The sequence below is a fragment of the Ambystoma mexicanum genome, chromosome 11, assembly GCF_040938575.1.
Source record: "Ambystoma mexicanum isolate Mex_15411 chromosome 11, UKY_AmexF1_1, whole genome shotgun sequence".
Lineage (NCBI taxonomy): Eukaryota > Metazoa > Chordata > Amphibia > Caudata > Ambystomatidae > Ambystoma > Ambystoma mexicanum.
The window spans coordinates 342,561,886-342,850,243 of record NC_090934.1 but is presented as its reverse complement, the minus strand read 5'-3'; the positions used below and the strand labels follow the sequence as shown (position 1 = coordinate 342,850,243).

General features: G+C 43.8%; 1 long non-coding RNA gene across 1 annotated transcript; it reads right to left on the bottom strand.

Annotated features, from left to right (window-relative positions):
* Positions 1–48,845: 48,845 nt before the first annotated feature.
* LOC138504706 (uncharacterized) lies at positions 48,846–269,602 on the bottom strand. Its single transcript, XR_011279914.1, has 3 exons — positions 269,205–269,602; positions 217,964–218,134; positions 48,846–49,315 (listed from the first exon to the last, which is right to left on the bottom strand). It is a non-coding gene; the product is annotated as an uncharacterized lncRNA (long non-coding RNA).
* Between the last annotated feature and the right edge of the window lie 18,756 nt (positions 269,603–288,358).

Genomic DNA, 288,358 nt, shown 5'->3' with positions numbered 1-288,358 from the left:
TCAAAGCTGTGGCACTCACAAGACAGTAGAGGCACCTAGATGTGGAGATACGCAGAGGAAGAAATATGCATGTGCGTACTTGTGCAACGGACTAACGTCCGCTCCCACAACTAATTATAGGTAATTCACAAGATGCAGACATGTGGTTCATACTGGCATTGTACGGATGCCTCCATTGTGATTGCGGACAGGTCGGGCATGTGCGGTGGCCATAGGCCACCTCCTTTTTGCTTAAGTGTGGTCATTCCCACCAGTACTATGAGCCGCTGAGTCATAACGGGATTTTTAAAACAAAGGGAAAGCCACATATACACTCAGCAACAATTTACATAAGAACCTTTCTTTCCACACATTCATACATACTATTAGGGAAGGGGTAGTTAAAGTGGATACATATTGTGGGGAATTGGGGATTTGTAGAAGTTGGTCGTGAGCGGAGGAAGGGATTGATGTATTATTGTAACATCTCTGATCACATGGAATTTGAGGGGATGGCAGGCTGTGAAATGGGGAAGGGGTAAACGTGCAGGTCGGGCAGTGGTATTTCATTTTTTCCATATTATGTCCTTGTAAGTACTCTTTTAAGACAGCAAAATTGTTCACCAATTCCTCAATTTTGGCTTCCAGGCTGTTCAGTCTGCTATTTACAGAGTTTCTTTCCTTTCCTGTGCCCATATCCTGTTGTGGAAGGGGTGCCGCGTGTGCTGCATTGCTTTCCTTTCCAATATGTTCTCTTAACGAAAAGAACATCTGTTAGGTGTACATGAAGCAATAGGTATTAAATATTTTAAGTTTCAGCCTGAGTGCGTACTAATGGGGTTACTATCGTAAGGCATTTTGCCATGAGGGAAATTCTCGTCCAGCCAATCTAAGGTGCTTGCCATTGCTGTGTAACAAGAAAATGTTATGGTTATCTACTATCGTATACTGCACCACCTGTGCAATTATCAGACTAACTTTAGTGTGCTTACTACGTTGTAGTGACGTTCTGGTCTTAGTACTTTCCAGTTCTTACTCTGACTGTTCGCTCTTTGTTCCTATGTAAAGCAGCGGTGCGGTAAGATGGATCAAGGCAGATGTCACTTCTCTTGTTGGTGCATTCTGTTATAGTGCACTCCCTATGCCTTTGTTCTGTTTGCTTCATAAGTACACAGTTTGTAGACCTACTCTATTTTCCCTTGCAATTCACGTACATGGTGCTGTTAACCATGACAGTGAACAATACCACCACCAACTTTCTGGACCTAACCATATTCCATCAAAATGGTCAACTATTAGTGGAACCTTTCCATAACCCTACAGATGAAAATTCATTGTTGGACTACTCGAGCTATCACATCAAGCACCTTCAAGACCATCTACCGTTTGGACAATTCCTCAGACTGAAAAGGAATAGTTCCAAAAACACTACATATGACGAGGAATGCAACATTCTAAGCCAAAAACTACAGAAAGGAGGACATCCTAAGAAAATGGTTAACAGAGCAACCAAAAGAGCAGACAACAAAAACAGGGAGGCACTCTTGGAAAGTAAACAACTGAAAGCCACAGATGAAAGACTGGTATGTGAAAGCACTTTTACCTATCTAAGCTTAAAAATTAAAGATGTGATCCAGAAAAACTGGAAAATATTCAACACCTCCAAAACCAAACTGGAATGCCCCATATCTGCATACAGCAAAGGCACTTACATTGGAAACAAGATCAGCACTAGCAAATTGATAAGACAAAAACACAGTGAGAATTTGACACTCTGCAACAGTGGAAAACTAAGGGGACACCACCCGTGCGGTACCAGTGGAGTATGCAAGATGACAAAGAAGAGTCTAGAAGTAGATGTAGGGACAAACAAGAAATGCATCAAACAGAGTTTTTCAAACTGCAACACCACCCATGTGATTTATCTAATAAAATGCCCATGTGGTCTGCCATATGTGGGGAAAAACCAACAGAAAAATTAAAACACGAATAATAGAACATCGAAGCTGCCTGAAAAAAAAATTGGAAATGCCCCAATTATCAAACATTTCCAAGAAAAAAAACATGCGTTTGACAACTTCAAATAGACAGTATTGCAAGTGTTGAAAGGAGATAACATGGCCCAGGTTTAAAACATATTATTTAAAAAAGAAAAGGAGATGATCTACCGCATACAAAGTGATGTGGAAGGACTCAATGAGGCCATCGAATGGCATAAGATCAAACAATTAAATCCAGAATACATAAGGAGGAACACAGAGTGTGCACATAGAGCTCTAGAAGGTTACTTAAGACGTTACTAATCACAAAATAAGGTTACCCATGAGCAAGGAATCCACACCCCAACGAGCACCCCAAATATATCCCAAAAGAACCCAATTAAGGGCCATACTACATCTAAAAAGGTTCCTCTGAAAATATAACTGGTTCCATGGAACACTGGCCAACAAATTGTAAAGGTATTGCTTTTTAAAACTGGCACGGTAGATGGTGTAGGACCCTTCTCATCATGAGCTAATTTTATCTGGACTTACAGTACATTGAGATTTACAGACAGATATCCCTGTGAGGTTTGTACACGTGGCTAGCAAAATCTTAGGTGGACCACGGGCCCAATTATGGACTTTTTATAACCTCAAACTCAGGTCGCTCTACCTTTTATTAGGTTCATAACTTTAGATTAGTACTATAATTCAGAGTGGTTTTGGGGCGGGTTCCCCTTTCCAAGATGGCGCGCTGCACATCCAGGCAGCAACAACATAGAGAAAGTCCACATTAGAAGTTAGTACACACGTTGCTATGACAACAGTAACTAACGGGAGGACTCCTTGCGCACGGCAGCAGTAAGAGCAATTTACAGACAGTGTACAACGATGAAGGAAAGCGCAGGGTTTAGTCATACAGTGACTCGAGCACCCGTACGAGTCTGCCGATAACATCATTGCATCACGCCTGCATTTCCACCTTTTTTCCATTAGTGATCCGACACAGGAAACAAGCATATTCCATAGCTCGGCTTACACAGGGCTCACACAGCGACGTGACACAGCATACAGAGACTACCATAGAACTACATGCTCTCTTTAGACTACCCCCACTGTTAGAATCGGTACAAGGTTATTACTGAATCTGACCACAACCAAATCCTTTGTTTTAGCAAGTACGGTGCAGCGGTTGCAACCGTGATGGGACTGTACATGATACAACACATTTGATGAAAAGCCTGGGATTGCAAAGGTAACATATTATAACTGTTATACTCAATATACTAAGGGTGCCCCTAACCTGCCTGGCCCCCTGATGCTTAGTTGTTGTTTTTTCATAGATTGCATATAATGCCCAGCCACCACAAACTGACATCTAACATTGCCACTAGACAGACGAGCCTTCACCTACTGGAATACTGCTGTGAGTACCACATTGACCCCTAGAGTAACAACGCCGCTAGAAGTGAGAACTCCTATGGCATATAGTTTCTATCTGGGGTTCCATTTCATATTCGCATTAACCTTTACGCTGTGTAAAAATACTGGGACCTAATCCCAATGAGTACGTTTTTGCGACACTTTAAGCATTTGTTATCTATGCTTTTCTAATTATTAGGCTATAGGAAGAAAGCCATGAGCATCTCCCCCTTTGTTACATCGAACATTGTCACCCTCTAAAATCTTTGATACAGGTAATTATTCATACCGTGTTTAGGGGTTACGCTCATTTGATGAGTGAAACTGGAAGATTGAGAATTAGCAACTCACTCCAGTGTTTTGTGTTTTGTCTTTGTTAGGGGAAGGACTACATTCCACAGAAATACCTCTGCAAACACACTAGCACAGGCTAAACGCTTGTACAATATGTACAAATACCAGGGGATTACTCCTGATGAATGTTCTGGATTGAAAACCATTAAGAACTGAAACATGTTGAGACTTTGTACTGTTTAATGTAAATACAGTTATTAATTCTATGCACCTGATGACAAAGTGTTATGCAGAACCTCTGGTTTATGAGAAGAGATAACAAACCATAGGTTAACAATCTTTCATAACTAATCTGTGTGACAACACCCTAGCCACAATCAGTGGCAATTTGTATTTGCAAGTGTATGTGACCATCAAATTACCAATTTACATTGTGGTCTTTTAACCAAAAAATTGTTTCGGATGTTTTGTAAAAGTATATGATGTTTACCCTTTGAAATTGATGAAGAATAAAATGGTTTTTAACTAATGAAATAACCCCACTTTCAGTTTTCCTTTCCCCCTACAGACTTCCCTCTATCTTCCTCATTTTTCATAGTTTATATATGTTCCTTGTGTTTGCTGAATGGTACCACTATGTAAGAGAACCTGTGCCTTTCTGAGCAGGTTGGATGCCAACCGATGTCTGTGACCAGATGCATACCCAGCGACTGCTGTGCACATTAACATGACGGAACAGGTTCAGTATGTTTTACGGTACATCTTTACAAACTAAGGGTATCCTGGTAAAAACCGATGAAATTCAGTGAAAAAACATTGTTAAAGGGACATTATGGTTATGCTTCCCTACTAAAAAGCTTTCAAATTCAGTGCAAAATCTTTTTCAACAGAACATTATACTTACTTTGCACTAATAACAATGTATTAATATTGTGGTTACTAGTAAAACCGAAAACCCAAAGAAAATAGCCAGTTATGGTAAACTAAGAAACCATAACTCACGCCACCACCATGCACTACAAGGACTAACAATCAGGACATCAAAGATGACATCACAAATGTGCACATTAAAAGGGGCACATTAAAAAAAACATTGCACCTCGACAAGTGCCCTATTGCAAAAAAAATATTTTAAACTTTACACGTAATAAAATAATACAAGAACGAAAATCATGTATCAAATACTATATACTTAAATAAACACATAACTCAAATAAAATTCAAATCAGAACATAAATACATAACTTAGGAAAACCCAAGTTTATATGCTAAAAAGGAACATTCAGTTGCTATTCATTTCATGAGGGTTGTACTCAATTAGTTTCCACCTATACATCACTCAATGCAATGATCATAATGGCACATTTCTTATCAGGTTCCAATACTCTCAGACCTAGTTGGTATTCTAATTATTTCCAGAATCAATTGGAGCTTGAGTGCACACAATTACCCTGTTTGTCAGCAGTGTCCAACCGTTTCTCAACCGAGTTCCAAATTCTGAACAAAGACATAAAAAGACTTAAATTAACCATGCATGATTTCCAAAATGTCTTTCATTTTTGAGAGACAGTGGACAAACCTTCCCAGATGCTCAATGTAGACCGTTCTTATAGAGGGGCACTCTGTGAAGACATGTTTCCTAGTTTCTCTCTGACCCTGATTAAGGCAAAGGCGGCAAAAGAGTTCTTCTTTCGGAATGCCACCCTCTATGCCCACTAATGCAAGGACAGGTAGACGGTTAGTTCTAAACAGCAAAATGAATCTCCTTAGAGCAGGGACAGGGCACAGGTTCAAGTAGCCTTGAGGTGTTTTGTATTTATCTATCTATCTATCTATCTATCTATCTATCTATCTATCTATCTATTTATTTAATTTATTTTGCATTTTTAAAGCGCTGTTACAGGAATAGTTTTTTTTTTTTTTAGTTCCGCAATAGTTTTTTTCTTTTTTGTCTTAGTTGCTTATTTATAACACGCTTAAACACCCAGAGGTTTCTAAGGGCGGAACCGGGGATCGAACCTGTGTTGCTTTGTGTTGTCTTGCTTTCAAGGTGTGCATGTTGCCGCTTCTATGTGGCGACAAAAGCATAGCTATGCAGTCGACTCAGGTGGATGAAGGTTTCCTGCTAGTCCCAAAGCTCGGTGTGTCTCCCTAGGAAGGCTTGGGAACCCACCCCAAAGGAAAGCGGTCTTGATTTTTCCACTCATCGTGGCCAGACCTGCTCAATAGAGGGTTAGTTAGCATCCGCATTATGTTTTTTAAAACATGCTAGTGCCAGTCCTTGAAAATATTGAACTCTAAAGGGCAAGCTGCATGAGACCCACATGAAAAAATCAGCTATCTCTTGGTCTTTGGACATGGCTAGCAGCCACTGCCTTTGGCTGTACCCACGGTAGTTCTTAAATCATTCTCTAGCCACTACCCATGGCCTTCGCCCGTGGCCACATTCCCACTGCATTTTATAAATTACTCACTGGCCACTAGCCCTGGCCTTCTGCCAAGGCCAGTGGTCACACACTTTGGCCCATGCCCACTTTAGATTTTTTAAACGCTAATAGGCCACTGGCTGGCTACGGCTTACACCCTTGCCCACTGTATATTTTACAAAACTATGACATTCAGGGAAATATTCAGAGAATGATTTCCTTCTCCACCATTAGAAAGAGGGTCTGTAGATAACACACAAAGGATGTATGGAGAAAAATCAATTATGTGTTGTTTAATATGTAATTGAACCAGGCTCACAAACACTAGCACTAACCCTAGAAAAGAAGCACGTCCTGTCCCTATCAGGGGGAGATATCCCTAGATCCACAGTTTAAAATAAAAGGTGAGAAAAGCTGTTCCTCCATCATACAAAAAACAAAAAATGTTTGCTTGTACTTTTAAAAACAATTAACAACTCGCAAGATACGACTGGTTTACGACTACCATCACAGTTCTTTCCTCCATCTCACAGCACCTCCCTTGAGTCTGTAACTTTCAAGCAAGCCTTACTAAAGAAGATCAAAATCTTGGAAAAAAGGAATTCCTTTTGTGCATAACAATTGCTCAAAACAAGAACTGGCTGTCCTAAATGATTTGAATAATAATTGCCAAATTGTGATTGATCCTGCAGACAAAGGTGGGGCAACCGTCATCATGAATGCTATTGACTACAACTATATGGAAACCCAGCTTCTCTCCGATTACAACCGCTACCGGAGGTTACCCACATATCCGACTCCTGCCATTAGGGTGCTGATTGCACCAATCATTGAAGAAGCAGAAGCTGAAGGCTATCTCAGTACTAAAGAAGCTGCTTTCCTTATACCCAGCCATCCACACATAGTGGCCTTCTATGCACTACCAAAAATCCATAAAGCCGTAAACTCTCCCCCAGGATGTTCTATTGTGTGCGACATCAATTCAGTGTTGGATCCCAAATCCCAATTTGTGATTTTTTCATTCGCGATGAGATTCCCACAATGGAGTCATTCGTGAAGGATAACATTGAGATGCTGAATACCCCCAATACCCTCAAATTAGATTCAGAGATGCAATGGCTAGTCACCACAGATATCGAGGCACTGTATGCCAATATACCACAAGAAGAGACCCTGGTTGCCCAACAGCACCTACTCAACTCCACAATTGACTTAGGGAACATGCCATCAGCATTTGTACCACAATTGTCAGAAATAGCCCTTACCAAACATGTCTTCCAATATGAAGAAACATTTTACCAGCAAATCTCAGGGACCGCCTTGGCCCCAACATTTGCCCCCAGTCTGGCAAATCTGTATGTACATATTTTGAACATGAGCGCACATACCCCGGAACCAATCTATTTAAACAGCATCTTTACATCTGGCGCTGTTACATCAATGACATCATTCAGATCTTTGAAGGGTCAGGAAAGAGCTAGATTCCTTCAAGGTTTGGTTGAATGGATGTAACCCTTACCTTAACTTCAGTTTAGAGGCCAGTTAACAGGAAATACATTTCTTAGGCTTCCAAATCAATGCTAGGGAAGGTAACCTCATATCCAAGGTCTATTGAAATCTACGGACTGCAACTCATTACTGGCATATAACAGCTACCATGCACGAACATTGCAGGATAACCTTACTTTTGGCCAATTTATGAGATATAGGCACACCTGTACACGCCTGTACAAATTTCAGTTGGCTACATAGCCCAGGCAGTGTACCTTAAGAAACAAATCCTTCAAAAGGTTTATCCAAAGAAAATCATCAAAGACACATACAAAAGAACATAAAAAAGAACAAGGCATATACCAAGGGATGCCACCCAGGGGCAACACCATGGCAGTGTTCAGTTACTCCCCACTCTTTAACCAACTAAAAAGGGAGATTTAAGAACTCTGAACCATCCTAAATATGGGTAACATCACCCTGGAATGACCCTGCTTTGCCATTACTAGGAGACAGAATCTCTGGTCCATACTTACCCAAGATAAGAGAGACCAATTATGAGAGGGATGGACAACAGACTTTATGGTGCACAGAAATATTGACAGTACACACTCCATGCAGTCGGTGCCCTGTGGGCTCACAGACACGCTGGAGTAGGAGCTGGGAAGGCACATGACTATGCACGTTCACATGCATGTTACTAAGCAACCCTCAATAAACAGTCCATTCTACTCCAGAGATGCAAATTGTTCCTTGCTGTATGGAACCTCACAACCAACTTGGAAGGTAAGTGCACAAGCCGCCACTGACATAGGCTCTCTAAAAACAAGATAATACTTTACACACACAAATTCAGAAAAATAACATTGGTCAATGCGACATTACAAGCTTCCAGCTGTCACAAAAGATCAATGATCACAAATATCTCAGTGGGGGAGTTGTACAGGGCCAAAAGGAACTGTAGTACACAGGCCGCTTTTGATCAGGAATGTGAACATATTAAGGGCAGGTTCAAGGAACTAGGATACTCATTACACTGTATAAATAAAGTGTTGCAGAAAACCAATTCCCGTTCCAGGGAATCTCTTTTGGAATCTACAATCCCTAAAATAGACAAGCTCACTGATGAGATTATGTTTATCACCAAATACATGCAGGACGGTGTTTTATTGCGCAAATTATTGAATAAACACTGGCACTTGTTAAGGATTGACACTGACCTCACTTCATATATCACACAGAGACCAACAGTTGTTTTTACTAGAAACAAGTCTCTAAAAAAAAAATTGAGTCCCTCTTTCTTTGAACCAAATCCAGTAGCATGTGCCCATTTAGAGTGGCTTAGGGGTCCCCTTAATGGTTTTCACAAATGTGCTTCTTGCAATTTTTGCCAGTATGCAATGACACCCGTTATAGACGTCATATGCCACCATGGTTTGTCCTTTAGAATACGTGACTTCATTAATTGTAAGTCCAAATATATTGTTTACGTCATATTATGTAGTACATGATATGACGCAAACGGGTACATGTTGGTAGTACAATACGGGAGCTACGGGTTCGAATCCGGGAACATCTCAATAATCTTAACAGTCGGGATCCCAGACTGCAATCTCGCTGTTCAATGGCAATCAAATCATCAAATGAACAATATCAAGGACATACGTTTTGTGGGATTATAGCAATCATGTTTGAATGCCAGGGGCGTAGACCGACAGCTATGTCTTCCACAGCTTGAAACACTATGATCTGCAAATTCAGGGGCACAACGCTGGGGTTAAATCAGTATCATGAACTGAATGTCTTTCTATAGAAATAATTGTTTTGTTTCAACCTCATATTAGATATTTTGGTGACGCTTGTATCGTCTTTATGTTGTTTGCATCTTGTTTTTCAGCCACAGAGGGTTCGGTATTAGGATAACGCAGTTTGTGCATAATAATTCTTATGGGCAATGATGACAGATAACAAGCAGGTTGGATGCACATCCCCAGTGCAGTACACCATTTTCTTTATCATACAACTTTAATGTAATGACAGTCTACCAACGCGTCTAGATGACCAGTAACAAGTCCAGCAATGCACAGTGAACCCAATGGCACAAATGCGGTTTCTGGGTATATAACTTGGCTATTCGGCTATTAAGAAGTGGAGGGAAGTCATAGGCACTCACATTTTTCAATCTACAAATTTATTAGCACCGAACATGTGGTTTGGTTCGCTACATGGATAGTTATTCAGGTGCTTTGCTAAATGCAATTATATTTACAAATTATATAATGTAGCCAGTTTGTTACAAATATGCTATTCAGCATTTAATATTGTAAATGACACAATATTCAGTCTCTTTTCCTTGTTTACATATCCTCGGGTTGGCGAGGCAGGTCACGTGACACTGTGAACGTGTTCACATGATCCTGGTCATGGTCACATGATACCAGCACATCTACGAGCATATTCAGGCTTTATTTAAGCCATACAGGCTTGGCGCAATGTTTTCTTTGTGGCATGGCATCTAAGCCAGGGACTCGTGTAAATCAATATTCAGGTAAGCAAACTCTCTCGTAACTTTTTCCTACTCAAAAAGGAATCCAGATGCAAGACTCACAATGAGCTTGTATAATATTTGCAGGGGACAACCTATTTTCTATCTGTAACGTTTTTACTGTTTGGAGTTTACAAGAAGAAGTACATATTGACAATGTGCAGTCTAGTAATTTATCATCGAAGAAAATGAGTGTTTCTTACTGACATAAGGACTCAGGGTAATTATAAATTCAATTAGTTGCAACTTGAGATTGCGTTTATTTGGAACAACTGTAACTAGATGGTGTTGGTTTTAGCTCTTTATTTTTTGTGTTTTTTGTTTGTATTTTTCATGAATAGATATTGTTGAGGTGTAGCTTTTCCTAGGGGACAAGACACCTTTCCCAATGACCGGCGGATTACGGCTATAAGATTTACTTCTTTTTGGGATAGAAATCACTGGCCTTCTATATGATATGTTTCATTTAAACCAGGTTAAATGGTACACAACGCGTGGGCGACTAATGTAATGCAGCTTAGAATCGGGTGTGCAATGTTTTGGCAATTATCTAGTTGTCTTGGATTTTTTCGGGGAACACTACAATCACGTTAAGCTGGAACACACAAGTCATTGGAGGTTATTTAAGTTTTCTTATTTGGTGCATGTGCACATCCACCCTAGCATGTGTGTAATATAGGGTCAAGCAAGAATCACAGCACATTACCAATGGTGTAAACAAATGGAAGTGGTAATTGTGCAAGTACAATTATGGGGACCTTGCATAAGGGAGCATGTACTTTTAGGTACTACATTGGGGTTTGGCATCCACCAAGCTTTAGGTGTTGGGCCCCTGGTGGACCAGAGCACAGTCAGGTTCTGCCACAATGGAATGCTAGACTATTTCTATTTACAACACTTTTTTATATATTATTGGTGGTAACCCATATTGTTTTATGACAATTTGTTTCTTTTTCTTTTTGTTTGTCTGATGTGTTCTCCATTTTTGTTGTGCTGCTTGTATGAAATATCGATGTAACATCACATGAACCTTACTCTGTGGGAAGAATACCTAATTTGTCACTCTATTCGTTGTTTGCTACTGCTTTGGATTCATTATGATTTGTCAACATTTCTTATTATTCTATGTGTATGAATTACATGTGGACATACAACTTGTTTCAACAAATCATGACAATTGAATTATGCCCTTGTTTCTCTTTCCTTCCCCTCTTGATGGGGTGCATTTCCTGTTGTGTGAACATGTGGGGATTTTTTGTATATAAAATGATCATTCTATGTTTCTCAGCAATTAATTTGGTTGTATTTCTTATATAGGTCCTGCCTTGAAGAAGACCCAAGAGGGTCGAAACACGTGTTGGCTACCAAGAGGGCCGCACACATGACTTTCCTGTGTTGTATTTTGTATTAAATAAATTAGCCCAACAGGGGCGTAAACTGCTTCCTATGGTGCTTTTTGGAACTTCTGCATATTTTTGACACTGTTTATTATTCAGTACGAGTATTTTGATTTTTTTTAGCTCATTGATATTGATCTCTTTGTCAGAGCACACCCTATAAAAATCCTCTCCTCTTTAAATTTGTGCTATTTGCAGGTTGGGATTTTCCTGCAACTGTACGGGGGTGCAGCAGACTGTTTTCTTTAAATCCCTCTGGTATTTTCCATACTTATCACCAGAGCGCTCATTACCTGGTAATCCCATTCTACACACATACTATTACTAATGTATTCAGTTCTCAACTCTATCAAGTTTTCAATAAAACATATGTTGACTCATTCATTACGCATATGGAAATGAAGCTCCAATAAATATCAAATGTATACATCAAATTCGGAGTTCAAAGTGCAAGTGCAAGAAATATGTTTCAAAAACATTAACCCCTAATCAAATGTATAATACGCAACTTGTTAAGAGTTGCTTGGACTAGGATTATTGCAGCCACTTATATTGTTCATTGTCCACTGGAAACAGAATAAAGCCCATGTAGACAACACTTCAACAAAAAAATCAACAGAATATGTTCATCCATTATCAATCAAACATAATTCTACTTATACAATTCAATTAAGAAAGACAAAAAGCTCCTTATATGCACTTAAGCCCTTGGGCTTCATAGGTTCATTTTAATTATGAGTCTAGACTCAAGCTAATGTGATTTCAGCTCTCTATTCTGTTTTCTGATGTGTTCCGCGATATGAGCCAATGCCACAAATGTCATGCCAGTATCACAATTATGGTCTTCAGCAAAATACATGGTTAGAGGGTAAGTAATATCTTCATTCTTGATGGCTCAGGAATGTTGCAGAATACGCAATTGTAGAGACCCTATCATAGAGCCAATGTATCTAAAACCACATGGACATACTATCAGGTACTTAACAACTTAAACAGGTTATATATAACCTGATTTATAGTTCATGTTTTCAGATCATTGTCATAGGACAATTGATTACAAACCATTGCGTGACTACACATCTTGCAATTGTTACAAGTGTAAATGCCATTCATTCTTTTGTGTTAACCAGTGTGTGTCATAAAATGGGCTGTATGGCAGACTTGGAGGTTTTTTGTCTTTTAGACTATGGCTTTAGAAATGTTGTCTGAGGAGTGTTGTGCAAAACGTTATTAAGCTGCCCATAATGTTGTAAAATGGGCCAGTATTTAGTTAATACCTTCCTCACTGAACAAGCTTGATTACTGTATTGTGTGATGAACCTGACATTACATTTGTGCACTTGTTTCTTCAGTTTGTTCAACATATAATTCCTATCAATGTTCACCGCCTTTTGAAAAGCTTTCACAATCACAAGTACTCTTTCAGATAACTATTCAATTTCAGTCAAAGGTTTGAGTACCCGATTTCTACTAATAGCTGGGCCAAGACTTAACCAAGACTTAACCATATTACACTGATGCTATGTCCACACAGAGGCAAACTAGTTGGCCGATTTGCAGCTTTGTAATTTCCATGTGCATTGCTCTGTTCAGCTTTTGTCAAGTATGCTGTAACATAGCAAGCAACAGTTGTTGTGTTATCTGAAATATACTGTACATCAATATTTGCATTCCAAAGCTGAGCAATTACAGGGTTTTAATCATTTACAAATTGGCATTCCTTATCTGTTTTTAACTGATAAATATTCCTTGATGACTTTCCAGTTGCATGATGACAAAAAGATATAAAAAGTGTATTAGCTTCACTAACTGCGGTAATAGACATGGGAAATCCAAATCTGCACTAAGTGTAGTACTTGGCTTTACTATTATATTTTATCTGACAGACCTTTCCACACCTCTGCATTTGAAATCATTCAACCTTTTTCCATAGACCAGCACTGACATGCGGATTGGGAACAGAACAAGTAACATATTTCCCAATAAATTCCATCACGCAGCTTTCACTATCTTTACCAAAGTAAGGAGCACATTAATCCACAAAAGCATATTTATATGTCGAACTCCACGTGCCCAGTACCCTTCCCTCCAGAAATAATGTTCCATGGTGTATAGTGCACCATTTTCTTTATTACATATAAAATGTAACATTGCTAAATATCAATGATAAATTAATCTAGACACACTAAAATGGTACAGGCCACACACGTATGCTGCTGTCAATTGTACTATCCCTTCTTTGTCAGATTATTTTTTTAGAATCCACTCTGCAAAATCATCCCAGCCATACTCGGAACAATTTAAAGTCACAAAACAAGTTGGAGGACCCAGGTTTTGGATCATGCATCTAACCTCGGAATGTCTGCTACACCAATATTCCTTAGATCCTATCATGGTGGCAGAGATTTCTAAAACTTCATTTTTGCTGTTTTACCTGTTGCACATCTCATTTTCAGAAACATTTTGAAATCTAGTTTTTGGCTGAAGTGTATGAGCATCAGAATATCAGAGAGTTGAAAATTCACTTTCATACAGTAAGTGAAAAATATATTCCATATTGGTGCGTAATCGTGAATTTTCTGAATTCATTCTTTTCCAGCGATATTCTTAAGAGGAAATGGGAACTTTGCAACCATCCAATCTGAGTTATTTTCCATTGGGAAAAAGCATAGGGAAACAACAAGCTTCTAAAATGTTTTCCCAGACACTGATGGTGCACCTTTTGTTTGCTTCATTTGATATAATTCTAGACTGTCACCCATCACATAATGCTCATATTAACTATTCCCTTCTGGAGCACTTACAACTGAAACTGACCTTCACTGTCTGTGTTTGTTGCTTCAATATTAAGCATAGACAAGTCTGGTACACTCAGACTGTCACTGTCTTTATACAGATAATTTTGCTTCATTAGAAACTCTAAAGGTCCCTTTACCTTTCCGAAAACTTTTTTGTCCTTTCTAGCAATGCAATTTACTAAAACAAACAAATAATCATTAATTTCATGCTTCACTCCCAGAGTGCAAATTGAGAGGCACATACACAACTTTAGCGTAACACTTTGCACTAATGACTTTTAGGGAGGTTTGAAGTCTTTGTTTGTAGTTTAACAATCACCTGGAAAGGATGAACAGTTTGTAATGCAATCAATTCAAACATGTTTACATTTTGAATCACAATGGGTATTGTAGTAGGCACCACTTCTCTTTTTTTCTTGATAGCTCACACAGTTGTCTGCATAGAAACAATACCTCACGTGTATTGAATCACAGTTCTACAACCAAATACATATAAAAGGTCCTTCCCAACATCTTCTGCAGAGTCTTTCATTTTGTCTTCAATGTACACTTGTACTTGTTTTTTGTAGAATGTGCGTTGACAGGACACACAGAAAATGTCAGGTCTTTCACTTGAAAATAACTCAAACGTTGCCAATCTTTTTCCATACTAATGAAAAATATGATCCTTTGAAAGCATAGTATCAGCATGTCCACTAAATAGAAGCAGTTGTCCTACATACACATATTCTCTCAAATGAGTGGTTTTTACCATCTGAAGAGTAGAAAGTACACCTTCAACACTTCCAGATGTCAAGGCCTTATTTAACAGTGCATGTGACCTACAATGTGTTATTCACCAATACAGTTTAAAAAGTAGATACCACATTTTGGTATGACGTGCAGCCAGCATACGTATGTGATTTAACTGACTCTTCCATCTCCCTTTGTCTAGATAAGCTAGAGAGTGACTCAGAAGTCCTGTTTTTTCACAAACCTCACAGTCATTAATTTCCTGCAACATCTTCATTTGTCTTTTCACATTATCATTTTTGAGTAAGATATGTAAGGCACTCTTTAACACTCTCAATGAGTATGTGTTGATATAACAAAAATAATTATATTTGCATACCAGCGTTTCTTACTTTCACTGCACACTGCACACCGTCGTAATGTATCTCCTTCACTAGTTCTTGTCTTTTGGATTTCTTTTCTTTCAGAAATTCTGTTACTTTTAACTTCATAGCTACAACCACTCACTGCAATAGTAACAGTCACATTACATTTACCACATGAGTGTGATTTAATTTTACACTTCTCAAAAGAATTGTGAATACTTGTGAATGAAACATTTTTCAATGGATACTTTTAACCCTGTTTCTTGTTTTGAAAGAAGTGACTGTCTTTCTTTTTTTAACTAAGCCCTGATTTTGGATGTGCATTACTTCAGTGGATACACTTTTGCTATTAACACTGTTAGTTGAAATGTAATTGGTTCCACTCAGTTCATTAGTAGACATAACTTCGCCATCACATTGTACAATTGCAGGTAGTTTATCTTTAGCAGACATTGATAAATTGGGGCCATAATTAGTTGGCACAGAACAAGAAACATCTGACTCAACATTTTAGGTTTACAATATTTACTTACATGCAAATGATGCTTCTTCCTTCTGGCATGGCCAAACTGGATCTTTAAAGGCATTCATACTAGATACTGTAAAACAAAAAATTAATCCAGTCAAGCCTCAAGGTAAAGTAGTTATTCCACCACAGAATCATTACCATGTGTAAATGCGCTGCTCTGCGTACGTTTATAGATTTGCTGTGAGCACTGCCCACTAAAGCATTACCCTATTTACACATTTATTTTCACTTCTACTTCTCCAAGCCTATCTCCTGCATACATGTTTGTGTCTCATATCCAGTTGCAATTGTTTGTTTGTAGACAATAAGGGCCTGATTCACAGAACGGTTTCCTATTTGACTGCACTATTATAGAACTTCTGTGAATCAGGCCCTAAATCTCAATGTGTCCCCCTTTATAATGCATGACACATTTCCCCACTGCTAAAGACCTTCATTACAGTAAAAAGGAAACAGTAAAAGCAACCCGTTTTCATTCATAAATAGCGATAGCATAATGTGGATTATGCAGACTTAACTGAAAACTCTGCCTTCATGAAAATGCCCATGTAGCACAGGATATAATCTCAAAGGAACATCTTTCTTATCATACTGTCCACATACTGTTAACACTTAAAATAAGCTGAAAGCTTTAGCCAGATTTCGCCAACCAGCCCAGCCTCATGCTAATGTAGTTGTTGCACCTCAGACTTATTAACATGTGGAAATGCCCACACATCACTGCTTGTTGTACATGCACATGCACACATTTGGGGTGAGTGCTATCCACTAAAGCATTACCCTGTTTACACTTTTATTTTCACTCCTACTTCTCCAACCCTACTTCCTGAGTACCTGCTTGTCTCTTACACCGAATCTAAGCTTTTTGCTTCCACTTACTACATCTCAATTTCACACTTTGTGTATCTCATAACATCATTCCCCACTGATAAACACATTCATTACATTAAAAAGAAGCGATAAATGCAACCAGTTTCATTCTTAAATAACTGTAGAACAAAATGGATTCTGCATACTTAGCTGACACCTCTGCCCTCACAAAAATGCGCATGTAACCCCGGATATAATCTCAAAGGAACACTTTTCCCATCATACTGTCAACAGGATACACATCTCATCTTCAGATTCTACTGTCGCTAAATGTTGACTACATATGCCAGTACAAGTGCATGGAAGAAAACAGAAATGAAATACCAAGTATATCTAAATTCCACAACTTCCTTACTCCCTATAAATTCTAAACTACATTTCCAATGAGCCAAAAGAAATCGGCATACTAACACAACTGGATAAACTTGGCACACTGAAAAATCTGCATGGTTCAAAATGATCACTACCAACAGCCATTTACCTGCTACACATACCCAAGAGGAATCTGCTTTGTTTGACACCAAAGGCCACCAGCACCTATTTCCATCTCCTGTGGCAAATGGTGCCAAACAAATCTACGTATGCAAAGGTATCGGTGTATATTTACAAATCGCAATAAGGGAGAAAAAAACAACACACCAAAGCCATATTAACAGCATATTATAAACTAGCAACAAAGTAGACTTAGTATGTGGGTGCAAAGTTATATTTGCTAAATACTACAAATTAGCTCAAAGCTGCAGCCAGATTTCTACAAAAAGACTAGCCTCAAGCTAAAGTAGTTGTCCCACCTCAGCAACATTAACGTATGTAAATGCATCTTCACATTGCTACTCACACACCCTGTTTAAAACACACAAAGTGATTAGAAAACCTTATATCAGAAATCATAGTACAGGTTCTGCAAGCAGAATGAGAAGTATATTCAAAATAGTGCCTGTGACACGTTTCAAAAACCAATAACATAGAAAGATGACTAACGTGGCCAAACTACCAAAATGACCAACACATGTTGCCTGCAATCTATCACAGTCAAGTACACAATTGCAACAATAATGCCTACCAATTGCAAACAACTTAAACACAGGCAGGATCCATGCCTCACTCCTAGTAATATTTGAATTTCAAAACAATCATGCATTTTCAAGGAGACAATGGCAAAGTGCGGACATCCTGACTGGAGTTAAAACTGTGTGACTGATTAGAGACAGTTGAGGGTTTTGGTTACTCATTTTTTGTGAGAACCTGCACTACCAATTGCAAACAACTTAAACACAGGCAGGATCCATGCCTCACTCCTAGTAATATTTGAATTTCAAAACAATCATGCATTTTCAAGGAGACAGTGGCAAAGTGCAGACATCATGACTGGAGTTAAAACTGTGTGACTGATTAGAGACAGTTGAGGGTTTTGGTTACTCATTTTTTGTGAGAACCTGCACATTAACATGTGCCTTGGTTTGACTGATTTTAGAGTGAAATGGTTTGATTTGCGATGAATGTGATGGTCCCTGGTTGTTTCGACATTATTGAGTCTGAGAAGCACAGGGCACTCAGATGGCATAATGATTCATTGTGGTGGCAATGATTTCAGTAATGCACACAGCATATCTCTGGTTGTAATGCTTTATTTATTTAATTAATGTATTTATTTGTTAAGCGCCAACAGCCCATAGGCATCAGGGCGTTACATAAAACAAACATGGACACCAAAACAGACACATCCGACCCACGATCAGATAGTTGCTTACTATGCAAAGAGAAGGGTCTTCAAGCTTTTCCTAAAGACAAGCTGGTTCTTTTCCATCCCCATGTTCACAGGAAGCTTATTCCATGCCTGGGCCAACAATACCAGAAAAGAACACCCCCATTTCATGGGTTCTCGAAAACTGGGAGGTACATAAACAGGATGTGTCTGATGTCTTCAGTTGCAAGCAGGTTGGTTAATTGCCAACCTCTCTTTTAAGTATGATGGTGCATTGCCATACAAACATTTGTGTCCCAGGTTAGAACTTTAAACTGAATTCTCTCAGCCATTGTGAGCCAATGTAGATTATTCCCTGCTTCAGACACACATTCTCGCCAGGCAAAGTTACACACCAATTGAGCCGCATCATTTAGAATTTCCTGTAACCTAACCAGGCAGTCCTTACTTGCATTTGGATGAAGGAGGACAAATCTGTCTCAAAAGCTTCAATATAGATACCAAGTGTTTTGACTCTATCCGCAACATTGATGTGGTCCCTATCAACATCAAAACTTCTATAAACCAGGCTAAGCACAACCCTAGCATGCGATGACCCACAGACCATAAGTTCTGTTTAAGAGGCATTTAAGCAAGGCCAATACGAATCAGGCGTTAAGGGGTTAACGGCGCCGTAAACGGCGCCGACCCTTAACGCCTGATTCCGAGGTCCCTTTGCACCATGGTGAGTTTAACGCCTGCTTTTTGCAGGCGTTAAAATACATGGCGCTAAGGGACCATGGTGCTAATTACACCACCGTAATTTACGGTGGCGTAATTAGCGCCTTCCCCACTCCCATTATGCCCTATGGGGCAAAAATGGGAATGGGGAAGGGTAAAATGGGAAATGGGGATTTACCGCCCCACTCACCTTGGAATGGGGCGGTAAATCCGCCATCCACCATGGTGTAAACGTAGTTTACACCATGGTGCTAAGGGTACGACCCAGGCGGTAACTTACCGCCTGGGTCGTAATGAGGCCCACAGTCTTTGAATGTCATGTAGATATTATTTAATTTAACTTGGTCTGACTCATAGTCACCACAAATCTCCATGGTTAACTGGAAATCATCTGCATAATTGTAAAATTATATACCTAAACTTTCTGGTTTAACACATAAAAGTTTGATATATATATATATATATTAAATAATGATGGCGAGAGACATGCACCTTGCAGTACTCAACATGAGATCTGGACAGGTTCAGATGAAGCATTTCCCTAACACACCCTCGAGTGTCGACCAGAGAGGAACAAGTCCATCCACTCAACAGCCTTTTCAGAACAATGCCAAATGAAGGACAGAGCTATCAACAGCTGTTTATGATCAAGTACATCGAAGGCTGCTGATAAGTCCAATAGAATCAGCAGCCTCGACCCGCTCTTTTCCAGTGCCCCCAACATATGGGTACACAAATCCATAAGAGCACTTGCTGTTCCTTAATACCTATGCAAACCAGACTGTTTTTCATGGCGAACACCCGTATTCTCCATAAATGCTTAATTGCCAACCTCTCTTTTAAGTAGGATGGTGCATTGCCATACAAACATTTGTGTCCCAGGTTAGAACTTTAAACTGAATTCTCTCAGCCATTGTGAGCCAATGTAGAGTATTCCCTGCTTCAGACACACATTCTCGCCAGGCAATGTTACACACCAATTGAGCCGCATCATTTAGAATTTCCTGTAACCGAACCAGGCAATCCTTACTTGCATTTGGATGAAGGAGGACAAATCTGTCTCAAAAGCTTCAATATAGATACCAAGTGTTTTGACTCTATCCGCAACATTGATGTGGTCCCTATCAACATCAAAACTTCTATAAACCAGGCTAAGCACAACCCTAGCATGTGATGACCCACAGACCATAAGTTCTGTTTAAGAGGCATTTAAGCAAGGCCAATACGAATCAGGCGTTAAGGGGTTAACGGCGCCGTAAACGGCGCCGACCCTTAACGCCTGATTCCGAGGTCCCTTTGCGCCAAATTTGAGTTTAACGCCTGCTTTTTGCAGGCGTTAAAATCCATGGCGCTAAGGGACCATGGTGCTAATTACAGCACCGTAATTTACGGTGGCGTAATTAGCGCCTTCCCCACTCCCATTATGCCCTATGGGGCAAAAATGGGAATGGGGAAGGTTAAAATGTGGATTTACCGCCCCACTCACCTTGGAATGGGGCGGTAAATCCGCCATCCACCATGGTGTAAACGTAGTTTACACCATGGTGGTAAGGGTACGACCCAGGCGGTAACTTACCGCCTGGGTCGTAATGAGGCCCACAGTCTTTGAATGTCATGTAGATATTATTTAATTTAACTTGGTCTGACTCATAGTCACCACAAATCTCCATGGTTAACTGGAAATCATCTGCATAATTGTAAGATTGTATACCTAATCTTTCTGGTTTAACACATAAAAGTTTGATATATATATATATATATATATTAAATAATGATGGCGAGAGACATGCACCTTGCAGTACTCAACATGAGATCTGGACAGGTTCAGATGAAGCATTTCCCTAACACACGCTGGAGTGTCCACCAGAGAGGAACAAGTCCATCCACTCAACAGCTTTTTCAGAACAATGCCAAATGAAGGACAGAGCTATCAACAGCTGTTTATGATCAAGTACATCGAAGGCTGCTGATAAGCCTAATAGAATCAGCAGCCTTGACCCGCTCTTTTCCAGTGCCCCCAACATATGGGTACACAAATCCATAAGAGCACTTGCTGTTCCTTAATACCTATGCAAACCAGACTGTTTTTCATGGCGAACACCCGTATTCTCCATAAATTGCTGCAGCTGGGAAGTAGCTATTTTGTCTATCATTTTCAAGAAAAACATAGTGTTGGTGATTGGTCTAAGATTAGAAAGGTCTTTAGGATCCAGACCTGTTTTTTTTTTTCAAAATAGGGTTCACTGCAACCTGCATAAGGCTAGAGGCAATAACCACTTGCGTAAAGGAAGCATTTATAAACCGGATCTGGGTTGGTAGCCCGTGACGGAAATGTTCAAGGGAGAAAAGACAAAATAATATTTTTCCGAAATAACCTTCAGTCTTTTCTCCCCTGACAATGTCTGACTTGGCCCCGCCCCCACCCACAGCCATCTGCATTCCCCCATACTCCTACTTACCTTGTGGCAGCACACTTTGCTGTGTGCTGCCGACTCACTGTGTCCCTGCGACGCCTGTACACTTTCACTTTCCCTGATCGGGAACCGGGACTGCAGGGTAATTTCCTTTTTTCTTTTTTTTCTTCTTTTTTTAGATAATTTATTTAACACCCCCAACCCCTGCTCACAATATAGTGAACAAGTGTGCTTGGACAGCCAAATCTCCCATTCAGGCTTTTTCTTGCTGGATTTTTGGAGTTGATTTTTTATAAATGTCTTGCACAAATCTGACGTGAAGCACTGTGTTTACGCTGATAAGGAGTCAGAATGTCCATTTTACAGGAGATACATAGATAATCAGACCAAATGCATGAGGCAGTAATGACATCAATAACCCTCATATTCCTGGTTGCCAACCTATCTAGAGTATGGCATTTTACACGTGCTGGATCTGAATTATGTACACAGATGTCCATGTTGTTTATTTGGCATTACAAGTTTGCTGGTCCGGTAACTACAGTACCGGTGAGCTTGCCAGTACTGTAGTTATCGGACCACCAAACTACAAGTTCTTCTCGCAGGTACCTTCCCGTCTGCCAGGACTGGCCTAGCAGGCTTACCGGCACCCGCGAGCAGAGCATGTCGGATGCACTGGCACCATTCCCCATTCCACAGGGCTCAAATGGGAATGAGGAAGAATATTTTCCAGCACCCAAGAATGGGCAATTATGGGGTCCGGCGGGGCTGTAATGACCCGGTAATTGCCCATTCGTGGGTGCCGGAATTTTTCGCAAGTTTGGTGGGAGCCTGACGGTTTTATCTGCAAGGCTACTGCCAAACTTGTAATGAGGCCCATTGGCTGATTTGTCAATAACATCGCCATTCCAATGATTCAACTCGCCAAGGAAAATTGTAGAGCAGTTTCGACTTTTGTAATGGAGTGAGTAGTTGGGTAATATGGTCATTAAAGAGAGGCATTTCTGATGGAGACCCATAAACCAAAATGAAATGAATACTATTATGATGGTCCGATATAATTTTAGTATGTAGGACTTGACAGCCCTCACAATTTATAGTGACTTCATACATCCCTAAATCAACCCTATAAATAATGGCTACACCACTCCTGGTACTTACCAAGCAATCCCAAAGAAGACATAACCTGGAGGGGGTGGGTAGTTTGCTCTATCGTGGGCCCATGGGGCTCAGATAACCATTCTTCCATGAGACACAATGTCTACGTGGTTGTCAGTAATATAGTCATGCATCTCATCCCCATGCTTCGGCAATGATCTGGTGTTAAATAACAATAGATTAAGCAGAGTGGATGAAGCCTGAACTCCATCACCACTTGTCCCCACAACCTTATCAAAGGGAGTTGGTGACTAGACATAATTATTAATTCCAATGGAGTCGGGTGGTGCTCCATTAATAGCCTCACGTTCAACCCGGTGACCAGCCAACAACGCCTCCATCCTCTGATTCATGTCCTTTACCCCACAATAAAGATCTAAATGTGGGGATCACACCCCCAACACAGCAAGGGTTCAGCAGTGAACAGCACATCTTAAGCAGATTTGTGCACACTCTGACGTACCTGTCAAGGAATACATGAGGGACAGAAAACCTCTGAGACGATGGAACTTGTAGTTTTACCCATGCAACATGTGGACTAAGCAAGTTATAACAATCACAATTGCACCAGCCTTTTACCAAAGTGTTTGCTTTCAATAAATGCTAGTTTAGCAAGTTAAAACTATTTCCCCAAGAAATTAAAATAGTGCCTAATACCATTTTTAAAAGACAGGATAAAAAGGAAGTGATAATGAATTCGAATTTAGCTGAACCCAGTTAGTGTACTGCCTAACCAACAAATAGTTCAGCCCTCAGCGTACTAACGCTCCGTATGCAATGTTGAAAGAAACAAGACTTGGAAAAACTCATGGAACTTTTCCCCCAAATAATCTTCAGCTTTTCCAATCTGAATCAGAGGCAAAAATGGAAGTGTACAACCAGATTTAACTTTAAAATTGAAAAATGTCAGAGACATTTTAATATGGTAGTTTCTGCTTTTAAACAACATCCGGTTTAACTTGTCCAACCTGTATAGACATGATGCAGTACACCTAACTGATGAGGAAAATGCAGTCTTCCTGGAGAACATTAAAGCAATAATCCAATTTACTGAAATACTACACTCAGTGTACCCCAAAACAGTCCTTTTAAGGACTACATATTTCTCACATATGTATATAAATAAAATTGTACAACGTCATTTTTTCTAGCATTATTCAAGAACCACAGCTATAAAAAATAAAAAAACAGAAAATTACATTTTCAATATCAATATATATTTTATATGTGTGACTCTTAAAGAACTGATTGCCGTTGTGGGATCAATCTGTTACGTGTGCGCTAGTTTCCACCCTTGAATTAGTATATTTAATGAAGGCTAATATAGGATTCTAAGCTCAAGAGAAACATAATACAGAGACAGGACAGTCTAATATTACTTAGCTATACTAGCTCTTGGAAAATGGTGCTCAATTTAGACCATGCAATAATATCTCAATCCTACTAAGGGATAGGAACGTTTGACATTTGTGTGGGCCTTGATAACGACGAGGGGGTGGAAACACGTGTCGGCTGTCTACAACTTGAAGAATAAACATAATTTTCTTTATTATCTGAATCACTTCAGTGATATCAACTTTATACTAGTGGACTCTTTCAACGTTAGGGGTGTTTGAGTGGGAGACACCTTCCCAAACCCATGTCCGTTGACTCTTAAAGGAACCTTGTGCTTTTATATGCAATTTGAACCAAAAAATAGTGTTTTATTGCAACAACATATTTTAATTTATTTTTCAATTTTTCTGTATTTTTCTATTTCTTATTTTTCACCCAATTACAAAATGTTGTATTCTGACAAAATGGCAAACTCAGGAATTACCTTATGAGGTCCATTTGAAGGATGAAAAAAAAAAATCAGATATGTCTCTGTTCACTTTCGGTAGATGCTGTATTAAATCCCTTTTCCCAAAAATAAAATACTCTTTACTCCCAGTAAAACATTGTTCTCCACAATCTGCACATACAGCTACACTTTAACAACTCCATCCACAGTTCTGTTCTCAAACCAAAAACATGTACTTGGCCAATGCTTCTCACAATGTTCCCCAATTTCTTCCACATCACTGCTTGTCATTAAGTCAAAATCAGCTCTTCCTAAAATATCTTCTGAACAATCCTCAGGACCGGAGAAATCATTTAAAACGTTGTCTGTGCTTTGTTGAGAACTTCTCACCATTTTTCAACCTCTATTATTCCTCAAATATCCACCTTTCACAATATGTATCCACTCTTCAATTTTCGCTGAAGAATACCAACTTGCCACTCACGTAGGGTGGCATATCCCATGGGAATCCACTTGTGACAGACAAGGCACATTGTTTTGCATCAGTGCAGATTCAGCAATTGCAATAGTGGAGAGCTGATCTGTTGATTTCGTAGGCACCATTTGCCCGCATGCGTATTCAGCTGCACCTGAGGGTGCACTGGTAGATGGAGGTGATGCAATTTTTTTATACATCATCAAATGTATGTACGTCAATATTCATACATTTCTAAATTTCCATATGCTGCATAATTAGTGCATTTGTCACATTCCCAGGGAACACATGTTCATGTTGTAAGTGTTCCAGAGCTCCAGAAACAGCACTGGCATAGCATAGATCCTAAAGTAGGGAAGCAGTGTATGCAGCAACAACAGCCGAGAAAGGCAACCGAAAGGATTTTCGAACCCCATGTGGTAAACAAATTCCAAGCCCAAGGACCGATGTGTCAGCTACCTTTGTTAGAATGAATTTCGGACCCGAATGTGTGTAACCTCTTAATAGGTTGGAACACAGCTGGTGACGAGTTTGCTACGTAAATGCAGCAAGATGACCCAACCAATTTGAAAAACCCCTCCTCGTTCAGCTAACATTGTGTCCAATACCATCCTGTTCTGAAGAGCAACCAGCCTAATAGCTCTCTGTTCTAATGTAATATTGAATAGTTTATCAGTCATCTCATTAGTAGTGGAGCTGACCGTAGGCAATAGTAAGCTGAGGGGGTGAGAGCCCTCCAGAAACCATAAAACAGGCATTAATATAAGTATGATACATGCCACAATAACTATAACTACATATTTTTTCTCTAGTTAACCACAATCCTTTGCACCGGGTCATTCCAGTGGTAATAAGTTCTATTTAATCACGTCTGCATACCCCAAACGAAGGCATAGTCTCTCAGTGTCTGTTAATAAGCCTCACTGATACCGGCTTCATAAGTTCATCCGTGGGTGGCACCTTACTGCGTGGCTTATCTTGTTTGGAGTCTTCTTCTCCCTGCGCCCCTCTACTTCCAGGTGTCTTTGGGGGGTATGGAGGAAATATTGTTGGTTTCTGTGGGTGCAGTACTAAAAAATACCACACTGTCCTCCTTTCCTCCCTTCAAGAAGTCCTTCCCTCGCTATTTCCATGGTCGAAGATTGTATCTGTACACCCCGTCACGGAGTGATCCTCGAACAGTGTGTCAGTGGTTGACAAAGGTGAAACGTCGGGCTGCTTAAAATTTGGGTTAGTGTATGGTACATCACTAAAAGGTACGTGCTGAGGAACGTATTCATATTCAGAACAAGCTACCCCCATTTGTCGCAGGGTAAAGCTACTTGTTTGCGATGTGCTGCATGTATCCAATGTTTCTTGCCATCTATATGCACAGCAGTCTGGGTGGCCAATAGGACTAGTATTGGCCCCTTCCAATGCGGCTCAAGGCTGGATTTCCGCTGGAAGTCTTTCACTAGAACCTAGTCGCCAGGCTGAATGGTGTGGCCTGGACCCATGTATCGACCAGTCGATGCTTCTCGCACCTGTTGCTGAATCAAACGCAAGTTTTCAGTCAACTGGTTACAACAGTCGACCAATAATGGATACTCAATCTTGGACAATTTCTTGGACCGGGGTACATTCCACACATTAGTAAGTGCCCCACCACAATCTCATATGGGGAAAGACCTGTTTTCGCTTCGGCTGTCATTCTAATTCTAATTGTAGGGCTTCAGGCCATTTTAGCTGGCCGTGTGCACATATTGTAGCTAACTTGTTCTTCAGGGTACAAGTGGGTCTCTCAACTAAACCAGCCAATTGGGGATGGTCCGCAGAATGATATTTCTTTCTTATTTGTAATCCCTCACACACATGCTTGGTGACTGATGCAATAGAGTGTGAACCATTGTCTGATCAGATCACCCTTGGTAAACCAAAGTGGGGAAAATACTCTTTTAGCATTACTTTTGCTGTTGATGTTGCAGTTTTATCTTTCAGAGAGAAAGCTTCAACACACTTGCTAAATGCACAAACTACCACTAGAACTTATTTAACATTCTGACATCTTTCCATCTCAATGAAATCAAATTTTATTACCTCTAAGGGCATGGAAGGTGGACCAAACCTGCCCTTAGATACTGGTGTTCATTTCCCAATGTTATGTTGTAAACAGATTATGCAATTCTTGACCAGGTGGTCTGCTATTTTGAGTATGTTGGAGTTCCTCCATACCGGGTCTAGGTGTTTACCAATGCCTTTTGTGGTTATCTGGGCTCGGCCATGGGACATAGTCACTCTAGCTTGTACATATGCATGAGGTAACATCCATCTGTGTTTGTCATGGTCAACCCAACAACCTTCCTCAACTACGTGGGCTGGCCCCGATCCCCACTCTTTGATCTCTTCAGCCTGAATCTCTTTTACACTGTTAATGCCCTCTTGCATCATCCCACTCTCAGTGACCCATCTAGCAGGACCCAATATGTACATTCCAGATTCCAGCCTGTACGTTTGTGGATGTTTGTTTGGCAATTTGGTCTGCGAAAGCCTTGCCTTTCCCAATACTTTCAGTGATTTTCTGGTGGGCTGCACATTTCATTATTGCAAGCTGTTCATGAATGCTAGTGCTGATGAAAGCTGCACTATCAAGGGACCATGCTGAATGTTAGAAGCATGGGATGTCAGAAATACCCTTTCGGCTAATAGTTTCCCAAAATTGTGAGCTACACCAAAGGCATACTGGCTGTCTGTATAAAATTTACTTTAAAACCTTGAGATACCTCACAAGCTCGAGTAAGGGAAAATATTTCTGCTGCTTGGGCGGAGTTGTAAGGAATCCTCCTTGTTTATACCACTGTATTTAGAGTAGTGATTGCATAGGCAGCAGTAGAAGCGCTGTCCCGAAGTTTAAAGGAAGAACCATCACAAAATATTTCTCCATCTAGGGATGGCAGAGGTGTGTCATTCAAATTGATTCTCCCTTTGTTTTAATTTTCGGTGATAAAAATACAATCATGATTGGTATCAGGAATGCTATTCTCCTCTAGGGGAGGTAACAGTTCAGCTGGGTTTAACGTGTTACATCGTTTAATTTTGATGCAAGGTGCAAACAATATGAGCTTATCTTTTGAGGCAAGCAGGTGTGAGATGCTGGATTTGCGTTCTATTTAATATTACATTGATTGATTGATTTATTTATTTATAGAGCACCTTACACCAAGGCGCTGTACAATGGAACAACAAACTACAGAGTAACAACAACAAATAACACAGGGAGCAAAAAAATTACATCTTGAATCATTCAACAAAACAGTGCAAAGAGCAATTAACTGAGGAGGGATAGTGGAGTGGGAATAGGAGTGGTGAGGGGGCAGGAGAAGGATTGGACGAGTAAATGGAAGGGGGAGAGAGTGTAATAGGAGATGGGTGAGAGGAATTAGATGAGGGAAAAAAGGGGGGGAAGTAGAGAGGGCAGGGGGCTTTCAAGGTGGAGAATGGATTTGGAGGGAGTTAAGGGAAGTGCGAAATGAGGTGAGGGTCATGGAAGAGCGGATTGAGAGGGTGAGTGAGTTCCAGTGCAGAGGAGCAAGGAGTTGGAAGGAGCGGAACCGGGAGGAAGCGCAGGGGGAAGGAGGTACAGTGAGAAGGAAATGGTCAGTGGAACGAAGGGAGCGAGAGTGGGAGTAAAAGGAGAGAAGGGAGGAGAGATAAGGAGATACATCAGATACAACAGATACCACTGTTGATTGAGGCACCATGGTGGTTTAGGAGTGACCCAAAACCATGCCTCACTCTTTTTTACTGATGCAATGGCAGGAGCCACAGCTTTAAGACATTTTGGCAAAGCACATGCAACAGGGTCCAACGTGGAGGAAAAATAGCGGTGCTGCCTCTTTTTTCCCTCGTGTTCCTGCATTAAAACAGCCAAAGCACAACCATATCTTTCATGCACAAATAACACAAACTCCTTAGTGTAGTTTGGTATGCCCAATATTGGCTTGGGACAGACAGCGGTTTTGAGCATATCAAAAGCATATTGACAAGCTGCATCCCACGGTAGAGATAGAGCTACTTCTTTTTTTGGTAGTGCTAACAATGGCATAATAAAAAGGGAGAAATTCGGAATCCATTGCCTGCAATAGGAAGTCATCCTGATAAAAGTTCTAACCTCCGTTTGTGCGTTTGGAACCGCCATGTCTGAGATAGCCTGTATTCTTTCAATCGCAAGACGCCGACCCTCCTTCGACAGGAAGTATCTTAAGTAGGCAACCTCCTGTTGACAATATTGGATTTGTTTTAAAGAAGCCTTGTGACCGTTGTTAGCCATGTGTGTTAACAACACAGTGCCCTCCTTGCAAGCTTCCTCAGAAACCATGGCAATAAATAGGTTGTCCTTGTACTGTATCAATGTGCAAGATGAAGGTGATTCTAAAGTGTCCCATTGTTCCAAGAGGGTCCTACTATAAATGCAATTTCTTTCAGTGTATCCTTGGGGTATTCTAGTGACTGTAAATGGCAACCACCCCAGAGTAAAGGCTAATAAGTACTTACAGTCAGTATGTATCGGTATGCTGAAGAATGTGTTCTTTAAATCTACCACAGAAAAATGAGTGGCCTAGGCAGGAATCATAGTCAAAATAGTTGTGATGTCAGGCACAATAGGAAATGGGGACAAAAAATGGTATTGATGGCTCATAAATCAATTACAGAATGGTAAGGCAATGCATTGTCACCCTTCATGTATACAGGAAGTATGGGTCTGTTACTACAAGTGCTACCCATAATATGTTCAATGACACCGAGATGTACAAGATCTGACATTAACATTTTCAGTGCAGCTTTTACATTGCATACTGGTTCTACATTGAGCATTCCCACGTCATTATGGCTAAGGGCCCCTAAATGAGCAGGTACACTTTGCAATTCACTGGGTAGTGGGAGTGCTAACAACTGAGATGTAGAAGTTTGCTCCAGTGAAATAGTCAAATATACACCATTGTGTGAACAGTAAATAACGGCATATAAGTTCTTCATTAAATTCAACCCTAACAAGTTTTCACCACGGTTAGTTGTTATAGAAAAGGACATGCATCAGTGAATGGTCCCATAGAAGTAGATACCGTTTTGGAGACCGGACTTATTACAGGTGTGCCGTGAACCCTACAGAAAAATGTTGTTGCCCTGACAGCAGAATATGTGGAACCGATAGGTGATCAATAGAGCACTTCTTTGCAACAGTATGAACTCGAAATATGTGTGGCCTCTCCCCAACTTTCATTGTCACATAGGGTCCTTTTGATTTGCTGGGATAGGAGTTGGTTCCAGTCCCTGTTTCAGGCTGTCCTAGCCAAAGAATATGTCGTCTGATGTGTAGTGCTTGGAAACATGATTCTGTGAGGGAGTGTTATCGAAAATGTTAGAGGGTTTAGTCGGGTGGTGCGTGTCTGTATTTGCTGTATTATTGCTGAACTGTGTAGGCTGGGAAAACTGGCTTCTTTTCAGTCTCTGCATGCCATTACTACGTCCTCTTCCTTGTCTTGCATACATATTGTTTCCCTTCTGCTGGATTATTAGGCATTGCACCCTCCAGTGGCCTTACTGCTTGCAGTAGGTGCACTGGACCTCCTTCACTATCCCAGTGTGTTATATTGTGGTCCAGAACTACCTGCTGTAATGACACCCTAGTCTTCAGATCTACCTTTTTCTTCTCTATCCTTTCCTTCTCATGGTTAACTTTGTTCTCATAATACTGAGCCATCCACAGTATCTTGGAAGGTGTCTTTGTTTGCCACCCACTCTCCAAAGCCGTGATTTCAGACTGAATTTCGGGCAAGAGAGCATGTACAAACTTGTCAACAAACAATCTGTTTCCTGATTCAGTGCTCCAATCTTGTCCACTGTAGTCAGCAAATTAAAGTCTATTGCCCCACCCCCCCAGAGTTCCCTTACATGCAGGGCATTAATTTGTCCCACATAATCCTTTTCTCTGGTACGAAAGTCTTACGTTTAGCAAGGAGGCGTTAGGTAATAGTAATATTTTCTCTGAAGGTTTCTCACCTGCTTTTCACTGTATGTCAGTGGCCATGAGTTCTGGGCATGTTCATCCCAATGCCCTGTTGTCATCTATGTTCCTGAATTTCCTGATTTTCCATAAATCAGAGGGTAAAATAATGGGAAATAAAAAAAGCTATATGTTTTAAAGTAAAAACTGAAGAAGCCAAGACAAACCCCACTTCCTTATAGAACCCAGTGGGTTTTTCCTTATGATTGGGATGGATAGTTTAATCGTGTTAACTTGTCTGGAAAAGGGGACATACACAAATTGTTCAGTATAGTGTGTGGCAACTGATCTAGCAGGCACAGCACCATTGGCTTGTAACTCTCTTTGTGGTTTGAGTGTCGGCAACTCTCTCATGGGCATCTGAATGTTGGTCTTTTTCAATCCTATTGTTGAGCAAGAAAAGCTAAGTCAAGGGACAGAGAAGTGAGTGAAGTATCATCTGTGAAAGAGTGCTTATATATTTTCATAACATCTGCTGTACAACACAATTTCATTTTAATGTATTCCTCTCATAGGTATTCAGCTATTATTTGTAATATCTGTTTCTGAATGGATAAGGAGTATTGCTTAAATGTGTCATGGATCTCCATAGGGAAAGGGATGTATTAGAAATCCATCTAAGAGCATCTCTAGTGATGATGCCCATTTATGCAGTATTTTCACTGTGTTTGGGGAGAGTGTACTGTTGAATTAATGCCTTGTTTACTAGATATTCCTAAATAATCTAGCTTTGCTATCTGTAATTCATGTAGTTCTTCCTTATGTGTGAACAGCTCAGATAGATGTTCATGTGAGTCTTGTAGTGTATTGATGGTGCATGCTGAATGATTTAAATGTTGCAATTCTCTGGGTACTGCAGTATCAGTGTCTTTGCACCATTCTAGCGCAAGTGTTTTTCCCATGTGTTCTAACAAATATTTTCATTCAGGGGTATTGTATTCAGTCAACATATGTGCAACAGCTAATTCAATCCCTTCCAAAATGTAGTCTTCTGATGTCACTTCTAAACTTGCCTTTTTATTCTCCGTCAGTGATCTTTGAAGCCCTGCTCACTGATCACTAAGCGGGTATGAATATTGCAATAGAGGGGTATCGGATTTGGAAGTGGCAGGAGAGCTATGTGGCATAGCCATAAGGTGCTACAGTGTGGGAGGTGCAGGAGGCCAAGACTCTGTGCTGCTGCACTGGTCATGGCAGTGCTGGCGGCAAAGGTACATAGGGAAGTGCTGCAGTAGGACGTACTCATCTTTCACTCAATAGAGTGTCGATTAATCTATCAGCTGTGTGCAGCTCTTTGGATGGGTATATTTTAACTGGATTTCTCTATCTGTCACCTATCAGTCTTCCTGTTGCATTTGTTCATTGTTATGAAAGATTTCTCTTTACTGCATCTTTCCTTCCATCGTTATGGAACCCCCAAAACATTGGGCTTTTATTTTTGAATATGACCTGTACTTTTGCACTGCAGTGAAACCTTAAGCTTCACTACACTGGCCTTTGCTCATATGTTATGGGGAAACATATATGTCTTTTAGGCTGTCAGTACTATGAAACATTGTTTCCCTTAGTCATGTTACTATGTTACTACTTTGGTTACTGTTGTATCACTTGTGGTAACTTTTTATCAATGTGCACAGCTGCTTACACTGCAGTACAATGGAGTGTATTTTTGTTTTGCCCTAGACTAACACTCATAGGATTTTTGGTTACTCTAGGTGTGCTAAAAGGATAGACTGGTGGCAGCAGTGACTTTTCCCCACTTTTTGGGGATTTTTGTTTTAGCTTTACCTCGTTTGCCACGTTTGGCTACTAACTGTGGCTACTGGTCAAACATGGCCACGCCATGAGATTGTTCCGCTGTTCTTTTGCCATCTTGTCTTTTAGCCTTCTTTCTTGCCTGAAAGGCCAGGAAAATCCTTATAAGGACTTCCAGTGCCCTGACTGCTACTGGAGGGCTGCTTGTGTTTGCAGGCAGGATGTGGGCTTGGTCTGTATGACCCCAATCCACAAACTGGTTTCAGTGTGTCTGAGTGGTATGCGTGAATGTTCCCACCAGTGGTCCTGATTGGACCGCTGCTGGGGTGTGTGTGGGGGCTAGTCCTAGTATTGGCTAGTGGAGTTTTCAGCTCTTACCTGGCTTTTAGGATAAGAAGAGCACCCCTGATCCCATTCTTCAGAGATCCTGGAGAAAACTGAAGGAGCGAGCCAAGTATCCTATCCAGCTGTGTGACCCGACTGAAAGAGGCCTGGCAACCAACTTCTGCTGCTGTCCTAGAGGAGCCCTGTCTTGCTCTTGATCTTTAGTAGTCCTGCAAAGGAGCTACGACCCTTGGAGTGGAGGGACCATCCATTCTCAATGTTTGTTCAGTGCCCTGCCAAAGGAAGCCTTCAGAAGTGACCTGGAACTGTACTCTGGCTGACCAGATTCATTTTAGGGCTACTGCGTTGCTGGTTTCACTTTCCTGAGTATTGGCCTGAAACGTGGGGGATCCTCAGCTGGCCCTGCAATCCTACCTCATGCAAAATGTTAGCATCCTAGCATCAAGGGGACCCGAGATAGAAGGGAAAGTTCAACCACGGCTGCTGAGTCCATTTGAGTCACTGTGCGTGGTTTCCACCCTTCAAAAATGGCTTACCTGACCCGAGTCCAGTCCCGAGAGGGGTGCTGCATCAAGTTTTCTGCATTCTTTCGACCGACGATCCTTGCAAAAGTAAAAGACATCAACCGGAGATTAGCCTGAACCTGTAACCCCTGGGAATCAAGGACTGCGGTTTTCACCAGGAAATGCAATGTCAGACACTCTTCCTTTGTTTTGCCAAGTCTGGGGAAGAATGGGAGTATGGGGGTAAGTTACAGACTTTCTAACCTACTCCTATCCTCCTATTATAAGACTATGGGCTTATAATACAGCCTATTACAAACATGTTTGACTTTGTCACTGCTTGCTTGCGCAAGACATCTGACTTTTGGGGCTATTTTTGGGCATTAGTCTAACTGGAATCCTAACAATAAGAACCTTTCACTGTACCCCAGAAACCTGACCTGCATTTTTTCCTGGCTATTTTTGGGCATTAGTCTAACTGGAATCCTAACAATAAGAACCTTTTACTGTACCCCAGAAACCTGACCTGCATTTTTTCCTGCATTCTGTGGCACTGTATCCTGAACTATTGGGCACACGGCCCCAGGCAACTTAGGGCTGGAACAGTTTCATTAAGGAACATCTCTGTGGACCTTTTTGTACATAATACTTGTCTAACCTTCCTTTTGCAGGAGTTTCTGATGTGTAATATGCCCTATAAACGAGTAAATGTTTATATGTATTTAGTTTGATAGTTTTGTGTGATATGTCTACCTGCTTGTAGTCATTTTTCTATAGTGTGTTTTGGCTATGTATAACTAACTGTATTTTTAACCATCCTAAGTGTAATCTGTGATTCTCAATGTGGGACCTCATTGTGGACACTTTGCAAGCTCACTCCCTCTGAAGAACTTAACCTAGATCGCCTGTCGCTGCTACCTAAACTGGTTTGGCTACAGCTTCCCAGAGTTGTTCCTGTCACAATATAGGTTGGCCTTCTATACATCTGTCCACCAGGCCAGAGTATAGAAAATCAGTCCAAACAGTCATGCACTAAAGCCTTTTCTGTTTGGGTCATATGTTTGTGGGCGTGCTTTGTCTACATTTGATGCATTTGATGCATTGTGTTGCCTCTTTGCACCAATCCCTAACTACATCAAAAGCAGCTGGCGTAGCCTTTTTCTGCAATAAAACTGACTCAAATGCTGTATTCTTGCCTGTTCAAACAAGCCATGATCAGGCCATTGTGAAATCAGGTACATGTGTGGTCTGGAGATGCAAAAAAGACTATTGAAAACGATTCTTCCTAACCCATATTTAATATACATGTCATAAGAGGGAACCTTCAGGTGGGTCAGGCTGTCCATATTCTAACCCAGTGGGTTTTTTTCTACAACAGCACAACATTGCCCAACAAGAGTGCATTTTACTGAACCCATGCATTTTTACACAAAATGGTATGTCACCTGGGAAAATATTTTGCACAATATTTTTGTACAATCAACTTGAAAGAAACTCACCTGATATCAATAAAACTTCCCATCAAACGAAATCCATGGTTGGCAGTCTTCAAAAGGGTGAAACATAGTCACACAGCTATGGTCTGGAACCCTCATTAGGAGGATCACTGGGTGGTGAGGTCGTTGTGGATCACTAGTAGCAGCTGTGAGAAACTTTGTCTCTGATTTGGCAGGGATCCCCGGTACTCAGTGGTCCCGACGCTTGATCACTCTGTCCTCAAAATACTTGATCATCCTCGAAAGGGCCCACATCCTGGGTGTCAATTGTGAAACCAAACCCTGGTAACTGTACTGCAAATAAGATAAGACCAACAGACACAGAGATAAGCATAACACAACAGAGTTTATTTGCTTCAAGTGGACCCAGGTTCAACACTGCTAATAGCTGTGGAGAAGTGAGCAATTTACAGAAAGGAAATCACATCTTTTATGCATACCAGTTTACATGAGTTCTGTTGTGAGTGCTATGTCATAGATGTCATAGATGTCATAGAAAAATGACAGCTCCCTGCCAATCATAGGGTTGTCTGTGAAACATACATTTTCTAGTGATTTCATGCGTGTACATTCTAACTATCTGACCTTACAAGACAACAGACTGTTCTCACTGAAAGGAAACATGCCTACCAATATTATCTTTTGTTTTCATGACCGAGCGTTACTGTGGGTTACTGTGCAGTGGTATGTTTTAAAGTTATCTAGGATCACCCTCTCCTGGTACATACAGAATTATATGTTCATGCATTTGTGAGACACACGCAATTAAAAGCTGCAAACGAGAATATCTTAACGTGCTATGTATGGGCTGTGCAAGATCCAAGGCTGTATAAACAATTAACTCACTCTTCTTTGTTGTAATATTTCGGTGTGGCTCAGCACTCTTGTGCAACGGCAAACATTTTCCTTCCAGCTCCAAATAGGAGATCACAAAAATAGATGTAAGGTGACCCCGATCATCTATGACAATTAAAATCATGTCCACCGGATGCCATATGTGAATTTGTGAACTCCTCTCTTCGGGAGGGTCATGTTCTAGCTGACATAAAAAAGGCCTGGGTTACCCCTATTTTAAAAAAAAAACCTGGTCTTGCATCTGATATTCCACTTAACTCTAAGCCCATTACAAATACACTGTTTCTACTAAAGATCTTGGATTGCATTGCCTATAGCCATATCTCTCAATACCTGAACCAGCATCCGATTCTCAACAGCTTCCAATCGCCTTTAGACAGGGATTTGTTACTGAGACCCCACTATTAGAGTTAAAATCAAGACTCTTGGAACATGTTGCCAAGGGCTTATCCTCTATGCTTATGCTACTTGATCTGTCGGCCACTTTCAACTTGGTCGACCATTCCTTCTTGGTCGACAGACTGGAAGAAGTAGCTAACTTTTCCCCGGTGGACAACAGAAAAAGTTGTGTTTTCTCTGAGGATGTGGAGAGCAAACCAGTCTCAGTCAACTTTGGAGTACCACAGAGTGCGTGCATCTCACAATGTTTATATAACATCTTTATGGTCCTATTCTTTGCCCTCTTGAAGCAGGAGGGGGTTGTATTTACTAACTACGCAGATGACATACAGTGTGTCATCCCTATCGCAGGTACCCACTCACAGGATGAAAAAGAACTGAATAGAGTGTGTATAGAACTGGATGGTTTGGAATATTTAGCCTATGGCTAGAACAGTTATTGATTGTAGGCACTCAGTCCATGCTGGCCAAGCTGGGATCGCCCTATAATAACTTTTTACTTGGAGAGGTAAAAATGACTCCCCAGAAGAAAATTAACACTTAATATGAAAGCACATGTTGGGAGCCTTCTCTTTTCGGCAACGTATTATATTAATATTTTAGCTCACCTCAGACCCTCCATTTCTCCAAAATAGACTACTATAGTAGTTTGTTGGTCGGGATTAGTAAAGCTGCTACTAATAGACTACAAGTGGTTCGAAACGGCGCTGTTAAGGCAGTTGCAGGATTATCTTGTCGTGACCATGTATCGGCTGCCAGATGATCTCTGCATTGGCTTTCAGTAGACACGCGTACCCTCTTTCTTCTTCTGGTTATTACTTTCAAATGTAGACTTGGCTTAATACATACTTACCTGCAAGTCCTTATCATTAATAAAGTGAACAGCAGATAGCTTAGGTCAAATAACCAGAACTATTCGACTCTCCCTAGATGTAGGACTAATGTAGGTTGAAAGTAGAGCTTTTTTTTTTAATCGCAGCACCAAAAGCCTGGAATTTGCTTCCCCTTGATCTTAGATGCCAGTACTCTGTGGAGCTTTTTAAGAAAAAACTGAAAACATGGTTGTTTGTTTGATCTATTCTGGCAGTCTAGACTGATGACTCTTACCTTCTGAGAGCTCTTTGTGTTTTTCTTGAGTGTTTTGTCTGCGCCCTCTTGCCCATGCTTACATGGTTGCACAATATAAATGTGCTAAGTAAAGCATGTACGAAATAAAATGGGAGGAGCTTAAGGCTAACCTGAATAAATGTATTTTCACAGTATTGGGGCCTGACCAATCCCTCTCTGACACCAGAAGTGATATATGGCCTATAAAGCACACACAGTCTCAAATACAGTCCAAACTTTTATGTTGGAATTTTTAAGGTGGTCCAACAAATGGCCAACCCTCTTTCATCGTCCCGTGGCTCCCTCTACCCTAGTCCATGCTTCCCTAATCCCCAAGAGGATGGCCACTAAAGATCCTCTGTCTCCTATGGCTGACACTGACGGCCTATTGCAGAAACCTTAGCTATATGTCTCACGCTGGGACACCTTAAGGGTACCCTAACTTTCCCAAGATATCAAATGATACCATTAAGACTGTGGCAGACTCCGGCACCCTGCTCCTTAAACTCTCCCCATCACTTGCTTCCTCTCTTTCTATTACGCTCACCTGGTCTCTGCAGAGGTGTTTGGGAATGGTTGCAGCCCTCCCGGGGATGAGGTTGCTCGGGTCTGACTTCGCCCTCTGCGCTTATGTGGTTACTGGTGGTAATAGGTGATGCTGCTCGGGAACTGCTCCTGCATGGAGAATAGGGGGCGTGAGTATGCCAGCTTGTGCGCCTGATCCCCTTCCAGACCTCTTCTCCCAAATTGTGGTACCCGGTGGGATGCGCTGTCCCTGGAAAGCTCACCTGTTGATTCGTTGTGGCGAGCACTCTGTCCTGCTGCTTCTGGCAGGGGCGCTTGTATGATCTGGACCGTGGTCCTTCACTGGTCCCTTGCACGTGGTAGTCCAGTCCTGCTGTGACTAAGCCACTATACTTCAGGTAAGTGTTCCTGTTTGCCTTTGTCTTTCCGCGTCTGTTTTTGTTGTATTGTAAAGTTTGGTGTCTTGTATTGGTGTCCATTCCACTTTTGATGTTTGCTCTTTTACTTTCTTCCCTTGCAGGTGATGTTGCCGGCCCAGCAGAAGCTGCGGAGCTCGAGGCGACAGCCGGAGGGAATGAGGAATGAAGCTGCAGCGGTACAGTAGCTGGTAAATTGTTAACTAGTGGGTACGCAGGGACCAAATGCCGTGTGGCCCTAGGGCGGATGTTCTCACCTTGTCTTTCTTCTTCTTCACAGGGTCCGAGTTTGTGGATGCAGAGTGCAGTGCTGCGGCGTCGGGGTCAAGATCACTGGATGTCAGGAGATGCGGCTGAAGATGAAGCGATGAAGCACCAGTTTCCTGGAGGTGACTATGCAGGAGAATGCCTGGTTTCAAAGGTAAGTAAACTGGTCCAAGCAGCGGTGAGCATCATGTTGCACGCAAGTGCACAGTAACGCGAAGCACAGGCCTTAAGGATGGAGCAGCTTATATAGCTGAACTTCTGAAGCCACACCCACCAGGTTCGGCCTCCCTGCCACACCTGATTTGTCAGCACCTGAAAACCAGGCCTAGGGAGCCACACCCGATGAGTCAACACATGATGATGTTCTCTGGAATAAAGGCTTTCAGCTCCTGGAAAGTTCTTGTAAAATAAAAGCACTCCTGCACTGAAATAAAGTGTTCCTGCTCAATCTCTATATGAGCCTGGTGCCAAAGGCACCAGGACTGAGCCCAGCCAGGGCCCCTGTGTTTATAGGTCCCAAAGGGACATACGTAAGTCAAGTGACCCATTGCCCCCATCACTAGATGGTGTTTTTTGTGTTCTGGGGCCTGTGGCCATGACACTTTCACCATCCTTCTCTTGTCCTCATCTCTCTTCCTCGTCTGTTGCTCCAAACTTTAATCTTTCTCTATCTCTATCTCCTCTCATCTGTCCCCTCTTCTCCTTACCTTTCATTACACCACTCTCTTCACATCTTGCTACACCCCTATTTTCACCACTAACTATACCTCCTTCTCAACTCTCACTACACCCCTTTTCTTTATCTATGTCTTACTGCACCTTCTCTGCCCATCTCTTACCAATACCTTCATCCCACCCTGCTTCATTCTGCTCCAACCACTACTTCCTCTTGCATTCTCTCCACACCTTCCAAACATACACACTTTCTCATTCCCTTGTGCTCTCTCTATAATTCCTTTTTTTTTCTTCCATACTTTTTTCTGCAATAATGCCATAAAAGCACACAAGACAATGATTACCATCAACATTTAAAAATCATGCTGTCGTCACATCAGTAATGTAACAAAAGAGCAATTAATTCTGAAAAGGAAATAATCTTTTCATACAATACAAACCTGGTAAATATAATAAATATGAATGAAAAGGACACCAAGGTGATAACCGCAACATTCATATAAAGTGCTAGTGCCAGATAAACATGAGCATAATCAGCTGGAATGCAAAGCTAATAGCTATTCATTATTAGACAAATCCTATCACATACAGCAATTTATAAAACAAAAAATAAAGATGAAGAAATTATTTCATCAATTTTCTTAAAACCTATTGTACAAAATTATTAATCATAGGAGAAGAAGGGTTTGACACAATGATTCAATTCAAGGCTATGTATGCATCAATGTCTAACAATATAACAATCTAGAACAGCAAGTAAATGATGAATAATACAATCTATATCTTAAGAATTAGTAGTCTCGGGAGGATAGCTCAGGGGGCAACGTGCTCGCCTTGGAAGCAAGATGACACGGAGCAACACAGTTTGAAACCTCTGGCTATTAAGCATGTTATAAATAACCTATCATATCATATATAATACAATCATTCTGCTAATCCATGTTTTAGGTAAATATCTAACTACAGCATACATAAGAGCTTCATTGTCTGTTCTTCTGCATGATGGCAGGGGCAATGGCATATTGTGGATACTGAGATCAATACATCTAGGCCTCAAATACAATATTCTCAGGCTAGCATAGAGGGGAATATCAGCACAAAGTGAATGTCTGTTTCACTGACAGCAATACAATGTGGGAAATGATCAATTGTTGTTTTACCCGAATGATAGGTACAAATGGTCAGTTGTAAAATACTAAATCTAAACATAAGATAGATTGTATATGCTAGTCTAGGTCTCATGTAATCTAAGTATTACTCACATTGAATTGCTGATTTAAAAGCCAATAACACTCCAAGCCCCTCTCCATCTTCCAGTATGATTTTGTTTACAGTCTTTGATGTTTCCCTGTTTGATGACGGTCTGGAATTCCATTTATCTTGAGATGTCCCTTCGGTGCTGGTGATTTTGTTGTCAAATTTGCTTTTGGGAAATTTCAGTGTCTCTTCTGTACCACTGCAGTCTCTTCTCACCCCCAGTTCATTTTGATTTGCCATGTCTGTGATTTTTTTCCTTGGTCCCAGGTGCCTACTAGGAGCTGTTGTCCTAAAAACTAAAAAGAGAGAACACGGGCCAGAAACAGTACAATGGCATTGTGGGGAAGAAGGACATACTATTGGCACCATGCATGTCACATGAGGGTTTAACAGGGAATGGGGCCCCCCAAAAGCCACTCCCCACTTCTAGGAGTGCTCCCTGTACTCCCAGACAGGGTCAAACCCCTGACCATCTCACACCCTTTTGTGCTCCATTGTTCCTCAGTTAAATTCTCACTTTATAAACTCCATACATATATACAATCAACAAACACCAAGGATCAGGCTCAGTAGAGGGGATATGATATGACATGATATGCCATTTATAATACACCTATACACATGTTTCTAGGTGCAACAAGACAATGGAGGGACGACAGAGGTATAACAAGACAAACAATCTTACTAGGCCTTGTGTCATTCAGATCATGCAAGTGCAACGACGTAAAGTGCAGGGGGAAGGGAAGAGGGGGAAGTGACAGGGAGAGGGAAGGGGGAAGTGCAATCAGGGGAGCATTGCTCTGAGTAAGTGCAGACAGCGACTTGTAGCTCTGGTAAATTGAAGGAGGTAGGGACTATGGGTAGCGGTTACAGACCCTAAGTGCGCAGTAGACCTGGAGGCAGTGCAGGGGAGACTGATCATGGAGGAACTTAGTACCCAGTAGACTCTGAGGCTAATAAAGAAACCAGTCGGTGCAGAAGATAGGTAGGTCAGTAGAGGGGAGAGAGAGAGAGAAAGCAGAGGAGAAAAGCAAGGTCTTGAGCTGCTTCCAGAACTTCAGGTGATCCAGCCCAAGTTTGAGAGGGGCAGGGAGACAATTCCAGAGAGAGGCACCTGCAGAAGAGAGAGATCAGGTGGGTCAAAGGGGCCAAGTAAACATTGAAGATCCAGGGTGAGAGAATAGAGCCCTGGAGAATCCCACATGTGGTGAGAGTCGGTGGTGGAGATAAAGGATCCAAGTTGGACCTGGGAGTCCTTTTATCAGGATTGCATGATTGACTGTGTCAAAGGCAGAGGAAAGGTCAAGGAGGATGTGGACAGAAGGAAGGATAGAGTACAAATTAGTGATCAGATCTTCACAGGTTTTTAGGAGAGCAGTTTACGTGCCTCTGGCAGCTCTGAAGCCAGACTGATGGTCATGGAGATAACCAACAGATTCATTGTGGAGAGTAAACTGGGTAATGGCCAGCTTTTCCAAGAGATTGGCCAATAGTATGCCGGACAGGTAGAATAGCAGAATGCTTTTTAAGGATTGGGTGCACAAAGGAGTTCTTGAGGAGAGAGGGTAAGGATCCAGTGGCAAAGAAATGATTGCAAATATTGGCCAAGGCTGGAGAGAGGGCGTCAATGTGGTCCTTAATGGTTCTGGATGAGCGGAGAAGCACCTGTTTGGATGACACTTTCATAAATCGGAGTTGTCTAGAAACATCATCAGGTATTGACAAAGAGAAAGAGAAGAAAGGAGGAGGAGATGGAGAGGTGGCCAGAGGGGAATGAGAGAGGTAGAGGAAGACAAACAGGAGAGCAAGGACAGGATGTTCTGAGTTTCAGTGGTGAAGTGAGAAGCGAGAAGTGAGAAGCCAGAGCCGTACAGGGGGCCTGGGATGGAACAGGAGAGTTTTAGTCTGCAGAAAGATTGGCCAGCTCCTTGCAGAGTTTGGCCGTGTTGTTAGAGGCCACACAGATGCAGGCTTGGATGTGGACTCTCTTCTTTGACAGGACAAAGCATCTGTATTGCCTTTGGAGAAGGCAGCAGGCCAGCTTGTCAGATGATGGGCCCGAAGCCCTCCACTTCCTCTCAGCCATCCTGCACTTGCTTTTCAGGGCTGCGAGGTCGGAGTCATATCAAGAGTTGCGCTTGGAGGTAGGCTTCAGATGGATTCTCATGATCCCCTCAACTTTTGCACTGAATTTCAAGAATTATTCATCCCAATGGAGAACAAGACCATTGAAATCCCCACTCAGGGTCGAACAACATAATGGAAATCTAACAATTCTGTCTTCTTCATTGATAGTTAATTTCACATTCTTGTTGTTCATGGCCTGTAAGAATGTCATTGTATTTTCCCTTGTTCCCTCCCTTTCCGTGAAGCGCTTTGAAACACATTGGGAGTCATTATGAGGCTGGAGGGAATGGAAAAACGATACCGGTAAAGGATTACCGGCACTGCATACTGCTCCGGACTATTCCTACTCAAGAACCCGGTATTAGCAGCACCGCTAATACTGTAGTCACTAAAAGCGGCATCAGTGCGGGCACGCGCCATTTCGGGCCGGCAATACCGGGATGCCGCTTACAGGAGGACATCACAAGTCAGGCGTACATGCAAATACCGACATCATGAAGGCGCTAATACGGGATACCGGCATGCCGGCAATACCGGCATCGCAGACCACCCATAAATAGCTATGTGCAGTGTTCCCAACTGCACAGGTGCACACAATCAGCACAGGTGGAGGAAATGGAGCCTGGCCCAGCACAAAAGGAGCACACACCACACCCTTTTCCACACCAAAATGATTCCACTAGTAGTAGCAATACTGGGGCTGGAGGACATGCTTGCATTGCTACACCAGAAACAACAACAACAACAACAGCAGTCACCACAGAGGAGACGCAGGAGGAGAAGGAGGGTGAGACAGGCCCAGCAAGCCCCACCAGTGCAGCCAATGGTACCACGCAGGCAGCCCCCAATCCCTTGCATCAGAGCCAGTCCATTCAACCTAACCCCTGAGCAGATCCACACCCTGTACCGTCAGAACCGGGACACCATCACCACCATTGTGGACATGATACATGACAACATTGTCAGCCTTATTGAAATACGCACTGCCATCCGCCTATACTGAAGGTAGTGTTGGTGCTCCACTTCCTGGCCACAGGCACCTACCAGCACACAGTGGGGCATATGCATGACATATCACAACCCTTATTTTCTTGCATGCTGAACCAAGTGCTGGATGCCCTCCTGAAGCACACAAAGGACTACATATCCCTACCACGGACTCCCCAAGAGATCTTTGACACAAAAGTTGGCTTCCATGCACTGGTAGGCATGCCAAATTGTATTGGTGCACTTGACTGCACCCATGTGGAATTGGTGGTCCCGCATGCAACAGAGCAGGCGTACAGTAATCTATAGCTATATCACTCAATCAATGTACAGATGGTATGTGACTCCAGCAAGATCATCACACATTGTTGTGCCCGATTTCTCGGATCAACTCATGACTCTGTGGTCCTGTGCAACTTCACGCTACCACACTACATGGAGCGACATGCAGGACAATGTGCCTGGCCGCTTGGTAAGTTACATGACAGGCACATGGCAGTGAAATGGGAGGATAGATGCACACACCACCATGGTGTCATTGTTGTGGTGACAGCACGATGAGCACATCCCAAAACGATGTGCCCCAAAGCATCCCAAAGTGAACATGACAACCAATTTCCATAGCAATGAAGTAAGCTGCACACCTATCACAACATGCCAAACTTAAAACCACCTCACATCCCACAACACGTGCACTACCCATCATCGGACCTCACCCTCCGTAACACAATCCAGCAACATGCTGTGAGTATTCACTATGTAAATGTCTGCAGCAAATCACTACACAGGACAATCATCCATGAGAGTGCAACCAAACCACCAGGGGAATCCACTGCTTGTCACAGGGCCACCACCACAGAAGTGCAGCATGTCACCATGGGAATAATCAGTGCTGAATGCCAAATAATGCAGAGACTACTGCCAACGCTGCCAGTTATAAATTCATACAGAACACTACACATCAAATATATATCACAAACACAGCGGTATGCGTCCACAATGCATGAGCAACATCAAGGGAGTGTACACCGTGTATCATCTTTAAGATGCAATCCACACCATAAAACCATGGCACAGCACACATTGAGGGAAGGAAAAATGTGTGCATACAACCAGGGGCATGTGCATGTGACCAACAAATATCTGCAGGCATGTGTGATAAGTACAGCTGTCCATCATGAATCGACTAACACATACCTTTTTTGCTCACATGCAGGTGATAGTGGCTATCCCTTGAAGCCGTGGCTCCTCACCCCTGTCCGAAATCCACAGAACAGGCACGAGGAGGACTACAATTGTTCCTATATCCGTACCCGTGTGGTCATCAAGCAGAGCTTTGGCCTGTTGAAGGCACATTTTCGCTGCCTCAGCCGGTCGGGTGGGGCACTCCTCTACAAACATGAGAAGGTGGCCAAGATCATCATGCCATAGCAATAATTGAAACATATGCAATAAGGAATGTCCACTCAAGTATTTTGTCTGCTACACAACAGGTGTATTAAACTGTTCAATAGTACAAAGTGCTCAAACCTTCCACCTCACACATCCTCTCCCCTCTGCCCACACAACTCCCCCACACACCCTCTCACGCTCCCCCCCACAACTCCCCACAAACCCTCTCCCTCCCCCCCTCCCAACTCCCCCACACATGGTGTCCAAGAAAATGCTGCAGGTGTCTGCGTCTATTGCCTTAATCAGGCTGCCCCATCTATATTCGTCCACTTCCCGCATCTGGTGGTGGCATGTCCAATCGCCGCAAGGTGCACGCTGACCAGCAAAGGGGGCTGGTTTGAGTGGAGCTGGATGATGATGGGGAGCCTGCTTGCTCCAGTCTGGGGGCCAGACGCTCAGCCTCCAAGCAATCCACTATGCGGGAGAGGACCTGCCTCAGAGCAGGCACCTCCTCGCATATTCACGTAGTGCTGGCCTCAATGGATTGCCTCAGAGACACAGTGTTGTCGCGCCCCTCCGGCCTTGCCTGGGCACCGTCTGAAACAAACTGCCTGACTAGGGCTGTCAGCTCCTCCTGATGCTGCACTGTATGTTCTATCTGCTGCACCCCATGCCCGGACACCAGTGGAGGTGGCTGGTGCATGTCTAACATCCACAAATCCGTGTTGCTCCTCTGTGAGGCTCATGCTCCCTTGACCTGTCTCCCCTCCTGACTGCTCCGGTGTGGTGTCATGGTAGGAGTACAAAGGTGTGACCTGGGGTGATGGTGCGGGACTGGGTGTGGCAGGTAAATCCGAAGAGTCATCCTCCACAGACACACACACCTGGCCCTGGCTCTGCACATCCTCATCTGTCTGGGGTGCTGTAGCTGCCACTTCCCCAACAGAGCTGTTCACAACTGAAAGGGCCCCATCGGCCACTGTCTCTTGTGCAGGGGACACAGGTGTTGTGGGGACTGTAGCATTGGCCCTTAGTGGCACCAGTGCCGTGGCACCCTGTGGTGTTTGCCCCTTCTGTGCATGTCGTGGCTTGGCTGGCCCTTTCAATGTCGTAGGCCTGTTGCCTTCTTCCCTGGCCCTCTTCCGGGGAGTTGTTGCCTGTGGGGCTGAGTCCCGGGCCTCGCTGTCAGGATCTGAGCCTGTGGGGGACCGAGAGAGGGACGGCATCAGTGATGGTTCGACAACCATCATGCATACATTGGTATTATTGCTGTTCTACACATTAGAGGGTATTAGGTATTGGAATTTTGATAATCATGTTTCTTGCTATATGGGTGGAGCATGCAGGCATCCATCAGGGTCACTCATGTTGGAGCTGGTGTATGCTGTGTGACATGCATTTCTGTTGTGGACTGTGTGCAGTGTGACTTACGACGTTTTCATATTTGTGTGGTGCTAGTAAGGTATGGCATTGCCATGCTGCATGCATGTGCATGTGTCTGTGCTGCGGACGGCATTTAGGCAGGGATGTGTCAATGTGTATGTAATGGGCCATGCATTGCTTCTTTGGATGGACCAATTTTTGGACTATCACCATACTTTGCATTACAGTGTTTTCTTAGGACACTCGCCTCCATCCACCGACGGTAGTCCCGGGGTCTCTATCTATGAACAACAAATGGGAAGGGGTAAGTGGAAACAATGACAGGTGACTCCCTGGTAGAGGAGCCTAGATCTTACCAAAAACGTATCCAGTATAAGGGTAAGTAAGAAAATCCATCATGGGTATAGATATCTTTGGGGCATTCAATGCGTCGTTGAGGGAACAAATGTTTACCTGTAACGACATATAAAGATCTGTAAGCGTTCTAGATTGTGGCAAAAACTGTTCCGATCTTCATCGCAAAATGTGGGGAATGTAATACTGAACCTATCATAGACATTGTAAAGCTAGTTACGGCTATGATGGTAGAAATTGGTACAAACAACAGCATCACTAGGACGTATAAATCGGTCGTGGAGCGATCGAATAAAAACAGCACTAACCGCGATCATTGTATAGAAGTATAACTAATGCAGAAAAATATCTTCGCAAGTCTATTCGTGTGGTTATTGAATTATATGGAGCTAGTCTAAATTCCAAAACAATTGCAACCCTTGCAACCAATAATACAGTGATCTGGGAAGTCATCAGAAGTTAAAAAAAGAGAACTATCTATTAATTGTGTATCGAAAATTCTGTGGAAGGAGCATATTAAAGGAACGTTGGGTTCCTCGAATGACAGTGAAGATCCTCCCTATCCAGTACCAAATGAAGCATGGTGTTGCAGGGCCTCGGTTTTGGACATTATAGTCATAATTGAAAAATGTAATAACTCTGGGCAGGATGGGGTGTGCAATGCCTTATTGAAACTAGCCCCAGACCTCTGGGCACATGCATTACATTGTTTATTCATTGAAGTAGGTCTAAGTGGAAGTATCCCAGCAACCTGGCATATGAGCCATTTACTCGCTGCATATAAAAAAGGGGCATGGGACAATCATGTGAATTATCACATGCTGGAAATGCAGGATATCTCATCTAAACTATTTGCTAGAATATTGTTGGCAGAGCTAAACAGTTGGATAAAGTCGAATAACATCCTGCCCAATAATCAAATTGGTTTTCGTCCGAAAGCAAACACCATACATAACATTCTTATATTGACATCAACTATTGAATATACCTGGAAACAGCGGCAATGCACTGTCTATTGTGCCTTCATAGATTTCAGTGCTGCTTTTGATTCATGTCTTAAGGAACAATGTATGGAGAAAAGTTAGTGCTTGGAAGATACCCCATGAGCTGCCAAAAATGTTAATGCTCCTTTACGGCGATACCTCGGTACGCATCTGCTTAGATGGTAAGGGAAGACTGTCTGCTCCCATAAACACATGTCGAGGGGTTAACCGGGGGACGCATAGTTGTGGCTACCCTGTTTAACCTCTATCTAGCTTACATGTATTTGAATTTTATTGATGTGTTATCAAGCCCTGTTAAGGTTGGTACAGTATTGTTAAATTGGCTTGCTTATGCAGATGACCTTTTACCTTTGGACCATACCCCCAGTGGCCTACAAAACGTGTTAAATGCGCTATCTGATTATGCAAAACTAAATGGACTGAAAATAAACATAGAACAAAGTAAAGTTATGGTCTTTAGTGTGCAGACAATCAAGAAACTCTACACCTGGGAAATAGAAGGGAAAAAATTGAACAAGTAAAAACATACAAGTATTTGTGAGTTGTAATAGATGATAAATTAAAATGGGATGCATATTCGAATGCCACCTAAGAAAAGGGTCTAAAATCCTTTAATGCAATAAGGTCATTTATTGGGAGGAATGTTGGATTTTCTGTGCATGCAGTCTTGTTATTATATTCCCCAAAAATGTTACTGTTGTTACCATATGGTTGTGAGATTTGGGGCCATAATCGACTATGTGAACACCAAAAAAATTCGAATCACTCTTGCTAAGGAAACTATTTAGAATGCCAAAGAGCATATAAATTGAATACATCTATTTAGAACTAGCTGTCCCCGGCCATGCGTGGCTGTGGCTCAGTCTGGTTAAATGGAAAAGAAAGAAAAGAGAAAGTGCACATTTCTAATATGTTTAATTTCACAATGCTTGTGGGTAGTTTTTAATGGCTCTGGTGGTTTTCCAAGTTGGGGCAGTTTAATTTCCCCACCAGCACAACACATTCCTTTCATTTCTCCATTAAATTTCAGAGCCTTGCAATAAGGACACACTTCAGCCATGGTGCTGATGAGAACATGCCGGCTGAAACTATAATCATCAGCTGGGTTGTACCGGAATGCAAGGCGATATTAATCGCATGATTGCTGAGCACGGAGTTGTGTTTGACGATGATTTTCTGTTTCTTGTTGATGTCTGTCAGCCACTCTCAGCCTGTCACGTTCATTCTGTTGAGAACGAAGCAGATCTGAAGCTGCAGAACGCGATCGCCAGGCTCCCAACCGTGTATCCTGAAGTCTGGCTGCACGTCGCTCTGCTGCTTCCCCGGCACGTATTTGAGCCATTCTAAATCGGAAACATTGAAATGGAATCGTAAAATGTTTAGTATAGTGTGTGTAGCTTTTACGTACAACAGATGGCGCTGTTTTTCAGTAAAATATATAGTATAGCGTGTTGCTTTTACATCCAACAGATGATGCTGTTTTTAAGAAAAAGCATGTTTTTACCTGTCACAGGTGTGACATCTATGTATAGTAGGTATACAAAAACATGCGTCTATTCGAATGCAACGTTGTGTCAAAATTTCAAAGCAATCAGTGAAGAACTTTCGGAGATTTACTAACGAACATTTACATTTTTATTTATATAGATTTGGTTTAAAGGGTGTAGCATTTGTTAATTTATTAACTTAATGTTAATAGATAATGACACCATAATAGTGTCATACATGCAGGCAGGCATATATGAAGGCTGACCACTGGTGTACCTATGGTACGATAGGCAGAATGGTAAACCTGTACAACAAATGGTTTGTTGCTGCAGCAGAAAAAATGGCTGAAAAAGAAACTGCAATTTTATAGTCAGAACTGCCGCCTGATTGAATTAGCCCCCAAGAGAACCAGCGGGCAATTTTGCCACTATTGGCAAACACGTTGCGCTATGCCTTTGGCTATAAGAGCATATCCTGAACCACATATATTCATAAATTATCTGCTGATGAAATGTAATTGTTGTGAAGTGCTTGATGTTGTAGGATCACGAATAGTCAGATCACGATCAGATAGACTTTGCTGTTTATGTGAAGGTGACGAACAAGAGATACTTGAACATCTGCTTGTGCACTGTGAAAGTCTTACAATGATTTGTGCTTCCTTTCTCAAATCATTTGATAATAAGGTGGACACTAGAGATGCGTCATGGATATGGCTGTATTTCATGAACGGAGATAAGGTAAATTTTATTTATTTTATGGTAAGATTTTACTTAAAAATTATCATGATTTTCAAAAGTGTTTTCTAAGTGTGTAGGATATGCTGGCGACTGTGTATGTTTTAGTTTAACTTGTTAGTAATTGTGTGTAATCTTGTTGACAGATTTTAATGAGCTTTTAATGATGTAAAGTATACTGTTTTATCTAACCTGATGCTGCTAGTTTTGTATTAATGAATTGCCTATATTTGTAACTTTTATGATGGATATGTATTTATGTATGTTTGTAATTTGTGTTGTATATACAAAGCCTTTAGCTACAAGTATATTACCAATAAAATGAACATTGTATAATTACTGGCACTGGGCACAAAACTGGCTCTGGCATGTAACAGTAGTCTTATGTATGTACCTGCTCCCGTTGGTTTGGCCATTAAAAGGTGACATGTCACCATAGGAAAACCTGTCCAAACTGGTTCCAATGTAAGCCAGTCTAGACCCATAAGAACATGTATCTTGCTTGATTGATCATAGAAGCTCAGTTAATAAAAAGTCATGCTACAGTGACTAATATACAGGCCGCTATGCCAAAACATCAGTCTTGTGAGATAACACTACCTATCATGCTTGTAATACATGTCATGCCACAGTATGCAATGGTTGACAGCACCAACATGCCAGTCTAGCCAGGGAATGGCACACATGAACTTGCCTTTACCCAAAAATACAGTAAAACATGCAAAGTCAATAAAGGATGCGGCAAAAATGCTCCAGTGATCCCCAGTCTCCCAGGGCATTACACACACATGCATCCTCTTTCACCCACCGGTCACTTACCCATACATCCCTCACACTCACTCACACTGGATTCACCACACATGCACACACCAAAGCACACCATTCAAACACACAGTACCACATATATGCTCATTCACCCACCAGTCACTCACTCACTCACACCTTCTATTACATGCACTCATTGCAGTCTCTACACAGGCACACACCCCCCCACCCAGAAAATTCAAAAACACGCCATCAACATACATACTCATTCACCCACTAGTCACTCACACACACATTCTCTTACATGCATTCATTGCGTTCTCTACACAGACACACACCCACCCATCCAGGACATTCGAAAACACACATCACATCACTTCGCATTCACTCACAAGTCACTCACACTTTCACTTGCATCCACTCATTACATTCTCTGCACAGGCACACACCCACCCACCCAGAACATTCAAAAACATGCATTACATCACTTCTGATTCACCCACCAGTCACTCACAACATCTCTTCCATCCACTAATTTCTTTCTCTACACAGGCAACACCCACCCACCCAGAACACTGAAAAACACACATCACATCACTTCTCATTCACCCACCGACCAGTCACTCACACCTTCTCTTACATCCATTTATTACATTGTCTACACAGGCACACGCCCGCACACACAGAACATTCAAATACACACTCCACATCACTTCTCATTCACCCACCATTCACATACATACAACTGAAACGCACTTCATACATGCAAAACACACATCATATTACAAAAAAAAACATTCTTATCTTATTCTTGCAGCTTTGGCCTGTCGTTTCAGGACCCCTCACCTCCTGTGTGATGCTTACACACAGGAACACAGATGTTGAGGGAGAAGGGGTTGGAGCTGAATGTGGCATGTGGCATATGTCACTGTCAGCTCCAACCCCTACTGAGTTCCTCCCCGGCCCAGCCTTCAACCTGATGGGTGAGGACTGGGCCGGGGACCCACCTGACCTTCTGTGGCGCATCCACCTCCCACGCCGCAGGAGGGCCCTCTACATCAGCAGCACCTGCTTTTTTCGGGCAACAAAAAATATTTTTGTTCAGTATGTTTTTACTTGTTTTTTTATTTGAGGTCGCAAGGGTGTCCCAGGGGTTGCCCTGTGGATCCTATCGGGTCGCAGGTGTTACCCCTGGCAACACCCAAATGACTTCCTTGCCCCATGGACACCACATGGGGTTCATGAGTCAATATATATTCCAGTGTGCATGGGGGGTGGCTGTGTCCATCGTACCCACAGCCAGCGCCTTATTCAGCTTGCATGTCCCCTACAACACCTGACTGGGTGACCTCTGATGTAGCTCCATAGGCATACAGGTATGAGGGTAAAAAGCTCCTGCATCACTGCACCCACAGCTCTTTCAGATTTGGCCCCCCTGTTTGTGCAATGCCCACATCAAAGCCCACATGTTCTACCTAAATGCATTTTATTTTTCTATAAAATAAATAAATATGCATAGCATGTGTTTGTTGTGCTTCGATAGACAAGGTTTGTTGCATATACTTTATGATCGCACTTCTGCATATGGCAGGCACCCAGCGGTCTACTCTTGTGCACCAGCCACTTTGTGTACTGTGTAGTAGTATCCTTCAGATAGGCCAACACTGAATGTTCCTGTTTGTTTAATACAGCTGCCGTTTGCTTGGAAAGAGAGAATTTGATACATATAACTGAATCTTCATTAGAATTGAGTTGACAGTGTCTTCGTTAATGAATGAGTTGTTGTTACTAAAATCCAACCTGGCAACCCTGAGGCCAAGCGGCTGCTTCCGGCGATCAACTGCATTTCACATCTGGGAGGTGACAAGACAAATAAGGTTGATTGTCCTCGCCATCCATAATCAGCGGCTCCTAATTTGCATACTGTAATTCAACTGCTGGCATCAGCTGTGTGCTTCTAACCTCACAATTAGACTGGAAAAGCTCATATTAATTCAGGGTGCGAGGTATCATTGCACACCCCCAGCTTTAACCCTGATACAAGTTGCGTTTGTGTGTGACCTTGAAATATTAATGTTGTATATTTTACAGCTTAAGTGTTTCAAGCGTTAGTAATGGCGCTTTATATGCACTGTATACTTGCACATATGTATTTGCCAAGGTAGCACATGTGTTGGTTTTCCTGGCAAGCTAGTAACATTACTAATATATATATATTTGTAGTGACTTGATATGTATGGATTGAAAGGGCAACCACTTTAAAGTCTCTACCTATAGTGTCTGTTGAAAGCAGTCTGTTGGTGGGGTGAGGTGGCAGGACAGAGGAGGGACTGATGCAAGGATCTTCGCTGAATCAGGTGGCAAGGGGAGGGGGTGGAGGGCAGAGGTTAGCTACATAACACAATGCCATCACTTTGGTTTGGGGTAAAAGTATCTCATTTCCACATCTAGGGCTCGGGCTTGCGGCTTCGACAAAGGGGGACACTCCACTCATTATTGCGTCTAACATGAGTTAATACCCTTGAAAGGCAAGCACGTTCATCATTGACATAGCATGTATGTGATCTTCATGGATCCCGTTAACCCTTTGAGTACCCTTAGGAAATGGAAATGCATCTTTACAATCAGATTGTTTTGCATTGGTTTTCCCATGGGAACATAGGAAAACGTGTTGATGTCCGAACTGCTGTGTGGAGTTGCATCATTTTGTATGGACATATAGGGTGAGGGGCTGTTTCATGAAGCATATTTCCCATGCAGTAGGACATATTTTGGGGCACCAGCGTCATGAACGGATTTACAGTGGCAAAGCTCATGTGTATTGGGGGCACATACACCATGACGTAATTTCAAAGGGCTCTGCTGGCATTTGGTTAGAAGCATAGTGGCAATGCTCTCATGTATTAGAGAGGCACCAACATTGTGAGTCTGATTTCAATTGCAGCAATGTCAGATACTGAAGTACCAGCATCATGAACATGCTTTAAAGTGGCATTGCAGACATATATTTGTGGGAACATACCACCACATCTTTCTGTCACAAACTAAATAAGGTCCAAACTGGTTTGAAAGTAAATGACAACAAATGTCAACAGATTGTTTGAACACCCATGTTAGTATATGTTTACAAAACACGAGGTGTTTAGGTATGGAAGTCAACAACATGGAAATAACAGCACAGGAATGTAAAACATATCACGATGATAAAGATATCCGCACTTCCTTTCATATTTAACAAAAACAACATGTATTTACTGTAGACAGGGCACATTATGGAAAGAATAATTTTCTAATCCCTCTGAAATGCAGTATAAAAACTATGGGCCTCATTAGGACCCTGGCGGTAAGGGGTTTGCGCCAGCGTTAGCTGCGCCGACCCCTTACCGCCAACTACGAGTTCCCATAGCGCCATGGTCATTTTTCCGCCCGCTTTTTGCGGGCGTAAAAATCCATGGCGCTATGGGACCTTGGTGTTAATTACGCCACCGTAATTTACGGTGGCGTAATTAACTCCTTCCCCACTCCCATTATACCCTATGGGGCCGAAATGGGAATGGGGAAGGGTAAATGGGTCAATGGGGACTTACCGCCCCGCCGACCTCGGAATGGGGCGGTAAGTCCACCATCCGCCATGGTGTAAACGGACTTTACGCCATGGCCGGAAAGTCCGTCGATGGCGGAAAAAATCCGCCAGGGTCGTAATGAGGGCCTATGTGTTAAAGATGCACACATCTTGTTATACTGCATTCAATACTCGGGGTGTGTGGGGCGTGGGGGGTCGGGGGCGGGATGTTCTCGTTTCTGAAAGTCGGAGCCGCGGTGGCAGGCATTAACCAAAACTTACATGTCAGCCACATCCTTCCTCTCCACCGCTCAGAAGGGAATGCTTTCCAGTAGGATCTCATTTGCTGCTAACATAAAAGCATTGGATTCCTGTGGTATCGTCCAGCTTTAACACCTGCTAAACGCTGCCAGATTCCATAGGAATCCATTGTAAATGCGACACAACATAGGTACATGCCCTGCGGAATTTACACTGGTTTGCATTGCAAAGTGCAAATAATGCATGTACACCTGGTTATGCCTGATTTTACATTCAATGTTTGCACTTCTTAGTGAAAACAAGCCCTGCATTGCACTTAAGTACACACGTTGCAGATCCCCTTCGTGCAATTTACACTATTTTCAAAATGCAAAGTATTTTTGTTTTTTGCACTACACTCTTTGTAACAGGAAAGGATACATCGTTTGGCTTTCATTGACACCTGTCCAAAGAATTATTTTGGATACATAACACATTGCCCTTTTGGTTTGGGGGTAACTGTATCTCGTTTCCTCATTTTGGGCTACGGTTTGAGGCTCTGAGATGTGGATGGGCACACACTCGATGGAATTCTGAGTGCCTCACATACGTGGACTCTACTCCCATTATTTCTTCTAACGTTAGTCAATAAAAGTGAAAGGCAACTGCAATCATCGTTGACAGAGCATTTATGGGATCGTCATCTAACATGTTTAACCCTTTGAGTATCCTAAGGAAGTGTATACGTATTTAACAATCTGGTTTTATTTGTTGCATTGGTTTCCCTGTAAGAAAATAGGGAAACACGTATTTTGTTGATGCCCACAAGTCTGGATGTTCACCATTTGTTTATGCACATAAGGCGGGGTGGCAGTTTCATGAAACAGATTTCAAGTGCAATACGGACATAATTTGGGGCACCAGCGTCATGAACGGATTTAAAGTGGCATTGCTGATGCATATGGGAGCACCTGCATCATGAAGTGATCTCATATGGCACTGCTGGTATATTTGGCACACCGGAGCTAAGATAAAAGTAGTAATTCCGACAGATATTTTGGGCATCAACATCAGTAATATGACTATTAATAGCAATGCTCTCATATATCCGAGGCACCAGCATTGTGAGTCTGATTTCAATTGGAAACAACGGCAGATATTGGGGCACCAGCATGTTGCACATGTTTTAAAGTAGCAATGATGATATAAATTGGGTGCAGAAGGACCATAACAATAATGTTAAGTGGAAACGATGACATATATGTAAATACATATATATGCAACCCAAATTCCCTAAAAGTGGCGTTCAGTCTACTATAGTGGGTGCTTGTAGAGGTCAAGGGAAACCATGGGTTTATGCAGACACTGCTGTGTTGGGTGAAGAAAGTGACAGAATGAAACGCACTAACTCGCCCATACAGCAACCAAGAGTACAAGCACTCAATACCAAAATAGTGCTAAAACATTTAGTAATTAAACATATTCTTTAAAATAATAAAAGTCAGCATGGACTTACACAACTGGTTATAGATGCCAAGGCCACTGATGTAGTGCCACGCATTCCATCCCTTCACAGGGACTTTGTCCAGTTAGTTTTGCAGCCTAAGGCTCAGGGCTATTTTTAAAACTTACTTGAACCGGAAACAGAATTCCAAATCAATCTGATCATGTGACCTGTTAGATTTCATCTCTAATGAGATTTAACAGGGCTGCCATTTTAAGCTAGTCATAAACAAATCTATCTGGCGCTGAATAGCACCTTAAGTATTTATAATATTCAGATTCATGTACCATTATTAATATATTCCGTTTCCACTATGAGTTTACACGTAAATCTTATATGAAGCCCAAAAGATGAACTATCTATATGATAATATCCACCAATGCAGTGCATCCTGCACGGCTGCAGTTTTAACCGCTACAGCCTGTTAAAGCCAAAAGACTCACAGCAAAATGATCCAATCGCATTGAGGGATTTCGCAAACATGTAACCCAAGTGGGTGATCGATTACGAGCGGAATGCTAATATCATTGCATCCTGTCAGAATTTCATCTCTCTCTACTCATTAGGTCCCGCCCAAGTGGGCTGTAACTCCCATTCTTAAATTAGCATTTAGCATACACATTTTCACAAAAGAAAACAAATCATCGTTCTACAATGTCTTGCCAAATACAATTGGGTGAGACCAACATTGATAAAAGAACACACGTTTGAGTGTAATTTAACTATGAAAATGTCTGCACAGAGACTTTTAATGTTTCTTAACTTGTATTTGGCAACACATTGTAGAACGATGATTTGTTTTTGCATGCTGCCCTAATATCTTTCTTCCGGTCCCACTAGCCATGCTCTTCAGCTATGCCCAGTGCCCACGGCCTTCTGCTGTGTCCACTATGCTTATTGCTCCAATAGGTTTCCTTTTGGTGCCTTTCGTTTTGTCCCCTTGACATATTGCTCACTAGGTGCCATGTCTGCTGTACATATTCCCCCAACATCTTTCTTTTGGACCTACTAGGTGCCATGGGCGTTGGCCGTGGCCACTATGCATGTGTTTCAGGCCCACTAGCCAGGGCCTTCAGTCGTGGCCACAACTTTAGGTTTCATTTGTTCACACTATACATAACCTTTGGCCACTTGCCATATTGCACCATTTGGTTCCTAAAATAACCCAGTAGCTATAGCCTTTCGGCCACACCCATTACCACCCACCTCACTGCAGCTGTAAAATACCCCTTTTTGTCTTAATCTCATTTTTGTCACTCTCTCTTTTTGAAAGAACTGTTTTCCCATAACCGTGGTTATCAATGTACTACAGATGATAATGGTTATCAGTAAACACACATAAGTAACCTCAGTTATCTGTCAAAAGCATGCAAAATCCCATACTCTTCCCTGCACTCCCAGGCACTCACCAAGGGCCCCCCTCCTTGTGCCATGCTCCCCACACTCCCTTCAAGTTCTTTTTCCCTCCCTAGCCCTCTCCTATTCCCCAACACTCATCATTTCATCTGAAGCAATTTCATTCCCGATTTAGTTTTCTATCATAACCACAGTTATTTCCTCTGGATAACCCCAGTTATGCAAACATGTTTGAGCTCTGAACTTAATCTCCAGTCTACCTCCCAACGTCTCAATTTCACATGGTGGCCTCTTTCTACCTCCCCACCTCTAGCCAGATGCCATTTCATCATTGTCCTCCTCCACACAGCATTTTTCCACTTTTCATTTTTGGCTAACCCTGGTTATACCCATTATAATCACGGTTATCTCCCGCATCGTGCACAAAAAAAGTAATGGCGACATGTTCATTTCTGGATTGCTTTGCTAATGCATTGTGGGACACATATATAGCTATATATTTGGGAAAAGGGGGCACCCCCTTCTCCGTCAAAAGTTAACAACTACTGGGAGGAATAACCCCGGACCCCTCCTGGAAATGTAATTAGCCTCTCTCAGCTTTTCTGCTGCAAAGCGCCAAGACCAATATAAATGTTTTAATGAGCAGGGCCACCCGAATATTTTAAAAACTACTGGATGGATTTACCACAAACCAGTTAAAGAAATTAAGTCAATGCTTTGTGTCCAAATTATTCCATGTTTGGTCCAAATCTGCCAAGTGGTTTTCATGCACTTCTATTCAAAAGCTGGCCTTTTTCTCTATGGGAAAATGCATGCAAGTAGGCTGAAAACATTGTTTTTATTTGTTCTTAATTGCCTTTTCAATTTTTAATGAATCATGTCTAGTTTCTGGGGCTCTTGATAAACTATTTGTTTGGAAAATGTCATCCAAATCCATCAAGCAAGTCAAAGACTTATTAGCCTTGCTCAGCCTCTTTATTATTATGCTACTTATTGATCGTTAACCTAGCATTGAGAAGCAACAGAGCGCTTTACAGAGCTATACACCAATACAGATACATAATGGAGTGCTTCACAGAGGTGTACAACATTGCAGATGCGTAAGGGAGCGCTTTTCAGTGGTAACAGAACAGATATACATTGCGGGTTAGGATACAGAGGGCACAGAGGAGGGGTACAGCTGTACCGGGTGGCGTGGAGGAGCGGGCGGGCGGCTTCTAGCGAGTCAGGTGGCGCAAGGGGCGACGTAATGACCTAGGTGTTGAGGAGGAAAGACTCTTTCAAGAGGTGTCTCTTGATTCCTTTTCTGAATTGTAGGAGAGTGGGGCCGAGTCTGATGACGACAGGGAGTAGGTTCTATAGTCTTAGGGCATAGGCAGAGAAGGCTTGTTTTCTGGTCCTTTCCTTTTTTCAGCAACAAATTTCAAGTCTGCAATTTTTCCTGGAAAATGTCATCCAAATCCATCCAGCAAGTCAAAGGTTATTAGCCTTGCTCAGTCTCTTTATTATTATTATTATTATTAATATGCCATTTATTGAGCGTGGACCTAGCTTCGAGAAGCAACAGAGCGCTTTACAGAGCTATACACCAATACAGATACATGATGCAGTGCTTCACAGAAGTGTAAAACATAGTAGATACATAACAGAGCGCTTTTCAGTGGTACAACAGAACCGATATACAGTGGGGGTTTGGATACAGAGGGCACAAAGGAGGGGTACAGCTGTACCAGGTGGCATGGAGGAGCGGGGCGGGCGGCGTCTAGTGAGCTAGGTGGCTCGAGGGATGACGTAATGATCTAGGTGTTGAGGAGAAGAGACTCCTTGAAGTGGTGTGTCTTCGTTCCTTTTCTGAATTGTAGGAGAGTGGGGCCAAGTCTGATGATGACAAGGAGGTTCCATAGTCTTAGGGCATAGGCAGATAAGGCTTGTTTTCTGGTCCTTTCCTTTTTTCAGCAGCAAATTTCAAGTCTGCATATGTCCTGGCTTCTGATGGTGGGCTGTCTACCATAGATGCTGAGTTTCTCTGTGAGGTAGCTGGGTGACTTGAGGGAGACTGCCTTATAAATAATGCAGCAAGATGTGAAGGTAATTTGTGCGGGCAGTGGAAGCCATTGAAGGTTGATGATGGCTGGGCTGCGCAGACCCTTGATGAGGTGCGTGGCTGTGTGTAAGTCACTTCTGAGGGGCACAAGGGAGTTTGACGGGAGGCCTTTGAGGAGTGCATTGCCCTCATCCAAGTGGGATAGGACCAGTGCTTGAACGGTGGATCAAAAACTGTCTGCAGGGAGGAAGGGCTTGACTTTTTACAGGGGGGAGAGCTGATACCAAGCTGTCTGAGTATTCCTAGCTATATGTGTCTTGAAGGAGAGGTGTTTGTCAATGTGGAACCCGAAGGACTTGGTGCAGGAAGTGAGCTCAGGTGTAAAGCCCTCAGAGTTCATGGTTGATAGCTAGGTCTGTATATCTGGGTGTTCTGTGTTGTTGGGGAGGAGTAGGAATTCCGTCTTGGAGGGGTTGAGCTTTTAGTATGCACTGGACATCCAAGACTGGATCAGTGATAGACAGGTTTTGAGCCAATGGATGCCCTTGATGGAGTTGATCTTGAGGTGTGTCGTCGGCATATTGGTGTATGTGGATGTTTTGGGTGTCAAGGAGGGCTCCCAGCGGCTCCACTTGGCTCCACGTGGCAATCTAGAGGAATCCATCTGAACAAACTGACTGTGGTTGGTGAGGTAGGACTTGAACCAGTGTAGGACAATGTTGTTTATCTCCATGGGCCGATGTAGGGTGTCCATAAGCACATGGTGGTCTACTGTGTCGAAAGAAGCCAAGAGGTCGAGTAGAACCAGGAGGCAGTGGTGGCCGTTGTCAAGGATGTTGAGGGCATTGTCGGCCACCTGTATGGTTGCTGTCTCCGTGCTGCATCTGGGTCTGAATTTGGAGGAGATTGTTGTGTCAATGTGTTGCTGCAGTTGAGCGGCTACCACTTTCCCGAATGATCTTACCTAGGGATCCCGAGTGGGTTTCTTTAGTAGAGGGAGGATTTGTCCTGTTTTTAGGGTCGATGGGAAGGTGCCATGAGTTATGGAGCTGTTGATGATCTCCAGGTAGGAAAGGAACGCTTCTGTGGGGAGGGTCTTGAGGATGGATGCTTGGAGGATGTCATCTGTATACAATGTGGTGTTGGGGGTTGCCAGGGTTTCTAGCAGGCCCTCTGTCGAGAGTGTCTTGAATGTTGTCCAGGGTTTGGAGATTTTGCTGGGAGGGACCATAAGGTGGGTCTGTGGATGCAGAGCTGGTGTCTATGTCCTGGTGCATCTTGCTGATTTTGTCGATGAAGAAGTTGTTAATGGCAGTGTATTTTTAGATGGAGTGTGGTATGGCAGGGTTGGTTAGTGGATTGATGCACTCATTGACTGCTTTGAAGAGGGCTGCTATGGTATTCTGATAGTAGGAGGCCTTGACTTTGTTGATTAGTTGTCAGCGGGTTGCTCAGAGTTCCTTGACGAGCACCAGGTCAGATGCAGTCCTGGAGCCATGCCAGGTTTACTCTTGTTTCCTGATTACTTTTTTTGCTGAGTTTCAGTTCTTGCCTTTAGCCGGGTGCTGATGGTTTCTGTTTGCAGGTGCATTGCTTCATAGGCGGGTGTTGGTCAATGTAGGCTGACAAGGTGGTGTTGAGTGGTTCCATTAGAGAGTCGCAGTTCGGGTGGGGGTGTTCCATCCATGTAGGGTGTGGGTTGGTGAGGTGTTCTGTAAGGACTTCCACTGGGAAGTTCTTGAAGGACCTGGATGTTTGTCTGATGAGTTTCTGCTGGGAGTTCTTGACTGGAGTGCTGTGCAGGATTTTGAAAGTCACAGCTAGGTGGTCAGACCAGTGAAGCGGGAGAGGAGAACTGTAGGGGAAGGAAGACAGTGCAGTGATGATTAGGTCGAGGATGTTACATTTCTCATGTGCTGGGTATTGTGTGTGCTGTGTAAGGCTGAGGGTGTCAAGAAGGCTGAGGGGAGCTTCCTTCATGGGTTTGGTGGCCTTGTTACCAGGGAGGTAAAAGTCTCCTACTAAGTAGTTGTTTGCGTGCTTGAGGGTCATAGTGGTGACCAAGTCGGTGAAGTCTCAGATGAAGGCAGTGTTGGGTTGGGTGGTCTGTAGAGGAGATGGAAGGTACCTTTGTATGTTGGGGAGAGCAGGAAGTGGCAGGAGAGGACTTTGAAGGAAACGATGTTGTGGACCTCAAGTCTGGTGTAGGGCCACAAGGTCTTGTGTATGACTGCAAGGCCTCCACCTGTCTTGTTCGGCCAGTCTCTGTGTTGGGCGCTGTAGCCGTCGGGGACAAGGACATCTAGGATTTAGGTGGAGGTGGGTGTTAGACAGGTCTCGGTGATGAAGATGGCATCACTGTTGTGTGTAGTGATTAGGCCTACTTCTTGGGTGATAGCTGAGCGGACGTTGGCAAGCATGAAGTTTCTTTTTGTGGCTGGTGAGGGGGTGTTGATGGGCTTGAGGCTGATGTGGGTGAGATTGCTGCATTGCGGAGTCCATGCCTTAGAGGAGGGGTTATGTCAGTCAGCGTGTGCTTACCTGTTGTTTGAGCATGGGTTATGGCCCTAGGTCCTGCCAGTCCAAACAGATCCAAACAGGAATTGCCCTTTTCTTCGTATGCCCATGAGTCTCTCTGCTGTAAAAAGCAGCAAGGCCCATTCTCTGTTAAATATTTTCAAAAACTACTGGATGGTTCTACCCCAAAAACATGAAGAACATTAAGTCAACAATTTGTGTCGAAGTTGTTTCTTATTTGGTCCAAATCTGCTAACTGGTTTTTGCGCTATGGCTTTTCAAACACTGCACTTTTTCCCTAGGGGAAAGAAATGGGCTGAAAACTGTGAAACTGTAGTGTTTTGTTTTCTTAATAATTTTTATGGTTCCCAAAATGTGCAGTTAGGGTGGCCCTTGACAAACATTTTGTTATGTGAATTTCATCCAAATCCATCTAGCAAGTCAAAGGTTAATAGCAATCGAATTTTGGGAAGAAATGGATGCTTTTTCATTCCTGAAAATCCTGTCAGCCTCTCTGCTGCAAAGCACCATGTGGGATATAGCTATCATTTTGGGAGAAGGGTTCACCTCCTTCTCCATCAAATATTTTAACAACTACTGAACGGAATAGCCCCAGACCGCCCCAACGCTTCATGCCTAAGTTGTTTCGTATCTGGTCCAAACGTTTTGTTTGCACAAATTCAACCAAATCCATCATGTGACTCAAAAGTTAATAGCAATTCTTCTTCCCTTCTTCAAGCAAGAAGGGTAAATGAGTGAATTAATAGGAGGTGGAAGGCCTGAAACGGTAGGAAGTGGAAGGAGTAAGAAGAGAGAAGGTGGACAGAGAGGAAATGGGGAAAAGGTGGAAAAGGTTTAGGGAGTAAGAGGAACACAGGGGGAAGGTATACAAAAATAAGAGATGGAAGATGTCTAGGGAAAAGAGATGAAAGGAGTAAGCAGGGGAAGTGGAGGGAATATAGATAGGTGTGGCCATAGGGAGAAGTAGAGAGACGGTGGGAAAGAGTCTCCCCCCAGTAGGTTGGGTGGAAAACCCACGAGGAAGGAAGTGCAGAGAGAAAGTTATCCTCAAGAGATAAGGTAAAGATAGGCTTGCAAAGAGATTATCAGATATTTTAAAAGAAAATTAGTTTCGAGGGAGGCAGAGGGGAATGGGCAGGCAAGCCCAAGGCCTCACATGGGGATGTCTAGAAAAGGTGGAAATATGAGCATGTGGTATGTGGTGAAGCAATGAGCAGCTACAGGATGAGAGACCAAAGAATGTGGGTGCAGACGTGGATCTATCCCTGCTTTACTGTGATACCCAAACTACAGCTCACTAACTGACCCCCAATGTGCCCAAAACATTCGCGAATTGCTTGTGGTCTTGTGCAGAAGGAATGTGATCTTGCAGTTTGAACTGGGTTGGCACTTTTTGAGTGTGACTAAGCCCGATTTGCATATGGTCTTTCCAGTTCTGTAACGGCATGGAAGGCTGAAAAAGTATGGTCTAGAAGGTAATACATCAACCTTCAGTTTTGCAAATGTCACCTGAGTAGGAAAAGTATGGGTTCAGACCATGCTGTACGTAGTGATCCAAATTACACGTTAGTCAGGATGCCTGAGGAGGTCACAACAGGTCTGGAGCTGCTTGTGGTACCTTGCAGAAGGCAAGTGATCTAGCAGTTCAAGCTGGTCTCCCCCATTTGGGGCAGGTATAGCTTGGTTACAGCCTTTTTGTGGTGGGGCCAAGCCTGATTTTCACATGGTCTTTCCACACCAGTGATGACATAGCTGTCTGAAAAGATCTGGTCTGGAGGGCGTATTTAAAGCCTTCCAGCCATCAACCTTTAGTTTTTCAAAGTCAGTGGGATGTATATGCCAAGACAAAGACTACTTTACCTAGAGACCCAAGCTGCACCTCACCTATGATGCTGAATGAGGCTAAATAAGTCTGGGTTGCTTTTGGTTTCATGTAGAAGGGCTATGACCTAGATTTGCACATGGTCATTCCCCTTCTGTAAAACACATGTCATGATGAACAACTGAAAACGTGATCTGGAAAGTTACCTAGAGCAATGCCATAGGTTATGTTTGATTTAAAACCTTTCAGCCATCAATACTCTGTTTTGCAAATGTAAACCCCAAAGGGGCTGCATCTTCTCAGGAATGGATTTCGGGCAACTAGAGACCCAAGTTAAGCCTCACTGAAGATGCCCAATGTGTATAAAACATGTCTTGTTTGCTGTGGTTAGGTTCTTACAAAATGTGGGTAGGTTCCCATGCGGACCACCATGCACGGGAACCGACCCATAGAACAGGTTATTTTCAGGCGAACGCCTTACCTGTTTGCGGGCAGCTTGAGAGGTGTAGAGAAAGGGCCATCCTCTCTGGAAGCCAGAGTTCTCCGCCTGGATGGAGCGCTAAGGCTACCAGAAAGGCCAAGTCCAGGAAAAAACCTTGCAGGTTCTTGAATAACGTATGCAGCCCAGTGACGCAAACATGAACAATGCAGGCAGAGAAGTGAAACAAAAGGAGGTGAGAGCTGGAATCAAGGAGCAAAGCAATAGAGAGCGGCAATCAGGAACAGTACAAGAAGGACTAATCAGGAAAGAGACACAACGTTAACCAGCCAGTAGGCAGTTTAACAGCATCAAACAAGGAGGAACAGAGGCAGGGAGGAACACAGAACAGGAAAAGCAAGAAAGAGTGCTGTGACAACCGAGAAAGTTGCGACGAGCAGCTTACCTGATACACAGAGCTTTTGCTCTGAATGGGATAATGCTCTGCCACATACATCTTGCGCTACATGATGAACATAGGAGCCATCTTGTGGTTGGCGGATGTTCACCTTGCAGAGCTGTCTCTTTGTGGTTGGCGACCCTGGTCCACTTATCACAAAGGGACCAGGGTCGGGAACAAACCCTGACAATTATTTGGTGGCGTTGGCTGTTGGTAGAGGGGCTCCCATACCTTTGCTAATATGCCACTTAAAAAGTAGAATATGTACAACAACAACAAAAGGTAAATCAAATTGCCCAAGTGTGGAATGAGCATCCATTTAAATGTTTACTTTAATCTATATGTTTTTAAAAAATATGTTATGATATAACAGATAGATCTTTCCTATGTAAACAGTGCAAGAGATGTATGTATAAATTGCCTTGAAAGAGAAACTGTACTCATAGTTCTTAAGTTGCCCCTGGCCTTTGGAACATCTTCTTGGGTACCAAGGCTTGTTTTTTCAGTATTTATAAACTGTTTATAGTTTATCTCATAATACCTTACGAAAGGGATGCAGAAAATGTTCACTCTGATTCTATATAGAACAGTGGTTTGGGTACATACAGCACATTGGGAACATGTTTCCTTTTGGCAGCTTAGTACCTCAGAGAACAGTTTCATCATATAACAATAAAATATTTTCCGGTTGAGAGTGACAGGTAGTTGGTCCAATGAAACGTTAGTTAGAGTGCATGCTTTATAGTTTGTCTGCAGGGATGGATACACGATTTTCTCTGAAGTGTTACAGGTCAGATGAGTTTTGGCATTATTCTGTGTCAGTCTTACTTAGAGGGTATATAATTCTTTCTTGCCAAAGGTGACTCCTACGGATACTGAACACTTTGACAGCCGTACAGGGCCTCCTGTCAGTGCAGGAACTGAGGTGCAGGTGGAGGGTGAAAAGGGATATGATAAAAGTCACTAGGCAAGAAGATACATTTGGTTTCACAATTGCACTCTGAATGGTGCAAGGGAGCGATAGCCATCGGCTGTTGGTATTAGGATATTATTTTCATTGGCTACATGGTTTTTAATTCTTTTGGCATAAAGAAACTGGTGTGGCACATAAAAAAAGAACATCACCGAGAAATGCATAAATGGTGATGCAGACTGAAATGTGCAGGCCATGTTAGGTGACTGTTTATCAGAACAGTAATTACAGTACACCGGCTTTCACTGACTCAGTAAACCCAAATACTTTTGAGCAGCCGTTCATTTGAAAAGTGTTTGGTTTTAAGTTGAAGGTGTATTTTACATTTAGAAAATAACAAATATAATTGAAGAGACATAACTATGTTTTTTGATGTATACTACGGTAATCCTGACAAAGATTGCTTGGTGTTGATATATATTGTTATGTTGCTTGTCTATCAGACCAGCAAAGATGACTGAATAATGTTGAAGAAGAGTGCACTGCTAGCATCTGTTAGAGGCACACCATCTTGATGTTGCATTACTGAAGTATCTAATTGGATATTGCCATTGGATAACCAAGCGGAGTGTGCAGCTGAGTGTTTGTCGGTGTTGGAGGTATACGCTGGTTCCCTGGACCCCTTTGCTATGTGTAGTGTTTCTACACTTTCTACTGCTGGACACTCTGTGCTGTGGAAACAACTCTATTTCTGCATAGCCACTCACGCAGAGCATGAGGCGGAGTGTGCAGCTGAGTGTTGGTGTTGGAGGTATACGCTGGTTCCCTGGACCCCTTTGCTATGTGCAGTGTTTCTACACTTTCTACTGCTGGACACTCTGTGCTGTGGAAACAACTCTATTTCTGCATAGCCACTCACGCAGAGCATGAGGCGGAGTGTGCAGCTGAGTGTTGGTGTTGGAGGTATACGCTGGTTCCCTGGACCCCTTTGCTATGTGCAGTGTTTCTACACTTTCTACTGCTGGACACTCTGTGCTGTGGAAACAACTCTATTTCTGCATAGCCACTCACGCAGAGCATGAGGCGGAGTGTGCAGCTGAGTGTTGGTGTTGGAGGTGTACGCTGGTTCCCTGGACCCCTTTGCTATGTGCAGTGTTTCTACACTTTCTACTGCTGGACACTCTGTGCTGTGGAAACAACTCTATTTCTGCATAGCCACTCACGCAGAGCATGAGGCGGAGTGTGCAGCTGAGTGTTGGTGTTGGAGGTATACGCTGGTTCCCTGGACCCCTTTGCTATGTGCAGTGTTTCTACACTTTCTACTGCTGGACACTCTGTGCTGTGGAAACAACTCTATTTCTGCATAGCCACTCACGCAGAGCATGAGGCGGAGTGTGCAGCTGAGTGTTGGTGTTGGAGGTATACGCTGGTTCCCTGGACCCCTTTGCTATGTGTAGTGTTTCTACACTTTCTACTGCTGGACACTCTGTGCTGTGGAAACAACTCTATTTCTGCATAGCCACTCACGCAGAGCATGAGGCGGAGTGTGCAGCTGAGTGTTGGTGTTGGAGGTATACGCTGGTTCCCTGGACCCCTTTGCTACCTGTACTCTTTCTACACTATCTACTGCTGGAGACTCGAAAAATCTCTATTTTTGCATAGCTACTCACACGGAGTGTGAAGCGGAGTGTGCAGCTGAGTGTTGGTGTTGGAGGTATACGCTGGTTCCCTGGACCCCTTTGCTACCTGTACTCTTTCTACACTATCTACTGCTGGACACTCTGTGCTGTGGAAACAACTCTATTTCTGCATAGCCACTCACGCAGAGCATGAGGCGGAGTGTGCAGCTGAGTGTTGGAGGTATACGCTGGTTCCCTGGACCCCTTTGCTACCTGTACTCTTTCTACACTATCTACTGCTGGACACTCTGTGCTGTGGAAACAACTCTATTTCTGCATAGCCACTCACGCAGAGCATGAGGCGGAGTGTGCAGCTGAGTGTTGGTGTTGGAGGTATACGCTGGTTCCCTGGACCCCTTTGCTATGTGTAGTGTTTCTACACTTTCTACTGCTGGACACTCTGTGCTGTGGAAACAACTCTATTTCTGCATAGCCACTCACGCAGAGCATGAGGCGGAGTGTGCAGCTGAGTGTTGGTGTTGGAGGTATACGCTGGTTCCCTGGACCCCTTTGCTACCTGTACTCTTTCTACACTATCTACTGCTGGAGACTCGAAAAATCTCTATTTTTGCATAGCTACTCACACGGAGTGTGAAGCGGAGTGTGCAGCTGAGTGTTTGTCGGTGTTCGTCGTTTTCGGAATAGCGAGGAGTTACATATTCTTGCACTGTTATATTTCTCTGTGAATGCGGCAAGTGCCAGGTTTGGGACCGTCTTTATCTTCGGCTTTACTGCAACTTTGTAAGCTTTTAGGTTCTGCATTTGAACATGCCTGGAAAAGCAACGTCTAAAAATAAGCATTATAACCTACGTCAATCCAAACCCTATAGGTAAAAGCTCTGGGTATCGCCGTGAAGAACGAGTTGCCACACCTAATGGAAAACACACCAAAAGTAAAGTAGCATATGCCAATTCGTCTCTAAATGTTTGCTTACCTCCATCCATTAAAACCCCTGAGCATATTACTGATTTTTTTAAACCCGGTAAACCCGAACCTTGGTTGGCTTCAAATAATGAATGCCTTACCTTCCTTGGCGGTTGAAACTCACAATAATAAGCCACACATGAACATCAGTTTGTCGCTTGTGAGCTTTCAAGGTGTAATTGACAATAATTCCCTTCTTGCTTTGTGTTATCGTTTGTGCGGCTCTAACCGCGAAGAGGCTTGCAATGAAGGCCAGACTGACATCAATCGGCGGGGATATCAGGACAGGACGCAGAAGCATTAACACTGTAACCTCTCCTCAGTTATCAAGTACTCCCTCGTTGTATCCCATGTCTGCTCCAGAAAGCTGCCACTTCTCTGTGTCTGCCTCACTACCTGGAATGCATAATGACGATAATAACTTTGCATCTCCTTGCACATGAAACACTAGGGTCTCATCATGAGTCTGGCGGTAACCCTTAAATGTGGTGGTAGCGCTATTACCGCTGCATTTAAGGGTCCGCCAGATCATGGCCTTGGCTGATTTCCCCCCAGCTCTAAGCTGGGCGGAAATCTGCGGCAAATTTGCCGATTTTCAGCGCTATTACCGGCAGAGGGAAATCTGCTGGTGGTAACAGCATGAATTTTCCCCATTTGGCCCAATGGGGAATGAGGAATTCTCGAATGGGCCCAATAGGGAATGAGCACTAACCATTCTGCCAAACCCGTGATCCGGCGCTAATAGCGCCGGGGTGTTTGGCGGTTGGGTGAATAGCACCGGCGATAATAGCGCCGCGTTACTGCCCAACTCGTGATGAGGCCCTAAATGAGAAGGGATGTGAACTGGTGGGGTCTTCTTTATCACCTTCTAACAACTTAATACATTTTGCATTAAAAATGCTTACTAATTGTGTGATCAGATCTATCAACAGACACAGCTACATGGTGAAACACTACAGCGTCTCATGCAAGAATTGAAGCTGAATCCATCTTTAAAAACTGAAAACCCAATTGTTTGTCCATAGAGTGTATATCTAATTCTTTAGACAATGATCTTCCGAAATCAATGTGTGAAGAAAATCACAGCTCGTATAATGTATCTGAATCCCCACTTTCGTATCCCACCCATAAACAGAGAAGACTCCTACTAAAAAAAACACAACGAAAGTCTAAATTGCTGCCTTCAATCATAATTGAAGATGACGACTCTGCGCACACTGTCAACCACTCAATTCTACGGTTACCTCACCTGGCATGACGAAAAACAAGTGTAGACGTCTCGAAAAATGTGAAAATCTTTGCAGGAAAAGACCAAGATGATAAACAAGCACGTTGACTAGCTGGTTGCTTCAAAACAGTAAACTAAGTGATTCGAAATTGCCTACCATAAATGTTGAACTGGAAAAGGTTACACATCCTGAAATTATTCCGATTTAGGCAAATCCACTTCCTATCTCGCCTCATGTTATATCGGAAATACATGATACTGCTCCCGTGGAGGATATTCCACCATTACTCCCCCCTACTGAAAGTACTAAAGTTCTTAATTACAGAGTTGTAGCTATCAGCGAATGTTCTGTCAAATGCAAAAAAAAAACCTATTAACCGTTCTGTTTTGATTGCATTATTCAGAAAATTCCATTGCTTAGAATTCTCACTTCGTGGGATTTTGAATTTATAGAGCCTTTCAAGCAGTTTTTTGGTGCATTGACTTTAGCCCATTGTGTTCTTCCAACTACAGCTATGGTTATTCGCTCTCAAAAATATTCTTTAGAATGTTTAGGCTACAAACTAGATAAGGAGACTCAAGAAACTTGGCTTCTAGAGGACTACCATGTTGATTCCCGTAATGCAAGAAAGGGTGACAACGGGAGACCTTATGGGGGTCGGATTGCAGGAATAAAACACACCTTTCTTGCAAGAAAAATTATGCCCAAATTGCAGCATGACAATGTAATGGCAATTGAAATTAAAGCCAAACATTCTCGTTTTGCTCCTAATATTCTCGCAAGTAATATTTATGATCTCCCTACCCATGATGCATGTTTGAGATTAACGGGGCCATTGATTTTATTATCACTGAACGCACTGAATGGTTCCTTATTGGTGGGAACACTATGATAGTACTCGGTGGTGATCTAAATGCCCAATGTGGTGTATTCTCTATGTCTGCGAAGTTGAACACATTGTAGTCACTAATATCATTATTAAACCAAAGAGTAATGCCAGGTGGGCTGCATGGAGAGCTTTTTTGAAGGAATGGGAAATTTGGGCTTTGACCGGAAGAACTGTGGCTGTCACCCCTGGCAAATGGTACATGGTTTAGTGGACACAAATCTGCTACACTTAATTATATATGTGGGAATGTTTGCATGCTAGAGTATGTCACTGATTTTGGTGTTACCCCAATGCCTTACAGTGATCATTCCTTAATCTATGTTATATTATCTATGCCTTGTGTGGACTCTGGTGCAATAGGAACTATTAACATTGAAACCAGTAACAGTGGTGACAGGATCAAATGTGAATGCTTCTAATGTTAAGTCCATGAATAGAACAATTTGAAAAATACTACACTCTCTAGATTTTGCCTTAGTCGCAATGAATGGTGATGAATGCGTAGACTTAAGCAAGAACATTACCACTAAAATTGCTGAAACTGAAGTATCCATGACAGTTGGCTCGGGGAAGGTGATAAATAAATCCTATGATGCTGAATTGTTAATTGCAAAGCGTAACCATCGCAAAGAAATTCGGCATTTGAAAAAAATTGGGTATTCCACAGCACATGTTTTTGGTAAAAAAGAAACAACTGAATAATAAATATCGGTCTTGGCGTAAATATAGAAAAGTGTCTGAAGTCAACACGAAATGGCAAAAGATGATTAATACCTTATTAAAGGGCGACTTGTGTTCTATTTGAAAGCTACTAAGTAAAGTCAGAGGCAATTGTATTCCACTAACGATAAATACGATTGCAGAAGACAAATGGGCAGACTATTTCACTTGTTCTAGAGATACAGAGTCTTTACCCTCATTTGTGTATGACACTTCTCTTGAATGGCCCTTATAATTTACTAAGCAAGACATCTTAGCAATCCTATGTAAAGTGAAAACTCGAGAGCTCCGGGCCCAAATGGCCTGACTTCAATTATCATTAAAAACGATCCCATAATTTGGTGTTCGATTGTGTACCATCTTTGCAAACAGGTGTGTAAAGACAAAAATATGCCATCATCATGGACTTCTTCCATTTTGATATCTGTATATAAGGTAGGCACTAGAAATGCCCCTGAAAATTACCGCTTATTATCGATACTCGCCACCACAAGATACATTTTCAGTGCCATTGTATTGGATCACCTACAATGTTGGGTCAAAACTAACCAACTATTGCATCCAGTCCAGTCTTGTTTCAAAGTAGGCGCTAGCACCTATCACACAATCATCTGTCAAGCAAAACAGAAATCCAAACCATCTGTGTATGTCTCATTTATTGACTTCAGCTGTGGCTTTGACAGTGTTGATCATAGCAAACTTTGGAAGATACTTTCCGAAATGAAATGCCCCCATTGGCTGTTAGAGATATAAACTTTATTGCATTCCACCATTACAGCATAAATCCGCCTTGACAATGACGGTTGTTTGTCTCGATCTATCGAGATATACATGGGTGTCAAACAAGGATGTCTACTTGCTCCCCTTTTATTCAATCTTCATTTGGCACAGTTAATTGGTAGACTCGAAAAGCATGTACATTGCGCAGTTAAATTTGGTAATATCAAGGTTTCTGCATTATTGTGCGCGGATGACCTGATACTTGTTGATCACACATCAAAGGCATGACGAAGATGTTGGAAGAGCTTGGACTTTTTGCTACCGAAGATAGTTTGAAAGTGAACTTAAAAGTTATGTTGTTTGCCTCTAAGAAAGTACATAAACCTAAAATGGAAGTCAGCTGGGGTGTGATCGAATACACTGAGACTTATTAAATATCTAGGTGTTTGCCTGGATAACAGCATTGGTTATTCCTCATTAATTGAGCGGAAAACACTTTGTGCCAGACAAATTAAGTTGTTAGTCCATAGATTTGCAGGCTACTCTTTGCAGGCTACTCTTTGCAGGCTAACATTGTACCAGCAGGGGTTTGTATCAGGTATAGCTTACGCGCTGGAAGCCCTTACGATGAAGAATTTAAACTGGCTCAGTAAAATTGAGGGTTATTTTTGGCGTCACATTCTCGATCATCCACCGTCATGTCCGATACAATACCACAGAGCTGAATTCGGTCTGACATCCTGGAAAGCCCATATATTACAACTTAGAGGTCTTTTACCTCTGAAACCCTGCAGTCACCCTTTAAGTCACATGTTGTCCATTATTGGGGAAAACCTAATTCAAATTAATAATATCGACCCCTTTAATGGATATAGTCATATGTGTACGGAATTATACACTGACTTGGGCTGGTCATGGGATCGCTCACGATGGAGTCACTATGGAGCAATTAAGATCGTATTCAAAAAACGAGTAGCCATGAAGGATTGGGAAAGTAACTTCGAGCATATGAGCTCTCTTCATAATTATCATTATTTATATGGGATTGCTTATATGTTTTGTTGCCCGCAGAGGTACTTACTCCGCTGCCCTAATCCTGAGGTTCGTAAATTTCGACTCCTAATGCAAACTAATCAATTACCCGTAAGAGCCACTCATGGCACTCAATGGAGGCTGGAAAAAAGCCAACGATCATGTAGGATTTGTAAAATTGAAGACAATTTAGAGACAGTAAGGCACATATTAACAGAATGTCCAGTATTAGTACCGATATATACTCGGGAATATGAACGATTTGTTCATTGTATTGAATGTGTCATCATACTTTTCTGGCATTACTGTCTCAATACTCCAACTCAAGCGATATATATTGCCCTGTATACCGTCTAGAAAGCTGCCCAGACTTCCATCGCTAATGTTAGCAGTGTATAAATGTAAAAGCAACTCCTGTATGCTACACTTTATTCTTATTAACATACATATATTTTGTAATCATTACAATCGAGCATTAGAAATGGCAAAGCATTTAGCCTCACAGTGCAATGATATTTAATTATTCATTTGTATAATAAAAAGTATTTTTATAAGACATTACGTAGTCACGAAATTGTGATCATGAATTGTAAACTGTAGTGTTGATTGATTGAAAACGGATGTATATGTATTGTTTGTTGAAGTAACTGTCTTCTGTTATTGGTATGTTTTATTTTTTAATGTATTTATATATTGTAATTGTATCAGTTGTAAAGGTTATTTGAGCTATATACAACTATAACAATAAAATAAATTAAACAATAAAATAAAGTAAAATAAAATAACTAATTGATGTATGAGGAGATTACTTCATTCAAATTGCTCCAATATTTCTCAATTTTAAATTAATTTCAGATGGCCACTGCACAACTCCCTCAGTTTTGCAAAGACATACGACATCGCTAGGGCCAGGGGAAGTGGCTAAACTGTGCCAAGAATGTTGACACCTCAATGAGTGACACTAATATCATGCTGCTTCCCACTGGTCATCAATGGGTTTCATGGCAATACCGTTGCCATCTCATAACATGTGTGCCAAACCAACTAAACAATTGGGAAGATCTAGATCCATATCAGTTACATTATACCTGAAATACATCATAAGCCAGTGGATTCAAGGATACCAAGTATCCATGCACGTTTACTCTAACAATCTTTGGTTTCTCTGTCACACAAGAATGAAGTAACTGTGGAAACTGATTTTAAGGCAGTCAAATATTTGAATTCTGGAGGGAAAGAAACTGTGCATAAACCTGCCTTTGATTGATCAAGACCCTTGGGTAGGTTTTATCCTGAAATTGGATAGGTTGTTTGGAATGATGCTTGTATTCAGCAGCTTTTTTGAGAAACATATAGGAAATACAATATTTTGATTTGAAAGTAATGTTGATTGTCAGTTTATCTGATTTGGATATGGGTTTTCTTTGCATGCTTGTAACTAGGCTCCATAATGTAGTGTCTATTGTGCTAAGCGGCATGTGTAGAGACATTGTAAAGTTTGTTGAAAAAGTAGAAAAGACTATCAGGCCGATTCATGTAATTCCTCTCAAAAGTGTCGCACGCGGCTGGGGCACAGCGTGCCCATGCGAATGTCTGCGCCAGCCGCGTGGGATAAAATCAATTTCCACGCACAGCGTATTCATGGATTCTCGCCTCCAAAAGCAGACGTGGCTCAGAGTGGCGCAGCGACCCTGCAGCAGCGCCAGTTATGCCCCCAAGAACGCCCTTGCGCAAGGAAAAGCCGTCAAGATCGCAAAACCATCGCAAAGGGCTGTGCCAACCCTGTACCAGTTTACCGGACTGGCAAACAGCAAACGCAAAGCGGGGAATGCGTATTACGGGTTTCGGGAACACGCGTGCGCTAGAAGTTTCACACGCGATCTGTCCTGGAGGAGCGTGTGCGTGTATTTCAGAGGTGCGTGAGAAGTTCCACACGCGATTGGGCCTGGGGGAGCGTGTGCGTGTATTTCAGGGGTGCGCAAGAAGTTCCACACGTGATTGGGCCTGGGGGAGCGTGTGCGTGTATTTCAGGGGTGCGCGAGAAGTTCCACACGCGATTGGGCCTGGGGGAGCGTGTGCGTGTATTTCAGGGGTGCGCGAGAAGTTCCACATGCGATTGGACTGGGCGCGTGTAGTTCAGAGGTGCGCGAGAAGTTCCACACGCGATTGGCCTGGGCGCGTGTAGAGGTGCACTAGAAGTTTCACATGCGATCTGGCCTGGGGGAGCGTGTGCGTGTATTTCAGGGGTGCGCGAGAAGTTTAACACGCGATTGGGCTGCGTGCGGGTATTACAGGGGTGCGCGTGAAGTTTTACACGTGATCTGGCCTGGGGGAGCGTGTGCGTGTATTTCAGGGGTGCGCGTGAAGTTCCACACGTGATTGGCCTGGGCACGTGTATTTCAGGGGTGCGCGAGAAGTTCCACACGTGATTGGCCTGGGCGCGTGTATTTCAGAGGTGCGCGAGAAGTTCCCCACGCGATTGCCCTGTGCGCGTGTATTTCAGGGGTGCGCGAGAAGTTCCACACGTGATTGGCCTGGGCGCGTGTATTTCAGAGGTGCGCGAGAAGTTCCACATGCGATTGCCCTGGGCGCGTGTATTTCAGGGGTGCGCGAGAAGTTCCACACGCGATTGGCCTGGGCGCGTGTATTTCAGGGGTGCGCGAGAAGTTCCACATGCGATTGGCCTGGGCGCGTGTATTTCAGGGTTGCGCGAGAAGTTCCACACGCGATTGGCCTGGGCGCGTGTATTTCAGAGGTGCGTGAGAAGTTCCACACGCGATTGCCCTGGGCGCGTGTATTTCAGGGGTGCGTGAGAAGTTCCACACGCGATTGACCTGGGCGCGTGTATTTCAGGGGTGCGCGAGAAGTTCCACACGCGATTGGCCTGGGCGCGTGTATTTCAGTGGTGCGCGAGAAGTTCCACACGCGATTGGCCTGGCCGCGTGTATTTCAGAGGTGCGTGAGAAGTTCCACACGCGATTGCCCTGGACGCGTGTATTTCAGGGGTGCGCAAAAAGTTTCCACACGCGATTGGCCTGGGCGCGTGTATTTCAGAAGTGCGCGAGAAGTTCCACACGCGATTGCCCTGGGCGCGTGTATTTCAGGGGTGCGCGAGAAGTTCCACACGCGATTGGCCTGGGCGCGTGTATTTCAGGGGTGCGCGAGAAGTTCCACACGCGATTGGCCTGGGCGCGTGTATTTCAGAGGTGCGCGAGAAGTTCCACACGCGATTGCCCTGGGCGTGTGTATTTCAGGGGTGCGCGAGAATTTCCACACGCGATTGGCCTGGGCGCGTGTATTTCAGGGGTGCGCGAGAAGTTCCACACGCGATTGGCCTGGGCGCGTGTATTTCAGAGGTGCGCGAGAAGTTCCACACGCGATTGCCCTGTGCACGTGTATTTCAGGGGTGCGCGAGAAGTTCCACACGCGATTGGCCTGGGTGCGTGTATTTCAGGGGTGCGCAAGAAGGTCCACACGCGATTGGCCTGGGCGCGTGTATTTCAGGGGTGCGCGAGAAGTTCCACACGCGATTGCCCTGGGTGCGTGTATTTCAGGGGTGCGCGAGAAGTTCCACACGCGATTGGCCTGGGCGCGTGTATTTCAGGGGTGCGCGAGATGTTCCACACGCGATTGGCCTGGGCGCATGTATTTCAGGGGTGCGCGAGATGTTCCACACGCGATTGGCCTGGGCGCGTGTATTTCAGGGGTGCGCGAGAAGTTCCACACGCGATTGGCCTGCGTGCGGGTATTTCAGGGGTGCGCGCAAAGTTTCACACGCGATTGGGGTGCGTGCGGGTATTTCAGGGGTGCGCGGGAAGTTTCACACGCGATTGGGCTGCGTGCGGGTATTTCAGGGGTGCGCGGGAAGTTTCACACGCGATTGGGCTGCGTGCGGGTATTTCAGGGGTGCGCGCAAAGTTTCACACGCGATTGGGCTGCGTGCAGGTATTTCAGGGGTGCGCGGGAAGTTTCACACGCGATTGGGCTGCGTGCGGGTATTTCAGGGGTGCGCGAGAAGTTCCACACGTGATCTGGCCTGGGGGAGCATGTGCGTGTATATCAGAGGTGGGCGGGAAGTTTCACACGCGATTGGGCTGCGTGCAGGTATTTCAGGGGTGCGCGGGAAGTTTCACACGTGATTGGGCTGCGTGCGGGTATTTCAGGGGTGCGCGGGAAGTTTCACACGCGATTGGGCTGCGTGCGGGTATTTCAGGGGTGCGCGCAAAGTTTCACACGCGATTGGGCTGCGTGCAGGTATTTCTGGGGTGCGCGGGAAGTTTCACACGCGAGTGGGCTGCGTGTGGGTATTTCAGGGGTGCGCGCAAAGTTTCAGATTGGGGTGCGTGCGGGTATTTCAGAGGTGCGCGCGGAGTTTACACGCGATCTGGCCTGGGGGAGCGTGTGCGTGTATTTCAGGGGTGCGCGTGAAGATCCACACGCGATTGGCCTGGGGGAGCGTGTGCGTGTATACCAGGGGTGCGCGGAAAGTTTTACACGCGATTTCAGCAGGGTACGTGTATTTCAGGGGTGCCGGGGAGTCCAACATGTGATTTGCCAGTGTGGGTCCTCCCAGGTGTTCCCTGTACACCCTCCACGGCCCCTGCAGGCAGCCCACACCACAGGGGACTACCCTGCATCCCTGGTCATGTTCCGCAGGCAGCCCACCCAACATGGGCATGCCCCCCAGCAAAGGCACATGTCTCCTTGCACTAATGATCACCAACTCATGTCCCCTTGCACCCCCACCCCCAGAATTGTGGGGCACCTGCCAGCAGGCCCCCACTCATGTCCCCTTGCCCCCCCACCCCCAGCATTGCGGGGCAGCTGCCAGCAGGCCCCCACCCATGTCCAACTCATGTTTCCCACCACCCCCACCTCCCAGCACTGTGGGGCACCTGCCAGCAGGCCCCCACCCATGTCCAACTCATGTTCCCCACCACCCCCACCCCCCAGCCTTGTGGGGCACCTGCCAGCAGGCCCCCACCCATGTTCAACTCATGTGCCCCACCCCCCAGCACTGTGGGGCACCTGCCAGCAGGCCCCCACCCATGTCCAACTCATGTTCCCCACCACCCCCACCCCCCAGCCTTGTGGGGCACCTGCCAGCAGGCCCCCACCCATGTTCAACTCATGTGCCCCACCCCCCAGCACTGTGGGGCACCTGCCAGCAGGCCCCCACCCATGTCCAACTCATGTTCCCCACCACCCCCACCCCCCAGCCTTGTGGGGCACCTGCCAGCAGGCCCCCACCCATGTCCAACTCATGTTCCCCACCCCCTCTTACCCCCCAGCAGTGCAGGGGCACCCTCCACCAAGCCCTCGCCCATGTCCCATCCATGCCCCCCTAAACCTGGGTCCCAACAATCCCCAATCATGTCCGTAATGGCCATCCTCCCCTGCCAAAAGGCCCAACCAACTATCACATCCACCCACATATCAAAGGCAATTACATGTTACACACCCAATGTAAATAATACAAATGAACACATGTCTGTCACACACAATGGCTGCAAGTGAATGTTAAAACACCCAACATGACATGCATGAAAGCAATGAGATGATACGACACATTGAAGGATGAAAATAAAAATGTATTGAAAATCAACTTGAATGGAAATGAAATGAGAAAAACCACAAAGCAAAACAACCAAAAGAAGATGAATGTCCATTAAAAAAATCAAAAACACACAGCACAATCAAAATGAATGGTGTCCAAAGTCACAGTCAGAAAAGTAATCCAAGTGTAAATGATAAACAAAAACCATTGCTCCATGGCGATGAAAAAAATCCAAAAAATAAAAAAATCCATTGAAGAACTATTTACAAGATAATCCCGGGTCCATGAGCCCAACCAAATGAAACCTAACTATGACAACTAACTAAAAACTGAACTATATACAAAAATGTGGCGCATTGTCCAATCGCAACCAAATAAAAAAAAAATTAAAGGAAACCTAACACTAACTATATAACTATATACAAAGGCGGCGGGCAAGTCCAGCGGCTCACTCCGTGGTGTTCCGGGCCAGGGCATCATCGAACTCCTCCAACCCCCTGCGGATTGCCTCAAGGCACTCGGCCCGCCTCAGGGCCCTCCGCATGGAGTTCTCCGCCCTGACCATTGTGAGCCGCGCCTCTTCCGCCCAACGCTGCTCCGCACCAACCGCTGCCAGACAGAAGACACTTCCCGTCCTGGGTCCTCCTGCCCTCCGGCCGATGCCTGCCCCTCCGATGTTGATGGCCCGAGCCATGATGCCTCCCACGTTGACTCCGCTGCTGCCTCCGACACCACTGCCTCTGCCAGCACGACGGCATCCAGGCTGCTGGAATCCACCAACGCCGTTGTGCACGTGCCCTGCCTGATGTTGCCGGCACATTCTCCATCTGCTGGGGTACAGTTGCTGTGGTGTCCACCCCTGCTGGACCTCTGACTCCCGACTGTGGCAGGGATGGGATCCCCACCGAGCTGGCTGCATTGGTCAGGGCAGGTCCACAGGGGGCCCTGGTGGCATCTGGGCTGGAAGACGGCAAGGAGAACGACTGGCGTATAGTCTCCACAGAGGAGGAGAGGGCCGCCATATTGGCCGACACATGCAGGAAACCCCCGAACATGGACGATCCCAATTGGGCCACGTCGGCACGGTGCTCTTCGTGATGACATGCGTGCTCCTCCTGGGAAGCACGCACGGCATCACGAATCACAGCCGTGCGCATCGCGACCCCAATCAGGACCTTCTCCATACGGCCAGGGGTCCCCTCGTCCGCAGGTGGAGGGGAGTCAGATGACATGGACATCCCCTCTACCTGCAGACGGGCCTGGGACGGGGCATCCCTGCTGGTGCATGGTGGTGCACCCACAGGGTCAGGGACAGCGACATGCACAGGCCCCTCCACCGTGACCTGTGCTGCCTCCTGCCCCTACCCCTGGACTGCACCACTTGCACCAGCAGGGATGCCCCCTCCAGGCCCCATGTACGCCTCAGTGGCGGCCTCCTCCTCCTCTGTGGAAACCACCAACCTGGATCGCTCCTCACCGTCTTCCGCCGTAGCAGGCCCCTGTGGGGGCTCACCCACCCCTTCCGCTGCAGCCGTGGGGGCTTCCCCGCCGCCTTGCTCCACAGCACCGTCTCCGCCCTCTCCTTCACTAGCCGCTGCGTAGAGGGAGACATAGAACACAAGCATCAGGGTACTGTACAATGGTCCCCTAGACAGGGAGCTATAGCAGATGAGTGCCACTGTCAAAGTGCACTTCCATCATGTCCCTCCACAACACATGTGTCAGTACAGGCAAAACACACACAGTGACAGTCGTGGTGCATGCCATGGACATTTCCATACATGTCCAATGGACTCTCGAAACATACAATGTAATGGAACTCACATGCATCATGGGTCATGCCTTCACATGCACACACTTCACCTCAGTCACATCCGTCTGGCCCCGTACACCCCAATCACAGTGGATACAAGGATGACTAGGCTGCATCAGTGAATCTGTAAATTGTCACATCCATGGCATTCACAAGTCACAGACACGCAGGTAAGGCACACAGACATGGATACCATATATGTACCTGGCATCAGCACCCATCCCTCACCCCCACCCATGTCCAGGAACAGAGACTGCCATGCTCTCATGTGTACAATCTGCATAGGGCTCCCCATGTCGCATTTAAACACATGAAACAACCGTGCGGTTCACACATTACAGGTCGCACATGCATTACCATGATGTCCCTGCACACAAACATGCGTACATGGCCTATGTCACACATACAGGCAAGTATCAGACAACCAGCACACTGCAACATGCCCTGTCTCACACAGCAATGCTTGGCCACTTACCGCTCAACTCCAGACGGGTCTCCCTCTCAAGGACCTGGGCGTGGAGCGCTGGGTCTACGCGTTCCAGGACCCTCATCTGGATGGAACTCATGCGGCCTCGGCCCCCCTCCACGAGGCACCGGGCCTTTATGAGGGTCCTGGACCTCAAGTCCTCCCAGCGCTTCTTGACCTTCTGGATGGTGTGGGTTGCCACCCCCTCCGCGTTGATGGCAGCCACACAGTCGGCCAAGATCCTCTCCCGTCCTTCCTTGTTGGTGCGGGACGATCCGAAGAGGGCATGATACTGCCCCAGGACTTTCTCCACCAGGACACCAACTTCGGTGGCAGTGAAGCTGGTGCCCCTCTGCCCCTCTGGCCGGGGGTTGCCACTGGTGCCAGATGTTGATGTGCCCGACATGGCAACCCCAGGGGCAGGAGTGGGTTGGCAACTGGGTCCTGGGGCTGGGCTGTGGAGCGATGTTATCCGAGTCTTCTGTTCCAGCAGGGGTGGACACAGCAACTGGACCCCTGCAGATGGCTGATGTGCAGGCACCAAATGGCAGGGCACAGTGGCAGCATGCAGGCAGCAGATGGCACGTGGGAGGCTGCTCTGGGCACTGGGGGGCAGTAATTTGGCCTTCTGGGCAGGAGCGTGGTCTTCCGTGTGTTTTCGCATGGCCAGCTTGATACGGAGTGATTTGGCACGTGAAAATCCTGCACGTCAGCGTGAAATTCGAGGAAAGGCCCTTAGCGCGTAAGCGCGTCAACACGCGTACGCGATTTCATTGGACCAAAGGCCCTTACAGCGTAAGCGCGTCTGTGACTTTTCGCGCACGGGCGTTGCCCTGGCAGGGCTTGGAGATCCCGCATGCCTTTACACTGCTCTGTACGTGCTTTTCGTGCGGTGCGTGCGTTTTACATCCGTTGGGGTTCACAGGCTATTACTTCACAGCGGGTGTTGGCTACGCGTTCTTCTACACGCAAGGCAGACGGTGAGTGGTACCCCGCTCCACCCAGGCCCGATCACGTGAAAAACTTCACGTGAACTCCTGAAATACACATAGCCCGCTCCTCCAGGCCCGATCGCGTGTGAAAACACCCGCGAGCCCCTGAAATACATGTAGCCCGCTCCCCCAGGCCCGATCGCGTGTGAAAGCACCCGCAAGCCCCTAAAATACACGTACCCCGCTCCCCCAGGCCCGATCGCATGTGAAAACACCCGCGAGCCCCTGAAATACACGCGCCCAGGCCAATCGCGTGTGAAACTTCTTGCGCACCCCTGGGATACACTCGCCCAGGCAAATCGCGTGTGGAACTTCTCGCGCACCTCAGAAATACACGCCCACGCTCCCCCAGGCCCGATCTCGCGTGAAGACACCCGCAAGCCCCTGAAATACACGCGCCCAGGCCAATCGCGTGTGTAACTTCTCGCGCACCTCTGAAATACACGCACACGCTCCCCCAGGCCCGATCGCGTGTGAAACTTCCTGCGCACCCCAGAAATAGCCGCACGCAGCCCAATCGCGTGTGAAACTTCCCGCGCACCTCTGGAATACACGCACACGCTCCCACAGGCCCGATCGCGTGTGTAACTCTCGCGCACCTCTGAAATACACGCACACGCTCCCCTAGGCACGATCGCGTGTGGGCCTTCTCGCGCGTGTAGGACTTTGGCGCACATTTTTTTCCTGCGCAGGGACGCTACCGCCTGCTTTCGTGTGGCGGACATGTATGGGCCTGTGCGCGTCTTTGGCCGTGCGTTGTTTTTCCCTATTCGATTCCATGAATACGTGTTGTAGGCGAGCGCGTGGGCGTTCTGCACACTTGCCTCCTGTACTTCCCCCGTGACGCCCACATTTTCACGAGTTGTTCCCCATTCTGCGTGTGGCGCCCCGTGTTACGCCTACTTTTGTTATGTGCGCCGCGCTATGTGCGAATTCGCTGTGGCCTTATCGCACGGCGTTCGATGACCTGTGCGCCAGCGTGCGCCGTGCACTTTTTCAGCGCACATCCTACATTTTGCGCGTGCACGGACTTCCATGAATACATGTGCGATGTTTTCTGTGTGATAATCGCACTTGCAGTGCGATAATCGCACTTGCACTGCGATTTTCGCTATTTCACTGCGAATCGCACGTTTTCGTACGCGTGCGCCATTTTTTCAGCGCACGCTGATTCCATGAATCGGCCTGTATGTCCACAGACCTTCAGTTCTGAGTGAAGATTGAAGATTTCCTGAAACTTACATTTGTTTAGGTTAGGTTAGTGCACTGCACACTCAGGGTTTCAGATGAAAACCAACTGAATGCAACTTTATTGTAAGTGATCTTTGTGTATATAGAATATATAGTCAGAAATATAATAGTTAGTTTACTAATGATTGTCAACATTTTGTTAAAAGGAGAACATGACATGTCTCTAATGTTTGTTATTTGGAAAGTATACCTGACACCTGCATTTACAAAGTGGAAATATATCTTTCTTAAAATCTGTTTCATTCCTGTGACTTGTTAGTTAACATTAGTAAGAAGAGGATAGAGGAGTTGGTAAGCGGGTTCTACAGCAGGTTTTACAAAATTGAATGATAATTAATCTCATTTAAGGATATTTTCTCTGAAACACAGTTAGGTTTTAGAGAAAGTCTAAGTATGACATATCAGTCCCTGAATTTAAATCTTTGAGCCACAATATGTATAGTAGTAAGAAGTGAGCCTTTTTGTGTTGCATTTAGGAAGTTGAAAATACCAATCTAATGATTACATCACCAAACACTAACTATGGTCTATTTTAAAACAGTTGGCAATGTCATCCAATCTTTTGTCATTATTGATTGGAATTCAAAATAACAATAGAACAGCGGTCCACATTATTGTTGACCATCAAGGATGTATGCAGGCTTCTGTTTTTTTTTTTTAACTGTGTATCAATTCCTTATCCCTGAAACTTCATAATTTTTACAAGGATGCCCTGATAATTAAAGGAAATGAGTGTCCGGCACAAGTTTATCTACACTTACAAATGAACCGATAAGCCTGTGTGACACTTGGCCCACTTTTTTTTTTTAGGGCACCATGGAAAGAGAGGCAGGTCTATGTGTTCCATGGTGGTCATTTTTTTGGTTTACTTTTTGTTCTATCTGCTTCATTGGCCGCCACACCTAGTCCCTTCTCCCCTTCCATGGCAGCCATTTTGTTGTTTACTTTGGCCGCCATAGAAAAAGAAAACAGACTACATTTTCCTACCATTTTGTATTTTTTTTTCGGCTTTGAAACGCAACTCGTCTTGCAGCCAAAAAAACGCCACCATTAGTACCCCTGTCTAACAGGTCGTGATACTAATGGCAATAAGCCCCTTGACTGCGGACCATTACTGCCTAAGGTAATGCGCCAGGGACTTTGTTAATGCCCTCGATATGCTCATGCCTGTAACCATGGGCTCGGTGGGAATTACCTTATGCAGTAATGGCTCACAGTCTCGGGTCTTATTGCCTTACTATATCTCTGTAAAGTTTGTGTGCTGACAATTGTATTCTTTTAGCCAGTGCTCCCAATTCCCTTTAAGGATTGACACTAAAGGCTTGTCAGAAATATTGGATTGTTTTCAAACAACATTCTGATCCCACCAGTAAAACCCTACAACTGTTTAGGGATTTGTTTTCCAACTGATTTCGGGCCAAGGTACTTGCTCACCCTGCCACGCACCCGCACTGCCTCCTGGCAACCCTTGCACTTGGGTCTGTATCTGTTACCCAATAGCCCCCCCTTTTTCTGTACTTATCAGACACCCCGTCTGTGCCTTAAATCTAGCACTTGCCACTTGCTGGCTGGCTGCACTACACTTTTTGTTTTGAATTCCTTTGCTCAGCACTTCTCACCTCCTCCTGCCCCCCCTGCACTTTCTCCCTTCCCTTTCCCCTGCACTTGCGCGTTACCCGTGTCACTGGGACTAGTAAGATCATTGTTTTTGTTCTCCCATGTTCCCCTCCCTTGCTTTGTCGCGCTATGAAACACTTGTGTATAAGCGTGATACAAATTAAATATCAATATCAGTAACTGTTTAGGGATTTGTTTTCCAACTCTCAATACTCAAAAACAGATGAGGAAACAAGTTGCTAAAATGAAACAGGCAACAGGAGCAATTCTTAAATGTGCTAGTAGTTACAAGATGCAACATGGTCTACTTATGTTACAAGGATTTGAAGCGAAAGCTAGGACTATAGAATTATAGGACAGTGTTTTGAGGTGTACAATTGCAGAAGGACTCCAACATATCAAAAACGCATTTGGAATAAAATGACTGGTACTCCTGCAAGCAGCACCAAATATTGTCATCTATAAAGAACTGACACTGCCTTGTATTGAGAATACTTTGTGCATTGCCCCCTGTTAAAATTTCCTGTAGATATGTAACAATCCAAAAGCAGAATTATGCAGGAAAGTTTTGTCTCACATTTTAGCTAGTGAAAAAACATTAAACATTCCATGGGTGAACATAATAGAAAAGGAATTGTCAAAAGTTGCAACAACATAGGTTGAAAATGTAAGGTTGGCACTAGGTAAAAGGTTATGACGGTTGGAAAAATATGCTGTTAGATCAATGTTCTTTAGACAGATCAAATCACAAAATGGTACAATCCGGTAACAGGCAATTAGATCTGCTATCTGCCAATGAAATGATCCCTTATTTAGATTATTCTCCATGCCTTTTCCATCATTTTTAATAACCCTCTTTTAATTTGCTAAGACTCAATCCTTTTGCTGGTGTTTGGTATGATTCAAGCCCTGATGAGAGGTTGTGTTGTCTTTTTTCCCCTACCTCCTTAGAGACCATATTACATTTCATATTGTTTTGCGCTAATGAATCTCTCAGAAGATGGTACTCACTACCAATGTTGAGAAATGAAGGCTTCTTGCGATGTCGTCCTTTTTTTATATTTCTCATCTAGGTTAATACACTGTTGGGGCCCTGGGCTCACCTTAGGCATCTTAAGGTTGCACTTCGAGTTAGGAGGTAATTTGTGCATTCTTTTAAAAGACAGATATCCTGATCAGTTATGGTACATTTTGATGGTGTTCATTTATATGGAATAAATTATAGCAAAGTATGCAGTTATTGTCAAGATTACGGTACGGTATTATTTGTAATAAGGCAATGTTAACAATACGTCCATTGGCCTTTTTAACATAATCAAAGTACCATTGACATTCTGTAAAACACATCTTTTTTAAATTCTTTTTTAAATTTCATTTAAGTATATTTTATGTTTTTGTATTTATATATTGTGTGTCTTTTATGGGATTCCTTTATCAAAATAAGTGAAATTAGATAGTATGTGTTTCAAATCTATATAGATATCTGTATATCTATATATATATATATATATATATATACACACAATTGAAAATGTGTCTAGGGATTGGTGGCAGGATTTGTGGCTCTGTGGGTTTGTGGCTTGGCGAAGCGTTGTTCCTTATACAATTCCATACCATTTTACCAATCTGCACCAAATGTTGTATAGTTACCTATTAGGACCCTCCAGAACTTGCTATGTGACATTTGGACTCCCCACCCGGTTCCCCGGACTTCAGCGCAAGTCAAAATGTGTTGGTGGGTTTGTGGCTTGGCCAAACATTGTTCCTCATACAATTCCACACTGTTTCATCAATCTGCACCAAATGTTGCATACTTACCTGTTAGGACCCTCTGGGCATTACTGGCTACATGACATTTGGACACCCCACCCCTTTCCTTAGATTTCATCAAAAGTTAAAATTTGTTTGTGGGTTTGTGGCCTGCCAATGAAGCCATAATCCATGTTCTCCGGGAAGGGACGCAATAAATGTATGAGAGGCAAATGCACCTGAGAGGCGAAGGTGAAGGCAGGTAGCATTACAAACGTTTCCGAACATGTGCTGCATCAGGTGAAATTACTTTTACAGTGTATTTTTGCAATATGGTGCCTGCCAGCGACGCCATAAACCATGTTCAGCAGGAAGGGAAACAAAACATGTTGTTTCTAAACAAGCTTTATAATGTTGTAAACCATGTTTACCGGGAAGGGAAACAAAAATGTTGCTGCATCAGATGAAATAATTTTTCCAGAGGATTTTTGGGGATGGTGCCTGCTGACGAAGCCGTAAATCATGTTCACAGGGAAGGAAACCAAAAATGTTTCTCAAATGGTCTTGACACGAGGAACAGAACTTGGGGTCCCATACCACGTTTCAAGGCCCTAGGATAAATGGTTTCTGAGATATTTGCACCACAATGCACCACAATGAACTGCACCACGCCAAAGTGAGGCTACATTTGGGGAGAACGCACAGAAGGTCCCAGTATGCAGCAGCACACCAATTCTCACCTCCCTCCAATGTCTGCTCTGGGGTATGTCAGCCTGCCACATGCACCCATTTTCAGTGCAGTTTATTTCAGGGTGCAAAGAGCACATCAATCGATAAGCGAATCAGTTCAGCGACCTACAGGATCAGTGTTATCATGTCTGTCTGCAGAACCCGTTCGGATAATGGAAACTTCTGCAAGTTCTCTCTATTTTTGATATGGGTGGAAAATAATTTTCAGTTAACATTTTTTATATTGGCTAGAAATTTCGGGGAAATTGTGCAGGTTACTGTCTGTACAATGTTTGGTTTCAATGGGGATTTTTGATGGCAATACTATTTCTGCAGCTTCTATGAAAGTAATATTCGTGAGACTTCTGTTTTTTAAATACATTTTGGTAATGAGTTTCAAGTATAAGAATGAAAGATTTGGAAATTTTAATAATGTGATTCTAGAGAAGAAAGTACAATTCTGTTGTATTCCAAAGGAAAATACAATCTCGTTTTCCAAGCAATGTTACTGTGACAGTAGTTGTTTTGAGAGCCTATTGATTGTCAGCTTTTCTTTTGTTTGTGTGTAGTAGGTTATTTTTGACTGCTGTAAGAATCTAATACTTTAGGTAGGTAAGTTAGGACTGTAATGTCCTGACGTGTGTATTTTACATTAAGCATAAGCATAATGCATATATAACATGTTTTACATTCATGCTAAAAGGAAAGTTACTAGAAAAATAAGGGGATGGTGTGTTGCAGGGGGAACCCCCCCCCCCAAACATAAATTTAAAAAAAGTTGAGTTTTCTTGCTGAAATATCCACAGAGAAAAAACCCATCGTCGTTTCATACCACGATGAAATGACATGGAATCGGAGCTATCATACAATGAGAAATAAGCCAACCCTGAGACCCTTGATGCTCAATACAATGCTGTTCTCTCAACCAGGTTGCTTGATCCTTCACTCTGTCTTCATTGATCTTTTCCACACATCCAACTCATCCCCATCCTCCTCCCTTGCTAACATTTCTCTTGGTGGCGTGGCTTTCACTGTCACAGCAATTGAAACTTCTATTGCCCTACCCCACCACAGTCCTTCTGATTGTGACATCTGTCCTCACTGGAAAAACAAAAACGAGCTATGGGTATTTGCCTTCTTTTATGGTGGCCATTCTAGTTTGTTTGAATTTGTGAAAGGCCCATGACCAGCTTCACAACTTTATAATTAAAGGTGTTGGCACCGTATATATTTTGCTGGAATGACATTATGTATAATCACTTTGGTTGGGCTGGAGGGGGGCAGCATTTACTACCTGGTATTGGCATTGGGAACTATGTTAAACCTGTAGCTTTTTTGGCCCGTAACCTAGGTAGCTATACTGTGTTTGAATATTACAATACATGTTGCAATATTTACCAGGATGTACAGAAAAGACGGGTTCAAATGGCAATTAACAGCAGCAGAAAACATTTGTAGTTAAAGATGATACTGAAAGTAATACCACCATACCACCTTTGCGTGAGTACGAGTTAATGTTGAGGATGCTTTTCAGGAGACAGCATGGGTTCATACGGAAAGAATGTGTCATGAAAGTCATCAATCTAGTGAAATACATGAGAGGAACCTCAGATATGCCAATACAGCCAAAAAACAGACGAAAAAACTAGAAAAAAGCAATCTAATGGAGTGTAGCAGTGGCAGACAAAAAGTAGTTTTAGGAATGCAAGTGGACTCGAATGTTGCCTTAAAATTATGTTTTACGATACATTTTTTTCCAACCGGAGAAAAACACTGAAACAAAACGGTATTTCGTATGTAAGACTTAGAGAAGGATTGAAATTGGAAAGTTCATTTAAAAAAACATTAAATAAAAAAACTGTTTACATTGGTTTTGAATCGATATAAACAGTTAATGAAGTTACACGGGGAGCTCTTGCAGAATTGTCAACCGTTTGAAAGTTTGGCACTGAGTCATTTTTACCTATTCTTTGATGGGAATTGCTTGCACACTTTACCTCTAAAGTGGAAAAAGTAATCATCAAAGAGATAATGTAACTTTTGCAATTACCGATTCAGGGAGAGTTAAGGTAAAATGGCATTGTGAGTGATAATGAAAAAAACGAATTAGCGTGAGACCAGAAAGCTGATTCAGATGCTGCTGATTTCTCGGTAGGGAAACAGTGTTGTGGTGGAAGTGGATTTGTACATTGTTGAAGTCCTTGCTTACTTGACTGTACAACTCTGAAAGGATGAAAAAAAATTGAATTCAGGAAAATGTATATCAGTGTTAAATGCAAGAGTTTGTTGGTTTGGAGTGTCACTGTTTGGCTTGTTTGGATGAAGGAAAATGTACCAGTAAGCTCCATCATATTGAAGTGTTGGCTGCGAATCACAGTAAAATCTGTCCCTTTACTACACCATCTCTCTCTTGTACTTCTGAATATTGTTTTGACTTATAGATGGGAGCTGTTGGATTCTATACAACTGACATAATTTAATTCCAACTCTTTACTTTTACTTTACTGTAATGAATGTGTTTCGCGCACCATTGACCCGGAGGCTTAAGCGCATCAAAACAGAAAGGAAACACAGACAGAACAATCAATGGAGACAATACATCAGGGCATAGAGATCCAGGGAGCAGATGTCGGTTTTGAATGAGACGTCTAGCTAAACAGGTGTGTCTTGAGTTTTTTCCTAAAGACAGGTGTTGAAGATTCCTCTCTAAGGTTCACAGGTATTAAATTCCACACATGAGGGGCCACGGCAAAGAAAGCTCCTTTTTGAACCTAAGACAGCTTGCAGACTGGGATTTTAAGTTGGGTAGTATTGTTAGATCTTAAATTGTGGGAGCTAAATTTTTCTTCCAGGACTTCTTTCAGATAGGCTAGTGCTGTAATTTTGAGACATGTATGGGTGATTATGAGGAGTCGGAAAGTGATTCTGGCTTTCACAGGGAGGCATTGTAGGCTCCTCCTTGCCACAGACATGGGGCCTGATTCATGGAGGTGTTTTATAATGATGCAATCCCATAGGAAAACGTTCCATGAATCAGGCCCATGGACTTTCCTACTAAGGTCCATTATAATTCTGACATCATTGTTCTGCACGACTTGGAGCACAACAATAATCTAGGCTGGCGCCCATCAGGGTCCTAGCAATTATTTCTCTATTTTCTCTGGAAATAAAAAGGCCTGCACGTGCCAGTAGTTTGATGTAGTATGAGGCTGAAGAAAATAGACTCCCTACCTGTTCCTTCATTTTGAGGTTTTGGACGAAATGAACCCCAAGGGTCTTTACTTTCTTTTTGATCTCACAAACATGTATCAGAAAGTGTGCATATTCCTTTTACGTCTTACATGTTTTAATTTCTGTACCTACCAGCATCAGCTCTGTTTTGCTGGTGTTGAGTGCATGTCCATTACTGTACATCCATCTTTGGATTAATCCATAGATACTAATAAATGTGCTCTTATCCTCGACAACATTGGCAGTGAGGTGGATGACACATTGTGTGTCATCGGCATAGTTTGTGAACTCAATATTGATATTTTCCAGAAAATCGAAGAAAGGAACAGTAAACACATTATAGAATAATTGGATTTTCCTCTGCTATTGTGCTGCTAACCCTGCACTGACGTTTACTAAGAAATGATTCAGCCCAACAGGCTGCTGATTTAGAAACCCTGCAAGCAGTGGTCGGAGTAGTCGGGAGCGGTGCTCCTCTTCTTCTTTTAATTCAGTTTTACTGTTCCTATACTTTTATTTTAAAAATAAACCATTCTAGAATGGCTTCATTTAAAATAACGTGTAGGAAGAAGATGAAACTTGCACTTTTAGTGCACTGCACTGAACATTCCCTTAAACAGCAGGCACATGTGTTTTGGGGTTTGTATTGTGCGTGGGAGGGTGCGTGGCGATGGGGTTTGTGGGGAGTGGTGCAGGTCGGTAGGGAACATAGTTCCACTATTTCTTTCCATACCCTGCAGCTTCCTCCAACCTGGTGACCAGCAATGCGTGGTCCACCAGGTCAAAGGTGGCAGAGAGATTGAGTAGCATTAGCATTGACATCTGTCCATTATCCATGTAGCGTAGCAGCCTGGACTTGAAATCCAGTAGCGCTGTGTTATGAGTCTCTCTGAACCCCGACTGCCATTTATTCAAGATGCTATTGGATCTGAGATGCGTAAGGCTTTGAGTATACACAACTCGATCCAAATTTTTGAGCAAGAAAGACGAGTTGGATATAGGTCGGTAGTTCAGAGGATTCAAGGGACATAGGCCAGTTTTTATCAGTAGGGGTGTGATCCAAGTGTTTTTATTTATGTTGGGAACACACCCCTCATTGAATGAAACATTTACAAATTTGCAAAGTGTAGTGATTACTATCGGAGACCATGCCTTAATGGCCATAGCGGGACAAATATCTCCTTTACAGTTGGTGGGTTTTAGCTTTTCTATTATTAGTGTTTTAGTTCAGCTTCACTCATGGCTTTAAATGCAAACTGTTCTTCTGGCTTCCATATTGTTTGAGTGGTACTCATGGTTTCAGTTTCTGTAGGAGGGATTACTTTCCTAGTAATTCCAACATTGTCTTTGATGGTATCTAACTTGTAAAGCATGGCATCTTGAATTAGGAAGCATCATTCAGAATTTTAAGTGACTTCTTCTGTATCATCCTGCCTAGGATGTTCCAACTCCTTTAAAATGTAAAATAATTCCCTGGGTTGAGAATCTGCTTTCAAGATTCGGGCATCAAAGCATAATTCTTTTGCTAGGATGACAGCTGTCTTGAATTTCTTTGCAGCAATTTTATAGGTTTTTTTGTCAAACTCTGAGAGGGAGATTTTCCACTTATAGAGTACCTTGGTTTTTTCACTCATATGTGCTTGTAGCTATGCGGTGAGCCACATATTATTCTCCCTCTGGATAACTTTCTTGGTATTCCACGCGGCTAAAACATTGATAGCCTTCTGTAGCATGCATTGGTATACAGCTACAATGTTATCCACAGAGGAGGAGTCGTTCAGATCCTGCTGCAGCAGTGAAAGCCATGGGTGTAACGCTCACCTGATTCCCGCAGAGGCGCCGGTCTTGACTGGGTGAATGCAGTATCTTCAAAGGTGATGTGTAACACACGGTTGGCTCTTTGGGCTGGACCTCTGTGCACTGTATGTCTGACTCGAAGAGTAAGATGTCTGCAGATAGAAAATATGGGATTAATGAACTGGGGTTATTGGGTGCCTCTCTCCTCTTCCCTTTCTCTTCTCCTGTAGAACCCCAAAGGTTAACGCCCTCACCTTAGGTAAGTGAACGCCGAGCTCTCCATCTGCCTCGGGGCAGGGTGCCGTAACCAGTTTCTTCACTGGATAAGGGTGCAGGCCTCTTGACCTCAGAGGACTTCTGTCCATCGTTAACCGCATGAACGGTAAGTTCTGGGCACTTCAAATGTCTTAAAAGTCTTTTGTAATGATATCTCTTGTTTTGCAGGGTTCCGGCGATGGCGGATGGCGGGCTGATGAGAGTTGAGGATCGAACCCGCGTGAGGAATAGAAGCGCCTGGAAGCACGTAAGTAAGCGCTTGTAGCCTGCTTCACGATGCGCACTAACTGTCCCTTTTATCTTGCAGGTACAAGTTCAGAGCTTTAGAGAAGCTGAAGGGTGCTGGAAAACCCACTGGATTCGGCGTGGGAAGGAGTAATGGCACGTGAGTAATAAAGTTTCCCAATGTCTTTAAACGCACCTTCTTTTGTCTTTCAGATGCGGGATGCAGCGCCAAAGGCCTCCGGAGCGTGCGAAGAGCTGGTAAGCTTTTGTCTTTCAGATGCCGGAATGCAGTGCGAAGACCTCCGGAGCATGCGAAGAGTAGGTAAGCCTTTGTCTTTCAGATGCCGGAATGCAGCGCGAGGCGTTGGTGACAGCCGATGGACCAAGTAAGAGATGCGCTGCCACTGAAGACCGTAGTGCTAACCTGTTCTTTCTTTGTCTTTACAGGTGCTGCTGAAGACTGGATTCCAGGATGGTAAGCCTTTGTTCCCTTAGGCCCAGGATCAGAAGCAGAAGACACGATGAGTGTTCTGCTGCAGAGAATGCAGAATAACGCAAAGCAAGATTCATCCATCGGGTGTGGTTTAAATAGCCTCCTGTAGTGCTTAGGTGTCTCCTTCCACAGCCACGCCTAGGTAAGAAAAGAGTTCCTGCTTTCCAGAAGAGTTCCAGTGTTCTGAACCTAGGGAGTGGCTCCTGCCCCACCCAACAGGAAAAGTAGTCCCAAACAGAAGAGGATCAGGGGTTCAACTGGGAGGTAAGTAAGCAGCATGGTCTGCTGCAGGTAAGTCCACCCAAGCATTATGAGCCCGGTGCTTCCAGCGCTGGGACTGGGCATCTTTATGAGCCTGGTGCCACTGGCGCCAAGACAGGGTCCAAAAGGTCCCAATTGGGACTGGCTGGCACTCGGAACCGGGGTTATGGGTCTGCTTCCAAGGGAGTCGGGCAAGTCCTGATCTTTTGGAAGCAGAGATCATGACAGCGGGTTGAGAGCCTCCGGTGTGAGTTTCTTAATATTTCTACATTATACCGTAGTACTAACTCATTTCTTATTCACAACCCACTTCTCACATGCAATCACAAAATGTATTAAAAAGTGGTCGCACCATGGACGTGAGCAAATGTTATGACTGGTTAGGGTAACATTATAGCCCCCCAGCCAATCCAACGTATTACTCCTGTCATGTGTGGGAGTCTGAACACATTGTTCGAAGCCCAGATCTGCTAAGGCCACCTCAAAAGATTTTGCACGGATGTCCTTCACATCATTTATCCAATGATTAAGATCTCCTAAAAGGATGGCCCTCGTATTAAGCTTCAGAACAGCAAGGAGTAAGTTACACAGATGATTATTATAATCAGGCATAGCTATTGGGGGTCTGTAGACGACCATCACATCACTGGTCTTTTCCGGATCTGTTCTAACTTTTAAGAGAAGTATCTCACATCCATCCACATCAACTGTGTTAACTCTCCATATGTCCAGTGATTTTTTAAAGATAAACGCAACTCCTCCTCCCTTGCCTTCCCTTCTCGCCTGTCCTGAAGAATATATTATACCTGCTACAGCATGACTCCATGTCTCGGTCAATGCACATATGTCTATATCATGGAGTGATATATATGTAGCGACATCCAACGCGTGTTTTTGAAGAGAGCTTGTGTTAAGAAATAAACTATTTATGTCGCAAATATTAGTGCTGGTAGGCATAGCTGCATCATTCAGGGGGGTTCTAGACTGAATAAGTCCATTCCATTTTAATACTTCCGGGCTACTGTGTACCATGTGTGTACTCTTTAACACCTCCTCACCATCGTGCCCTTGTGACAAAGTGCGCTTTCATTGAAAAGTGACATTTTGGAGCAGAACATACACGTATCTGCTTTTAAAGGCAGACATTCTACAAACATTTGACAAAGGAATGTCTCTCTTTGAATCTGTTGAAATGCCAGAAAAAGTGAATATTGCAGGCACTGTTAACGACAAAAAAATGAATTCACGTAACACGTTTTTCCTGTAATTGCTTGTAGAGCATCTATTTGACCTAATTGAAGTGAAAATAATCTGCAAGTATTGTTTTTTATTTATTTTTTTAATTTTATCTCTATAGTTACGGAACCCGTGAGCATTAGGGCGCGTAACAAAAATACAAAGGAACAACGAGGAGACTTGACAGGAGCAGGACAGGCTGGAGAACAGGAGAAGAGTCATTCAAATAGGAAAGTTTTAAATTGCTTACATCAGAGCCACAGGGATTCTTCCTGTCGAAGTGACAGCGGGAGGGAGGTTCAAGCTTTAGTGGATAGGAAGGTGAAGGATCTTCCATTGCCTTGGGTGTGATTGGACTTGGGGAACGCTAGCGGTTGTTGGTTACTAGATCGCAGGGTTCTCTGTGGGTGGTAACTCTTAATTTGTTCTCTCAGATACGAGGGGGCTTTGCAGTATACACATTTATGTGCCAACACAAGGGTCTTAAACTAGATTCTCGACCAAATAGGGAGCCAGTGAAGTTTTTTTCTGTGTTCCGAGGAGATATGTTTACCCTGGCTTGTGTTCTTGATGATGCGAACGGCACCATTTTGAATTTTCTGCAACTTGGTGAGATTGTCTTTCAATGTACCGCCTAGAAGTGCATTGCAATAATCTAGCCACAAAAGGATGGTAGGTCTGGCTAGGGTTTCATAGTTCTTTGCGGAGATGAAAGGCTTGATTTGCCTGAGCAGATTGAGGTAATAATGCATAGTTTTTACTAAGTTGTTCACTGGAGCATCAGAGCTCAAGGAACAATCCAAGTAGGTTCTCAAAGTGGGAATACAGCAAGTCTAATTTGGGCCTAACTAGATGTGGGCCAAAGAGTAAAAGCTCTGTCTCGGAGTTGTTCAGGCACATTTGATGGTTTGTGATCCACCTCGCACCAAGAAACACTTGTGTACAGGTTCGTTATAAATGACATATCATATCATTTCATATCCACGGTTTGATTGGGCGTGAGTCCAGTCTCTGTTGGTGCTGCTACAATGGATTTAACTCTCCTTGGTGCAGGATCGTGTGTGCAGCTGCTGTTGCTTTAAAACTTGGACCCATCTAGATAACATGCTGGATGCGCGTAGCACCAGTGCAAGAGTCCAGTCTCTCCCAGTCACTCCTGGGGCACGACAGGGGGAGATACGCTGCATAAGAAAATCTGAAAAAGCTAGTCAACTAGAGATGTTTGCTGTGCCCACCTCTTCAAACTATACTAGAACACACCAGCAACAGCGCCTCCGGAAGAGACCAGCAGCGAACCACCCAGAAGCATGGAGTTGAGTGTCAGCTCAAACTTCATGGAGACTGCAATGGGCCTGGCGCCAAGTCGCTACATGAAGAAGCTAACTACTCGCTACCACCCTGCAACAGTATAATGCATGAAACATCAGGTCAATCTCTCTATTCCCACTCATCAAACTCACTAAACTCTTCGTCACCAAGTGAACAGGGTGAACATCATTGCTCTAGGGAAATGAACAGAGATCAGGTGCAATTGTAAGTGTCAGTAGGCATTCAAATACATAACAACATAATGGCAGCACTTTCTATGTCCCTGGCTCCGTTTTTAAAGTTATACAAAACCGTTAACAATAACATTAAAGATCATGTTACACTGCTCACAATGATGCACTCAGAAATGCTATACTTGTAAGCGTTCACCTCCAAAGTGCAAGCTAGACTTCACCGCTGGGCAGAAGAATCAGCAAAGTGGCAATCGCGTTTAGGTGACTTGCCCAATGTTGATCTTTCGGATAAAGCCATCATGAAGGAAACCCTCCTAGATTCAGCGAATATGGATAAGAAAGCAATTTAAAACAACGCATTTTCCAACAGACTCAATTGTGAACAAGGGGCAGAAACCTTGAATCAAGCCTCGACCGGACATAATTGTGAAATACTGAGAAGTGTGATAAAGGATTCAGCCTCACAAAAATAACAACTCTTCAATCTGAGATGTGTTTTGGCTAACAACACTGAGGTGACTTGTGTGACTGAAACCTCCAAAGTTAAAGAGACACTTGCTGTGGTGCAAGAGACAAATGCAAGCACACAGGCCACACATAAACCAACTTCTATGTCTTCTCTGTCATCAAACAAGGCCAGATTGCTTGATGCAATAGAACCAGCTACAAGAAATACAACCGCTAACATCAGTAGGCAGAATGAGTTGATCAACCTGATTATGACATATTTTTTGATCTTTAAAAAACAGTCTCAGCCTACTACAACAGAGCCACCATGTTGCTGCAAAGTCATAAGCCTCACGGACACAATACATTAACCAACGAATGTTAGAGGTCGTCCAAAGCCAAAATCAAATGGCTCACAGGCATTCCTCAGGAACTTGAAATCTCCACCTTGATGCACTAGTTTCAGCGATATCAACCAACAGAACAGAAACGCGAAGAAGCCAAAGTCTCAAGAGCACACCACTCATGGAAAGTCCACTCAGAATCTGCTATACAACTTGAAATTGAGAATCATTTCATCAGGGACCTTTTGAGGTGACCAATATGGAGGATTTTGATCTTCTGGAAGATCTGTCCCAATACCTTGAAGAAAATGAGGGCACGTGTGTAAGCCTACAAGACTCCCCTTCAGAACAACAGGCGAGATTATGGACCCCGCCACTGCCACATTCTGATAGCAACGATGAGATGCAAACGATTGAGCATAAAAAGGAAAGCAAGAGGACACCTCAAATGGCCAGTTCGCCAACATTTTTAACATTATCACAAAAATGACGGCATTTACAACCTAATCTCGAGTCCACAGGTTTAAAAGCAATCAACATGATTGGCCTCAATCAAAAAGAGCCATGAGACAGGGAACAAGCAAAGTCACAACTTTCATATAGGACCGCGAGAACACAAGAAAATATTCTGACACTAAGAAATGAAGCCAATTTAAATCGAAGAAATGTGATGAATTTACTGCACTGCGTGGCTTCACTTCAAACCATTGCTTCTGATGACATCACGATTGTTGAATATGTAAAGGAATCAAGAAGCGATTGGGTTGCTCTACATGTGAAGTCGCAGTTAATTAAAAAAACTCTTTTAGAGGCTAACCCAATATTACTGCCATTCGGTTTCGGGTTGAGATATCACAAAGCCCTGAACAATGCATGACATCTTAATGAACGAAGTCCAGAACGCCTGCGTGAAACAGCCATACCACTGCACATAGAAGTGAGTTGTGTTAAAAAACTGAACTCTCAGATGTGGCCCTTGAAAGTCACCTTCAGTAACACATTCAAGCAGACCCATCAGGTGGTTGAAGATCGCAGCTCCTCTGCCAAGATGGAGGGGTTAATCAAACCGGTCTTGGTTAACTAAAGCATTGTCAACTTCAAAACACCTTCAGCCAAGAGAAATTGCAAATAAGAAGAGTGGAAGTCTACTTTTGTGGAACACCTGAGTTTTCAAACATTTGTTCAACAACACAACATTGACCTTGAAATGTCACACCATTATTTGCCTACAGGAAACTGGGCTGCCTATTCCACTCTCAAAGGATGGTTAAACAGTATTCATAAACCCTGCGTTAAAGGGACAACAAGGTAGACCATATGCTGGGCTAATAACAATGATAAAACACACACAAGGCCTGGAGATTGTAAAAAGTATTAATTCAAATCCCTTTCAGTGGACTGTTCTCCAACATGAGAAATTTGATGAAAATCTTTCCACGAATACGGTGGTGGAAAACCTGTATTGGAATTTGGCTATGATCTCTTCACACAAGTTCTTACAATGTCTGACTAACATCATAGATGAGTGTTATATAGCCTTAAGCAAGCCTCATTTCCTCATCTGCGGACACCTCAACTTGAAATATCTTGATAGGGATGGCAATCCCTTAAAAGCAACACCAACTGATAGCACTCCAAGCACTCCAAGTGGTTGCAAGCCATGAGTCAAAGAAACTGCAACATGCAGAATGGTCAGAATGTTGGAGATATACCAGGTAAAAAATCCTCAAGAAGGAAAACCAGTGCTTCAACAATAGACTGTCTGGGGCTCGTGAAATGTTCTACATAACATTGAACGACTGGACATTTCTCCTAAGGAAAGCAGTGATCATGACTCTGTGACACTTACCTGGAGGTTCCAAGGCAGACAGCCAGCAATCCAATCACAACAAATCAGGGGAGAAATTGCTTAAAAATCACCGAAAGCGATATTCTCTCAATTATGGAGAAATACTAAGAACTTCTTGAGGTGCAAAAATCGGGTCTGTGCTATATCCCTCTTTTTTCAATCTATGAGGTTGTAAAAGCAGGCTTTAAACACACATATTTCAAAACCTAACATCATTATAGCACAGCCGTCGTTGAACAGAGGAACATTCTTAAATTTGATCTCAAACAACTAAGGGAAAGTCCCAAGGCCACAATGACAGATGCAATCATTAAAAGGAAACAGTGATACAAAAAAGGATTAATTGTATTTAAAATGTTATGTGATCAAGAAGAGGATGAGCTAATGCTCAAAGCAATCTGTGATCCAAACTCAGAAGATACCTGGTCTCATCAATCAGACTACTGTCAACCAACAGGCAAGCTTGAGTAGTGGGGGTCCAGAAAAGCTGTGGGTTGACTATTATTCCAAGGTATTCTCTCAGACAACTAGAACTACCAATAGATCACCAAAAGCATCCTCTTAACACTGGTGTTTCAGCATTGATAGAGACAACATTAGAGATGCAATCATGAAGTTGAAGCATTCGCATGTGGTGGGCCCTGAGGGCTAACAAACTGCATGCTAAAGGCAGCACCAGAAAATTGGTCCGATTCATTTTAGCTTTATTCAATCATATTATTGCGGTTAGTGACCTACCTCCTTCCTGGATTACAGCCATCATTGTCCCTATATTTAAAAAGGAGATAGAGCAAACCTGGTAAATTGGAGGCCCATATATGTGATTGGTAAACTCTTTGGGGCTGATTCATGGAACAAACGTGCGCCGAAAATCTTGGTGCAAACAGGCGCAAGCGGTTCATGGAAGTCCCTGCGCATGTTTTCCTTGCGATGTGCGCCAAATCCGTGCGTGGCGTACACTGGCGCACACGTCATTGCAACAGCTCGAAAGCCGTGCACAACGCACACAGGGAAAGCGCACAACGTCTGCGCACACACCAAAAAGGGGGCTGGACACGGGGCGTAACACGCGGAATGGGGAACAACGTGTGAAAAAGAAGGCGTAACAGGGGAAGTACTGCAGGGAAATACACGGAACGCCCATACGCACGCGAACAACCCGTATTCATGGATTCACACCCATACGCACGCGCACAGGTGTCAACACGTCCGCCACACGAAGGCAGGTGGAAGCGTCCCCGTGCACAGCATAACAGTGCGCGCAAACAACAAACGCGTATATACCGCTACGATGAATGCCCCATTTGTCGCAGCACTGATCGTGGGACACCGCAGGAGGAGGAGAATAGCCAGGGCCCGCATTTTTTTGCCACGGACCAGCCTTCTTGGGATGCCTGATGACCACGTCTATGGCAGGTATAGGTTTCCACCTCATATCATCCTAGACTTCGTCAGGGAGTGGGAAGAGGACCTTACATCACCCACCATGTGCTCCCAAGCATTGAGCCCCTTGGAGAAGGTGCTCAATGTCCTGCATTTTTTGGCTACTGGGTCATTTCAGCGGCCAACTTCCATAGTGGGGGGGTCTCACAGGCCACGCAGTCACGCTGCTTACACCAGGTGTTGGCAATCATCACTGCACGCCCCTCAGTCCGCAGGCACATATACATGCCCAGAACACCCGCAGAAAGGCAGGCCGTGGTCCGGGACTTTTGCGGGGTGGCACACTTCCCCAAAGTGCTCGGTGCCATAGATTGCATCCATGTGTCCCTACGTCCACCTTGGGCAACTGAGCACATCTATCGGAACCGCAAGCACTGGCATTCCATCAACATGCAGGTTGTATGCAATGCTAAAGGAATCATCACCTCGGTCTATGCAAACTACCCTGGCTCCAGCCATGACAGTTTCATATACAGAATGTCCGCCCTGAGCCAGGCCCTGGAAGCTGGGCAGCATGGTGACACATGGCTCCTAGGTGAGTACAAATGCCGGTGCACATGCATGCATGTCACACACAGACAAATACCAAAACCCCAATAATCACAACTATTATCACCTCCCCAGGGGACAGTGTCTACCCTCTGAGCAACCACATGATGACACCAATCCGGAACCCCACCACACCACCCCAGGTAAAATACAACGATGCCCATTTTGCAATCAGGGGCATAGTGGAGCGAACATTCAAGGGCTCAAGTCACGCTTCTGCTCCCTTGACTGCTCTGGTGGGCAGCTACTATATGCACCCCCAGTAGTGTGCAGGATCATTGTGGCAGCATGTGTCCTGCACAATGTTGCAACACGGCGGGAGGTACCGGTGGACATGGTGGTGCCCCCACATCCCCAACCACAGGCACAGGCGCTGCCCATGGGAGGGGACAGGGCACGTGACGAGGCAGCCCGGACCCAGCTTGTGGCCACATTCTTCACCTAAACTCCCACCCCTGCAGAGTCCACACAGGCCTGGCACATACCAGGTGACAATCGATGATGACAAAGAGACAGTCAACTGTCACAACCTTACCACCCTGAGAATGTTCCCACGGAAGTGCTACAATGTGTGCATCCCTAGCTACTTAAACATAATCAATCCTGTGTGACCAAAAAAGGAACACATGCAAGGTGTGTATCACACCCCTCACCCCTCCCCCCAAACAGGCCATAACAATCCCTGGTATGTCACTCAAACCCTCCCAACCCACATCACCCTTGTCTGCCACACCATGACATGGCATGCAATAGCAAAAGCCCAACACATGACCAATAAGATACGAAGTGACATGTGATAAATGCAAAGTGTCCCGAGACAATGATGCCTGAGATGGAATCAGATGAAATGACTGACCAACAGACTCCCACACATACCAAGCCATACACAAATGCTATCCACCAGTCCTACCATGAACACAACACTGAATGCCTGTTCACATGCACATTGGGCAAGCCAAAATCCCTACTCCTGAACCCGTGTGCTGTGTGTGTCTCCTGCAACACACTGCTCAGCACACAGCACTTTGAGCAGCCATTGTGTTGCAGATACACCTTGAGCATCACATGAAAAAGACTAATCACATCCACAACCAAATGACACATGTACAGGATACACAAATGGTAATAGATCATGTGCTGCATGGACACAGCGGGCCTGAGAATGCAATCTGTGTGCACCTGTGGCCATGGAAGGGTGGTTGTACGTGTGGTGGATCATTGAGCAACTGTGTGTGCCATTAGGGACATGCAGTCAATATATGCATGTGAAATCAGGTGACCGTCAGTGTCCTGTACACATCACATGTGAACATTGGCCATGTGAACCCCCCAGCATGTCAAACCACACCAATCCCCTGACACCTGAAAAGTAAACACAACACAGGGACCAGCACAACACATCATGTACATAGTACCCCACAATTAAAATGTCAGAGTGCCCAAAACACTGTAGCCCAAGCCAACTGTCCAACAACAAAAGGCCCTCCCTTACACATCACCTTGACCTTCAGAACATCTGTCTCTGGGGCATGTAGCCTTCTTCCCTCAAGTCTACCTGGCTACAGGATCACCACTGGCTCTCCATGTTCTAGCTTGCGTGTAGATAGGGTCCAGCCCCCTCAGAGGCCACCTTGACTGGTAAAAATACCAAATCGCAGAGAACTCCAAGGAGCCAAACCCTCAAACCAGGGAAAACGCCTGTAGGCACCAAAAACCCCAGGATGAGTCTCCAGTAGATGACTATAAGTAGCAGGAAATGTCAAAGCACATGTACAAGCACATGATAGAACAATGTTCCAACAGGATGGGTACCATTTACCGGACATAACATACAATGATGATGCAACAACTGATGGGTAGTGTCACAGCTCTGGTGTCCAGGTACTGGAGTTGCACGAACCAAACACCCCCTCTGTGGTCTGTGCCCCTGCAAGGTCAAACTTACACAGTCCTCTGAGACCCCGGCGGGGACGGAGGGTCAGGGATATGTAGCATGGACAGGCATTGGTAATCAGGAGAACCGGAAAGAGGGTCAGGAGAGTGGATGTGGATTTGCAAGGGAAAGTAGGCAAAATACAACTATTCACAAAAACACATACTCAATTAGAGAAAACATGTTCATCATGCACATTCTACCGAAACAGTCAAATGCAAGCCAAAGAGAGACTTATCTCTGGGGTGAGTGCTGGCCTCCTGCCTGCGCACTCTCGTCCGGTAACAGGAGCACTTCAATGTTGCAAAGCGAGCATGAGTTACTAATCTGAATGTGTGATTACAACACACACACACAACCCCATCCATGCCCCAAAGTAAGTGACTTCTCCACAAACAAACACCCCTGTCTGCTGCTTTGTACCCATACATTAGCTTGGCCCACCGATGGTTCATACACTGTCAATGCAGTAAGGCAGGCGCATGTGGCCGTGTGGGAAATGGAACACCAATGGGTCAAGAATCACACATGATACAATGGTCCCTGGGTGAGCTGCTAAACGCGTATAGCAAGGTGCAACTTCAGTACAAGTTGTGTTCTGTCAGCCGCATATTTCAATAGGTAGTGCACCTGGCAATTAGCACACGCAAATGACATGCACTGGCCACGAGTCTGTGCCTCGCTGGGTGTCCCTGTGTGTCGTATCAGTATCTGGCTAGGAATGCTACTACCCTAATAACTATGCTTTAATGGAGCAGGGGGTAGTCCAGGAAATGTTTGATGGGCCCTGCGTGTGCCCCTGACAACTTGTAAAGCCACTTGGCATTTGGCCCTCAACGCATGCCAGCTGTACTGTGTGCTTCTCCAACAATGCCTGGCAAAGCTCCCCAGCACTGGTGCCACTTAGCATGCATGTGCAAGTGGCCTGGTGGAAGGTTGGCTGCGTTTCCGGCCTTTGGTCTGCTCACCTTGGCTGGAGATCCTGGAAACACTTCTGCTTCTGTTGGACGACTTCGCACAAGCCCTGTGCCTCCGCACATATCCACATGTCTGCACCACCGAATGTGCCCAGTTCTCTGGATTTGTTGTCCCTGTGTCTGCTGGCAAAGGTAGTCTGGAGGCTCATCTTCCTGCAGAAAGGGCATTAAAGAAATCAATAAGACATGAACGTTCCCTGTGTGTGTGTCTTCATGCTGGTTATCACTGGTCACAGAGCTACATCCAAACTCCTCCCACCATCAAGCACATGTACAGGCAAGAAAATGACATACATCACAATCCACATCAATTAATGCATAAATCAATCACATACTCACCCAAATTCATTACAGACATCAGGTGGATGAAACGCAACCAATCCCCACACAGGTACAACAGCAGCAGACATGCCACAGTTATGAGGCAAGTCCAAAGCCCTTGTGTAATATTTTCTAACACCGAACCATCCTAGCGAGCCATGGATAAGGGAAGCAGGAGTGGCATATGTGAGTCAGGACCCCAAGCTGCAAACACATACACAAGACAAGCTTGAAGGGCCCAGCTGGAACAGACAGTGGATGCTTTCAAAAGCCACAAAGCACCACACTGTCACATGAATGCACAATAGACAAACAATTTTAAACTATATTAACTAATTAAACTAACTCTGAACAACCTACATAACCTAATTAAAATAACTATCAAATAGTTAATATCTAAAAGGAAAAATCAAAAATGGCCACATACGACCCGGGGGGGAGGCACCCAGGAGGGGGGAGGTACAGGGTGCACCTCAACACCCACATGCGATGATGTCTAGACAAAAAAAAAATCCTCTGTGGGCTCAACGCCTGCACACCACGACCTGTGTGGAAGATAATTCATCGTCCAAATCTGCCTCTTCCTGTAAGCCTGACCACGCCGAGGCACAGCTTGCCCCTTGTCGGCAGCAAGTCTGCCGGACAGGTGAGCTTAGTTCTGTGCGGCAATGACACGCAGGTCTGCATGCAGAACCTCAAGTGATACAGGTGCTTCTTCTTGCAAGGTAACACGTGTAGCACAGAGTTCTTCCTGCGTGGTCTGGCTGGACAACCGATTCACCTCCCGGCAAGCATGAAGCTCAGCCGAGGTGGTACGCTCAAGCTGCTCAAACCTCTCCTCTGACCGCACCCTCAGGGATGTCAAGAGGGCATCCAGAGTGGATCTGAGGGACTGAGACTCAGCCCTCAGGGCCTTCATGTGTGCCTCTGCGTGATCATCAATTGCTTGACGCAGAGACAACATTTCAGCCTGGCGTGCTCTGTCATTAGGCCGCCATGCCCAGCCTGAGCGAGCGGGCCGTGAACTGCGCCACCTGCCGCTGGAAAAGCACCTGCCTAGCAGGGGGGAGCACAGATTGGGCCACACTTTCCATGCTCGCAGCAATGTTATCAAGTGCTGCCCCCTGACGTTCTGAATTGGCAGTCATGTCTTGCTCCCATTCAGTATACTTCGGTGGCGCGCGGCCACCGGGTTGCTGGGCTTGACACCTGCGGGACCCAAGGACCGGCCATCCTTGTTGGCTTGGCACCACCCGCGGCTGCACGACTACATGCCCCTGTCTACGTGATGCCCCAGGCACATCAGCGAGTGGTGTGGAGGGTGACCCTGCGTCCCGATCCACCACAGGTGGAGGTTACACCACTGACTGGCCCCTCAGTGCAGGTGTCGCTGACAGAGTAGTGTCCACATCAGAATCACTCACCCCTGATGTCTGGACCTGATGCTCATCCAACTCGACATGGCTGTCAGAGTGGTCATCTGGGCTGGACTCATAGCCAGCCAAAGACAAGATGGTCTGAAGCACACGTGGGTTTTTGTGGACTACCACCCCACAACCCCCACCTGTGCTGGGTTGTGGTTGTGATAACAACCCTGTGCCTGGCATGACAACACCATCCTCTGGCTCCATTGTGTCATCATCTGAAAAGTGGAGAGAAAAAATACATTAGTACACATGTCAGAAGCACATGACACACATACACATAGACATCACACAGACAGCCAACACATGAAGCAGACATGTCACACACAAAAGATAACCTGCCATGCATGCCTGGTCAATTCGACATAGCATCATTGAGTAGGCATGTAGAACGGTGTTAAATGGCTCAGAAGCGGTTTGATGCAGTGCACAACATGTGTACGTTACTCACTATCGACATGAACAAGTACTTCATGATGTGTATCAATAATCTTGAAGCCAGTGGAAGGGCTAATTCAGGCATCACGTGCAATGTGCATGCAATGGGTTGCATGGCTACAAGCAAAGCCCCCCCCCCTCAGTGAAAATGCAGGGATGCCTTGCTTGGTAGCAAAAGGCGGAACAGAGATCTGTGTATTGGCAGACAGTGTTGACTGGCATCTATGGCATCTTCTGAGTCAACTGACAACACAGCAGATGATGATGGGACAGTAAGCAGGACCCATGATGAACCCTCAGTAGTACACCCGAGTGTGCAAAAGCCACTACACCAGTTGGACAGAGTCAGTGAGCCTGAAAATGGGGGAGTACTGTGCCCCACAGAGACTGTGACACCCTAAACATGTGTGTGATGCAGGACAGGGCCCGAGTGGGCATGGGATGGCTGAAGAAATCCCATGAAATGTTGCTCAGACAAGACACGTACTACAATGATCATCCAGGCAAGGACACATAGGGGCATGCATGTAATGCACATAGAGCATGAATGGGCACTCATGTCCCTGCAGAGCATCTTCCATCTGCACAGTCCAAGTGAGACACCCTGCATGAAGGGCAGAGGATGTACCCCACTGCATGTGTCTGGCAGGTTGGCTGGTGGAAGTTAGCATGTACACAGGAGGCTTGAACAGGCCATTGCAGTAGCGCAAAAAGTTGCACAACAGTGCAATGTTATAATTGGGGTGCACAGGGGGTGGAGGGGCAAGGGGGCATGCCCATGTGGAGTACCCGCATGCAGGCAGAGGACACATGCACATCAGTCATGCAATGACATAGTCCCAGTGCTGAGAGGAAAACCACCCCGGGCTACATGCAGAAGAGCCAGAGAGCAGGAACATGGACCGGAGGGGCGTCTGGGTGACTAGCATGTGAGTAGGGTGCAAGTGTGGTGATGAGGACAGTCCCTGTCTGCTCTACATGTCCACCATCCTGCACAGCAAGCACGCATCAGTGAAGCACTGCATGACTAGCACATGTGAACCATGTACTCATAGCATGTAGTGGCAGTCAAGCACAAAACATCACACAGGCAAATCACACATGGGCTAAAACACTCACTGGACTGGGCAGCAAAGTCCTGCATCTCTCCCACTCCCTCAACCATTTCTTCTGGTATGAACTCTGCAATGAGTGCCTCGTACGGAGTGAGGTCATCCTCCTCAGGTGGTGGCCCACCGCCAGTCACCAGAGTCATGCTATAATTAGAAGCATGCTTGGCCTTAGCGCTGCGTTTGAGGTCATTCCAACCTTTCTTGCACTCGGCACCTGTGCGCACCTCATGGCCGAATGCACTCACATTATCCGCAACATGCTTCCAGTGGGCATTCCGATGGGCAGCCGTAGTATGACAATTCGGCCCCACTATCATGTCACAGCTGTGGGCCTTCACGTAGTCCACAAGGCTGTCCAGTTCCTCATTGCAGAAAGGCTCCTTCCTTGACGTGAAGGAGGCCGTGGCTGTGTCTGGGTTCCCAGCCTGTGCTGCAGATGCAACCTTCCTCCTCTTGGATAGTGGCGCGGACCTTGGCTGGCGAATGCCGCCCTGATCACTATGGCCAGTGGGACCGGTGGATTGAACCAATGGAGTGGCTGGTTGAAGGACGACCGAAGGCCTGACTTGCATCAGTGGCTGCTGGGTGCCCTAGAATGGACCCTGCGCAGCAACATCCGCTGTGTCAGGGTCATTGACCGCAACTGTCCTGGTTGGTAGTCTCACAACCCGGGTGTTGTTGGCTGCATCTGCCCCTGCAGTTGCCAACACCCGGCTGTTCGGGGCAGCAGATGACATTGCTGCCCCAGGGACACGTCTCTCGGTCAGGGCAGCTCTGCATGCACCTACGGTGTTCCTCCTGACCTGCTGGAAATCTTCCAGTGACTCTTCAAGTGCCAATGCAGCCTACGCTGGCAGACCCTGAGCCTGGGTGGTGGTGGCAACAGCTGCACCTGCAGCTACCACTCCCCTTGGGCCCGTGGCTGTCGATGAAATTGACTGCCGGGTCACACGGGCGCCAGTGCCAGATGCAGAAGCTGCATCTCCCGGAACCACCGGGGGTGGTGGAATGACTGCACCAACACATGGCACATCATTGTGCTCAAGTGGCACACCCCTGCCTCTTCCCCCTCTGTGGCCACCCTGGACACCCTGGAGTCCCCCCTACTCCCTGGTCACCCCAGCCACATCCCTGACCATGCCCGCCACGATGAGTGCACCCAGCTGAGGCGCCCCTCACATTTGGTGGCCTCCCAACCATGGCACAGATGGAGTAGTGCCGGCACAGATGGAGTAGTGCCAATGGGAGGTGTACACCACAATTGTCCTGGGCAATTGGGGTGAAGAGGGTGGGATGCAAGATGTTAACAGCACCCCTGCACCTGCAAGGCTGTATGTGACCCCGGTGATGTAGTGACAGGTCACGCAATGCTCAGGTACCCCAAAACTGCAGTAAAACCGTGCACGCAACCCTTGCAGCCTACGTGTGAGGAATTAACCTCCCGCAGTACGCAGTGGCACCCAGGAACACGAAAAACACGTATGCATGGGACACGCATGCTACTATGACCTCGAAAACGATGTAGAAAAACACGCGTAGCTAATACCCCCGCCAAAAGAAGAGATACGTCCTTGATAGCTGTGAAGTTGTGATGGTGGCGAAACAACACGAAGTAGCAACACACACGTCGGTCTCCACAAAAGGCACGTACAGCGAATTGCCGGGACCCGCTCACCTTTAACCCGTGCTGAGGGAAACACCCGCACGTGTCACATCACTTATGCGTTTAGGCCCTTTCCTCGGATTACACGCATTCACACGCCAACATGCAGTTTTTTCACGTGCTGTATCACTATGCACCCGTCACGAGGGAAACGCCCGTGCGCGTAACGTCACAGACGGGGTTACGCGCTAAGGGCCTTTCCTCGGATTTCACGCTGACATGCACATTTCTCACATGCCAAATCACTCCGTATCAAGCTGGCCAAGCAAAAACACAGGGAAGACCACGCTCCTGCCCTGAAGGCCATTTTCCTGCCCCCCAGAGCCCCGAGCACGCTCCCACCTGCCATTTGCTTCTGCCTGACTGCCTGCTGCCCACGTGCCCTGCTATTTGCTGCCTGCACATCAGCCAGAGTTGCAGTTGCTGTGACCACCCCTGCTGGAACTGAATACTCCCGACTGGGATACCATCGCTCCACAGCCCAGCCCCAGGACCCAGTTGCCCACCCACACCTGCCTCTGGGGTTGCCATGTCGGGCACAACACCATCTGACACCACTGGCACCCCCCAGCCAGAGAGGCAGAGGGCCACCAGCTTCAGTGCCAGGGATGTTGGAGTCCTGGTGGAGCAAGTCCTGGGGCAGTATGATGCCTTCTTTGGAAGTTTGCGCGCCGACAATGAAGGACGGACCAGGATCTGCATGGACATCGTGACTGCCATCAACGAGGAGGGGGTGGCAGTCCGCGACTTCAAACATGTCCGGAAGTGCTTGGCGGACTTCAGGTCTAGGACCCTCGACAATGCCCAGCGCCTCTTGAAGGCAGCGGATGCCAAGGGGCGTCAGGGCCACCTTTTGGACCACCAAATGAGGGTCCTGGAACACATACGCCCAGCGCTCCACGTCCATGTCCTTGAGAGGCAGACCCATCTGGAGTCGAGCGGTAAGTGTACATGCATACTGATTGGGTGCTGTGCGTGTTGTGGTGTGCCAGTAGTGTGCAGGTTGCACATGTGTCTTTGTAGGGCCATGTATGAATGTGTATGTACAGGGGCGTGAGGCTGCCACATGTGTGTCCTCTCATGAGTAAGACACATGGATTGTGTATGTTTTGGTAAGCATGCAGGCCAAATGCAGGTGTGGAAGCACACATGTTTGAATTACTGTGTATGTACGTTGGCATGGTTGTGGTGTCACACATGGAGGTTCCAGCTGCATGTATCGGTACTGTGTGCATGTGTGTGTATTTGACAACTGTGATGCAACATGGATGCATGTTACACTGACATGTAGAAGGCTGAATGCCAGATGTGACATGAATGGCAATCTCATTACTGCGACAGTTGTTGGAAATGTACACATGCAGTAAGTGTGGTGGCCTGTGTGCATGCCTTGTGCACTCCCCGTGTTTCATGTGACATCAGGCTCACCTTCGGCTGCTCATGCTGTTGTTTGTGTATGGATGGTGCAGCCTGGTGCAATATTGCTGTTGAATTGCTCATGTGTGTGAGTTGAAATGACATGTGTGTTGGGCAGTGTGATGCCATGTCTGAGGTTTGACACTGACACTCATGTACAACTGTCATGTGTGTATCAGTCCATTGTCCAGTGCCCTGATGCCTGTGTTCTATCTCTCCCTGTCTGCAGCGTCAACTGATGAAGAGGGCGGAGAGGGTGCTGTGGAGCAAAGCGGCAGGGATCGCACCACCAGCCGGAGACGCAAGGCCTCGGTCCCCTCCCGGGTTGCCATCTTTTCGGGGAGTGAGGAGTCATGTGCCACGTCCCAGGCCGCAGCTGCCGAGGGTAGGTCCAAGAGGCGGAGGTTGGAGGTGGACTCCTCGGCAGCAGAAGGGGCAGCTGAGACCCCACAGGGTCTGACGGAGGAAGATGGCACGGAGTCATCCAGGTTGGTGGGGGATTTGGTCGAGGAGGAGGCCGTGGAAGGGACACACACGGGGTCTGGAGGTGGGGATTCCACAGGTGCTAGTTGTGCAGTGCAGAGGCAGGGACAGGAGGCAGCACAGGCTGCCGCGGAGGTGCCTGTGTGTAATCCTGTCCCCGATCCGGTGACTGCATCATCCTGCAACAGCAGGGATGCCTACGCCCAGGCCTGTTTTCAGGGAGGGGATCCGCTTACAACAACTGGCTTTCCTCTCCCTGCGGACTTGGCTATCCGGGACCGGGTTGAGCCTGTCCTGAGTGGGATGGCGTTGCGTCAACGGGGCATGCGAGGTGACCTGCAGTGTTTTCGTGAAGACACTGCACGTCATCTCGAATGCCTCACTGACCGCGTTGACCTACTGGGACTGGTCACCAGGGCTGGATTCCTCCGTATGCTGGACCTTGTTCCGACCCCCTCCTCACCTGAACACCCTACGCGCCAGTCGTCCTCCATGCCATCTTCCCACCCATGTATCACCTGGGTACCCTGTGGAGCTGCCTCTGACCCAGCGGCCAGGCTGGTGGAGGACACATCCCTGCCACAGTCGGGAGTCAGATGTCCAGCAGGGGTGGCCACCACAACAACTGCACCCCAGTCAGAGGAGGATGTGCAGGCAGCAAGAGCAGGGGCACAGGCACAGCAGTAGCAGCAACAAGGTGGGAGCCATGATGGCTCAGGGCCATCGACATCGGAGTGGCAGGCATCGGCCAGAGGGCAGGAGGACCCAGGATTACAAGTGTCTTCCGTGTAGCAGCGTTTGGGCCACGCCATAGGTGCGGATCGGCTGCGGGTGGCAGAAGCACGGCTCACAATGGTCAGGGCGGAGAACTCCATGCAGAGGGCATTGAGGCGGGCCGAGTGCCTCGAGGCAATTCACAGGGAGTTGGAGGTCAACATGTCATCGTCCCTGCGAACCCTCGGGCCATGGAAGAGGACCGCCTCCAGGAGATCGAGCAGGAGTTCGATGATGCCCTGGCCCAGGAAATCAGGAAGTGAGCCGTTGGACTAGCCCGCCGCCATTGTATATAGTTTGTAGTTTTAGGTTTCCTTTTATCTTTTTCATTCATCGGGGCTTGGACTATGCCCCGCCTTTTTGTATATAGTTCTTTATTAGGTATTTTTTTTGCTAGGTTTCGTTTCATTTGTTGTGCTCATGGACCCTGGATTACTTCTTTGTACATAGTTGAAAAGTGGATCTATTATTATTTTTCTCACCATGGATCAATGGATTTTACTGTTTCCGTGTACTTTGGATTTGATTTGTTGGCCGGAGACTTTGTTCACATTTTAATTTCGATTAATTTGGATTCAGGCTTCATGTTTTTCTGTTTGTGTTTTGGACATGCTGCATTTCATCTTTTTTTGATAATTTTTTTTCATGTTTTCATGTTTTCATTTGATTACATTATTTTGCTGTCCAATACATTTTGTTTTATTACTTTGATGTGTGGTATTCTCTCATTGGTTTCATGAATGTCATGGTGTAGGTTTTCACAATCACCAGAACCCATTGTGGGTTTGTGACAGACATGTGTTGATGTACATTCTTGCCATTTGGGTTGTATCATGTAATGGCCATTTCAATATGGGGTGGATGGGATACTTGGTTGGGTCTTTGCACAGGGGTAGCGTGCGGTGGGATTTGGGAGGCCATGAGGCACATGATTGTGGATCATGATGACGTGTTGGGGGGACATGAGTCGGGGCCTGAGCCTCACTGCTGGGGGGTGGGGGTGCTGGGGGACATGAGTTGGGGGCCTGAGCCTCACTGCTGGGTGGGTGGGAGTCCAGGGGGACATGAGTCGGGGCCTGCTGGCAGGTGCCCATCACTGCTGGGTGGCTGGAGGTGTTGGGGGACATGAGATGGGGCCTGCTGGCAGGTGCCCGTCAATACTGGGTGGGTGGGGGTCCAGGGGGACATGAGTTGGTGATCACTAATGCAAGGTGACATGTGGGCTGGCTGGGGGGCATGCCCATGGTGGATGAGCTGCGTGTGGAACATGACCAGGGGTGGAGGGTAGTCCCCTGTGGTGTGAGCTGCCTGTAGGGGCCATGGAGGGGTTAGAGGGCAGACCTGGGAGGACCCACACTGCCAATTGATGTGTGGGACTCCCCGCACACCCCACTGGATACACGTACCCCGCTCTGACAGCGAAATCGCGTGTGAAATTCCACCAAACCCCAGTAATACACGTACGGCGCTCGCACAGGCCCAATCGCGTGTGAAACTCCCCGCGAACCCCAGTAATACATGTACCCCGCTCGCACCGGCCCAATCATGTGTGAAACTCCCCGCAAACCCCAGTAATACAGGTACCCCACTCGCACAGGCCCAATCACGTGTGATACTCTCCGCGAACCCCAGTAATACACGTACCCCACTTGCACAGGGCCAATCGCATGTGAAACTCCCCGCAAACCCCAGTAATACACGTACCGCGCTCGCACAGGCCCAATCGCGTGTGAAACTCCCCGAGAACCCCAGTAATACACGTACCCCGCTCGCACAGGGCCAATCACGTGTGAAACTCCCCGCTCAGGGGTGTACATGTATTCGGAGGCATCCGCAGGGAGTTTTACAGGCGTTTTCATGGTTGGCGGGCTGTATGCTGGTCCACTGGCCTATGCTCCATGTACGGGATTTGTGCGCTGTGCATGGCGCACAGGGAGGGGTTGGGGGCATAACTGGCGCTGCTGCAGGGTCGCTGCGCCACTCTGCGGCATGGCTGGTAATGGATGTTGAAATCCATGAATACGCTGTGCGCGGAAATGGATTTTGGTGCACGCGGCTGGTGCAGACTGTCGCACGCGCACACTGTGTGCCAGCCGCGTGCGCCACTTGTCCTCTGAATTCTATTAATTACCCCCTTTGTGTCAAACTGCTGACAAGGTGCACCAACAAGGCAAACATCATTGACCCAAGACAAACAGGGTTCACAAAGGGAGTTGGCACTGAACTCAATTTTTTCTCCTAAACGTATTAAAAATCCAAACCATCAAAACTAAATCAATCTGTATTTGGCATTTATTGACTTATAACAAGCCTGTGACAGTGTCAGCAGATCGAAGTTATAGGCTAAGCTTCGTGCCTGGGGCTGTCCAAGGGACCCGCTACAAGTGGTAGACGCCTTTCACACTAACACTACCGTTCGGATTAGACTTAAAAATCAAGGAGAACTGTCAAGAGAGATCAAGACAGAGAGAGGTGTTAAATAGTGATGTCTGCTAGTGCCAATACTTTCAATCTGTATTTGCAGATCTGCCAATAGCTTTAAAAGCAGCAAAAGCTTTCCCACCAAAGATTAATGGTCAACACATCTCTTCGATTATCTATGCTGACGATCTAGTCCTGCTCGACCACACACAAATTGGGTTACAAAGGCAAAAATGAATATACTGCAACAATGCATGTGTAAAAACGAGCTGGTGGTCAATATCAAGAAATCTAAAATCATAACTTTTGATCATCGGAGTGAAAGAAAAGGAATTACTTTTGTTGAAAGGAGGCTGCAAACAACTTGTTAGGTAGACTTGCTCCATTTTGCTAGCAACCCAGGAGGCAATCGAACATGCCAAACAAAAAAATGTATTATGGCTCCGTTAATCATATTCTATAAATAGAAAGTGGTTCCCACTTTAACATACGGAGGAGAAGCTGGCTTACTTTTTTCATGTTAAATATTGAATGAGCTAGAGGGGAATTTCTGGAAAACAACGTTGAAATTGCAAAGAGGCTTACCAGTAGTCACTATTTGCTATGGCAGATGCTGCAATCCCCTATACAATGTTTAAACTTCAGCTAAATGGAATCTACCCCTGGCTCCTAAGGAAGTGGCATGACAAAAGTGTGTCTCACCTACAATATCTGGATATGTCCCTAGAGACTTTGATTAGCAAACCATGTGAAGTAAAGCGTATTTGTATTTTATTTCTATAGCGCACTGGGCCTGAAGGCATCTGGGCGCATATCATAGGAGGCAAAGTTGCGATTATATGCATGGGAATAAGGGACCTCTACCATCTTACAAAAGCCATGCTGTTAAGGTTCCGGAGTGACACAATATATACAGTAAAGCATAGTATGTGCTAAATAAGGCAGAAGAGTTATGCAGACGTAAACTCGGAACACAAGACTGGACAAACTCAGCAGCAGAGAGTGCAGTACACATCGCTGTTAGATTTGACATCTGAAAGTCGTGCACTAAATACAACAATAAAATATCTGTCCAAGTTCCCCAGTCAATGTCGTTGTGATCAGTTCCTGCGTTTAAGGTTAAATCTATACCACACACGGCACGCCCATAAACACATTGATTGTCTCGATAACCTACGTCACTTCTGTAAATAGCTGGAAAGCATTGAATCAATCAAACATCTGATGACGTCCTGTCCAGCCATGACCTCAGAGAGAACAACCTTTATGAAAGCCTATGTCAGTGATGTAAATACCTTATCATTAGATGAATGGTGGAGCTTATTTTTGTTAGGAGAGAATCCAGCACAAGAATGTGCAGGTGTTGACTTGTTAGATAAGATATTAGATAACAATTACATGGTCATAAATACATTATGAGGGATATTCAATTTGCTATTCCATAGATATTTAAATTGATTGCACACAGAAAGATGAATTGCAAACACAATTTACAAATGTATTCTGATTATTAACTTGCACATTTTGTCCATGTGTAAAAAATGCATAATATACTAAATCACACAAAAAAAAAATATGTTATTGAGTTTTGAGGAATCAAAGTCATGGTTGCCGCTCAGGCTAAGTAACAGTTGCCTTTCATCGGCATGATTGGAAAATCAAATCCAATTTGTCTCATAGTGGCCAGATATAAACATTGAAAAGAGCCGGGGACAAGCTTGAACTGGATAGCCCAGCCCCTTTGATGACTAGCAAATACCCTGGAGATGGATGGGGATGCAGACTTTACTCATACATCAATAACAGAGCCGACTCAGGAAGTTGACAAAAGTAAGACTGTTTTAATATCAACTTTCTAAAACAGGGAGCATAACGAACATCAACGCAATCGCTCGATCCTCTTACTCAATGCATTTAAGAAAAAACTGAACATTTATAAATTTATAAGCAATATTCGTCATCAATGATATTACCCTTCGTGTGTACTAACGTCATCCTATGTGGCAAACTACAAAAACGTATAAGCATGAGTGATTGACTCTGAGTGAACATCTAAGTATATGATCCATACCAGTCTAAAAAAGTGTAACTATATAATTGGTTACTTAAAATCAGGTGGGGCAACTAAGCCCTCCTGTAAAAATGACCACTATGAACATGACTAAATACACATCGTCCCATTGGTTTACACAATGTAGGACCCCTACATACGCAGGTCCTCTACAATTGGTTGGCACTCTATCCTCCAATACTTTTCCACCTATGTTAGCAGCCTGCAAGCTATAATACGTTTAGTGGACACATCCATAATTCTCTTATATATATATATATATATATATATATATATATATATATATATATATGTTGGCGCTTGCCGCAATCTGTTCACTGTAGGCTTAAAGCTAGCTCCATGATTACTTTGCTGCTTGTTTTTCTTTTGCATCTGTACACGTGTAAAATAACTTGATATCGTCATCTGTTTCTGTGGCATAAGCTTCTTCACCTTGAGCCTAAGATGTCACTTATCCTTATTACTTTCTTGATGCCCTATAGAATATCTGCATTCTCTGGTCCCTGCATCTCTTTTATGTACGTCATCTTCAGCTCCATGTAACATATACTGGCAATGGTTAGTGACACTACCATTCATCCCTGCCACTTATTGGCTCTGCTTCTTCATGGATTTTATTGAAATGGCCATCAGATATCTTTGTATACAGATATGGTTTTCTCAATGGGTACCTTGGCTCCCAGATTCTCATTGGTACTGGCCCTTTCACTGGTACTGGACTGGGTCCATATTCTGCTCTTTGTCGATTCAACTGTCCTGTATACATCCCATCTCTGGTTTCCAGCATTCAGGTAAAAGGAGTGGGTCGGGTGAGGTGAGGGTGCTTTACTCCTCCTCTACACTCCCCCCTCTGGGCGATTCATCAACCACTCCCACATTATCCTTCACATCCAGACAGCTTGGTCTGAAGAAAAGCTTCTTTGGAACCCATATCTTTACGACTCACTTCAGACATCCTGCTGTTCTCACATGTTCATCTTTGTTCCATGTCATGAGACTACATTGTCCACTTGGACTACAGTAGATCCATCGTCCCACATACTTCTTATGATTTTTTGGATACAGAAACTTTGTCCCCTCAGGTGCATGGATGCTAGCCTTCACAAAGTCTCTGATTTCTTCATCTGTCAGGTCTTTGGGCTTCCATCCTGATTCAACATCGATCATAATCGTCATCCCTATGGCTTTCTGTGCTGTCTTCTTGCATTGTGAGATTATTATCTTGATCACACAAAATCCAAGCAACACCAACACGATCAGGGCCCAAAGAAACTTGAACATGTCTGCCATCCATTGTGGAACCCAAGAGAAGAGTGATGCAAACCAACAGCCATCAGCAATGTCTTCCACTTCATCTATTATCTGGCCATGAAGTTTCGTCAGCATGTATATGGCCTCTGTCAAGGTTCCATTTTCATCATCAAGAGAAGGTATAAATGTGCAACATGATTCTCCGATTTTTGCACAAACACCTCCATCCATTACTGTAATCATATCCAAGACGTATCTGTTTTGAAGAGTCATCAGTCTTATAGCTCTCATCTCTTTTCTGATAGCATTCAATCCCTTTATTGTAATGTTAACTGTCTGCAGCAATTCCCCACTGGTAATCTGGAGTGACATGGTGTTTGCTCAAACCTGTATTCTCGGCATGAAGATCAACGTGAACACAGATGAGGTCTGGCTGAACAGCCTGTGCTCATAGGTTATGGCATCAAAAGCTTCTATTGACTTAGCTGAGAAAATAGTTTTCTCTCTTCATCCTCTCTATCAGCTCCACAGATCTCCTCTTCCTCAGGTGAGCATCTGCTTTTGGAAAATTGTTAAGGTACAAATAACTTTTTGGAATCACCAATGCTGGAACATGGACATTCACCAAGGTGCATATTCCTGCCCAATTTGTGGGAAACCTCAAGTGTGCCTTGGGTCCACAAGCCCAATAATGAGCCATGATCACTGCTGTTCCATGTACCATTCCCAGAACATCAAATATTCGGCCACAATTCTTATTCTCTCCAACTCTTCGTGTGCCATTGTTCCTGAAGCACAGTTTTGAACTTCCCTTCTGCAAGGGCCCTCCTCTATCTTTGATCCAAGTCAGTAACTTAGCAGGTCTTGGCCATAATGGCTTGCAGCCATTCTGCACAATGTCAACGACCGGTTTGTAACATCCAACATCCAATGATCACCCAGGCTCTACAGATGACCACTCCTTCTTCACATACATCTGGTGATAACACAGATCCCCAGATCTGCATTTGTCCTCTGTTCCTCCATCTACAAATGTCCTCTGCAGATTTTCATGCAACCTCCAGTTTCTTGTTCACCTTCCATCTAATTCCAGCTCCTTTTACTCCAGGCTTCTCATATCTGATTACATGATTATTAGTATGGGCTCTGTTTCTTGTCTTGGTATCCTGCACCTAATCATCTTCACCTGCATCTGTCCATTCAGTTGCCCGTTTGAGGTAGGCATCTCGACCCATGAACTGGCCTCTGGTTTTGAAAAGTGCTACGTGTGAAAGACAATGAGCTGTCTGGACATCTATTTGGATAGCTATGAAGATTTTAGACTTCCCCATACTGTATGGCAGAAGTGCACACACAAAGCATTCCTCATTTGACGTCCTTCTTCCTACTTCATTCATGTGTTTATACCAAATGTTATTTCCTAGATGAGCTGTACTGTCCAGATAATCGTTCAGTTCAAAATCATCTTCTTGAGCATTCCTTTTAGTTCTCATGTTCCTCATGTGACCTTCCATAATCATGTCATGAAGTATACCAGCATAACTTCTTCTTTATGGATAAATCATAGGCACATCTGTCAGTGGACGGGGTACACCTACATGTGCTCCTTGAGTAGGAATGTTCAGAACGTCTCATCTGCTCAGTAGACCACTTAGGCGTTAAAATGTCTTGTCAGTCTAGAAAAATTGATACCTCTCACGATTGACGGCAAACGTATTTTGGTGGCCGAAGGCCAACCGTCTCATGCACGATACGATAGAAATACAGGTTTCCGAGTTTACCAATGAACGGCCATTTTGCTGTAACACGGATCGCCATTTTGTTTTCTAACAATTGCTCATTGCTTTCTGTTCAAATTGCTCCGCAGCACATTTTCTGCTTACACTGCTCGATGTTAATATTGTTGTCTGAACGTGAAAGGACAAGGCCGCAGGGCCGCGAGGCTAATAAGAGTTTGTTGAAACACAACGTAGGCAGCGCCGGGAAGGAATGCCCAGCTCCCTCCCAAATGTAGCCTTGAAGCAGAGCCGCAGGGCATTTAATCATTTCACAGCTGCCAGCCAGTCTCGTTATATGGTAGAATATGTTAGAATAAAGCAGCTAAAGGCTTGAATTATGCTCTTCTTACGGCCCCCCTTTACTGAGCCCTGTAGAGCGTGTCGTCTCCCAGGACACAAATAGCACCTCATAGATAGCAAGGTCTGGAATGTGACTCTTCCCCCGTATGTAGCTTGCTTCCAAGAACAGAAGCACTGTGTTCTGTTCAACAAGTAAAAGATGTCTCCGCACTTGCAAAGTTGCATATTGTTACTCGAATAGATATTTGAAGGTGTCATATTCGTCGAAAGTGTCCATCATCAAAACGAGTTCAAAGAAACCCAATAAAGGGGGGTGTTAAACATGTCACAGCTGATTGTATGATATGCATTTTGTATATATTTAACTGATGTACGTAATTCGCTCTCTTGCATCCCTCGAGGTCTAGAGATACACGTCGCAGGGTGTGAGACAGAGTTGGCCAACTGAGACTCTTTTGCTTTGCAATAAACCCTAGCTTTGGGAATTCAACCTTGTTTCTGGCGTATCTATCGTGTGTGGTGACTTGCCTTGTTTCCATAGACGTGAGGGACCCCCAGGGGCCCCTTTGTTATGCTCACCTGGCTCCCACAGAGGCGTCGATCTGAACTGGACAGCTGCGGTCTCCAACAATGTGACACGTAGGGCCAAGATGACGGACTGGACTGGCCCACCTAGCTTTGTTTGCTTGGCCCATAGGAATATTCTTCTGCAAATGGAGAAAGGGAATTAACCACCCATGGAGTTGAGCGTAAATCCCCCTCCCCCGCTGTTCTCCCCACAGATCACCTTTGATGTCCCCTCTTATAGTCTCACCTGATGTTGTCCTTTTGTTCCCCTTAGCGGCCGGGGTACGGCGAGGATGTAATGGAGACTGCGCTGACCCGTGAAGAGGAATAGTACCCCCGGCGGTAATCAGTTAAGTCTATGGGGGTAGTTACTATTGCCTCTGTTTATTCCCTTTGCTCACCTTTGCAGTTCTTGTGTTCCCTTTAGGTGCCTGAGTGCTGCGGGAACGTGCAGAAGGATGCAGTGGATCGTGAGGATGCTGCGAAGGCCGGTGAGTTCAGCGCGGCGCTGCAGCACGCGAGGCGGCACGCGTAAAATGCTTCTTTCTTCCAGCTCAAAGGTGCGGTGATCCGGAATTCAGGTAAGGATCGAAGGTTTTGCTCTTATTCTAACCTCTTCTTCCTTCTGTTCCTCCCTTTTTCTAGGAGCTGCAGACTCGAGGCAGGCGTGGCAGAAGACTGGATGCAGGCTTGCAGACACAGTGAGCTTTACGCTGCTGGATGCAAAATAACGCGAAGCGTGTGCTGCTCTTCGGGCGTGATTTAAATAGCCTCCAAAGTAGTCCCAGGTAAGTATTCCTCCCCAGCCCCACCCGAGTAAAAAATAGTCCCTAGGTAAAATAGTCCCTCCCAAGCCTCATTTGGCTTGGAGCTCTGCAGCATGGTCTGCATCAGGTAAGCTTGCAGCATGGTCTGCATCAGGTAAATTCTACTCCATGAGCCTGGTGCCTATGGCGCCTGGACTGACTCTCCATATGAGCCTGGCACCATAGGCACCAGGACCGCACCCAAACGGCCCCTAGCAGGGGTTTTTGGGCTTGCTCAAAATAACTTGATGCCTGCTTCTGGGGTTGCTGGACCTGGTCTGTTTCCCCGGGGGTAGGCATCATGACACCCTTTCAGTCTCGCAAAATCTCAATGAGTGTCTTTCTTTTAGAATCCTTTGGATTATTTATCATGGGACCAAGTGTGATTGCATGCATTACCTGTATAGGCTCTTCCTCTTACAACCTCTTGTCTTGTCTGTCTTGCCAAGCCTTCTTTTTGTGTCCAAACAAAATGTCTACAACCTTTCTTGCATGTGAATGATTGTTAATGTCACTTATCTCAGACTCAGGTAATTGGTTACCATTCTTTGGAACAGGAATAACTACATAGGGCCTTGCGTGTCCAGTAGTTGCCACAATTGTTCCTTCCTTCTTCTCAGGAAGATTCACTGGAGTCTTAGCTCCATGTACATCAATGTATTATGACGTTCAAACCGAGTGAAAGTAGCAATATGATGAAAAAAATGCAAGCATAAATGTTATAAAGATATGTTAATTTGCAGCATCTACTTTGTGTACAACGTGGATTTCTCTCTGCATCAGGCATTGTGAAATTACTGTTGGTGCTTCCCATCTTTTACTGCCTAAGTAAGGAAAAAGTAATTTTTAATACATCTGTATTATGTACTACTTCTGGAAGCTGCTGTCTTGACCTTGGCAATTTCGACCTCGATCCACTGTCTGCTTACTGGATGATAAGAACAAACTCTCGATCTCTTTCTGGTACCAGTTTTAAGCCATACAAAATGTAAATGTCTTTCCAGCAAGAAGAAAAACCGTTCTCAGTATGTCTAGACGAGTTCAACGACATACACTAGTTCCCAGTCAACTCCTTGAATTTGCATTAGCCCAGATGACATGATGAACTTCTTTCAGCATGAACAAAGAATCTGTCTTTTATCAACAACCTCTCGATCTGTCCCTCGAAGGAAAGTTTCACACCACCATCGCTCCGAGTATAGGCTCACTTTGTTTATAATACCTTCCAAGATCACATTCATATTTGCAGTGTTTCTAGGATCCCTTAGACATGTGAGCACATCTGTGTGTCTGCCAACAAGATGCGGGTACTCTTCAATTAGACGAAAGAAAACCTTGCTGACAAGTCTGTGTTCAGCATCAGTTGATAGGGGCATTTGTGCTATTCCCACTAAACTCAGTCAACTGCAAAACATTCTTGATGATTGCTGCAAGTAGTCTCCTTACAATAGGACCATTCTTAGGATCTTGCAAGAAAATATGAATATTAGAAGTTCTCCCCACAATAGCCGGAATAAGAGCGCAGAAAAAAGAAAAGAACTTCAAATACGATCCTTGAAACATTGTCATTGGATAACACCATGGGCAAATCCGAACAAAAACTCAGTATGGAAAGAGTCGGGATACTGCACTCTCTTCCAATTGTAGAAACCATGATCAGAATCTGGCATATTTCTCTTCTTATCAAGGCTTAAACATGCCTCAGTCCAAAGTTTTTAACAAGCTCCTCTGGCTTTAAGAACAACCAATGTTTCTTTCACCCTGAAATGACAGCACACAGTGTTTGCAAAAGCTTTCCTTAACCCTTTCAGAGTTGGCTAAAAGAGTGTCCCAAACCAAGCCACAGTCCAAAGAACTCTTTGTCTTTCTACTTGTCAGCTTCTGCATCCTTCTTCCTCGTCACCGATCGCGTCTGCGCGTGCTTTGGTTCTTCCTTGCTGTGGTTGCTTGTACTTGCTTCTAGTAAGGGTGCAGGCAGAGGGGTTTTTCCAGCAAAGATCTTAACATCACAGAGGAATATCCAAGCATGCCTGTCCTGCACTTTGACAGCAGACGGCGTGTCTTCCACAATGAATGGACCGTTGAAACAGAGTTCGTCCCACTTTTTCCTCATGTGGTTGCGTATTAGAAACTCATATCCGGGAATAGTTGGTGAAGACAAAATTCTTGAGATTTATTTGTTGAGGCATCTCCTCTGTGTTCTGTACTGCCTTGTCGCTGCAGCTGTCCTGAAATGACGGAAATACTGGAAGTCATACAGTTCAAATAGTCACTCATTTCCATTCCAAACAAATCTGCAGTTGACTGAGCATCACTCCTAACTTTGGATGGAGGCATTAAGGGTGTTCTCATTCGCCTCCCAGTCACAATTTGTGGGTTGTGAGATGGTGGTCATAACCCGGTTGGTTGCTTAAAGCATATATTGCCAGTGGTAGGCAATGCAACCACACTTTCTTCAAGGTAAGCTTCAATTTGGCTATCTTTTCTCTTAGCAGGCCTTTGAGCCTCTCAGAGATCTCATTTCTTTGTGGATGATAAACCGAAGAAAACTTGTGCTTTACACCAAGCAACATGCTGATCTGCTCAAATGTTTGATTCACAAAATGTGGGCCATTATATGACCTCATTAATTCACATACTCCCCATCTGGGAAACATGTCCTGCACTAAAAGCTTAGCTGGACAGATGGAATCTGGCTGTGTACAGGGGCGTGCTTCAATCCACCTTGAAAAGGGACACACAACAACAATCAAGTATCTATATCCATTACATACTTGTATCATATCAACATAGTCGGTGTGCAAATGCTGAAAGGGGCCAGTGGGTCTAGGAATAACCCCCTTAACTGTGCACAGTGTATGCCCAGCCGTGAATTTTTGACAAACTATACAATTTGTCATAAAAAATGCAACATGCTCTAACAGATTTGGCACAAACCAATCTTTATCAATCATTGCTGCAAGGTTCTTCCTAGTTGTGTGCACAGGGTAGTGTAGCTGTTCAAGTGCCACCCTTAATAAGACTACAGGCATCACCGTTTACCAGTGCTGTTTTGTTGCCACAATGCTTCAGAGGGGTTTAAAGAACACCCTCTTCGTGTCCACAAATGTTTCTCATCTTGAGGGGCTTCCCCCTGAACCTTCAAAAGCTGTGTTTTTGACAGATCACTATATTTTTCAACCACATTCAGTAACACAACCATTTTCTCTTTTACATGAGGTGTTTAAAAAGTCCAGTTGTGCCTCGTCTGCTGCTTGGTTTCCACGTGAGATAAAATCTGCCCTTTTAGTGTGAGCTGCACATTTAATGACTACGATGGCCACTGGGAGTTGCAGTGCCTCAATAAGCCTGTCCAATAAGGCGGCATGCTGCACTGGTGTGCCATCCGCTCTGAGGTAGCCCCTCCTTTTCCAACGTGCTAACCCTGTGTGCACCATTGACGTCACATAGGTGGAGTTGCTGTACACCGTTGCTTCATGGTCTGCATGATTCTCGAGCGTGACAATCAGTGCCAGTAATTCTGCAGCCTATGCTGAATAGTGAGATGGGAGTCGTGCACTTACCAATGTCTGAAACTCCCCATTGCCTGTGTTCTTTACCACAGCGTCATCCATATACGTCTGTCCATCATTTTGATCAATTTTTGAGGAACCATCAATAAAGACAATTTCTCCACCTGGCAAGGCATTTTCTTTTACTCTTGGGATTTCGTCATAGACCTCTTCATAGTTTGAACAAACATGCGCATGCTCATCCTCTGCCAATTGTTCAGCTACGAACATGGCAGGATTCACTACTCTGCATCGAACTATTTTAATCACTGGATTTGATATGACTACCTCGTAGGCAGAAGTCCTTTGAGAAGTCAATGTTCCTTTTGGTTTCTCTAGAATGGCAAATAGCGTGTTCTCTACAAATAACGTAATGGTGCATCCCATCACTATGCTTGAGGCTTTCACTATGGCGAATGCGACGGCTGACAGGGATTGTTTGCATGGGAAGTGACGCCTCATTACTGGGTCTAGAATCCCACTGTATTATGCAAGGGGCTTGCATCCCAACATGGTTCTCTGCATAAGGACTGCAGTCATAACAGTGACATCTCTATGCGAGAATAAAAAGAATTCCTCAGCATAATTAGGAATCCCTAAAACTGGAGCTGTGCAATTTGCCCTTTTCAGCTCTTCAAACCCTTCTTCCATTTCATCAGTCCACACGATTTGTTCCTGTGTTGCCTGTGCTTTCTTTAAAGCCTGCAATAAAGGCCGTATATATTAGCTGTAGTCAAAGATCCATGCTCTGACATAATTACATAATCCCAAAAATCTCTGCATGTGCTTTATCGTGTGTGGTTTTGCAGTTTTCAAAATAGCCTCAGCTCTCTCAGGAGTAACCTTTTTTCCTTCATTTGAAATCAATTGGCCAATGTACAATACTTCTTGTTGACAATACTGTAAGTTCTCTGTGTCAACCTTATATCCTTTGACAGCAAGTATAATCATCAGCTGAACAGAATCACGTCTGCACTCTTCCTCTGACGTGCTGCAAACTAAAATGTCATCCACATATTGGAGGACAAAGCTTTCTAAATCGATATTGCTCAAGTCCATCTGCAGGACTCTATTGAAAATTGATGGAGACTCACAATACCCCTGTGGCAACAAGAGTTTTTCAGACGTGATTGAATGTAAATTACGTCCGATCCTGCAATTCTTTGTGCAATGGGATTGAGAAAATCACATTTTGCAAATCAATCACAGTGAAATATTGTGCTTCAACGGGTATATTACACAGAATTGTAGACAGGTTAGGAATTAGAGGGAATTCGGCTTCTACAATCTGGTTTATCAGCCTTAAAACTTGAATTAGTCTCCAAGACCCCCCTTTCCCTTTTTTAACAGGATAAATTGCTGTATTACATGGTGATTCTGACGTCACTAAAATACCCTGATCCATCATGGCGGAAATTGTCTTGAAAATACCTTCATCTGCCTCTCGAGACATGGGATACTTTCATGCTCGAGGTAAAATTGCTCCTGGTTTTAATTTAATCTTCATTATCCAACCCCCTTCAACAGGCCTACGTCATAGGGACCTGTAGTCCATAGTGAAGTTGGCACTTTTGCCATGTCTTCATCAAAATACTCAGGATGTTGTTGTGCTATCATCATTTTCTGAGGCACTTCTCATTTGATTGCTTTTACCCAATAAGTAATGTTCATGTCAAATATCACTTTGCCATCAACTGGATGATTGTCAAATAGATCATCATCAGTGAAATCAGTTAATCTGTAACCTTCCCCAATAGCAATAGACACCACTGTTAGCCTTTGCCATCATCCAATAAAGCAAAGCCATTTCACCTCAGACTATGGCTGCTTTTAAAGTTAAGGGAAAAACTTGTCCTTCCTCTTCTCGCATTGGTATTTTTGGCCTAAACAAAAATGTGTCAGGTATTCTCATTGCTCTGCCCACTAGGCCTGGCAGAGATGCCAATAAAATGCGTACTCCATAATGAAAAACTTCTGGTTCTAAGATATGGCTCTCATGGCTATTTGTTCTGTAAATGCCTTAATGATTTTGCACACGTTGTACATCATCTTCAGCTCCATGTAACACATACTGGAAATGGTTAGTGACACTACCATTCATCCTTGCCAATTATTGGCTCTGTTTTTTCAGGGATTTCATTCAAATTGCCATCATATTTCTTTGTATACAGATATGGTTTTATCAATGGGTACCTTAGCTCCCAGATTCTGTTAGGTACTGGCCCTTTCACTGGTACTGGATGTCACATACTCTGTCTTCCAGCTTATAGGTAAAAGGGGCGGGTCGGTTGCGGTGGGGGTACTTGGCTCCTCCTGTACAAGCTGGCTCCCTTAGGGACCCCATAACAGATGGTGGCTGGATCGGAGCAGAAACCGCCCCAATGCACTGCCGAGACTCTGCTGTACCGGAACGAATGGAACAAAGATAGGGCTTGATGGGAACAGCTAGGAGTGTCGTTGGCAGGATTTTGTGGTCTAATAAATGAAACATGGCTGACAGGTCCAAGACCATCAGCAGGGCACACTGATTTTTGTCTAGCATATCCAGCATGTTATTTTGCAGGTCTAGGAGAACACTCTCAGTGCTATGATGGGCTCTGAATCCAGATTGCCTGGTATGACGAATGGAACGTTGGTCCAGGAAGGACTGAAATTGTATAGAAGCCATCTTGTCAACTATTCTGAAATAAAAAAAAGAATTGGTGATGGGTCTGAGATTAGAGGGATCTTCAGGGCCATCTGCTAGCTCGAAGTGGAAATGGCTTTGAAAGAGAAGGTAAGGTGTTCTTCTGTCAAGTAGTTCAAGTTTCCTTAGGTGTTATTAGTTACTGGTGAGCCGCTGGGGGTCAATATGGGGTTAGTGAGGGCAAGGGCTCTGATTTTCTCACATGCTACTGAGATTTTATCAGAGAAGGCAAGCTGTATTTTTGAACAGTCCTTTTTAGTCGGTTGAAATGGCTGGGGCAGAATTTTGGGCTTTTCTAGGGCTTTCAGGATTTTAAAAAGTTGCATGGGACAGTTATTAGCGTCCATTATTTGTTGGTTTGAAAACTTTCTTTGCTTTGAAGATGGCAAGTTTGTAAGCTTTCATCGGGGCATTGCAAATGTCTTTCTCAGGATGTGACCTGGATTTAGACCAAGCGCGCTCTGCTTGCCACTGAATAAGTAACAGTCTTGAGATATGTCTCCTTAAGGAAATATATAAATGACAGATACAAATAGTGTCTAACATCCTCCACTATAGTAATACAAAAAGTACTCTTATCTGCACATTCCTAATTCCATCGAGCAGTAAAATGATTTACCAATAGACTTCCTAACCTGAACTTAATCATTAAGGTCTTCTCCATCCTTTTGCATAGAAAATCCAGATATGGGTCCATTGAAAAACACTTTAAAATTCTTAAATATTCTGACAAAACCTTTTTTTTCCAAGCAATTCCTTACATAGCTCACTTAAAAAACATTTATCATATTCCCTAACAACAAATTTGTAATTTCGTCCTAACCGAAAAGGATCACTCCAGAGGTAAGGAAACACTAAGGCCATATTCTGAATGTATCGGAACCACGCAAGACATAATACATCTTTCTGACATACTAGACCATTGATTCCCTCACAAAGAAATACACATTTGCTTGTATTACATTACTTAAACAATAACATAATGGAAATAATTCTATCAGATACTCTAACCCATACCAACCCAACTCCAATCCAATTGGTAGATTAGGAGCACTATTCGGGAGATTAAGGAGGCGCTTAAATATCTTGTTTTCCTCCAAAACCAGACTGCGTGCATCTGCACACACCCACAGCTCAGCTCAGCTCCAAACACTGCTGCAGGGACAGTCTGCATTCTATAAATGTCCATGGCAGAAGATATACTTCCCTCACCATACTGATTACTAATACTAAAAACTTTCATACCCTGCCTAGCCAGCATAATTGAACTTTTCTCTGCCTATCTGCCCCAGCTACAGTCATGTTGAACCAATAACCCAAGATAAACATAGCTTTGTACCTGTTACAATTTAAGATCACCTGTATCCAATTAATAGAATGTACTATCACGATAATTCTTTGGGGTAAGAGTCATTGCCTCATATTCAATGCCACAAAAATAAATTACAATCACAATACCTTTGAAAAACACAATTACATACCATCCTATGCATTTAACCTAAATTCATATAACACAAATCTTAAAAGAGTTATACATTTAATGTATTTAAAAAGCAATTAAGAAAGAGATTTGGCTAAAAAACCTAAAAACCATGTTCTAATCGTTTTTGCCAAGACAAGACATTCTGACATTCTGTTCTTCAGGATTTTAGATATATCACAGCTGCATCTCTTGCCCCCTGAAAAAGGGGTTTAAGCTATCTATTTTCTTGGACAGACTACATATGACAAAAACACAATCATTAACAACAGTTTCAGGAACATCACAACAAGAAGGACAATGTTTTAAAACAACTGGTGTAAATTTAGCAGTGAACACACAAAGTGGGAAAATATCAAAGCAAACCGTGTAAGAGCAATACTAAAAAATGGTTTTTTGTATCCATGTCAAATAAGGATTTGCATCCATTCTTCTTTCAGCTTTAATGAATTTATAGTTTATAGTTGTTTTCTCCGATTATAATTCTTTTGAAGATTCTGTAAGATAGCACCAGCATTACTAAAGTAGAAAACAACTTTTCCAGTGTGCAGGTGGCTAAGATATGGACACATACTCGTTACAGGCTTAGCTTTAATATGAGTATTTGTTTGTGGCAGAGGCAGGTGATTAATGAGCTTAGACTGAATGCCGGGTTTCCCGAGCGGTTCACCATCAATACCTTGGATAGCTATATCCTGGGTAATTGTCGAGGGGCTGGGGGAATGATTCCGTGTTCCCAAGAGATGGTGAGAGGTGGAGTGCCGCCCGGTGTAAGGTTACATGCGGCAGCGACCCTAACAGCTTGGGTATCCAATATGGGACAACTGTTAGCAGAACCAGAAGACATAATGGGAGAATCAATGTTTCTAATAGGGGGTGCTGGGTGAGTAGATGTATTATTACCCTATTTGTATTTGTGCACGTATTTTCAGTCAATTGCCCCCTGTGCAGCTTCCTGAGCTGAAGAAAGTATGGTCATTTGTGTTGGCAAACCCTTGGCTATAATGTGGAGCAGAGACCGAGGGGCGGGACCGGGAGGTATCGGGAACACAACTTCCTAGCGTGACACAGGTAGCGCAAAGGAGAGATACAGAAGAGGACAATTCAGGGTGCGGAATGGCAGAAGTCAGCGCAGAGTACTTACAAATAAGTAAGTGTTTATGTTGTGCTGGTACCAATACAACGCCAGTCAGTCTGATCATCAGGACAGTCTCGGACGGCGCGGACCGGCGCTAGTTGCAGAAGCGTCAGAAGTTTCTTAGTAAAGTCGAATGGAAGTCTGGGAAATGTCGTTCTCAGTCTGCAGAGAAACTATAAGTTTGGTAGTGAGAGTGCTTTATCTCTCTGCAGAAAAGCTCACAAGGAGTCCAATTTCTACAAAAGTAAATACCTCAGAGCACGATGACATATACAATTACCCAAAAACAAATGCCTCCGAGGACGAAGAAAATAACACCTTGCACAAAGGTGGTTGCCTCAGAGCAGAATGAAATGCAGACCATGCGTAGTCGGTCTGGTGTAAACACACATTATCAATACTGACGACAGTACCAGCAAAGAGTTGCGCTGGGTGACCTGGCCTTCAATAGAGTGTTCAAACAGCTTGCGGAAGCTTTCCTTTTTCAATACCCGTGAAGACCGGCTAGTTGCAGAAGCGCCAGACATTTCTTTTTAAAGTCAAATGGAAGTCTGGGAAATGTAGTTACCACGTTTGGTGGTGAGAGTACTTGCTCTCTGCAGAAATGCTCAAACGGAGTCCAATGTATACAAAAGTAAATGCCTCAGAGCACGATGACTTACAATTACCCAAAAACAAATGCCTCAGAGCACGAAGAAAATAACAATCTGCACAAAGGTGTTTGCCTCAGAGCAGAATAAAATGCCCAGCATGCGTACTAGGTATGGTGTAAGTACAAATTAACAATACTGGAGACAGTATCAGCAAAGAGTTGCACACGGTTACCTGGTCTTGAATAGAGCATTCTTTATGTAGATCATTAAGGGATCTATTCCTCCTGCTATTCCCACGGCTCGCCATAACCGGAATATATTTGAATCAATTGGAGTGCATACAATTCATCAATTTCATGTTATAGTGAGGCTTGAGATAAGCTTCTACATACAGAGCCTGTTCAGCCAGCAAAGGGAAACGTGGTATATGCTACTGGAATTGAAAGACAATGGTCAGTTTGAGGATTGATTTTTGGTGCTGGTGCATGGTGTTGTGATGAGAGAAAACACATTTGACACCAACGTTTTGATACGTGGAAGAGAGAAGGCAACAGGATGTGAAAACTGAGAAGGGATTCTATTTTGGTCTGCACTTTGGAAATGAATATCCAGTTGCTTTTGCTGCTGGGGTACAATCAGCGAAGCAAGCATAGCTTCAACACTTTCAGAAGCTACCAACAGTATAGAGCAGTATACCATTCATCTGTTGAATTCTTTTGAGGTGATTGGTGATGCTCCAGAAATATACAATATGCGCCCAATAAAAGGTGCACAAATCACTGGGAGTATAGTTTGAAGCTCGATGTATCGCCATGCTTTTACTGGCTGGCAAAGGCAGGTGATTTGATGAACATCATGCACCTTTTTCTGCATCAGAATTTTGTTGTACATGGATGTATTGTGAGGACAAAAGAATTCCTGACAAACATAGTATTTGACTTACTATTTGACAGTAAGTTTTTTTTTATTTTGCTATCCAGTACCGGATGCGCAGAAGACTGGCACTCATTTCGCGAATTTTATCAGTAGTGAGATGCTTCAAAAGATGATATTAAACGATAAGGTCTAGGAAAGAAGATCAAAATGAACGTTGCCAGCATAGTGCTACTCAACAATACTGGCAGCGGTAGCATTCCAAGGGGAGGCACATTCTGTGCCCACCTGGCATGATTCTGAGTTGTGAAGATTAAGTAAGCATGGTGTGATCTTGCAGATTTTACCAGTAGAGGTAATCTTGGCAAAGTTGTGGTCAAATGCACACACGTTGCAGATAGTGCAGTAACAGACACAAGAGCAACGGGAAAGTGTACACAAAATAAAGATTTGGTTTCACAGTGCCGATATGTGCATCTGGTCAGGCAAACAGTATTATTTCATTTTTTCAGCATAAAGTCAATGCCAAATCACCCGAAAATACACGAGGTGAACAATCATAGTTCATTAATGACTAAAACCCAGCCATTGCTCTGCTTCGGAATGCAAACACGGATGCTCAATATGTCTCTAAAAAGACAACTGCAGTTGTGGTGTGCTTACTTGCCCAAGGCCAACAAGTTCTAAAGAGTGAAGCCAAAAAGGTTTGGGCTGTTTTTTCATCAGATCAGGCATTTCATCAGAAACTGTTCAGAGAGTCTGCTGCTTATGAAGCTTCTGACTGATGATTACCTAGCACCCCGCTGCGCTGGCCAGCGTTGTGTGGTTGAGCCTTAGTCCTGCAAAATATAGGATTGAGTGCTGAAACTACTCCCTAATATTGAGGATTTTGTGGAAAGGATGTCTGATAGCACAAATATGTTCATAGCATCTGATTGAAACTCACTACCCAAAATGTCAAGCATGGCCTTTTTTTGTATGAATTGGCGGAAAACTGCTTGTGCCACAATGTGGAAGGCAGCACTAAGGCAGAACCTGTCCGGTTGCACGGCTGTCCTGGATGCCTGGTGAAGCACAGCCGAGCATCTCTCATTAAGCACATGGAACTGCCTTGCCATGCCAAAAACCTGAAAGGGGGGTGTCATTTTATTATTGCCTTTTGAAGTTGTTATAACCTTGGTATAGTGGCCACAAGTTGATTGGTACTTTTGAAACTAACTAGGCAGTTTTTGAAGATAAGAAATAGTTGTTTGCTTGAAGTTCCACACATACTTGGACATGTAGGAGGAAGAAAATCAACAACAAGAGTTGATGGAAGCAGACGTTGCAAGGGACACTCCTGAAGGGAGCCATGAGTCTCCCTACGGGAGCCAAAATGTTCTTGGTGACACAGTTGTGTAGAAGGATGCTGAACATACATTGGATGAGTTGAAGAATGCGATGCAGAAAGCACACGATTCAGACATTGATGTGGCAAATTTAATTATAAAGCGTAATGCAGAGATGAAAACTAATGCAAAATTTAATACAAACTAACATACATGTTTTCCTGCATGGGACAAACTTCTGCTCCCGGCAAGAATATCAACCTTTGCTGCTGCACGTCCTTTGCTTTATTTTCTAATTCCTCTGAGAGCTTTTCTCTAGCAAGGGACTAGATGTACTTTATCAAATGTTGTAACTGGCCCACTTGTTGCAGAATTCAGCATCTTAGATGTCATTGCACACTGCTTGTTGATGATAACAGTTGTGCATGAAAATAAGATGGAATTCGAGAAACTCTCTGGAGAAGCAACACACGAGGTTGGCCTGCTATTCTGGAAAATTATATTTCTCATAGTGAATGAGTCAGTATGATATCCAATGTAGCTATTGTATATTTGATAATGCAGGAGGTGCTAAAGGCTGGCTATGAGGAACTGCTAGCAGGAAAGCATGATATTCTTTTGGTAATCCCTGTTGGCAACTCAAGTGAAGGGTTAAACATCGTTTCAGATTCTCCATGGTGAAAATGTTCAGAGCTACTTCTGCCAAACAAGAAATATGAAGTTCTGGAGTTATAACCAGCATCAATTTACTGTGAACATGAGGTGGATCTTGCATATGCAGACATTCAGAACACTGTTTGAGTGAAGGTGCTGGTAGATGGTGTGAAAGAAACTGTAAAAAGTAGACTCCTAGCCAACATTTACTATGAGGAATTTAATAGTCCACATGTTATGTTGGGTTATAGCAAATAAACGTTGATTGTGTTTTTTTGATGCATTCTGTTGAAGAATTCAAATGATTCAATTCAGCAATGATGGCCTCTGAAATGAAAATAATATTGAACTAAAGTCTATTGATCTTTGGTTTGGTCAGGCAATACCATTGAATTTAATGTGAAGACAATGTTCTGTTTGAATGAATTAGGAAAGTCAATTAGTCAAGCATTAGTCAAGCAGCTTAACTAGAGTCTGTGCTGAGACTTTCTTTCAAATGTTGAATTGTGTTCAGACATAGCTTGAACATAGTGAATGGATTTGTCAATATTGCCATGGGAAGATTGTTTGCTTTCATCACTCGCTAATGGAGTACTTCCAGTCAGTTCTTTCTCATTAGGTCTGACCACATAAGTGAGCATCAACTTCTAGCAAGAACATTCGCACAGTTTCCTCTACGTTCTGCCTATGAAATAACATTTCAGAAATCTTAAGACTTGAATTTAGACAAAGCACTAAATAATGTCACACTGTCTTCAAAGAAGGCATGCCATATGTGGCATTAGCCTACTAATTAAGTTTATTGATAGTTGACTTAAATTCCCTTTTATGAGTCAAAACTTACAGCTGACATTCAATGCGTTGTACGATGCAAGTGGATATTTCATTTTATGTTCCCCAGTTAAGTCTGTTGCTGCGGTCTGCAAGAGGTTTCTGTCAAAGAAAAAGAGACGCTGCACATACGTATGCAGAAACAAAGGTGCAGATATCTCTTATACATTGCCCAGTTTTAGATGAGCAGGGATATGCCCATGCACAGCACATGCCAGCTCAATGTGCATTTATTAATACACGAAGTGTCAAATATTCTTACTTATTTTTCCAAATCCTCTCGACAAATTAATCATGAATTCCTCATGTCAAATTTAGAAGTGTTGCTAAACAAACATGTACAAGTGGATTCTTTAATTGTCTTCTGAGTGGGTTTGCTCAGGATTTCAACATTACATTTTCTCAAAACAGACTTTAGAATGGTGTTTGTAGCTTTCAGTATCCGACTGGAAAGTGTGCAGTTTACTGATCCGGTTAAACATGATCATCAGGACATAATCTGCAGTCACTCTGCTGCTTATCTCCAGTCCTCATTAAGGAAGTTGCACTGTCATAAATATTTTATATTGATGGTGAAAAGATGCTGGGATGCTGTATCAAAGACCAATAGATTTTGTCTTACGTTTCACAGGTTCAGGTGTCTATTTCCAAGAGGAAATTTAGCACACTTGAATTTGTATTTTATGAAGGAGTTAGCATTCACTGTTAACATTATACAACTTTGCTATGAAAAGAAACACATTTGCATGTATGCTATGTTTCTATGCACCCATGCAATTCTAAATTGCTTAGACATTTAAATATTTGCTTATCTACTTCTATTTAAAGTGTGGAATTTGATTCATCCATCATGTTGCAGTTTCAACAAAAATAAGTATGGTAAATCTGCAAACTTTCTCCGTTGGGTATAAGTGGGTTTTCCCTAGCAGTGGATATGAGTATTCTCTTGGTTTTGTAGGCATAAAATAACTAACACAAATTGACGGAGTAATATCAGTGTAATTGAGTAGAACCTGGTACCTGCATTTTGTGGAATATGCATGGCCCAATTGTGGATGTACATAAAGTTAATTAGCAGACAAAGCAATTACCATACTAATATCTAACACCGTGTAGTTTCATTATTTCTATTTTTTATGCAGATAAGGAGTGTACCGAAAGCGTTCAGATTAGTTTACACTAATGTATGTGTACTGAAAAATGTACATCCATTGTAGCTACAAACAGTAATCTGCTTTTGTTTGTATCTCATTCTTGACATAGAAGCTAACCTACATCTCAGCAGCTATAATAATGTTATCATTTGTATTTAGGCCATATTTGCTCTTTTGTATTACATGATTTCTAGCTGTATGAAATGTCTTTGGTAGTTATTTTCTGCAAAAATACTGTAGTCTGTAAAATAAGGAAGTATAACTTTTATAGTCAGTTGAGAATTCTTTTTGAAGAAACAACAATGTATTGGGCAGAATGGCCATTAAAGTGTGAATCAAATCATCAAAATAAACTTTACAGAAAAATAATACATACTAATTAATTTCATAAACTGTATATTCTTTTTTTCCCCTTGGGCTTATAATAACTGTATTTGGGGGTCAGACATAAAAGTACAAGTTCATAAAACATCAGTAATAATAATCTATATTTATAAAAGTGAACATTTGTGGGTTTGTCTGTGGCATGACGAAGAATTTTTCCTTATACAATTCCACACCGTTTCACCAATCTGCACAGGATTTTGCATATTTAGGAGCCTCCAGTCAACACTAGGTACATTACATTCGGACACCCCAGCCCATTCCCCGGATTCCACCAAAAGTCAACTTTTGCTTGTGGGTTTGTGGCTTGGCAAAGTATTGTTCTTTATACAATTCCACACTGTTCCACCAATCTGCACCAAATTTTGCATAGTTACCTGTTAGGACTCTCTGGAAAATACTGTCTACATGACATTTGGACACCCACCCTGTTCCCAGGATTTCAGCAAAAGTCAAAATTCATGAGTGGGTTTGTGCTTTGGTGAAGCGTTTTTCCTTATACAATTCCACACTGTTTCACCAATCTGCACCACACTTTGAGTCGTCACCTGTTAGGACCCTCCAGACATTACTGGCTACATACCAATTAGACAACCCACCCCTTTCCCCAGAATCCAGCACCTCCACACATGAGACAGTTGCCTGAATTTGGCAAAACATCAATGTGATCGTCGACAGACCAGTCCTCAATCTTAGAAGGCACAGGTTCTGGGACATTTGCACTGCAATGAACTAAACTACACCAGTGTGAGGCAACAGGTGTGGATGGAGCACAATAGGTCCCAGTATGCAGCAACACACCAACTTTCACCTCCCCCTACGTCTGCTCCGGGGAAATTCAGCCAGCCACACATGCCCATTCTCAGTGCAGTTTACGTCATAGTGCAAAGCACAACAAGCGATAACTCTGAATCGGAACAGCGACCTACATGATCATTGATTTTCAACAATTTATTATAGTTTTTTCATGTCTGTCCGCACAACGCATTCGGAGAAAGGATACATCTTGCTGGTACATAATATAACCAATGAAAAAGTATACAATGCACAGAAACACACAGTAAGTTCATACCAAAGAATTTAAAAATGCCACTTGCTCTACCCAAACTGAACCTATATACCTCATTAAATCAGATACACAATTTCCAGCCCTAGTTCTTTTCAGCAACCTATAAGCCTCCTCAACAGATCTCGTTTGCCACTGAATAAGTAACAGTCTTCAGATATGTCTCCTTAAGGAAATATGTAAATGACAGATACAAATAGTGTCTAACATCCTCCACTATAGTAATACAAAAAGTACACTTATCTGCACATTCCTAATTACATCGAGCAGTAAAATGATTTACCAGTAGACTTCCTAATCTGAACTTAATCATCAAGGTCTTCTCCATCCTTTTGCATAGAAAATTCAGATATGGGTCCATTGAAAAACACTTTAAAATTCTTAAATATTCTGACAAAACCTTTTTTTTCCAAGCAATTCCTTACATAGCTCACTTAAAAAACATTTATCATATTCCCTAACAACAAATTTGTAATTTTGTCCTAACCGAAAAGGATCACTCCAGAGGTAAGGAAACACTAAGGCCATATTCTGAATGTATCGGAACCACGTAAGACATAATACATCTTTCTGACATACTAGACCATTGATTCCCTCACAAAGAAATACACGTTTGCTTGTATTACATTACTTAAACAATAACATAATGGAAATAATTCTATCAGATACTCTAACCCATACCAACCCAACTCCAATCCAATTGGTAGATTAGGAGCACTGTCCGGGAGATTAAGGAGGTGCTTAAATATCTTGTTTTCCTCCAAAATCATACTGCGTGTATCTGCACACACCCACGGCTCAGCTCAGCTCCAAACTATGCTGCAGGGACAGTCTGCATTCTATAAAGTTCCATGGCAGAAGATATGCTTCCCTCACCATACTGATTACTAATACTAAAAACTTCCATACCCCGCCTAGCCAGCATAATTGAACTTTTCTCTGCCTATCTGCCCCAGCTACAGTCATGTTGAGCCAATAACCCAAGATGAACATAGCTCTGTACCTGTTACAATTTAAGATCACCTGTATGCAATGAATAGAATGGACTATCACGATAAGAGTTATTGCTTCATATTCAATGCCACAAAAATAAATTACAATCACAATACCTTTGAAAAACACAATTACATACCATCCTATGCATTTAACCTAAATTCATATAACACAAATCTTAAAAGAGTAATACATTTAATATATTTAAAAAGCAATTAAGAAAGAGATTTGGCTAAAAACCTAAAAACCATGTTCTAATCAATTTTGCCAAGACAAGACATTCTGACATTCTGTTCTTCAGGATTTTAGATATATCACAGCTGCATTTCTTGGCCCGTGAAAAGGGGTTTAAGCTATCTATTTTCTGGGACAGACTACATATGACAAAAACACAATCATTAACAACAGTTTCAGGAACATCACAACAAGAAGGACAATGTTTAAAAACAACTGGTGTAAATTTAGCAGTGAACACACAAAGTGGGAAAATATCAAAGCAAACCATGTAAGAGCAATACTAAAAATCTTTTTTTGTATCCATGTCAAATAAGGATTTGCATCCATTCTTCTTTCAGCTTTAATTAATTTATAGTTTATAGTTGTTTTCTCCGATTATAATTCTTTTGAAGATTCTGTAAGATAGCACCAGCATTACTGAAGTAGAAAACAACTATTCCAGTGTGCAGGTGGCTAAGATATGGACACATACTCGTTACATGAGGGGATATTTTGGAATACCCCTTTACACTCCTTTTCAAGAGTAAAAAACATTTATGTACAATACATCTGTAATGCAAACAATACATTACAAACCTAGTTTGTGTTGTATGATAGAGGTACATGTACATGTTTGTGCATACAATGTATATACTGTTTTTGCACGATTCTCAGGAAGAAAGTGTCTTTTTTTATTAATTTCTTCCTCTTACAATAGTAAAGATATGTTTAAGTTTGCTGTGGTAATATTGTGTATTAATAGTCTTAGTTTAAATAACATTTCTCATGTGTTACTGGTTTATATACATATATACCCTAAATGCAAGCCAATTTACACTTGTAAGCATAGAACTAGGAATTGTATTAATAACAGAAATAACAGCTGTAGTGGATCTGAAAGTTCTTCACCTACGTTAACTGTATTGCAAGAGATATTAGATACTGTCTCCCAGGAAAGTTGCAATCTGGCAAAATTTGACCAGTTTCTGTTGATTGGTGGAGATAGGAATGACAGGGTTTCTTATAAGCAGATTGAAGAGTATGTCGGCAAATTGTATGACCTTAAAGATATGCCTTTGGGCATTCTAGAAATGATGTCTAAAGTTTTGTTCACCAATAAACAAGGTTGACATATTGAAACAACTATTAATTGACTACTCTTAAGTATAGTAAATGGTCGTACAATTTCAAATATGGCATAAAGTAACACCTTTGTAAGGCCACGGAATGCATCAATTGATTACTTTGTGATTAAGCTTTTTGATTGGTGGAAAAATATTGATCTAGTTGTGATGACACAAGTGGAAGGTAATCACTATCCATTATTTTTAATCCTACGCTCTTTTTGTGATGAAAGAAACCTGTCTAGTGGTAATGTTATGTGTAACCCTCCAATTGCCGGTGGAGTCTTAAATGGGAAAGTATGAACTATAAAGTTGTTGAGGTAATAGATATGGTGTTACACTAATTGAGGAGTGCCTGATGTTGGAACACAACAATCTGAATATGATAGGATCATAAAAGGCACTTAGCAAAGTTATCTATAAGTTCATGTCAACCAGCAAAAGGTAAAGAAATACAATTCTTGGTTTAACAAGGACTGTGGCAGCTACTCTTGAAGACCCTAAAAATCCGGTGGCAAATACATGGAAAGAGGATGTGCTCATAAAGGTTACAGACACATGATCTATATGGCAAAATAATCCCATGCAAAACAGTCCTGGGGATCTATCTGGAAGGCATGTCGCTCACCCGATACCAGACAGTTCTAGAAAATGGTTAACTCAGAGTGAAACTCTGAGATTTGATTGAGCACTGTAACTCTGCCTGGCAATATTACCGGGATACCTTGATTTAACCACTTTGTAAAGATCTACGGCTACCCCAACAGGAGTACAAGGGATAGGTAACAAATCTCCCATCCACCAATAATTAGATTGGTAAAGTATTTTCTTAATGGGGGTGTGGACAGTAATTAAAGTGTTATGATGCTGCAAAACTCTGGGACCAGACTGGGGTACCTAGAGACTTATATAAACTATCACCAGAGATATGGAGCCTCCTGCTGTTCAAATTATTTAAGCCAGTACTCATGACCAGGACATTTCCAGGCTTGTGGTCAGTGTCAAATATAGTCCCACTGTTTAAAAAAGGAAATTGCTCTGATCCATCCTGATCTAGGCCAATTTCACTTAGTAGTGTCTAATGCAAAATATTAGGAGGGTAATGGGGGGAAAAGCTCCATGTTTAGATGTAAGAGAGAAAGATTATGTCATATGCACAGCATATTTTGTGAAGGTCCTTAGGCGCAATGGAACAGTGCTTAAACCTGTCACTCTCCATAGAGACATATTACAAGGTTAAAGGTGGAGCAACACACCTGGCCCTTTGACCTGGTGGACAATCGTCTGCATTCTAGGGATTGATACTGGTGTCCTGGACATTGGGATCCAACTGTATGACAACAAATATGCCTCTGTCACCTATGGTAAAGATGGGGAACATACATTTTCAAATAACAAAAGGAGTTAACCAAGGATGTGTCTTGGCTACTCTGCCTTTTAGTCTTTACATTGATGAGCTTGAGAAACATCTTTTAAGGGAGCCTGCTGATGTTCCATCTTTTTTGGGACACAAAATGTCCTCTCTGGGTTACGCGGATGATGTGGTGCTAATGGGAAGATTTAATGGGATTTCATGGGAAGAGTGTTTATAGCCCTTCAAAGTCTTGTAAATACATATGTGGAGTTCATGTGTTCAAGATACATGAATATGAACAATGTAAAATCTGCGTACATGGTTTTTAAATAGGAACAGAAGGGTTATTGCTAGCATGCATGTTTGTGATATGAAACTGAAAAGGGTGCATACCTTTGACCATCTGGGTATGAGACTCTCCTATAGGAACTACTGCTCAGATCACACCACAAAAATAAATAACAACCCTGCTAAATTAGTCAAATGCTGGACTCTTGCATTTTTCTCCCTTTGAGGGTGGTGGAACAGTCTTTCCAACACTAAAGGCCTATCAGGCGAAATCTGGGGGTACAGCTCGCTATGGATGTGGCAGATGGCTTCTCTGACTATTTGGCTACTGCTGCAACATTGTTACGCTCACCTGGTCTCTGCAGGAGCGTTGGGGCACGGTTGGAGCCCTCCCAGGAGTTGAATCCCTCGGATCGCTTCTTTTCCCCAACTGCAGCGTTTTCATGGACCTGGAATGCTGGAACTTTTCCTGAGAGAAGATGAGAGGAGGTGAGGATAGCGTAGTGGTGTCGCGCTTCGCCTCGACCCTTTCGTGCCAAAATGTAGTACGCAGGAGTTTTCCCATGCAAGCCCACCTGTTTTTATGTAAGGATGAGCTCTCCGTCCTGCATTCCTTCAGCAGGGGCGCTGTGGATGGACCTAGTTGCGTCACTGGTCCAGATTGTGGAGGTCCAGGCCGGCTGCAACCATTTGGTCCCGAAGGTAAGTGTTCATAACTATGCTTATAACTATAACTATGCTTATTGTCCTATTGTGTTAATTCTTCACAATGATTATTGTTTGTAACCATATATTGTTCTCTCCCCCCCTTAGCGATGAAGATGGCTCAGGAGCACGTAATGGTGATAAAGTCTATTCCGGATGACCCACTGGTGGTAAGTAGACAATTCCAAAAGTTGTGCCAATTTCGTGAGTTGCGCTGCTTTAAGATGTTAAAGTCTATGTGATTGCTCACCTTGTGTTTCTTATTCCCTTTGCGTGTGCGGCTGATCGGTGTTAGCTGGTGAGCGGTTTCCAAACTCCTGCAGGCTGCCGGAGATGAAGATCTGAGTGGGTGCTGCGCCCGAAGATGGCCCCGTGTTGATGGGAGTTCAGGACAGGTAAGGATGTTGGGCGGCACCCGCGGCGGATTCAGGAAGACAGGTAAGATGAATGCGGCTGCTGCAGAGTTGGAAGCGATAGCGGTGCTTCTTCGAGCAGTGGCGTGGCTGAATCCAGGTAAGATGCACGCAGCGGCTGCAGAGTGGGAAGTTGATGGTAGTGCTTCCAGCGATGGTGTGGCTGAATCCAGGTAAGATAATGGAGGTTCCCGAAGACTGAAGATGTACATGCTGGACCAAGTAAGATGCTGGAGGGTTCCTGAGACTGAAGACGCACGTGCTGTAGCAGGTAAGAGTCTTCTGGACGGCGGTAAGCGTTTCCAAACTCCTGCAGGCTGCCGGAGATGAAGATCTGAGTGGGTGCTGCGCCCGAAGATGGCCCTGTGTTGATGGGAGTTCAGGACAGGTAAGGATGTTGGGCGGCACCCGCGGCGGATTCAGGAAGACAGGTAAGATGAATGCGGCTGCTGCAGAGTTGGAAGCGATAGCGGTGCTTCTTCGAGCAGTGGCGTGGCTGAATCCAGGCAAGATGCCCGCGGCGACTGTAGAGTGGGAAGTTGATGGTAGTGCTTCCAGCGATGGTGAGGCTTCAAGGTAAGATGCACGCAGCGGCTGCAGAGTGGGAAGCTGATGGCAGTGCTTCCAGCGATGGTGTGGCTGAATCCAGGTAAGATAATGGAGGTTCCCGAAGACTGAAGATGTACATGCTGGACCAAGTAAGATGCTGGAGGGTTCCTGAGACTGAAGACGCACGTGCTGTAGCAGGTAAGAGTCTTCTGGACGGCGGTAAGCGTTACGCTGCTCTTAGTAGACTAACGCGAAGCACCAGTATGCGGGTGGGGCCAGTTTATATAGCCTGGCCCTAGCCACTCCCCTTAAGCCCCACCTTGTGGTCCCACCTTGCTCCTCCTCCTGTCTTCTGCACGTGCCTTTCCTTGTATTAATAGGGCCCCGCCCGGCCTTGTTGCAAGTGCCTTCTGTGTTCTGTGTGCAATGCACACTTTGTAATGAGCTTAGTGCCATAGGCGCCAAGACTGGGTCCATTGTGACCCTGTGGGAAGTGAAGTACTGGGCCCTTGCCCAGTAGCCATGACAAACATAGAGGACATTCCTGTTCTCGTTACTGTGTGTTTTCCCAGGAAAAGCAACCAAACTCTTATAATATGGAAGTGGTCTCTCTTCGGTAAGTGACCGATCGAGAATTGGTCATTATTACATCGGTTTTCTATCTGTTTGAATGATAAGGCCATATTGAACAAAACCATGCTGAAGGGTGTAGTGAACCTGGAGAAAACAATTAGATCCAAGTATCTACTTAAAGTATGGATTGACCATGGTTATCAAATCTGGTTAAAGATCTCCTCTCTGTACCGGCCATTCACAGGAAGACATTAGTGGAACCATTTAAGAAGCAGCAAGAGAGGCAGGCATCATGGTCTGATCTCAAACAAGGGTCAAGGTGAGAGTAGACCAATCTGGAGTATGCACAGCATGGATACCAATGACTAAAGGCCTCATGCAGGGTTGCAGACTGGCCCCAATCCTCTACAATCTTTATACAGCTGACATGGGACCTGCCCTTTGCAACCCAGGTGCCATTCCACCGAAGCTGGGTAACATACATGCCTTCAGGATGAACTCCAATGACTAGTTTGTGTGGATGACCTAGTCATATTGGACTTAACTCCAGTGGGTCTTCAAAGTACTCTCCATAACTTTAAGAGATACGCAGATGCCAATTGTCTAATTATTAACAACTCTAAGACAAAGATTATGATCTTTGATCCACCCAGAGAAAAAGGAAATTCAGACTGACTTCGGAATTGGCGGGAGCAAAATTGGAGTTGATACTTACCTATAAAAACCTGGGTATCCACTTAGATCCCAGGTTGAACAGAAGGTCCCAGATGGATTATGCTACACTACCCTGGGAGGACTTTGTGCCTTCTCACACAAGGGAGGAGGGTTCTTGTGGGCTCTTTACTACACTTGTACCAGACTAAAGTGGTCCCAATCATGCTATAGAGCATGGAAACCTGAGCACTAGCAAAAACTAGAGAATTTGCCTTACTTGAAAGAGGCTTGGATAAGAGCATGCTACGGCTGCCCAAAATGATTGTGTTTGAATTTTGCACTCAGACTATTAAATCGAAGCTGGCTATGAGTTGCCTGACATTGTATTGGAAAATGGTTAAATCCCCAGCTTGCACACTGTTAAAACATTAACTCTCATCCTGATGGCATACACCCCTTGTGCGAAGAGTATGATGTGCAGTAGGGCTGCGAGAATATGCGAGGAAGCAGAGAAGTGGTTAAGAAGCACCCCAAATGGAGTCCTGATGCTCTTTAAAAGGATGATGAAAACAAACATCGTGGAACAGGGAGAACAGCAGGCTCTGGTTAATCTAGGTAATAGGAATAGCATGGGGGAGTGTGTACAGTATATCCAAACAAGGCCCCTCTCACCTACATATATTCAAGACTTTTTGGGGAGTTACCTGATTTGGGACTTGTTCACTTGAATTGAAGGTCAAGTTTAATGTAGTAGGAACAAGGGAGACAGAGGGAGCCAGGAATAGGATTACTAGAATGGATCGAGAATGTCGATTGTGCGGTGGTGGAGCAATAGAGATGGCTAGAAACTTGATATGTGAATATCAAGCGCTAGAACCCTTCAGAACACAGACTGGGAAATCCATTGGATGAGGGTTTCATATGACAGAAGAGGACCAATGGGACTGCTTCACGATGGGAAATTACCATTTATTTTTTTCTACACTCATACAAGCATGCATAGCCCACAGGCATCTAGGCGCTAGTTACAGAGCAGACGGAAGTGGATCAGTGGGGGAAGGGAGAGGGAAGGAGTAGTCAGTGTAACAAGAGAGTTTTAACATGCTTTGCAAATACGTTGTAGGACGGTTCACCACGTAGTTGTGGGGAGCTTGTCCCACAGAGATGGTGCACGGACTGGAATCTTATCATAATATTGGGGAATGTCACCCACTTTTAAACTTATAAACCTAGGAGGCAATATGATAAGGACTGTATCCGTCTCTTTTATTCTTTTATTCTTTTTGTGAAAACACAATGAAAAATAAAAAATGTTGTTTTAGCATGCCATCATAAGATATGAATTAGACTAGAATAAACAAAAAATGGATCATAAACAAATATCTGCCAACATGTGTTTCTCTCAAAAGAGCTTCCATAAGACACTGTGTGTTTTCAGGAATGTGTAACTATTTGATTCTGCAAAAAAAACTTGTGGCCACATTCAAATGCAAATAATGAGTCGACTTTTCCTTATGCACATAAACTGGATGTTGGTTCACAAAGGTTCAACATACACTTTAGGTACAGAAGGAAGTTGAATCTAGCTGGTCGACTTTAGGTGCAGAAAGAAAATATACTGAGCTCCCTACAGCTATGCTTAATTGAATTGAGTTGAGTCTCTGCTGCTTTTGCTGACCAGGCTAGTTCTAGGTGTAACATTGAGTTAGAGGGGGAGGTCCAATATATACTTGTGAAAACTATTATTGATTTCGTTAAGGAAGAATATTGGGAACAGCTCCAGACCACTGCTACACAACAGGCTGAGCGAGCCTGTATTTTATAAATTTGTAGTGATGGGGCACTGCCTCTATTCCCATAGGTGCATGAAAGTCGCTGGACCACACCTGGTTTCTCATTGGGTACTGGTGAGATTTTGGCAATTTGCTGAACCACGTGCCCCTTAGGGAAGACCTAATCCCTGGCAGAGATTTATTCTACAGCCATACCATTTAGATTGATCTTAAGTGTTGGTATCCTTTTACTCTATACACAAGACGTAAACTTTAGTTTAGCCCGGTTTTTAACAAGACATTTTTCTTGGCAAATACTTTAAAACAAAGAGATTTGGTTCAGTAAGAAGGTAGGGTGTCTTAGAAATTAGGACAGAATTGTCTGCAACGAAAAGTATATTGACTGGGGCATCGTTAATCATAGGAGCATCGGACTAAGAAATATATATTATTTTCATTTGGCCATTCATACAAATAATTTCTCGGAACTGCATGAAAGCCAGTACATTAATCTACAAAGCAAGATGTAAATACGGCTTCCTTAGGGCACATATTAATCCAAGAGAAGATGGAGTCTAAATATGTGTTGAACAGTGCTTATTCCTTTCTGAATGCCAAGTTAATGTCTGTCTCTCCCACCCAAACATTCAGATGTGCCAAAGTAATCCTGCCATTTGCTGACTGATATACATGATTCAAGCAAATGTTGAGTGAAATCTCATCCATTAGATGCCACCCTCCAAATTCCTTAAAGTTATTGAATTTATTGTCTTCAAATAGGCATTTCCAAATAATCTCACTTCTGGATTAGAAGTTCATTACAGGCCCTCACCTACCAAATTACTAATTCGGTAACACTGTTATGGACTTTGATAACTTCTAGCAAAGCGGTCTTCTCGACCCAGCACTCCCTATCAGACCAGTTTGCTGCCCTCCGATCTTGAGTAGGGTTGTACCGTTAAATAAGGTTCACTATATCCTTTTACACTGTGCAGGTTTCATTTGACATGCAACCGAGCAGCCATAGAATCAGCTCTATGATTGGTGATAGGTTACTACAGATACACTTGTCGGGGGGGAAATTCTGCCGGGGTCGGCCGGACCGTCCGTAGACCTCCGGGCAGGGAGGCCCCAACTCCTCCCGTATATCCCAAAGAGATAGAGTATGAGACACACGCAAGAAGCAAGGTGACTCTGCTGTTTATTAGACAAAACGGCAGGGATGGGTCAAGGAGCGTACGCGTCCGTCCTGACACACACACAATCGTGGGGCTCGCAGGCCCTTTTTACCTTAGTATGACGCGCTACTTGCGTCACTTGGAAAGTTTTAGCAAAAACCTATCTCCACTCTGGATTGGTTACTCGAGTGGTAGGGTTAGTATAGCGCACATATAGAGAACGGTGTTAGTGGCTGAGAGTTAGTCAGGTGGTATACCTGGGCTGTTCCTTCAATTTGATACATGAAAATTGTTACATGAAGACCTCTGAGGATTGGTCAATGTGAATGGCGTCAGTGATAAGAACCCCATGTTCTAATTGGTCCGCTCGCGAGCCTCCCAGTCTGGGACTATCGCTGTTCCCAGCTCGCGGTGCACCTGTCATTTGCAACAATGTTTTAATATGGGTAGGTGTAAACAATGTGAGGATTTATTCATATGTTGGGAGGTCGATTACTCCCACTGCTGCAGATGTCCAAATGAGTCTTTTAATTGTATCTGCCTGTGTCTCGAAACGTGGGATTCAGGCGTCTCCTTCCTCCTGGGCTTGGCATCTTGTCAGGTTTGACTTTGTCACGTGAGGTGGGACCGTGTTTGAGGCAAAATTCAACACAATTAATATTGTTTTTCCTACTGTGTGCCTGGTTTATCTTGCAGGTGCGACCTTGGCGTTGGCTTGCAGCGTGCGAGATTGCAACATCGTACCCTTGGCGGTGTGCTTTCGCCGGGCTCATTTTGCAGGGTCAGCAACCCAGTTCTTGCTCACTCAATGTTCATGGAAGCTTTTGCCTGCGGCCTACTTGGGCCTGGTGCATAGGTGGAACCGTTTGATGCAGGGCGCTTTAGGTTCGGTATCATATTGCTTTATCCTCAGTATCGTGTCCCTGTTATATTCTTCATTATGGTACATGGCTCTTAGAAGAAGCGTGAGCAAGCCTTTTTTATATAAGTTCATGATGCGTCTTGCGTTTCTGCATTTTGAGAGCCTATGTGGAAAATAATAAAGATGTACGTCCGTGAGTATGTCTGCCGCCTACGTCATAGCACTGAGTATATTCTTCGTGTAGATTGGTGCGGGAGTGTCCGGTGTGTATATTTGCACAGGTGTGCTGACCGTTGGCTAGGTAGTCATGGCATCTCTAACGACGTGTAGGTTTAGTCGAGTTGGTCCGTGCCGCAGGTGTCGGCATGGACAGGGCGGGCTGCTGGGCAGGTAGATGGGCACATCCGTATGTTCCTGTACCAGGGTATTGGTCGTCCGGTAGATAGGCAAACTCCTCTCGTGGCGGGTGTCTGGGCCGTGATCCTCTAGGCCAAGCGCGAGAGGGGAAGGGCGGGAGCCTGTTCTTCCATTCTCCCACTTCAGTCCCCCCTCTGGTCGACTTGTCGACCACAAACATATCCTTTTCTTTATCTCCTCTTACTCTCCATATTTTAGTTATTCCTCCCAAATGTCCATAGTGGTTAACATGGTCTTCAAATGACCAATACATATACTCACATGTTCCTCCAGGAGTGCAGTATACCCATTTCCCTATGTAGCTCCTTGGGTTTCTTGGGTTTTCGAGCTTCACAGATGGTGGGTTCAGGTGGTTGGTGATGATCTGGTTGCGCAACTTCTCTCTCTCTTTTATTATTGTACCTGTGTGTTCGCCGTCATCTGTTGGCATCAAGAGGTGTATACCAACCATTTCGATCATCTCGTCTGTGGTGCGTGCCTTTCGGGCTTTCCAAAATCTTATTATGATCAATGTAGCTCCAGCCAGAATAGTACATCCAACTATAATCTTCAGTCCATCTGACAGCCACGATGGCATCCATGACCATAATATTGAAAACCAGCTCTCATCTTTTTTCACACCTTTACTTTCATCCATCATTTTTGAGTGCATCTGGGCCAATTGTGATACAGCTTCCGTGAGTGTACCATTGTCAGCATCGTTAGCAGGAATGAATGTGCAGCATGATTGTCCTATCTTTACGCAAACTCCTCCTTCCATTGCTGTGAGGAGGTCCAGTACATATCTGTTCTGTAGTGCAACCATTCTTACTGCTCGCAATTCCTCTTTTATTGCATTGAATCCATTTACTGTAGAGTTGATTGTCATCATTAGTTCCCACCTAGTTATCTGGAGCCATTTTGCGTTTGCGTAAACCTGCAGTCCAGGATGTATTATTGAGGAGAAGAACATAGCTGCTCTGCTGAATAGTCTGTGTTCCGGCGGTATTGAGGTCAGTGCTGTTTCCGACCTTCCCCACAGGTAATTTCCTGTCAGAGGTTCTCCTTGTCTTTTCCTTCGGTTGAGGACAGTGTCGTTGCCGTTGCGTCTGTTCTCTGATCCTTTCCGAGGCTGTGCAGATCTCTTCTTCCTTTTGTTTCCTTCATCCATCTTGGGGAAATTCGCCATATTCACATGCTTCTGGGGTACCACCAGTGATGGTACATTAACGTGTACTATAGTGCATACACCATTCCACAAAGGGGGCAGTGTGTGAGACGCCTTGTCTCCACAGGCCCAGTAATGGTCCATTACTACTGCTGTTCCTGCTCCCCCCTCAGGTAACTCCATCACGCTTTCACAGTTGGTATTGTATCCTACATCCACCTCTCCTTTATGTTGGTAGCATACCTTAGGCGCAGTTAAAGGCAGTATTGTTATTGGGTCTTCATCCTTCTCCATCCACGTGAGCATGGGTACGTACTTGATCCAAGTCATCCAACATCTATGGTTATGTCCATCAATAGTTGAAATATTTTCTCTTGTTACCATGTTGCTGCCAACCACTGCTATGTCCCATTTGTTGTTCATGTACACCTTCCCTGTTATTGTAATCAGTGGTCTTTCCCAACATCCGTTTTTACCAGGGACTTCAGTGGCGTACCAATCACATGGTAGGTACTGCAGTGTTACTTTCTTTGTTTCTCCTTTTTCAGGACCACTTGTTATGTATCTGAATCCTTCAGCATGTAAACTGCTCTTGTGGTAACTCAAATAAGTCTTGAGGAAGTTATTTTCATATGGGTATGTATCTCGTGTTTTCCACACCAGTTGCACCATTGTCCCTTGAAATCTTCCTTTCGTCTGGAACAGTGCCAGGTATATTATACATTGTGCTATTTTTCCATCTATCTCCGTAGCAACAAATGTTCGAGAAGCGCTCATGGCGTATGGGATCAATGAGCAAACGTAGCAGCTGTCTTCTGTTGTCTGCTTGCCTATTTTGGTCATGTGTTGGTACCACATGTTGTTAGAGACGTGTGCTGAATCTTGTACATAGTTGTCAATGCCTTTATTATCTGAGTATGTGCTGCGTTTAACTCTATTTTCCTGGTGTGGGGTTTTACTAGTACCACCTGACGTAACACCTGTTGAAGCTGGGGGTGGGGGTATATTAGGTTTGGGTACAGCAATAATATCAATAGCATAGCTGTACTGCCACACATAGGCAGCCAAGAACCCGGTGATCATTAAAATCCCTATCAATTTTATTACAAATGCTAATTTCACCGGCATTTTGCTCTTACATTGCTGCAGTCCGGCAGCTTATTCTTGCGACGTTACAGTTGCCCGCCTGAAAATTCTTAATATGCTTGTTATTAAGGTTAGTTATTGTTATTAAGCTCTCCCTATCAAGTAGTCATTCAGTGCCCAGGCGAAGAGCTGTTCCCACGCCAATCTAAGCGATCTATCTCTTAGGGCAGGCAAGTATGGTTGGAGGTGGGGCATTGAATGTTCTATGGCCAAGAGGAATGCTGTGTAGTAGACACGTACCCTCCTTCCTTTCAGGTACGTTGGCCGTTTTATTTCATATACAAATTGGTGTGACAATTCTTCCAGGTAATTATCGTCTGAGGGTACCATCTACTCCTGGGCAGTGAATTAGTTAGTTATCTATTTTCTTATCAGTACAATAATACGCTTTACCTGCATGTGTGAGAGAAAAGAAAGAGAACATTCAGGTGTTTACATGTGTATATGTGCAAAACAATGTCCTTCAGTTCAGTTATTACTACAGTGGGTAGGGGGTCAATGGGCAGAGGGTTTGGGGCTCAGGCTGGCGGGAGTCTCTTTACCCTATGATCGTGTAACCATGGGGTGGGCGGTATGGGGATCACCCCTTTCTTTTCTAATAGTTGTCTCTGGGGAATCTGGGGGGTGGCAGGGTATGGGGACACTTAGGCTGTTAGTTGTGGGAGAAGTCTCTTCCTCCGTTGGTGACGCTGTTGTTGTTCTTCCTGTGGCCCTGTCGGTGGCGCTGGGGTGGGTCTGGAATTTGTAGATCTTTACGTCGTGTAGGTGGTTCCAAGCACGTTTGTCCTGTAACTTTACTGCTCTCGTTGATACCTCTTCTACCAGATGGGGGCCAGTGAATCGTGGACTGTTCCACTTTCTGTTGAAATTGCAAAGTAGTACGTGGTCACCTTTAGCAACTTTGCACAGTCTTTCCTTTTCCAATTCTTTATCCACGTCTTCTTGTTGGTCGCTGTTAGACCCGCCCCGCGTACGCTCGAGCTGTTGAGACACAAACACTACACTTGTAATCAAGGAAGACACATATTGGTACATTTCATCACCAAGAACACTCGCAGTACTCTCGTGGTCAGTAAATGCTCTTGATGTTGGCGTTAGGGGAAGGCGCATTTGACGTCCGGTAACCACCTCGTGAGGGGTGAGGTGGTGGTCGGACCCTGGTCTATTCCTTAGCTCAAATAGGGCTAATGGAAGGCAATATAACCAACTCTTCTTTGTTGTTTGCTGTATCTTTGCAATTGCCTCCTTTAATAGGCCGTTCAGGCGTTCACATACACCGTTGGCCTGTGGGTGGTATGCACATGCAAATGTATGCTTGATGTTCAGCAAGGATGTAATGTGCTGGAACATTTCGTTTGCGAAATGTGGGCCATTGTCTGACCTTAATACCTCACACACTCCCCACCTAGGGAAGACCTCCCTCACTAGGAATTTAGCTGCTCTAAATGCATCTGGGTGTGAACAGGGCCCTGCTTCAATCCACCACGAAAATGGGCATACTACTACAATCATATACCTATTTCCTTGACATACGTTGATCATATCAACATAGTCAATATGGAGATGTCGGAACGGTCCCTCTGGCCGGGGTATAGTACCTCTTATCACCTTCAGAATGTGGCCGGCCGTAAACTGTTGGCATGTGAGACAGTTGCTGATAAAATTTGACACATGAGAATTTAACTCGGGGCAGAACCAGTCTTCCCTAATTCGTGCTGCAATTACTTCCTTGCCTGTGTGGGCTGGGTAATGTAGTTGGCTCAGGGCGGTGTTCAAAAGTGCCAATGGTATTACAACCTTTCCAGTGTCACCCTGGCGCCATAGTGCGTCGGTTGGTGACATTGTGCATCCTCTTTTTACCCATATTTCTTTTTCGGCCATTGGTGCAGCCGCTGGTAGCTCCATAATCTGTGTGGCTGGGAGATGGGTGTACCCTTCTCTTATCAACATCTCCTTAGCCATTCCCCTCCCTCTCCCTCTCTGTGACTCTGGGGGGTTCCATATCTCACCAAAGTATGCAGCATACTTCGCATGTGCGTCTGCTGCTGCATTCCCTTTTGAGATGTGATCTTCGCCATTGGTGTGTGCGGTGCATTTCACTAAAGCTAATTCTTGGGGGTCATTTATTGCTTCAATTAGTTCAGCCAATAGGAGGGCATGTTGCACTGGAGTGCCATCAGCTCTCCTAAACCCTCTTCTTCTCCATTTCGACAGCCCTGAGTGGACAGTGGATGTAACATACGCGCTGTCGGAGTATATGGTCACTCGTTTGTCAAAGCTTTCCTTCAACGCCAAGATCAGTGCAACTAATTCCGCTGCTTGAGCTGAGTAATGCTGTGGTAATTGTACACATTTCATGGCCACACACACCGGTACCTCCATAATTTTTACCACTGCTGCTCCAGTCCTCCTTACACCATCCCTTTGGTCGATAGTTGATGACCCATCAATGAACAAGAGCTCACCTCCCTCTAGCGCGTTTTCTTCAACCTTTCTAGTACATGAGTACATGTCAGTTATTTGCGTACAGTCGTGGGCATAATCTCCCTCCTCAATTACTTCTGCTAGGAACCTTGCAGGGTTGACCGTGCTACATCTAACAATTGATAGTTCAGCTCTGGATAAGATGATCTCATAACCTGATGCCCTTTGCGTGGTTAGGGTGGGTTTATTCAATATGGCAAATAGTGCATGTTCCACAAACAGTGTAGTTGGGCACCCCATGGTTATTGCTGATGCTTTCTCTACCGCAAAAGCAGCTGCGGCGAGACCTTGTTCGCAAGGGAAATGACCTAGCATCACAGGATCTAAGTGGCCGCTGTAAAATGCTACTGGTTTGTAGCCCATGCTTGTTTTTTGGGCCAACACTGCTTTCATTACTGCTGAGTCGCAATGTGAAAATATAAAAAATTGTCGCTCATAGTCTGGGGATGCCAGTACCGGAGCAGTTGATATCGCATCTTTCAACTCATCAAAAGCCTCTTTCATTTCCATTGTCCACCTCAGCTTTTTCTCCCCTTTATTAGCTTCCTTTAACACCTCAAGCAGGGGCCCTATGTATGAACTGTAATCAAATACCCATGCTCTACAGTAGTTGGATAGACCCAGAAACTGCTGCAGTTCCCTCAGTGTGTGTGGCACTGGTGTGTTTGAAATGGCCTGTGCTATTTGTGGTGCAATCTTTCTTCCATGTTGGGATATGAGCTGACCAATGTAAAGTACCTGTTCTTGACAGTACTGTAACTTTTGCATGTCTACCTTGTAGCCTTTCTCAGCCAATATTGTCAACATCTTTAATGAGTCCTCTCTGCATGTTCTTTCGTTTGTACTGCAAATTATTATGTCATCGACATACTGCAACACTGTGCTTTCCACTTCAATGTTACCCAAATCCATCTGTATTACTCTGTTGAAAATTGAGGGTGATTCGCAATACCCTTGTGGCAATCTGGTGTGTTTCCACTTTGTGTTTCTGTAAGTGAAGCTTGTCAGATCTTGTGAGTCTGGGTGCAATGGTATTGAGAAGAATGCATTTTTAAGGTCGATCACTTTAAATCGTGATGCTTCTGCTGGAATGCCACACAATATTGTGGCCTGGTTTGCTGCTATGGGATACTCTGCTTCTACTATGTTGTTCAAGGGCCTGAGATCCTGTATGAAGCGCCAATAACCCCCTTTAGCCTTGCGCACTGGGTATACAGCCGTGTTACATGGTGATTCTGAGTGGACCAATATGCCATTATTTATAAGGGCCGTTATGGTTTCATATATGCCCTCATCTGCCTCTTTTGATAGTGGGTACTGTTTCACTCTGGGGAGTATTGCTTTTTTCAATTTTAACCTTACTCCCCCTATACTTTTTATGCACCCCACGTCATAGGGGCTAGTAGTCCACAGTGATGTGGGTACCTTTGTCATATCCTCCTTAAAGAAGGGGACTGGGGTGCATGCGGGTGCCTCAAGTGCCATTGCAATTTTCTGTGCTACTTGTTTGTACGCCACTCTTAGCCATATTTCCACACTCATCATAAACAGCATTTCACCTTCCTCCTTTTCTTCTGAGAACAGCTCCTCATCTGACACCTGGGTGAGTCTACATCCTTCCACTAGTGCTATCACTGCCCTCCATGCCCTTCCTTCTCTGTCTTGGGCATGTACAGCAATGTAATCAGCTGTTGCTATAATGCTCTCAATGTCCACTGGAACCACCTTTCCTTCTGGCTCATTGACTGGTGTTTCTGGTCTGAACAGATAGGCTGCTGGCCTCCTCCACATTTTTCCCTCTATCCCTGGCATCCATGCAAATGCCATGTCTGTCCCGTACTGGAAGAGCTCGCCATCTACTGTCTCCGCCCTAATCGCTGTTTGTCCGCAGTATGCTTGCACAATCTGTCGTGCTGTGAGCATGTTAATCCCTGGAGTGGAGCAAATTATGCCGTCCTCAGTAAATGAGATTGTCATATTCAACCTGTTCATTATGTCTCTCCCCAGTATATTTACTGGTGAGGCACTATAATATAGAAGTGGGACTGACAGGTCATAATCTCCTATAGATAAGGGAATGTTATCAGTAAAAGGAACCAACCCTTTAGCCCCAGAGAATCCTTGGGTGTTCATGGCTTCGCCTGACATCTTAAATTTACCCTCCCTTATGCAAGACCGGGTCGCCCCGGTGTCAACAAGGAATGATAACTTTTTGTCACCTATCGTTACCTCTATGCGTGGTTCCTCCGCACTATTAGGTGTTACTGACAGGATGGGACACACCAAGGCCGTCTGTGGGCTGTCCTATTGAGGGTACAACGATTGACCATTTCCTGTGTAAGGGTTGTGTCCCAGGACCGTCACCCTACCCAGTTGTGTTTGTTGTACTTGGGGTTGTTGTGTTATCGTTACCTGTTGTTGTGGCAGTGAATGTGTCTGTGGCTGTTGTTGTGTTATTAGTTGTTGCTGTTCATTTCCCTGTTGCAACGTCTGCTGTTGCTGTATGCCCTGCTGTTCCTGTGTGGGCCTTGGTTGTCCCTGTTCACTCCATGATGGTGTTCCTGGTCTTACTCTACACGTGCGTGACATGTGCCCTAATAATCCACAACTCCAACACACCAGTGGTTCCCTACTCTGCCATGGAAAGCTCCCTGTGTTGTCCTGGTATACTGGTTGCCCTGTGGGATAGGAATTTCTAAGTCCTCCTACCTGCTGTTGGGTATTATATCCGTATCCTCTCCCTCTCATAATTCCTCCTCTCCCCCTGTTGTAATTATAATAGCCAGCTCCTGGCATTGGGTATCCTCCTCCCATGTTGGTCGTGTATGGTTTGAGTGGCGGCACCTGTTGTGTTATAGTCTGTGAAGGTGGTATTTGGGAGGGATCTTGTGCAGCCACTACTTGTGTGGGGCTTTGGGTCATTGTTGTAGGCGTAGTTATTAGTGCCCCTTCCATTGTGTATTTAGTAAGCTTTTTCTGTACTAGTTTAGCCTCTTCCGTTTACCTGTCCTCTTCCTTTTGTTTCATTTTTCCTTGCCATGTCCTGCAATGATGCACTATAGTCAGTTGTATTTCTGGCCATGCTTTTGCTTCCATTCCCACTACTTTCTTCAGTTGTTTCTGAACTCCTTCCGGGAGCCCTTGTACTAGTATATGATAAAATATTGCGGGTGTTTTGTCCCATCGTTCTCTAGTTTCCATGCGCCACTTCTCTTGGATTTCCTGGATATAATCAACAGGATCTTCGTTCTCACGCATCTTGCGGGAGGTAATTGCTCCTATGTCTGATGTGTCTGGGTACTGTACCCTCAGTGCCTGCCATAGTGCATGTCTGCAGTTTGCGAATGGTGCCCCATCATGCGATGTGTTTGTTATTGTTACCCCAGGGAGTCCCGCTCTCTTCCAAATGTCATCCGCTGCATCCCCTAATATCGATATTAGAAGGCCCTTCACATCTCCTACTGCCAGTTTCTGTCCTGCGGTGTGTTTTTCCATTTCATATATCCACTTACCCGCACCTCCACTTAATGATGGGAGCCTGCATTTTATATTTTCTTTGTCTGTATGCTTCCAAGGGACATACTGTGGCCTAACCCCTCCCCTCTCCAGAAGTGGCATTAAGTTATGTCTCGTTTTGCCCTTTGTGTTCCATAAAATCGAGTCCTCACACCCTTCCTCTTCTTCCCTTTCTTCTACATCGTCAATTTCATCCGTATTTCCCCTGCTCGTAACTCTTTCTTCTCCATCTTTTCCCCTTCTTCCATCATTTCCTGTATTTAATGTGGGCATGTGTATTCGCCTTTCCTGCCTGCGTCTAGGGAGGTCCCTAAGCCAACATGCATAGGGTGTCAGTTCGTCTGTGAAGGGCGCAAGTTTTATTGTGCATAACGAGCGTGAGGTGGTTGAGCATGTAGGGTGCGATGGGAGAGGGTGCGATGGGAGAGGGCGTGATGGGGACGGTGCGGCCTCATGTGTCTGTCTTTCCGCTATTCCTTGCTCATCCTCCTCACTTCTCTCCAGCTCATCCTTTCTCCTACGGATCCATGGCGAGTCTGTGTTGGTCCGGGTGATGTATAGTTTATCTAGGCTTTCCCTTTCACTGTTTCTTCCTTCCTTCTCCACTCCTTCTCCTTCCTCACTACAAAAGTCAGTCATAAACGGCACCCCCCACTCGGTCTTTTTCCCCTTTTTTGTTACTGTTTGTAAGTCTATTAGGTCCAGTTCTCCTTTTTCTCCTTTATCAACCGCTCCCCTTTGCGCTGATGTTGTTGCTACTTCTGTGTCTTTATATACATCCCCCATACTTCACTCTCCCTTCTCCTATCTTCTCTTTCTCCTTCATTTCTCTCCTCCATCTCCCTACCATTTTCCTCCCTTTTCCTTTTTAATTCCTCCATTACTTCACTACTCATCTGTTCCAATATTCTTTCATCCTCTTTCTTCCTTTCCCATTTCACCCTTTCCCTTTCTAATATGCTCTCTATCACCCTCCCTTCTTCGTATTTCTTAGTCGTTTCTGATAGTAATCTCCTCTTCCACATTGCCATTTCTTTTTCTTTCTCTTCTTCTTCCCTTTTCTTTTCTCGCAGCACTGCTCTTGATACCCTTTCTGCTGCTGCTTTTACCCTTTCAGCTTCTCTCCTTTGCTCCTCAGTTCGTTCCCTTATTTTTTCCAATTCGTTCTTACCTTCTTTCCTTTTCCTCGCTCTCTCTCTTTCCTCCCTCTCGAGCTGTTTGATCAATTCATTCTGCTCATCCCTTAATTCTGCTAGTCGTTCCTCCAAAATCTCTTCCTTTTGCCGTAACAGCTCTTCCCCTCTCATTCCACTCTCCCTGGTATTATCCTCGTCTGTTTTCCTTACTACCTCCCTCTCTTCCCCTGTTAATGAACCTCGTAATTTTAATAGTATCTGTGCAGCTACCCACTCATCATTTCCTATTTCCACAGTTTGTTCTTCTCCAGTCCTCCCCTCCCCTGCTGGTATCTGCCCATGAGCCACGTATGGTGGAGAGCTGTATGCCGGGTTCGAGTACCCCTCAGCTGCCCTGAACTGACCTCTTTCTATTTCTCCTAACTCCCTTAAAGGGTACAACCCCCCTCCCTCCGTTTTCACTCCCTTTGCTAGGGGTATATCGTTGCTCGGTTCCTTTTTTATTTCATTTGATGTATTATTCTTTTCTCCTCCCTCTTGTCCGTTCCCCGTGTTCTTTGGGTCTTCACTCCCCTTTTTCCCATCCTCTCCTTCCTCCTTAATCTCTTTTTCTTCCGGTATTTCCTCCACAGTGAACATTCAATTTGGTCCTGGTCGGGACCCTTGGAACATCCTCCATAAGTTAAACACCTCCACGTGGTTTGCCAACTTTTTCCCTTTGTATGTATTATGCAGATGGTTTAGTAGTGAATGTTGGGCACATGGATCGAAGCTACCATTAGGCGGCCACGGTGTTATCATTTTGTTGTCCGTCCCCTGGGTCCATTCTATACTATACTTAATCAGTTTCTCCCTATAGGGTGACAGTGTTGTACATATGTGCTGTAGTGGGGTAGTGAGGGTGTTCCCCCACCCTCCCGATCCAGTCCCGTATGACATAGTAGCGCTCCACTTGTTACCCTTCCCCTATTTGGTAGCTGTTATCTCACTAGCAGTTTACAATATACAGCCTTATATCGTTACCTGGCCCCGTAAGTTTGGGGACTTGCGATAGTCCGCTAAGGAAAATTATAAAAATATAGTATTTACATTTGTATATTTTCTTCTGTCTTCCTTCCTTTACACGACACCCTTACGGCCCCCTGCGGCCGAGGCGCACGTAGCCCCCTGCGGCTGCGTGCCCCTTATGACGTTCTTATACAGTCGTCCTATTTTCACTTGCTCCTCCTCCTTCTTCTACACTTGCCGTGGCCGGCGCTCTCCGTGCGCAGCCACGTCCCCCGTTTCACCTTTCCCCGATCAACTCATTACCATTTGTCTCCGTTTCCACTCCCTTACCACAGTTCTCTTCCCCACCACTCTCAGAAAGAAAGATGCCTTGTGCTCGGGATATCCTATGAAAGCCCTACTGGTGACGTCACCGATCTCTTCGAGCTACTGGTAAGTTCTTCATATATTCTTTAAGTTCAAAATACACTTGCAATCTACCCCCGTTAACCTCACAGCTGTCTTCCTGTCACTCCTGGAACAAGGTAATCAATAATATAATCGGACTGCGCACGCTGCGTCGCCTCGCGTGTGATACGCCCCTCGACAGGAGGGCTTAACCAGCCAATTATCTTCCGTATTGGGCAACTAACTAGCTACCGCCTACAGGGAAACGTCATCTACCTATCGAGTTTCTTGCTCGAACAATAGGGATCCTCATCTACTCATTGATCAATAAATGCCAAATCGTAGGGAACCACACACACACACACCCTTACACGTAGTCGCGACCTAGGCCAATCAGTGTCTACGAGCGGCCGCACGTGATGTTTTCGTGCTCCGCCCCCCTCCTCGCGTAACGTAGCCGACTGCTCTCACACTCGTTCGGCTACCATTCATTCCATTGCCAACACTAAATTGTCAAACCTTCGCCGCGCACCTGTGCAACACCTCCCACCTCCTGTATTTAATTCCTCCCCACTCCCTCACAATTTCACATTGCTTGTTGTGCGTGGCATGCTCACCAAGTTCTCTTGATGCGGGGCCGCTCGACTGCGTGCACCCCTCCAAGCGGCTCGCCACCTCCCCTCGTCTGGACCACGTCTGGACACTCGCCAACCGCGGGCGGGATACTTCTCAACCGGCTCCCGAGGGCCAATATCCGGATTGCGCTGTCCGGTCTTCTCGCAGCTCCGCGATGGTCCTGTAGTCCTCAGAAGGGGGCAACGGCAGAGGGGGCCGTGCCGCCGTGCCTCCTCGCAACGTGATTACCTGGAAAAAGTAAAAATAAAAAAGCAGATCTTAAACAGATCTCAGCAGTGCCTCCAACTTGTCGGGGGGGAAATCCTGCCGGGGTCGGCCGGACCGTCAGCAGACCTCCGGGCAGGGAGGCCCCAACTCCTCCCGTATATCCCAAAAAAGATAGAGTATGAGACACACGCAAGAAGCAAGGTGACTCTGCTGTTTATTAGACAAAACGGCAGGGATGGGTCAAGGAGTGTACGCGTCCGTCCTGACACACACACAATCGTGGGGCTCGCAGGCCCTTTTTACCTTAGTATGACGCGCTACTTGCGTCACTTGGAAAGTTTTAGCAAAAACCTATCTCCACTCTGGATTGGTTACTCGAGTGGTAGGGTTAGTATAGCGCACATATAGAGAACGGTGTTAGTGGCTGAGAGTTAGTCAGGTGGTATACCTGGGCTGTTCCTTCAATTTGATACATGAAAATTGTTACATGAAGACCTCTGAGGATTGGTCAATGTGAATGGCGTCAGTGATAAGAACCCCATGTTCTAATTGGTCCGCTCGCGAGCCTCCCAGTCTGGGACTATCGCTGTTCCCAGCTCGCGGTGCACCTGTCATTTGCAACAATGTTTTAATATGGGTAGGTGTAAACAATGTGAGGATTTATTCATATGTTGGGAGGTCGATTACTCCCACTGCTGCAGATGTCCAAATGAGTCTTTTAATTGTATCTGCCTGTGTCTCGAAACGTGGGATTCAGGCGTCTCCTTCCTCCTGGGCTTGGCATCTTGTCAGGTTTGACTTTGTCACGTGAGGTGGGACCGTGTTTGAGGCAAAATTCAACACAATTAATATTGTTTTTCCTACTGTGTGCCTGGTTTATCTTGCAGGTGCGACCTTGGCGTTGGCTTGCAGCGTGCGAGATTGCAACATCGTACCCTTGGCGGTGTGCTTGGCGGTGTGCTTTCGCCGGGCTCATTTTGCAGGGTCAGCAACCCAGTTCTTGCTCACTCAATGTTCATGGAAGCTTTTGCCTGCGGCCTACTTGGGCCTGGTGCATAGGTGGAACCGTTTGATGCAGGGCGCTTTAGGTTCTGTATCATATTGCTTTATCCTCAGTATCGTGTCCCTGTTATATTCTTCATTATGGTACATGGCTCTTAGAAGAAGCGTGAGCAAGCCTTTTTTATATAAGTTCATGATGCGTCTTGCGTTTCTGCATTTTGAGAGCCTATGTGGAAAAAAATAAAGATGTACGTCCGTGAGTATGTCTGTCGCCTACGTCATAGCACTGAGTATATTCTTCGTGTAGATTGGTGCGGGAGTGTCCGGTGTGTATATTTGCACAGGTGTGCTGACCGTTGGCTAGGTCGTCATGGCATCTCTAACGACGTGTAGGTTTAGTCGAGTTGGTCCGTGCCGCAGGTGTCGGCATGGACAGGGCAGGCTGCTGGGCAGGTAGATGGGCACATCCGTATGTTCCTGTACCAGGGTATTTGGTCGTCCGGTAGATAGGCAAACTCCTCTCGTGGCGGGTGTCTGGGCCGTGATCCTCTAGGCCAAGCGCGAGAGGGGAAGGGCGGGAGCCTGTTCTTCCATTCTCCCACTTCACCAGTTACATTGATTACTAAATCTCCTTTGTCCCATTTAATTGTCCTATCATTGTATGAGTACTAATGGTATGATAAATAATTGGGGCACAAGAGAGCCTACCAGGCTCTTTCTAGAGATGGCAGTGTGGCCCTTATATTTCAAAACTCTCTAAAAATGCATTGCTCTAAAGCTTGAGTCATTGTTCGTTGTGAGGCACTATTACTTCAACTTCGTGTGAACCTCACCACATCAATTGGTATTTCTGTGGCATATAGATCTCCTGTGTCATCCCCCAATTTTGAAGAGCAATGTTTGGCTATCCTCAATGATAATGTGAAATAAAGTTTTTAGTATTGGGTGACTTTAATCTTTGTATCAATAACAAAGCCGATGTTATGTTATGTTATTTCAACTTATAAAGCGCAAAGTCGCCCAGGGGCATCATGGCGCTAGAGAGGAAGACTGCTTGGTGAAGGAAAAACTAGTGGAGAGGCCAGAGACTAGAATAGATTAGTTTTACGGCCGTAACCTGGTTGGACATAGACAAAGAGGCAGAGAGAGTGACCCCTAGGTTCTTCACTTTACTGACTGGGACAGGTAAAGGGCCCAGAGAAGAGGGCCAGAAGGCAGGGGTCCACAGTAAGGGTTTGGGGGGACATCCCACCAACAGTACCTCCGTCTTATCACCATTTAGCTTTAGCCAATTCTGATCCATCCAGACCGCGACTGCCAAAAGGCAGTCGTGAAGGCAGGCTGAGACCTCAGATTGCTCCTGATCCAGACGGATCAGGATTTGTGTGTCATCCGCATAGGAGTAGCAATTAAGCCCATAAGAGCGGATGAGACAGACCAAGGCCCAGATGTATATGTTAAACAAAATCGGCGAGAGAGAGGATCCCTGAGGGACACAGCAAGTGAGGGGACAAGAGGGGGAGAGAAAGGGTGGCATGGCAAGGGTCTGTGTGCGATCTGAAAGAAAAGAAGTAAACCAGGCAAGAACAGAGCCAGATATTCCGATCTGGGACAGGCGAGCGAGGAGGATAGGCTGGTGAACCGTGTCGAATGCGGCGGATAGATCTAACAGGATCAGAGCCCCAACTCCGCCTGCATCGACTAATCTGGTCATGTCGTCCTGTACAGAGACGAGCACACTTTCCGTGCCTCTCCCTGGCCTGAAACCAGCCTGGGCATGATTAAAGGTTTTTGAGGATTCCAGAAAAGAAGACAAAAGAGGTATAACCAGAGATTCCAACAGTTTGGAGAGAAAGGGGAGCAAAGAGATGGGACGAAAATTAGCAGGAATAGTGGGATCCAGGGAAGGCTTCTTAAGATCCTAATGAAATATCCTTTATGAATGCTTTAGAAGCCATTGGGCTTCAACAGCACATAAAAGCTGCCACCAGTGCTGGTGACAATATCTTAGATTGGTGACTGTCCAGTAGGTTCAATATTTCTACACTATGTATTGAGCATTGTCCTTGGTCAGACCATCATTGAGTCGCTTCTGAGATAAGGACCCCAGGGGCTTTTCCTAGTATTGATTGAACCAAAGAATACAAAAGAAAGTACAGAACTTGAAATAATTGACTGCAACATCTATTGCTTCTTTAGTTGCACCAGCACCTCTAGAAATACTTCAAGTTCAAATGTAAAGGAAATTACTGAACATATTCAACAAGCATTGTGCGGGGCAGTTAATGTACTCTCCAATCAATGAATCAGAACCCAGCTGTGGGAACGGCATTATTTGCAGTGTGTGATTCCATCACGATACTGTGTTAGTGGTCTAGTACTCTGGCTCAAGATTGCACCTTCCGCTAACCATGCTGGGCATAAGTCGGGGACTGAGCCGCTGCACAGTGGTGGCTCTACTCTGTGAGTATCGACGCTGTTGTTTCTGGCACTCTAGCCCATGATTCTGGTTCTGTTCATTCCTGCCTACTTCCTTGGAGTTCTCGACTCAATTTTTCCTATCCAATATTCCCACTGTTATTAGTGTATTTCTTCTGCTGTAAGCCTGGATCATGGTCTTAGCTCTTGCCTTGTCAAGTCTGCCTCATTTTACCTTTCAGATCTGCCATGCCACTGTGGCCTCTTCCTGTTTTCTGGCCCTGCCATGTCACTGCAGCCTCTTCCTGTCTTCCTGATCTGCTTATCACCGCAGCCTTGTCCTGCCTCACAGACCTGCCTTACCAGAGCAGACTCATCCTACCTACTGGATCTACTCATTGTCCTTCTTTTTTGGAAGCTATTGTGGGATGTTTTTATCCATGCATCCAAGCCCTACCACCAAAACTGTGCATTACTGGCATTGAAAATATCATAATGGCCAGAGTTCCCCAGAAAATGCACAGGAAAATCCCATTTCGCCTATATATTGTGAGCTCAGAGAGGCAATGCTGATTGCCAAAAGCAAACCCATAACTGTTGGGAATTCATTTTTCTTGAATGTCAAATATGGCAAAATCATGGGCACAGAATTACTTTACTGCAGAAACACACCAATGCCATGTCCTGAACATGGACAATATGCTCCATGTAATATCACTTGCTGAAATGAATCAATCTAAAAAAAATCCCAAGGATGGATGCAGTAACCACAAAATCCTGAGGGTGGCGCTAGCGGTCTAAACTCTGACAGGAGAGCTGTCTTGCAAAACTGTCTAGTGCAAAGAAAGGGGTCTTATTTCATTAAAAGTTCAAAGGGGTTGCCTGTCCTGAGAACTCTTGACACTTCAGAACTCAACACAAGAAGCCAGGAAATCACAGGGTTCTGTTAATTAAATGCAAAGTGGCTCCCTGGCCTCCTGATCTCAGCTTCCCAGAGACCACACAATGGCCCCTCTCCTCTGAAAGGAATATGTTGATTTTTACTGTTTCCTGTCAACAAAGGCCTGCCTGCCCAGAGGACACATGTGACTGACCCACCCAAGTCTTGGAGGCAGACTCCAACACTCTGAGAACTGACTTGAAAGCAAAATATATATTTTACAAAAACACTGATAACTCTTTGTAATCAAATGACAGAAATGTATAACTTTAAGAGCCTTAATTTAAAAAATGTACCTTCAATTCAAGCCCAAACTTCAATTTGTGTGATGTTCTGGGGCAAAACCCTGCTAATTGTTAATATTACAGACACTGTGTTTAAGTTAGACAAATGAAAATGTACTGGAGTATGTATGGACAGGCTGTGTACATTTGTATGAAGTTGGAAGAAAAATCGGATGTTGCAAAACCACTAAAAAGGTGCAAATATTGCCATTTCTGAATGCAAGCCCCCAGGAAGAGCAAATTTTGAACAGGGGCTACCTCCTGTGATATGTGAGGGGTGCATGTAATTTTAAACAAATGTGTACCTGTGCAAATATGTCTTTTTTTTATCAAATGTAGATTGTGTGCACTTTGACAGGGGAGTGTCCTCTCTGCAAGCCATAAAATGACATCGCTCTGACTCACAGTTCCTTCCCCAATCAAGTGAGAAATGGAAATTTGACCAATGGCAAGTGGAGATGGGTAGGGTCTAGTGATGCTGCACACACACCCACATTCTAAACAGATAAAAGCAGATAGTGCAAGCCAAATAGACCTTCAAATCCATTTGCAGCTGGAAGCTCTGCCGGGAAAATCCATACTTTACCTCCATCAATCTCTAGAGAAAGCTGTGCAGAAAGATCCAGACTTCAAATCCCTCAATCTCCAGAATCCAGAAGCAGTGCTGTATCCAGAGAGAGAGAGCAGAGCTGACCCAGGCCAATGTTAGCAGAACCAACGAGCTGAACCGGAGTCCAGTCCAAAACCTGACCAGATCCGTGGCGAGGCATATTTCTAAATATAGTGTGAGTACATAGTAGAACTGTGCAGAACCAATCTCTTAGTTAAAATAATATAATTCAATCTATTTAATCTAAGTAGAACTGCCTCCTAACTGTCACCTGTCATTTGCAAAGCTGTCACCTGTCATTTTCTAGTTGCAAGCTGCACTTGTCTTTTTGAACTTTAAAATTTCAAATCTGAAAAACGACCTTTATATAATCGCTCATATCTCCGTGACCGTTTGTGCTAGAGACTTTCATCTGGAAGCTGAGATCCTAGGCTTTCCTAGGATCCCAAAACGATATTGCTAGCCCTTGGAGTTCCTCTGTAATCGCGCCAGACGCATTCGCGAATTTTGCCGCGATTTGAAAATTTCTCCACTTGCAAAAAGATAGCTGCTTTTGCTTTCCTCTGAAAAAAATCGTTTGCCTCATAAAAACTATCCCTGCATCACTGCTAGAGTGAGCCTGAGCTAATATTAACTAAATACCACTCACCTGAACCTCTAGAGGGAATTAAAAGCATTTTAGCATATTTTTTTCTTCATTGCCAGCACATTTAAAAGCATTTGGGCCTGTGTTTTCAACTTCTGTAGTCTAAGTTGCTGGGTGAACTGAATTACGTTTGAATTGCATTTCTGAGAATTGTGTGCCTTCCTTCCCTTTCCTTGCATTGCATAAAAGGGGGGGTGAATTGTACAAGAAAGTGATTACATTGTCTTTGCTGAAATCCTATCAAGTTATTTTCTTTACTGCATTTCATTCCACATTGCATCCATTTGAAACCATAAAAGTATTGTTGTTATCTTATCCATTTCATGTCAACTCCTTAGTGATTATCAAGAAGTGTGCTAGTGCCAGATTCTCCGTTGTTAATCTTGATCATCTCAGATTAAGTGTGATATTCAATTATTAATTTATTATAAAGCGTGATATATATATATATATATATTGTTTAAATTATCAATTAAACCTTTTAACTTACAAAACAGAACTACTTCTTGGCTCAGTGGGGTCAGGAGGATTCCAAGAGAGGGGTGTTATATAGGGGTAGTCATCCAGAACGCATGAACTGGACATAAAGATATATCAATAAGGGTTTCCATTCAGTATCCCAGACTAGGCATTGACTTGGCTGTAGTGTTGAATCGAATCCTCTTACACTATCCCTGTGAGGGTGTTTCTGGGTTTGCCTTTTCGCTCCTGGTTCCAACATTGGGTTCTTGTATTGGTATTCTATTTCCATCTGCATTCCAGTGCAAGTGCAATACGTTGGATCCAATCTCTTCTATCGCCATTGCATACTTCTGGATTGGCGGTAAGTGGGCTCATATTGTGTTATGAACTGGTATTTCTCACAGTTTAGATGCCCACAGCTTGCATTATGGCACAAATGCAAGACCTTGTCAATGCCATGAAATCCCTGTCTCAGGCGGTGCAGGCACTGAAAGCAGAAAATGCTGCCCTGCGCCAAATAATGGCAGAATGAGAAACCTTGTGAGTTAAACCACCCTTGTCCTCTCCAAATATGGAGAAATTTGACAGAAATCCAAGCATATAAATGACTTCCTTAATGCTTGCTCCGTTTATTGTTCCTTCTGTCCTCCATCCTTTTCATTTGATAGAGCAAAAAGTCTCCAACATAACTAAACACACCCTAGATTGGGCTACTACACATGTCACCAAAGATAGTCCTATTATTAGGTAATATGCATCTTTTCTACAATCATTTAAAAAGATTTTGGTAGACCCAAATGGACTCATACAGCACAAGAATCTCTTTTGGACACCCCACAATGGTCTGTTGACGTTATGTCTTATATTACCCAAGTCAAGCAACTAGCAGCTGTGACCTGTTGGCCAGATACTGCAATATTCACACTACTCAGGAGGGGACTTAATGAAGAAATAAAAGAGGAATTGTCACGTGCACCAGGTCCGGATTCCTTCTCATAATTAGTGGTACTACAGATTGATTACCGAATGATCGAAAAGAAAGCCGAAAGGAATAAATCACGCTCCCCTGGGCAGCGTCAGCCAGTTGGAGATAATCGAGCTGTAGATATTGAGCCAATGCAAAAGAGAGCTCCATGAGGTCCTCTTTCTAAAGAGAAATGGAAACGCAGGAGAGACATGGAACTCTGCATGTATTGTGCCTCTGCTACCCATCTTCTCCAAGACGGTCCTTTGTTGCCTCCCCGATGTCAGGGACATGGGAAATTCCACCCAATGCCGGCACATTAAGTCCCTTTAAACCCCAGCCAATGAAATTGCAGTCTCCTGTGTAGTCCTACCTGTTGTCCTGGAAACATCTGCCACCATAGAAACAGCAGCCCAAGTGAAATGTGGGGTAGCTGGTTTATTTATGGGAACTTAATGAGCCCACAAACAAGCTTCACCATGGAAGAAAAAAGATGAAGCCCAGCCAGTATAAGGCATAAATGGTAGGCCCCTCAGCTCGGAAACCTATTATTACTCACTCTCTGCACATTCAAATGAAGGTTAACAATCATTAAGAAAACATGGTTTTCGACTTGATCACTATGCCCTTGTTCTGGATATGCATGCCTTCAAACTCATAATCCTGCCATTGATTGGGCAGCCCACATAGTGCATCTCAATTCTTCTTACTGTATGGAACACTGTTACCCTCTTACCATACATGAAGAAAAGGCCTCTTCTATTGAACAGAAACTCTTAACTGTGTCTATCAACAATGTTGCACTGTTTCGCCTGAATGTCATGACTATCTGGATATCTTAAAATATCAAACTGCTCACAGTCCTTTTTACTGTGCCATATATGTACTGCCTGGAGCAGTAGTGCCCTTGTGTAGGATGTTTGTACTATCCAAGTCTGACTATTCTACTCTGAAAGATTATCTTCAGAAAAACCTTCAAAGTGGTTTGATGGCAGAATCTAAACATTCTTCTGGGACTTCCCTTTTATTGGCCCCAAGAAGGACTATAAGGAACTCTGTCCTTGTGTGGACTACAGGGGACTGAATGTTGCTACCATAAAAGACAAATATGCATTACCCCTCATTCAAAATATCCTTGAGGTAGTCCGAGAAGCAGTCATTTGTATCAAACTGAACTTCTGTGGTACGTAGCACCTAATTCGAATACGAGAGGGTGATGAATGGAAAATGGCATTCAGGACCCCTTTTGGTCATTTTGAGTACAGGGTTATGCCATTTGGCTTAACCAATGCTCCTTCTGTGTTTCAATATTTGAGTAATAAGGGATCCCTTAGCGCCATACTACTAGGTCCCTCAGTGGGTCCCGTCCTTAACGTGTGGCCAGACCCCACGTTGAGGAAGGAACCCGCTGAGGGACTTTAGGGCAAATAACGGTACCGCTAATAGCGGTACCATTATTTGCTCCTTCCCCATTCCCATTGAGCCCTATGGGGGCTCAAATGGGAATGGGGAAGGGCCTTGGTGAATGGGGATTACCGCCCCACCAACCTTGGAATGGGGCAGTAATTCCCCCATTCACCAAGGCGGATTCGGTAAACTACCGGCGGCAACCATGGCGCTAATAGCGACATGGTTACCGCCGTCCGTGTAATGAGGCCCAGTGACTTGCTTGAATAGCAAATTTGTGAACCAGACTGCGGGATTCTCGATTAAAGGTATCCTCAAGCTGTATAAGCAAAGCTTTACACCTGCCATATTATATGGACTTGAAGCCTTAGCCATGAAAGATCTTACCTGGCTTGATGTAATGGAAGGAATCTTTTGGAAGAAGCTGTTGCACATGTCTCCAACCACCCCAATGGCCTATCTCCACCTCAAACTGGTTTCTCTTGAGAGTCAGATTGTAATACGTAGAGGTTCCCTCTATATTAAATCTTGCTGCTTCCCCCAATGCCCATTGCTACATTTTATGGGTAAAAATTTTGATTTGAAATCATTCAATAATTTTGTAAAATTGAATGATGAAAGTTTTATGAACATGAGTTGGATTACTGATAACACATGGGATACAACGTTTGTAGAATTGAAGGCTATTTTTAAACATAATCTTGAACATTGTGACTGGATCAAAAATTATTCGCATCTCCAGACACTACACAAATAAACATACATATAGAATATTAGCCATCATTACCTCAAACGTAACAGTACCTTTTGAAAAGTCCATGTCCGCTGTTCGTACATTCATGATGAAACTGCGAATAAATCAACTTGCAGTGGTTACATTACAAGGTAACTATACTAACATCCCTCTTGAACAAAGAATATGCTGTGGCTGCAAGCAGCAGTCGAACGTCGAATCACCAAAACATGTCCTGACTTTATGTCCTAAGATGGGAACAGTTTATATGATTACCATGGGTCAGTTTGTGGCCAGATATGATGCCATAAGAAGTGGTGAATTTTAGAACTTTTGTTTAAATTCTAATCTCCAATCTGTCCATATAGCACTATATAAGATCTAGGGGATATATGTCAACGTATCTGAACTTCGCGAGCACCCACAATTGAGGAGATGGCATGTTGTATTGTATTGTATTTCCAAATGAAACTAAACTAAATGAAATGCAATTAATTTACATATTAATCATTGATGTTTTTAAGGGTTTTATGCTTAGTTTTAACTCGTAGTATGAACTCGTAATATGGATTTTTAACTGTCTAATAACAGGTGGCAGATACACTGTGAACATTTTCTTTAGTGTCCGTGGTTTTTATGTGTGACATGTTATATGAATTTTAAGGTTTCTATGTAACCTAAGACAAAGAAATGTTAAATGTTAAATGTTGCTATGTTTTATGCTTCTCACAGATACCGCTCACAGATACCGTGTCCTTTGGGAATCTGGCTCAGAAATGAAATAGACGTCAGTGGAACTCAAGAGTATTGACCAAGAAGTCTAGAGAGCATAAGAAAACCAATTGGTCATTGTATAACAGACTGTTACTATATGTTAATTAACCCCTGAAGAATTTCCTTGAATTGTATAAATCTGTATAGGAAAGAAACATGTTGGGTAGTGTGGATTACAGAATGAGAGAATGTATGGATGATATGAGTATGAATGATTAGAACATCTAATATGGGGATATTAACCCAGTAAAGAAAGGGGAGGACACAAAAAATTGATTAAGAACTGATGAGTCTGTCCTCTACTGATGAACTATTTGTTAGTAAAGAAATGTATTAGATAGTAGCCTGTTTTAGAGGTTCTTGTCTTGTTGTGGCCAATGAGGCCAAAAATAGAGAAAAATGTGCAATAATTGATCTTAGGTAATAGTGTAATAATTTGTATTAGAGAAAATTGTGATTGTATTTTTAGTGATGCTTTTACTGAGAGTAGATAAATTGATATTTTTGATAAAAAAATTGCCTGGAATTAGTATGTTGTGATATAATGAACTAAAAAGCATGCATGAGTCAGTAACAAGGTACTGGAGAAGCAAGGGACCCTTTAAGCATTAGTGTGGTATATTCTTGGTCTTTCATGTATTGAGGGTTGTCTTTAAGAGGTCCTGAGAAAAAAATATTCCCTCTAGTCTCTCTAAGTGTTGGTTATGTTTTATATGTTCCATAAATTGTATATGTCTTATAGGTTTTTGTTAAGATTCATAATGAATCAATACAAATAAGTAAATAAATAAACTAGCCATTGAACATCTACAAAAATCAGGCAAACAAGTCAAATGTATGCTGACAAATATCACTCATAACAACTTTCCTAGTCTTTCAGGGATTCTGTTTGACTATGGATGAAATATCTTCCACGAAGATTGAAGCCTTCCAAGTTCTCTCCACTATATATGGGACTGTTCCGTATCAACAAAGTAATCAACTCAGTTGCCTACAGACTATCTTTACCACCATCATGGAATAGAATCCATCCAGTCTTTCATACTTTCCATCTAAAGCCAGGTCACGCATTTGGATCACAGGAGGCTAAAGCTATTCCTCAACCGGTCATAGTTGATTGTATTCCTGAATATGTGGTATGCAGAATTTGTGGTTTGTGTTACTTTTGAAGGCACTCTCCAATATCTGGTTGACTGAGTTGCATACAATGCTTCGGAATGCTCATGGGAACCTGCATCGCATGTTCATGTCCCCAATTTGATACAAAGATTTCATCATTTTTTTACTTGACAGCTGTGATGAATCCTATGGATTCCTCACTGAAACCCTGCCTAAAGTCTCCTAGGTGGCCAGGCAAAGGCATACACTTCCCGATCCAGACCTTAGTGTGGGATACTGCGGGAGGATCACCGGAGAGGAGACAGGGCCCAGGGTGGTGAAGAGATCTCATGGGATGAGTCAACATATTTGTCCTTTTTGAAATGGAAAACCTTTCAAGGTTTCCAACAGAGGTAATGGCTTATTGTCATTATAATGTCCCTGAAACACATATAAGATATGTGACTCTGGGCTCAAGTACCATAAAACCTGAGCCAGCCTTACACACAGAAAGTCCTTTCAGGTTGAACTTGTTTCCCACCAGAGAAATAATCAATGTAAAATGTAAACATCTTCAAGAATGCAGACTCTGTCAACATGATGACACAACAGAATCTCTGAAACATCTGGTTTTATTCTGCCCAGAAATCGACACAATAAGAACGCACCTAATGGTGGAGATTACATGCAAATTTCCGTATAGAACAATTGACTAATGGTGGCTTAAATTGTTAAGAGGACAACGACTCCAATTAACACTGGCTCTCGTGAAACTTTTGTTAGCAATTTTTAAGAAAATCAATGACTCTAAAATCGACAATTCTGTGAAATTATGATTTTGGAGATATTTTGTGAATTGAAGTACAAACTATTCTGTTTTGCTTGCTTTTATTTTCTCTTTCTTTTTGAGTATATCTACTTTGGTCACATTTATAATAATGCTTGTTTAATTGTCACTAATTTGAAACAAGATCTTGTACTTTGTGCTCTCTTTTACTATGAATGTAATGCTAAAGGTAAAAGGTTTGAAAAACACAAACCGAATAAAAGCCTTTTAAAAAGAAAAAAAAGTCCCTTCAAGGTATTTCAGGATAACACCCTCCTTACTCCCAAAGGTATAATGGAACGGAATCTAGAAATATGGCCCTAAGTAATTTGACTTTCTCTGTAACAACGCATTCTATTGGTTCATCTTTAAATTACTTTTAGGGAAGTAAATATACAATTAAAATCAAGAAGTTGCTTAAAGGAACTCATTTTGTTGTTGAGGACTACAAGTCCCATTATTCTGTTTAGCGGCTTGCCTCGGAACTCAACAGTAAATATTACAAAAGTAGTCTAAAAAAAATGAGTGTACACCAGGCAAGAAGTAATGCAATTTATTTTGGGCCCAGTTGGAGCTGGGAAAGTGAAATTCAAACAGAATGTGGAACAGAACTGCATGAAAAGCGCTGTCAAACATACACCTCAAAAACAAAAGCTTTTATAATCTCATAAACTAATTAGCATCAAAACACATTGCAACATTATGAAATTCCTCCGTGGGATATTGATTGGCTGGATCATGTCATTCCCCTATAGAGGGAGATACATTATCTCAAAATTATTAGGTCCCACAAACCTTACAACACCACCCTTATAAACCCTTGAGACATCACAGTCCAACCCACAATTGAAACATCACAGTGCCAACTTATTGAAACATTTGAGAAGACCAGTGGATCATTATTCATCGCTGCCGGTCATCTCCATCGGTTTCTCATGAGAATGCATTCGATCATAACATTTCCAGAGCCTTGAACCACAAGCAAAATACCATTTTAATGTTGCATTTTAGGAGCTCTTCAAACTTCTTCCCAGGCTTGGATGTGCTAAGGGGAAATTTGAGACCACCTTGGATATTTTGAAACCATCATTAGACCAGCTTCAAAAACTAATATGCCAAATTATATAATCGTTTTGTATTCAGTGCTTTTCCACTGGACCCATACGTTCTGCTTCCTGACCTCAAAAGTAATAAAAGTGTTTGCTTCCTACCGTGCGACCCTGGGAACGTGTAATTTGTAATGTGCTGCCAGCCGCTGCGCTACTAAGTAAGTTAATGAAACGTGAACTTGTTTCTAAAAAAGCATGCTTTGAGGCCTATTCACAGTGCCTCAGTCTAACATTAAACCTTGTATGCTAACTGTGACTTAACTTTATTGCCTATATGTTATTAGCTTAAAACACAATTATTAAGGGCATTCTTCAGCCTAGGGCATATAACAGTGTGGCTATAAATGAATCCTCCTCTCCTTTTAGTGGTTGTCTCCATGACCATCAGTCTGACTTCAGAGCTGCCAGAGGCACAGAAACTGCTCTCCTGAAAACCTGTGAAGATCTGCTCTCTAACCTTGATTCCAGCATTCCTTCTGTCCTCATCCTCCTTGATCTTTCCTCTGCTTTCGACACAGTCAACCACGCCATCCTGATCAATCGACTCAGTGAGAACCAGGGCATCACTGATCATGCCCTGGAGTGGCCCTCCATCCTCTTGGACCGCCCTTCCCAGGTCCAACTTAGTCCCTTTCTCTCAGCCATCTCTCTCTCTACCTGTGGCATTCCACAGGGCTAAATCCTCACTCAGCTTTCCATCAGGCTCCCCTCAGCCTCCTCTCCTCTCTCGCACATTCCTATTCCTGACTGTCTATCCATGAGCCAGGATTGGTGTGTCTCCAACAATCTCTGCCTAAATGCCAATAGGATGGAGATCCTTCTCTTTGGGACCCCTGTCCCTGCTTTCCTTTACTCACTCTGGCCACCCGCCTTGGGCCCTCTTCCTTCGCCGTCCTGTGAGGCGAAAAACCTTGGTGTTATCTTCGATTCCACACTGTCTCTTTCTCTACGCACATCTCAGAGGTCGCCAAGAAGTCCCACTACCAGCTGCACCTCCTCAAAGGGACTCTTCACTTTCTCACTTCCCACTGAAGCTCACTGTCTCCAGAGGCCTGGTTCTCTCTAGGCTGGACTACTGAAACAGCATCTTTCTCAATCTGCCTTCCTCTACTCTCTGCCCTCTGCAACTAATCCAGAACAGGACTACAAGAATTATCCTTGGCCTCAAGCACAGGGACCATATATATCAATCCCTAAAATCTCTCCACTGGCTTCCAGTGGCTGCAAGGACCAAGTTCAAGTCTGTACTACACAGTAAAGTGGTATCAATGGCTGAGCAGCCAGACTTATCTCAAGAGTAAAGTGAGCAGTATCAGAAGTTACACAAAGGACAGCAATGACTATGGTTCAAGCAAACACTGACTCAAGGTTTCTGAGTAAAATAATAAGTAGGCAGGGCAATCTACAAAAGGCTTTCTACAATGAGGATTCAAATCAATTGCTCAGGATCACACAGTTCAGAGTAGTTTGCGATTAAGTCTTTGCCAAGAGTTTGAAACGAAGTTGGACGGAAGAAATGTTACTTAAAAGAGTAGAGAAGGACAAGCCCTCGGATTGGCAAAAGATTTCAAACACTTTTACAGCGGTCAGACCGAACGAACGACCGGATTTGAACAGTGCCTTAAATGAAGAAGAAGGGCTGTAGCTGAGGTAGAAGTTCCTGGCAGATCCTGCAGGCTCATGGTTTTTGAAGCAAAGGAGGAAAACTGGGGGGTTGTGCACTGCCCAGGGAAGAAACCAGCATTGGAGCAAAGCAGTGAATAAAAGGTGCGCTCTGTAAAACACAAACAGGGTCTGAGCATCCTGGCTATCCGGTTCACTGTAGCTGTGTACAGCAAATTCGACCAGGAGAGGGAGGCCTTGCTTGGTGTTTGGCGAACTGGTTGGTCTCACCAGCTCAAGGGAAGAAGACTCCTTGTAGATCTTTGCTGCCGTCGAAGTTTGGAGATTCGGACCCACAGCAGGGCTTCACCGGGAGGTTCAGTCGTGGTAGTGGTCTGCTTCTTTCAGCTTCTCTTCGGTTCTCTTGATCCAATTGCGACTCTACCTTCCAAGCGCCAGAGACCTGCTTTTTATGCAGCTTTCCCCCATTCACACAGCCTGGCTGTCATTCACACAGCAGGGTGGCTGTCCTGGCAGAACAGTCACCTAGCCAATCAATCAAGAGTGTGACTTGGGTTTCCAAGGGAACCCTGTGCAGGGGTACTAAAACCCCTCCCTCACATCCTGTCTATCCAGACTCTCAGGTGCCTAAGGGGGGCTTCTGTGCAGAAGCCCTGCAAAGGACGGTGAACAAAGGAACCAAACCTGGTTTGAAGAACATAGTAAAACATGAGAAAGACCTTTACAAAAAGAAATGGTGAATAAAACCAGTTGGAACCAAATAAAAGTAAATGGGGTCCAGCGAGATTTAAGTTTGACGCTACCAACATAGCCTAAAACAGTACCAAGGCTATGTACATAGACCGCGGCAGGAAAAATATGGTAGATACCACTTCTACCAGACAAATCTTAATGAAAGGGGAACGAAATAATGTTCCATGAGAGACAGACAAAAAGGGATAACTATTAACTCCTTTCCAATACTCTGTGGAAGATAGTTTGCACTGGGTCTGTGGTTTTAAAGAGACTAATAAAGTCAGTGGCAACTTTACATGTTCTGGGAGACAATAGTCAGTCCCAGAAAATGGAGTTTAGAGTGGGAAGTCTGAAAAAGACAACCCTGTGTCACTGCACTAAAGCTGTTGTGTGACACATAGTAAAAAGATGATGCCTATGGAGTAGGTGAGGCTCCACAGTCTATGAACACAAAAATGTTAAACACACAGCAAAACACATGTAAGAGTGAGAAAAAAGGCTCACACTCTTACCAGGTGAAGAAAATAAATCCTAGAAATCCAGCAAAGCTGCTGAGGGACTCAGTAGTTAAGGGAAATTAGCCGTTCTGGAGAATTCTCTCTAACACTTGGCCCCCCAGACCAAGGGAAAGGAGGATTCAATCCACTCCTGGATGAATCTCGTCACTCTAGTTGGTTATAAACATCCTATAGAGACCATTAAGCATTTTGGTGGTGACATCCTGGCATGTGCTCAATGGTGAAAACAAATCCTTGCAGGCAGATTGACCATCATAGATGTTTTGGGTTCTCCCCTTTCATTTGTATTAACCATCCCAAGGGTAGGTGGTCTGTCTGAATCACAAAAGTAGATCCATACAAGTATGGTCTAAACTTCTTCAGAGACCACACAATGGCAAAACATTCACGCTCTATGGTTACCCAGCTTGTTTCTGGTTCCTTCAGTTTCCTACTGATGAAGCAAATGGTGTCATGAACCGTCGCCTGCGTCCATTCTGGACTTCATGGTCCCTGACCCATAGAGGACTGAATGCTGTGATCCTCCCAACATGGCCGCTTGATACGGAATGCAGCTTGGCAGTCTTTGGGCGCCACGCTCAACATTATACTAAACACACGCCCAGCGGCTCTGCGCATCTCAACGCTACCGCTTGCTGTAGTTGGACGTGTGTTGCTGGAGTTCGCTCGGGGCTTTCATCCGAATCCTGTTTCCCGGTTCCTTGAATCCTTTCCTTTCTTTTCCTTCCCCCAAACTTACCTTAGAGTTTCTTCCTGGATCTTCGCCTGCACTCGGGTCACAGCATTCCATGCCTCTGAGCTCAGACATTGTTCCTTCTTGGTTCCCGTCCTGGACCCTGGACATCTGAAAGTATCCTGGAGTTGGATTACTAACCTCACGCTGGAAACCAAAGACGAGCACATGGGTTTATACAAATGCCGGACCATGCGAAAGAAATCATCTAAGAAGGTCGGAAGCAAACAGGAAAAACAGGTGAGAATGGGAGAGACCTGTGACAGATTGAGACGCCTAAAAAACGATACGTATACAGAGATGGAAGCCGCGGTTCAAGAGCTCATACGAGGTATGCAGGAACTAACCACAGAAGTCCAGAACCTTAAGGCAGAGAATGCTGCTTTAAAGCAGCTAGTCGTGTCTTGTGACTCTGCAACTAAGGAAAATATGTTATTGGGAGGAGTAGTGGACAAATATGATGGCTCTTCAAAGAACCTTCGTGCCTTCCTTGACTCATGTTTGGTGCACTTCACCTTCAAGCCCTACTACTTTTCCACCCCTAGAGCAAAGGTGGGGTTTATGATCTCACACCTCACTGGTAACGCCTTGACCTGGGCAACCCCCCTAGTCAATTCGGGTGACGCCCTCCTGGATGATTATGATGGGTTCGTGGAAGCCCTAAAAGCCATGTTTGATCGTCCAGAGCAGGTTTTCAGCGCTCAAGAACAACTACGTGAATTTCAACAAGGATCCCAGGAAATGCTTACCTATGTGACCCGCTTTAAACAACTTGTGAAGGAAGCTGATTGGTCCCAAGAAGCCAGCTTCACCCTCTTTCGAAGAGGCCTGAATGAAGAAATAGCCAGGGTAGCTCACCCAAGCTCCTTCCAGGCCCTCATGGACCTTTCCCTACAAATCGACTTTCGAATCCAGGAAAGAAAGGCAGAGAAAAAGAAGTCTAAGTCAACGTTCCAAAAGGCTGCCACAGACCATCCATACAGACCACAGCACGCAGCTTCTCCGACCTCGGATCCAGAACCCATGCAACTGGCGGCCTTCCGTGGACCCATTACCCCACAAGAAAGGATGCGCCGGATTCACACTGGTCTGTACATGTACTGCGCCTCCGATAAACACCTCGTGAGAGAGTGCCCTATCGCTCTTCCACAGCGTTCGGAAAACGCCAGCTCCCGATCCTAGATGGGGCACAGTTCCGGGAGAAAGGTGTCTGCTCCATATCAATTCCTTCCTTAAACTCTCCTGGACAAAATAATCTTGTGATTCTACAGGCATTCCTATCACCTTCCAAGAAAGAATCTTACCCCATCCTGGCATTAGTGGATTGAGGAGCCATGGGTATATTCATAGATCATGATTGGGTCACTACTCACAACATTCCACACGAAACACGAGAGACTATGCAACCTGTTGAAGCTATTGCTGGGAGACCCCTGTTTTCAGGTCCCATAACCCTTCAAACCAAAGAGATTCTTCTTTCTATAAACCATCACCAAGAGAGGATTAAATTTGATATTAGAAGATCTGCCCGCTATCCAATGGTTCTAGGCATGCCCTGGTTACAGAAGCAAAACCCTTACATCAATTTGGCAGCAGGCTCTTTGTTTCTTGGTTCAGAACATTGTATGTCCCACTGTTTGTCCCTGGACGCCTTACCAAAGTCCTCTGAAGACTCTCAAGAAACTCAGCAAAATCCAGTCACCGTCTCTAACATCATCCGGATTCCCAGGACCTACCAAGCTTACACAGATGTATTCTCAACAGCCATTATTCAAGCTCTACCACCCCACAGACCTAAGGATTGTGCCATCGACACTGAACCTTCAGCCGTAATTCCCTTCGGATGAATGTTTATTTTGTCAGAACCTGAAAAAAGGGCCCTCCGGGAATACCTGGATACCAACTTGTAAAATGGAACTATTAGACCATCCAAGTCCCCGGCAGGCGCTTCCCTTTTTTTCATCCCCAAGAAGGATTCCAAGGAGCTTAGGCCATGTCTGGATTACCGTGGCCTTAACCAATGCACTCTCAAGGACCGTTACCCATTGCCTCTCATCTCGGACATCCTGGAAGCAGTCAGAGGTGCAGTCATCTTCACAAAACTAGATCTCAGGGGTGCCTACCATCTTATTCGTATAAAAGAGGATGACGAATGGAAAACAGCCTTTAGAACACCCTTCGGCCATTTTGAATACTTGGTCATGCCCTTTGGACTTGCTAATGCCCCAGCAATCTTCCAACGTTTTATGGATCGGGTGTTTTCTGATATGTTGTTCCTCTTCATCATTGTATATCTAGATGACATACTGATCTACTCCTAGGACCATTTGAAACACGAAGAGCATGTTAATGCAGTCTTACAACTACTATGTGAACATAGGCTCCTGGCCAAACCCGAGAAGTGTCTTTTCCATGTATCTACTGTTCACTATCTCAGATTCATTCTTAGTCCAAAGAGGATTGGGATGGACTCTTCCAAGGTTGACTTCATTCTATCTTGGCCTGTCCCAACCACTGTAAAGCAAATTCAAGCCTTCCTGGGGCTTTCTAACTTCTACAGGAAATGCATACCCGCATTTTCTGAGATCGTGCACCCTATCGTCACATTATTAAAGAAAGACACCCCCTTTCAGTAGACCTCAGCCCAAGATTTGCGTTTCAACGGCTGAAGTCGGAGTTCACACAAGCTCCCATCCTAGCGCAACCCGACATTGATTGATCTTTTCTTGTTGAAACTGATGCCTCTAACTACGCCATTGGGGCAGTCCTGAAACAGGAACTTGGCAACAAGTTAGAACACCCCATTGCCTATCTCTCCCGCACCTTGACTCCCAGAGAAACTCATTGTTCTGTCCTGGAGAAGGAATTGTTAGCCATTCGTCAAGCCTTCACTGATTGGTGTCATCTCTTTCTGGGAGCCAAAAACCCGGTACAAGTCCGCACGGACCATCGGAATGTTCAAGTCCTACAATCCCTAGAATGAAGAAACAGTCGCCAAGCCCGCTGGGCCTTCTTTTTTGCCCAAAATCAATTTCAAATCCATAATTTCCCAACATTATAGCCGATGCGCGCACCCGTGAAAGCTTTGCTTTGCCGGGAGACGCTTTTCGCTACTTTGGATTTCCAGATTTGTGGCTGTGGACTGCATTAACCAGCAGGTGAAGAACCATTTTGAAGCAGACACAAGACGATCTTAAGACATTTGTTACATTTTATATATACCTCGTATATTCATTATTTTGTGTTTTTATTCATTTAGACTTCACTTCTTTTTGGAGGCGGGCTATATAAAAAGGCACGCGCGCGCACCGCGTGCGCGCACCCGTGAAAGCCCCGTAGAAGTCCCGCTTTGCCGCTTCGCCGCTTTTGTCGCGGCAAGCGGCGGTTTTGTTCCTTATTTGTTTTATTTTATTATTCATTGTCTATTGGTCACCTAGTCACAGTTGAGTTTTATTAATAGTGATTGAACGTAGGCCTCAGAAAATGAAACGTGGTTTCTCAACCCTGAGAGCAGGAATGCCCGAAACTGCTCTAGGTGTCTATGATAATGGTGAAAAAGCCCCCGTAAAGGGAAAACTTCGGCGGAGCTCGACACCTCGAGCAAGTGGTGCAAGTATACACTTGGACAATAAGAAAAAGTTTAATTTGCCTTTGGGAATGGACATTCGCTCTTTCTGCAAAAATCAAAGCGTGCCTCAAATGATGGGGAATGAGCCAGGAAATACAACTCATCAAACAAGTCATCCTAACACAAGTGTTGACACTTCGCGTAAAGTAATACAAAACAGACGATCTGATAGAAGCATTGTGTTGGATGGAAAAAGCAACATCTTACCAAAATCAAAATCAGTGGATCCAGATGTTATTTCCTTTGCTGAGGAACAGGTCTCACTAACTGATAGCATTTTGTTGAACAATGTCTTAACTGGTGTTGCCATTTCTGATTCAGTACCTATAGTCAAATATACAACTTCAAGTAGCCTTTTACAATTAAACATTGCTGGCCCTGGTGACATGCCGATAATAGATTTGGATCCAAATGATACAGCCTTTTCTTCGCATACTTTATCTGATAACTTGTCTAAATCCCCTATTTTATTTACCAACAATAGCTTTGCTGATTCTGTAGCAAATCCATCCTTTAGTGCTCCAACTCCGCGAAAAATAAAGGCCCTTGGCACGGGTGATTTTGGTCAAAGAGCATCTCAAGAAGCTCAAATAGGAATAACTCTTACATCCATGAATACAGCCATTCTGGCCCTAGCCAAATTGTTTGAAGCCCTAAGTAAAAAAGCTGACTTACATTCTACTCAACTAAATCAAGTTTTGGCAGAACATCTCATTTTCACAACCAGCTTAAAAAAGCTTAATTCTTTGTGTCATCCAGTTAGCAATAAGAAAACGATTGGTTCGCAGACTCTTACCTTGGTGTCCACTAACACAAAAGAATTTCAGCAGCTTCCATGTTTCTTAAATCCAATCACAGATTCTATGAATGGTGCACAGGTGTCGTTCATAGATCAACCAAAACAGACATTAATACCAACCTATCCTTTATTTGATGCTAAATCACATCTCAGCGACATAGGTAAAAAAGCCTCGAAAAAAGCTCCAACGACAAAAAAATCTAAAAACATCAAAACTGTCACCAAACATGACAATCAAGCTAAAGCTTTTGTGAAAAGACTATCTATTCCTGCTGCCACCACGATTGCAGCCGCGAAACAAGTTGCAAAAAAATATTCTATGCAGTCTTTAAACCGCAAAGAAAAGCCTCGGCCTGAGCCGATAGAACACAGTCCTTTAAACAATCTAATTAATATGGCAACTAGTATATCTAAAAATCCCACTACATCTCAAACGGCAGATGCCTCTCTTATTCAAATAGACAGTTCACAACATCAATATGAGAAAGACATGCGCTTAAAGGATTTAAGACAGGCTATTGATGACTATATGTCAGCAAAGTCGTCTTCGAAAAAACTAGTTTTTCCTCCTTTGCAGCCTTTGTCTCCTCCAGAATCTTCCATTGCTTTGTTACAGTATCCCCAGTTAGCCTCACAAACAACTGAAAAGTCCTCTGTCCCGCAGATCATACCTCAGATAGGCCCAATACACTCTCAACAAGAGGCTTGCCAAAGAGACAACCTTGCTCCAACAACTCAAAGCAGCTCTTCATCATCTGCTCAGTTTGTAGTAAATACTGATGAGAGCAAGCGCGAACTTACTAAGCATATTGAAGAAATAGTTCACAGCTCCTTGAATAAGATGTATCAAAATGATGATTTTGCAAGACATAACTCTGTTAGTGCCACAGTGCAAACCGCTAAACTTGGTTTGCATGTTCACAAAGACAAACTCAAGACAGTACAAAACCGAGTCAAACGTCCGGCGTTACATGCTCTAATGCTCACCTGCAAGCCTTCTCCAGCCAAACAGTATATTTTAAATCGAGCATCCATCTTGGCTATTTTTAGCGAAATTCCTGAATTAGATGACATTGGCTCCATAGATATTGAGCTTGTTGAGTTTACCGATCAGAAAAATGTTTCATCTGTAAATCTGTGGATAAACTCATGTATTGTGATGAACTTAATAATGGCTGTTAAACAACAATTATCAGACTTGGGTTTTGTACTGCACTCCATGGTTGAGTCATCGAATATGACTGAGGTTTCTACTGGTCTGCAAATAGCAAACAAAACCCAGTCTGCTATTTTCTCAAAAATGCACATGTAACTTCCAGAAAATTCAATGTTAGCTTTGTAAGGTCACAACTGCTTCACTATCTCTTATTAGCTGGAATACAAGAGGTCATGTACATCTGTTAAATAATAATAATGCTCAATTATTGGGTCGTGATGTCATAATGCTCCAAGAAACGTGGCTTACAAAAATCCCCTCCTGGAATAATTATGATGTCCTATTAAATCCGGCAAAAAAGAGCTGTACTGGGCGCCCCACATCTGGACTCCTCACTGCAGTAAAGCAATCGTCAATGCTGGAACTTGAACCATGGTTTACACCAAACATATTTTTACAAATGTCAAAAATTTCAACTTCTAAATTTTCCTGTACCTTGATTAATGTATATTGGAATCCTTTAGGAATCTCCGAAAATGATTTTCTCTGCTCTGTTACTAAGGCTTTAGATATAGTTTTGCTTGAAGGTATGACCAATTATGTTCTATTGGCTGGTGACTTAAACTTGCATTGCTTGGGACCTCAACGTAACTCTGAAAGCTGTCCCTTACAAAAATGGAAGAGTTTGACTCAATCTCGTAATTTGTTTATGTTAAATGGTTCTTTCTCACAAGATATACCTCCTCAAACAACTTGGCATCGTGGTCAAAGCAATGGTATAATTGACTTCATTTATGTAAATGCATGCTTTCTAACTAAGATAACAGCTTTTGAAGTAATTGACACTAAAGCCAGCGATCATAATATTTTAAGTATGTTTTGGATTTTATATACCCTTAGGAAATACCCACAATCTGCAAACCCTATAGGTGTTTTAAATGTAAATTCAGCCAGAAACAGAATGATATGGTCACAAAAATCCCTCTCAGCCTTTAAAGATCATCTGCAGGCAAATTTGGAAAAACAAAAAGGGAGACCCATGCTGGATGACCTAGCTTACCATGACTTAATGCAAGTGTTTCAACACAACTCAGTTTCTCATACTCAGAAACAAAAACCCCATCTCCATTTGCCAAATCTTGAAATCAGAGCCAAAAAGGCCTCCATGCGGGCAGAAAAGAAAGCGGCCAACAAACTACCATTGGTTGTACGCACCACTATCCTCAAACAAATTAGAACTAGGTATAGAAATTGGATTAGGGGTGCAAAGGCGAAACTATATCAATTTGATGGCTACTCAATGTTAAAAGCTCTAGGTGGTAAAAATGTAGCTCAATCCTGGAACATCATTAATCATGTGACAGCGGGGCAACAGGTGGCTGTGCAAGCAAATGATGTAACAGAAACCATCTGGATCAATCATTTCTCAACGCTATTTACTGATACCTCTTCAGTCTCAAGATCAAATCATTTAAAATTTTTGCCGAAATTTCATCTAGTCTTTGACAGAGAGGATGTATCATATTATATCAAACAAGCAAGTAATTCCAGAGCCCCTGGCCCTGATGGCCTTGCAAACATGCATCTTAAACAGTATCCGGAAATCTGGACAGACATTCTTTTTCTCTTGTTTGAGCATATCAATGTCTCCCAGACTATTCCCTCTTCTTGGAAGCAAGCAATCATCATTCCTATTTACAAAAAGGGAAGTCGAGCAAATCCCTCTAGCTATCGGCCCATTTCACTTTTGGATGTTCCAGGAAAAATTTTCTCACGTTTAATATTGCGAGACCTGAAAATGTGGTCTTCAACCTGCGCTAAAATGGACCCCTTTCAATCAGGCTTTGTTCCAGGTCTGGGCACCTTGCCAAACATGATCTCGCTGAATATGTTGAAAGCACAATATGCAGCTCGTAACCAATGTTTATATTTTGCTTTTATTGATTTTCGTCATGCTTTTGATTCAATTAATCGTAATTTATTATTTAACAAGTTATATGCACTTGGTTGTCCCTCAACTTTATTGTCTTTAATCATTCTTTTACATTCCGGAACCACCATGTGAGTCAGACTTTCGATTGAAGGTGCTTTGTCTGCATCTTTTGCTACAACCTTGGGTTTGAAACAGGGCTGCATTTTGGCCTCCTTCTTGTTTAATCTGTTTATTTTTGACCTGGGTAGCGTGTTTCTTCAAACATTATCTGATGCCCCGGAATTAAGCCATCAGCGTGTACCATGGTTGCTATACGCTGATGACCTAGTTCTAATATCACAATCTCCGATAGGCCTTCAAAACATGTTATCAGCCCTTGCACATTATGCCGCAAAAAACATCTTAGCGATAAATCTAGAAAAATCACAAGTCATGATATGCACTCCGAAGGGAAAAGCCTCGGGTCGAAATTTTGCCTGGAAACTCTATCACGAATCGCTGTATATAGTTTCGGAGTACAAATATTTGGGTGTGTTCATTCAGAACACCATTAGAGATCCCAAATATATGATAATACTACAGACTAAATTAATGTCTCTTTTGTCGCAAGCAAAAATTCTAGTCTATAGATATGGTAAATTCACCTTGAAACACATTTTTATGTTCTATGAACAGAAAGTGATTCCGAGTCTGTTATATGGTATTGAGTCAAAGCTCTATTCGAATGATCTAGCATGGGACAAGTTAGAAGCTGTTTTCTGGAAAGGAGTTTGACACTTACCAAACTGTGTACCAATGCCAATTCTACGCTATGAGCTGGGTTTTAATTCTCTGGCAAGCAGAGTGAAGTGGAAAATGTGTGCCTTTTTCCGTAAATGTCTCTTAGGCCTTACAAATAATAATATTTTGAACACAGTAGCCCATTATTTGATCATGGCTGAGCAGACTTTCCCGAATTCTTGGCGCAGTTTTGTTTACACACTTCTTGCAGAGGCTAGTATTCCTCTACAGATGTTATTGGATACTCCAATGAGCGCTAAAAGGAAATTTTATCAATGGGCCTGGATTCAGAATTATGAAGTATGTACAAAATATAATGACTTTGATACTAGAATTCACTGTTTTAAGAAATTGGGTCAAGTTGCAAATTATCTAGTAAAATGTCCATCACCAAGAATTAGGCAACAATTTTTACGTATAAGATTAAACCTATGGCCCTCTAGAGACCAACTACATAGGCGAAAAAATCCCTTTTGTAAAACATATAAATGTCGTTATTGTGAAAATTTTATGAGTAGAGAAACTTTGCAGCATGTAGTAGTAACATGTCCTAACTTGAAAGATGCTAGACATATCTTTTTTTCAAATCTACTAAATTTGTACACAGAAAAAAATGAAATGGAAATCTGGAGTATTCTAATAAATAGTCCCAGATTTGCCGTCATAAAAGCTGTAGTACAATATTTAGAAAAAATGTTACCATCTGAAATAGTATGTTCACCAGTCTGAGGCTTTTGCGTCTTTTTATCATTCTGTTTTGTTATTACCCTTATGTTGCCTCACGTCATGTTATGCTGACAAAGTTTATTACAAATTTCAATGTATCATTTTAATTTTCAATGTTTTATCACCATTATGAACTTCTGTGTTTTCTTTTTTTGAAAAGTTGATTGATTTCAGCTAAATCAAAAATAAAAAAATTAAAAAAAAAAAAAAAAATAGCCGATGCCTTATCCAGACATCCTGATTACGAACTCCTTGAGGATCGGACCTTTCCTAAGATGTTTCCCAAAACAATATTTGTTGCTCAAGCAATTACTCTCCTGGAGGATATTCAAATCCTTACTCAGTCCTCTGAACCTTGGAAGGAGTTTAAGAGAAACAATCAATGGAATCTCAAAACAAAAGACGGATATCCATTCAAGGATAATCGGTTGGTCATCCCTACTCCTGGACTGAGACAAAAGATCATAAGCCTATGTCATGATACTTTCCATTCAGGACAATGTGGCATCACCAACACCCTCCATCTATTACAAAGACTATTTTGGTAGTCAAGGATGAAGGATGATTTCAAGATCCATGTCCAGACTTGTGCAGTCTGCAATCAGAACAGACATGACAATAAAGGACCAGCAAGTCTCTTGCTCCATCCAGCACTAAAAACAAGACCCTGGGAAATATTGCCACATATTTTATCATGGAAATACCTTCTTCCAGGGGCTACACAACTATAATGGTTACCATTGATTTGTTCACTCATATGGCTCATTTTACGCCTCTATACAAACTACCATCCTCCTCCGAACTTGCTGGGATTTTCCTAGAACATATATTCCGGCTTCATGGGCTACCTTCCAAAATCATTTTTGACCAAGGACCCATGTACATATCCCAGTTCTGGAAACAGCAATGTCCTATACTGGGAATCCAACATGCATTGTCTTCGGGTTATCACCCACAGACCAATGGAGCACACCGAATGAGTAAACCAAACCCTAGAACAATATCTCTGTTGCTTTGCCACAAAAGTCCAAGATGATCGGTCACTCTTAATACCTGTGGCCGAATTTGCATACAACAATTTGGATCATTCTGCTATGAAGACCAGTCCCTTCTTCTGTAATCAAGGATTTCATCCTCAGTCCTACCGTCCATTCTTCCACATCCTACCCCAGTTCCTGCAGTTGATTCCTGGATTGAAACACTAATCAATGTGCACAAAGAAGCAAAGGAACACCTAGAAAAGGCCCGAAGGGACGTTAAACATTATGCTGACTCCAAAAGAAGGGCTGGGCCTTCCTATTCAAGAGGCAATAAGGTCTGGTTATCCTCGAAACTCCTTCCTCGTGACCTATGACCAAACAAATTGGCTCCCAGGTATTACGGGCCCTTTTCTATAAAAGAAATCGTCAATCCAGTGGCCTATCGACTCCGACTACCAGAGTCATGGAAAAGGATTCATCCAGTCTTCCACACTTCTCTGTTAAAACCATATGTTCAGCCCTCTCGAACTGCTCCAAGATCTACCCCAGTGATTGTCAATGACCAACTCGAACAGGAGGTCTCCAGAATTTGTGACTCTAGGTACCGACGTGGTCAACTACAATATTTGGTCGGGTGTAAAGGGTATCCTCCCAGTAAGCGCACCTGGGAACCCGTGTCAAACATGAATGCCCCCAGGCTGATTCGAAGATACCATCTTATCCATCCAGGCAAACCCGGAGGAGCTGGGCTTCCGAGGAGGCATACTGTCATGAACCGTCGCCTGCGTCCATTCTGGACTTCGTGGTCCCTGACTCATAGAGGACTGAATGCTGTGATCCTCCCAATATGGCCGCTTGATACGGAATGCAGCTTGCCAGTCTTTGCGCACCACGCTCAACATTCTACTAAACAGAAACGCCCCCGCGGCTCTGCACGTCTCAACGCTACCGCTCGCTGTAGTTGGACGTGTGTTGCTGGAGTTTGCTTGGGGCTTTCTTCCGAATCCTGTTTCCCGGTTCCTTGAATCCTTTCCTTTCCTTTACTTTCCTTCCCCCAAACTTACCTTCGAGTTTCTTCCTGGATCTTCGCCTGCACTCGGGTCACGGCTTTCCGTGCCTCCGAGCGCAGACATCATTCCTTCCTTGTTCCAGTCCTGGACATCTGAACGTATCCTGGAGTTGGATTACTATCCTCACGCTGGAAACCGAAGACCAGCACACGGGTTTATACAAATCCTGGACCATGCGAAAGAAATCTAAGAAGGTTGCAAGCAAACAGGAAAAACAGGTGAGAAGGGGAGAGACTTGTGACAAATGGGGTGCTCCCTACCTTTCTCATCTAGTTGACTAAGGACTGCACCTATACCTGTACTGGATGCATCTGTCTGCACAATGAAGGGTTGATGATAATCAGGACCTCTTTGGACTGGAGCTTGACAACTGGCTTTCTTCAGGTTTTCAAAGTCTTGAGTGCACTCCTCATTCCATCTAACCTTTTTAGGGAATTTTGGAGAGGAGACTACATTCAAAGGAGAAGCTATGGACCCATAGTTTGCAGTGAAATTCCTGTAATACCCAGTGAGATTTAAGAAGGCTCTCACTTCGGCTTGTACTTTTCTAGGCAATGGCCTTATTTCACATCCTCCTACCTGATGACAAAGTAGACCACTTTGCTCTGACCAATTTGACATTTGCTTGCCTTTATGGTCAGATGGTCATGCTCAAGAGCCTGCAAAACATATCCTAAGTGATAAACATGTTCTTTCCATGTAGGGCTGAACACTGCAATGTCATCCAAGTATGCAATGCAGAGGTCCTCCATCGCATTCAGAACTTGATCGACCCTCCTTTGGAATGTAGCAGGTGCATTCTTTAATCCAAAAGGCATAACCTTAAACTGGTAGATACCTGCTGGGGTTGAAAATTGAGTTTTCTCCTTGGCATTGTCTGTCACGGCTATTTGCCAAAAGCCTGACATCAGACCAAATGTACTGAGGTACTTGGCTGCACCAAGTTTATGCACCAGTTCATCTGTCCTTGGCAAAGGATGGGCATCAGTCTTAGTGACTGCATTTAGAGCTCTATAGTCCACACAGAATCTCAACTCCTTGGATCCTGTCTTTGGTACTTGAACAACTGGACTAGACCATGGACTTGTAGAGGGCTCTATAACCCCGAGATCAAGCATCTTGTTGACCTCTCCTTTGATGTGGGATCTCACATGTTCTGACATTCTGTAACCTCTGCTCTTCACAGGTAAACAGTCACCAGGGAGAATATCATGCTGGCCCTAAGGGGTCAAGCCTGGTGAAAATGAAAACAGGGAGGCAAACTGATTTAACAGAGACTTGCACTCTTCCTGTTGTTTAGATGTCAGATAAGAAGAGAGATTAACTCCTTCTACATTCTCATCCAAAGGTTGGCCTCCGAGTACGTCAGGTGGAGGTTCACTCTCCTCCTCATCTTGAGCTGAAGCTAGAAGCAAATCTCCTACTTCTGGACTTGAGACATATGCCTTCAAACGGTTGGGAGCCTCCTTAGGTCTGCCTAAGTCCACCAGATAGTTCACCTCTCCAAGTTTTCCCACAACCTTGAAGGGTCCTATCCATTTGTCCTACAAGGCCCTCTACCTTGTTGGCACCATAACTAATACAAGCTGGTCTTGAGTAAACTCAACCATGTTGGCCTTCTGTTCATGCCAATATTTGACCAGCGCCTGACCTGCTTTTAAGTTATCACTAGCTTCTGCCATCATGTGTCCGGGAGGATAGCTCAGCGGCAGCGTGCGCGTCTTGGAAGCAAGACGACACAAAGCAACAACAGGTTCGATCCCCGGGTCCGCGCTTAGAAACCTCTGGGTGTTTAAGCGCGTTATAAATACGTAACTAAGACAAAAAAAAAAACACAATTACGCAACTAAGAAAAACAAACAATTCCTGTAACAGCGCCTCGATGCCTGCGGGCTGTGTGAGCGCTTTATAAATGTTAAATAAATAAATAAATGTGTGACATTCTCCTCTGGAGACCTATCACATAGTCAGTCACTCTGACTGGCTTGGGGGAAGTAGCACTCTCCAAACTGTCCTTAATCAGGGCCAAGGGACCTCTGGCTGGATGGCCATAGAGAAGTTTAAAGGGACTGTATCCAACTCCCTCCTGAGGGAGTTCTCTATAAGCAAAGAGAAGGCATGGCAGTAGAAGGTCCCACTTTCTTTTAAGGATTTCCTCTAAAGCACCTATCATGCTCTCCATAGGATGATTAAACCATTTGTCCATTTGTCTGTGGATGGTAGGCTGTAGAGAACGTGTAAGTGACAACACAGTTTTTCCACATGCCTTGCATATAGTGGGACTTAGATTTGGATCCCCTGACGTATATCACTTCCTTAGGAAACCCTACTCTGGTAAAAATGCCAAGTCGAGCCTTAGCCACAGCCTGAGGCATAACAGTCCTCATAGATATTGCTTCAGGATACCTAGTAGCATGGTCTACTACAACCAGGATAAACCTGTTTCCTGAAGATGTGGGAGGGTCAAGGGGACCAACAATGTTGATGTCCACTCTCTCAAAAGGAACTCCCACCACTGGGAAAGGCACCAAGGGTGCCACATTCTTGGCTCTACTCTTGCCAGAGGTTTGGCAAGTGTGACAGCTACTACAGAATTTGTCAACTTCTGAACCCGTCTTATAGAAGTATAAGGAGAACCTTTCCTTGGTCTTTTTGAAACTCAACTGACCAGCCAAAGGTATCTCATGGGCCAACAGTAGGAACTGGAGTCTGTTTTCTAGGGGCACTACAAGTCATTTGCAGTCCCCAGGGATAGACTCACTGTAAAGAGGCCATCTTCCCATAGTTTGTTTGTTTGTTTGTTTGTTTGTTTATTTATTTGTATAGCGCACCTTACCCAGGGACAACAGGGCGCAGGCAAAAGATAATTCGAAGCTTACAATGTTGCAGAAATATACACTTTGAGGTAGTCATAAAAATAATCAGAATTACAGGAATAAAAAATATACAAATCTTCATATATACAGAGTCAATATCTATGCAGGGGTAAATATACAGATATGTACAGGGCTGTTAGAGGCGGGTAAACCTAAAGGAATATTCAGGATTACAGAGTTAATAAGGAATAAGAGGTATACAAGTCTTCAAACATTAAAAGTCAATATCTATACAGGAGGTAAGTGTACAGGTATAGTGCAACCTATGCTTTCCAAATTCATGCCCATCAAGTTTAGAAGCTGCCTGTTGTCGAAGACCTCCAAGAGTAGGACACTCTTTGTCCTCTGCTGAAGTCTGCCCTGTTGGGTCCACCTTCTGCCAGTAAATACTGCACCTCAGGATGGTCAACAGGATCCAGATCTCCAACTAGAGTTATGTCTTCTTCCAGATCTAATTCTTCAGAGACTGGCTCAACCACACAGGGTTGTACCTCACACTCAGCCTCAGCAGGTGGAGGACTCACAGGTGTGACTTTGGACAATCTTGGGGATGTCCTTGTTGGTAGCACAGTGGTGCTATCTGCTTTCTTCCTGGAGGTCTTGGGTTCCCCTTTGCCTCTTTATTTCCTGAAATAGCAGTGAGCAACTCCTGTGGAGTGGGGGTGATAGCTTCCTCTATCAATTCCCCTGGAGAGCCTCTCAAGGACCTCTCCGTAGCAGGCCTAGTGAGCTCCTGTTTCCTTTTACTGGGAGGCCTAGGGGTACTAGACACAACTCCAAGAGTTTTGAGGTCATTACCCATCAGAACTCTCCCTGGCACTTCACTCTGCACACGAACAGGTATCTTGACAGTCATATGATGGTGCTGAATGAGAGCTGGTAACTGAGGAAGTATTTGCAGAGGGCCTCCAGCTAACTTGTTAGGCATTTGGGTGCCTTAGCAACATCATCTACCTTGAAAAATGATTCATAAACCACAGTTATGCTGTCTCCAATGTCTCTGATGGCAGGAGGAGTCTCCTGGCCATTCACAGGAACACTATCTTTATAATCCTCTTTAGTATTATCTGGGATGGAATTATAGACATCTAAATTCTGTTGTTCGCACACACCCAGGGACACTAAAGAAACACTACCTGAGACTTTCATGTGTTCATCAGCCAATAGGTGAAAGTTTCCACTTGCCATAGGTACTTCTTCATCTGGGAGAAGGATAAGGTGACAGTGTGAACCCCTAAAGGTTTACCCTTACATCTGGGATCCCCTTTTACATGGATGGTTGACCCACAAAAATAACATTTCCCAAATGTTTTGATGAATGGGGGTTTGTTCTGACCTCCATCTGGTTTGGGTCCAGATGGTACACTAGTCTTATTCGGTTTCCCTTGTGGCTTACCCTTATTGTTTTGTTTGTGGCCTTCTTTTGGATTGGAGGCATTAGAATTCACATTGTTACCTTTCTTTGGCTGCTTTCCCTCATCCCTCTTCTGAGTTGCCCCAGAGTCCTTGTGAGTAGCCCTGTTGGCAACCCACAAGTCAGCAGCCTTAGATAACTTCTTTGGGTCTATCTCCTTAGAATCAGCCAAGTGCTGCCTGAGCTCAGGTGAGCAATCATCATAAATTGACTCCAACATAACAAGATTTCTCATACCTTCATAAGTGATTACTCTGTAACCCTTAACCCAACCATCTGCGTTTTTCAAACATTCACATACCCAGGTAGCCCAAGGGGTACCATCAGGCTTTTTGAGGGTCCTAAACCTCTTAAGGTACTGGACCAGGTCTTCCCAAATTTGGCAATTAAAGCTACCTTTACACACTCGTAATCCATCCTATCCACCTCCCACAACTCCATCACAACATCAGATGCACCAGTGGGTAGCCTAGAGAAGAGCCAAAGAAGCAACTGATTCCCTCTAATGTCTTGAATCCCATGGTTATATTCAAACATTGCCAACCAATCCAGAATATCAATCTTAGCCTCATACATACCAACAATTTCTTTAGGCATACAGGGTCTCGTATGCCTAAAGAATTTGTGGGATTTCTTTAGGCATCTGGGGGAGAAGCATTAGACAATTTCTTCATTTCTAGTGCATGATTGAACTCCATTTCTCTGAGCTTAAATTCTTGATGCTTTTGTTCAGTTTGAGCATTAATACATTTGAATTCCAATTCAAGCCTCATCTTTTCAAGAGCAATGCATTCAGGACTGAGTGTAAGACCTGGTGGGGTCCCAGTGGACAAAGGTTGAGGTTGCTGAGCAGGTAGAGGAGCAGTAAGGGCTATATTGTGAGACACATCTGCCTCATCTAACGCATCCATAATAACTGACACATTGTCATCCTCATCATTTCCACATTTGCTGTAGGGGTAGGTGTTTCAGACCCACTCTCCAGACTTTGTTTCTCTAACAACCTTTCAATTAATTCTGACTTGTTTGCCTTTAACAGCGAGATTCCTTTCTCTACACAGATTTTTCAGATAATCCACAGGGTAATTAAGGAGGGTCTCCTGACTGTAGCTTTCCATATCAGACATGATCAAACAGCAAGCACTGTTTACTGTGCACAGACGCTGAAAGCCTGAATCCGCTCTAATGTTCCCCGTATGCTGCTGCAAGCCGCAAGCCTGCGATCCGGAATATCAGCAGGAGGAAGTCTTTAACTGCAACATGAGTTGCCTGAAGTAAGCGTCATTGGCTCCGCTCCTCAGCTCCCCCGCCCTCTCCCTACAACTACCCACAGTGCAGCGCACCAGCGTGCGCACCAAGAAAGCACCAGCAAGCACTGTTTACTGTGCACAGACGCTGAAAGCCTGAATCCGCTCCAATCTTCCCCGTATGCTGCTGCAAGCCGCAAGCCTGCGATGCGGAATATCAGCAGGAGGAAGTCTTTAACTGCAATACGAGTTGCCTGAAGGTGAACACACGTGAATCAAGCCCGCTCGCTCACACGATAAAACTTTGTAGTTTTACTTTGTAGTAAGACTTTGTAGTTCTTACAGACTTATTACTATCACAGACCCTTTATCATTATCTTGTGCCATATTGTGAAACATTGATACTTACGGCTAAAACACTTTCTTACATCCACAGTGAGCGTCACTGGCTCTGCCCCTCGGTGCCCCTGCCCACTCCCTACAACTACCCACAGTGCAGCGCACCAGCGCGCGCACCATGAAAGCACCAGCAAGCACTGTTTACTGTTAACTGTGAACAGTGCACGGTGTGCGATACGGGAGACCTATATGCTGTGCGGCACCTGACACACTCGCTCTGACAGGGCATTGGTATTCTAAAAATCCATACCACAGGGAGGTAAGAACTACCACTGAGATACCTTGACTTAAACTGGCATACAAAAGTTGATTAGACATATTTGTGATACTAAGATGAAATGCAAAAAAATGAAGTCTGTTAATATGTTGAAAGACCCGCGAGCTGAGATCTTTACTGCAGTCTCAACACAGAGGGCCAGCCTTGCGTTTGCGGGTGCTCTTCCTCTACCTCCTCCATGTGAGGATGAGGATGAGCTACTGTTATGTGCACAGGCATGCTCAAATCAGCTCAAGGTAAACAAAGAACCCGAAAATAATGTCTTACAAACTATTGAAACCTCACAATCTCTTTTTGCCGAAGACATGGTAATTCATCCACAGAAGGACAGTTTGAAAGCCTTCTGGGGTGAAATATCAACAACTCAGTTGGAACCTGACTTGGCTAACCAGTCAATGGACGACACCCCTAATATTTTTTAAACTGCGAATGTGGATATATTCCAACTTCAAGAAAATATTGATGGTACTGAGAAAGGGGAAGATCCGATTGCTGAGGGGATCGCAATGGATAACTCCAAAAACACTGACTTATGTACACTAATGGGAATTTTCAATAGATTAATGTTGAGCGAACTAAGAAAACATACCGAAATATTGACCCAAATAAATATCTCTATACTCCAGGTCCCCTTGAACCTTAAAGCGTTAATACATAAGGATACTTGCAAAATATCATTAGCACCAAACAATGATGGTAACGACAAGCCTAGAGTCGAAACTATTGAAATAGACAACACTGTCGACTCAGTGAAAGCACCATTTGTAGAGTCAATTACCATAGAAGATTCGCAGATTGAAAGTAATGTCTCTAAACCTGAATCAGTTGTGAAAACAACTCTGGACAACGAGTCAAGAAAGTTATTGCCCAGACCTTTAATTCTACCGTCTAAAGTAAAAATATCTAAAAAAGAGAGAAAAAAACAACAAATGCAACTGAAAAATCAAAAGAAAAATCAAAACAAAACATTGCGGAAATATCTAAGAGATGTGAACTTTAAAAACATAATAGATGAAGAATGTCAAGATTTGGTGGATACCAGTGAGACAAGTACCGAGATGGTTAATGGTAGATCCAACGAAGAGTTTAGAATCGAGAATGGAAGAGATCCAGTAAAATCGGCAATTCAAGACGGCTATAGTGAAGCCGAAAAATCAATCTCAGATACCATGAAAAATAAACTAGAAATTGTGCTTCACAATTATCTTCTTTAAAAACTGGTCTAGTCGACATATTTAAAATGTTCAAAGCAAATGCTGCAGGCATATGTAATGAAAATAAAATGAAAATTGTGGCAATAACATCCAAGCAACATAATGTAAATAACCCTAATCCCAAACTGATCCCGGTAAAAACACCATGTGACCCAGCTACCTTGCAATTAAAACAACTCTTGCCACCCGGTAACACTCCTCAAGGAGATGTTATGCAATCTGTATGGAAAGATAATAATAAAAATTCTGATATTTCCCATTTCTCTAATGAACTGGGTAACCACGTTTGCCTGCCCTTATCTGATGGTCCTACGTGTGAAGCAGAGAAGACTGAAGGTTTGTGTGATGATCGTGTGTCAAATGTTGAAAATGGCTTCAATACCTTGGCCGATAATGCGGAACAGGACACGCATGTGAACTGTAAAGAAATGGAGTATGAATGTGTGGATAAACAAGAAGAAATTGCAATGATTGTAGAAAAAATACCAGACGACCAACTTAATAATAACAAACACTTCTCTTTTGGAAACAAAGTACATGGCGAGACTAGAATGCAAACACAAAAAACAGAGGAAAATGTTGACTGGGTAAAAAACAGACAAGAGTTAAAGAATGCAGCCTTATGTGGGATGCCTAGCCTAATAATGACTACTCTGTTTCCTGAAGGTAAACAAATTTCTCTGAATCGTCCTTACATTCTCTCTCTATTTTCCACGATCCCTTCCTTGACACTGGTCTCTTCGCAGGACATAGTGCTGATAGATTTTCTACACAAACAAAGATTGGACTATGTTCGGTTAGTAATTCCATCACCGCTGGTCAGAGATACATTGTTGAAAGAAGCTGAAACCCTGCAATGTAAAGGATTTGACATTTATCCATACTTTCATATCGACCTCAAACAAGGAATACCTATGGTGCCTAAGTATGTAGGGAGTAACTCTAGTAATGTATATCCCAAAACACACGTAGATGACACAGAAGGTTTTGGTACTGAAAAGCAAGAGTGGATAGGTCTCACTTTAGCACTTAGACGCGCTATCACTTCTCTGCAAGCGTTGGCAAAACCTCTTTAGCACCTTCAATCGAACCTCTATTGCTTCTTGGAACTCTAGAGGCCACGCACATTTACTAAACAATTCTGTGGTAACAGATCTTTTATCATCCTATGAGCTGATTTTCTTGCAAGAAACATGGACCACAACGGAGTTTACCTGGGAAGATCATGAAATCTGGCAAATAACTGCAAAAAAAGGACCCAAAGGGAGGCCCGTGGGGGGCTTGCTAATCGCATGTAAACATAAACTTGAAGCTAGAAACTCCGAGCTATGGTCAGAGCTGAAATATTTTCTTGCAGTTACATGCACAATCAAAGTAGGAAGTACCCAGGTTGATATGTCTTATTAACATTTATTGGAATCCGTTGAAATATAATGTGTCACAGCTAATTAAAGAACTAGCTGAAGTAACGACAAAACTTGATGCCTGGCGCGACGTGAAGGTCAATGGGTTGGTTATGATGGCTGGTGATTTGAATTCAGACTGTAACATAGATATCATGGAAATTGACTCTCTAATGTGTACTCTAAAAGCGACTAGTAAGCATCCCAAAGTCTTGAATGATAACGCTAAATTGCGCAGAGCTATTTGGCTGAATTTCGCAGAAGTGATGGGTCTAATGATATTATCTAACCAAACCCATACTTGGCATGCGAGAGGTTGCAGTTCAATTCTAGATTATGTTTTTGTTTCTTACGGTTTAGATGCATATATATCTAATCTAATGGTAGTTGAAATGAAATCCAGCGATCATAATCTCCTGTCGACCTACATAACGCACACTAATGAACATCAAGATGATGGGCCTCATTACGACCCAGGCGGTAAGTTACCGCCTGGGCCGTGACTTTACCACCATGGCGTAAACTACGTTTACGCCATGGTGGTTGGTGGACTTACCGCCCCATTCCGACCTAGGCGGGGCGGTAAGTCCCCAATCCCCATTTACCCTTCCCCATTCCCATTTTTGCCCCATAGGGCATAATGGGAGTGGGGAAGGCGTTAATTACGCCACCGTAAATTACGGTGGCGTAATTAACTCCATGGTCCCTTAGCGCCATGGATTTTAACACCTGCTAAAAGCAGGTGTTAAAAGCACCATGGCGCTAGGGGACCTCGTAATCAGGCGGTAAGGGGCGGCGCTGTTAACGCTGCCGTTAACCCCTTACCGCCTGAGTCGTAATGAGGCCCGATGTATTTTACAAGCCAGGTTTGATTGCTAATCCTAGTGGCACTCGTATACGCTGGTCATATTCCAATACTAAGAGATTCACATCACTCCTACACAAAAATCAAGAAAATATGATTTATGAAGAATGTCATTATTATTTAACACCTGCCTTTTTCTCGAATTATATTAGTGATGTCATATTTTCTGCATGTGGTAAGAAAAAAATGACGAAGATTTCCCCTAATCATGTACACTCTTTTAACATTGATATTCTAAAACTTAAAAAACAGCTAATAAGAGATATACGAGGTATCCTAAAACAACAGATGTGGTAGTGGAAACAGAAAAAAAATTAAGAAGTACTAAACAGCAATACAAGAATTGGCTAATTGCTAATAGAGTTGCGAGAGATCAAATGGATGGCGAAAACATGCTTGCAACACTCAAGGGTAAAGATATCTCTACTTTTTGGCAGATGATTAATGCGACCCAGATTTCACAAAAAAAGATTTTGTTGACTTCGATTAGCGAACGTAAATGGAAAATTCACTTTGCAAAAATGTACGGTGAAGATACTGATAGCGGCAGCCATCATTTTATAAAAAAAATCCACATGGACATTGGATATCTCTTCTAAAAACATTACTAATATTATTAGTAAATCTAGGAAATCGCCAGCACCGGGTCCCAATAACCTATCTAACCAAACCCTAAAAACTAATCCACAGCTATGGGGAGATATTCTACACATGTTGTTTAAAAATATCCTAGCAACTACCCTTATACCATATTCATGGAGATTAGCAATATTAATTCCAATCTTTAAACATGGGCCTAGATCTGCACCTGAAAGTTACAGACCAATTGCAATTTCCGATCCTGAGTACAAAATTTTTACGTCCATTATAGTAGAAGAACTAGATGCATGGGCGACCTCCAATAACATAAGAGATGTCAAACAAATTGGATTCAGAAAGAACATAGGGACAGACTGCGGAGGCCTTATTTTAAAAAGCCTCCAATCTAAAACAGCCAAGAATTTGGGTTACGTGATCTTTGTGGCCTCAATGGACCTTTCTAAAGCATTTGATCTTGTAGATAGACACACATTGTGGTCAATTCTAACAGATGTTTCGATGCCCAGACATCTATTAGAGACGATTACCGACTTATATTCTGATACAAAGATTAATGAAAGACTTAATTCAGCAGGGTGACTTTCTTCGGAAATCTCTATCTCTAACAGTCTAAGGCAAGGCTGCAAGCTAGCGGCCACTTTATTCAATTTATATGTTTCTAAAGCCGGTCAGGCAATGTCGGGTAAGGGGCTAGTTCCTCCGAAATTAGGTGAAACCCCAATAGAATGGATAGCATATGCTGATTATTTTTTGTTAATAGATCGCACACAAATTGGCCTGCAAAAACTCATTAATGCATTTGTGAAATTTACTGCTGGTCTACATCTAAAAATGAATGCTGCTAAAACTATTATTATAAGAATGGGAAAATCAAACAAAAGACAATCGTCCCTAACCTGGTGCTGCGAGGAAAAACGCTTAAAAAGTCAAACTGTCCTAAGATATTTAGGATATTACTTCACAGCAAACAGCTTGATGGCCATAATCAAAAGACACCTCGAGGTTAAAGGAGAAACAATAAAGCGACAGATGTCGAAAATTGATGCCAAATATGGAAGATTCACGGCCATACCTCTGAAACGATTTTATATTACTTCTGGTATTCCGAAACTCACCTATGGTTTAGAATTCTATGAGCTAGAAGATTCAGATTTCATAAAAAAAACTTGAAAGAGATATGTGGAAAGGTGTGTTGTTCTTCATCCCTAAAGGTGTGCCTATTCAGGCAATCAGATACGAATTTGGGCTGCAATCTTTACAATCGATTATTGTTTGGAGAAAAATGTCATTATGGAGAAAATGTATGATTAATGATATCTCTTCTTTATACACGATTGCAGCTAATGACCGATCCAACCCTTATTGCGTGAATTTAAAAACTGTAACTGAAGACACATTGTTGAAGGCAGGTGTAAGTCTGGAGATGTTGACAAACAAACCGCAAAAAGTGAAGCACATACTTCAATGTAATGATTGGCAAATGACTCTAGATATGGTTCAACAATCGAAAACCATTAATCAGATACACTCCTTTTGGAAATTCTACGCCGTTCTCGAGAACTATTTACTGAAATATCCCTCACGAAATTTTAGAAACTCTTTTATGAGGTTTCGGCTCGATATCCTGAAAACAAACCATATTCTAAAAAGGTGGAATCTCAGAACATAGAATGAGGGTGGTGTAGACATTGTAAGTCAGAAGGGACAGAAGAAACTCTGAAGCATTTATTATTACAATGTCCAGCTCTCTTAAAACAGAGGAATCATTATTGTAAACAATTTGTATTGCACCTACATGCCGTCGACACCAAATTCTTATGGTTTCAAATTAGACATAACACCTCGATTGTTTTAAAACTAAGAATAATGGCAAAATGTTTGTGATTTATCTTAAATGATCATAACAAACTGTTTCCTTATATCGAAACCTCCATACATTGGTTTTAACAGGTTTTAGAATCTAATGAAATCTTTTGACTTTTTGTAAATTGACTTTATATGAACTGATCTTAAATTTTGTTTTTAATGTTCTCCTGTCTGTTTTACGCTTTTGTAGTCTTGAATTGTCATGATTTTAATATGTTTAAAATGCCTGTTCGACTTGAGTTTGAAGATAATGTATGAAATATCATTTTATTGTCTTTTCAAAATGTAATTTCTATTTGTTCGAACTATTTTGATGAACTATTTTGTAAAGGTTTATATAAACCATAAACAAATAAATAAATAATAATAATAAAATTAGCTTTTTAGTGATGTTTAGCCTTTTGGTTAGTTGATCCAAGGTAATAGCAGCACTCTAAGTGTAATTACTATACATTATCCTCACCACTGTACACCAGTGTTAGGCAGAATCATATGCAGTACCCTTTGGGAACACCACATACAATTAAGACTACAAGTGCAAGTACAAATTCACCTTTGGTACAAGCCTGTACTACACAGTAAAGTGGCAGCGATGGCTGAGCAGCCAGACTTATCTCAAGAGTAAAGTGAGCATTATCAGAAATTACACAAAGGACAGCAATGACTATGGTTCAACCAAACACTGACTCAAGGTTTCTGAGTAAAAGAATATACATTTATTTACACATCAGTTGTAAAACAGTTCACTAAGTAGAGCAGCAGAATAATAACACTCTCAATGGCCCTCATTACAAGGCAGGCGATGGACCATGGTGCTATTAGCACCATGGTCCATGCCGGATTCCGCCATGGTGGATGGCGGAATTACTGCCCCATTCCAAGGTGAGTGGGGCGGTAATTCCCCATTCACCATTTGCCCTTCCCCATTCCCATTTTTGCCCCATAGGGCATAATGGGGATGGAGACGGTGCTAATTACGGCACCGTAAATTACGGTGCCGTAATTAGCACCAAGGTCGCTTAGCGCATTGGACTTTAACGCCTGCAAAAAGCAGGCGTTAAAGTGTGAATCAGACGTTAAGGGTTTAACGGCGCCAACGCTCTTTACGGAACCGTTAACCCCTTAACACCTGACTTGTAATGAGGGCCAATATACTACACAATACCCAATCAATTCTGGACAAGTTAAGCTCAAAATGAAATGTGAGCAAAATGACACTCCGGCAATTTAAAAAGGGAGGGAAAGACAATGTTATACAAAATTTACCAGCACCAACAAGTATTTAGGCAGGGCAATCTAGAAAAGGCTTTCTACAATGAAGATTCAAATCCATAGGCCTGGGCCAATGTCAATGGGTCACAGTCTTTGCTCAGGATCACACAGTTCAGAGTAGTTTGCGGTTAAGTCTTTGCTAAGAGTTCGAAACGAATTTGGTTGGAAGAAAAGCTACTTAAAAAAGTAGAGAAGGACAAGCCCTTGGATTGGCAAAAGATTCAAAACACTTTTACCACGGTCGGACGGAAAGAACGACCAGATTTGAACAGTACCTTTAATGAAGAAGAAGGCTGTTTCTGAGGCAGAAGTTCCTGGCAGATCCTGCAGGCTCACGGTTCCTGAATTGACTGTCGGACTGACATGAAGGAGGAAGACTGGAGGGTCCTGCACTGCCCAGGGAAGAAACCAGCAGCAAAGCAAAGCAACAAATAAAAGCTGCGCTCCTTAAAACCCAAACAGGGTCTGAGCATCCTGGCTATCCAGTTCACTGTAGCTGTGTACATCAAATTCAACCAGGAGAGGGAGGCCTTGCTTGGTGTTTGGCAAACTGGTTGGTCTCACCAGCTCAAGGGAAGACGATTCCTTGCCGATCTTCTCTGTCGTCGACGTTTGGAGATTCGGACCCACAGCAGGGCTTCACCGGGAAGTTCAGTCATGGTAGTGGCCCTCATCTTTCAGCTTCTCTTTGGTTCTCTTGATCCAGTGGTGACTCTGCCTTTCAAGTCCCAGAGACCTGCTTTTTATGCAGTTTTCCCTCATTCACACAGCCTGGCCGTCAATCACACAGCAGGGTGGCTATCCTGGCAGGACAGTCACACAGTCAATCAAACAAGAGTGCAATTGGGTTTCCAAGGGAACCCTGTGCAGGGGTTCCAAAACCCCTCCCTTACATCCTGTCTACCCAGACTCTCAGGCGCTTAAGGAGGGCTTGTGCAGAAGCCCGCCAAAGGACAGTGAACAAAATAACCAAACCTGGTTTGGCGCACAAACTCAAGAAAGACCTTTCACAAAAGAAATGGCGCATAAACCCAGCTGGAACCAAATAAAAGTAAATGGTGTCCAGCGGGTTTAAGTTTGAGGCTACCAAGATAGCCTAAAACAGCACCAAGGCTATGTACATAGACCCTGGTAGGAAAAATATGGTAGATACCACAGCCACCAGCCAAATCTTAATGAAAGGAGAACGAAATAATGTTCCATGAAAGACAGACAAAAAGAGATAACTATTCACCCTTTCCAGTACTCTATGGAAGATAGTTTGTAATGGGTCTGTGGATTTAAAAAGACTAGTAAAGTCAATGGCAACTATACATGTTCTGGGAGCCAGTAGTCAGTCCCAGAAAATGGAGTTTAGAGTGTGAAGTCTTAAAAAGACAACCCTGTGTCACTGCACTAAAGGTGCTGTGTGACACACAGTAAAAAGATGATGCCTATGGAGTAGGTGAGGCTCCACAGTCTATGAACACAAACATGTTAAACACACAGCAAAACAGATGTAAGAGTGGGAAAAAAGGCTCACTCTCTTACCAGGTGAAAAAAAAAATCCTACAAATCCAGCAAAGCTGCTGAGGGACTCAGTAGATAAGGGAAATTAGCCATTCTGGAGAATTCTCCCTAACACCCCCCTCCCACTGGCTACCATACTGCTCCATTTACTCTCATCAATGGTCTTCTATGAAACCAGGGAATGCTATGCCCCTCATTATTGATGTACTGTAATCATTTGTGTTCATTCATCTTTAGCTCCCACCTTTTAGGGCCTTCTGTTATATATTCAACTATAACGTGTTTCATTTCTTTCTTTTCTTCCATCCTATTTAGTTGCACATAATTATCTGTGTAGACATTTCCTCTTCATTCACCCTTGGAACAGCAATGGTTTTGCCTTGGAATAAAACCCTAGTCTTACAGAGGCATAGGTGCATTAGGCATCATGCTTCCTCACAGGATACAGCCTGAGGCAGGATGTGCTTGGGTGTCCCTATTACGTGTGGCATTACTGAGAAGACATAGCATGTGTCATTCGCCCTCACACGTAACATTTCATTGTACCAGACATTTCCAGATGATATAATTTGCTCTTTTTCGGTGTCATGGTTCAACCCCTCCTCATCAAACTTCTTTTGCTTCTATTCCCACTCTGATTTAATTGTACAGTATTATTTTCTTCAAAAACGAAACAGAACAAAAATGTGACTCCTTTACTAATGCATGTTAATATCATTATACTCCAAAAAGTAGAAAACTATTTCAAAAACGAATATGCCAAATTATAAAATGGTTGTCCATTTAGTGTTTTTCCACAGGACCCATAATCTCTGCTTCCTGACCTAGAAAGTAAGAAAGGCTGTTTGCTTCCTACCGTGCGATCCTTGGAACGTGGAATTTGCAATGTGCTGCCAGCCTCTGTGGCTACTAAGCAAGTTAATGAAATGTGAGCTTGTTTCTAGAAAAGCATGCATTGAGGCCTGTTCACAGTGCCTCAGTCTAACGTTAAACCTTGTATACTTACCTGTGACTTACCTTTATTGCCTATATCTTGTTAGCGTAAAACACAATTATTAAGGGCCTTCTCAAGCCTAGGGCATATAACATTGTGGCTAGCAATGAAGCCCCCTCCACTTTTAGTGGGCGAATCCCAGAGCTGATAAGTTTCTACGTTTTTACTGTGATGAACTTGCATGTTTACCACAATCCCATAGTTACTGTGACAAGGAAGGGGACTGACGTGTCATTTTGTAGCAGTAATCAGGCAATTAACAGCCCACACCTGAAGGAACCTGACAGGCATAAAAGCCCCCCTCAGGTGCAGGCAATTAGAAGGAGCTGGAACTGTGACTGGAGTGTGTGTTGTAGTAGCAGAGGCAGAAAGAAGAAGACACAGTAGTGGCCATCCAGGCAGAATTGAAGAACCAAAGGGATGCAGGAACATTGATGCAGTAGATTTCACCAACTTGTTCTGTGAGGGTCCTGTTCCACCAAACTCTGAGTTGCCGCGACTGCGCAGTGGAAGGTGTGCGAGTAGGCTGCCTTTCTCCAGGGACTCCATAATTGAGGGACTCGACCAGAGATGCCCTCAGAGAGGAAGGCTGTGGGTCTCCTTTAAGCAGTAGAAGTTGTACGCAAATCCATGGAAGTTGTGCAACCCACAGAACAAGGATCACAGAAGCCAGTGAGTCAAACCGGGCATTCTGATATCGTGAACAAGCACTGCCAGCAAAAGTATTCAGCGTACTCTTCCCTTGCGTATATGCAGCAGCAAGCTGAAGCTGTTTGAACTTTTAACAATGGGACAATGGAAAAGTAGTGCTCCATGTGATTGTTAATTTCTCTTTTCACTTGCATGAAGAGTAAACTATGCAGAAACTTATTGTCAAACACTTAAAACCAGTGATGCACAACATGCCGCCCATGGGCCGAGTTCAGCCCTTCAGGACATTTTTCATGGCCCTCCAAATCACATGAGTTGTATGTTGAAGTGTTGCCTGAGCTAAAGTCAGTTACTAAGTCTGTCATTGCAGGTGCCTAAAACCTCTTTTGTCTTTCATAATGATACGTGCAGTTTTAGTTCTATTTAGAAACATGTCTTCAGACATATAACAAAAGTAAATTAAAGTGATTGTGCCATTAAAAGGCTATGAATCACATGTTCCAATAAAAAGTAATAAAAAGTACCCCCTGAAGCCCAATGTTTTTTTAAACTAAAATGTGATCACTGATGCCTCTATAACCCGCTCATTCCCTTGGATAGTTAGGCCCACTGTATGGGACATGTGTGGTAAATTCGGGCCCTCTAGTGAAACTAGTTGTACACCATTGTTTTAAACATTGTACATTTTATAAAGAAGTAGTTGTGTGTCTCTAATTTAAAATTTCAAGGGAAGAGAGAACTTTGCATCTTCATCCATGTGAACATTAATTGTCCACAAAAGAAGTAAAGTGTTTAAACATTGTATCTACAGTTCAAGCGAGAACAAGCATTGGCCAAGCCAAGAGTATTCCCCTATTGAGACAGAAAGCAGCCTTTCTTGAGGCCAGAAAACAAGCTAAACAATGGTGTGAGCTTAGTAGAAGTTCCCCTTTTCCTAAGATACAAGTGTGCACGCATTACCTGAAGCAAAGATAGTGGCACCAAGGCGTCTGGGTAATTATTTGGCTAACAGTTGGCAGAGCGAGGAAGGCAAAGTTGGGGAAGGGAAACTTGCTGCTCATATCTATTATTTGAAGTTGACACAATCTACATTGTCCGGTACCGTAAGCAACAGAGAAAAGTGGGTCACAAAGGCAAACTTAAGTTGTTGTTGTGGCAGACAGCAAGAGAAGCAACGAGGCTGCCCCTTTTGAGGAAAGGTATTCAGAAGAAGAGTGCCTTGCATATTTGAAGGTGTTGAAGTGCCTTAGAATAATTATTGTTTTGAATCACACAGTATTGAAGCTGTGGTGGCATATATGGTTGTCAGTAGATGCAATACTTCATTAGCCCAAGCAAGGTGGAGAACTATGAGACAAAGGAGAACGTCCTCATGGTAAACTTTAGTAGAAGTGAAATTGTTGAAGTAGAAGCAGCAGCACTATGAAGTCAACCTGACTAAGATACCTGCTGTGAATCTTAATCTTATAACAAGTGAAATAATAACTGTTAACCAAGAACTGTGTTTCACTAATATTTAGAGAACTTGTATTTCTCTGAACTGTGGCAAGTCTTATTGGATTATTGAAAGTGAAGACAAAAGCATTGTGGCTGGGAATATCATTTGTGCTATTTTGAAGAAGTGGAAAGCCCTTATTTCACCAAGGAGAAAATATTTGCTATTGTTGGGATTTTGGTTAACAAGACTTCACTTTAACATTGAAACATCAAGAATTTATCTGAGACTATTTTACCTACATGGTTTACCTTGTTTCTTTTTTTGTTGAACATTGGAGATGAATTTCGCATTTAATCCTGGGAAAGGGAACTCTCCCAGGTTATTGAGAGGTTAGCAAGAAAGTGTGAATAGTATTGTTGATACTAATGGAATTTCCATACATGTTTTTTGTATATTTAATATTTAAGTGTGAGGGCCAGACATCCTATGTAAGAGTGTTTCCCTTTAGTTTTGTTAGGCAGGGAAATCCTCAGCAGAGTAGCGATAATGAGGCATTTAATAAAATGTATACTTTAATAAAATGGCAGGTTTTGAACAATCATCAAAAAGTGGTCCGCCTCACATTGCTGACCCCTAACAAAGGGGACATACTGTGAGAAAACAGTCCTGGTCATTGTGGCAACACTGGCATTCTCTGTGGCATGCAATTCTAAGACAATGTGTTAACAGTCTCATACTTAGGCCCAAGATGGCATCTTCCGCTAACCGTGCTGGGCATAAATCAGGTACTAAAGTGAGGCACATATGCATCTCAAATCTGTGAATATCTATGCTGTTCTTTATGGATTTCTAGTCCTTGGTTATGGTTCTGTTCATTCCTGCCTACTTCCTTGGAGTCCTCGCTACCTTCGTAATCTATTTCTCCTGTCCAGCAATCCAAGTGTTATTAGTATGTTTATCCTTCTGTCAGCCTGGATCTTGGTTTTATCTCTTGCCTTGACAAGTCTGCTTTATTTACCTTCCAGACCTGCCTTGCCACTGCAGCCTCTTCCTGTTTTCCGGTCCTGCCTTGTCACTGCAGCCTCTTCCTGTCTTTAGGACATGCTTACCACTGCAGATTCATCCTGACTCCAAGAACTGCCTTACCACAACAGACTCAACCTACCTGCCGGAGCTACTCATCTTCCTTCTTTTTTGTAACCTTTCCCTGCAAGGGTTTTTTTGGCTTTGCCTTTTCCCTCCTAGTTTCAATGTTGGGTCCTTGTATTGGTATTCCTTTTCCATCCGGATTCCAGTGCAAGTGCAATACGTTGGATCCAATCTCTTCCTCACCATTGCATAGTGCTGGATAGGCGGTAAGTGGGCTCATATTGTATTATCAACTGGTATTTCTCACATTGCATTTTTGGACCTAGGAAAGTAAAGAGACAGGCAGAAAGAGCTTGGCGTAAGAGTCCATGTGATGAGTTATTGCTTGCTTATAATAAATCTGTGAAAGCCTATAATACTTCATTAACTAACCCGGCTCCCTCCTTTCTCGTACATTCATCATCCTTAGGTACCCATGCCTTGTATACATTATGTAAACTCCCTCCCCCTTTCACATACTGTTCTGGGGTACCAGTCATGAAACAACAACCCCCTTCTCCAGAACAGGACTGCGAGAATTGTCCTTGGCCTCAAGCCCAGGGATCATATCTCTTCAGCTCTGAAATCTCTTCACTGGCTCCACGTGGTGCAAGGAACAACTTCAAGACCCTCTGCATTGCCAACAAGGCTTCTGGGGCCTGGGACAACTCTACCTCCAACTTTCTCTTTCAAAACATCTTACTTCTCGAGCTCTCTGCTCATCCAACTCCAACTCTCTGGGGGCCAGACGCTTCTGCAAGCAGAGAGTTGGGGACAGATCTATCTCCTCGGCTGGGGCATCCCTCTGGAACAGCCTCCCAGCCTCTCTCAAACTTGAGCAGAACCACCTCCGGTTCTGGAAGCAACTTAAGACCTTCCTTTTCGCTTTCTCTCTTCCTCCCCTCTGCTGTTGCACCTGTCTGCTTCACGCACTAGTCACCTGGTCACCCTCTGAACTTGGGCCCAGGCTCCTGCATGTCCAGTTGCTCTCACACTGCCTCCGCGCTCCCCAGTACTTAAGGGTCTGTATCTGCAACCCTACAGTCCCTTCGCTCGGCATGTCTGAGCCACCCGCTGGTTGCACTTGTGGGTTTACTGCACTTCCCCTTTCCCCTTCTCCTGACACTTCTCCCTTCCGTCTTCCCCGCACTTGCACGATCTGAATGGCACAAGGCCTAGTAAGATCATTATTTTGTCCTCGCTCATTTCCCCCTCCTTGTCTTGTTGCACCTAGAAACACCTGTGTACAGGCGTGTTATAAATGCCACTCCATATCATATTGTATCATATCATATCATATATCATATCATCTCCTACTAAATCAACCCAACACTCAATATAATTCTTTGGGTCCGGTGGGGGCATAGTCAATGTTCTTGGAGGTTCTTAAGCCCACTCTATTTTGACCGTGCTTCGCCTCACAAATCCATTCCGGCTATCTGTCTGGGTGTACTTGTGTTTTATGAGAGGAGGAGCTCTACTCGTTCTTATTGATACCATCATCATGGCACTCTTCTGCAGCGTGCTCATGCTGCACCTCAGGATCATTTGACAATAACAGAAAAGCATGAGCAAAAAACCCACAGTGAGAATCAACATTTTCACTGCTATTTGTAACAATGATAGGGATAATGAAAACATAGAATCAAACCAGTCATCAGCGTTCACTCCACTTTCCTTTCCATAGCGATCCTCAAATTATCAAGGACCCCTATAGCATGAGACAAAGACCCATTGTCTGCATCATTTGGGGTACTATACGTACATAATACACTTCCTTCCATAGCTGTGAGCAGATCCAGAACATATTGATTCTGGAGGGTCAAAAGCTAGGCTACCCTTAACTCACTTTTTATTGTGTGCAATTGTACGAGTGCATCGAGGAGTGTCGTTTGGCTGTCGGGGCCTCTACTGCCATTTTACTGATATATGTCCCCAGAGATTTGGAATATTCGTGAGATGTGAACACAGTGAAAGCCACGCCCCTTTTTGGCGTGTCCATTTAAGCAGGCACGCGCGCACAATCATACGAGTACATCAAGGACGGCTGTTTGGCTGACACTGACTCTACTGTCATTTTACTGAAACGTGTCCACTGAGACGTGGAACATTCATGGGAAGTGGTATGCGGCCAGAAATTGGACTTATAAATAGAGAACTGGACTTGGAATACAAGAATTGATAGTACTCCTGCTGTTTGTCCCTTATTTTTTATAGAACATGGTGAAAGCCACGCCCCTTTTTGGCTTGTTCGTTTAAGCAGTTGCGCATGCGCGATCCCTACGGGTGCATCGAGGAGTGCTGTTTGGCTCTCGGAGACTCTACTGCTATTTCACTGATACGTGTCACCTGAGACGTGAAATATTCGTGGGAAGTGGTATGCGGTCAGAAATTGAAATTACATATTTAGAACTGAACTTGGAATACAAGAACAGATAGTAATTCTGCTGTTTATGCCTTATTTCTTATAGAACACAGTGAAAGCCACGCCCCTTTTTGGCATGTCCTTTTAAGCACGCGCACGCAATTGCACTTCAAATCGTATGAGTGCATAGAGGAGTGCTTTTTGACTGTTTAGCTGGCTTAGTGACCCAGCACAGCTCAAAGCTGGCAGCGCCTCCTCGTACCTAATTTACTCCATTTTAAATAAGTTCAGTTGTTGGCTCCCACTTCCACGTTACTGGTCTAACTTGTGGAGAGAGAGAGGCTAACAAGAATATTGGCAGAATGGCAATGTATAAATTAACGTCTATCATGCCGCCTCATGCAGCAAAGCTGAGAAGAGTTGAGAAGGATGGTCTAAGCGACCTGGATATACGAAATATTAACAACTTACAGAGCAAGTTAAAGCAAATGGAAAAACGATTCAAACCATTAACGATTTCAGGTCAGATGCATATGGAGTATGAATGCCTTCTTAAAACAGCATCAAAGATGTAGGAACTGCCAATCAATCCAGTAGTAATCATGTGAGCGTGCTCACAGCGATGTCTATGAATGAGCATATTAAAGTAGTAAACTCGCCAATTTCCGATGCAGAGCTACTTGCTGTAAGTACACAAAGTGGTTTGAATAGTGTACTCATTGTGTTAAAGGACAGCAGTAAGTGCTCACCAATGCCAAAGGCACAAATGACAAACTCTATGGGCAAATGGAGGGACCCTAACACAGTGGAAGACATTCGGTCATTAACAAAGGTGCTGTTCCATGCTGATGATACCACAGCACGGCCTATGCTGTACTCACAAATAGTATCACAGAAGCATGGTCACAAACAAGAAAGACTGAAAGTGCCTAGCGGAGAACATCCATTAGGTTTTCACAATGAGGGGAGAGTATCTATGCAGCATGATATTAGTCAAGAAAATGAAACAAGCACAGTATTTTAAACACAAATTGAAATGCAACCAATAAGGAATTAGTAAAATTTGTCACAATCCTCAATTCTTTACCTAAATGTGGGAAATTCAATGACTGATAGCATCCTCGCCGGAATCATTTGCGAGGCCCACACCTAGACAGTCTTTTGGGTTAAGACCTCCTACTCTTCTTTCACCAGAGATCACACTGAATGCCATACATAATGTCCTATTTACGGTGACAAAACTCTATGAAACACTTGTTGCTAAGATGTCGGTAAAAGAAGACATCTGTAAACTACTATGCGCAAAGATGGATTGGGATGGCACATGTAACAAAACAAGACAGAGGTCAAACAAATTAGAAAAAATGTAATAAATAACGCTCGAGTAGCTGAGCAGAACTTTAAATAATCAAACAATGTGGGCCAGCAAACGGACGAGGCATGGCTGTTGACTGAGGTTGTGATTAATTCCCATACCTCCATAGAAGATGACTTGAGACAAGAGCTAAACCAAAGTTCAATTTTGCAGAAATGAGTGCTTGAATCTGAGGATGTTATACCAGCTACAAGCAATGTAATTGTGCTTGACAATTTGCACGTTTTTAGAGCACGGAAAGGGTGTAGGAGGAAACCTAATGTGCTTCAGACTAAAACCACGAAAAACAACCAGGGAATAAACAAAATAAATCCAACAATGCTAGAAAATGCATAGATCAACTGACAACTCCAGTACAACAACAAAATAGAAGAAAAAAAACTTAAAATCAGGAAAGGGCAGAATCTGACTGAAAGCGTTATAGTGGGACGAAGTAAATAGCAAACAAATAAGTACAGAAAATAATGAACTGTCTGATGATGAGGTATCAATGAATCTATCCGCATATTCAATATTGTCCTATCCACCCCAAATTGACAATGAGGAGGGACTCACTGAGAGAGAATGCTTAGGATTCAATATATATTAATTACAATAGAAATGTAACATCTCAAGACTGCGCCAAATAGAGATTCGAACAATAATTCAATTAGTTAGCATGGCGTAATTTTTATTATATTTTGTTTTGCCCTTAAATTCGACACGTGTCAAATGGTCGACAGACAAATGGTCGACAGGACAATTGGTCGACACCATTTGGTCGACAGGACAATTGGTCGAATTTTTTTTTGTGTTTTTTCACAATTTTTTTTTTTTTGGGGGGGTTCCCCCTAACCCACTTGTTTTTGCTAAAAAAACAATTTTTTCCCTAAATGATCATTTTGGGGGGTTCCCCCCAACCCACTTGTTTTTGCTAAAAACCCCTTTTTTCCCTAAACGATAACCTAAAAATATATATATAAATTAAAAAAAAATTCAACCATTTGACCTGTCGACCAAATGGTGTCAACCAATTGTCCTGTCGACCATTTGTCTGTCGACCATTTGACCGGACAACAAAAAAAATGTCATAAGATCTCAAATAGCGATATTGAATGTATATTGGAATCCTGTGATGGTATTGGTTATGCTTTCTCGTCAGTTAACCACAGATATGCTCTATTTAATATCCAAGATGAAAAAATAGGCATGTCTCTATTGGGGGTCCTCAACTTGAAACGTTTTGGTGTCACAAGTAGTAAACTATCAATCCAAGCCAAATTATGGCTGGATCTGATGAAGGAGAGAGGATTTAAGATGTTAAATGCACCTCAGAAAGAGATACATTGCCTAAGCACACATGGTCAAGAGAAGCCTCTAGAGCAATTTAGGATTATGCTTTTCTTTCGGAGGCATTACCCAGAGGGAGCGATTTTGTGATTCTCCCCTCAATAGCTATTGACCACGACATACTCGAGATCTCGTGGTCAATAACTACCAAAAAAAATAATGAGTTCTATGAAACTCCAATAGAAATTCAGGGGAGGAAAAGAATTCTATGGTGTCTGTTTAGCCTTAGGAAACTGAGAGAATCCCTCTCTGATGATTTGGAAAATGCTGCCCAGACCCAACAGCTGTCCTATATAGATACCTTACAGATATTCTATCCACAAGAGAAGCTGCCGAACACAGATCGGCAACCAAACAGCCACCCTCCACTTAATCTACCGGCCCCCATGCCCCGCACCAATCTTTGTTGGTGACATATCCACCCTCCTCCTTGATAACGCCAAAACTAACTCACAATTCATCATCCTTGGCGACCTCAACTTGGGACTTGGTGACCCTAATGATCCCCCGGCACTCGATTTGGAAAACGCTCTCACCAATTCCGGCTTCACCTTGCACTTCCTAGTGCCCACGCACTCCAAAGGCAGGACCCTTGACTGGTTAGCCAGTTCTAATTGCAACATCCACGTCCTAGCCACTACCCCTTGCCTTTGATCAGACCACCACATTATCACCTTTAATATTAAAGCCACCCCACGCATCCTGACCGTGATAGCACCTGCGCTCCCAACCAGAAACAAAAAGGACATAAGCAAAGAGAAACTCCTCCCTCTACTACTCCCTACACTTAATGCGGCCACTGACTCCTGTAATGACCCAACAGCTTCAGCTGACATCTACAACTGTAGCATGCTGACAGCTATAGATACTATGGCCCCATCAAACTGAGGAAGGCCAAACCACGTGCACACCTCGCTTACATACAAAGCAGCCATTATAGAAGCAAAAAAGGAATCCCTAAATAATCGCATTCTGCATGCTGACTCCAACTCTAAGGAACTATTTAAGATCCTAAAAGAGTTTGAAACCCCCGTTACTCCCCCTGACACCTGCATTAAAGACAGCAAATGGTGCGCCAATATCCAGGCAGCATTACTGAATAAAATCACCATGCTTCAATCTAAAATTACAGCCAAACAAATTAGCCTAAAATTGGACAATCACCCTCCAACCTCCGCAGGGGCCTTCTCCCCTGACGTCCCAAACTGCAATCGATTTGCCTACTCACCGCTCACCAGTGCGGAGGTAGAAAACATTATCCTTAGGATCAAACCATCCAACTGCCAGGGCGACCCCTGCCCTGCCTCAATTATTAAGGAATCCGCCCATGATCTGGCCCCTTTTATCACATCCTTCATCAACGCATCCTTTAAAACGGGTACTGTCCCTGACAAACTCAAGGATGCCTGGTTGATCCCCTTGCTTAAAAAACCCTCCCTCGACCCCAGCATACCTACCAACTACCGGCCCATCACCACTGTCCCGTTCCTGTTAAAAATCCTGGACCGTGCAGCATACCTGCAAATCCAAGAGCACTTGGAAGCCAACAATCTCCTAGGCCTCAGACAATCCAGCTTCTGCCCCAGACACGGAACTGAGACAGCTCTACTAGATTTAAAAACCCAGATTGAAGTGTTAAAGGCCAACAGCAAACTTGCCTTGTTACTTCTACTTGACCTCTCTGCGGCCTTCGATCTGGTCAATCACCAAATCCTATGCAAGCATCTTCACTCAGCCGCCCACTTCTCACCATCAGCTACGGCCTGGATCAAATCATTCTCAAGTAATAGATCTATGCGGGTCTTTTCTCAATCTGCAGCTGCAGATCCTTCCCCGATTCACTGCGGCGTCCCCCAGGGCTCTTGTGTGTCTCCAACGCTCTATAACGTATTTACAAAACCACTCTTTGATGTACTTGACTATCTGGGTGTCTCCTATACGAACTACGCAGACGACACCCAGTTACTCATTCCTATCACTGGTGACTACGTGGCGGACACTAAGGCCCTGAATGAGGTCTACCTGGTCATCCAAGCCTGGATGGCGCAACACCAGTTATGCCTCAACGATGACAAGACCGAGCTCCTCATCTTGGGCACTACGCAACGTCTCAGTAAACTTGAGCCATCCTACCGATCATTTATCATCGATGGCAACACCATCCATGTTTCGAAAGACACCAAAACTCTTGGCGTCTATCTTGACGCCACTCTATCACTAACCCGACAAACAAATGCAGTCAGATCCTCGTCAGCCTACACCTGCAAACTCATTACAGCCTGCAGGCCATTTCTGACTACACCCAACACTGTCACCTTAGCCAGAACTCATCATGGCCAAAATTGACTATGGGAGCACCCTCTACCTTGGAACGAGCCAAGAGAACTTGAACAAACTGCAAATTACCCAAAATAACGGTATCAGAGCAGCCCTAAACATCGATCAAAACCATCTCATCTCAGAATCCAGATCCAACCTACAATGGCTACTGGTCAAACAGAGAATTTCACTGAAAGTCTTAGGCCTCACCCACAAATGCCTAGCTAACCAAGCCCAACCATATCTTTGCAGCCGGCTTTCCCGACACGCGCCTACCCGCCCGCAAAGAACGGCTCAGACACACTGCCTAACCATTCCCAAGTTCAAACTCCAAAAGGGGGTTGGATCTAGCTTCCCTGTCCTAGCCTCTAAGCTTTGGAATGCTCTCCCTCTCACCATCCGGGCTGAAGAAAGCTTTAACGCCTAAAACCAAATCCTGGCTCTTTAACCAGCCATGATGCCCAGACCCACTTCGGCAAACGCTTGCCCCAAGCTACGTCTCTATATATGTATATATTGCTTGTATGCCCTGATTACTCTGTATTGTAAACTTGTTGAATATATGTAACTGTTTGCTTATGTAACCATGTCTAAGTTGCGCTCTGATGCCTCCAGGCCTGATGGTGCGCGTTACAAATAAAACAAATACAAATACAAAATACAAGTACATACATTTATATACGACCCTGTTGTTCAGAAATTAAAAAGTGAAAAAAGAAGGCTCACAAGATGGATCATGCGTTTGAGGCCTGATAATAAGATTGAGTTGTTAACTAATCTTCGCACCAGGTTAAAAAATTGCCTACGCCATCATAGAGAATTAGCAAAATAAATAGCAGGTGAGAAAACGTTGAATGCTTTAATCTCTAAATCCAACTCTGAAATATGGAGCCTGCTGAAATCATCTCCTACTGACGCCGTTGCTTCTACTACTCTAAATACGATCAATGAGGCAGCTTGGATAGCCCACTTTTCGGGAGTTTTTGCAAGGAGTGTTGATGATGTTGCCCTGTTGACAATGGATTACGTAGATCTGAATACAATTATGTTTGATCATGATTATATTACAATATTAATCAAGAGACTTAGCTAATCGGGTTAACAAATGACACCTTAAAAGCTAACCCTCAGGAATGGGCGAGGATACTGTACCTGATTTTTCTGAAAATAACCTTGACAGGCGTTATCCTAGCTTCATGGCGAACTTCAGTATTGATTTCTTTGTCCAAGAAGGGCCATAGGAACGACCCAACTGTAGTCCTATTGCCCTTCTGGACATTCCAGGAACATTTTGTGCGCATTTGATCTTGGCGAAGATGACAGAATGGTTAATAAGTGATGGGATAATGGATTTTTGGCCATCAGCACACCTATATGTTGTCCAACAGCTACATACTAACACTTCAGTTAGAGTAAAAGTAAATCGAGAGGGGTTGCTAATAGAAGAAATACCAAAATTCCGGGGTCTGAAACAAGGTTGTGCATTGGCTGCAATGCTCTTTAATTTCTATATCCATGATATAGATAAGGCCCTAGATACCCCACATTCATTTGTCCCAAAAATAGGAAATATGAGAGTCTCAAGTCTACTTTTTGCCAAAGTTTTGGTGGTCATTGACCAAATGCCAATAGGGCTACAAACGCAACTAGAAGCACTAAAGGCCTACACCGTGGAAAACCAACTCACCATTAATTCTGCTAAATCAAACATTGTAGTATTCTAGTGTTCTCATACACTAAAAAGGCACAATCAGTAAAGCACAAATGGTGGATTGGCAATGAGACGTTGGAAATTGTTAAAGAATATAAGTATCTATGAGTAAAATTAGCAGTAGCATAGGAGCTTTTCCATATAAAAAGGACGTACAAAATAAGATGCTTAATCTAATGTCTCAAGCAAATGTTTTATTGCATCAGTATAGTAAATTCTCATATAAACCAATCCTAGTCTTCTACCTGCAAAAGGTGATACCGGTGGTCACCTATGGTGCACAGTCTAAAATTCCATCAGAGCAACCAAAACAGGATTATCTCGAGGGAAAGTTTTGGAAATTCATTCTGGGTCTCCCAGGAGGTACACCAATTTAAGTGATCAGGTTTGAACTGGGGTTGACATCACTTCAAACTGTAGCAGAATGGCAGACGTTGTCATTGTAGAGGAAATGTTTGCTGCCGAAAGAACATAAAGCCACTCTAATTCCAATAACAGCAGCTGCTACAACTGCCAACCATGAACATTTTTTTAAAGTTTGGAAGAAATACTGCTCATAAGTCATGGCCAAGGCTGATATTTAGGAAAAGCAGTTGATAGAGAATCCAGATCCTGCTAAACGTAAACCATATACATTAAAATTGATCAATTTGTGGGAGACATGTCAAAAATACGTAACTATGAAAATCTGTGTTTTTTTCCCCAAAGCGATGAAACAACTTTCACAATACCTGTTAAAGTTCCCCGACCCTGAATATGGTAATGCTTTGTTGCGAATCCGTTTTGATTTATTGCCTACAAAAGCAGTATTAGCAATGAGGACAAAAGATAATGAACGAGAAAGTATATGCCGTTTTGGTAATGATGCTTCCACTAGTTAAACTATAGAGTACCTTTTTACGGAATGTCCGGCCTTGTTACAACTCAGAAAAGACAGTTTTTATTAATTCTTTGGAGATTTTACATTATTTTCACAAACTGAAATGTGGGAAAGGATATTTAATGCAGAACAGATTTCATTGAATATAGCCTCTGCATGTTTTTTAAGGAATTTGAAACTTCTGTAGATTGGTGCCTAAAGTGCAAAAGAGTGATACAGAGCTTTTAAATATAATGAGATTCTTGGATTTTATAAGAATGTATTTATTCCCAAAGGGTTCTTTTTTAAACTATATTGTATTGTAATTGATATGAAATGAATGTGTGTGAATGTAATTGAAATGTTTAATAGAGATCTTAAATTTTGGATTTTGAAAAGGTTGACTTTTTTTAACCAAAACAAATAAAGTATAATTTAATTGAAAATGATTTAAAGCCCTGCTCTATCTGGTTCACCAACTGAAGCATCTCTCATCTGGTTATCTGCAGCCATTTTGCATTAGCTGCAGTGTGGATACCTGGCACCAGATTTGGAAAATAGGCGGTATTGCTCTGGAATTGCCTTTAATTTCTCAGAGGAGTTTTTTGATAAATAGTTTGATCTCTTCTGATGCAAAAGTATTGGTGAGAGTGATGGGCATGCCTATCAGATGGGGGCTTAGTTGGTTCTGGGGCTGACACATTTATTACTGACGGATGAGAATCAGGAACTGCTAAAACTGTGGAGTGTAGGGTGGCCAGCAGGCATACGCCCGACCATGATGGTTGAAGATGCAAATATGAATATTGTCCACACCAACCAGTACATATTCATCAACTCTGCAGTACCTACAGTCAGGTTTGAGATAAACAATCTTTTATTACACCGGCTGTTTGTTCCTATGGGTATGGTGCCATTACTTTGGCTTGTGTTTCGCTTACTTGATACATGTCAATTTTGGCACATAGTTAACACATGTTGTGCCACAGTTCTGATTCACACAGGCCACCACTTCTTCAGAAAACCCCAGTAAGCTTCCTGCTGCACAGCTAACTACTTGTACCACCCATCTATTGTTGGAAAACAATGCTCCATACATCTTCATCAATGGTCGCACCTTGCACTCTGCTTGCTATTTCTTCTTAGCCCATTCTTCATCACTTCTGTTCATGATCACCACTTGGACAGTGTGCCCTTGGAAAGGGCTTTGTAGTCCACGAAGGGCCAAGTGTACCAAACACTGGGCAATATAAGGCAGCACTTCTTGGAGTATAAAACGCTTGGGTGTGCCTATTGCATGAGGTATGAAAGAGCACACAAAGCAGCTCTTGTTTGACTTCTACCTTTGTGCATGTGATTATACCACCTGTTGTCTGATTTGGGGTGGTGCACATCAGCATTGGTGGCAACGATAACCCCTTTATATTGGTTGTACTCTATCTCTTCTTCAGTTTCCCTCCTAATTCATGTTATCCCTGAATTTGTATCATTTTCATCTCTAAGCCCCCCTTTATATGTCCCCAAAATACAATGCTCACAAAATAATATTATACCACCTACAACTAAAAAACAACATATATACCATAGAATATATATTACATGACGTCTGTAGTGTTGAGCATGCAGAGGAAGAGAAAAAACAGACATCCACGCAAACAAATTCAAATCTTTTATAATGGTAAATATATTTATCCACTCCAATATCAAAGTAAAGTGCAGCAAAATATTCTTAAATCTTGGGCAGCAGGTCTGTCTGTCACATGAGAAGGTGGAGTGAGAATGGGCACATTACAACAATAAGGTAACGATAATTACTGCACCTGTTGATCATATCCATGTAGTCGATGCCAAGCTACCGGAATGGCCCAGTCAGGCAATGTGCCACGCAAAGTCCAAAGCGTCTGGCCAGTGTTGTAAAGATGACATGTTGTGCAATTTTCCACAAATGTGTTGATGAATTCCTGTAAATTGGGGACAAACCAGTCCTCCTGCTAAAATAAAAAGCAACTGTTATCATTATTACCTTACTTGTAACATTTTGTCTTCAAATCAGATCAGTCGGTGACTGTGAGCAACACTTCTTAATCCAAAGATCCTTCTCATCCAGAGGTGCCTGGTATTCTGATTTAATTATTTGTGTAAACAGTACTGCAGTGTATGGGATTGCTAAGTGAAACTGTTTGTTTGCCACCCCAGGGTATACTGCTTCTCTGGAGGCCTTATCAGCTGTGTCATGGCCAAGAGAGAAGGGGTCTGGATTCTAGGTGTGGGCAGTGCATTTAATGACTGATACTAGCTTTGGGCAGTCAAAGCCTAAATCAATCTCTCTAGTAAGGCAGCATGCTGTACAGATGAGCCATTGAATCTCCAAAATCCTCTCCTTTTCCATTTGGACATCCCTAAATGTACAGTGGAGATGATGTATGACCTGGTATGACCTTGGAGGACCCGGTAAGTCCCCAATCAAAATACCCATCCCCATTCCCTTTCGAGCCCCCACAGGGCTTAATGGGAATGGGGAGGGAGCTAATAACGGGCCGTTAGACTGGGTAGCTAGCAGTGATGTCTGAAGAGTAGCAATGAAAGTTTTGCTGGGAGAGAGACAAGACTGCACAATATTTGCAATTAGGAAGATTCTCAATCCATATAAGAGGAGTGAGGTTATGGCCCTTTTTTTGGGTAACGTGATGCAGAGTAACTCTTTACACCAAATAATCAAACCAACTCAGGAAGATGCCAAAGATTGTTTATTGTTTTAATATCAATTGTCTAAAACAGGGAGTTACAACGGACATCAACAGACATCGAACAAGCTTTCTCTAAAAGCATTTCATAAAAAACAATACTTTTATAGTAAACACTCATCAATCTTGATGTCATACTAAGTGGCAAATAAGTGAAAACCTACGTCGGGTTGTGGTTGGCTCAAGGGGAACATCCAAGTATACTTTATATCAGGGGGCGGGTTGTGATTGGGTCTCTACAGTCAGATAGAAAACTCATGCCCACCCCTAGTGCAAGTCATCTTCAACAGTTATTAGAAACAGGGTACACCATTGGCTTTCAAACTATAAGGCCCTTTGCTTTATGGCCCACTACAATTGATTGGCACACTTGTGCCCTTCTGGAACATTTGATTCACTAGCAACATGGAAGATCATACTCCAGGTGTCAGGAGGTGGACCGGACTGTACCTCCCCACCCAATTAGCTCAACTTCTCTCATCACCCATGTCTTGTGCCATGAAGATTGTCTTTGAACTTGGCCTTGTAATGCATTCTCATCTCTGAGAATATAAGTGAATGTGAACACACGCTTATCATGGTTCTGGACAGCGTGTCCGACGTTTATTTCCATCCTTGGCTCACGTGACAGGAGACCGCAATTCAGCCCATTTTGCAGCATTTAATTGTCTTGAATTAATAAACTTGGCACTCATGCTGTTCTTTCTTTGCAACTTAACAAGGGATGGTTCAGCTTCTCACGTTCACTGTTCTTCAAGGATAGATAACCAGTCCTTGGCAGCTCCCAGTATTGACATCAGGCCAGACAGCCTTTCTCAAGTCTTCCATGCTCCCAGCTAATTATCTGCTGCGACACAGCTTTCAGCCCTTCTCTTCATGGTTTGTACTTACTAGAATTGTGACTTCAATGTCAAGCTTCTATATAATGGTGTCTACGCCTGCAGTCTATTCACTACGTATAGCTAGCTTCTATGATCGCTTAGTCTACTTGCTATACTGCATCTGTACAGATATCTGCATTTTCTGCAGTGCTTCTTTACACGTGCAATCTGCTCTTGCATATGAAGTTTACTTGGTTCTTTACTTTGTCATCAGTTTCTATAAGGTCCATTCATTCTCTTCTTCAACCAGTCTTCTCAGTGTATTACACTCACTTCTTGTGACATCACCAACTTCGCTTTCTCTAATTTTCATATTCATTCAGGGGTTTTCCTCCAAGAGATTGTCATCTATTCAGGAATACATTTGATAGGGTTTTCTTAGTGGATATCTTTTCTCGAAGGTTCATAACTGCTTGTGTCAAAGATGGCGAACTTTCAGCATACAGGTAGTAGGGGGGCAGGACTTCCTGCAAGGGCAGTTAGCTGCTCCTCTACACTTCCCCCTCTGGTTGATTTATCGACCACACCTTAACTAATCTCCACATTTTGATGTCTTTTCTTGAACAAATGCAAATTTTCATTATTCTTTCAGGTATCCTGCTGATTTTACATGTTCATCTACACTTCAGGTCATGTAGGTGCACTGTATATTTGGATTACAATAGACCCATCATCCTACGTATTTCTTGTGATTCTTTGGATACAGAAAGGTTGTTCCCTCTGGTGTTATGATGCTGGACTCTGTGTATTTTCTGATATCTTCATCTGGCAACTCCTTGGGTCCAAACCCTGATGATTCAACATCGATCATGATCTTCATTCCTACTGCCTTCTCTGCTGTCTTCTTGCACTGTGTAATTATTAATCTGATCACAGAGAATCCAAACATCACCACTACTAATACTGCTCCAAGAAACTTGAAGATGTTTGCCATCCACTGTTGAACCGATAAGAATATGGATGCAAACCATCCAGCATCTGTGATGTCTTCTGTCTCGTCTTCCATCTTCTTGTGCAGGTTTGTCAGCAACGTTATGGCCTCTGTCAAGTCCCATTCTCGTCATCGTGAGAAGGTATGAACATGCAACATGATGGCCTGATTTTGGCACAAACTCTTCCATCCATCGCTGTCGTCATGTCAAGGACATATCTGTTCTGCAGGGCCATTAACATTATGTCCATCAATTCTTCCCAGGTATCATTGAATCCCTTTATGATAGTGTTGATGGTCTACAGAGGTTCCCATCTGATAATCTGCAACCATTTGGCATTGTCCATCGTCTGGATCCAAGGCGTAAAGATAATTGTGAATATTGAGGCAGTCTTGCTGAACAACCTGTGCTCATATGGAATAGCATCAATGACTTCTATTGATTTTGCTGAGAAATAATTCTCCCTCTTTGTTCGATTTTGAGATTCAAGCAATCTTCTCCTCCTTAAATTGGCATCTGCTTTCAGAAATTCACCAATGTTCAGGTCATTTTGAGGAATCACTAACACTGAACATGTATGAGCACCAAGGAACACATCCCTCCTCAGTCCTTGGGCAGCTTTATGTAGGCTCTGGACCAACAAGCCCAATAATGATCCATCAGGACAGCTGTCCTTTCCCACATATCTGGTACATCAAAGTTTCGGCCACACTAGCGATTCTCTCCAACTTTCCTCGTACCATTATTTCTGAAACATAAGGACGCAATCTTCAGGGGTAGTGTTTGCAATGGTTCTCTTTTACCGTTGACACATGTCAACAATTTTGCAATCTTCAGCCATTGATCTTTGTATTCTTTTTCGGCATTTGCCACAACTACTTCCCAATGTCCGGTTAGTGCTGCTGCTTTGCACATAACCAGTCCATCAACCCATCCTTCGTGAGTAAGCACTGTTCCTTTGATTTGTAGTTAACCTCTTTCACAACATTCTTGTATTTCCTTCGCATTCTTATCGTTACATTGCAGAATCTTGTTTTCTTCAATCTTGATTCCTGCTCCATTTGTTCCATGCTGTTCATATTTGATTATTTGATGCTTTGTTTCTGGCTTCTCTCTTGTCTTTAAATCTTGTACATAATTATCTTCTCTTTGAGATGTCACTTTATTCATCCACACCATGGATGCTGTTCTGCCTGGGAACTGTCCTATTGGCAGGCAAAGTGCCAGATGTGTCAGGCAATGTGCTTTTTTCACTGATTCTTCTGTGGCTATGAATATCTTAGAGGTTCCCAAAGCATAAGGTATTAAGGAACATACATAGCAACCCTCCTTAGATGTTCTCTCTCCCACCTTTTTCCATGTGTTGATACCACATGTTATTACCCAAGTGTGCGGTATTATCTAGAGACGTGAGCATCCATTCATTATCTTCCTCTGCATTTCTCTTGTGTCTCCCATATGCAAGGTTTGTGTAATACTGATGAAGCAAGTCAATATCAGTTCTCCTAGTGGAGGGAATCATAGAGGCCTCTGCCTCAGTGGAAATAAACAAATCAGAAATAGTTGCCATAGTGGGGAGAACCAAAGGGACATCTGTTTTTTTTTTACCAATGTAATAGAGAGTGTAAACCAAGAGAAACCGAAAGACAAAAAAGTAATCATACAGGCACATACTATGCACACGATCATTGACACCCGCCTCTCTCCCCATCCTGGTATTGGCCATGCTTGTTCATTCCCTAAAATCATGTTTGCCTCATCATTCCTCAGTTCTACTGTGATCACTTAAGGAAAACATACTTTTTGACTCCTGCAATTGCAATATCTCCTCTATTATTGCTTTGAACAGTCTCCTAATTACAGAGCCATTCTTAGGATCCTGTAAAAAAGTGCAAACATCAACGTATCTTCTGACAAGAGCAGGATAAGCTTGAAGGATAAATACAAAAACAGCAAATATATGCCTGTGTACCTCCCCGTCGGTTAGGGCCATGAGGCTACCAAATAGATACTCAGTGAGAAACAAATCTCGATATTGCTCATGTTTCCGATCTTTGAACTCGAAATCACGTACAGGCATATCTGTGATACATCAATGTTTCTCTAAGGTTCATTTTCAAAAGATTCCTAAGGTTCGCAGCAAGGGTTTACACTCCTACTACTTGGTGTCACCAACACACAATTTAGGTGCTGATAAAAGTTCACGGATCCAGCTGCTGGATTGGCTTTGTCTGTGTTCTGAGACCAACCCCCCTGATGCCGGAGTTCATCTTAAATGAGAGAGATGCTAGAGGTCATGCATGTCAAATAATTATGCAGCTGATTACCTAACAGTTGTGCTGTACTCAGGGCATCACTTCTACTCCTCGATAGAGGTGTAAGAGGCGTTCTCATTCATTTCCCTGTTACTAGTTCATGGGGGTGAGGTGGTGGTCTGTCCCAGGCTGATTGCGAAGGGCATATAAAGCTAAGGGTAGGCAATATAGCCATCCCTTTCAAAGTTAGCTTGATCTTGGCGATCCTTTCTTTAAGTAGGCCGTTGAGTCTCTCAAATATTTTGTTCACTTGCAGGTGATAAGCAGAAGAAAACATTTGCTTAATACTCAATAATAATCCTAATTGCTCAAATAGCTCATTAACAAAATGTGGCCCATTGTCGGATCTCAGAACTTCCCACATGCTCCATCTTGGACAGACTTCACATACTAAAAGCTTTGATGCGCAAATGGCATCGGGATCTGTACACGGACCTGCCTCCTAGAGAAGGGACACAACACTACTATCGGATACCTATATCCATTACACACCTGCAGCATGTCAACATAATCAATATGTAAATGCTGAAAAGGACCGTGCACTCCCTTGAATCTCCATTAATTGGGTCTTTGGCAAATGATTAAACCCTTCTTGCATTACCATAATCATGACTACTTTGTCTTTGACATTTGGAGTGTCAAAGCTTGAGATATCTGGTGAATATGCAACCCTTTTGGCTTCTGCATCTGCGGCTTTATTCCTGCAAGAAATAAAATCTCTTCGCTTAGTGTGTGCGGCGCATTTAATGACCGCTGTGGCTACTGGAAGTTGTAGTGCCTTAATTAGCCTGTCCAATAAGGATGCATGTTGCAATGGAGTGCTGTCCGCTCGGAGGTAGCCCATCCTTTTCCAACGTGCTAGCCCTGCATATACGGCTCACATCACAAAGGTGGAGTCACTGTACACCATAACCTCATGCCCTTTGTGATTCTCGAGCACGTCAATGAGCGCTACCAATTTTTCTGCTTGTGCTGAAAAGTGAAACGGTAGCCTGCCACTTGCTACAACTTTGACACACCATTTTATATGTTTTACTACAGCTGCACCTCAATGCCTTTCTCCACTAGTCTGATACATTTTTGAAATACCATCAATAAAGAGCATTTCTCCTCCTGACAAAGCGTTTTCTTTCACACAAGGTATATCATCATAAAATTCAACATAATTTGCACAGTCATGCACAGGATCGCCTTCTACTATTGGTTAAGCTACAAATGTGGCAGGATTCACTATTTTGCATCTGACAATTTTGATCGTTGAGTTCAAAATCATTACCTCATAGGCGGAAGCTCTCTGAGACATCAAAGTACCTTTTGGTTTATCTAAAACGGGAAACAGAGCATGCTCCATGAAGAGTCATAGAACAGCCCATAACAATACTTGTAGACTTGTCAATTGCGAACGCGGAGACTTCCAATAACAGTTCACAAGGAAAGCGTCCTTTCATAACTGGGTCTAAAATCCCACTGTAATATGCTAGAGGCCTGTACCCCAATGCAGTCCCCTGTGTCAGTACTGCTGTTATGACTGTCCCATCTGTGTGTAAAAATAAATACAATTCCTCTGCATAACTGGGTATTCCCAAAACAGGAGCTGTGCAAATCACTTTTTTCAACTCCTCAAACCCTTCCTCTATCTCCTCAGGCCATTCTAGTATAACCTCATTCACCTGTGCTTTCTTTAAAGCCTTCAACATGGGTCTTGTGTACAAACTGTAGTTAAACACCCAGGCTCTAACATAATTGCATAGTCCCAAACATTATTGCATCTGTTTCACTGTGTTTGGTTTTGCAGTTTTCATAATCGCCTCAACTCTTCCACCTGTCACTTTTTTTCACTCATGTGAAATCAACTGTCCTATGTATAACACCTCTTCTTGACAATACTGTAGTTTGTCTACCTTGTATCCTTTGTCTGCTAAAATAGTCATCAACTGAATTGAGTCTTGTGTGAACTCATCCGGTGGGGCTCTATAAATTAAAATGTCATCCACATATTGTATCACCACGTTTTTGATAAAGATTTATGGAGATTCACAGTACCCTTGAGGCAGTCTAGTATGTTTCCAACGAGTTTGGCAGAATGAAAATGAAGTCATGTGAGTATTTATGCAACAGGATTGAGAAAAATGCATTTTTCAGTCAATCACCATGAAATATTGTGCTTCTACTTGGATACTGCATAGTATCGTTACCGGATTAGGAACTAGAGGAAACTCAGCCTCTACAATCTGGTTCATTGGTCTCATGTCTTGTATAAATCTCCAAGACCCCCCCTTTGATTTTTTTATAGGATACACTGTGGTATTGCACAATGATTCTGATAGCACCAGAATACCTTGTTTCATCAGTGCTGAAATGGTGTTAAATATACCCTCATCAGCCTCTAGAGACATGGGATACTGTCTTGCTCGAGGTAAAATTGTTCCTGGCTCCAGCTTTATTTTCACTTCCCCTATTCTCTTTAATAATCCTATGTCATGAGGGCCTGTAGTCCATAGGACACTTGGCACCTTCTCCAAGTCTTCCTCAGAAAATGCTGGACGCTGCCACATTATTGCCATTCTCTTTGGGATTTCCCTTTTCTCTATTCTAATCCAATAAGTAATGCTCATAAAGAACACTACTTCATCGTCTGTTGAGTCTTCTCTAAACATATCATCATCAGTAATGTCAGTCAACCTGTACCCTTCTTCGAGAGCCATCTTCACAGTGTGCAATCAGCTGATCCATGTGTTCTCCGTGCACATCTACTACTTTTATCAGCTGATCCTGCATTGAAAATCTGCTCTGTGCAGACAGCTGATCCACGCGCTCTCTGCGCACATCTGCAACTTTAAATCAGCTGCTACCAAGCCCTCGGCAGTGATCGGCAGCAGCGCTCGCCCACCTAGGTAAGCCATGCTGTCTGCAATTACTGCCACTGGCCCCTTTGTATCATGTTTTGAGTTTGAACATTGTTTGTCCACAATCTACTGTATTTTTGGTCTAGTACGTTTAAAACGTAGCTGCATTTTGCTAAAAAGCATGTGTGCAGTAGCACATGCTTTCTGACCTGCATTTAGCTTTGTGTGCTTCCATTTTGGGCAAGTTGTGTGACTTTGGTTTTTATTCTCATTAGCCTTCTCCCGTTTTGAAGATGGCTGCCTGCTTATGATGCAGTCAGTGTAGCCTGCCCTGGACACTGACCATTGCCTGCCTCGCATTCATCTGCCAATCTTTGGGGCTGGGAGGCAGGAGCCAGTCTGTTGTTCGAAGGCCCACTTCTAAGGCCCCTGTCTGCTCCCTGTCCCCTACCAGAATGCTATCTGGGGTCCTCCCTACACCTCTAAACTCAATGTTGCTTCCACTCACTCACTCTAGGAAACCCAAACTGCCTTGGCATTGTTATCTCTGGAACTATGGGATAGTTCCCTCCTTACTGATCTCATTACTACCACCTTTCACCATCACTGTTCCTTTAGCTTGTTTTCCGCCTTGCGGTTCATTTGATGACCATTGCTTCTTAAAACCATCTACTAACATCTGAATCCATCATTGCAAAGTCACATTTTGCTGTTTTTGCTTGTTACTGCAAAGTCAAATCTTGCTGTTTTTGCTTTTTGCTACATAATCAAATCTTGCTGGTTTTGCTTTTTGCTACAAAGTCAAATCTTGCTGTTTTTGCTTTTTATTACAAAGTCAAATCTTGATGCTTATTGCTAACTCCTCTATCATTTGCTTGGAACAATTGCTTCGCTGTAACTTGTCGTCCCAGTGACCTCACTCCTCTGCTACCTGCCTTATCCACTCCAGATCCTCCCTCCTCTACTTATTTTCCACCCTCATGGCACTTTATATTTCTCCTATCTACTCCAACTGCTTCTCCATTGACTACCCTTCCCTTCTCACTAAGTCTGGCAGGAAGAAGTTCAAAAAGAATATCTTTGCCTTTAACCCTGGTCTTCCTATCGACAACATCTATTTCAATGCTTCCTCCAGATAGACCCTCACTGACATCCTCTTTGTCTTTCCCACGACAGATCTATGGACTATATTTATGATCTCTGTGCTCTGACCTATCCTCTCCCATTAATGCTGGCACTCTCTTTGGCGTTCTCATGGCTTACGTTGACTCCTCTATAGTCATCATTAATGTCTACCTTAATGGCACTACCATGGTCCAAGGCCCTCAGGCCAATCTCCTCCTCTTTGATAGGTGTTTCCCCCTCCTCATCAATTTCCTCCCATCTCCTGTTGTCCCTCCATCTCCCCCCTTGGATACCCTGTCCTCTCTTTCTTCCTTCTCTGCCCCTCCTAGGGCTCATCCTCCTTCGCAGGGCGCACCTCTGATCTGTACCCATCCCCGGAAGGTCTTTAGGGCTGGCAACCTCCTTCACCTTGCCACTCTCAATGCTCATTCTGCTGTGAAACACTCCTCTCACATCTGCCACCTTCTTGAAGAACTTGACCTTGATGTCCTCGGACTGAGACATGGTTCACAGCCAGCTCTGTCACAAGCTCGTTTACTATGCTCCCTGATGGCTACAAGATCCTCTCTGCACCCAGATGATCTAGTTCTGGTGGGGGTAGCCCCGATCTTCCCAGGCTGGATTCCTGTCTCTATCATTCCAACTCAGACCTACTCCTCTTTTGAATGCCTTGTTGCAGGCTTTCACTCTCTCCTATCAATTCTCTTACTGTGGCTACCATCTACCAGCCTCCTGATCAAATCTCCTTATTTCTCTCTGAGTGGGTGGACCTCTCTTCCTCTCTCCTGGTCTCTACCACTCAACACCTCCTCCTCAGAAACCTCAGTATCCATTTTGACTTGCCTTGTTCCACCTCCCTACTCTTCTGTGACCCCTGTGACTCCCTCTGCCTGTCCATCCTCCCCTCTGGCCCAACTCACATTGTAGGACACACACTTGATGTCTTGATCTCCTCTGACCCCCACCCTCCTTCCCTCTGACCACTGCTCTCTCCTGGAGTGATCATTCCCTCCTCTCCTCTCTTCTCTCCTTATCACATCTCCAAGCCAAGACTACCTCAACACTGCCACCTACCTTCTCAGACATCTGGCTCATAAAGTGTGTGTCAGTGGAGGCTTTCGTCACCACCTTCTCTCCCCCCCTCCACCCATGGATGATTCACATCCTGACACAGCCCTGACTCTTCTTTATTCTTCTATCTCTGATAATCTTGATGTACTTGCCCCTGTCATGAGGATCTGTTTGAAGTCCAAAGCCAAGTGCCATTTCTGATCTGATTCCAAACCTAGCTACACTGAAACGTAAGTGTAGGGGAGCTGAGAGGAAATGGAGGGCTTCTTGCTCATCCTCTGACAAACGGGCCTGTCGCCTGCTCCAAAGATAATAACAACTCTCTATCCTCATCAAGAAGAGAGCCCACATCCAAGCCTGTGTCTCTGCAGCATCTAACAACTCGGCCGAACTCTTTAAAATCTGCAAGGAGCTGGCCAACCCTGCTGCAGTCTCTACCCCTCCTATTGCCTCCCAGGCCCTTTGTAATGCACTTGCCTCTCACTTTATTTCTAAAACCCAAGAGATCCTGTCCACCCTCTCCTTCGATCCCCTCCCCTCTCTGTATGCGCATGCTGACCCTCTTTTAGCCACACCCCCACCCTCTTTCTCCTCCTTTCCTCTTTTTCCCCAGATGAGGTCGCTAGACAAGTCCGATCTATGAAAGCCTCATTAAAACAGGTTCATCCCTGTTCCTCTAAAACCATCAAGGACCACATTGATACAATTGCTCTGGCCCTTTATGATTTCGGTAACCTCTCCTTTTCCTTTGGAATCTTCCCATCTCCACTGATGCACTCTCTTGTGCATCCTCTTCTCAAGAAACCCACAGCTGATCTGTCTAGCCCAGCTATCACTCAATTTCCATCATTCCCTTCCTGGGCAGACTACTGGAAAAGCTGGCTATTTCTCAGCTCAACCTTTACTCCAATTCTGTTTGCTGTTTCCATGACCATCAGTCTGCCTGCCAGAAGCACGAAACTGTTCTCATGAACATCTGTGAAGACCTGCTCTCCAACATTCCCTCTGTCCTCATCCTTCACAATCTCTCCTCTGCCTTCAACATGGTCAACTATGCCATCCTGCTCAACCATCTCCATGATAATCTGGGTATCACTGATCAGGCTCTTACCTGGCTGACCTCTTTCCTCTCTGATTAACCCTCTCAGGCGCAACTTGGGTCCTTCCTTTCTTCTATCTTTCTCTCTACCTGTGTTGTGTCCCAGGGGTCTACACTCTCGCCCTGGCTGTTCAACCATGCCCTGGAAATTCTCGCTCACTGCATTTCCATACTCTGCTCAAATTTCCAGTGGTACGCTGATGACACTCAACTAATTTTCAGGCTGCCCTCGGCCACCTGCCATCCTTCTCTCATCTCTGATTGCCTAATTGCCATCCAGGATTGGTGTGCTGCCAACGATCTTTGTCTGAATGCTAGTAAGACTGAGATCCTCCTCATCGGCACACCTTCACCATCCTTTCCCCTCACTCTCTGGCCAGCCTGCCTTAGCCCACCCCATACCCCCACATGTGAAGCCATCTTTGACTCCACACTTTTCCTTCTCTGCCCACATCTCTGATGTCTCTAAAAAGTCAAACTTCCTACTGTACCTCCACAGAGGTACTCTTCCTTTCCTCTCCTTCCCTAAGAAGCTCACTGTCTCCCAAGCTCTGGTTCTCTCGAGGTTGGACTATTATAACAACCTCTTTCTAAATCTTCCTGCCTCTACTCTCTGCCTTCTTCAACTAATCCAGAACAGGACTGCAAGACTTGTCCTTGGCCTCAAGCCATGGAATCGTATCTCTCCAGCTCTGAAATCTCTCCATTGGCTCCCAGTGGATGCAAGGATTAAATTCAAAACCATTTGCATTGTACACAAGACTTTCTGGGGCCTGGTTCTAAAATACCTTCAGCTATCCCTCTGCAAATATCTCCCCTCTCGTGCTCTTCACTCCTCTACCTCAAACTCCCTCGGGTAAGTCGTTTTTTAAAGAAACTAGCTGGAGTAGATCGCTGTCCTCGGCTGGGACCTCCCTCTGGAACAGCTTCCCTGCCACTCTAAAATTTGAGACTGTGAATAACAGACTTTGGCCAAAGACTTGGTTACCTCCCTCAAAAAATCCAACACACCTTGGAAACAACCACCAGGATGTTCTATGTGAAAACCTAACTCTGGTTTATTATTCACAGTTGTATGGTTTATGTATTTTCTTGATCATAATTGCTGAAATAACTGCCCTGCTCTTACGTTCATGCACTAGCAATTTTATGACCATGTACAAATAACTTGTGAATTGTGTCTATTATTTGCTTTCTGTTTTATTCCATTTCCAACATATTTGCCAACATATTTGCCAACCTGAAGGCAAGTGTTGTTCGTAAAAATCACTAAATATTAAGGGAAACTGAACCCTTACTCCATCTTTTGCTTTGACCTTAGTCAAATAAATAAGCTAAAAGTCAAACTTGAGATTACTTTTGCATTTATATCTCTTATATCACAAGTATACAGTGTTTCTGATATTCAGCATGCCAAATGAGATAACCTTTGCAGAAAATTATAATGCAAATTGATGTAAATGTATGTGGCAAGACGCCACCATTTTGTTTCAAATATTGTCGAGGATAAGCTGACCCCCCCTCTTGAGAATTGGCCATTCTGTTAATTTCCTTGGCTTCCAGATATGCATGCAATGTGCCCTGTCATCCCACAAGTCCAACATATAGGGGGAGGCCGCCTGACTAGTCCCTCTTGGTTGAATCCTCCTTGCACATTCTGATTCTCATTCTGTGCATTTTGAAACCCACCTTGGTTTTGGAATCCACTCCTTCCTCTATAGCCCATACCTCAGCCTCGTGGCATAAACCCATTCCATCCTTGGTCCATGGAGTGCTGATTATTCGCCTGCAATGTACCCACTGCTTTCTTCATTCCCAGTCCTTCTCCGCCTGTCAATATCGCCTCTTCAATGGCAAATTTTGACAATTTCTTCTGAAATAACCTGGCTTCCTCAACTTTCCTAGCCTCATCGTTCTACTTGTTTTTCTCTTGTAATAGCTGACAGTGATGCACTATTGTCAACTGTATTTCAGTCCACGGCTTTGCTTCCATTCACACTCGTTTCTTCATTGGCCTCTGCACTTGCTCGGGCAAACCCTTACATAGAATGTGGTAAGATAATGCCACTGTTTTTTCTCACTGCTTGCATATTTCAAGTTGCCAACACTCTTGAATATTCTGAATGTAAGCAATTAGGTCTTCATCTTCTTTTATCTTGCGTGTCATGATTGCACCCATATCTGACGTATCGGGATACTGCACCCTGAGAGTCCTCCAAACATCTGCTCTGCAATTGTTAAACAGCGTTCTGTCATGCGCTGTGTTTCGTTCTGTCACAATTGAATACTCTACTCTCCTCCATATGTCATCAGCTCTTTCCCCAAGAATAGCTGCAGGAGTCCCTTATGGCCAATGTGTTCCCTCCTGTCATTTTTTATAACTCATACATCCATTTCCCACTACCCCACATCAAACTCGGGAGCATGCATCTTAAATTATCCGTATCCATTTGTGGCCATGGAATATACTGTGGTCTCACTCCCCCTTTTTCCAATAAGGGAAACAGCGTAAACCCTAACCAGCAGTGTGCTCCCATCGTCTGCCAATTCATGGTAGGAAAAATTGTCCCTGTCTGTCTCCTCGCTGGTAGCAATTTTAACCTTCTCACTTATGGCGGTAATGCTCTTTTATCACTATACGTCATCCTCTGGGACGATGGGCATATGCTATGGTATCTGGCGTCCTATCCTTAGCTTGCTCTAGATAGGACCATCTTACTTCTATGTTCGTCTGCAGGCTTCCCTCAGTGCACACGCACAGCCTCCCTCTTCCCCAAGGAAGGAATTATTTTCCTCGTCTGATATGTCTAGTGTGACTCTCATCTCATTCACCTTTATCTAAAGTCAGTCTGCTAAAGGGTAAAAGGCTCTGTGCTCAAGACTAAATGGATTTTCTTATTCGCTTCGTGATCGGAATACTAGGGACTGATCTCCCTACCCTCGGCTTCCAGATTTGCTAACTTGCCTCAATTGTTGATAGGCCTTATGGATCCTGTCTACGATACTTCTTATATCCAAGTTCTCTTCTTCTAATGCTACTCTAGAAGCCCCTGCCATTTCTTCCTTTAATGCAAGGTACTCTTCTATTCTACCACATCGTGTTGCTGTGGTTGGCCCAAATGACTCCGTTCAAATGAGGGTAATATCAAAGTCCTGCTGTCTCCTTCTTCGTTCTGACTCTTCAACTAATTCTTTGTATTTTCTCACTTCCCTTCTAATTCTTCCCTCCTCTTGCCTGTGTTCTTCTCTCTGTCTCTTGCTCTCCTTTCTTCCTCTTCTCTTCATCTCTGTATCCTTTTGTCCCTTAATTTCTGTGCTTCCTCATCCTCTCTCATCCTTTCTTTTCTACCCTTACCTTCTATTGCTCTCTGCCTATTGTTGTATTTTTGTTGCTCCTCTGCCCGCTCCTCTTTCATCTCTTGCTCCACTTGATACATCTGTTCTCTACTCTCCCTGTTCTTTCTTTGATGCTTGTTATCCTTCAGCCTCTTTTCTCGTTCTGTCTTTTCTATCCTGTTCATCCTTATCTTCTCTTTGCCGTACTTCCTCGATGCAATTCCCATCTAACTTGAGTAATTTCTGTCCTCACATCCATTAATTCTGCACAAGCGTTACCTCATCAGCGTTGTCCTTTTCCCTTTTCTATCTCTTAATCTCCCTTTCTGTTTCTGTCAATGCTTTTGATCGCTCATTGTTCTCTTCTTTAATTTGTATGATCGTAAATATCCACTCTTTTCTTTTATTCTCCTCTAAACTATCTTCACTGCTATAAGCGGGCGGTTCGTATATCGGATTACTATACCCCGTTGCCACTTTCAGTTCCTTTAAAGGATACAACCCTATTTCTTCGGTAGTAGCGCCTTTCACTTTGGGCGAGGTCAGGGGAGCAACACCTTCCTCCTTACACTGATAATCATCCACTCCTCAGGTGGTGGATCCTCTCTCTCTTCTTGGTACATTTTCAAAGCTCTAGAATAGGTAACCCTTTCTCCAATTTCTTCTCCATGTACAAAGCGTGCAAGTATGTGGTCATGTGTTTCAATACTGCTTTTGACAGTGATCCCCATTGTGGCCAAGGCATGAACATCTTATCTGCTTTGCCTTTCACCCATTCCGCACTATACTAGCTTGAGCTTGGGCATGCTCTTTCGCAATTTCTTATATACATGCATCAGAGGAGTATCTGCCATTGTGACAAGTCTCAACTGACTGTCAATACTTACCAGGTTTTATACAATACTTTCACCACTTTTTCAATATTCTTGAAACAACAAATAATAGCGCGCTCCAACAATCTCCGCTCAAACGTCTACCTTTCCAATTATCTCTGCCTATCTCTGAATTTGTACCAACCACTTCCCTAGATAGCCTTTTTGGCTCCTTAACTTTGTATCAATTCCTTCACAACTTGTGTTACTCTTCGAACACCTTAACTCAACACAAATACACTGACAGACTAGTCAATGTTACATATTTACTAAAATACTCTGTGAACACCCTTTTTCTCTTTGCCCCTATTAAAATATCCTTTCACAGGATTTAAATCGTCTCCTTATGTGAACCTGTTCACATGTAGCCTAGTGACTCCCGCTGGACTGTGAAATATTGTCTTCTAGCTCCCCTTGTTTCAGGCTTCTGGGTGCTTTTCAATCTCCACACAATATTTCCCATTACTTTTAAATTACCACAACCCCATTACCTTAATTTACTATTCCTCTCAGTCTTCTCACCATTCGGTCATTTGACTCAAAGCCCTCGGTATCGTCTCCTCCTCCAACAGACCACTTTCGCCTTACATCAACAGAACGCCCGTTGAAACCAGGTAGGGATTTCTTCAAAGACGAACCCTGCCCACCTTCTCGGTTCTTGCAATATTTCTATTTGGCTCCCACAGGAAACCCTGTGATCTTCGGGCTAGATGGCAGAGGATGTCCGATCGTCCAAAAATCTGGAGCTAACTGACCGATGGGTCTGAACCATCCTACCACTGCTACCACGTGAGCTTATGGCCCTTTTTTTGGGTAGCGTGTCATGCAGTAGGTAGGATGTAGAGTAACTCTTTACACAAAAGAATCAAACCAACTCAGCAAGATGACAAAGTTTCTCTTCTGTTTTAATATTTTTTTCTTTTTTTTATTGAATATAGTTGAAATTACATCAACTTTTTCAATTTATACATAGTAAAGATTTCATAAGCATAAAAGATAGAAAACAAACAATTTTTACATTCCAGATAGAAAAATAGACATTCATATAAATTCACAAGTTAAGATGTCAGTATTCAATACATTATTTCAAAAAAATAAAACGAATGCAAACAAATTTATCATAGCAGAGTTAAGAGTTAAGAGCAGCGACACAATTTTCATTCCATGTTCAAAGCCTTTAAAAAATTAATTGTGGCAATTCTAATGCTCATACATTCAGTAGCTGCCAAAGCGACCCACCTATTTGTAGGGTCAATTTGAGCAAAATACGCAAAATGATTTACAAAGTGAGATCTTCTCAAATTCATAAGGGCTGAACACTCCATTATTATATGTTGCAGAGTTTCGACAATCGTTGCATTTTTACAAAACCTGCACCAATTAAGGTCAGAGGGAATTTGCTTTCTTCTTGTTTTAACCTCACGAGTGGGCCAAATATTGAACCGCAACCGTAGAATTGCAGTTCTGGTGGCAGCAGATGGAGCCAAACGTAAATAGGATGCAGTGTCTCTATAACGTTTTGGTCCAAATATTGCAGAGTCAAAATCTTTGTATGTTAAACATTGAGCTCTAGTGACAATCCAGTCCATCAAGTATACTTTCTTCTTTGCGCGCTCAGGGTGATACACAAGAATATCAAGTGGTATATCATCATGCGCCATAATTGTTAATATGGTTGTGGACCAGTATTTTGGGAATGCTTCGGGTGAGTTTAATAGATAACTAGAGATGGAAGATAATGTGGAGTTATCGCATGAAGATAGCAAACATTTATGAAATAAGGCACATAAGCGCCAATTATGTAAAGCAGTTAATGAAATTAGACCTAATTCATAACGCATCAACACTCCAGGAATAGACTGTGGGAGATGTAAAATGGCACGCCAGAACCTAGCTTCTAATATGTTAAAGAATCCTGGTGGAATGATTTTGGTTTGTAGACCATAGACGATGGTTGCTACAACATTCTGATTCCAATATGTAATGGCAACTTTGATCGAAAATTTGCCATATTTGGAAACAATCAATCGTGTTTGACAGATCGCCATAATTAGCTTCTGTTTGATTTTATTCAGATGCAAATGTAATGTGAGACAACCATCAAAAATAAGGCCCAAATAAACATGATTTGGGACCATCTTTATGGGGATCCCCTCAATTTGCCATTCCAGCAGATGCTTACGTTGACCTTTCGGGACATACGTAACAATCTGTGTTTTACCATTATTTACCACCAATTAATTTTCTTTAAAATAACAGCAGAGTGCGGACAAAAGATTGCATAAGCCACTTGGTGTTTTCGAGACTAAGACAAGATCATCAGCATACCACAGAGCAATAATTTTCACTCCATTTAGTGTAGGCGCATCAGCCAGTATTTTGTTGAAAATCCAGCGTACGTCATTAATAAAAAAATTAAATAGAGCTGATGCTAAAATACACCCCTGTTTCAGCCCTCTAAACGTGAAAACTGGGGAAGATAAGAGACCCTCTGCGTTTAATCGTATAAAGACCTTAGTGTTCGAATGAAGAGCAAAAATAATGTCAATAAGGGTGGAGGGACACTCCGCTCCGCCTTGATTAACTTATCAATAAGTTTCGGTCTTGATACCGAATCAAAGGCAGAGTGAAGATCCACAAACGCAAAATATCTTGGTTGTCTCTTATTCTGAGCTTGTTGTTTTATGGCATTTAAAGAAATTAAATTGACGCCAGTTCCCAAACCAGCCACAAAACCAGTTTGTGCTGGATCACGTTGTCTTGCTGCGGCCAACCAGACATTAAAGTCTCTTAACACTATCCTAGAGAACATTTTTCCAGGAGCGTCCAACAATGCTATCGGACGATAGCTTTTGGCATCCATACGGTCACCTTTTTTATAGATTGGAATAATCACGGATGAGCGCCATGAGTCTGGAATATTTTTGGTTTGCAAAATGTGATGAAAGGCATTGTTCAAAATGCACGCCCATTCTTTTATATTTTGTTTAAACATCAAATTTGTAAGACCATCAAGGCCTGCCCCTCTTGACGAGGATGATGTTTTGATAAAGTCTTGAATGATTGATTTTGTACAATGCAATTACCAACATTTTGCTGAATTGCTCTGATAATTCTAACAGGTCATCTTAGAATCGTCATATAGTGTGGTAAAATGTGTAACCCACGCGGATTCAGATACTCCATTAAGTTGCAAGTGAACTTGGAGTGCTGTGTTACATTTGTTCAGTAGCTCCCAAACCAAAGCAGAGTTTTTATTGCGACAGGCTGCTAGAAAATGTTCACTATCTAATTGATATAATGCAGCTTTTCTTGACCAAACCCAGTTTCGATATCTAGAACTAGCAATATTAACAGCTTTGATCTGCACATTCATGGGTAGTTTCCGAAGGCTTCTAATCTCTTTTCTATAAGCTTTCTTTCTCTCATAAAGAGCTAAATCAAACCCATGTACATGTTTCTTAAAAGGCTTGTTGTGGACAGGATAATGGTTCATGAATGTGTTTAATACATCTATATAAGATTCAGCCTTATGCAACCTCTGACTGCTCAAAATGGCACCATTCAATGCTAATAGTTTATTAGTAGACCACTTGAATCGATTTCTGGCATTATTGACTGATAAAGTCTGTTTATAACGAAGTTCAGCTTTGGAACGATTTTGAATTTCAGCCGACCAGAATAGAGCAAGTAGATGGTGATCGCTGACTGTCTGTTTTACAACAACAAATTTGCTGGTGTTCATAAAAATGCTGTTAGACATGAAGATGTAATCAATTGTAGATTTGGAGCTACCTCTCTCCCAGGTGTTCAGAGGAGGGATGTCACCCAAAATCGCACCATTTGCCATTTTTAAGTTAAGATCTTCCATAAATGACATCCATCTTGCTCCCTCAAGATTCTTGCTCCTTGTGTTCGACTCAAAGCAAGAAAGGTTCAAGTCGCCCATTACTAAAATTCCAGAAATATTGCCTTGAGAAGAAATGAATTCAAAAAGAAGCGAGAGAGCAGCATAAAAGCTATCATCGATGATGCCCACTGGATTTCGGTAAAGGTTAATGATTGCATATGTCTGGGAATGGAGGGTGATCTTCACTAATTGCATACATTTGTTTGGAGCTTGCCAGGGAATTTTTTTAAACCTTTACTCGCTTTCAGCGCAGCTATCAAGCCAGCAATGGGTCTACCTTTACCACCACATTCTGCTGGAAGTAAAATAAGCTCATGATCATCCCATGTGGGGGGATTCAATAGCCATGTTTCTTTTAAGGCTACTATATCATAGCTGTTCAACTGATCATTTAATGTCCATTGCAGATGAGAGGAGCCTCGAGTATTCCAACTAGCAAGTGAAATGTCCATAGAGGGAACATTTGTTTGTGGTTATGAATGAAAGTTGGCAGAAGACAAAGAGTCTGGAGCTTTTTCTTTAGCACAAAAATTGCAGGCACACAAGAGTTCCGGAGTAGAACCTACAATGGATTCATTGACATCAAACTCCTTAGATTGTTGACGTGCCGGGTCTTGTGCTAATGAAAAGCCTAAATTGAATAAATCCATTCTAGCGAACAATTCCAGATTTTATCCATAATTGAACAACAGAAAGATTCTTATCACAAAGAAATTCATGTTGATCCAAATCACTGGAGGATATAGCTTCCAATCCCTCTCTGTCTCCAAAAATATTAAAGACACTAGCACGACAGAATTAAGGTGTGGAACAAATTGAATTTCTTTGACAAGGCGCCACCAGCGTCATTTGTGTGAGAATTGGTGTTAGCATTACGAGATTCAGGATTCTTCTTAGTGTTTTGTTTTGGGTTATCTTGATTACGTCAACTATTACAGAAAAGTATCTATTCTGGTTTTAAGAGATAGAGCTTCATTATCGATATTATTAAAAGAGTTGTGTATATGAGGAGGCTGGGCAGTAACATTTGCGGCTTCAGGCAATACCTCCGAAATTCTTTTTTAAAAAGATAAGAGTCTACCATTGCTCTTAATGAGCTCAAGCGATCATCAACGCCTGATGTAGAAACAACAGGAGAAGGTGACTTGACAGCACCTCCAGAGATTTCAACACAGTATGAGGTCAAAGTGGTTTGTACAAAAGAGGAGGGTTGATTTGTTCGCACATTATCAGGCTTACATGATAACAAATGAACCAGCTTGTTCAGAGGGTCACAATTAAGTGGAAAATTAGGAACCTCCTTTGGAGCAACTTGGGGAAGTGGAAGATTGCGTGACAAATCTTTGTTTGTGGGAGGCTCAGAGGCCGGAGAGATCAATTCATTGTTTATCATCGCGAATATCTATAGAAGCAACTGGAGTGCAAGAGGTGGTTGTCAAAACACCTGAACGGAGATTAATTTGTGATTGTTTTTTTGCACCAACAAAATCTTTAATATTTCTTTGTATAACCTTGGTTGAGACAGATTTTGTTTTTCTAGTGTTGTGCAACCTGTTTTTTGTAAGTTTTGCTTGGAGTATCAACGAGAATTGGGATTAATTCCAGGTTGGTCAGCACTCTTCACAGGCGAATCAACACTAATCCAAGACTCATTATTTTGTGTTGCTGAAACTTCTTCCACACATTCAATAGGACGAATGATTTTAGAAAATACTGGTAAAACTGACTTGATAGTCTGTGGGACTTTGTTGCGCACTTCTAGATTCAAGAGACGTTGCATAATGGATGCACCAGATTGTTCGTTCATGCCCTGATGAGGGGACCAGTAGGATTCTAAAGAAGATACTCTTTGCTCAGGCTTTCTAAGGAAGGACTTTTAATTTATTTGTGTGAGTTATTTCTCATCCAATCGCTTGTATAATCTAACTTGGTAGTTTGGTTGGCTATTTTCTGATCTAAGTATTCAAATAGCTTAAATAAGATAGATATGGTGGTATTAATGGCCCCCAAGGTAATTTCTAATAAGACAGGGTTGGCTGAGGGTACAGGGTTTTTTTTTTTTCTTTTCGGTGTTGGTTGTAAAAAAGACACCTCATCGTCCTGTCTTGTTGAGTCCATGGAACATAGTTGTTCATAGTCAGACATAATTGAAGCTCTTGAACTTTCTAAGTCCCTGCACTCAGGGGGAATTGGATGAGGAGGTGATAGTGACTTATTTAAGCTAACTTGCCCCACATCTTCAATGATTACAAAGGCCACAGAAGCGTTCAAGGTGGGCGTGCCTCGTGCCGATTTACGACTTTCATTTTGTATTTCTTCAAACTCTTGAGTAGATTCTTCTAAAACTGTGGCAAAAGTTTGAACAGGCTTAATAATTTTTTTATTAATGGGAGAATGAGGTACGGCTAGTAAAGTTTGGTCTGAAATGGTAGTGCTCAGGGAAGGAACATGAGGCTCAGTGTTAGGGGTAAAGTGTTTTGTTGGACTCTGTACAGTACACTTAGGCAGGGGGAGATCAGCAGTTACACCCGCAATGGATGTCAGATCAGTCAGATCAGTTATAGCTATACCACTTGACATTTTCCCGTAAAAATTACGAATATCATGTTGATTAGAAGTTTTGATAATTGGTGTTAGAATAATATTTTTCTTAGAAATAAGAGTACGGCTTTTAGACTTATCCTGTGTTTTAGAGATGGTTTGGTCCATTGGAGTTTGTGGGGGAGGATCAAGTTCCGAGAGGTTTGACATTGTACATGGAGAGATAACCATGGGGTCTCTAGTAATCTCAGAAGGCATGCCTGTTTTCAAAGTGAACATGGCAAGTGTTGCAAAGGGATGTTAAAAATGACTACCGCTATTTCCTTTAAAAATATACAATACAACACACTAGAATACTTGAAAAAGTTGAAGAATAAGATAAATTCAAGCAAACAGAAAAAGTCTCTGAAATGAATGTCAAAGTTACCAAATGCAGCGATTACACCAACCGCCTAACAGCCACACAACAGCCAGTTGGCTTGACTCCACCCGACTTAACGCCGCGAGGGTGCCTGCAGGCGAGTTAAATGAAGTTCCTGACACGTGATGTGTCACGTGGGCTCTAGCGGGCTGCGCCTCCTCCTGAAGGCGAGTGCGAGCGTATGTCCAGCAAGAGTCCCCAGTGACTCGCAGTGCTGGCAGGTAAGAAATAAGGCTTGTAAGCAAGCGTTCGTTTTCAGACGTTTTCAGACACACTCCAGGAAGGCTATGTCAGACGCGCTCGAACGCCTGCAGGCGAGTTAAATGAAGTTCCTGACACGTGATGTGTCATGTGGGCGCTAGCGGGCTCCGCCTCCTTCTGAAGGCGAGTGCGAGCATATGTCCAGCAAGAGTCCCCAGTGACTCGCAGTGCTGGCAGTTAAGAAATAAGGCTTTTAAGCAAGCGTTCGTTTTCAGACGTTTTCAGGCACACTCCAGGAAGGCTATGTCAGACGCCGCTCGAGCGCCTGCAGGCGAGTTAAATGAAGTTCCTACACGTGATTTGTCATGTGGGCGCTAGCGAGCTCCACCTCCTCCTGAAGGCGAGTGCGAGCGTATGTCCAGCAAGAGTCCCCAGTGACTCGCAGTGCTGGCAGTTAAGAAATAAGGCTTGTAAGCAAGCGTTCGTTTTCAGGCGTTTTCAGACACACTCCAGGAAGGCTATGTCAGACTGTTTTAATATCAATTGTTTTAAACAGGGAGTTACAACAGACATCAATGGATGTCGCAAAAGCTCTCTTGCAGCATTTTATAAAAAGCAATACGTTTATAGTAAAAACTTGTCATACTTGACGTCATACTACGTGGCAAATAATCAAAATCCTATCGGGCGTTGTGGTTGGCTCAAGGGGAATACCTAAGTATACTTTCTATAAGGGGTTGGTTGTTATTGGGTCTCTACAGTCAGGTGGACAACTCATGCCCACCCCTCGTGCAAGTCATCTTCAACAGTTATTAGAAACACGGTACACCATTGGCTCTCAAACTATAAGGCCCTTTGCTATATGGCCCGCTACAATTGGTTGGCACGCTCATGCCCCTCTGGAACATTCAATTCACTAGCAGCACATAAACTCATACTCCAGGTGTCAGAAAGTGGACCGGACTGTACCTCCCACCCAATTAGTCCAACATCTCCCATCACTCATGCATTCTGCCATGAAGATTGTCTTTGAAATTGGCCTTGCAATGTATTCTCGTCTCTGAGAATAAAAGAGAATGCATGCACACGCTTATCATAGTTATGGAATGCGTGCCCAACTTCTATTTCCATCCTTGGCTCACATGACAGGAGACTGCAATTTGGCCCATTTTACAGCATTTAATTGTCTTGACTTAATAAACTTGGCACTCACAGTGTTCTTTCTTTGCAACTTAACAAGGGATGGTTCAGCTTCTCACGTTCACTGTTCTTCAAGGATAACCATTATTTGGCAGCTCACAGTCTTGACATCAGGTCAGACAGACTTTCTCAAGTCATCCATGCTCCCAGCTAATTCTCTGCTGGGACATAACTTTCAGCCCTTCTCTTCATGGATTGAACTTACTAGAATTGTGACATCAATGTTGAGCTTCTATATAATGGTGGCTCTGCCTGCAGTCTATTCATTAAGTATAGCTAGCTTCTATGATCGCTTAGTCTGCTTGCATTTCTGCATCTGTAGTTATTTGCATTTTCTGTAGTGCTTCTCTCGCATATGATAGTTTCCTCGATTCTTTACTTCGTAATCAGTTTCCATAAGGTCCAAACATTCTTCTTCAGCCAGTCTTTTCAGTGCGTCACGCTCACTTCTTGTGATGTCACCAACTTTCTTTCTCTCATTTTCATATTCCTTTTAGGGATCTCCCCCAAGAAATGGTCATCTCTTTGAGAATACATTTGATAGATTTTTCTTAGTGAATACCATTTCTCGAAGGTTCAAAGCAGAATAGTCACAACTGCTGGTGTCAAACATGGCACAATTTCAGGCTTCCAGCATACAGGTAGCAGGGGGAAGCACTTCCTCCAGGGCCAGTTGGCTGCCCCTCTACAGGAGTCTCTGGGAAATCATCTGGTAAAGAATGACAGTAGTCAGTCTTCGTTTTACAAACATCACCTTACTCAACATCTGTCGAATCTATGAAAGGTGAAAATCTGTTTGATATTGGTATTGTTATAAGTGCACATGTGTCAGCTTCTAGAACATCAATTCATTTGACACATTTGTGAGCTGGTGAATCCAATGTGTCTTTACATCAACACTTAACTGTCCCCTGCATGAATATGACCTAGAATTTTAAAATTCATGCCATCTAACTGATGACGTGATTTTTGGTTGCTCGTATTTAGCTAAGGAGTCATTGTGCTTTGTATATTTAGGTGATGCTGAACTGTACCTCTCATTTAAATGTTTTGGGGACCATTAGAAAGATCACTAGGGAGTGTCTCCATTTTATTGATAGGTTCAATAGCATAATTATTAAGGGCTGTGAAAAGAGCGGCTCTTTTCTTGCTTGCAGACAGGAAGTGGGTATAAGGCAGGCTTTCCTCTTAGACATTTTACACACTCTAATCTAACTTTTTACCTCCGAATCTTATTAACTCTTATTAATCTTAATTAGTCCACCAGGGAAGAATGAAAATCGTGTAAAGTTGGAAAGTGATGTAATGAAGGTAACTAAAGACGGGAAAGGACCTTGACTGTCCTTAATTTGCACAAACATGTAGGTGTAGGTATTAGTAACATTTATCATGATTTACGCAATAAATTAATTACTAAAAAAAAATAAAATTAGGGGCCGGACTTAACAATCATATAATAAGAATAATTCAATAACATAAAATATTGGCAATACTAATAGCAATAACAGCAATAAACCAAAACAAATTATAAAACCACTTGAAAGGGCAATTTGTTGGTAAAGATATCATATCTCGCTGACTATCAATTAGACCAAATGAATTATGTATTATATAGAAGGTGTTGATTGTACACGTGCAACTTGGCATTCAAATGAGTGTATAGGCTACATGCTTATTGGCAGTCAAGGAAAAACGTGATGAGTCAGGTACATAGATTTGGGGTGAGACAAGTCCGGCAGTTTAAGGGGCTGCCATAGGTCGTCCCTCAACCTCTTAATCTCGTAATAGTACTGCTCCGTGAAATTTCTGACACAGGGGCCTTGGGGTTGTTTTGTAAAATCTGAAAATCCTCTTGCGTCTCGTTACAGTGGTGCTCACAATAAAATTCATGGATTATTTACGCCAAAAAAAAGGGATTCGCGCGCCTTTCTGCACGCAAATCCCTGTTTAACAAATGGGGATTAGCAGGCAGAATGGCGCACAAATCCCGTTTTTTTCAGTGCACATAATCCATGAATTACCCCCAAAGTCTTCAGACGGATGCATGAAAAAAGCATACTTTGTGGCAGTACATTCGATCAACTGGCCCACTTTGCTCGCTGAGGGACTGATTCCGAGCTTGTGATAAAAGCAGTGTAGAAAACAGACATCGTCCCCTTCAGTTTCCAGCACCACTATTCTGAGGTAGGTGGAAGAATTGGAGGGGAGACATCGTAATGCATTTCTTAAATGACCGAGGGCCCTATTCTCATGAAGGCGCAGTAAGCATGCTAAACAGCATGCTTCACTGCACCTTTTCCTGACGCCCAGGCACCACGCATATTCTGAAGGCATTGGCGCAGAGCACCACAGTGAAATGTCCGCAATCCGCCTGTTTTGGAAATTTACGGGCTGATCAGCAGCATTTTCGGTAAATTGCATGATAATAACAACTTAACGAATATGCTGCCGAAAACACCTCAAGGCACCCGTGCTATGATCAAACACTGGCAAGCACTTTGAGCACGTTTCATGTTAAGGAATGACAAAGTAAGATCAAGAGAACCAGGGGCGTTGCTAGGGGGGGGCTAAGGGGGCTATAGCCCCTGGTCTTTTGGTTGTAGCCCCGGATAGAATTTCATTAGCTACAACCAAAAGGTTAGCTAGCCCCGAGTCCCGACAGTCCCGACAGTCCCGACATTAGTGTAGCCCCAGGTCTTTTCCAGACCTAGCAACACCCCTGAAGAGAACCCAGGACAGTGTGCTTTTTGCTGGAATGGACAGGAAGTGGGTGGGAATGGTCAAAGGGATTAGACTAGCAATGGGCAGTCAAACGGGATCGGGGAGGTAAATGACCAAACAACACCTACAAGCATTGTGTCGCTCATCATATGCCAGTACAATTCTCTAATGTCGCTCCTCCACAATAGCCACAGTGAAATGATCGGACCGCCACCAAAGGGCTACCGAATATGTGCTCCAATTTCACACTGTCGCTGTTATGGAGGAGTCCCACCAGACTCGCCATACAAACCAAAGTTTTGCAAAATTGCTGGTTGCTAGGTTGACTTCCAGCCAGTCCGAGCAACCGGCACACGGGTTCCTAAAGTGGTGCTTTCTGTGCACGCTTGGAAAAATGTACCTGCTGCAGAATAGGTGTTAATTACCGAAAATTGTTGGTAACGCTATATACGCTTTTCTACTAATTAACACCTCATTGAGAATCGGGCCCTGACACTTTTCAAATTTGAGAAAGTGTCCTTAAGCTTTCAGCAAATTAGAAAAGTGGTGCTGCAGTCTGGGAAATGCTATTTTTATAAAGGGGAAAACCTGTGCAGTAGAGGTGAACTCCAGTTGTGTGACATGCAAAAGCGGGGCTCTGACAGAAGAATCCCCTCCCAGTCCCTGCCTTGCATTCCTGATGTTTACCAGTGCCGTAAATCAGGCACATGAAAAAGCCAAGTCTTTCATGTCCCTACACCACATTCTTTCTTTATTAGAATATGGTGCGTTTTAGAAAAGTGGTTCCCTTCTACACTTGTTTGTTATTGCTTGTACCTCAGAATCGGGCCCTTAGAGAAGGTATATCTGAATGAGAATTTCCTATCTTTAAGTGAGCTCAAGCATTTACAAAAAAATTATGAATTAAGAGTGTCTGTAGGAGTGACAATAAGCCCAGCGTCACACAAGAAATGTGCATGAGGTCAGAGGGCACTATTCGGCATGTATACAGCCAAGGGCAGAGAGGGGCAGGAGGTGGAGGGAAAATAAAAATAAAGCGAGCCAAGAAAAACAGGTTCACTCAAAGGTCCATAGCTCATTTTTTGTTGATTGCTTTATGAGTTGCTTATGGCAGCCTTTATCCTCTTAAACAATTATCCAGATTGTTTATTAAACAGAAACTCTTCGGTCGAATTGCAACAGTGACCTGAGCTGCCGATCTCAAAGTCAGTCTTCTTACAATGCCCTCAGTGCTCACCAGGTGGTCACCATCAGTGCACAAGATTCAGACACACCAGACAGAAGGTAAAGCCTTCACAGCCCAGAACAGCCTAGACTACCCTGACTGCTCCGCCCAAACGTGTTGCTGTACTCAGCTAACCGGTGGGATTTAACAGGTTTCAGCAACATGTGTTCATACCTGAGCAGGGATTCCTATTTCCATTATTATTATTTTTATAATAATAATAATAATAATAATAATAATAATAATAATAATAATAATAATAATAATAATTATTATTATTATTACTATTGTTATTATTGTTGTTATTATTATTGTTATTATTATTATTATTACTGTTAGTATTATTGTTAGTATTACTATTAGTTTCTTAGCACAAAGCTAGCTCAGGTGCAACAGAGAGCTGCACATGTCATAGAGCAAAACAATGCTAGCAAGAATTTAACCAATAATAAAGTACACTTTAGTAATAATTATCACAGTACTATATACAAATTAGGGTGTACAAGACAGAAGGAATCTTGGATGCACCAAGGTATTGTTGGAAGAGCCAGGTCTCAGTTCTTTCCTAAATTGAAGGAGACTTAGAGCAGTCCGCAATGCCACCATGATGGAGTTCCAAAGAACCAGAGCATAGTATTTGAATGGTTGTTTCCTAGTTTTTTCTTTGTGAGCCAATGCTTTCAGTCTGGTGTTGGTGTTACTGCGAAAAAACCTTGTGCTGTCTGATGTTTTTAGTTTGGCCGCAAGGTAGTCCATCATACTACCATAAGGCACTAACGGTGGTGGCCTTGTAGTTGAGGATCAAGGTTTTGAAGTAGATTGCAGCCTGAATGGGGAACCACTGCAATTCGTGCATGCTGGGGGCGATATAGTTACATTTCATATTTATTTTTGTTTTAATTCCTGTGTTAATTGTTATGTATACGCTTAGTTTTTGTATTTGTGTAGTGCCTTGAAAATGTATTGTCGAGTTATAAGTCTGCGCTCAATAAATATCTATCTATCTATTTATCTATCCTACAGACGGTGATATGGGTGATGAAATGGTGAGGTGTGGCTTTGCGGGGCCACTTTGAGGCTGCCCTTACTCATCCACCAAAAGGTTCCTGTTGGTAGTGTTAGTCCAACACAAGTTGTTATAAATTCTTTCAAGAGTGATGTACATGTTGGTGTTACCTTTCCGTTCTCTGTCTTTTGCTTCTGGCAGAGGTGCTATTCATGTCAGCTTCAATGTCCTCCATGGTGGTATTTTGTACTGACTAAAAGATGTGGTACTGTGTGGATGGAAGGCACTGAAGGATGCAGAAAGCCTTAGAAAAGCAGTGACGGATATAAGATATCAGAGCAAAGCAACATTGAGGCTAACCAAGAGATTCCAGAGATGAAGACATGTATTCTCGTAGAGATGAACAGACTACCAACGGAGAGACATGCAGAATGAACAAAGGGACGTACAGTGCAATGCTGGAGAAGCCCATCAAGGCGACTATGGGGAAAGACAAAAGTCCTAGACTTACCCATTGGCAGGGCTGAAGTGCCTTCCAGGTGATGGCCAAGGATGCCTGCCAATACCAGCCAGGATGAAGATGGGGCAGGGAGCTGCTTTTATAAGTGGGTGGGCTCAGAAACGAAATAACCGCTGGAACAGGAACCAGGGACGGCTTCAGATGCTAATGGGGAGCACTGTGGATGCGATATGGCAGGCCAGACTGGTGGCCAAAGCTGAACGGGAGTGGGGCGAAACCCAAGGATATAAACTCTCAGAAGCAGTCTGGACCGATAGCAGTCGGTATTGGTGGGAGCAGCCATAACCAGTATACAAGAGGAGGGGACTGGAACAATCCCTGTCTCTCACTTTGTCTTTTCCAGGGGGAGAACATCTGAGGAGAAGGCTCCCTTTCCCAGTGGGCATTCTAGGAGAGCAGAGCAGAAAGTCAAATGTGCATGCAAAGAATCTGTTCCTACCCAACTAGAGGCAAAACTGCACCCAAAGGAAGACTGTAATAAACATTAGTACATAACAACCTTTACGATTCCTGTCATCTTTTCACACAAAGTGGTGTCAGAAGCACGATACAAGGCGCTTTTGAAACCCTGATTAAGGCAATGATGATGAGTAACTGCAGCCCCGGATAGAGGTGCAGTCTCTGCAGGCTCAAACCATTTGACAGGCCTTTCAACAGTCCACGTAACTACAAGGAAATCGACAAACCACTGCAAAAGACAAACAACAGGAGGCACTCATGCAACAGATTCTGTGGCTTGAACAAGAGCACATTCACTGATCCACTCATCCATGCTACAAAAGTACCATGAAGGCGATGACCCTGCCTTCTTCTTTAAGAACTTTGAGTGAGAGAATAGCCTATAATGCCCAATGGCCTCAAGGAAGCTGGGGGCAGTATTTGGTACCACTCTCACTTGACCATTGCAAAGAGCCTATCAAGCAGCCAATCCAATGGGTAATACCCCATATTTGGACATCAAATAGCCCATGCTGAAGGGATTGGGTCTAGATGATAAAACCTCCAGACGATCACAGAATCTCACCTAGAACCCAGAGAATCCCCTCGACAGCTATACTACCAAATCAAAGACATGGTGGTGCAGTGGCTACAACCTACTACATCCTCCATGTTGGGATAACAAAGAAAATAATGCTGAAATATTTTGTTAAGGCACTCCCATTCCAGTACAATGGTGGGTACGACAACATCATGGACCCATCCTCACTGAAGCCATCAATATAGTCTCAGTATGTCAAAAATCTTAATACATCTCTTTCATTGGGAATGGGATTCAGATAAAACTGGGAGTGACCCAATTGAATGCTGTTCCCCGCCCTCTAAGACATTCGCAACACAGATGGAAATCCAGAGAAGAGAGACCAAATCAAGGAGATATCTGAGGCCCAACCCGTGCTATGCTTCCTAGACAACTGCAATGCTTTGAATACAGATATTGGGGACACCTAGCCCGATTGTATCCCAAAAAGATCATCCCAGAGTCCATGGAAATTGGGGCTATGCAAGGAACCCTGTCCTCAGGCAAGATGTATCCTTATACTGTTGGACTGCAGGTGGATGGAGTTCTGACCTACACGATGTTGGACAGTGGCAGCTAACAAACCGTAGATAGCCCTCAAGTAAGCGAAGGACCATTAACCAGTCAAGTTATGTTGACTGCAATATAGAAGACCAAACCCCTTCCCTAAGATTGGATGTGCTGACAGACCGCACGCACTGAGGTGCCAGGTTGAAGGCAGAACAAGAATAAGATCCAGGAACATGTGGAAGCCATTGGTTCTGACAAAAGGACAGACTGTGCTATAGGGTATACCTGGATGAAGTAAAGTCAAGTAAAAACCTTTCAACCAAGAGCCAAGGTATTGATTCTCCTTCCTACCAGTGAAAATAGAATGTTGGCCTGATGGAGAGGGCCGTACTCAATAACGAGAATATTGTTACTAGTGAATTTCATGTTTTCCCAACCTTACCTAACCCACCCAGAGAAAAACAACTACTTACATCTATTAAAGGAATGGAACAATCCAGCTGTACTGGTAGGACTCATAACAATGGAACCAACTAAAAATATGGACATATTTCTGACTGAGCCTGCAGTGGGCTTGACAATGTCATATGGTGAACTGATTTCCTGGAAGCAATAGAATGACTCACAAGATACCAGAAAGTTTTTTCGAATTTAACAGACCTTACTACACTGGTTGAACATGCAATCAAAACAATGCCCATAAGAAGGTATGGTAACACCCTTATAGAATCCCAGAAGCCAAACGCAACATGGTAAAACAAGAAATAAAAGAGATTTTAAGACTGCATATCATAGAGCCTTCAGTGAGTCCATGGTGGTCGCCGATAGTGTTCGTTTTTAAACCTGATGCATCTATATGGTTTTTTATGGGAATCCAGCAGTTAACCAAAGTCTTGGTGTACAAAGCCTACCCCATGCCAAGAGCCAACAAACTCAGTACCATCAACCTAAGAAAGTCTAATGGAAGATTCCTTTAACACACAAAGACAAAGAAAAAATGGCATAGTCCACAAGGCTCTATCAATTCAAGATATTGCCCTTTGCTTTACAAAGGTTAATGGACACTGTTCTACAAACTCATAACTATGCCACCACATACCAGTACAATATCATCATATTCTGCAAAACCGGGCAAACCCACCTATCACACCTGCTACAAGTAGTAAATACCCTTGAGAAAGGAGATCTGAGGATCAACCGAAAGAAGACTGTATTAGGCACTTCCCAGTCAAAATATTTGGGGTACTACAGTAGTAGATGTAGAGAATCTCCCTCAAGTCAACTGTGGGATGTTTTTACCCATGCAGCCAAGCCCTACCATAAAACTGTGCAGTACTGGCATGGAAAACATCATGATGGCCAGAACTCCCCAGAGAGTGCATAGGGAAAACATGAAGAATAGGCTGCCACCCATTTTTGCCTATGTTGTGAGCACAGGAGGGCACTGCCTAAAACCACCATTCGGCTACACACAAAGTAGCCTGAAACCATTGGGAATGGCAATGCTGATTGACAAAAGCAACCCAGAACTGTGGGGAATTCATTTTCTTAATGTCAAAAATGGATCCAGTACTGGTGCTCACCACTATCAGAAAGCCGGCGTTTTAAAACCACCAGACTTTTGTGTAAAACTGAAAAAATGAATCGAAACCAGGCCAAGGAAAGACTTGCTAAGAGGTGGATACAATATAAAACTATATTCTGAAATGACTTGAAGGAAGTAATTATTTAATGTATATATAAAGAATAGCTGCATGTAAGTTGGATTTGAATGTAGAAAACTGGGAACTAAAGTGACATTTAGCTGAATTCTGCCTGACAACTACCCCCGACAGGAGAAACCTGCTCAGCCACTCTTCCCAGGCCTAGCTGCATCCTGCTGGCCCCACCAAAAGGAGATCACATGGCTCTGTTGATTGAAAGGGGAGTGGCACCTGGGGACTGCAGGGAACTGAACAATGGGCCTGCTTTGGCTCAGGCAATTGTTAAATTAGGGGGGTCATAAAATGGCTTCCTCTTGGAAGGAAATGGGAGGGGCAGTGCCTCTGCTAGCAAGCTGAGCTTGGGGGAAGTGGATAAACCAGTCATTCCACCATGTGATGTGGGAAGCCACACCCCTTTTTGACCAGGGCATCATTTTAAAAAGATAGTTAACTCATAGTGCGGACTGGTCAAAATTATATAAATAATACCATTATTCTTGGGATTTTTCCATGCACATTTTAAGAGGTGTTAGGACCCTGTGGTGTATTCTGGGGGGTTGCTAGTGGAAAATAGGGTCTTACTCCAAATGTCTGCATGTTAAAAATCTGACACTTCATCAATTAATGTCCATACTCCTTGCGCACATTTGTGTAAATTTTGGTAAATGTCCGATATTGGAAAACCGACCAAAAAGCGCAAAATGTTGTCATTTCTGAATCCCAGCCCGCAGGAACATGGGGCTTGAACAGAGACCTGTCTTAATTCATTTGTAATATGTACATGTAATGTCAACCACTTGTGTATCTGGGAAATATGTATTGGAATCAAATATAGATTTGTGGGCAAATTGACCAGGGGAGGATCCTCTGACCCATAAACAGACCTCATCATGATGACAATCCATTTCCTTCCCCCAATCATGGGAGAGGAGAGATTTGGGCTAATGACAAGTAGAGAGGGGCAGGCTCAGTTATGCCTCGCACACACCCACTTTCTCAACACATAAAAGCAGACAGTGCAGGACAGGTGGGAACATTCACTTTCCACTTTCTTGCGGGACGCTTTGCCGGGAGACTCCAGACTTCAAATTCATCAACCTCCAGAGACCAGAGATCCAGAGAGACCAGAGATCCAGAGAGACCAGAGATCCAGAGAGACCAGAGATCCAGAGAGACCAGAACTGTGCAGTGCGGAGAGCAGAACCAGAGACCAGACCGCTGTAAGCAGAACCGCCAGAAGTCCCGTTCAACCTGTTGACCAGATCCGTGACGAGGCCCATTCCTGTCTAAATGATACTGTGAGTACCCAGTCAGGACTGTGCCAAAACCAATGTCTAAGTTTAAAATGATCTAATCCAAACAATTTTAGCCTATTAGAACTGCCTCCTAGAATCGTGTCATTCTGTCATTTTCAAATCTGAAAAACTACCTTCACAAAATCGGCCATATCTCCGGAACCGTCTGTGCTAGGAGCGAGTTTTAACTGTCATCTTAAAGCTAAGATTCTGGGCGTTCCAAAGAACCTAGAACCCACTCCTTATAGGGCCTCCGTAATCCCGCTTGACGCACGCAATTAAATTTTCCGCAATTTGACATTTTGCACAATTTCAGCCACGTGTAAAAATCAGCAGCTCCTTGCTTTCCTTTGCTAAAATTCATTTTAACCTGCTAGTTACTCATAGAGCATTGCTAAAGTGAGCCTGAACTAATATAAACTAGATATCACCCACCCTGAACCTCTAGAGGGATTTAAAAGCATTTTAGCACATTTCTCACTTCATTGTCATCACATTCAAAGCATTTTGGGCCTGTGTTTCAAACTTCTACCTGTTTTCCTCTAAGCTTGCTGGGGGGGAATTGAATTTCGTATTGTATTTGATTGCATTCCTGAGAACTGTGTGCTCCTTCTTCCATTTCTTACATTGCATAGGGGGGGGGTGAATTGCCAGAGAAAAAGTGATTATATTATCTTTTGCTAAAATCATATCAAGTTATTTCTGTACTGCATTTCATTCCTCATTGCTTTTCCCTTGAAAACCATAAAAGTATTTTCGCTGCCTTATCCATCCTATACCAACTCCTCATTGATTGTAAAGAGGTGTGCTAGTGTCAGATTACCCATTCTTGATCAACATTATATTCATAAGTGTGATATCTATTATTAATTTATTATAAAAGTGTGATATATATATATATATATTGTTTAATTTTTCAAATAAACCTTTTAAATTTGCAAAACAAACCTACTTCTTGGCTCAGCGGGGTCGGGGGGATTCTGAGAGAGGGGTGTTATACAAGGGTTCATCATCCAGATTATAACTTGCCATAAAAATATATAAATAAGGGCTTCCCTTGGGCATCCCAGACAAGGCACTGACTTAGTGGGATTGCTTGATTGGAGTTACTTACCAAGTGGGGGCTCGTAGCCGGGATATTCTGGAATAGGTTTACCACTTGTGCAGCTTAATACAGTGTGTCAACTGACCAGATACACATATCCGGTTAGATCACCACGCTGTTTTACACTGTGAAAGCACTCCTCAAAGGAACGCTCTAAGGAAACGGTCTGTTTTGCAAAATAAAATACAAACTTCTGTAAGTCAGGAAGGAACTCAAATTCCAGAATGACGACCTTGGTAGATATGAAGATAGCTAGGGAGCACCTCTTACATAAACTGTTTGTGAGAGGTGAATGGTCTGAACAGGACCAAAATGTATGGTTGCAGGCGATCACACAACAGGTCACTACAATTGGGTCAGATAGTGGAGAGATCAGGGTCCCTTACATGTGGCCTTGAGTGAACTATATATGGCCCCTAAGGCCAAGGATGAGCACAACAAGATTGCCAGGGTAGCGGCATATTTATATTTACATATGGGAGCCATGCAGGACAAATGTGCTCAAGGCCAAGATCTGGCAAATAGGCAACAGATGGCGTTAGAAAAGGCCCAATCTGACCTGGTCTCTTCTGAGCAGAGGCTGAACAGAAGCCAGGAGTCAGAAAATGAGAGTAGACAATACATCATTAAAATGAAGGAGGCTATAGATATCCTGCAACAGGAAAAGGCTGACCAGGATACCAGAATTCTGGCTTTGCAGAAGGAGCACCAAGACAGTTTGGACTCTTTACTGCAGAGCCAGAAAAAGCTGGAGCAACAGATAGATTTCAACAGGGCATGCACAAAGCAGGTAGCCACCCTGCAAAGCCAATTGGATAGAGAAAAAGAGGAGAGCAATAAACTGATTCTGAAACATCTGGACACCCAGACAGAATTTCAGGAAGAGCGCCAGAAAGCTGGTGCCTTTCAAAGGCAGAGGGACGACCTGGTGGCACAGATGCAGGCTCTTAGTCAGGAAAGGGACACCTTAGGCCAGGAAGTCTGCCAATTAAAAGAAAACATTGAAGAAAATCACCTGGCCCTCCAGGGGCTGGGTGACCTCCAAAAAGAGCATCACGACTTGCTAGAGCACACCAGGAGGGTGGAGGAGGCTCTGGCAAGAAAGGAGCAGGCCAGTAGGGATGGGATCAGGAGGTAACCCTCCTGCAGCAGAGACTGGCCCAATACTCCATGACCAATCAGGAGGCACAGAGAGAAAATGAGGCTCTCTGTCAGCACAATGATAGGCTCCAGCAAGAGGTAGCCATGAAGGAGAGACTGATAGAGTCTAGTAAGGCCTTAACTGAGGAACTGAAAGCGCAGGCTCTTGCATTGCAACAGGGAGCAGGGGCTGATAGAGATGAGGTTCGCTGGGAAAGGGAAACGCCTGAGCATAACCTCAGGAGCCCTGGTACCAGAGGCCTTCATCTCTCCCAGTCCCTGGACTCTGCCACCCCCATGTCCCCTGGCGCGCATGAGCACAGGGCCACAGGAATGGCAGATTACTATCCAGCCAAAAGTATGGGGCTCATAGGCCAGTACCACCCAGGAATGGAGGGGCGGGCATCCGGGTATGGGCACCCAAGCATAGTGCAATTTAGTGGGGAACCCCAGGAGAGTAGGCCCATTAAGGGCATCCTGAAAACCTCTGCCCAGTTAGGTCAGTGGGGGGGTACCCCTCAAATCCTGGCACAAGGAGGGATCTGAAGACTCCTCTGAGTGTTACAGGACACAGGAGACCAGGTCCCCACATTCTGCCAGCCATTCCCAGGCTCGCAGAATCCGTGTAAACCTGGAAGATCAGACGGGCACCTCTGGGAGAAGTGCTTTGGAGTCAGAGTATGAATGGACCAGGGTGACCCGAACCAAAAAGGCCAATAAGGCAAAAAGGGCCTTGCTTAAGGACCCATTGAAACAAATGAAGGCAATAAGGAGTGTCATCATGCCTTATCATAAGAACGCCAAGTATTCTGTTTGGGAACACTTGGAGCTCTATGAGCAAATGATGGAGACTTTCCATTTGAGGGACAGAAGTAGCTGCATCCTGTACGTCAAATGGACATTCTCCCCAGAATACTCCAGTTTCTTTGCAGGGCTGGAGGACCAAAACCATTCAAGATGGTCCGCATATAGGGCGGCCATATTGAAACATTTTTCTCTTCATAGAAATCCTCAAGAGGCTCACAAGGCAGCCTACAACTTGCAATGTGGGGAGGATCAGGCCCCACAAGAATTCGTGCAAGAATTGAAGTGTGCCTTTGCGCAGACCACCAGAAGGGTGCGCACGGACAGCAGAGAATTTGTCAATACTTTTTTCCATGCCTTGCCCAAATACATCATAACCCAGCTAGTGAGAGATTTTCATGAGAAGAGGTCACTAGACTGGGTTATTGAACAGGCTACCCGGATCTATGAGGTGCAGAAGCCCATAGAAAATAAAAGTAATGTGCAGAAAAACCCCAAACCCAACATCACCCCTGCTGCTGCCAAGGTGGCGGAGGTAAAGGTTGCCCCTGTGTTAGATTTGGAGATGGGGGGGCCTAAAAACCTGCCTGCACCAAATAATTCACAGCCCAGAAGGCCCTCGGGCCAGTCACAGACAATGGAGTCGAGGAGGTAGTCCCACAAATGGGGTCCACCGCTCCCCTGATTATGTAAGTCCCCACTACAAGGGAAACCGACCCATCCTGGGTTATGTGTGGACTCCTCCAGCCCAAGGGGGGGGATCCAGCCAAGCACCTGACCCTGACAGGGAACTTCCCTCCTAACCTCCCCCAGGAGGGCAGAAATTCACCAAACCCTGGGCCAAAATTTTTCCCCAGGTATCCACAAGAATTTCAGCCCCAAACTCATCCATCCTTCTTTCCCCAATTCCCTGAGCCCAGACCACTTAATCCGGGAGAGGGGAGGCCAAGGGTGGAGGGGTACCCAAATCTTCCCAATCCGGGGTATTACCAGAGTAGGGATAGCTACCCTTCCCGGGATCAGCCCAGGGGAGAAAATAGAGCCCCGTATCAACCTGAGCGGGTTTCCCAACTTGAGCGCCAGGTCCAAAATATGGCACGGGATCTGGGTCACATACTGAGGGCTCAACAGAACCCTCAGATGAGCATGCCACCGCAGAATGCCCCAAACTCTGGGCCTGGTGCTCCAGAACAATGACGGGGGCAGCACCCCGATAACCCACCGGTTCCCAGGGAGGAGGCACAAGGGGAAGGGGGGTGAAAAAGCCTTGGAGGAAGCTTCCTTCCCAAATTGTAAACAGCCCCTGGAAAACCAGGAACCGGAAACAAAATCTCCTGCCCCTGAAAGCCTGCCTCCCAAGGAGCAGAGGGGGGGTAGGAGAAACAAAGCACCCAAACAGACCCACTTTGTGGAGGAGGTACAGGTCTTCCAATTTGAGGGAGAGGGATCCTCAGAGGATCCTGGGAAAAGGATCTTCTCCTTCAGAGATGGGGGAACTCCTCCGAAGGAAAAATGGGTCCCAAGAGATTCCAATCCAGACTGGGTAGATGTGGAGATTGAGCTGTCGCCGCCCATCATTCTATCCCAGAACCAACAAAACCAAAAACCCCTAGGTCAAACCCATCCTGGTGACTGCCTCCCAAAAGGCAGGGGCGGCCCAGAACCGGAACCAGGGGAACCCACAATGGCTCTGATCTGCAGTTGCCAACTTTTTCTTTCAGATTCCCCAGGCTCGTCACAGAATTCTGCCCAAATCTCTTCTATCTCAATGCCCAAAACCAGAAAGATAGCCCGCCAGTTGTCCAAAAATGTGCATTATCTGTGCCCCCTAGAGGAGAAGGAGGGAAGATATTATGCCCCGGTACAAGTACAGGGGCAGGGTACAATTTTGGCACTGTCATGATCTCTGCTTCCAAAAGGTCAGGGTTTTCCCAACTCCCTTGGAAGCAGATCCATAACCCAGGTTCCGAGTGCCAACCAGTCCCAATTGGGACCTTTTGGACCCAGTCCTGGCGCCAGTGGCACCAGCCTCATAAATATGCCCAGTCCCAGCGCTGGAAGCGCCGGGCTCATAATGCTTGGGTGGACTTACCTGCAGCAGACCATGCTGCTTACTTGCCTGCCAGTTGAGCCTCTGATCCTCTTCTGTTTGGAACTACTTTTCCTGTTGGGTGGGGCTGGAGACACTCCCTAGATTCAGAACACTGGAACTCTTCTGGAAGGCAGGAACTCTTTTTTTACCAGGAACTCTTTTCTTACTTAGGCGTGGCTGTGGAAGGAGACACCTAAGCACTACAGGAGGCTATTTAAACCACACCCGGTGGATGAATCTTGCTTTGCGTTATTCTGCACCCTCTGCAGCAGAACGCTCATCGTGTCTTCTGCATCCGGTCCTGAGCCTAAGGAAAAAGGCTTACCATCCTGAATCCAGTCTTCAGCAACACCTATAAAGACAAGAAAGAACAGGTTAGCATTCCGGCATCTGAAAGGCAAAGGCTTACTTACTCTTCGTGCGCTCCGGAGGTCTTCACACTGCATTCCGGCATCTGAAAGACAAAAGCTTACCAACTCTTCGCACGCTCCGGAGGCCGTCGGCGCTGCATCTCGCATCTGAAAGACAAAACAAGGTGCGTTTAAAGACATTGGGGAACTTTAATACTCACGTGCCATTACTCCTTTCCACATCTAACCCAGTGGGTATCCCGGCACCCTGCAGCCGCTCCGAACTTGTACCTGCAAAATAAAAAGACAGTTAGAGCGCTTTGTGAAGCTGGCAACAAGCGCTTACTTACGTGCTTCCAGGCGCTTCTATTCATCACACGGGCTCCATCTTCAACTCACTTCAGCCCGTCATCCGCCATTGCCGGAACCCTGCAAAACAAGAGACATCATTATTAAAGACTTTAAAGACATTTGAGTTACTCGAAACTTACCGTTCGTGCAGTAAACGACGGACAGCAGTCCTCTGAAGTCAAGAGGCCTGCGCTACCTATCCAGTGAAGAAACTGGCTACAGCACCCTGCCCCGAGACAGATGGAGAGCTCGGCATTCACTTTCCTAAGGTGAGAGCGTTAACCTGTGGGGGTCTACAGGAGAGGAGAAGAGGAAAGAGATAGGGACACCCCAATAACCCCAGTTCATTAACCCCGTATTTTCTATCTGCAGACATCTTACTCTGCACGTCAGGCATACAGGGCACAGAGGTCCAGCCCAAAGAGCCAATCGGGTGCTGCACATCACCTTTGAAGATACGGTAGTCGCCCAGTCAAGACCGGCGCCTCTGCGAGAATCAGGTGAGCGTTACAGGCACTGGTGGACACTGGATCCCAAGCTACCCTTCTGTCCAAAAGGGCCTTTGATGAACTAAATGCAGGAAGGGGGGATAATTACTGTATTCCTCTCACCTCTCTTCCTGGACAACTGCAGAACTTTGACGGGAAGGAAATTCCCGTCGAGGGGACTGCAGACTTGGACATTAAAATTGGGCGACACAAGGTGAAACACCCGGTCATAGTAGTAACTCCAGAGGGCACCCCTTGTTTACTAGGGAATGACCTCCTGAGAAGGTTGTCACCCCCAATAGATTGCGTAAACAAGGTCCTCTGGACCCAGACTAGCCGACCAATAAAATTAAAACAGAGTGTCAACTATGTTAGTTTAAATGGCACCTGCCACATGGTTGAACAAAAATCTGACCAAGTAGAATTTCACTTCCAGAACAACCAAATTCCAGACGTGACAGTAATAGCAGTAGGACAACAGACTGGTGATGGGAGGTCCTCTCTATTTCTGAAAATCAACCTTCCTTCCAGTTTAAGGTGGTATTCCACACTGGAAGGAAACACTCTGAAATTCTTTACCAATCCACAATCAGACACCCGCACTCCTATAGTCCAGAAAGATGTGAAATCAGCTCAGAGCCTGGCTGATATTCAGCAAACTGGAGAGCAGTTGTTCATCCCTGTTCAGTTAAATGATGGGAAGGACTCGCTCGAGTGTGTGTGAACAACGGTAAGAGCTTCATTAGCCAAGCCATGTTCCGCCAACTCCCAAAAGATGCAGCCATTCCCACATTCAAACTGATAGACAAATGGAAAATGGATCTGGAAACACCCAATTCCAAACATCTCCTGCCAAGCAGGTGTATGCTCAAAATCTCCATTGGCAACAAGAGCATAATGCTTAATTGTTGGGTCGTGCGAGACGTCACTGCCGCCTTTTACTTAGGCAGTGACATTCTCAATTGCTTCGCCATTAGTTTGGACCTAATGAACTTCAAAGCTTGCTCCCGATTAGCGGATAATCCCATGGGCTTTGATGATCAAGAAAAAGCATTTAGGTCAGCTCAATTGCTACCATATGCAGTTCAAATTCAGCTTAAAGAGGAAGTCACCATCCCAGAAAGGACCCGACAATTCTCCCTGGAAGTGAAAGTTAAAAGAGGACAAAAATTGAAAAACTCTGATGCTTATATTCATCTAAATGCTTCTCTCCAACAACAAGGGTTAGGGGTAAACCCAACACCATTAGTCAACATAGAACATGACACCATTCCAATAGAGGTGGATAACAGCGACTTACAGAGTATTACTCTAGCCGCAGGCACCATTATTGGAATGGCGGTTGATAACCGACATTTCTCCATTGATTTAGGAAATGAACTGGTAGGACCGATCCCCAAGGACTGTTTTGACAGTGACAGTGAGGACAATACAACACCAGACAGGATCTTCACCCGGCATGGGGGTAACTTCCTGGTGTACACTTCTTGCCCTTATGGTAAGGAAGATGTGACTTGTGACTTCAGAGGGGATGAGGTGATTTTCCAGGTCCATGAGGGCTGCCTTTCCCACCTAAAGCCTCCGGTCCAAATCAGCACTCTAACCAGGGACTTCTCCACCCAGCTGGAGGAGGCCGCTGAGATAGAAAAACCAGAAGTCTTTCCAGGCTTCAGGCAGATGGTGGAAGAGAGAGTCAACCTAGCTGATGCCTCCGTGACTCTGGAACAGAAGCAAAAGTTGAAACAAGTTTTCTTGGATTTCCAAGATCTCTTTGCGGTAGACTCATATGACGGTGGTCGCACCGACATCCACACAACAACAATTCCCATGGACCCTGGCATGACTCCAGTGTTTGTGAAGCAATATCGCTTGCCTCTCGCATCCATGGAGTCCCTTACTGAAATAATTAAGAACCTTGAGTCCCGGGGAATAATCCGTCCAGTCCACAGAACTTTCAATAATCTCGTGCTGGGAATATTGAAGCCAAACGGCCAGTGGAGACTCTGCGCCGACCTTAGGGAGCTCAACAAACGGGGCCATACTTCCCGATGGCCTCTGCCCTACATTGACCAAGGGCTGGCCCAGATCCAGGGGTCACAGGTATTCACTGCAATAGACCTGACCAATGGATACTGGACCGTGCCTGTCAGTAGGGAGGACCAATACAAACTGGCTTTTACCTTTGGGGGCCAGCAGTACACATGGACCCGGACTCCCTTCGGATACCTCAACTCCGGCAATGAATTCAACATTTTCCTACATAAGGCCATGCCCGACCTGGGTGCGAGGGGTAACCTGGCTTATGTAGATGATGTCCTCATCAAAAGTTCATCTGTGGAAGAACACATAGTGGAGATCCGTTATGTTCTGACACAGTTGAGGGCCGCCGGAGCAAAACTTTCCGTTCAGAAAGAACAGTGGTGTAGAACCTGTGTTAATTTCTTGGGGCATGAGATTACTCCTCAGGGTCTCTGTCCCCAAGAAAAGAAAGTGGAAGCACTCCAGAAACTGAAGGATCCCACAACTCTGCGGGAACTAAGGAGCCTCCTTGGACTGACTAATTACAGCAGAAAGTTCATTGAGGGCTACGCAGAGATCACCAGACCCCTGATTTATCTTTTGAAGGGGGGGTCAAGTGGGAATGGGGTCCAGAACAATCCGAGGCAGTAAGACAACTCAAAAAAAGCCTCTCACAAGCGCCTTGCCTAGCTTACCCTGTCATAAACAAGGAGTTCTTCCTGGAGACAGGGTTTTCTAATACGTGCTTGACGGCAGTATCATACCAAAAGCATGACAGGGTCAATAAAGTAATCTCCTATGCGAGCAAAACTTTATCCTCTGTGGAGGAAAAATTCAACGATTGTGAGAAGGCACTCCTGGCAACGGTGTGGGCATTGAAGAATTACCGCCCGTTTATCCAGGAGGAACACATCATAGTGGAGACTCCACACCAGCCTCTGCAATACCTCCAAAGTGACACAATCCGGGCCGGAAATGTGAGTAATTCCCGAATTACTCCCTGGATTCTGTCAATGCAAGGCTTTCCTGTAGAGGTCAGATATGGCCAAAACAGGAAGAGTCCCCTCGCGCAAGGTCTGGCTGACTTGCATGATTGTGCCAGAGAAAACTGTCTCGAGGACGAAAGTCTAAAAATCAAGGACAACATGGAGGCATACCTTAATTCCCCACACAACGTCTTTGAAGAAGACAAGTGTGAGGGAATGCTCACTGTCTATGTGGATGGATGCCCTTACCATGTTGACAACAACGGGGAGAAAGAACTGATGGCCGGCGGAGGGAATGCATGGGTGAAGGAGTTACCAGAACCCTCCGCTGGGTACAAAATTGGTCCCCGAAGTAGTCAGATGGCAGAGTTGATCGCTGTGCATCAGGCCATCCTCACTGCTGTCCAACATCAACTCCACGAACTGGTCATAATCACAGATTCGGATTATGTACGGAACGGGTTCGTGGAGCACCTGGTTAATTGGAAAACCAGAGGCATGTTATGTGCTAATAACAAACCCCTGAAACATGGGAAGTTAATCCAAAATATTGATGATCTGGTCACATCGAATGGGATGACCATCTACTGGAAAAAGATCAAGGGTCATTCCAAAGTAGAGGGACCAGACAAAACTTGAAATGACTTAGCTGATCAGCTGGCCAAAACCGGGGCCATCCAAGGGGATCTAATAGAAATAGAGTCCCTGTTGGGAGAAATACAGGTCACTGCTATCACTAGGTCCCAGACAAATGCTCACAATGATCTTTCAACTGCACAATGGAGTAAGGAGACCCCTGATGCTGATTTGATTACAGCTCAGAAGTGGGATCCAATAATTGGTAAGTTTTACCAACACATTGAGGACCCTGAGAACTTTCCCCTGACGGATACCGATTACATTGGGAAAGAGGACCTAAGAGTGTTGATGAAATGTCCAAAAAGGTTCCGAATCCAAGACGGTTTGTTGGTAAGGAAATCCCAAGCTGGCCATGATCATTGGGTGGTTCCTACCTCATTCCGAAGCCTGATGTTAAGTCACGCCCATGATGCGGCCACCGCCGGTCATAGGGGGTTTCACACAATACTTGAGATCTTAAGAGAGATTGCATACTGGCCACACATGGGGCAGGACCTCGAACAATACTTGAAGGGGTGTCTTGTGTGTGCACAGTTTCAGCCATCATCCCTCACACACCGTGCGCCTCTCCAAAAGAGGGGGATGACACTGCCATGGTCAGATTTGCAAATCGACTTTGTAGGCCCTGTAATTCGCTCGTCTAGAGGAAACAAGTACATGTTGACCGTTACATGCTTGTTTACCAAGTGGGTGGAATGTCTCCCGGCCCCAAACTGCAAGGCAGAAACAGCAGCTGCCCTAATGATTAACCATATCTTTTCCCGTTTTGGTCTACCTCAAAGGATTGAGTCAGACAGAGGTAGCCATTTCACCAGCGAGGTAATGACAAAGATGTGGGAGATACTGGGGGTCAAAAGGAAGTTACATATTGCTTACCGGCCAGCTTCCTCTGGGGCAGTAGAACGCTACAACAGAACCATTGTGAGCATCTTAAAAAAGTTTGTGGCAGATTCTGGGCCAATTTGGGATATCCGACTACCTCTGGTCCTAATGGCCATCAGATCTACCCCTTCATCTGCAACTAAAATGTCACCATTTGAGTTGATGACCGGACGCAAGATGGTGCTTCCCCAGCACTTGCTCTACAGGACCCAAGAGCAGACACAGATAAATGCCTCCACAACTCATGAGTATGTGGAGAATTTAAGGAAACACCTTCAGAATGCTTTTGCCTATGCGCAGCGGAATCTAGAAAGATCAGCTGATAGCATGAAAACCCACTATGACCTGAAAACTTCCAGGAAAGTATATGATGTGGGAGACCGGGTCTATCTATACAATTTCCAAAGGAACCAGGCCAAACAGCGAAAATGTTTGCCTACGTGGAAGGGACCGTTTGAAATCATAGACAAAATCTTCCCTGTAGCGTATATGATTCGCATCCCCAAAGGTAGTCTGGCGGAAGGGGAAGACAAGTGGGTACATATAAATCAGCTAAAGTGTTGCCATCCCAGGCACACTCTGCAGCAACTGGAGGAGTGCTCTGCAATGCCAGACGGGACCGCTCCAGATTAATTCAGTTACCATCCTAAAATATCCCACATATAGACTCTAAAATATTATGATTGGAAAAAGAAAAAATGTTTCATGATGATATCTTGTTTTTCAAAATAAGAATGCTACGATCTATTCTCGTGATTTATGAAATGTATATGTCGCCCCATTATATCAATAGTGGTGGAAAAATGTCTATGAATAGGTATTGCCGCATTTGCTTTATCATCCTAGGAGAGATGAAACCATGGAGACTGACCATGGAAGGCAACCTGGGGCCCGGGGTACCGCCCAATCCTCTCATCAGGACCAGCAAGGAGAACTGATTGATCGACTGGAGGGAGGAAAAGATGCTGAACTGTGCCATCTACGGAATTGGAAGAAGATGAGGCGAACATCCCAGATCTTGCGAGTTCCATCAGTGAAAGATCAGAATGGCCATCGCAAGAGGGGGGGCTTGTGGGATGTTTTTACCCATGCAGCCAAGCCCTACCATAAAACTGTGCAGTACTGGCATGGAAAACATCATGATGGCCAGAACTCCTCAGAGAGTGCACAGGGAAAACATGAAGAATAGGCTGCCACCCATTTTTGCCTATGTTGTGAGCACAGGAGGGCACTGCCTAAAACCACCATTCGGCTACACACACAGTAGCCTGAAACCATTGGGAATGGCAAAGCTGATTGCCAAAAGCAACCCAGAACTGTGGGGAATTCATTTTCAAAAATGGATGCAGTACTGGTGCTCGCCACTATCAGAATGCCGGCGTTTTAAAACCACCAGACTTTTGTGTAAAACTGAACAAATGAACCGAAACCAGACCAAGGAAAGACTTGCTAAGAGGTGGATACAATGTAAAACTTTATTCTGAAATGACTTGAAGGAAGTTATTATTTAATGTATATATAAAAAATAGCTGCATGTAAGTTGGATTTGAATGTAGAAAACTGGGAACTAAAGTGACATTTAGCTGAATTCTGCCTGACAACTACCCCCGACAGGAGAAACCTGCTCAGCCACTCTTCCCAGGCCTAGCTGCATCCTGCTGGCCCCACCAAAAGGAGATAACATGGACTTGTTGATTGAAAGGGGAGTGGCACCTGGGGACTGCAGGGAACTGAACAATGGGCCTTCTTTGGCTCAGGCAATTGTTAAATTAGGGGGGTCATAAAATGGCTTCCTCTTGGAAGGAAATGGGAGGGGCAGTGCCTCTGCTAGCAAGCTGAGCTTGGGGAAGTGGATAAACCAGTTATTCCACCATGTGATGTGGGAAGCCACACCCCTTTTTGACCAGGGAATAATTTTAAAAAGATAGATAACTCATAGTGCGGACTGGTTGAGGCCAAGGACTGCGAGACTTGTCCTTGGCCTCAAGCCCAGGGACCGTATCTCTCCAGGACTGAAATCTCTTCACTGGCTCCCAGTGGCTGCGAGGATTAAGTTCAAAACCCTCTGCATTGTCCACAAGGCCTTCTGGGGCCTGGGGCCTAAATACCTTCAACTCTCTCTTCCTAAATATCTTCCTTCACGAGCCCTTCGCTCATTCGTCTCCAACTCCCTCATGGTCAGCCGCTTCTCGAAGCAACGAGCTGGGGGTAGATCTCTCTCCGCAGCAGGGGCCTCCCTCTGGAACAGCCTTCCTGCCTCCCTGAAACTTGAGGAGAACCATCTCCGGTTCCGGAAGTACCTCAAAACCTTCCTCTTCGCTTCTGCCTTCTCTCTCCCTCTCCCCTGCTAAACCTGCTTAACTCCCCACTGAATTCTGCACTAAACCTGCATCTGGGCCACTCTCAGCGACCTCGGTCCAGGGCCCAGCCACTCTCCACTTGCACTGCCTCCCTAGCTCCCCCTGCACTGTGGGACTGTCACTGTATCCCTACAGCCCTCCTTCCCAGCACTTCTCAGCACTTGCTCTGCACTTACCTCGCACTTGCCACCAGCTGGCCCTTTTTATTTATTGTTTATTATTTTATTACGCTACTTACCTTGTACTGCACTTCCCCCCCACCTCCTCCCCCTGCACTTTCTCCTTTTCCCCTTACCTCTGCACTTGCGCGATCTGAATGACACCTGGCCTAGTAGGATCGTTTGTCTGTCTTCCCCTTGTTTCCCTCCCTCCCTGCCTCGTCGCGCCTTGAAACACTTGTGTATAGGCGCGTTACAAATACCATATCATATCATATCATATCATATAAATAATATCATTATTCTTGGGATTTTTCCGTGCACGTTTTAAGAGGTGTTAGGACCCTGTGGTGTATTCTGGGGGGTTGCTAGCGGAAAATAGAGTCTTACTCCAAATGTCTTCATGTTAAAAATCTGACACTTCATCAATTAATGTCCATACTCCTTGCGCACATTTGTGTACATTTTGGTAAATGTCCGATATTGGTAAACCGACCAAAAAGCGCAAAATGTTGTCAGTTCTGAATCCCAGCTCGGAGGAACATGGGGCTTGAACAGAGACCTGTCTTAATTCATCTGTGATATGTACATGTAATGTCAACCACTTGTATATCTGGGAAATATGTATTTGAATCAAATATAGATTTGTGGGCAAATTGACCAGGGGAGGATCCTCTGACCCATAAACAGACCTCATCATGATGACAATCCATTTCCTTCCCCCAATTATGGGAGAGGGGAGAATTGGGCCAAAGACAAGTAGAGAGGGGCAGGCTCAGTTATGCCACGCAAACACCCACTTTCTCAACACATAAAAGCAGACAGTGCAGGACAGGTGGGAACATTCACTTTCCACTTTCTTGCGGGACGCTTTGCTGGGAGACTCTAGACTTCAAATCCATCAACCTCCAGAGACCAGAGATCCAGAGAGACCAGAGATCCAGAGAGACCAGAGATCCAGAGAGACCAGAACTGTGCAGTGCGGAGAGCAGAACCAGAGACCAGACCGCTGTGAGCAGAACCGCCAGAAGTCCCGTTCAACCTGTTGACCAGATCCGTAACGAGGCCCATTCCTGTCTAAATGATACTGTGAGTACCCAGTCAGGACTGTGCCAAAACCAATCTCTTAGTTTAAAATAATCTAATCCAAACTATTTTAGCCTATTAGAACTGCCTCCTAGAATCGTGTCATTCTGTCATTTTTAAAGCTGAAAACTGTTACCTGCCATTTTGAACTTTTAAATTTCAAATCTGAAAAACTACCTTCTCAAAATCGGCCGTATCTCCGGAACCATGCTAGGAGCGAGTTTTAACTGTCATCTTAAAGCTAAGGTTCTAGGCGTTCCAACGAACCTGGAATCGACTTGCTACTCCTTATAGGGCCTCCCTAATCATGCTCGACACACGCAATTAAATTTACCGCAATTTGACATTTTGCACGATTTCAGCCACGTGTAAAAATCAGCAGCTCCTTGCTTTCCTTTGCTAAAATTCGTTTTAACCTGCTAGTTACTCATAGAGCATTGCTAAAGTGAGCCTGAACTAATATAAACTAGATATCACCCACACTGAACCTCTAGAGGGAATTAAAAGCATTTTAGCACATTTCTCACTTCATTGTCATCACATTCAAAGCATTTTGGGCCTGTGTTTCAAACTTCTACCTGTTTTCCTCTAAACTTGCTGGGGGGAACTGAATTTCATATTGTATTTGATTGCATTCCTGAGAACTGTGTGCTCCTTCTTCCATTTCTTACATTGCATAGGGGGGGGGGGTGAATTGCCAGAGAAAAAGTGATTATATTATCTTTTGCTAAAATCATATAAAGTTATTTCTGTACTGCATTTCATTCCTCATTGCTTTTCCCTTGAAACCATAAAAGTATTTTCACTGCCTTATCCATCCTATACCAACTCCTCATTGATTGTAAAGAGGTGTGCTAGTGTCAGATTACCCATTGTTGATCAACATTATATTCATAAGTGTGATATCAATTATGAATTTATTATAAAAGTGTGATATATATATATTGTTTAATTGTTCAAATAAACCTTTTAAATTTGCAAAACAAACCTACTTCTTGGCTCAGCGGGGTCGGGGGGATTCTGAGAGAGGGGTGTTATACAAGGGTTCATCATCCAGATTATAACTTTCCATAAAAATATATAAATAGGGGCTTCCCTTGGGCATCCCAGACAAGGCACTGACTTAGTGGGATTGCTTGATTGGAGTTACATACACAACAAAATACAAGGCTTGCATCAGATACTATTACCACTAGCCAAAAGAGAGATCTGAGTTTTCCATGGATTCGTAGGTTACTACAGGCAGTTTTTTACCCACTAATCCTTGGTGGAAGTTCAGCCATAAAGGCGGCATGACCCAAGACCAATCAACCCAAGAAGCCTACCTACAGTTAATGGAGACGAATACCAGACATCCGGTACAACATTGTACAGACTTTGCAGATACATTCTTCCTTCAAACAGATGCCTCTTACCTAGGCCTTGGAGCAGTGCTATCACAAGGAACCCTTGAGGACTTCCACCCCATCTGTTATATCAGCAGAAAACGGCTACCACATGAATTGCCCTATTCCAACCTGGAGAAGGAATGTCTGGCTATTAAATGTGCAGCGGAGTCCTTAAAACACTAATTTCTGGTGAGGACATTTACTATCTTTACGGACCATGCTCAATTACAATGGTTGGCCAGTCACAAGATTTCAATCATAGAGTTCTCAGATGGTTCTTGATCATATAGCCCTTGTTCTATCTGACATTACATTGTTTAGCCTTGTGCAGGGTTATTGCTGATTACCTCTCTAGGGCAAATGCCCTGTCTGAGCACCACAGGTTAAGTCGGGGGATATATGACCGTGAGAGGGCAGAAGGTGCTGAAGCATATGAAAGCCAGAGAAAAGCAGGAATAGACCACTTACGATGTAAGATACCACAGAAGAGCAACAAAGAGATGAACTGAGAGATTCCGAGATGAGCAAACGTATGATCATGGAGATAATCAGACTAACAACAGAGGCAAACAGACTGATCAAATGGACACACATTCCACTTCCAGAGAAACCCAGCAAGAAAAATACAGAGAATTAAAAACATTCTAAAATAGGCCTTAGCAGGGTCACGCTGCTTTCTGGAGACATTGCCTCTGGACAGCAGGTCGCATGAAGACTGTAGTGGGAAGAGAGGTGAACGTGGGCGGGAACTAAAGGTTACAACGTTCTCTTACTTTCTGGGGAAATCCTTCATCGTTCCCTTACTTTATGTGACCAAGAATACCGTTCGAGGATGGCAACTTTTAAAAAAATGAATTTGGTTTTAAACTTCAATCCTAAAGGGGACTCAAACCTGAGCACTGCCAATATCAAGCCAGTGTAAATCTCACTAAGCTAACGCACAGGTGCAGTCTTTATTTCAATAGACAGCTTGGGATGTAAAAACCCATTCCGAGGCAGCCAAAAAGTACTGTGTTACAGCATGAATTGCTCAGCCTTGTTTGCAAGCAATGAGAGTGATGTTTGTAGCTGACTGGGCATGTTCTTAAAGAGGTGCGAATGGTGGGTGGTGAAGGAGCGGCTGCATAAAGACACATGCTGAGTGTGACAATGACACAATAATGGTGGTCATTTAAATGCCTTTCTTTATTGTTTTCTTCAGTCTTGCTAGAACTATTGTGTAACACAATGTTGCAGGGTGGCATGGAGGAAAGGAAGGACCCAGTTATGGGGTTTGAATGGGGGTGCGGGTGGAGCAATAGTGAGTATGGGAGAGTGAGCAGAAAAGGGGGCAGGCAGAGGGAACATTTTTACACTACTATTTTTTCTTACACTTCGAACACTGAGCAGGAGGCGCTTTCCTGGGGGGGTGCTTTCGGGAACCACCCCATGACGAGAAGCACATTGCACAGCCCCGAAGGGGCTCGACGCACCAAGTAATAACAGTGCAGAGCGGCCATTCCCTCTACCCCGCCTGCTGCCTCAGTAAGGAGGCGCAGGAAAAGGAAGTGGAGCCATAACGTATGGCCCCTATATCTAGTATCTGCACTGGGGGAGCGGTCTCTTTGCACGCCCACTCCCCCTGCAGCAGGATCAGTTTTGTCAACTGCTGCACACATGAAGCAGAGCAAATGAAATAGCAAACAAAAGCAGATCGGCAAGTTTGCATTAACGGGGCTTACCAGAGGGGCAGTACATCACCCCGGTGGTGTGTCCTGGCTGGAGGCACACAGCGTGCCAGGTGAACCACTGCCGGCCGTGGTACATGGCCCCATGCAGCAAAGTCATCCGGGAGGAGTAAGATTGCCAGAAAGCAGGCAGCACCAAGATCCAACAGCCAAGAGGACAGAACGAAGAAAGCTGTATGGGGGCAGGCTGCAGGACCCGTTGCACAGCCACAGGCGGTGAGCACTTGGAAGTGCACAGAATGATAAAGGAGTCTGGTGAGTTCCTGCAAGCCCCAACATGTGCACCCATTGAAGCATTAAACTGAAACAGGCGTCCGGTAAATAAAAGATCCAGCAAAAAATCCCTGGGAGACCAGGCATTTGCAACAACATTAGACAAATGGCCCCATGAGCGTGGGGGCCTATGTGGTGGCCATCTTGGTACAGTCATTAAGGGGATGGATAGAAACAAAGGACTATTCCCGGAAACGAAATAAAAGAAAGTACCCTACAACATGGGGGCTGCATGGCGGCCATTTTTGGGCAAAGCGACAGTAACCACAAGGAAGCCACATGGAGAAGGCTTCCTTATCTCAGTGATTTTAAACAAAGAGAAAGAAGCAGGGATGTTGGAAACAGTGCTGCAAATGGCAGGAAGGCACAAATGTAACTAGCAACAACAATAAAGGCTTGAGTGACTCTCTTTCTCATCACGCATCTTCCTCGTCACAATACTTAAAAGAAATATATAAAAATAAAAGAAAACAACAATTGCTGGGCTTTGCCGTGCACAACTGACACCAGGACAAATTGAAGTGATGCAGCAGTGTGTGGGCCCAGCAGGAGGGGCAACGGACTGATGAAGAAATTGGGTGACCCGCCCCAGGAGATCCTCGGAGCAAGGCAGTGGCTGAGCCATCTAAGAAGTAAAGGCAGAAGGAAGAATGGACAGTACCGAGGAGATGACAGACCTACTGAGGAGAATCAGATCAATCGCAACAAACAAAGGAATTGACTGGCTCACAGTGCAGGCAACAGCAAAGGAAGAGAAGGAGCAGGAAGGAATGGTAGTGCTGCAAGATGCAGAAGGGGAAACTACATCACAGATACTCCCCCAGAGAGTGGGGGCCAGATCCCAAGGAGATGGAGAACGAGACAGGGGGGGAATACTCTGAAGCACCAGACAGAATGCAGGCAGCTCTAAAAAAGAAAAGCATGGACGAGGAGACTGAACCACCAGCAGCCAAGAACTCTCACTAAAACAGAGGTGAAGGCGGCAGAAGCTGAGGGCGAGAGGGCATCACGAGAGCAGAGGCAGCAGGTGAATGCCAGAGCTAAGAAGCTACTAGGGGCCTTAACAGCAGTGTCAGAAAAGGACGCATTGAGTGAGAAAATTGCAAAGATGGTAGAAATGCATGCAGAAAGAGTGGTACAAGGGTTGCATGAGAATGGCGGGTTGATAATGTAAATTCCTGCAGGGACAACTATGGGTTGCAAGCGGGTTCAATGTGGAAGGGAGCACAAACATAGCACTGGTGGAACAAATGAGGGCCCAACAGGGGGAAACGATGAAGCCACTGTGGGTGGGAGGGCAGGTAAAGGGCACAGCAGCACCTAGTCAGTTGCCACAGGTGAGGTGCACTGATCCCAATGCAAGCAGGGGGGATCCTGGGACAAAGGAGCTAGCCTGTCCTCCACCAGTGGGTATTCCAGGGGAAGCATGGGGGTTCGAAAGGATTGGAAACTAAGGGCCAGATAGGCAAGAAGACACTCTTGCTTAAGCAGTGGGGGTTCAGGAGCGACCCAGGGGGCACACCCCTGGCCACAAGGGCAGCAGGCATAGTGTGGCACGTACCCTTGGAAGTTAAATCGATAATGTGGAGCAAGGTGTTTATCGACATTTTTACTTTACTGAAGCTGGAGCAAGTAGGGTTGGACATAGTAAAGGAGGCCAAGAAGGAGGATGCCAGGAGGGATAGCAGGAAGAGAGTGAGGAAGGAAAGAAACATCATGAACTGACTGTGTGCCTTCAGAAGGTACTCCTCCATTATGGTTGAGAAGTACCCGGGTGGCACTGCTGTGCTCATCACGTACGAGCAGCGCATCCACGATGTCCATGAGGAGTATGGGGGGAAATAGGTCTTCAGGTTAAAGATGCAAATGTTTCCCAGTATGAACTGGGATAACGAGGATGTGTCAGGGTACATTCACAAGATGATATCTAGCAATGGGCACAAGAACATGCCAGTGTGGGAGCACCGAGAAGATTGGGCTTTTCAAAGATGCTTCAGGAGGTGTGGGATTCAGAGCTTTTTTGGCAGTTAGCTGGTGCGCAAGCGCGTGGCCAGGGGCATGGATTGAGGAGAGGCTGGCGTGGAACATAACAATACTGGTTCTATTTCCTCTCACAGTCAGCTACCACATATGGCAGGAGAGGTTGGTCATTAAGATCACACTGTGGTGCGACAACCAAGCAGTACTACAGGTATTGAATAGCGGTGCACCAAACTGCCTATTAGTGCTTGCCCTGCTAAAGTTCTTAACACTTACATGGCTGAGACTGAATACGGAGGTGAGGGCGAGGCATCCACCAGGCGTCCAGAACAGCATAGCTGATGCATTGTCTCATTTACAGTGGCAGAGATTCAGTCAGCTCGCACTGAGGGCAGAAGAGGAGATGTCAGAAATGGCAGAGTATCTCCGGGGGATTGCGAGGAGGTTCAAGGACACTCATGGACAATTCTGTGGCCCCTGGTACATTGCAGCAGTTCAAGCGGCATTGGAGGAGCTTTCTGGCAATAACAAAACCCAGTGGGCAAATTGGTGAGCAGGACGTGTTAAAGTTCATAACAGGGGCCTGAAGGGCCCAGAAAAGCAGGGCAGCGGCAACTACCACCTTAACATCGGTGGCTTTCTTTAGCAAGACCAGAAGAGAAGCAGACCCGCTAAAAGCTAGATTATAAAGGCAGCCATCAAGGTCTGGGTGAGGTTGGAAAGAAGGGAGCCAGATCACAGACGTCCCATCACCTTCTAGGATCTGGCAGGTATAATAAGCGAGGCCACGATTATATACAAAGGGGGTTATGAGACCAACTGCTTCAGAGATTTTTGTTCAGCATTTTTTCAGGCATTTAGAGTTAACGAGCTGGCTGCAACAAACGAGGCAGGTGATGGTCAGGGCATCCTCAGGGAGGCTGACATGGAGCTGCAGGGGCAGGAAGTGGCAATTTTACCGAGGAGGTCAATGACAGATCAGGCTGGGAAAGGACAATGGGTCTGGATGCGCTGCATTAGAGAAGGCAGCTGCTGCCCAGTATGTCTGCTGAGAATTTTCCTAGCTGCAAGACCCAGGGGCACAAGGAAGCTGTTGGTACACAAAGATTGGCTGCCACTGACAGTGTTTCAGTTCAGAGCAGTGTTATGGTGTTGAGAAGAGTCTGCGGGGACCCGAAGCAGTACGGCAACCACTCTTAAAATAGGAGCAGCCTCCATGGCAGCAGGAGCAGGGGAAAGCGTCCAGGGGATTAAGATGATCAGGCAATGGAAATTGGGGGCCTATAATAAATACATCAGTACCGACAGAATGTAGTGCGCGCCATTGATGGTTGGATATATTGTTCTCCCCTCATGCTAGCCGTGCATGACAGAAAGGTAGCATGGGTGATTGGCCACTCTTCGTAAGTGAGAGCAGTGGAATGGACGAATGTCAGGAGGAGAGGAAGAAACATGGCGTTGAGTAATACCAACATCCCCTGGTTTGGTAAGGAAGGAATGAGATGGGATGAACTAGAGGAAATAGTGGCAGCATTGAATGAAGTGGAGCCCCCTGCACCCTCTCCTGATGTAGTAATTGTCCACCTAGGGGGGAATGACCTGGCCTAATTGGGCAGAGGTATCCCGCTGCACATAATGTGCTGCACAATGTGGGCATTGAACAAGTCCTTGGGAGCCTGCAAATTGATGTGGTCGGAAATGATTCTTAGGTTTACATGGAGAGAGGCCAAGTCCAACTCAGCTGTTGAAAGGTCCAGAAATAAGCTGAACATAGCAATGGGTACATTTTGTAGGTGGGCTGGTTTCTAAACAATCAGGCATGGGTTTATAAAACTAGGAATGCCTGAGTATTACGAGAATGATTGGTCCACCTGTCAGATATGGGCTGGTACCTCTTTTTGCTGAACTTGGTGGACACCCTAAGAGGGCGAGGCTGTGAATAGTATGCCAGTTCTTGCAATAATGAGGGTGGAAAAGGGGCAAAAAAAACGTTTTGCTGTGGCTGTAACTCAGGTGATCCAACAGTGCCTAAACGAACCTCCTGATGGAGGGTAAAGAGGACAAAGGGTAAATGGCCCGCTGTTAGCCTAGCACAGTGGGGGCAGCATGGTAAAAACAGATGGGGCACCTCCGTGGTCATCAGATTCCAGCTTGGGCTGGTGGAAAAAAGGAAGCATAACGTCACTCCCTCCAGCCCATCAGTGGCGACTGCCAATGTGTTTTGCCCAGAGCGGGAGGCTCTGGTAGTTTCGGGGAGTGAGACCTAAATATGCTGTAAATTAATGAATAAGGAAAAGGAGAGCTGACTGTAAATAAAGAAACAGAGAAAGGAAAAGGGGGGTGCCAAGGAATATGAATATTAAACAGAAAGGTGCTGCCGATCGTCTGGGGTTGTAAAAAGTATTGCAGATGTTATTGTTTAGTTTGAAGTGATAGTGTCAAATGTTTAAGAATAAAACTGCGGCCTTGTGGTGCCACAAATAAGAAAAGCTGGTCTGGCCTCAGGTCCTTAGCCAAGGTGGGCTACAGTGGGATGGTATGGATCTTGCCTGGTGGGGGGGAGCAGTACCCGACTGCCAGAGGCGTAGAGAGGGTAGGGCCTGAGTGGGTAAGGCCCACCCAAAATCTGTAAATTCCCCTCTTGGGAGCGCTCTGTGGGGAATTACAGATATTAATGGCACTGCAGTGGCCCTCGCTACCTTGGCTTCAGACCCCACTTGTTGGACACTCCTGGCTACGCCTCTGCCGACTGCCCATGTTATGGGAACCAGGGACGGCTGTAAATGCTGTAAATGCTGACGAGGAACGTTGTGATTGAAGCACTGCCGACCAGGTCGTGCTTTCAGACATAGCTGAAGGCGAGGGGGCGGAGCCTAAAGATTTAAACTCTCAATTGCTGTTAGAAAGAACCAATAGCAGCAGCAAATGGTGGGAGGTAGTCATCACCAGCATAATAGAGTGGGGAGGGGAGCTAGAACAATGGATGATTCTCACTTCCTCTTTTCCAGGAGGAAGACGTCAGACGTCAGAGGAGAAGACCCCTTTCCCCTGTGGGCATACTTGTAAAGCAGAGCAGAAAGTCAAAAGGGCAGGAAGAAGAATCTCTCCCTATCTGACTAGATGCAAGACTACACCCGAAGGCAGACAGCGATGAATGTAGGATTCCCACAACCAGAAAAAAGAAACTTAGTGTAATTAATAAGTGAACAAGAACTTGTAAGAGTCCTGCCCTCTCCTCCCACAGGTACCTGTTTTGATCCCAAAATGTGTATGGTAGTCAGTCAAATGTGCAAGACTCCTCTCTGGCTTATTCAGCATAAATAAATTCTGTCTGCGCAAATTGCAAATTACATTTAAGAAGGGATGAGGAGAACTTCAGGCTTTGTGTATGTCCTCAGTTCTCCATAACGATGGGAGCTCGCCGGCAAACAATGGCAGGGTAGCACTGCTGACCGTTTGTGCACTGCAGTGAATGTGGTGAGGACAGGGACACACTGCCTGTGTCTGTTCCATTTTACCATGTGGCACAGGGTTTATAATACAGCCCATTTCAAGAGACAAAGGGCCTCGTTACGACCCTGGCACTAATGGGTTAACGGCGCCGTAAAAGGCTGTGGCACCGTTAACCCATTAGCGCCTGATTACGAGGTCCCTTTAATGTGAATGTGATTTAATGGTCCAACCAAAAGTGAAAGAAGCCCACTTAACATCTGCAAACAGGTTGTCTTGTCCCCTCATGATAAGAACATCAGATAAATATATTTAACTTCTCTCTAGTCTTTCCTCTAATAAATATCACTGGTCTACCTTATTTACATCGCATTTGCATGAATTATATCACTTGTCACAAACACAACTTAATTGCATGTGCTATCTCAGCAAGAAACAATAGGCGTATTTTCTGCAGTGAATACAGGAAATTGATTACTAATGTGTGACATTTACATGTGCCATTAGGTTTCCAGAGATGATGGGGGAGGGAAAGAGGCATCACCAGGAAGCATCAGCGGATAAGACAGCAGCATGCTAATTAAAGGGCAGTGGCGATAATTGGAAGAATGATAATATACATCAGGGCACACGGTGAAATTCTAGCTATTTGCAGAGAGCTGTGCAATTGTGCATGTGAGTAAATGTGGCCTGAAATATCCAGTCTGATGGCCATTGTACTTGTTTTGAAAGTACAAACAAGTATGCTTTTTCTTCAATCCTTAACCATCCACAGAAGCACTTGTCAGTGTCAAGTTGAGACAATTTTTGAAAGGATAATCTCAACAGGTTACAACAAGCAAATCAGGATTAGCTCACTCTAGCACAAAACGTGCAGAAATGCACTTGCACACAAAGGGCCTGATTCATGGAACTTTTACCCTGTTCCAACAAACACCCTGATTCACAGAGCATTGCAAAGTGTAGTTGTGCAGTGCAAAGTCACTTTGCACCTTGGCAAACAAATTCTAAGAATCAGGCCCAGAATCTGTACGTTTCCATATTTGCAAAAGGGACCTATAGATTTTGAGAGGGTCCGAAATGCAGAGGCATTCACATCAGCCTGGACCTCTTGCATATCTAAGACGCCCATCACAAGTGTGGCGGTGTTCCGGGAAACAGACAGCTTCCGGGAAACACACAGCTTTCAATACCGGAAATGAAACTCTTTTTTTTCTCACCAACTATTGTGTGGACAAAATTAACACCACACAAAAGAATTACTACACGCATTATTATTACCAATGTGCTATTACTGTGTGCAGGAATACAGCATTTCAGCAAAGGGGTCCTGTGGATCCCAATATAGGAAAAACAGAAGGGTCTTCTATGGCTCGAAATCACGCTGACCCTTCAAGTTACCGCATAGTTACCACAACGAGTTTGGCAGTATAGCCGAAGGTGATAATCGTGAGCCGAGCTCCTTCTTACTAAGGGAACAATGTCCTGCTGGAAATGTAAGATCCTTAAAATGGGCTTTATATCTGACACACGCGGGCATCAAGGCGCTGTTACAGGAATTGTTTGTTAGTTGAGCAATTGTGTTTTTTTTGTTGGTCTTAGTTGCGTATTTGTAACGCGCTTAAATACCCAGAGAGGCTTCCCTTTCTCACAACAGCTGTGATACACTTTCCTCACCCATCCCCCACATAACCTTTCTGCCTCTCCTTTCAGCAGATGGGTCTCCAATCGTAATCTCACGTCTGCCAGATTAGAATTTAGATATTGCAGCACTTAGTTACTCTTGACATAGTGGTTAAGTCCATTAATATTCACCAGATTACATTTATAGCTCTATTCACCATTGGATTTCCTGGCTTTTTGATTTCCGTCGCTCATGTATTTGTATTTGTATTTATTTTGTTTATATAGCACTTTTTGCTCAACATGTTGTGTGCTAGGGCTTACTATGGTGCATCATTGAGAGCACTACTGACCCCTTCCAGGCATCCTTTATCCTGACTGATGTGGGCTCCCGACAAGGGCTTCATACCCAGAGGTAATACCCAGAGGTAAATTGAGACTGGTACCAGTTCCTGTAGAAAGTCCCAAAATGCCTCCCTTTCCATGAATTCCAGCATCTTCTGCCCTTTTGCTATTAGCATTGTAGCTGGGTCAAACAGTCCACATCGTATATCTAATTTTTTCAGTTGTGGTCTGAGCACCAGGAACTTTTTCCATGCTTTCCAGGGAGAGTTTCCTGGAATAATCTGCTGAGATATAGATCTTGTGGCCTTCCCCGATCGCAGGCTTTCCCTTCTTGGCTAGTGTTAAAATCTGCTGCACCCGTTGATATCTTAGGAGGCATGTAAAGAGTGGCTGGGGTGCTTTTACGTTGGTTCATTTTCACCTCCTGATCTCCAAGGCTTCACTTACTTCTAGCATTAAAACGAATGGTATCCACTTATCCAGATATTCCATCGGATCTCCTTCCACCACCTTCTGCAGAAAGCCAAAGAAGCGCACATTGCACCTCCTGCTTCTGTCCTCCAATTCATTGGGTGCCGCTTTCACTTCCTCGAGCTGTGCCTGGAGCGAGAATATCCTGTCGGATACTTCCTCCACTCGCCCCATTCTCTCTTCCATTTCCGTAAGACAATTCCCCAGCCTGCTCACATCCATTTTCACTGCCAACACCTCGTTATGTGTATCAATCACCCTGGCGTCCATGCCCACGATGGCCTCATTTTATTTTGTAAATTGGTGAAGAATCAAGTCCAACTTGGGTGAATCCATATCTGCATGTTTGAAAGCCGTGTCTCTCCTCAGAGACCCTCTAGGATGCACAGTCCTCGCTCCTACACACCCGACGGTTGTTCCGGCTGCGAGTCCCCCTCCTCGCCACTATGCTCTCCAATCCAGCCTCCGTCCACACTTGATTTCCCCAAGATCTGTTCCCATCCATCTGCGTGCAACTCAACTAGCTCCCTGATGTTATTCTCCTGCTGGGACCCGTCCTCCACCAGCCCGGCTGATGCTGCCTCCCCTGCCAACTCCTTGCACCCCTGCAATGTTAACCCTGCAATGCCAGCACACAGGTTAGTTCAGCCTTTCTCCTGCAGGCTTGTAATTAGTGCTGCTGTGCAGGCTGATCACCCCAGAGAAGCGGTAATCCCCATGTGGTCCTTCCTTCTGCGTGTTCAGCCATGCTGGGAAAGAAATACAGAGACAATAAGCCTATAAGGGACCTAGAGGCTTACATTACACTACATCAAGCCACATACAATACTAGTGGCCTTGCTTATTAGACTGTGGTCTAAACATAGTTAAACGCAAGACCACAAATGGCAGGATGATAAACCTGTGAAAAAACAAAAGAAAGCTATTGGCCAGAAATTAGCAAATAAGGATGTGGCACCCCTTACCTCTTTGACATTTATCTAAAACAAGTAGCGGGTAAACTGGATGAACAGATACTCTTGGTCAAGTGAGCCCTGACGGAGAACAGAAGTGCCATTCTGCGCAATGATTTTAGTGACCAAAGCTCACTGGCCTGAATGCACTTAAAAGCGCAAACATTTAACAGCACCACACAGAGGCCCTATTGTTTCCTCAGCTCGGCCCAATGTGTGAACCATCCCATGGTCCCTCGGACGATTGTATGATCCTAAGCAAAGACGGCACCATCTGTGCAGCTTCTTCCCTCTACCAGTGGCCTATCTACATCAGCAACAGATGCACATCAGATGCAGTCAAGACAGTTGAATTCCTTGGTCAACGAGACCAACATTAACTTTAATATATCCCATGACTCAAATATGTATGACGGGATGGACAGTTTTATGAAGGATACAAATGCAACTTTGTTAGACCTAAAGGGCAAAGTGAATTCGACCATGGATTGTGTCAGCAATTTTAAAAACTATTTTCTTAACTCTATGATGATAATGGATGATCTAATCAGATCACTTAAGAAGGATATATTAAACATCACCCATCCAATACCAGAAATTACCCACAAGATGACCTTGATGACGACCTCAGACAAGGGACTTTTTAAAGTAAGTGCAGGGGAATTAACTTAACACATCATCATCTGTTTTATCTTCTGGGACTGAACACACTATTCCATTAGCCAAAACTAGTGCAGAGATGCATGCACTTCCTATTATGCAAGCAGTTCAGCCATGATAGAGAGTCCTTCTAATGACCGAATACCTCGGTGTCTACCCATGATCTGGCACTGAATCTCCCCACCACTGGTGGCACTACCCTTGGTTGGGGTCATAGTAGAAGCACCCTGCCTCAGAGCAAAGCAGCGTGAATCATCTACATTGCTAATCAATAAAGTGGCCCACTGGATAAACACTAATTTGGAGGCTCATGCAATAAACCCACAGAATATTAAGATGGCTAGAAGTACATCACAGGTGCGGAAAACTAGGAAACATTTTAAAGGAGACTCTACCGTTGTGTCTTTTGCTAATCAGGAAGTAGCACAATACATTTTGAACTCCGATTTAGGGGGGTAAGCCTCAGAGGGCATAGCCTACAATGTTACCTTTAAAATACTTAAACATACTTTTACCCTCCAGAGGTATATTTACCCCATAGGACACAGTTGCATACTGAGCTAATCCCTCCAGCAATGGTGATGGCAAATGTGGCAAATTCTCAGGTCTCAGAATTACAACCTCAACAAAGGCCCAAAGTTCCCATCCAGACGTGGAGAAACCCCTAAAAGCTCAATTGGAACGAGGTGCAATTTTATCCCTTGAAAACAGTTTTGATTGCTTGCATTCTCTAGACAAAATAGACAAACAATTGCCTGAGCTGAACATATTGGAGGGACATATCATTGAGGCACCCGAATCTTGTATGCTAAGAGAAAGGTTATCTCTAACTCCCTCATCAAATATTGGTCAGGAAATGCCAATTGTGGATAATGAGCATGAAATAAATGTGGCATCATTGCTTTCACAGAACTTTTATCATCGATGTCCATAGATACCAGTAGCATCCACCGTCAAAACCTTAGCTGTGTATTTGGACCAGTCAGGTCAACCACATTGCCTCCTCCTCAGGGTATGCCACCAATCGTAGTAAAGCCAGCCAACTGTTCCTCTCTTTGTAGATGATGTGCAACAGATAGATTCAGCAATGTTGGAGAGGTCAGGTAAGACGGTGTGTTTAGTTTTGCCAAATGTGTTTTAATATGAGAACACCAAGGGATTTAAAATGCACCTGCATTACCTGTTAGGCATTTTATTAGGGATTGTTTTCAGAACTGCTTTAGTATTGGTCCACATTCTCAACCAGTGTAATATAGGTTCAACTGGCATGCCATCTACCAAAAAAGACATAGCCAACTCAAGATGTGAGCCATAATTTGGAGCTGACAGTGGCAATTCTAAAATGGTTTTAAGAAAGTGGTTCTCAATAACTTGGATATCATGAGTATTCCCGTAGCCCCATAACGAGGCTAGATATCTGGCCACTGTTCTAGCTTTAATACAGAATATTTTTTGATTAAATCTAGGCGTTTCTCTTTTGATATGTACATGAATCTTCTGACCTCACCTATGGCTTGATTGAACCTGATTGCCTGTTTCGCCAAGTACGAGTTCGGTTACAAGATGAAGTTTTTGCCAAGTGTGAGTTCGGGTTCAAGATGAAGGTCAAGCGTATCTCCAGATAATCTAATTTGTTGCTCTCGGATTATCACACTATTGCATGCCATTTCTACCATCCTGGGGTTGTTGTTTTTTTTTTAAATAGCATGCCATCACTGCTGACTTGCTAGCATTAACTGTGAGGTATAGGTTAGTCGACTTGCATCAGGGCCTTATAGAACACATTGATATACAGTGAAAACAATAAAGGGGACCCTTGGCAGATGCCTGCTTTAACTTGGAAACACTCTGTACATTGTCCTTTGGTCCCACTCCTTACACAGGTATTTGTATCCCCTTGTAGCATGGACAGCAGATTACTATTCCAGGAGACCCCTGGAACCCGAGGACAAGCCATAGTGTGTGCCAAATGAGCTTGTCAAAGGCTGTGCTCAGGTACATAAATGCCAAGTAAACAGGTTCCTGCTTTAGGTACAAAGCATTGGCCACAATTAGGTACAGGTTCAGGGTTTGTTCAGTAGTACCCACTTTTTGGCGAAACCCCAATTGTATGTGTAAAAGGTTGTAATTTTATAACCATATGCACTCAAATAAATACATTTAAACAAAATTGTATGTCAAAGAGTATGGTATCAGCCCAACGTTCTATTTTGCCTGAAAAGAGCTCTGCAAAAAAAAAATGAAACGTGAATCCAAGAGTGAAATCAGCCTATAAGAGGCCGGAGAATCCCTTTGTCCTTTCTTATATATGGGTGGTATTATAGCTATTTTCCTTAATTGAGGGAATATTTGCATACTGCACATAGCATTGAAGCATAGTGTAAGAATAGGTGCAGACATTTCAAACCCCTGCCTAAACAGGTCAGCAGGAATGTCGTCTGGGGCCCGGCAATGACCGAGATTCTGGCTCTTTATTGCAGCTGAGATTTCCTCACATAAAAGTATGACAGGTTTACCCTCCAGAATGCCCTTAGCTCATTACATGCGCATTGGCTCGCCTCATAAGAAGGCCACACCCCTGTTCTCTGGTCCGGTTCCCTATTCTATAACATAACAAAACGAGATACCCACTTGCTGTCTGATACATTGGTTTCTTACCCATTGATTTTGATATTTTATTTGTAACACGCTCGTACACAAGTGTTTCAGAGCGCAATGGGGGAAGGTAGGTGAAAAAGGGAGAACAAAACAACGATCTTACTAGGTCCAGTGACATTGAGAATGCGCAAGTGCATGGGAGTGTGGGCTTTGGGGGTGCAAGGGAGTCCCACGCTTCCTCAATATTGGAGGCAGGGGCCCAAAAAAATGAAAAAAAAGAAAGAAAGAAGAAAAAGGGACCCTGCAGCGTCAGATCAGACCCGCGTTAGAGGAATGGAACTAATGCCGCAGGGTACAGGAGAGGCGGCAGATGGAGAAAAGGTGAGTAGGGGGGGTTGTGGGTGTACTGGCAGATTGGAGGGACATGGGTTTGGTTTTGTTTAACTGTGGTAAAAACGTATTTGCAGCGAAAATGACTGCGGTCAATTACGCCGCAAATATTTTTACCATGGTCAAAAAACCCAAATCCTTCTCAGCCACATGTGTTCTGATTGCTACCAACCTACCCTCCCCATCTGCCCATACCTTGCTAGCCCTGATAGCGAGAGACTTCCTAACCAGAATGGCTACCCCACATTTCTTCCCTTTCTCACAACAGCTATGATACACTTTCCCCACCCATCCCCCACATAACATTTCTGCCTCTCCTTTCAGCAGATGGATGTCCTTTAGTAATCCCACGTCTGCCAGATTAGAATTTAGATATTGCAGCACTTAGTTACTCTTGACATAGTGGTTAAAACCATTAATATTCACGAGATTACATATATAGCTCTATTCACCATTGGATTTCCTGGCTTTTTGATTTCCATCGCTCATGTATTTGTATTTGTATTTATTTTGTTTACATAGCACTTTTTGCTCAACATGTTGTGTGCTAGGGCTTACTATGGTGCATCATTGAGAGCACTACTGACCCCTTCCAGGCATCCTTTATCCTGACTGATGTGGGCTCCCGACAAGGGCTCCCGCTGAGACAGGTCACCAATCTTCTTGCCGAGTAACTATATACATTCAATCAACAAGCATAAGAACCCCATAACTGCCTGTTCCCCCCCTCCACAATTCTGGTGCCATAAATCTCTCATTGACACAGCCTATATCACATTATCACCTCCCTTTACCCTTCTATTCCTCAGAGGCGTAGTTTGACTGCCCCTTCCCTCCCCTCCCTTCCCCAGACAGAATGTCCAACTCTCCTCCCTCTTCCGTCCATTACCATTCCTGCATTACCACTCCAGGTCTACACGATCTGTCCCTCTGTCTTCCACTTTTGTTTCTTTCTTCTTCCCCTCCAATTATGATCTTTCATGAGGGGGACTTTATAGGCAACCTGGATTTCTCTCTTTGCCTATCCCCTCCAGACATGCTTTGTTTTGCGGGCCTGTCAGCCAGTCATTTTTTCTGCACGCTGGCAGCCTCTCTGAATCTCACAATTGTCTCCCCTCGTGGACTTCTCTGCATGTGTTCATGGTGTGCATTGCCTCTCCACTGCACTCTGGCTAGGACGTGATATATGATATGATAGGTTATTTATAATGCGCTTAATACCCAGAGGTAATAACCAGAGGTAAATTGAGACTGGTACCAGTTCCTGTAGAAAGTCCCATAATGCCTCCCTTTCCATGAATTCCAGCTTCTTCTGCCCTTTTGCTATCAGCATTGTAGCTGGGTCAAACAGTCCATATCGTATGACTAATTTTTTCATTTGTGGTCTGAGCGCCAGGAACTTTTTCCTGGACTACATGCTTTCCAGGGAGAGTTCCCTGGAATAATCAGCTGAGATACAGATCTTGTGGCCTTCCCAGATCACGGGATTTTCCTTCTTGGATAGTGTTAAAATCTGCTTCACCTATTGATATCTTAGGGGGCATATAATGAGTGGCTTTGGTGCTTTTACGTTGCTTCGATTTCACCTCCTGATCTCCAATGGTTCACTTACATCCAGCTTTAATACAGATGGTATCCACTTCTCCAGATAAACCATCGGATCTCCTTCCGCCACCTTCTGCAGAAACTTTCCGCACATTACACCTCCTGCTTCTGTCCTCCAATTGATTGTGTGCCGCTTTCACTTCCTTGAGCTGTGCCTGGAGCGAGAATATCCTGTAGATACTTCTTCCACCCGGCCCACTCCCTCTTCCTCTTCCGTCAGACTATTGCCCAGCATGCTCACATCCATTTTCACTGCCAACACCTCATTATGAGTATCTCTCACCCTGACGTCCAGGCCCGCGAGTGCCTCATTTTATTTTGCAAATTGCTGAAGAATCAAGTCCAACTTGGGTGAATCCATCTCTGCATGTTTGGAGGGCATGTCTCTCCTCAGAGACACTCTTGAATGCACAGTCCTTGCTCTTACACACCAGACGCTTGTTCCGCTGCGAGTCCCCTTTCTCACCACTATGCTCTCCAGTCCAGCCTCCTTCCACACTTGATTTCCCCAAGATCTGTTCCCATTAATCTCCGGGCAGCTCAACTAGCTCTCTGATGTTGTTCTCCTGCTGGAACCCGTCCTCCACCGGCCCGGCAGATGCTGCCTCCCCTGCCAACTCCTTGCACCCCTTCTACGTTGACCCTGCTATGTTGACCCTGCAATGCTAGCACACAAGTTAGTTCTGCCCTTCTCCTGCAGGCTTGGAATTAGTGCTGGTGTGCAGGCTGATCACCCCTGAGAAGTGGTAATCCCCATGTGGTTCTTCCTTCTGCTTATTCAGCAATGTTTGGAAAGAAATACAGAGACAATAAGCCTATAAGGGACCTAGAGGCTTACATTACACTACATCCAGCCAAATACAATACTAGTGGCCTTGCTTATTAGACTCTGGTCTAAACTTAGTCAAACATAAGACCACAAATTGCTAGGATGATAAACCTGTGAAAAAACAAAAGAGAGCTGTTGGCCAGAAATTTGAGAACAAGGCTGTGACACCCTAAACCTCTTTGAAATTTATCTAAAACAAGTAGCGGGGAAACTGGATGAACAGATACTCTCGGTTAAGTGAGCCCTGATGAGAACATTCATGCCATCCTGAGCAATGATTTTAGTGACCAACGCTCACTGGCCTAAATGCACTGAAAAGCGCAAAATGTAATAGCACCACACATAGGCCCTATTGTTTCCTCAGCTCGGCCCAATGTGTGAACCATTCCATGGTCCCTGGGGCGATTGTATCATCCTAAGCAAAGATGGGACCATCTGTGCAGCTTCTTCCCTCTACCAGTGGCCTACCTACATCAGCAACAGATGCACATCAGAAGCAGTCAGGACAGTTGAATTCCTTGGTCAAATAGTCCAACATCAACTTTAATATATCCCATGACCCTAATATGTATGAAAGGAAGGACAGTTTTATGAAGGAGACAAAAGCAACTTTGTTAGACCTAATCGACCATGGATTTTATCAGCAATTTTAAAAACAATGTTCTTAACTCTATGATGACAATGGATGATCTAATCAAATCACTTAAGAAGGATATTTTAAACATCACCTACCCAATGCCAGAAACTATCCACAAGATGACCTTGATGACGACCTCAGACAAGGGACTTTTTAAAGTAAGTGCAGGCGAATTAACTTAACACATCATTATCTCCTTTATCTTCTGGGAATGAACACACTATTCCATTAGCTAAAACTAGTGTAGAGATGCATGCACTTCCTATTATGCAAGCAGTTCAGCCATGATAGAGAGTCCTTCTAATGACCGAATACCTCGGTGTCTACCCATGATCTGGCACTGAATCTCCCCACCCCTGGTGGCACTACCCTTGGTTGGGGTCATAGTAGAAGCACCCTGCCTCAGAGCAATGAATCATCTACATTGCTAATCAATAAAGTGGCCCACTGGAAAAACACTAATTTGGAGGAGCATGCAATAAACCCACAGAATGGCTAGAGGAACATCAGGGGTGGGGAAATCTAGAAAACATTTTAAAGGAGACTCTACCGTTGTGTCTTTTGCTAATCAGCAAGTGGCACAATACATTTTGAACTCCAATTTAGGGGATAAGCCTAAGACGGCATAGCCTACAATGTTACCTTTAACATACTTTTACCCTCCGGAGGTATATTTACCCCATAGGACACAGTTGCATACTGAGCTAATCCCTCCAGCAATGGTGATGGCAAATATGGCAAATTCTCAGGTCTCAGAATTACAAACATCAACAAAGGCCCAAATTTCCAATCCAGACATGGAGAAACCCTTAAAAGCTCTAATGGCACGAGGTTCAATTGTATCCCTTAAAAACAGATGTGATTGCCTACATTCTCTGGAGGAAATAGACTGACAATTTCCTGAGCTGAACATCTTCGAGGGGCATATTATGGAGGCATCCAAATCTTGTATGCTAACAGAAAGGTTATCTCTAACTCCCTCATTAAATGTTGGTCAGGAAATGCCAATTGTGGGTAATGAGCATGAAGTAAATGTAGCATCATTGCTTTCACAGAACTTTCACCATGGACAGCCATAAAATACCAGAAGCATCCACCGTCAAAACCTTAGGTGTGTACTTGGACTCGTCACTCTCCAATTTACACAATAGCTAACAACTTAATTGTGAATACCGCCAAATTGCAAATTCTAATTGCAATAAAAACCTGAAGAAACACAACTAAGGTGGTCTCTAAATCAACTCGCAGTGGTTTCAAGATATAAGTATCTAGGAGTCTATATTGAACTTCATAAAACTTTAACAATCTAATGTATGAGATTAAATCTAAATTAGGTCCTTTGATCTCACAGTCAAAGATATTACAAAAATAAATTGGAAAATTTTCACTAAAACATGTTATAGCCTTCTACAAGTCAAAGGTAGTTCTGATCATATTGTATTGGGTTGAGGCTTTTTCCCCACAAGACCGTTCCTTTTGGGATAGATGGGAAGCAAAGTACTGGAAAGCAGTTTTATTTTTGTCGCCTGGGACACCTTTGGCGTTACTGTGATTTGAATTAGGTTTAGCTTCTCTGTACTCCCAAGTATTATGGAAGCAGTGTGCCCTGATGCGGAAATTATTAGAAGGGTTGAAGAAGCCATCTTTCTAAAATGTTTTAGCCCATAATATATTTTCAGCTAATGATGGCTTATCGAGAAAGTGGCGGCACCATACCCTAAACGCTGATGCCAGGGTAACAATTGAGCTCTTGTTAACCAACCCAGATCATGCAAAAAGAAAGATCTATGAGCACGATTGGATTGGCAACATGGCACTGTGTACAAAACTCAAGGATTATAATTCCAATGCTTTCGGCTTCAAAAGGTATGGCGTGATAGCTGATTATTTGGTCGAATTCCCATCACATTCACATTGTCGAAAACTATTAAAATTTAGATTGAATCACATGAAACAAGAGATATCTTGTGTAGAAGGCGATTAATACCAAAAGAGCAAAACTATTGTTGCTTCTGCTTGGTCAGGGAACAGAAGGAAACTCTACAGCATCTGATAATTGAGTGCACTGTACTAGAGGCCATAAGGGCGAAATGTTTTGGAAAGAAATTCATGGTACAGAGTTATGTAAATTATGATCAAATTTGGAACATGCTGTGCTCTAATACAAGATTAACTGTTCAGATTGCCATTGTGCAATTTGTAGACATAGTATTGCCTGGAATTTGTGTAAAGTGAGAGCGATGTCTCTCTTCTGTGTATGGGGAAAAAAAATGGAACTTTTGACCCATCATGAATATGAGGAGTATTACATTTTGTATTATGCAGCTCTCCCCTCCTGATCGCACACAGCGAGCAAGTTCCTTCCCTCACCGCTCCTCTCCTCGCCGGCCCCGCTGCAGGCCTGTTCTCATGGGAGACTAGGCGCAAGCAAGTTACATGACAAACACTGTATCTTTCACCTTCCGCAGTCCATCATTGACCTGCAGATGACCGGGCTGAAGCTGGGGTTTGAGAAAAACAAGCTATCTCCTTAAAACTTGTCCTGTCCCCTTGTAGACCCCACATTTATGATATATGCTGAGGATAACCCCCAACCCTGTTCCCCGTTTGAAGTACCAGATACACATACATAGCCTGGGTGCCACCCTGTTTCACCCATACAGCTAATCCCTCTGAAGGGACTATTAATTTACTCCTGGTGATGTATTCTACGAGATCAATTGTATATATATATATATATATATATATATATATATATATATATATATATATATATATATATATATATGATGACCCTCACCCATCTCAGATTGCACGCAGAACCATGAAGTGTATGTTTAAGTCTTTTATCACTAAGCAAGGATTATTGCTTGTCACTGAATACACGAAGCAATGTATGTTATCAATATATATTCAAGGATTTTCTTAAGATGAACGATTTCAAATGTATTCAAATAAGTATCGCGATATATATGGTTTAATATGATGTGTGCCGCCGACTGTATAATAGAGTGTTTCTTTGTAACATACGAGTAACCGCTGAACATTGAATCATGCAGTTCACATTGTAGGCAGAACGTTGCACACCTTTTAATGTACCAATGCACACACTAACCTATTTCTACCTCGTTTGAACGCATGCTCTATGTGTGCCCCCACAACATAAATAATGTATGGCTCAACGTGCTACGGGGCCTTTTTTCCTCTCTCATGTACCACCGTGTGCACAGCTCCCATCTTCCCTCCCCCTCTGGCCGGCCTGAGATGTGAAGCCCTGGTCCTGTGAATGATGTGATGCTGCAATTGTAACCCCTCGCCCTTCCCTTGTACGCGC